General features: G+C 44.1%; 2 protein-coding genes and 2 pseudogenes across 2 annotated transcripts; 1 reads left to right on the forward strand and 3 right to left on the reverse strand.

Annotated features, from left to right (window-relative positions):
• The first annotated feature begins 38,084 nt into the window (after positions 1-38,084).
• LOC136649824 (5S ribosomal RNA) lies at positions 38,085-38,204 on the forward strand (annotated as a pseudogene).
• Positions 38,205-50,143: 11,939 nt separating this feature from the next.
• On the reverse strand, positions 50,144-163,645 carry ATP9A (ATPase phospholipid transporting 9A (putative)). Its single transcript, XM_066623313.1, has 28 exons — positions 163,496-163,645; positions 129,151-129,295; positions 127,057-127,170; positions 121,055-121,163; positions 115,966-116,024; positions 114,786-114,837; positions 112,109-112,203; positions 111,498-111,578; positions 110,566-110,641; positions 105,561-105,637; positions 104,625-104,785; positions 103,509-103,651; positions 101,387-101,499; positions 96,035-96,247; positions 87,365-87,526; positions 82,740-82,832; positions 80,890-80,973; positions 75,624-75,794; positions 70,970-71,068; positions 70,040-70,129; positions 69,776-69,920; positions 67,289-67,353; positions 64,917-65,072; positions 64,196-64,260; positions 62,158-62,266; positions 62,002-62,059; positions 57,845-58,048; positions 50,144-56,356 (listed from the first exon to the last, which is right to left on the reverse strand). Exons 1-28 carry the CDS (start codon positions 163,561-163,563, stop codon positions 56,220-56,222), a joined length of 3,144 nt encoding a protein of 1,047 aa, XP_066479410.1. The 5' UTR covers positions 163,564-163,645; the 3' UTR covers positions 50,144-56,219.
• LOC136650356 (5S ribosomal RNA) lies at positions 78,305-78,421 on the reverse strand (annotated as a pseudogene).
• Positions 163,646-176,430: 12,785 nt separating the features above from the next.
• Positions 176,431-201,907, reverse strand: SALL4 (spalt like transcription factor 4). Its single transcript, XM_066624371.1, has 4 exons — positions 201,832-201,907; positions 180,621-183,149; positions 178,820-179,118; positions 176,431-176,865 (listed from the first exon to the last, which is right to left on the reverse strand). Exons 1-4 carry the CDS (start codon positions 201,905-201,907, stop codon positions 176,431-176,433), a joined length of 3,339 nt encoding a protein of 1,112 aa, XP_066480468.1.
• Between the last annotated feature and the right edge of the window lie 68,502 nt (positions 201,908-270,409).

Here is a 270,409-nt window from a genome sequence, read left to right on the forward strand (position 1 = left end):
ATTTGCTATCATTGTTGAAAGCATATGCATCATAACCTGTTAAAAGTACAGGTCTGTAACATTTCCCCAAATGCAGTCACATACCATGGTAGCAACATGTCTATTATAGTAAAAATAAAATATTGAAATGATTGGGAACCCACCTGAAATTGGCTTGTGACCCACCTAGTGGGTCCCAACCCACAGTTTGAGAAATGCTGATATAGATAATACAGTTTGTGTTTGCACCTGCAGTTCTTCCATACCTTACTTGTATGTGGTGATGGTGGGGAAGAGAGGTGACCTTGGGAAGACCTGTGAATAGATTTTCTAGGCACACAGGCTATGTAAAATGGATTGATTGGTTCTGTTGGTTAAAAGGGGGTGTATAATAGAAAAGAATCTTAAATCCCACTCCAATCTTCACATTTGTGAACTGTGTGCTCCAAACTAATTCTATCCCTTTTCAGTCCTGTAGGGAAGCCAATGCACATGGAAATGTGTTCCTATTCAGAGAAAAGCAGCACAGAGGACAGGGCCAGCTCCAAAATGCTTTGCTACCCCAAGCAACTGGGTTGCTCGAGTTCAGAAATGCTCCCATGGCCCTGTGCAACATTGCAAAGGGTTCTGGAACACAGTTTTTAGAAGCTGTGTTGCAGTATAATATATGACCCAAGATTTGTGCCACAGTGTGGTGTGCAAAACATTCTGGGTGCTCTAGTATGTCATTGATTTGCTTACTGCTATCCTAAGCAAGCACTAGGATCACTTGCACAATCTGCTTGACTCCCAGAGAAAATGAGGACGGAACAAGCACTGTTGTGGAGAGTTCAGGGAACAGTTCAATATTTTCTCAGATGCCTTACTTTAACCCATTTCCGCCCAGCCCTCAGGTGTACACATTTGATCCCTATTGCGTATATGCAACATTGGGCAGAAATGGCTTAAAGTAGTTTCATGGATTTTAGTGACACTATTGGCGCAATTCTAACCTTACTTTCTGCTGGCCTAGGGCGTCACATATTATCAGTCAGTGCCCTTGAAAACTTAACAGCTTTTATTTTAAAGGGTATCTATTTTCCTTAAGTGTTCTTTGGTCCCAAGGCTTCAATAAGCAATAATCCAACCCTGTGTACAAGGTCTGTGAGTGGCTTCTCATACATCAGTATCATGAAAAGGAAATGGAACAAAGTACAATAGCTGAGCCAACGTTTATGGTATTTTCACACTTACTGTACTTGCATACGCAATCGTGTTTTGACTGTAGTTATAAAATGCTCAGTAATACAACTTGCCAGCTTTATTGTGAATGCAGATATTTGAACAGTTGATTCTTAAAATGTATGCATGTACCATTCAAAATGGCTTGCTGCGTGTCTATGGTACTTCCAGTTCAGAAGAACTCTGGATATCATTCAACCAAGAACCTATCTCAGCAGCATAAGAGAAGTAACCCTAAACCTATCATCCACGTATCCACCCCTTGTTCCCTGTGCTCTCCTATTCTTCCTCTCTGCTATTTGTTACTACAACCTCTCACTTTGTTGTCTGCCCTCTGTCAAGTATTAGATCCTTAAGGTCAAACAGCTCTCTCTCACTCCACCTGTTACTTTGCAAAGAACCTTGTGCACAAATGGCAATACTGCACAGTATTATTATTAATGCTACAATCCTGTGCACGCTTACCTGGGAGTAAGGGCCATTGCACTCAATGTAGATATCTATAGGATTGTGCTGTAAGTCATGTTTATGGACTTCATGCAGTGGCATTCCTTTAGGGGGGCACACCACTAAGTTTTGCAGGGTGCCTCAATGCATTGTGTAAGCTGCCCCCTCACCACTGGAGCCATTTCAGGCTGCAACAGCAACACTGAGATGTCTTCTCACTGCCCAGAATTGCTCCAACAGTGAGGGGAAGGGGCAGCTTACATGGTTGAAGTACTCTGCAAAGCTTAGCACTGTGCCCCCCACCCCGCAAATGCCACTGACTTCATTCACAAGAGGCACTTAAATTGGTTCTTGAACTCCTCACATCTTTGGCTCTTAGAAAAGCCACATATACCACATTCTAGCGTAAGAGGCCATGCGCTTGGGAGATAAGCTTAGATGCTACAATCCAGTATGATAAAAAGATAAACTGCAAGCTATTAAATGTACCCTTTTAAGAATCATGTAGCATATTGGTCAGAGTATTCGATTAGGACTTGAGAGATGTTGGTCCAAATCCCAAACTTAATCATGAAGTGTACTGGGTGACCTTAGTCACCTCTTCTCAGCCTAACCCACGTCACATGGTTGCTGCAAGAATAAGATGGGGGGGAGGAAAAATAATGTACACCATCTTTTACTCCTTGGTGAGAAAAATCAATAAAAAATAAAGTATGCTTAGTCATAGAAAGAGAAAAATCCACATAAATGTTCACATTAAGTAGAAATTTCCATTCAATTTTGTTAAAGGCTGCACCCATTATATGCTACGCTCACCATCTAAACAACTTCAAAAACCCACAAAACTATCTTTAGTATCACTTCATGCATGACTGTCAAAAAGAACATCAAAAACAGCCCTCGGAGGATGATTATGTGCTACAACAGCTATTGAAGTGGGAGATGATGAGATAACTGTTGAACTGCAGGGGCGAGCACTTCCATGTCCCAAATCAACCCAAATCACCCAAATCAACCTTATGTATTAATAGGGCAGCAGTTCTGGTTTTTGCAAAGTCAAAGGGTCTTAATTATCACTGGGTATTTTCCACTGTTGCACACTAAACACATAGCATCACTGCAAAGCATTAGCAGTGTTTCAAGTGTCTGTCCAGAGTAGTTACTCTTTATAAAATAATGTCAGTCATTCCATGATCAATGAAGGAAAAACACCACCCCAATTTCTACTCCTTTACCACTGCATACTTGTATGTCAGTCCCTAGAAGCAGCCCTGATAGAGCTTTGGCTTCATTTTCAGAACTTATTTATTTAAACTGATAAAGTGAAGGTGACTTCACTGTGCAATTGATCCACTGTGAATGTTTTGCTTCAATGTGCCCTCACGTGGTGAGAGTTGATATTTACATAGTCTGGACAGAGTGAGTTTTCAAAGTGTCAAGAGTTTTCATAAAGAGATAAATACAATTTCTCACCACATGAGACAAGCAACCAAGCGCAATGCTCCCCATTCAAAACGGTTGCATTGATTTTGCCACATGGAATGAAATATATATGAAATAATGAAATATACAGCTGGAGCTGGATGCCATATTTGAACATTTATTCCTATCAGCTCATGACCCTGTGACGCTTTTGTCTTCTTCGGGGTTTGGCTCACTTGCTCGAGTCATCTGGAACTATTTGCTCTGTGAGAATCTTGGTGTAAAATACTTTGCTTCTGCTGTGCTCCTGGTAATTCTGTGCAGAAGCTGATGTGTGGAACCTAGTGTTCTGGCAAATGGTTGTGTCTTTAGACTGTCAAGAGTTTCTTAAGAAAATAAATATGAGCGTTCCTTAGAAAAAAAGGGAAAACTTAGAAACTTACTTGGAATGGTAGTGCCTCTAAACCCCAAAGCTGAAGCACTGCCTACTGGGAAATGTAGTCCAACAGCAGAGGATACAGGCTCGGGAGTCAGCCTGAATGACTTACAGTGATGCAGCAGCTGTTGTGCATGATGGATTATAAAAATAATCCTTGGTTGGGCTTTGCTTGTGGTCAGTTGTCTGACTCAATAGACCATGTGTTGAATTTAATGACTTTTTGATTCTTTCCAGTTCTACAATTCTGCATTAAACTAATTTCATATGTAGGATGGCTCCATGCTGAAAATGGAAGCCTGGAGAAATTGCATTAGCCTGGCTGAAATCATCTTCGCTTTGCGAGCATGCACAAACAACTTTGTGAATTGCCCATGTGGGTCCATTTTCACATTAAATGCACACCACTGTTGTTGCGTGTTATAAGGCCTTAGTTGGTCATGTATATGAGATTGTACTGTGTTGAGTGTTGAAATAGGAACCTAGAATACACTTACACAATGAGGGGGAAAGAGTGGGTCAGTTAACTGCACACCAGGGGTCCCAGCAAAGAGTGAAGCCCATTATGAATATCTATAGTGAAAAAGAAAATATAAGACACCATGACCCCCACCCTGAAAAAAACATGTTATTTCAGGTCTTTTTTTAAAAAAAAAACATTCAATTTTGGGGTCGGTCTGAGTCAGAGATATTTCTTCCAATGTGAAGCACAGTGTGGTTTTGGTAAGAAAAGCCAATGGAAAATTTGCTCATAATCTCCATGTTCCCATTAAAAATGCTGAAAGCAGCCTTGAAAAACCAATGGAATGTACATATCATAATTAAAAAAAAGTATGTATTAAGCCAAATAGTGGAAAAGGCATCCTAAGATATTATTATCCCAGACCTGCTTTCTCCAAAGAAGTGAATGACGAAATAATTTAATTGAGCAATGGTCTATGTCAGAATGTTAAAAAAAAGTTTGCTCAATGCAGGCTGGTTCCAAGCCATCTCTCTTGAATATGAATTTTCGCTTTGATAATGCAACTCACAATTTTGAGATACTGAAAGTTAGGGCCACAATACTAAGCATGCCTACTTGGAAATAAGTCTGCTGGGTATTTTTTTAACATGTGTTTTTTATTAAGAATATTTCTATACCGCTTTTCAACAAGAAGTAGTTCACAAAGCGGTTTATATAGCAAAATAAATCATATTGTTTAAGGGGTTTTAAAACATTTAACTTTTTTTTACGTGTACATCTCTTTGCATATCTTGGAATAGACAACTGTAATGGAAGATCAGAAGATCATCAGGTGGATGATGTGGTGTTGACAGCAATTCCTTGTTTTGACAGCTGTTTGACAGCTCTGGGAAGGGCAGGCTGGCTCCACAGCTGTAATCAATCAAGACCAATGGAGACTCTGATGGACACCTGAGCTTCTTTTGACCTTGATGGGACTTTGAATGGACATGGACTGAAGAGATGGCTCACCTGAGCCTAATTTGGACTTAACAAGGTAGCTCACAGCTGAGCTACATTTTGGATTATGAGACATCCAAGGATAAAAGGTAGCTTCAGAAGGAGACATAGCTACCCTGACCCACAGGGAGATGCTATCTGACCAAGGGCTACCTAACCCACACCTGAGTGGAGAGAAGGGGACTGCCAGGACTCTGCTGGATGACACATAAGAGAAGACTGCAAGGATCCTGCTGGAGGGGACACAGAGGAGGGACTCTTCTGCAGAAGACTGGACTGTGCTTTGGAGACTATATTGGACTTGGACTGGAGGCTTCAGACCTTTACCCATTGAGTTAAGTGGAGTTTTGGGGAGGGAAAGCCTCTGGACAAGAGGACTTGCAGGGAGTGTTTGTAGCAATAAATTTGGTTAATTGCTCAACTGATAAGGAGTTCTGTTCATGTCCTTTGCATACCACAGCTGCTGTTCTTGGAAAAGGAGGGTGTTAATTAGTCAAAAGTAGGCATTAGAAGGGAGTTGGAATATTTGGACGCCACAAATTGGCATAGTGGGCAGGATAGGGAAAATCGGGATAGGACAACAACAAAAGTCTTGGAGTACCCTAAAGATGAACAAGGTTATTGTATTTTAAACTTCCATGAGTCAGAGGTTCCTTAGTCTGGTGTGTTCTTTGTTGTTGTGGTGGTGGTTTTTCTGCAATGAACTAACAGGACAACCACTATGGACCAGAAAAGAAACTTGAAATAATGCATGTCTCACATCCACACAGTCACCACTTAACACTTTCACCATATCAGCTTCTTGTCTGAATCTACTCCTAGTAAGGGAGAAATTACAAAATAATTCTCTTGTGTTTTGAAACTCTGACCCAAATTTCTTGCACACTTACTATAGAGTAAGCCCCATTTAACCAATTTTTGTCCAGCCCACAGGTGTACACGTTTGGCTCCTGTTGCGTATATGCAACATTGGGCAGAAATGTCTCAACTCAGTGACTGACTCCTAAGTATGCAATAGGACTGCTGCACTTACTCAGAAGTGATCCCTTATGTCACCCATGGCTTACTCCCAGGTAAGTGTACATAAGAGTACCTTCCCTTGTAGCAGCAAATGCAACAGCCTTGTGGCATCAGCTTAAAGACATCAGCTGTACAATAGATACTCTTGTCCACAAAACTCTTCTATTTATCATAATTGGCATGATCTGCCAATGCAGGTATAAACAGATCAGTTATCCTACATCACACCTTCACTGTTTCCCCTTTAGCTGGTGTCACTATATACTGGGCAGCTTTGTCAGAATTACAAAAATAGGCACTCCAACTGTGTGACTAAGAAGAGAGATAGAAATTCAGGACGAACAGGTGGTGCAGCTCACCTGAGAATGTATTTCAGAATCTAAATGAGGAAATGTGATGTTTGAATTTTCAGTCACACAGAAAAAACTGTATACAAAAATATACTATACTATAAAAGTCTTCTGTGGACTGCAAGCCTATGCATGTCTACTCAGATGTAAACACCATTAAGTCAATAGATACTCTTGTCCACAAAACTCTTCTACTTATCATAATTGGCATGATCTGCCACTGCAGGTATAAACAGATCAGTTATCCTACATCACACCTTCACTGTTTCCCCTTTAGCTGGTGTCACTATATACTGGGCAGCTTTGTCAGAATTACAAAAATATACTATACTATAAAAATCATAGTAGGCGGATATTTTTGAAGCAACAACATACTCAGTTGCATTCTGTAGTACAGACCCTATAGCAGAAAAAACTATAGCAGAAAAACCCTCTAGCAGAAAAAACACAGAAAAAACTGCTGCCCAATAGAATGGGGAATTGTCTTTTATTTACACTTACACACACAGCACTTTTGCAAGGAGTGCTGCTGTGCAGCAACCTATGCATCTTTACTCAGAAGTGAGCCCTTATGTTACACAGGGCTTACTCCTAGGTAAGTATACATAAGAGTGCTGACTTCCTATATAGCATCAAAGGGAACAGCCTTGTGACACCTTCAAGACAAAGGCTACAATCCTAGCCACACTTGCCTGGGAGTAAGTCCCATCGACTATAATGAGACTTACTTTTGAGTAGACATGCATAGGCTTAGTCTCTAACACTTGTTGGGGCACTACCTTCTATGGTTGCTATGCTTCAGCTCCTGCTAGCTGCCTTCCAAGAGTTCATTCCTGTTCTCTCCCAGCCACATACTAAGAAGGGCAAGATGTGACACTGCCTCTCTCAGGGAGGAGAAGGGTTGCATCCATGAGCAAGCTCTTGCTGAGACCCTGAAAGTCTTCTGTGGACTGCAAGCCTATGCATGTCTACTCAGATGTAAACACCATTACCGTCAATGGAGTTTACTCCCAGGAAAGCATGGATAGGATTGCAGCCTTTGAGTCTTAACATTTCCCCCTTCTTAGTATGAGGCAGTGGTGTAGCTAGAGGGGGGCAAAGCACTAAGTTTAGCAAGGAGCCTCCCCACAGCATGCGAGTGGCCCCTCCCCTTCGGATCCATTCCAGAATGGGGAGCAAAATGGAGGGGCCATTTGCACACTGTGGGGAGGCTCCCTGCAAAACTTAGTGCTTTGCCCCCCCTCTAGCTATGCCACTGGTATGAGGTCCTCCTGTGTGCTCCAAAGAAGGACTGCTGCTATTATCCTATCCACACTTTCCTGGGAGTAAGCCTCATTGACCATATTGGGACTTACTTCTGAGTAGACACACATAGGGTTGGGCTCTAAGGCTGCAATCGAATCCACACTTACCTGGGAGTAAAAACAGACTATAATGGGACTTACTTCTGAGTAGCCTATGGTTGGGCTCTCAGGCTGCAATCCTACCCACATTTTCCTGGAGGTAAGCCTCATTGACTATGATGGAGACTTCTGAGTAGACATGCATAGACTTTGGCTCTGAGGCTGCCATTCTAGCTACAAGTTCCTGGGGGGTAAGCTGCCTTGTATGTAATGGGACTTCTCAGTAGACATGCATAGGCTTGGGCTCTGAGACTTTGGGGTCACACAAAATGATTACTGGGCTGGGGCACCTTCCCTGCGAGGAAAGGCTACAAGGTTGGGCCTCTTCAGTCTAGAAAAGAGACGCCTGAGGGGGGAACATGATTGAGACATACAAAATCATGCAGGGGATGGACAGAGTGGATAGAGAGATGCTCTTTTCCCTCTCACATGACACCAGAACCAGGGGACATCCATGAAAGTTGAGTGTTGGGAGGGTTAGGACAGACAGAAGAAAATATTTCTTCACCCAGTGTGTAATTAGTTTGTGGAACTCCTTGCCACAGGCTGTAGTAATGGCATCAGGCCTGGATGCCTTTAAGAAGGGATTGGACAAATTTCTGAAGTTCATTACAAGTCATAGTAGTTACAAGGCATACAAGGCTTACAAGTCATAGTAGGTACATACAAGCTCTTGGTTTTAGAGGAAAGCTGCCTCTGATTGCCAGATGCAGGGGAGGCCACCAGGACGGAGGTTGTGACTGTTGTCTTGTGTGCTCCTGGGGCATGTGGTGGGCCACTGTGGGATACAGGAAGCTGGACTAGATGGGCCTTTGGCCTGATCCTGCCGGGCTCTTCTTATGTTCTTAATTCGGGCTCAGAGCTCCAGCCTAGGCCTGTCTACTCTGAAGCAAATCCCATTACAGTCAATGGGGCTTACTCCCAGGAAAGCGTGGCTAGGGTTGCAAGCCGCAGGTCTCTAGCAAGCGCTTTGGGAGCCTGGGACTGGGAAGCGGGGATGCCGGGAGAGGAGGCGCCAGGGCGGCCGCTCCGAAGGATCCTGTTATTTTTAGCCAGGAGGGCGCGGCCAGGCAGCCTCTCGCCGCCAGCAGGAGCGGAGGATCCCCGGGAAGAGAAGTTCCTCCCGGCTGATGAAATCGCTCACCCGCCTCAGGCCGCTCCAGTTTCCCTCCAAGCGCAGCAGAGCGGCGGCCGCAGCAGGGCATCCCCCGCCTGCTCTCTCTCCCCCTCGCCCTCTGCAGCTCAGTGGGGCTTCTTCCGGGCCGGCCAGGCCTGCAGGAGGCCAGGGAAGGAACACGTGGAGCCTCTGCGCACAGACGGGCACCTTCCAAGCCATTTCGGCCCAGCGTTGCAGGGGTCAAGTGTGTGCACTTGGGGTTGAAGGCATGTGGGCTCAGGGCCCCGTCTCCATTTCACTGCGCGACCAAAGGCAAAGGAGAGAAGAGGGAAAGCCACGTTTTAAACCGAGTGCTTCAGCCATTTCTGCAGGAGGTTGCATAAGCGCAACGGGGATCGAATGTGTGCACCTGTGGGCTGGGCTGAAATGGGTTAAGGCAGTGATTCTCACACATTTAACACCAGGACCCACTTTTTGGAATGAGAATCTGTCAGGACTCACAGGAAGTGATGTCATGACCGGAAGTGACGTCATAGGGCAGGAACATTTTTAACAATCCTAGGCTTTAACAATCCTACCCACACTTACCCAGGAGCAAGTCCCATTGACTATCATTGTTAAAAGCATATACAGGGTAGGCTGCTAAAAGGACAAATCTGCCACATTTTCCCAAATGCAGTCATATACCATGGTAGCATCAAGTCTAATATATTAAAAACAAAATTTTGAAATGAATTTCAAAATTCCCACCTGAAATTGGCTCTAGGTCTGAAATTGACCCACTAGGTGGGTCACGACCCCCAGTTTGAGAAACACTGGGTTAAGAGGTAGGACTGCCTAAAACTGCAATCCTATCCACACTTTCCTGCAAGTAAGACCTGTTGACTGTAATGGGATTTACTTCTGAGCAGACCTGCATAGGATTGGGCTCTACATAAGCAGAGATGAGAATGAGGTGCATCTCTGAGCAGGCACCAGGGACATGTCAGGCTGCAGGGAAGCAGTGGCATAGCAAGAGGGGGTGCAAAGCTCTAAGGCCCAAATCCTAACCCACTTTCCTGCACTGACACAGCTGTGACAATGGGGCATGTGCTGCATCCTGTGGTGGTTGGCGGAGACAGTCACAGAGACCTCCTCAAGGTAAGGGAATGTTGGTTCCCTTACCTTTGGGCTGCTTTGCCTTTACCCCAGTGCTGGAAAGTTGGTTAGGGTTGCACCCTGAGTCTTGCAGGAAACCTCACAGCAGCATGCAAGGGTCCTTCCCCTTTGGAGCCAGGTGTAAGCCTCCCTTTTGCTCTCCCCCACTTGGAATGGCTCTGAAGGGAGGGGCCCCTTGTACGCTCTGGTGAGTCCCTGCAAGACTTAAAGCTACGCCACTAGAGGTGTGTGTCTTTCTTCTTACCAAAAAAACTGCTCACTCTAAACAGAAAATGCTCCTTACCTCCTAGCGAGGAGTTTCTCAGAGTCACCTCTTACCAGTCTAGAGCAGGGTCTTTCAGTGTTATCCTCGGCCTTGCTGCTTCTCATGATCCACCTATCCAAAGTACCATTGGAAATAACTGGTGATGACATCATCCCCAGTTCCTTCTGGGTTGGGAGGCCAGATGCAACACTACAAACACTAGTAAGAGGCTCATGGTGAACAGGAGAACTTCCGCTGTTGTTTGTGTCACATTTCTGGTCTTGCTTCTGGGCAGCAGGTGTTCAGGGGTCCTGGTGGTATTCGGACCACTGGTTGAGAAACACTAGTCTAGAGTGATGTAATGTCAACCTGTCTTTCACCTCAGTCTGACGCCTGTGTAGACCAGGCCTAAAACACCTGCTCAGGCTTATTTGAGTCTGCAGGGCACATGCTCAAGAACCTCTGGAGTAGGTAGTTAGTGCTGTATAGATTTCTGAGGTGAACTGCAAGCCTGGGGGAGCGAAATGTCAGCTCAGCCCAGCCACCCACTACTAGAGAGAGCTGTCAGTCAACCTTTACAATACAAGAATATCAAGCAACCATTTGTCGTCCATGACTGTTATGAGGACAACTGAGATAAAAGCGCTTCACTCACTCACATACCCCAGAAAGAAGGGTTAGATGCTAAGTATTAGTATTACTTTGGTGGTTAGAAGCAGAGACTGGGGTGGGGATTCTGATCCGTGTTAGTTTATAAGTGACCATGTCATTGTCCTGGATTAATGACTGGGAAACAGGCTAGTTAGTCCAGATTAATGAATGCAGAGTGCAATGTGACCTTGTGCAAGCAGTGCCATTTATGGCCAGAAAAAGATGTGTGCGCACCCAAAGGAGACCTCCTCTCCAGACAGAATTCTCCACTTTCCTCTGGCCAACCCAGACCTGCACAAACCAGCTCCTCCTCTCTCCCAGAGGGGTCTCTGCACCTGGCCCAGCAGAAAAGGACCCGAGTAAGCCCTCCTTTCTTTCCCAACTGGCACAGCTTCCCACATCACCCCTTTTCCAGGGGGAGCTGCACAGGGGGGAGCCCCCCTATTGGGAGCACTGAAGAAATAGGACAGGAAGAAAGGGCATCTGATGAAGTGGACTGCAGTCCAGGAAGGATTCTGCCGAAATGATGAGTCGGTCCCTTTAAGGCGATGCAAGACTCTGTGCTTTTTGCTGCCCATACTCAGTGGCGTAGCTAGGGGGGGCAAGCGCTAAGTTCTGCAGGGAGCCTCACCGCAGCGTGCAAGGGGACCTCCCCTTCGGAGCCATTCCAGCGCCCCTTGTACGCTGCAAAACTTAGTACTTTGCCCCCCTCTAGCTACGCCACTGCCCAGACTAACCCGCTCCCAAGAAAGAGATTTGGCGATCCAAGATGGGACAGGATCTCGTCACCCAGTTTGGGCTGCAGCCTTCCCTCCTCCTGACATCGTCTTCCGTCCCCCCGACGCCTACCTCTCTTGGCTCCACCTGCCCTGCCTTCTCTCAAGCCCGTCCCAGCGCCTTCTCCTTCCCGATCTCGGATGCCAGTCGGGCGCCCTGGCTGGGCAGCAGGGGTGACGTCAGTCTCGGCACTCTCACTGGGTGGCCCTGAAGAACCCATCCCACCTGGGGGAGATCCCGGGGGCGGGCAGGAGCTCAGCCTGCCAGGCTCTCCGCCTTCCCCCTCCTGGCAAAGGGACTGAGCCAAACTCTTCTTTCCCTGCAGAGCCTGGGAGCCCAATCCTATGCTTACTCAGAAGTAAGTCCCATTACAGTCAATGGGGCTCACTCTCAGGAAAGTGTGGCTAGGATTGCAGCCTCAGAGCCCGTCTAGGTATATCTACTCAGAAGTAAGTCCCATTACAGTCAATGGGGCTTACTCTCAGGTAAGTGTGGATAGGATTGCACCCTCACAGCCCAAGCCTGTGCATGTCTACTCAGAAGTAAGCCCCATTACAGTCAGTGGGGCTTACTCCCAGGAAAGTGTGGTTGGGACGGCAGCCTGAGACAAGAGTAGACGTCGGATCAAAGCCACCAGCAGTGCCCGTGGTGGAGTTGAACGGAGGCGTCTGAGTCGTGCGGGGTTCGGGAGACTTTCTGGCCCCGGGCGCCGTCCACGTTGAGCGGCACCACCAGCCCTCCCTTCGCCGCTCAAACTCCTCCCCCGCCGGGTCCTTAACTCTTCCTTGACTCGCGGGCCATAGCCGGGGTAAGATGCTCCAGGAGCCCTGGCCTGCCTCCGGCGCTGAAACTGACCAGAGAGCCAGCGCATCCCTCCTGCGTTGGGCACGGGTGACCAGGCGTCCTCTTTTTCCAGGACATGCCCTCTTTTTATCCTCCTGTCCTGGAAAAAAACTTCAGTGTCCTCCTTTTCCCTGTGAGCAGGCAGCGCACAGCCTTCTTGTCATTAATAAATTATATATATAGTTTTGAATTTAATCTTAAGTAACACTTGAGGGACACACTTCATATAGGCTGCAATCCTAGCCTCACTTAGCTCTGAGTAAGCTCCATTGATTACAATGGGACTGACTTCTGAGTAGACAGGCATAGGATTGTGCTCATAGTGTTTAAAAAAAGCACATGAAAACCATATCCGCGAGTGTTTTTAGCTTTTAATTCGCCGTGTCCTACATTCTTTCTTACCTGTCCTACATTTTGAGGTGCCTGGCCCTCTTTGGCAGTCATGACATCTGGTCACCCTGGTTGGGCGCCGGCTGGGTGTGAGATGGGCAGGCAAGGCGAATGGAGACACCCTGCTCTGGCTGAAGCTGACCCGGAGTCACCCACATCAGATGGGAAGAAGTGGTCATACTGTGAGCGCAGAGCCTTTTGCCTTGGGCTGCAATCCCATTCACACTTACCTGTGAGGAAGACCGATTGACTATAATGGACTTACTTCCCAGTAGGCATGCATAGGATTGGGCTCTAAGGCTGCAGTCCTATCCACACTCACCTGGGGGGAAGCCCCATTGATTATAATGGAACTTACTTCTGAGTAGACATGCATAGGATTGGGCTCTGAGGCTGCAATCCTATCCACACTTTCCTGGGAGTAAGCCCCATGGACTATAATGGGGACTTACTTCCGAGTAGACATGCGTAGGATTGGGCTCCTAGCTAGCCGGCTACAGAGCCACTTCTCTTCTTGCCTCTGCCTGAGAAACTGACCTCAGCTCCCCGTCGTGCAACTTGCACCACACTGGTGAGGTGCACTGGTGCACGGAAGAGGTAACCCGTCAAGGAAAGCTGGAGGGGCCCTGGGGATGAAGGCAGCCTGGCTTAGGAATAAGTGCCATTGATATCTGTCGGAAGTGCCCCGGCGTGTAAACAGTGCGCTGTGCTGAGCACACTGCACGCTTCCTCGGGAACCAGAGCCCTGACCTCTCTCTCTCTCTCTCTCTCTCTCTGTGGGGCTGATTTCCAGGCACCAGAGAGGGCTGGGACCCAGAAGAGCCTCTCCTTTCTGGAGAGTCTCTCGCTTGCGACAGCTCCCCAGGGAACCCCGTGATTTCAAGCGATTGCCCCCCACGACCCTGGAGTGTGTATGGATGCTGCGTGTTCCTCCTCCTAGCCCTGAAACTGTGGGTTCGTCGGAGGTGAAGCAAGAGTTAAACCACACCAGCTGTGTGTGCGGATGGAAGAGGAAAAGCTGGATGGATGGAGCTGAAAGGAGGTCTCTTTCAGCTGGTGTGGAGCAGAGGGAGAGTTTTTTGGACGAAGCCTCACACACATCCCCAAGCCATTCACCAGCCCCCACACCTCCTAGTGCAGAGATGAGCAGTGTTCTAAAGAGCGCGCTACCCTTCCCTTCACCCCCCATCCCTTATATCCCATTTCTTCCCAATGCCCTTTCCAGCAGGCGAAAGAGAGACCTTTTCCCACTGTATCATCTCCCAAAATGTAGCAAAGGCTTGCCATGGGGTTGCCCCCCTCTGAAACCCCGACCAGCCCGAATTTCACTATATCGACTCAGAAATTCCATTGCTTTGGAAATGGCTCCATAGGATCGCAATCCCCCCCCCCGCCCCAAGCGGAAGAGAGCAGCCGGCTGAAGGCTTGTCTGCGAAAGAGATCAGCCGCAAAGGACGAGAGTCTGAAACGAGGGATAAAAGTGGGGGAGAGAGGAAGAGATGGGGGAAAAGAGGGAGAGAAAGCAGAAAGAGAGAGGGAGAGAAAGGAGAGATAGAGGGAGAGAAAGAGGGAGAGAGGAAGAGGAAGAGATGGGGAAAGAGAGAGAGAAAGGAGAGATAGAAAGAGAGAGAGAAGAGGGAGAGATACAGAGAGATGGGGAAAAGAGGGAGAGAAAGCAGAAAGAGAGAGGGAGAGTGGGAGAGAAGGGGAGAGGAAGAGATGGGGGAAAGAGAGAGAGAAGAGGGAGAGATACAGAGAGATGGAGAGAAAGAAAGAGGAGAGGTAGAGAAGAAGAGGGGGAGAGAAGGAGAGAGAGAGAGAGAGAGGAAGGTGGTAATAATGCTACTAATGATGACGATAAAGGCGAAGACGGTACCTGGGTCCCTAGACCTCATGATGTGGTGACAGGGGAGCAGCCTGCAGGCGGTTCCTCTGTGCATGAGGCTGGCTGTGGGAGGCGGACGCGCAGCCCGCAGGGAGCGAGGAGCGGGGCCGGCGACCAGCGCGTCTCCCGGCGCACACGTGCAGCCCGCGGCTGGGGTCGGTCTGGGAGCTGCGCTGCGCCGCGCTGCCTGGCCGCTGTGTGCCCGCGTCCTGCGAGGGGCGGGCGGGCGGCTGGAGAGGGCAGGCGAGGCGCAGCCAGCCAGCCAGCGCTTCCTTCCCCGCGCCGAGTGTTTATAGTCGTTGAATGCAGTAAAATAACGGGATTCCCTCCCTGTTTGCCCGTGTTGACGCGCGGCGCCATGGAAACCCCTGGACGGGCTCCAGCCGCGGCCCAGGGCTTTCCTGCTGCCTCCCGCTCAGGAATCCGTGACGTCGCCCGCGCCCGGCCAAGGGCCGCCCCGCGGCTTCCCCTGCCCGCCCCCCGCCCGCACAAGCGCCCTTTGTGCGCGCGGAAGGACGGCTCCGGGCACCCCCCAGGGGAACCGGCCTGGCCACGCTTGCCCGGGAGTAAGCCCCGCTGACTAGAATGGGGTGGACATCTGAGTAGACATGCATAGGATTGGGCTCAGAGGCTGCCATCCTAGCCGCACTTTCTTGGGAGTAAGCCACTGACTAGAATGGGACTACTTCTGGTTAGGCAGGCATAGGATTGCAGCCTAAATCAACTGCAGGGATCAGATCTCGCCAAAGCTGACCTCTTCTTGGCACCGATCTAGCTGAGGTCAGATGCGGTGACTGGATCCAATGAATGTATGATATTGCCATAGAGAGAGAGAGAGAGAGAGAGGCAAGGAGTTCCACAGACTAATTACATGCTGGGTAAAGAAATATTTTTTTTTGTCTGTCCTAACTCTCCCAACACTCAATTTCCCAACTCAGCACACATGAAGTAGACCTGTGGAGCATCTCACTTATTGCTTCTGCTGGCTCTGAGCAGCTCTCCAAAGTGGATTCCCCCCCCCACCTTTGCACTAATTCCTGGGAGTCAGGAACTGTCAAAATTGGGACCATTTTGTTGAATGTTTGGGTTGGGGAGGAAGAATGCAGTTGTTATTTCATACGCTTTTAAGTACTGTACATGAGTTTTTATTGTACCTTCTTTTACAAATCAATTCACATTCACATTAGACAAAATTGGCACCTCTGAAATAAAGAACAGTTCTTATAAGTAAAGAACAGATTTACATGCTGTGTGCACACATGCACATACAGAGAAAGAGAGAGGCTTTAATCTGTTGGGTTCTATCACTTGTAGAACTGCCTTCTTGCCTCTGAGCCAACTTTCGCATTAAGAGCTTCCTCTGAGGTCTTGCTTTGCACTTCCACTGGGTCTGAAGTTTGTTGGATGGTCACAGAGTAGGGTCTTTTCAATGGTGGCATAGCAGCTTTTAGATGGTTGATTAAAGCTTTGCTGTTCTGGTGGGCTTCTGTTTCAGCCTGATGTTTGGCAGGAGTTGGAAAAATCTGGCTGCTCATATACAGTCTTGTTGCTATGTTGATGTCCTGGAAACATCTTAGTCCATAAATTGTAATACTTTTCTTCTGATTGTTAGCCATCTTGCAAATTTTTTTCTTTTAAAAGGGAAGGTGGAATATCAATGTCTTAATAAATAATGGAAACACCAGGCTCAGAGACAGGACACTTGAGGACCACATGCTGGGGACCATCAATAAGGGCTGTTGCCTTTACACCTGCTCAGAAGTATGCCAGGTGACATCTGGCTGACCACTGCTGAAAACAGTATACTGGTCTAGACAGACCCATGCCTGAGCCAGCAGGATGATTATCAAATGACACCAGGATTAACTCCTATTAAGTTTCTGTATTATCCAGGAGCATTCACTTGGAAGTGTTATTGGCATCAAATGAACTTCTGTTTGAGTAGGGCATACTCTGAGTAGGGCATACTCTGAGTGTGAAGTAGCTCTGTGGTATAACAGCTAGTAGCACTGAGTGTGAACTAGTAGCCCTATAGTATAAACATTTCTTTCGCCCTTTAGTACAACTTCTCTACTTAGGAGGTTCACAGCCCAGTGAGCAAGTGATCATCTACATGTTATAAATCTGGTGCATAGTAGTGGTTAGACAGTTATTTTCAACCAAGTTGGTGTGCCACAAATGATCTGCAGGTGTGCCATGAGAGTCTGGGGGGAGGGTTATTTATTAGTAGGGTCATTGGGAGATGTGCGCCTGCCTCACCTGCAGTGCAGTCTCAATTGCCTTGTCAATTGTAAAGAAACTGATGGTGTGCCTTGACAATTTTAGCACCTTGTCAGTGAGATGAAAAAGTTTGAAAATTGCTAGGTTTAGAGGGTTGGACTAAAACTAGTGAGACTGGAGTTCAAGACACTGCTCAGTCATGAAAGTCATCAGATGACTTTGGACCAGCTGTTATCTCTTAGTCTAGTCTACCTCACAACCTATCCTCACAGGGTTGTTGTGAGGATAACATGTGGAAGACTCATGAACACTGCAGAGTGCTCCTTTGAAGAAGGGCATACTTAATATGGAAATATTATAAATCATTATTCTGGTCCTTGTGTTTATGCCTAGTTGTCTAGTACCCTGACACTGCCATTCTGCATAGGAACTGCTGTCAGTTTCAGAGGTACATGTCACTTTCATTTGTAGATGAACTTGGATTCCAGCAGCATGGACAGCTGGTTGGCTGGCACAAAGCGGGGCTTTTCCATCCTTCCTTTCTTCAGTGCCCAAATAACCTCTCTGGAGTTTTTCTTCTGGGTTTTTGTTGTGGTGGGGTTTGTATAGTAGCAACTGGGAACGAGGCAAAGGAAACATGTTGCCCCCTCTTCTGTTTTGTCATTTTTGGAAGCACTTAAGGTGGAAATGCTCTAGTACCCAGGGGGCCAAGCTATGTAAACTCTGTTGAACTCTGAACGCTGCAGAAGACAGGCACAGTGAGCTCACTTGGATGGAGGAAGGGGAAGGACCAGAACTCAATGTACAAGATGTATGGAGGGGGGGGGGGTTGCCTACCACAAGTCTCTCTCTCTCTCTCTCTCTCTCTGTGTGTGTGTGTGTGTGTGTGTGTGTGTGTGTGTGTGTGTGTGTGTGTGAGAGAGAGAGAGAGAGAGAGAGAGAGAGAGAGAGTGCATGTGCGTGCTTGCAGGGAGTTTATTTAGGGGACATAAATCCCCTAAAAGTTTATTTAAGGGGCATCCAAGAGGATGCCCAAAAACTCACTGGACTTTCAGCAAATGTTCTTGGGGATCCTTTTTTGAATGAGGTTTCCACATAGTATCACATGACAATATAAAGCAATGGTCCCTGCAACCAGCCTATTCTGTATAATTAAACTGAAAGTATGTGTGTTTTTAAAAGATTTTGTGTCCCTTCTCTCAGTTCTGCAAGGGGCAATCATTCAGGTTAGAAAAGAAGTCGGCTTAGTGCTCTATGTCAAGGAAAGTGATGTAGAAATACTAGCCATCCTAAAAAACGATTTTGATTTTCTCTTGCCCTGTTTTCACATTATGAGAATATTTACATAGAATGCAGAGGAGAGTTTAACTGTACATTCTGGTCAATGTAGGTTTTAAACTACCATCTGAGTACAGACCTATTTAGGCCTCATGGTTGAAAACACTATTGTTTTGAACAAAGTTGTGTAGAAATAAATCAGTCAGCAAGTGAGTCTTAAAAACAACAGACACTATCCAGCCAAACTTAAGCATTTTTACGTCCCATTGACTTCAAGCCCATACTTTACTCTCTGCCATTAAAATCAGTGTGATGTAAAAATGTTTGCTTTTAACTAAGAACATAAGAACAACCCCACTGGATCAGGCCATAGGCCCATCTAGTCCAGCTTCCTGTATCTCACAGCCCCCCACCAAATGCCCCAGGGAGCACACCAGATAACAAGAGACCTGCATCCTGCTGCCCTCCCTTGCACTGGCATTCTGACAGAGCCCATTTCTAAAATCAGGAGGTTGCACATACACATCATGGCTTGTAACCCGTAATGGATTTTTCCTCCAGAAACTTGTCCAATCCCCTTTTAAAGGCATCCAGGTCAGATGCCGTCACCACAACCTGCGACAAAGAGTTCCACAGACCGACCACATGCTGAGTAAAGAAATATTTTCTTTTGTCTGTCCTAACCCTCCCAACACTCAATTTTAGTGGATACACCTGGTTCTGGTGTTATGTGAGAGTGTAAAGAGCATCTCTCTATCCACTTTATCCTTCCCATGCATAATTTTGTATGTCTCAATCATGTCCCCCCTCAGGTGTCTCTTTTCTAGGCTGAAGAGGCCCAAACGCCGTAGCCTTTCCTCATAAGGAAGGTACCCCAGCCCAGTAATCATCTTAGCTGCTCTCTTTTGCACCTTTTCCATTTCCACTATATCCTTTTTGAGATGTGGCGACCAGACCTGGACACAATACTCCAGGTGTGGCCTTATCATCAATTTGTACAACGGCATTATAATATTAGCCATTTTGTTCTCAATACCTTTTCTAATGATCCCAAGCATAGAATTGGCCTTCTTCACTGCCGCTGCACATTGGGTCGACACTTTCATTGACCTGTCCACCACCACCCCAAGATCTCTCTCCTGATCTGTCACAGACAGCTCAGAACCCATTAGCCTATATGTGAAGTTTTGATTTTTTGCCCCAATGTGCATGACTTTACACTTACTGACATTGAAACGCATCTGCCATTTTGCTGCCCATTCTGCCAGTTTGGAGAGATCCTTCTGGAGCTCCTCACAATCACGCCTGGTCTTCACCACTTGGAAGAGTTTGGTGTCGTCTGCAAACTTTGCAACCTCACTGCTCACCCCTGTCTCCAGGTCATTTATGAAGAGGTTGAAAAGCACCGGTCCCAGGACAGATCCTTGGGGCACACCGCTTTTCACCTCTCGCCATTGTGAAAATTGCCCATTGACACCCACTCTTTGTTTCCTGGTCTTCAACCAGGTCTCAATCCAGGAGAGGTCCTGCCCTCTAATTCCCTGACTGTGAAGTTTTTTCAGTAGCCTTTGGTGAGGGACCTTGTCGAATGCCTTCTGAAAGTTCAGATATATAATGTCCATGGGTTTTCCTCATCCACATGCCTGTTGATCTTTTCAAAGAATTCTAAAAGGTTTTTGAGGCAAGACTTACAGAAGCCATGCTGATTCTCCCTCAGCAAGGATTGTTCGTCTGTGTGTTTTGAGATTCTATCTTTGATGAGGCATTCCACAATCTTACCCGGTATTAAATTGTGACCAATTAGATCAAACAATTTTTTTAAAAAACATATCACACAATCTCTTCCTTACAAGGGCTTTTATGTAAGACTTCCAAAGAAAGCATTTGCTTTCTCCAAACTGTGCATAATTTTATAAGTCTCAACCATGTTACTCTTAATCACATTTTTTCCCTAGCAAAACAGCCAGGAATTCCATACCAGGAGTAATTGGGAAAGGAATTGAGAATAAATCTTCTAATATTATATTGTCCCCATGTAAAATCTATGGTGTGGCTGCATTTGGAACACTGTGTATCAGTGGTTCTCACACACATTTATCTCCGGGACCCACTTTTTAGAATGAGAATCTTTTGGGACCCACTGGAAGTGATGTGATAACTGGAAGTGACATCATGAAGCAGGAAATTTTTTGACAATCCTAGCCTGCAATTCTACCCACACTTACCCGAGAGTAAGTTCCATTTACTAGCATTGTTAAAAGCATATACAGAGTAGCCTATGTATGTAACATTTTCCCAAATGCATAACATTTCCCCAGATGTTGTCACATACCATGGTAGCATCAAGTCTAATATATTAAAAATAAAATATTGAAATGAATGGGAACCCACCTAAGTGGGTCCTGACCCACAGTTTGAGAAACACTGTTGTGTATAGTTTTGATAGCCACACTTTAAGAACGTTATTGTAGGGTTAGAAAAGATGCAAATATAGCCAAACAAAGTGATCAGAAGTTTGGAGCACAATCAAAAGCTACAATGTTTGGACCTTTATAGTTTGGGGAAAAGACACTTAAGGGAGGGAGATGACTGAGACATAAAATTATGCACAGTGTGGAGAGAGAAATTTTTCTTCCTCTCTCACAATACTACGGGGTTCAGTAAAAGTTATTGGTGGGGGATTTAGGATGCACAAAAGGAGCTACTTTTTCACACATCGCATAATTAGTTATTATGTTGCCACATAATTTGTGATGGAATTTGTTATCTGATGGTGACCACTAGCCACTTGGATGGCTTTAAATGGATTTTGGATGAATTTATGGAGGATGTGTCTATCAATGGCTACCAGTCATGATGGCTATATGCTATCTCCTGGGTCATTGACAGAATGCCTCTGAGTACCATTTGCAGCAGAACCATAGTGGGAGAGAAGTACACCTTTCTCTTCTACTTACTGGCTTCCCAGAAGCAGCTGGTGGGCTGGCTGCTTGAGAACAAATGCTGGACTCAATAGACCTTTGGTCTGGTGCTTTCTTCATGAGGAAGGTGCTCCAGATCTTGATCACATTGGTCTGTTGAACATTTTCGAGTTGTACACTATCCCTCTTGATGTGTGGCAGCCAGAACTGTACACATATTCCAAATGTGGCAGCACCATTGATTTGTATGGGGCACTGTAATAGTAGCAGACTTTAGCACAATTCTGTCATTCTGTTACTACTCAGAAGTAAGTGTCATTGTGTTAAATGGGCCTTAGTCCCAGGAAAAGTGTGTATAGGATTTCAGCCTTACTTTTGATCCTTATGTAGCATTGAATTTGCCTACCATAGTAGGCAAATTGTGCTGTCATTGTGCTATCATTTTCATTGTGCTATCCATCATGATTCTAACATCTCTTTCCTGATTTGTCACTGCCAGCTCAGACACCATCAGTACATAGGTGACACTGAAATTCTTTGCCCTGGTATCTATCACACTTATTCATGCTGAGCCACATTTGCCATTTGGTTCCCCATGCATCCAGTCTGGAGAGGTCCTTCTGGCTCACTTTACAATCTGGTTTCTACCAAGTTGAGCAGTTTAGTAGTGTCTTCTACAGACTTGGCCACCTTGCAATTTACCCCAACTCCAGATCATTTAAGAGCAATTCAAAAAGCACTGGTACCAGCACAAATCATTGTGAACCTCACTTCCATTGGCTTCTCAAATAACCCTGGTTGGTGCATTTTCAACTATTATATGAGAATATCCTGCAATAGTTTGAGAAAATACTCCAGAGTGCACTTGGGACACATGTGAACAAACATAATAGAGTTATGTCCCCCCCCAAAATTCTCCCATATGTTTCTGTAAAAATGTAGGTGATTACATAGCAGTAGCAAACTGCTATTGCCTAGAATGCACTTTAGAGTTGAAATCTACACTGCTAGTCATTGAGTGATGTCTCTGTGTTCTTAAGATATTTGCATCTAGTGTTCTCTTTATTTCCCTAATCAACAGGGTCACACCCATTTTCCTCCAAAATGGAAGTCCTAAATTCGTGAGGCTGAGTCTTTGAATGTTCTCCTATGTCATTAAAAAAATATCTTCCCCTATGCAAAATACGAGTACAAAAGGCTAGGCTATAAGTGATGTATTCTTCCTGATATGCTAGTTTTCTACTTGTGGAGAGTTTTCACACAGAGCAATCAAAAATTGTATCTCTTCCCTATAGTTTGAAGTGGTTTAATCCAGGGGTGTCAAACATAAGCCCCGGGGGCCAGATGTATCCATGGAAGCTTTTCATTCAGCCCTTGGGCTCTCAACTACTGAGCTGTGCCAAGCTGTTGCTGCTGAAAGGACAGTCTGCATGATAACAGGGCTCTCCCATATCTTGAAATATGACCAGTATTTGCATATTTTCTCTTTTGTCAGCAGCTAATGAGTTCCTAAGTGAGAAAAAGTTCTTATTTCTGGTTAAGACCTGTTTACTGACATCACTTCCTGCCTAATGATATCACTTCTGGTCCTCAGCAGGCATCTTGAATGCTACTCAGCCTGCTGTATGAAATGAGTTTGACACCCCAGTATAATCCTTTCTATCACTGTGTTTTGCTGCATGTATAGACCAGGTCTGAACTGGCAAGTGGAAGGCTACATAGTATAATTCAGGTACTTGACCTTGGTGTTGCCAGTTGATGACTCCTATTTGAAAGCTCCCCCCCAAAAAACAACAACAACAACAACAAAAAACCTTTCAGAACCTCTCTCGGCTTTTTGTTTAATTGCAAAAATAAAAAACCTCTGAAACTGAAAAATGTCCCAAACTTCTTACCCATGACCAATGGTGTCACTATGGTGGTTTGCAATATTGCTTGCAAAAATTGTATTTGTCTAGGCAGAGGAAATGGAGGCTTCAGCAAGTTTTACATAGAAAAGGATAACATACATATGTAATTGCTGAATATATTTTAACAATTCAGAATTCAGAAATGTGCATAGTCTCCATAAGGTCAAGGGGAAAGGAGCAGGTGAGTTACCCTAGTAGAGTGACAGATGTGAAACTGACCAGATGGAGGGTGATACTGACCAGAGAGGAAAGCCTAGGACTAGTATAGTAATGGCTGGCTCTGCTCAGGGACAGGGGGGTCTCATAAACCAAGATGTTTCCTGGAGTGAATGGAGAATTTGGGCTGCCCAGGTGGAAAGATCTGCCCCCGCATTCATGCATTACAACTGAGAGAATCCCCTTTCCATGGTTAGAACACTCAAATTAGCCTTACTCAGCCAGGACAATGTTAAAAATACATTGTCTTTTCTTTAAATAGCCCAAATTCATCTGCTCCTGCTGGTTCACATGAGAGAACTTTCCTAAAATATCTCTTTTCCACCAGTGTCCCCCCCTTTTTTTTCCAAACTTGAAAAATGCTGAATCCTGCTACTCAAATTCAACTCCAAGAAGGAGGGTTGGCGAGAGAGACTGCCTTCGTAACGCTAGCATTCCCCAACCAACCCAGCAGCTGACAGCCTTCCAAAGGCTTCTGGAGAAGGCCAGAGAGAGAAATATGTGTCCTCCACAGCCTCCCGCTCTGCCGCTGAGTTAAACTTTCCTGATGGAACTTTCTCTGCTGCTGGCTTTGCTACAGAAGACCTGAGAGTGACCAAGAATTGGGAAAGAAGCTAGTTCAGATCTTACATAACCACCCAGAACTCCAAAGGAGGAGGGGGACAAGTTTCCCTAGAAACCAGAAGAGTTTTCTATATAGTTATACATTTCGATTCCTTCTCAATGGAAGGCCAGATGCCTCCCCCTCTTTTTTCCTTTCTTTTTTTGGTAACATGAAAATGGATTTTATTTTTGTAGGAGAGAAAACAACGGCTATTTATTACCTCTTCCTTCACATGTTCCCTCTGTCACCATTTCTCCCAGATATTGGATCAGTTGCTTTCCATCTGTACTGGGTCTACTGTCCCTCTGAGAGAGGGAACATGGGTCATACTAGGGCAAAGAGTTGCCTCTTTTTGCCAGGTACTTCTTTGTATATGAGATGTGCAAGAACACTCTGGTGTATTTCGATAAGGCTGGTACAGGTTAAGTGAGTGCACATGCCCCATATGGTCATCTGAAGTCACCCGTGCTAGGATGCTAGACCATGTGTATCCTCAGCTACCAGCAATCTCCTCTCCACCACACATGCACACCTATGCAATCCTAGCTGCAGATGCAATGCAGGTATTGCAATTTTAGAATAAAGAGCACCAGGCAATGTTTGAAAGCACATCAAGTCACATGGGCTGCACATGGAAATGAAAAAAAAAAAATAGGTGAAGTCTGGAGATGGAATAGGCTCTACCCCAGTGTTTCTCAAACTGTGGGTTGGGACCCACTAGGTGGGTCACGAGCCCATTTCATGTGGGTATTCATTTCAATATTTTATTTTTAATATAGTAGACTTGATGCTACCATGGAATGTGACTGCATTTGGGGAAATGTTACAGATCTGTTTTTTTTATCAGGCTACTGTGTATATGCTTTTAACAATGATAGTCAATGGGGCTTACTCCTGGGTGAGTTTGGATAGGTTTTCCTGCTTGATGATGTCAGTTCGGGCCATGCTATCACTTCCAGGTTAATGGCATCACTGGTGGGTCCCAACACATTATCATTCTAAAAAATGGGTCCTGGTGGTAAAAAGTTTGAGAACCACTGCTCTACCCAACTGACCTGGGGATTTATTTTTTTTCCTGATTTAAGGGAAATGAGATTCTGAGCAGAACTCATCTACTAAGATACTTATACAGAAATATAAATATGATACTTAATCATACATAAGTATAAATGACCTCTGCGTAAGTACAGAGTGCCTCTCTCACTGCACCACACTACTTGCAACACACACTTAGGATTAAGTAACAGGGCTTCTATTCAGGCCCGAGTCTGGACACCTCCCTCTTTAGGAACTAAAGTCCTCAGCATTTTTGACAGCAAGCAGAGAATACAATCAGATTTTTTTTTTCCCTGAATGATGACGAATGGCCCTTTGGACAATGATTGCTTATCTGATCTCTCTCCACAAATGCTTGCACACTACACCAACACCCACATTCTTGCACACAGATTCATACCCACACCTGTGTGTAAACCATCACATAACCGGTGTTTAATTCATAAAACACAGACGTGCCCAGAATAACCTCATTCATTCATTACATATTCCTTACCATATGCATACGCAGGAACTGAGATGATCTGCAGAGACAGCAGTTATCGGAACTTTGCCTCATCCAGCTCCTAGCTCAGATCCCTGAAAGGCTTGCTTCAAGGTTGCAACAGCTAGCTGGAAAGGAACAGCTTTTTTCTGCACTGTGTGGAGAAAGGGTAAGATTAACTTACTGTATATCTCATGTAGTATGCATAATTATGTGCGAATAAAAGAATAACATCAGGATTTGCACTCAGAATATAGATTCACAGAGCCTGTTGGACTGAACTGTATCATTAAAGGCCTCTTATGCACAGATTTCTTATTTGGTAGAGAAGAAATCAGTAACTCATTCTTTTCACTCAGCAGTTCAAATAAATAGGCTACAATTTATTTAATTCAATGATGGCCAACTTCAGCAACTGCAGAATCTATTCTAGTCTTTAGACCCTGAGTTTTTCTTTTGAGTAAAACTGTAGACAAACTTTGTTATCAGAGTTCGGTTAACCTTTTGCAGAGTCATCCAGAAGCCAGATGAAATTGTTTGGGGGGCTAGACTGAGCCCATGGGTCGCCAGTTGGCCACCCCTACCCTATTTCATTTAGTGGCAAAGACAGGATGTAAAGAGCTGTGTAGGAAAGCAGATGCCCCAAATGGCCACCTTTTCCCCTCTCATACTCTTGAGAAGATCAACCTTCAAGGTTTCCTGAGGATGTGCTCCTGAACCTCAGTGGCAACACTTTGGGCCTTATCACAACAGCCTACTCTTATTTTTCATGTGTAACAGCATTCCAGTCTCACAGCAACAATAAATATGTTTGACGAAAGCCATTCATTCTTCCAAAGTAAATAATTCATATCCAGTCAGCCATCATATGATTGTGAGAACAGACCCCAAGCCAAATCCACATGAGCAGAGGATACCTGGCTAAAAATACACACAGTTGTGTTATTCTGAACTGGGCCTTTGATCCATCTAGGTCATGGACAGACCATGGACAGACTGCGGTTCTCCAGGTAGGGTTGCTGTTAGGGGCTGGTCACATGCCCCCTCAGAGGGTTCACTTATAAACCCTCAGTAATAGACGCCTAGATGCCTAGACCCTAGATGCCTTTAAAAGGGGATTGGACAAGTTTCTGGAGGAAAAATCCATTATGGGGTACAAGCCATGATGTGTATGCGCAACCTCCTGATTTTAGAAATGGGCTATGTCAGAATGCCAGATGCAAGGGAGGGCACCAGGATGAGGTCTCTTGTTATCTGGTGTGCTCCCTGGGGCATTTGGTGGGCCGCTGTGAGATACAGGAAGCTGGACTAGATGGGCCTATGGCCTGATCCAGTGGGGCTGTTCTTATGTTCTTATGTTCTTAGTGGTAGCATCCAGTGCCGTATCAGGGGGTACACAATGGGCTTCATGGGGACTCCTGTGTAAGGCTTTGCCCCAGGGTCTTTCCTAGGCTCCAGTCCTACTTGGTGAGACTTGAGGCTGAACCTGGAATCTTCTGTTCACCAAGCATGTACCCAATGTGGTTGATCTATTTAGTAAGCATAGTTGGTGAAGGGAACTTGCAGATCTAAAAAATTTGGCCCTCCAATAGCAAAGTCCTCACCAAATATAGTGCTGTTTCATTGTGGAAGAACTTTCACTTGGCTCTGGAAAGCCAGTTGAACAGTTTCCTAAATGAACATACAGTAAGAAGCTGACTACTAGTCCAATATTTTTCATTATGACAGCAGCAGCCCTCCAAGGTCTCAGGCAGAGGTATTTTCTGGTACCTGCTACCACCCTGAGTAAGCTAAGCAGGATCAGGCCTGGTTAGTACTTGGATGGGAGACCACCTGGGAATACCAGGTGCTGTAGGCTTATACCATAGTCTTTCGAGACTGAAGGTTGCCAACCAACCTTACATCTGGAGAGCCTAGAGATTAAACCTGAAAACATTATCTCATTAGACCTGTATGTGCAGGGTCAGCCCATCCATGAGGATGACCAAGGCAGTTACCTAAGGCAGCAAATAGATGGGGGTCCTCATCACCATGCGCCCAGTCACCTGCACTATTGCTCCTCTTTCTCCCGCTTTCTGGATCAGAAAACAAGCAGGGAAACAGAAAGAAAGAGAAACTATATAAGAGAGAAAAGCACATGCCTGATCTTGTCTGATCTCAGAAGCTAAGCAGGGTCAGGCCTGGTTAGTACTTGGATGGGAGACCATCTGGGAATACCGGGTGCTGTAGGCTTATATCATAGTCTTTTGAGACTGAAGGTCCCAACCATTTGGTAGACTGGAGTATCTAGAGCTAGTTCACCAGTCTCCTCTCTCCCATGCCTCATTCCATCATCTATTCCTTTTCCAATCCAGGGAGTGGGAGGCGCAGAGACTGGTACATCACCAGGTAAAGGGGACAGCATTTGGCACATCACCTCAGGCCTTGGGATATCCCTGGTTATGTCACTGGGTAATCACTGAGCTATGGCTCTTCCCACATGTGTGTCCCTACTGAGCCAGATGATGAGCTCATTCACATATTTGAATGTGTTTTTGAAAGCAAAACTTGTTTAGAAGAGAGGAGAAGAATCAGTGTCCCGAATCAAGTCAAAAAATTAAGAGGTCGGTTTTTAATCCAACAGTATTTCACATTGAAAGCTATAAAACTAGAGCAATGAAATGTTGCCAGTAACCACCAGTACTTCCATGTGACCACTAAGGAAGACAGAAAGTTAAAATGTGTTTGTCATTTATATGCACATTATTATGAACTCGTGAAGCTGTTTACTAAGGTAGACTTTTGACATGTCTAAACCAGCCCAGGACAACTTGCACCAAGCGATTGGAGCTCTCCAAAATTTCAGATGGGGTCTTTCCCAGCTCTACTGCCAGAGTACTTTGGAGCTGGAGATGCCAGGGATTGACCCCAGGATATTTTGCCTGCAAAACATGTCCTCTACTGCTGAGCAGACCATCAGCTCAGTTCCACTTCTACAGTTCCAGACCATCTTCTTAAGTTTTTAATGCACACGTCTTTATTCAGGATATTACACACTTGAAGAGGTCCCTGAAGGCTACAAGACAAATCTATGATTATTATAGATGGACTTGGTATGGAAGGAATGAGTTGTTTACATGTTGTAATAACCTAGAAGTTTGTACAGATTTCTATGCAAACATTCTTTCGATTGTGGACATTGCTTTGGGTTAGAATCCATTTTTTGGTTTTTGACAGTGGTTGGACCTTGTTGCACCTGTCTCACAAGCCAGTGCAAACCAGTGATATCACTGGCTTGCACCCTCAGACATAAGCGTCACTGTGTCCACAGGGCTTACACTCAAGAAAGTGTGTATAAGTCCGCAACATAAATTTCCAGGAGAGACCAGATTCCACAAGTGTGGAGCAGCCACCACTAATGTATGTTTGTGCCTTTCAAAGGGAATTGACGCACAGATGGTGTAGTCAAGAGTTCTGTTTTGCTAAACCGTAGAGATGATAACACATAAAGGAAGAGGGAGCAGGGCTTGAAAGTCAGGGCTTTATAGATCAAAACCAGCACCTTAGAGCTGTGTCTAGATAACCGATAAGAAGCCAGTGTAGAGTGAAATAAGCTTCTAATGATCCAGTTCCACATCTGGCTTACTTTTCAGAAGTGAAAAACATGCCATTGAAGATACTGATGATATCTTTATTAAATTGTCTTTAAAACATTCAACCCGTGGCTTGCATTTCCAAGGAATAAAAGAGATGGAACACTGATCAGGTACCAATACAGCCTAATCCTAACTAAACCCCCACCTACCAATGCAACCATGCCAATGGAGCGCGTGTGGTATCCTATGGGGGAGGTGGGGAGGCAGTCACAGAGGTCTTCTCACGTTAAGGGAACTTTTGTTCTCTCCTTGGGGCAAGCCTCCACTGCCTGAATGGGTGCCAGCCATTTTGCTCCCCAATTCCTCCCCTCCCTGCCTCATTCCTCTCACTGTCTGCCCCCTTTGCCAGCTTATCCTCCCTCATGTTGGTAGCTGGCTAAAGGAACAGGCCACTGACACCACTGCTATTTGTGGTGGCTCAAAAATGGTTGCCGTTTGGCCATTTACTGCAGCTGTCTTTTCTTCTGCTCTGCCATCATAACAGTTAGTTAGGATTGGGTTGTGAATCCTATCGAAATCCAATTTCTCTTGATCAGGGCCATTGTGATATATTTCTTAACAGATTGGCAGTCCTAACAACAGCTGTTTTGGTTGCAAACCAACACAAAGTGCAGTGAAAAATTGAGCTGCTGAGTTGTTGTTTTTTTCTATTGTCTCTTTTTTTTTTCTTCCCAAAATGTCGACCTGTCACTTTAAAGTCATGGCAAGATGAGACAGAATCCAATCTTAAATCTGAGTACAATTTGCTATTCATAATTTTGGCTACTGGCCACACCCTGCAGCTAATGTTGAATTTCACACATTTAATGAACTCCATACTTGAAGGAAAAGCAACCCTGACCTGTAAAATCTGATTTACACTGTTGTTAAAATACCTGGCATTTGAAAGAAAATGTTTGAAAGGACCGATTCGTGCAAGGTTTTTTTTTTTTTAAAAAGAAATTCATACTCCACAACCCAACCATTAATTGGGCTGAAAAATATTACCCTTCCCCCATCAACAAAAATATTCCTCCTCGTGCCGTATTTCTTTCAGCACCTCAAATTTAGCTGCTCTCTGCTTCAGTGGCTGAACGCACTAAGTTATTTAAGGACGGGAAAGCCTTCACAATGTAATTGTTGATACTTGGGATGCTAAGCTCTCCTGACAAGTCAGTTCATGATGGAGTCCAGGTTCTATAATTAGTATGTTATTCGCAACTGTAATAAAAACCCGCGGCATTAGGTCAGTTCTTGTCTGGACTGTTTTAAGAGGTACCTTGCAATCCGCTTTGATTCAGGCATGTTTAGCTTTTATGGGATGTTAACACCTGATATTTCCTCCAGGCTTTGGTTTTACTGAACGCTTTGTTCTGCCACTATTTTTGCTGCCAAATCATCAACAGGAGCTGCCTTGAAACCAAGAAGATCAGGGATGAGCGTAAATCACTTGAGTCAACAGCACAAAGGGGGAACGCAGCTGGGGCACACCACAATTTAAAAAAAACCACACAAAGTCTTTATTGTTGATCGACTCGAAAAAGTGCCCATCGTTATGACGGGTGTTTTGCGCATGAAGGAAGGGTCAATATGACGCTAGGATCCTTGGAGGGTAGCAATGCACCCCAGTTTGATTCCATACTGAGACTCTTTGCACCCTCTGGAGGTTCTCCACCAGTGGCAACCAGGTCATCCAGGGTCAGAGTGAAGGGGAAGTTTACTTCCCAAAGCAACCTTGCCCAAAAGTGCAGCGCTTTCATAAGGGACAGAAACTGGGGTTCATTTGGCATTCCACTGGATGGAAGCTAAACCTGCTTCCTGTGTCTCGTGACCCAAGTGTATGGGGCACAGTGTATGTTTAGTTAACTCCTTCCCCATTATACATGAGACCGTAGCCTCTTTATTCTTTGTTCCTGTCACGTCCATACTGGGGGGCAGGGGTTTGCGCAGGGTGGTCCAGACTGGCAGGGAATTACCATGTCTTGCAGGTGCACAAGTGCACCTTTGGAACTTCTTACACAGCTGGTTTATTTGAGTTATTGCCTTTACATTCATTGGGGCCTTGTTACTCCACAAGGTTCCAGCTTGCGCAGTTCAGTAAGAGTTCCTCTGCTTCTGCGGTACAAGAATGGATGGTGGCCCCCAAGATCTCTCCGAGGGCCCTCTGGCTTGCTGGCCTGCAGATCCTTTCTCTTAGGCACTGGTGCTGAGGCCCCGTACTGGCTGGGTGGGGTACTGTGGAAACCCTCTGTTCAGCCGGGGGGGGGGGGGTTGGAGACCCTGGGTGCCCCAGGTTTAGCCCCCTGGGTAGGTGTTGGGGCTCTGGGCTGGGGTCTATTGTCCTGCCCCACAGAGGAAAATCAACCCACAAAGGAAAATATAACAGTAACAGACTAAGCAAAATCTTGAGACAGTGTGAGGTAGAGCCCCAAAAGTGTCAGTGTGGGTCTTCATAATTATGGGTCATCATTTCATAATGAAGGAAAAATGGAAACAAATTGAGTTCATTTGTTCCATTCTTTTCTAGGAATAAAATGTATGTCAGAGCTATACATGAACTCCAAAGGGCACATGGGTTTCATTTCTTGTTCATTTGTTGCTCTCCTGCAATGGGTATTTAGAGGCAGGCTATGTCTGAACATGGTGATTCCACACAGCCATTACAAGAGTAATAGCTATCTTCTAGTTCAGGGGTGTCAAACTCATTTCATACCAAGGGCCAAACAGCATTCACGGTGCCTGCTGAGGGCCGGAAGTGATGTCATTAGGCAAGAAATGATGTCATTAAACAGGTCATAACCAAAAATAAGCACCTTTTCTCACTTAGGAACTCATTAGCTGCAAATGACAGAAAATACACAAATCCTAATCATATTTCAAGATATGGGAGAGCCAGATTTTCATGTGGGCTGCACTTATAGCAGCAATACCTCAACACTGCTCAGCAGCTGAGAGCCTAAGTGTCAGATAAAAAGCTTTGGTGGGCTGCATCTGGCCCCCAGGCCTTATGTTTGACACCCCTGTTCTAGTTGATAGACCCATCTTCCAAGGCCTCAAGACTTCCTGTTGCCTGACTAGGGGAGGCAGGTGACCACCTGAAATCACCTCAAATTTCCACTTATTTCCAGGTAGATGAGAGAGAAGGGCAAGTGAGCAGGGGCAAGCACCCCCTGTGAAGTGAGGAAGTCCCCACCTCTTGCTTGCACTATTCACAATCATTTGAAACAGAAGCAGTGTGGAAGAGTGAGGCTATTTGCAGAATTCTAGGTGAGCGAAAGGAAGGGAAGGGGGCATGCTCGAAAATCCCATCTCCCTGTTCTCAGTGCTTCAAAAGCTGGATGGGGGGCTGCTGCTGATTCGATCCTCTTCCTATTCACTCTCAGAAATCTGGAAGATGATCAACGCACTGGCCAGAGTGGCAGACTGGAGAGGGCAGCCGACAGTTGGGTGGGGGCTCATCAGTTCACCAACTCTCCATCTTTGCCACTCCATGTGACTGTTTCAGATTGCTTATGGTCAGTGGCATATCCTGGAAAAAATGGCATCCATAGAAAACACTGAAATTGTGCCCCTGTCCAAAAGAAAAGGGGAGATCATGGGGTGAGAAGTCAGTCCTGTTCATCCCACCATGAGAACTTATTAAGCAGGCTACACAGAAAAGGGGAGATGGGAAAGAAACCAGCCCTGTTTCACCAAGTGAATTTATACAAACATCTGTAAATCCTAAGCCCCTCAAAAAAAGAAATGAAAAATAGGGTTCATTTACTCTTTTTGGAGGTTCCCTGAAATGGTTGGAAAAGCTCACCATTGGCTGTGGTGCAGAAACGCACCATCAGTAGAATATGGGTTAAGTCTGCACCCGGCACTCCCCTTCAGTCCTGGGCAGATCTGCCCCCACTTGATGTTCCCACTTCAACATCCTAGATATGCCATTGCTTTTGGTAAAACTGGCCTTGCATCTGAAACAGAGCACCAAATGCTGCTCCCTTTTACCTGGTGATGCCACAGCCTCTGAACCTCCTGCTCTCTGGACTGAAAAAGAAAGAGGGGGTCAGAGAAGAAGAGAAAACAATGTCAGGAGGAGGGGCCATGGAACCTGGTGGACAGTCATAGGTAGTCACCCCCTGCCAGTCTCCGAGAGGACTGCCTCATTCATCCTCATGGATTGGCCAGCCTTGTATCTTCCATGAATTTGTCTTAAGCCATTTCTGCCCAATGTTACAGACAGGCAACAGGGATCAAATGTGTACACCTGTGCAGGGGTATCGCTAGGGAGGTACGGGGGGTGCGGCCCACACCAGGTGACACACGTGGGGGGGGTGTCATGTGCTAAAATGGCTGTTTGTAGGAATAATACCATCATGTTATATACCATTTGATGTGGAATTTTCAGCAGAATGCAATGAAAAAACCAGAGTGAAATATCTCAATTCTATCAAAAATTATGGCCAAAAAACCAGAAAACAAAAATGCAACTGTCATGCCTAAAAAGTACATTTCCTTAATTCAAAATGGACCAATGAGACTGAAGCCGCAATCCTAACCAACTTTCCGGCACTGAGGTAAGGACAATGCAACTCCGTGGTAATGACTGCCCCTCAACTATAGGATGCAGCACATGCCCCACTGGCACAGCTATGCCAGTGCTGGAAAGTTGGTTAGGATTGTGCCCTGAGTGTTTGAAGAGCCAATGAGATGTTATTATGACACAGCATGGAACCAATAAGGTGATACTCTGGGGCGCTGATACTACTAGTAATCAAAATTGCTAAAATTGTGATTTATAGGAGTATTGTGTAGTATCGTGGGTCCATATGCAATAAAAACAGACCTGTTAGGAAGAAGTATGTTGCAGGTACAGTATACAATTTTCCTTCCACTACACTGAATAATGAACATTGTAACTGATGCATCAAAGCCGCCAGAACGCACCACAGGACTGGCCCAAGACTTCCTGGCACCTAAGGCAGTGTGCCAAATGCTGTTGATGCCAGACTCTGTTTATCCCACTTCCAGGACTGGAAATGGAAGACGAAGATAGTCCACCACTCTCCTTTTCTCCACACTTCTTTTTCTCTCCACTCCTGTCTTCCATTTTCAGTTCAGCAAGTGAGGAAGAAGCAGGAATGGGAAGTGGCTGGGCAGAGCTGGGCGCACCCCCCCCCCCACGCAATTGCCACCTGAGACAACCTGTTCAGTTGGCCTCATGGATGGGTCAACCCTGGGGTAGAGTGCCCATAGTATCACAATATAGAAGTTAGGACAATAGAAACAGACCAGTCTCCAGTTTATTCCATCAGTTAAAAACAGCACACCAACAAAGGCAATAGCTCAGCCTATGTACTCATTACTCCACCCCCCCAAAAATCCCTACAAATCATCCACACCTATTACAAGACTCCAAGCTAACAGATTAATTGTTCACTCCTAGCTATTCACAAACCCTCCTTCTTTCAGTTAACCCCTTCATATACAACAAATACCATCATGTTATATGCCAGTCGATGCTTAATTTACAACAGGATGCAATGAAAGAAACCGCTTTGAAATATCTTTTTTCTGTCAAAAGGTATGGCCAAAAAACCAGCAGGGGTGGTGCGATGGTACATCATCATGCCCACCACCCGGGTTTTTGCCTTACCTACTGCATGAGAAGAGGTCCATCAAGGGGATTATGCACTGGCCTCCTGCACTGGGCGATGCACCTGTAGTCTGGGCAGAAATGGGTTAAAGTCCTCTGATCTAGTAGGGGCCATCACTACACCTTGCAATAGTGAACTCCTGCAACTCTTGAGGATCAAGTGCATTGGTTGACCCCAAATTGTAGTCTGATGATAGAAAGGGGGGGGGGACTTCTCTCTATCAATTTTCCCTATTCCAGCTTAACTTCCTTTCTAGAAAACAGTGCTGTAAGTAGGGTGACCAGATAAAAAGGAAGACAGGCTTCCTACAACTTGGAAAACACAGAGGACAGTTTGACAGGGGAAGAAAAACTAGCCCCTGCAGAATCCTACCCCCTTCTACACAACTATTACAAGTGCAGGAGGTCTGTCCCCTTCATCTGGACACCTTAACTTCAAAATCTAGCCTTGCTTTATTTTATGAGACAATCACAGCCAAATATAATAAGGCCTCCTATCTTGGGTGACCCTTTAAAGTTTTAAAATCCAAATCAAACAACGGGGAGCTGATTCATGTTCGCTGTGTCAAGAATTCCATGGATGTCCCTGTTTGTAGACAGATCCAAGAGAGTTAGTCATATACCAACAGTGGTTGCTGAATACAGCAATTCTTCCGCTGCAGCTCGATCAGAAAGGAGACGTTGTTGGAGAGAACAGTGACCCTTGTACACGGGGCCTTTTCATCCAAAAACTTAATTTCGAGTTTATGGATGACATAAAGAAACTGTGCTGTTCTCTGCATGGAGTAGTCTGCTTCATAATGGGGCAAATATGGGATGATGGCATTTCAGTGACATCATTCATTTTGAGAAAAGGTGGCATACTTTGGCAATGACATCAGTGTTCAAGATAACAGTAACTCATGGAAAATTTGCTTCAGCTTTTGGAATTTAGAAGCTCTATCCCAGCACTGCCCACAGTAATTGGGCAAATGTATGCCTCAAGTTTATCAAATCCAACAGAAGGGTAGCTTGGCCTTCAGCCGGGGGTGAAGGCAAGCTGTGCGGCTGGTTGGGGACAATTGTGCTCACCTTAATCTATTGAATAGATTAGAATATTCTAGAATAGACTAGAATATTATTCTATTGCAACAGTCTTAACATAATTTTAAAACTATTTTGCATACAAAATAGTGTAAAATTTATAGCAAGCTGGACCATTGGTTCATAAAGGCCAGTACTGGCAACTGTTCTCCTGTGCCCAGGCAGAGTGTCTTCTCCAGGCCTGCTGACCAAGATGATCTTATCTGGGGGCAGAACCTGGAACCTTTTACAGGCAAAATCATGACTTCTGTCACTGAGAAGGGGGTTGTTTCCACTCATCCAAGGTCCTTATTAATAAATATTCAACAATATTACTATATTGATCAATCATTACAATCAGAATGGTAGTGATTCGGAAATATAAAATTTACCTTTGCTTAGGAAAATTGGAAACTAAGGGCCCAATCCTATTGGCACGTAATGCCACTAGAATGAGTGTTCTGGTAGTGAGAAGTACTTTGCGGCTGTCTCAAATGCGTGCTTGAGCAGTGGTTCTCAAACTTTTAGCATCGGGACTCACTTTTTAGAATCAGAATCGGTCAGGACCCACCGGAAGTAATGTCATATCAGGAAGTGACATCATCAAGCAGGAAAATTTTTAACAATCCTAGGCTGCAATCCTACCCACACGTACCCAGGAGCATGCCACATTCACTATCATTGTTGAAAGCGTATACACAGTAGCCTGTTAAAAGTACAGATCTGTCACATTTCCCCAAATGCAGTCACACAATGGTAGCATCAAGTCTAATTTATTAAAAATAAACTATTGACATGAATGGGGACCCACTTGAAATTGGCTCGCGACCCACCTAGTGGGTCCCGGCCCACAGTTTGAGAAACACTGTGCTAGAGCATCCAGCCTGGCCACTGCCACAAGCAGTGAGCAGCCAGCTCTACATGGCAGAAGACAACGGATGCCCATTGGCATCAGTGTGTGCATGTGGGGATTGGGAGGGAAGAGGGAATGAGCGGAATGCAGCAGCAAGTAGATGGAGAGAAGGGCAAACTGGGACCAGGAAGGGGACAGTTTTGGCAGCCGTGGCACACACTGATGCATAACCCTTTTCCTGGCTTCAATCTATCTTCCTGGGTCCACGCAGACTTGCATCAGTGATATCACAAGTGCAGATGTGGGTAGACCTAGCGAGTAGGAACAGGCTCACCCTGAGGTAAGAGAACAAATGTTCCCTTATCCCAAGGGAATTTCTGGAGGCCTAAAACCACATGTGGGATGCAGCATGCACCACATTGGGACCACTGTTTCTCTACACAGGGAGTTACGATCGATTGGGCTGTCCAGCAGGAAGGTCATATACATGAGCAATTGTTCCAGGATAGGAACTCAGATACTCCAATTGGTTTACATGCTCAAAATATCAAATCAGGTTCCTGAGAACTAAACCACTGTTAGCAGCCCATCAAAAGACCAGGGATTCCCTGGTAACCAGTGATCATATCAAAAATAGCAAGATTGTTATCTTTGATTAGTGAACTCCACAGTTCTATAGAGAAACCAAGTACCTTGAGAGTGACCCAAGATTATGGACATGATACTTCAGCTGAAACATACTGAGCTTTGCTTATACTGAGAAGCTATTCTGTATGAGTAGTAACACCATCTGAGATGCACCCTGAATCTGGGATTGCACATACAAGAAAATGTCGATCGGGTCCGAAAGGGGGGATATCAATCATTTAAATAAATTCATAAATATTATTCATTCATAGGGCTTAGCTCGATAACACCGGTTGTTAAACTAAGTACAAAATAAATGTACAAAAATCAAAATAAAAAGCGGGGGAGGGCGAACACCCACATCTTAGTAAAAGAGCATTTCAGCAATGGACTTAATCAAAATTTGGCTAGGAACCAGTATTGTAGAGTGTGAAATTGCTGTCATCTGAAGTACTGAAGAGCTAACAAAGAAATATATAATTGGATTTATTTATTCATTGGTCATCAGCATAGTAATTCCCATTTAGTACATGCAGATGTGAGCAGTCATGTTGATCGGTGAGATGTTGTTTCATGCTGTAAAGAAAGGCAGTCATAGAAGCTTGTTAGCCATAGCGGTGTGTGTCATGGACCTCACCTTACATAGTACAACTCATACCAAGAAAACATGCATGCAGAAGTCTTATATGAGGTCTCAATCACATTCACGGTCATCATCTGATGCCAGTGTGTCCATCATTGCTTGAATCTCACACACCAGTCATTCTCCAAGGTTTTGATACACATCTGGTCTTCTTACCTGAACATTTACCCTGCACATGCCCGATCTCGTCTGATCTTGGAAGCTAAGCAGGGTCAGGCCTGGTTAGTACTTGGATGGGAGACCGCCTGGGAATACCGGGTGCTGTAGGCTTATACCATAGTCTTTCGAGACTGAAGGTTGCCAACCATTTCACTGAACCTGCAATTCTATGCACACAATCCTATGCAATAGGCCTGCATAGGGTTGTACTGTCAGTCTTGAATAGTCAATGGAGCTGGTGGCCAGTGGCAGACGTCCCCAGCCCTGTGTCCCGGGGCAAAGGTCTGCAATGGTGCCCCACTGCGGGATGTTGCTGCCCCCCATGTGCAAATCTGCCCTCCCCCATTTACTTGAAGCTTGCAGAGCCTTGCGCGACCCCAGGCTGTGTCGTGGAAGCTTCCTGAGTGTTCCCCAACACTTTAAACCAGGGGTGTCAAACTCGTTTCATACCAAGGGCCAAACAGCATTCATGGTGCCTGCTGAGGGCTGGAAGTGATGTCATTAGGCAGGAAATGATGTCATTAAACAGGTCATAACAAAAAAAAGCACTTTTTCTCACTTAGGAACTCATTAGCTGCAAATGACAGAAGAGAAAACACACAAATCTTGATCATATTTCAAGATATGGGAGAGCCCAATTTTCACGTGGGCTGTCCTTGTAGCAGTAACACCTCAGCACTGCTCAGCAGCTGAGAGCCTGAGGGCCAGATAAAAAGATTCCGTGGGCCACATCCGGCCCCCAGGCCTTATGTTTGACATGCTTTAAACTGTGCTTCTGGAAAACCAGAAGTACAGTTTCTGATGTAAGACCAAGGTTTGGCCGCTTAATTGCAGCAGGGCACTGAATTGTACCTCATAGCATGTGGGCTCTAACTGGAAAACGGCCCTAGCCATCTTCCTCCCCGATTGATCTGGATCCGGGTTCTCTAAACTTTTTGGCCAATGAGCCACATCAAATATCTGGCACAGTGTCAAGGGCAGGAAAAAAAATTCAAATATAAAATTCAAATAAGTACATTATAGATGGAACTTAGACGAATGAATGGGCTCAAATTTCCAGGATTTCTCAATCGAAACACACCGCAGAAATAAAGCACACACTTAAATAGACCCCCATTCCCCCACCCAACAAGCACAGATCCAATTTGGACAGCTGGGCCAGAGGCTCTCAGGGGACCAGAGGCTGGCTGTGGGCCAGATTGAGGCTTGCTGCAGACTGCATCTAGCCCCCGGGCCAGGGTTTGGAGACCCCTGAACTGGATGATCAAACAGGTATGCACCTGACTCAAGCTGGTCAGAGATCAGTTAGTCTGTCATCGTTGAGGCAGCATGACTGCACCAGCTCATCCTGGCCTAGCGAAAGGTAGTCTTAGGAAATCTGGCCAAGCAAGGCCAACCAGCCTCACTGAGCTGGGTATGCAATGTGCAAGCAGTTCTAGCACATCTCCAGGTGTGCTGCCTCAGCTGGACACCAGTAATAACATCTTCCTACCCCCCCCATGCTTCCTGCCTTAAAGTGACTGAGGAAGTCTGTCCTAAAGAGAAGAACCCATCCCCCTGCAACAAACTGGTTTAGACCAAAAAAAAAAAAAAATACCCCAGCTACAAGCCAATCAAGCTGAAGGCAAAAATTCCTACCTGACCCCAAAGCGATTAGCTAGTCATCAGTGTGCTGAATGGGTGGGAAGGCAGGAGATCGCTGGTCAAAGCCCAACTGCTGGCCAGGCGGGGCAAGTGTGCTTATAAAGGGGCACTCACTCCACCCACCAGGCCATCATGCCTGGATGCAAAGCTGCAGTCTTGCACTCACGTGCCTGGAGGGCAGGTCAAGGGCGGTGATGTGCAAAAGAGCATATCACCAGTACTATGGTTAATGTGAGTCATGAATTATTACTATATGATCATAAACAAGGAAGATATTGCCAGGTTTTCGGACAACATTGTAGCCATTTTTAGTGTCTTCCTGTAGCACTTGTTGGGCATGAAAATATGAATTTCAAATAATGGGGGATCATCTTCAAGAGAAACCATCCCCCAATACCGTACACCTACAGTATTTCCTTGGAACCCAGAAATCTACTACTCCCCTTTGACTCCCCCCCCCCCCCATGCATCCCCTTTCCCTGTTACAGTGTGGTAGATCTTGGAATGACTGTGAATAGAATCGTGGAGATTAGAAATGAGACGTGTCAACAGTGCATAATCAGAATGTAAAATGTTGAGAACAGATGTCCATTACTGTGCTGGCCAAGCCATACGGGACTGGTGGATCACAGAAGATAGAGTTCCACGGGTCATCAGATTATTGTTTTGGCTTGCATTTCTGAAAGGATGGGTCAGAGTTTTCGGTTGCAATCAACTCTTCTGGTCCCTCACTCTGTATACTGTGGATACTTCTGCTTTCCTCATGGCAAACAAGTTTCTGGACATAGTTCAACCTACTCAGAGAATATATTTAAACTAAAAATCTGTTTCACATAGAAGGACAAATGACAATGGCTCTTTCATGCATTAAATTGTCCTTCCATGCGCTAAATTCTTTTGCACAGATTGTTCTAGTTACTACTGCTTTGAAAGGATCTGAACCGGACACAATCTTCTTCTTTACATACATGTGTGCCATAACCCAAGCTAAAACTAATAGAACTTGAGAAGCCCCAAATGTTTGATGTTTTGCTTAATTCAATGATTTATTTTAAAAAAAATTCAGTGTTTTACTTTTGCCACATGGGGCTGAATGTGGCTGGCTGATGGACCATACGTGGAGGGAAGTGACAAATGGGGTGCCTCAGGTACCCACCAGGTTTGGGCTTGGTGTTGTTCAATGTCTTTATAAAGCATGAGGAAGTAGAGGGAATGCTCATCAAATTTGCACAAGTTTCTGCAGCAATTGACTGTGAAGTTAGCAGGTTGCACCACAGAATGGTGAGGCTGCACCACTGTAGCACTGCACTTGAGGGGCTTTTTGTGTAACACCAGATCTGGCCCATAGGCCAGAGTTTGGAGACCCCTGCCCTAGAGGACAGGAACAGGATCCAAGACTTATCTTGACAGGATGGAAAACTGCCACTATCACTGGGCTGGCCTCCTACAGCTCAGTGGCCTGGCTGCCCTCCAGTTGGAGACTGTTCTCTTCACTGGCCATACCCTTTTAAATGCCTGGGGCTACTGGCTAACCCCACCTCTTCCTACCCCACTTCCCTTCTTAGTAGCCCTCCCTCACAGGCTCCTATCAACCTGTGAAGGAGGTGCTCATGCTGGCTCTCCCACCTGATAAGCTTGTCCCCTGACACTCATGTTGCAACTTCATCCTGTCATTGGCTGCAGAGCACAAAATGTTGACATCAGGACATAGGTGAATGTTTACATATTACAAGGAAGGCAGAGAGAACTCCACATAAGCCCTGCTGGATCACGCTAAAGACCCATCTAACTGAGCTTCCTGTATCTCACAGTGGCCCACTAAAGGAAATCCCTTTGCCTCTGGAGGGGGCATGGGCAGGGGGGCCCACTGACCCAACCCATAGATAACTGAAAATCAGCAGATATGGGATCTGAAGATATAGGGGGCCCCTTTATCACTGGGTGAAGAAATACTTTTGGGGGGTCTGTTCTAAATCTCCCACCACTTACTTTTAGTGGCTGTTCTGTTATTGTGGAAGAGAGTCAGTGCCTCCAAAAGGGGTGTCATCATTTCTGGTGGCATTTGTGAGCAACGTTCCATCATGCTTCTTCCTATCGTGCATAAGGATGATGCCAGAAATTAAAGCAGAAGAACACAGAAGAATTCAAATTTAGCGCTTCTAGGATAAGCACAAGCTAAAGGGGGGGGGGAATTAAGGAGGCAATAATTTTTTTGCTAAACTTTAATCTGGAAACTTAACTCAGCATGTGAGGGCTGCCAAAATTCTGCCAGGTCTTGTGGTGTTTAAAAATGTCTTGTACAACCACAGCCCAATGGAAATCTGTGACATTTTTTTCCATTATGCAATGTTTGTGTGAAAAACTATTGCAGAAATTCCCCTTGTCTCTCCAGAACTATTTCTAGCTTTTAATTACATTTCACCATTAATTCAGGACAGGTTTTCATAATGATGGCCCACTACACAGAACTTATGTAACCCATGTAAAAATGGGAAATGAGGAACATTTGCAGGAAAAGGCTTTGTTGTCATGTAATGAAGCCTGTTCTTTTGGTCTCAAAAGCCTCAAACATTCACTAACCTGCTTAGTCAGTCGGTATGTGCAATAGCCATAGGTGTCATGGAGGGGGGTGGAAGAAAGCATGCCATAGAAAAACTACTTCTAGGAATGCTGCTGAAATGTTAAAAGATTGCAAATGATTGGTGGTGGGCTGTAGCCTGGATGGTGTAGAATGCATGACTCCATTTTTAAGATCAGTCCTCAGTATTTGCAGTATTCGGATCACAAAGAGCAGACACCTCTGCCTCTCAGACCTTCTAAGCAGCCAGACCAATTTCCAGCATTAGCTGCAGGACCCATGCTACAGAGTGCTCCACTGGTTAGCAGTCTGTTTCGAAGAGGAAATCAAGGTGTTGGCACTTCCCTTTATGGTCTATAGCCCTGGAGAAAATATTTATCTACCCAGTGTGTAATTAACCTGTGGAACTCCTTGCCACAGGAAGTAGTGATGGCATCTTGCCTAGATGCCTTTAAGAGGGGACTGGACAAATTTCTGGAGGAAAAGGTCATCACAGGTTACAAGCCATGGTAGGTATGTGTAAGCTCCTAGTTTTAGAGGTAGGCTCCCTCTGATGGCCAGATGGAGGGGAGGGCACCAGGACACAGGTTGTGTCTGTTGTCTTGTGTGCTCCCTGAAGCATTCAGTGGGCCACTGTGAGATACAAGAAGCTGGACTAGATGGGCCTTTGACTTGATCCAGCGGGGCTCTTCTTACGCTCTTATGAGAACCTTCAATATCCAATCTCTCAATAGTCATGGTGCCTTATCTCTGAGTTCAGCAGCAACCTGCCTCTATATACCAGTTGCAGGAAAGCTATGACTGAACCAGTATCTACCTTTCTCTCCTGCTTGTGGATTTCCAGAGGCAACTGGGAAGTCACTGTGGATAACCCTTTGGGACTAGGTGGACATTTGGTCTGACGTAGGGCTTTAGAAAAAAAGAGATTTTCTTATGGTCTTATACGGACTTTCATGTCCATATAAGATCTAGGACTAAGCTAAGATCTAGGACAAATAATTTTGGTTTATTTACCTAATTTGTACCCTGCAGACCATCCATTTAGGATGGCCTCCAGTGACTGACATGATTGACTGACACTTTGATTTTTAAATTGCTAATTATACAGGCCTGTGCACTTGTGAGTTACAAAACTTTGTTTCAAAATTTCTGCTGGTTTTCTATGAATTTGGGGTGCTGACTCCAAAAATGGCACTAGTTTTGCCCTATCTCTTGAGTCTCAGAGATACTCATTTGTGAATGGTTGTTTTCCGAGATTCCTGATCCAAGCGTCACTTAGAGAACTTATGCCCACTCTGAGCTAATTAATTCCCCTTCATTCCCCACTCAGCATTTCATTTGCCACTGCAGCACTGCTGGACCCCACCACCAGGATAGCTCGCTTGAACATTCAACCTGCAGAGAGTCTCCTTGCTCCCTGCTAGCTGCTTCTCCAGCCACCACAGCAACACCTTAACCCTCACAGCAGGTCTTGGGAGTAGCAGCCATACACCAATCTCTAGTGTCTCCAGCAGTCTCTGTTCCAGCAGTCTTCAGAAGTCCATACAACCATCTGTGCATTAGTCAATCCATCAGTAGGTCCAGTAGTCCATCAGCCATTAGTTGTTCAGTCCCATTAATCATTCAGTTCAGATTCATTGGTTGCTCAAGCTTTCCTCCTTCTACTTCCCATACCTCTTTTCCTTCCTGCAGGTGCTGCTTTTATCCCTGAGGATCCTATTGCCTTTGAGTAGCTGCGGCTGTGCAGCACACTCACTGCAATCTAAGACCCTGGTGTTAACCCCCTGCTTGCCTGCCAGAGCAAAGGGGCCACTGTTGACACCACACCCTATCTCTTTGAGGGATCTTGAGCATTTCCATTACAATGGTTCAAGCAACTTCCTCATGAGGAAGCCATGGCATAGGCTTACAGCCCAATCCTATGCATGTCTACTCAGAAGTAAGTCCCATTATAGTCAATGGGGGTTACTCCCAGAAACTAGATGGGATAGAGTAAAACAGATGCTATTTTTGGAATCAGTACCCCAAATATACCCAGGAATAGGTCTAACTTAAGACAGCAAAATGTGTGTTGGCCTGTGTTATTTGATGTAATCCACTGGGATTTTGTAATATTTTATTGTGTTTATTGATTCTTGTTTAAAGTGTTGTAAGCCACCACCAGTGCCCGCACTGGAAGAAAGGCAGGATAAAGATTAAATAAAACTAGCAAAAGATTATTTATTTATCTTCCAACAGGTGGTAGCCACTGTGAAGGCTCTTAAGTAATGGAACTACTAATCGCATAGTGAGTTTTGCCAGGTTCAAGACCTGGGCTCTTTTAAATGGCTTTACAGACCCGCTGGTATGAACAAACTTTTTATGGTTCATTGTTTTCATGTCTAGTTTATCATTCAACACAAGAGTGCGCCAAAGGCAGCTTATAGCCAGGTAAATTTTTATTTGATGCTGAATTTTTTTTCCCCTTCCGCTGAGCATCACCTTCAGATAGTTTTGCTCCTGTTTTAATTGTATGCTGGCTTTTCAGCGTTGTTGGTGCTTCCAATCTTGAGACTAGCTCTTCTGAAAGGGGCCTATAAATTTCCTAAATACATAAATAAGCAAGCCAACTGGTGTAGCAGAACAACTAAGAGCTTGAATGTGGTTCAGATCTCATCTTGGACATGAGCCTAGCAGTGAAGTGTGATGAGGTCAATGGCTGGAAGGCACTTGCTGTGGTGCCACAAGGCATTTTGGGGTGCTGCCTGGCCACAATCAGAGGGAAGGCCAAGCTCATTGCTTCTGCATCAGTCCTCTCTCCTTATATTTGCTCTGAAAATTTGGCCATTTTGACTATTAAAAATGTTTGGACTCGTACAGAAATTACATTTATAACACAAATCAGTAGACAATTCTTAATATTTATCATTTGTTTTTTTACTTTTTGTGACAGCTATTTTCACTGGAGTATGACAGGTGAGGCTTTGCCTCCCCTGACCTGGCAGCCCTTGAGTACAGGTGGTCTTGGGAAACTCCCTCTTTCTCAGCTTCAGCTCCCTACCTGCAGTTGGAGATACTAGCACTGATCTTATGGAGATAGTATTATTTAGCATTTGAAATGCTTCACACTGTTACCACCCCTGTATATGGGGAAATGGGGTAAAAATGCTTTAGTACAGCAGTTCCTTGCAGAAGCCTTAATGCATCCCGTCCCCCCCCCCCGGCCCCCCCACACTACTGGTGAATGAACAGCTTATCTTGCACAGCAAGGTAAAGGGACAGATTTCAGGTTTGCGGGATCTACTAAATTCTTCACTAGAACACAGAGGGCTGCTCCTCAGAGGTGCAACATGATGTTGTGGGGACAGACCTAATTCCTCCACTGTACCTGAACCATACACTGGAATTACCTATATGTGCAGGCATAAAAGAGGTTCAAACCCATGACTCCAACTTGCCGTAAAGCTACAAAGTCGCCTACCCCAGACTGGCGAGGGAGGGAAGGTGTGTTCAGTAGATCTGATGCATTAAAAATTTTTAACTTGTGTTTAATAAAGTTGCCCAAGTTAAACCCAAGTGCAGTCTTGTGTCTTTGTTGGGGGCTGCGAGCATAAGTGGAATGTCAGATGCAGAGAGTGGCAGGAGATGCAAGTATCTTGTGGCCTTTGTGTGCTCCCGAGGCATCTGGCAGGCTGCTGTGAGATACAGGAAGCTGGACTAGATAGGCCCTGGGCCTGATCCAGCAGGACTCTTCTTATGTTCTTAAAATTAACACTCATATTTTACTGGTGCATTTCTAAGGAGCAATAAATTATGTGAACATACTGAAGCATAAAGTGCCCACTTTACAGCTGGGCAATACTGAGGTCCCTAAGATATACAACTTGCTCACAGATCAGGACAGTAACTGATCATTCTTCTGTCATCGCTGTTGCTAAACAATTGGGAGACAAGGGTTGAAAACATTGCTGATCAACTGCAAATCACCTCGGGCAGTAGATCCTAATCTATCTGTGACTGTAAAGAATGCAATAGTACTTAAACCACATACTGACTTTGGGGGCAAAAATGGACTGTATACCATTTTATGAGTTGCTGTAACCTGAAGGTGGCATGGGTGTGGCAGTTTCTCTATATATATACAGTGGTTAATGCAATACCTCCCTGTAGTAGTTCTTTGATTCTGAGGTAATGTTGGGTCAATGGAATGCACTTCTAAAAAAAATGGTGGGGATAAGAGTGACAAAGCTGGGATGAACTATTGTTGAAATCAAAGCCACTAATGGAGATTGATTTGGAATATAGAAAATAAAACTATAAATTTAGGCAAGAGTCAATAGCCTCAAGCTAAAGTCCTGATGGCAAAATTGAGGCATCATGCTTGAAATTTCAGTGTCAAAGAAGAAATTAAAGATTCTTCTTAGGGCACCTAAAATTCAGAAAGTAAAAACTCATTTTTAAAAAAATTGTTGTGGAATCTTAGTATTTATTGAATAGCACCAAACAAGATTTTATTCATGTCTGCTGGAAGTGCAAACACTTCTTTGCCAGCCACAACTTGCCACAAAAATGCATTTTTTAAAATACAAAGTGCGCAATTCACAGCAATTCATGATTCGCATTAATCTTGCAACCCAAGCAGTGGAAAGGGAGTAAGTGATTTTTGGTAAAGGGGTGAATGTATAAAGACAGATGACTTATGGGAAGCTACCTTATTCAGCTCTGTATTATTTACACTGAATTGCAGTGATGTTCGGAGAGAGTTTTTTCTAAGCTCTGATATTTCAGAGTTGAACCTGGGACCTTAACCATAAAAGGTTTACACTGCATCACCCAGCCACTGCAGGACTTGAATAAAATGCAGCTGAATTTTTAATTTCTACTGACTGTATGAAACTTTGGGACAGTTGGGTACTCTGGGACTAACTGGTTCTAGAAAACACACTTTTGAGAAAGCCTACATCAATACTCAAGTTCCACCTAGTGGGCAAAACTAGCATGATCTGTTTGCACTACATACTACTGCAATTCAGCAGGAAGTTGTATTAATATAAAAGGCAAACACATATAATCACACCTTATTTATGGCAGAACATGGTCTTTGTAATCTTTACTCATGCTCAAAGACTTTTTTGTTGCCTGTAAGATGGGAAGTTATGAACCTGGCAGTCTGTTTTTAGTGGTTAGCAATAGCATAGCGAGACTTGGTTCACCGATAGTGCAAACACATGCACACATAAACTCATATGGTTGGACATATATATGGCTCTCACATTTGGTTCTATACTTCAGATTCACTTTGTCAGCCAAGTTCGTGACTTGGAAGCTATGGTGCTGCAATTTCAGGCTGTGCTAGTACAACCATAGCTTCCACATTGTGACAAGTAATGCTGCTACTTTACTCTGCACTGGTCAGACTTCTTCTAGAGTACTGTGTCCAATTCGGAGTGCCATGTTTTAAGAAGGATGCAACCAAAGTGGAACAGATTCAAAGAAAGGCAACAAAGATAGTCAAGGGAATGGAAAAAAAAATCATATGAGAGATTGGTTTGTTTAGTCTGGAGATGACTAAGGGAGATCATGATAACACTCCTCAAATAACTGAAGAGCTGTCACATGGAATAGGGCTTTTTTTTCTTTTTCTTTTTGCTATCCCAGAGAATAGATCCAACAGGCTTAAGCTACAGGAAGAGAAATTTCAGCTGAACATTGGGAAATTTTCTTACTGGCAAGGGTAGTTCAACAATGGAACCAATTACCAAGGGAAGTATTGGTTTTTTCTCAATGAAGGTATTCAAGTAAAGCACCTTCTGGAGATGCTGGAAAGAGGATTTTCCTGCTTCAAGCAGGGGGTTGGATTAGATGGCCTTGAAAGATCCTTCCAACTGATTCACCTGAAAGACCCTAGATCTCATATTGGATGTTGGCTTGGCACACCTCCAATTCTCAATACTGATTTGTGAATGCCTAAAGCCACCCTCAACCCTATCTAGTCCATCTAATGGATGATGCAAGTCACCTACATAGAAAACTGTCATACAGTGGCATTGTTGGTGCATATTCTCCCCAGAGCAGGTGTCACCCCCCCCCACCTGTTTTGCCAGATTCTAAGGCCAAGCTCTGCCTAGAGAATTATGCCCACTTTCAGCTAATTAGCTCCCCTTCTTTCCCAAAAAATGACCCTAGTTCTGCCTTTCAGTACTGCTGGACCCCACCACCAGGGTAGCTCGCCTGTTTAACCTGCAGAGGTCCTCCTTCCTCCCTCTCTTGCCAGCAGCTCCTCCCACCACTATAGCAGCAATTTGGTCCTCAGCAGGTCTTGGGGATGGCAGTCAAACACCAGTGTCTCCAGCAGTCTGTTCCAGCAGTCTCCAAAGTCCATTCCCCAGTCAGTCCATCAGCAGTTCCAGTACTCCATTAACCATTTCTCCAGTCTCCCTTCCTCAAGCTTTCCTCCTCCTACTACCCACACCTAACTTTCCATCAGGTGCTTTTATGCCTGAGGGCCCTATTGCCTTCAAGTGGCTGCAGCTGTGCAGCACACTCCCTACTGAATGCCCAGGCCTTAACCCTTAAAGGGGCCACTGCTGACACCACATCCTATCTCCTCGAAGCATCTTGCGCATTTCCATTACACCACTGTGTGGCAACCCCCCCTTACCCTTCTGAGCAGCAGGTGCTGCAGGTATCAGCATCTGTAAGTAGTTTGGCAGTGAAGGGATAACACTGATGCGTCATCATACCACTGCTAAGTGCTTCTGGGAGACTGTGATTTGCAGCCAATCAGATGCAAGGGCACACAGCTCTGCACAGTGGGAGCTTGGGTGTCGATCCTGTTGTCCTCTGCCCCAATCTAGGACATGGCACCTGGGGCTGTCTGCCCCTATCACCCCCCACAGCACTGCTATCATATTTAGGTACAGCACCCCACTTGTGTTAAACCAATGTGAACACTACCACATTTTCACAAGTAAATAAGTCTCAAGATTTCACTAAAAAAAATAGGCTTGCCAAATCAAGAATTAGATATGAAGTTGCATAAAATGTATTTATTTTTAACCTGTGTTTATACCATTCCCTTTTAAAAAGTTCTTACACATCTGCAACACAGAACTGCACAGGACAATGAATCATTTCCATTTATATTTCTCTTGCATTAAGAATATGTACATCTCAATAAACAAGAGGACAGGAACAAAACATCAGCATCACAAACGGTTTGAGGAGAGGAGCTGTTTTCCCTATACAGGCAGACATATTTTTCTTCTCCACATCCAAAAGGCATAGAAAGACATCTTTTTTATTTGGTGATAGTAACAACTTGATCATAGCTGTTGTAAAAGCTTTGGAATGACCGAAAGCCCATTCAAATAATCAAGAAAAAACATATGGTACAGTTTTATTCAGAATGTGTGGAGTAGGTAATACTTCCTGGACAGGGAAAGCTAGCACCTCAGAGAACTAGATTCCAAATTTTCTACCTGACATCTTAATTTACCATGTGTAAGGAGGCTCGCTTTTCTTCAACTGAACAAACATTTGATTCCCCTTTCTACATCTTGAAATTGTATAATCCTAGGAAGGTTCTAAATTGTTCGGATCAGTTCTGTGACAATTGCACTGCTTGTCAGGTTAATTCCTATTCAGTGGCGTAGCTAGAGGGGGTGCAAAGCACTAAGTTTTGCAGGGAGCCTCCCTGCAGCATTCAAGAGGTCTTTCCACCTCCCCTTTGAAACCACTCTGGGCATTCACCTCTGTTTTGCTTCCAATGCCCAGAATGGCTCTAAATGAGAGGGGCCACTTGAACACCATAGTGAGGCTCCCTGCAAAACGGAGTGCTTTGCATCCCCCTCTACCTATTCCATTGGTCCCACTGGCCTGCTACTACTGATTGAGCCCACATTGTTTTGCAGACACCTAGCAGCTGCTAGCACTGAAGTTCTGGCATATTTCTCCTTATGATCACTCTTACGCTTTAAGCACCATATCTTGAGGAAACATGGTAACTGAAACTGTCAAGTGAGTTGCCTTAGAACAGTGCTTCCCAAACTTTTTAGTCCTAGGACCCACTTTTAAAAATAGCAATCTATCATGACCCGCTAGAAAGAATATTCTAGAAAGAAATATTGTATTTATTAATAATAATAATCAGGGTCCTGTGCTCCCAATGCTGCTAGAGACCTTACATATAGGGCATGTGTGATGGCATTTGCTTGACTCTCTCTAGACTTGGAGTTCAAGGACTGCTCCCACAAACCTTTACAGGGTACCCAGAAGGCTGAACTGGAGAGCAGCATGTGCAGTTAGGGACTTCCAGGCCAGACAAAGGGCTGAAACTGGGTTCACATGTGATCTATGGTACACCAATTACTACAGAAAATTAGAAAATGTGACATTTTAATTTGGATCTATGAAGATGACATCATGCCCGCTAAAGATTCTCTTCTGCAAACTGTACAAGCGTGCTTATGAAGTAGTCTTTTTTTTTTAATGTTTCAAAAACTTATTGCAGCCCACCCGAAATCAGCTTGCCATCCATTCTTGGGTCCCAACCCACAGTTTGGGAAACACTGCTTTAGAAGGAATGGAGTGGGGGTAGGCAAATGGTGATAGGGAAGGGGGAAAGATAGAAGCCTGGTGGCTCCCAAAAATTTGTGCATTGAAGAATTAGGAGTCTTAAGACCAGAACAGAAAGGATTCTCTGCCCATACAAGAAGACTTATTATTTTAGGAGAGTTCATATCAGACACTATCAGATACTGTCAAATTCCACTACAGATTTCAACAAAAAGTTTGACAAAGGGCCTGTACATAAGCAGTGCTCTCTTCATATCACTCCATTGGTCCTACATGAACAATTTTGCTGCATCACAAACAAAAAGCAATTGGATAATCAGTAAGGTCAGTCCAGGAGCTTTCCCCAGATGATTGTCCTGTCCTGTCCTGTTTCCCCATCCCCACTGTTACTGGCTCTTGTGAAATTCAGAGCTTTTTCTAAAAGGTTGTGGAATATCTCAGGGCCCAATCTGATCCAACTTTCCAGCACCGGTGCAGCCACAATGCAGCCCCAAGGTAAGGGAACAAATGATACCTTGAGGAGGCCTCTGTGACTTCCTCCCCTCCACAGGATGCAGTACACACCCTACTGGCACAGCTGCACCAGGACTGGAAAATTGGATAGGATTTGGCCCTCAATTTCCTAGCTGGCAAACCAGTTTCTTGTTGGTTGCAGAGAAAAAACAATTTCTTTCCTCCCAGCTGTCATGTCGAATGTGATTGGGAGTTTGTATACAGTGTGACTGTGCAACTGTCACGAACACCCAGAATAGTGCCTGGAACATCATTAATGGTGAAAAGTATCTTCCCCCATAAAATGTTTGTACCCATTTCTGAACTTTTTTTTTGTTTCCAGTGTTGGATGCTGGGCACTCAGCATCAGGCCAGCTGCTGTACCAGTTACATGGCTTGGGTTTTGAAAGAAGAACTTTTCAGACTGGGTTCCCCTCTCCAGTGCACCTCCCTTGCTTCAAAAATGTGGCCAACAGCAGTACGGTTATCCTTTGGCATCAAAGCAGCCTCATTGCAGTCTCTTGCATTACATGGGAATAGGATACAGTGGTTATTGCTGCTGGAACCTTTCTTGCATGAGATAGCACTAACAGAAAAGTGCAAATTATTATTTTGTCTGAAATGGCTGTAGGAATGTGCGCAAATATACGCTTCAGGAGCAGGGAGGAAGAGAGAATAACATATGCAATATTAATAACTTAAAGTACTGCATCTAGTTAATGAAACGGAAATATGAAGAAAGGGTAATAGTGCAAAAATGAAGTGTTTTGAGTAGCCACCTGCAAAGGGAAATAGTGTATCAGCAATCTCTGTAAAGTAGTAGATGAGCTACAGGTATCTCTCCATTTTTAAGCAAAGCTGCCAGATTGTCTCTTGTCATACAAGATATAAAGCACAATTCACAGGGCCATTTGCCAACATAAATCCATTTGAAATGGATTGGAGTTCATTTCAGAGCTGTGCCCTTAATGCAATTCCCATTCTTTTAAGTGGGATTGTATATCTTCAGTAGATTGTCCCCCGATGTACGATTGCCAAGTTTCAGAAAATTAAAATAGATAATGGTACAGATATAAATTATCCATGGATTTTTCACCCACAGTTTTATCTTAGTGAGATGAGAAGGGCCCTTTAAATTAAAGAAAAGTTCTTTAATTTAATTCTTTAATTTAATTCTTAAATTAAATTAAAGAAAAGTTGTTTAACAATAGCCTCATTAATGCAAGAGAGGGCGGCCAGCTGACAATCCATCAATCATTCTCTCTCCAGGCACTTAGAACAGCTTCACTTCCAGGCAAGCGTCCCCTCCCTTCCCCCTAAGCACGTGAAGGAATGCTAAATGGCAGTGATTATCACCTCCTCTATTCTCCCCCCATCCCCCTCTGTGCTGCAGCTCCTGGTGAAGGGAAGGATTGGTGCCTTGGAGTGAAGCCTTTCTAAGCACCTGGAGAGAGACTGATTGTCTGCTTGATGCATCACAAAGGTCAGCAAGGCTGATTTAAGTCACTGAGCAAAAGGAGATTGTTTTTAAATGGATTTGTTTTAATGCAATGCGAATAACGAGAATCAACCTGTACTTCATTCCCCATCATGAGTTACATAGGGAAACATACAAAAAACTCCATTTTGTGTCCACAAAAACCTTTTTTCAACATACCCCATTTTTATGAGCAATTTTCTTCCCAAAATAAGATAGTTTTGCAGACATGCTCCAAAGAAAAGGAAATCAATTGGTGCTACTGGCCTGTTACATAACTTGCTATTTTAATTGATTTTTAAAAAAACACAAACACTCACAAAATTAAGCCATATAGCATAATTTCAGCAAGAAACACTTCACAGATTACAACTTTGTGCAAGACGTTAGCTACAAAGACAGGTCATCAAAGCTACATAACGCGTCTTACACAAAGCATTAACAGTTACTGCCACTAAATATGAGTTCCTTTGTCAAGTCATTCATCCAATAAATATTATGGAACCTAATTATAATTAATTCCCTTTCTCATTGATTTTGTTAATATGGTCACTAATGGCATAGCGATCATCCTTCAATCTAAACTGCATTGACTCTAAAAAATGAAGTCTACCATTGATGTTTCTCTGCTCTTGGACAGTTCCCATTTAGTTTCAACAGGGCTTGCACAGGAGAAAATGGCAAAATATGTTTCCTTGTAGGGCATGGTTATGCACACACTCAAGGAGGCATTCTGTTTCTGGAAAGGGAGAACGAGATTTAGTAGTGCAGTCTAGATTAGCTGCTTGTTTGATAGCCATTGGCCACTTGTTTTTATGGAGTCCACTCAAAAAAATCTGACCAAAAAAATAGCAGTGACATGCCAGAAGAACCTCTGTTTAGGTCTCACTAATGGATATCAAATGCACTTCGGGTCAAACTAGACATGAGTTCAGTCACATCACAGGTCTTAAAGCTTCTTTTTCTTTCTTTTTCATGTAAATAGCACATGCAGGAGCCCCAAACTATGAGACTATGGCAAATGGGTATATGAGAGGGTACATGGTAGAGGCTCTAGTCCTCCCTCTCCATGCATGCTATTTACACAAACACACAACAGCAAGCCCGACTGCGCCAAATGAAGTTACATCTAGGTTTAGCCCTTAAATGCGTTTTCTGTGTTGAAATCACACTAATTTAATTTGGCCTCTGGCGTCTCAATTAAAGCGTGCGGCTTTTTCTTCTGAATCAAATGTAGAAATGAACTGAACGTGAAACAACATTCTAGCCTGCAGATACATTTATCATTTACATGTCATTTAAATCCATCCACTCCAAACACCCAATGCAGCCTGTTATGGGAGAAGAAGGCAATGACTTCCTTTGTCATAGAGCAGTGATGGCAAGTGATACAGGGATGAAGGTTTCCTGCTTTTGCTTAATGGACTCCAAGAAACCTCTTGACCATTGTAGAAGCTTTGCAAATGGTAGCAGTGTGAGCTTTGAAAGCAAATCTGCAGGTAGGAGTTATATGCTCTGAGCTTCTTTGGAAATGGACAGCCAGGTATTGCTGAGTTGTCGCTGGCAATTTGGCTTTTCAAGGAAGCATGAGGTCATGAAGGGAATGATCAGAAAAAAATTTCCTCTCTGCTCAGATGACCAACTATTCACCACTAACCCTCCTGAGCATATAAACTGGAGGAGGTAACATCATATTTTTAAAATTAGCAGCACAATTCCTTCCAAAAAGTTGAAGGTTACAGTAGTTTGTTCTGTACTATGGTTGTGTCATTCATATCACTAGCCAGCCCTGCCCCATTCTCTCTAACCTGGCATTTTGGGCCTGTCACTTGCCTTGTATATTTGGAACTCTCCGATACTCAGTATGCTCTCATGTTTTCTTGAGATGTATATGTACTCTGGTGGTCAGCAGCTTCTGAAAGCAGTTAAATCAAAGGTGTGGAGCTAGAGGCAGAAGCTGATCGGACACACCGGACGAGACAGATGCAAGTTGCAGATGAGAACGGAACTAAGCATTACCTTGGCAAATATGTATTGACTTCTTAACCGTAATGTGATGTGGAGTTATTAGCAGGGAGAGAACTGCTTAACCTCCACCTGCCAATTCCCCCATGCAACCCCTCTCTCTTTTCTCTTGTGCTTATCATCAGTCACAGAGTTGGGTGGGGGACCGCAGGGCAAGGGTTACGCAATATTGACGAAAGTATTGCTTATGATTTTGAAAGGTCCTCCAGAGAAGTAGGATGCTATTTGGTCCCTGTTTTGATCACTGTGGAATAATTTATTCAGGCCTGTACATGCCTATTAAGTATTCTCATAGCTCATTCTACCCTCCCCCCCCATTTTTTTTTAATTCTTCCCTTTTCTTGTTGGTGTATAATGTGTCCATGTGGTTGTTGGTTACTGTAGCTGTTGAGGAGCAGGGTGGGTTTGGAGATGATGGAGTTGGTTTTCAGGTGCATTTGGCAAAACTCAACAAAGATGCATTGTTAGATGCATTTGGCAAAACTCAACAAAGTCTCGTGCAAATAAACCATAAAAGAAACCCTCTCTCCCACAAACAGTCCTTCACTCCCAAATTAGTGTTAGAAGTGAACTTGGAACCCCACCTCACAGATGGTAGTTCCGTCCTTCAGGAACAGAGTTGCCCTGCGCAGCTAATATAGTGCCACAACATTCTAACACAACTTGTTTGTTCAGCACAACTGCTGAACAAAAACAGAATTTTTTTTTTACCAATGATATCGCTTCTCTTAAACTTGCTGAACTACATCACAGAAGGAAAGGACGGCTGTTCTTTCGCTTTGTTTCAGAATTGGTTACAGACAACCTTAACTAGTTGAACTCTGCAACCCTGGTTTGCATTGGAACACCTCAGAAGATTATGCCAACAGTGGACTATTAATGGCACAATGGGTCACCCATTTGAAAATCATTCAGGAGGCTTACAAAAGGCTTAGAACTGCCTGCACTGATGAGATATAAATAGTAACACAGGCAAAAGTGAGGAAAGAAAACAAAAAGGAAAAAGTTCACATGAAAAATCTGTCACATAAATAGCTTACTTAACCATTTCCAGGTAAGTTGATCGGCCCCCAACGCCAAGTCCTCCTTCCAGTTTTCATGCATTTGACTTCAGGTTAAATAAATATAAAGTAAGAAAATGGGATTAACAGTGTGGTGCCCATGACACTTCTTCCCGCTTACTTGACTGACTCCTTGGGGGAGTCTGCTTTAACTGTGAGCTGTCATGTTTCTAAGCCAATGCACAATCCGTATGCAACTGTCAGATGTAGCTCTCAGTGTGATGAATACGCATTTATTTTGTCTGTGAGCACTGTGCCAAAAAAATGAGTCTCTTCTCCATTGGCAGAACCACCTACGAAGTGAGTTTTGAGTAGCTTGGGGGAGAAAACTTTCGCCTCAGGTACTTCAGAACATAGAGAGGAAGACAGCTGACCAGAGTGATGACTGTCACCTTCCACACGAATGATAAGGTTGCAATGAAATAAACATCTGCAGGAAAAGAAAAAAGAAAAAAAGAGAAATGTCCCAAGCAGGAGACAGTTTGGAATGGGAGGTAAAGTGCTGCAAATGATGTATAGAAGAACACAGCAGAAAACAAGAACCATAACTAAAATACCAACACATAAGATGGTTCATCTTCGTTATTAGCCCTGCTAGTTTCATTTATTTAAAAAAGCTCTCAAGAAGAACCTAAGAGCCTTTAGACCTTTAAAACTAAGAGAAACTATTTGATTGAAAGAGCATGAGCTTCGGTAGACCTACTTCACTGATGTGAGAGTGAACTTGTGCGCTGCAAGTCAGAGATCAGCCAATGGAATGTTCACACTTGGTCTTCCTCCATCTTTGAAAGGGAGGGCTGGTTTGGGATTATACAGCCCCACCTCCCTGTCAACCTGGTTTGTGGCAAACCACACAGATTTGCCATATTGTTTGAACCCAACCAAACACCTGGTTTCTGACTGTGCTGCAAAACCTCAGAAAAATGTGCAATCCCAACGTTTTTCTCTGCTTTTTCATGTAACTCCAAACAGTGGTTTGGCATTATGTATGAATGCCTCACGTTTACTTGTACTGCATGTTGGGAAATGGAGGGGGCACAGACTGTCTTCTTTAGGTCTTTATCTCTGGTCATTATGTGATTTGTTGCAAGTTATTAATCACAACAAACACTCTAAATATACAATGCTTTTATAGAATTAATCTTGACTATAGTGCCAAAGCAGACCTTTGACACTGGCCAAAAATTGTGTTCCCATCCCTGCTATCTTTTTTGCGTGTCCTCGCGCAAGCACCTTTGTTGATAGTTACATTAGGGGCCCAGTCTTTCCTCCCCTCCATAGGTACAGCCATGCCCAAACAGGCATGCTTCCTGTTTTGCTATCCAGTGGAGGGGAGGGGGGTGGATCAGGAGGCTTCAGAGGGAGAAAGATTTAAATTGCCTTACCCCTCTACAAGCCTCCCAATTGGAAATGGGTCTCCTTGGATTGCACCAGCTCTTTGGCTGAAATATGGCTGAGGAAAGAAAGGCGTGGGGAGGCTGCAAAAAGAGGGAATAGGATTCGGCAGGCACCATCGCCACAAGATCCACCCCCATTATGCACCCCCTCCCTGCCTCCCCTGCAGCCTTATCTTCCTTGCTGGGCAGTTGGCAATGCACTGAAGGGTGCAGGAAGGCTCCAGCCTTCCCACCAGTGCTCTGACATTGCATTACTTTGTGTGCTGCCAGAAGTATATTTGTGACTGCTGTAAGCAGTCATTGCTGCAGGAATGCTAGTGCAAAGAGCCCAAAAGATTGGGCTACAACTTGCCTACAAATCAGATGAGTTCCTTGCCTGTCTTCCTACCATTGCAAGACAACAAATATAACAAATTAAAAAATAAAATAAAGAAAAGACATAGTTACAATTAAAACTGGCACCAGATTTGGCTTTGCAAATCTTTTGACTGGGAAAGTTCTGAGAAAGAAAAAACAATTACCAATGAATTCATGTAAGAAGACCAGCGAGGCAATGTAGCAGGAAAGGCTGAGTAATTCTGCCACTATCATAAGCCAGTGCCAGGACTGGATTGTCAGCGCCACCATCAACAGCTCGGTGAGGATCAAAGAGGTGAAGGAAATCGCTACGATGTGGACAAACTCGGATTCAAAGAGCAGCAGCGCACCATACATAATGATGCTGCCTATGTGGGAAGGAGAGAAAAGGAGAGTTACAGGACTTGCCAGTATAAAACAAAGCAAATCAACAGGACATCTATGTGCAGATACAGAAAATTATCATTCAAATCATGCTTATCTGAAACTCGGTGGAGCACCTCATGTTGCACCATGAAATTGAAGTTGTATATAAGTAGTACTCTTTTTTTAATCATATTGTATTATATATTTTGAATACTGAATCTCCTCATGTCAGATGGAAAAGCGAGACTGACTGTCCTCCATTTTCAGTAAGAGAGGGAATTATCATTATGATGAAATCTGACAAAGATGTTTATCATTCACACATGCAAGCCAAGAGTCGTCATGTGTTCGGGATAATCAAATGAATGGAGGTAATGTGATTCTATATTGTGAAACAGCCAAACATCAAAAAAACTTTGTTTTTGAGTTCTCCTAGAGAAAACTAAAGCCATATCTCTTGGGAAAACTGCAATATTATTATTAATACTCTGCCTTTCTCCCCAAAGGGCACCCAAGGTGGCTAACAATCAGTACATTAAAATACAATATAAAATACAGATAAAAACATTATAAAAACAATAAAAAACAAACAATATAAAATACACAGCAGATATGATTCTGTAGTATTTATTTGTTTTGATATTTGGTAGCCACCCTTCCAGCATACAGGTCCCAGGGAAGCATACAGTGAAAGATAACTGATAAAACAATATAATGTAATCACATGAGCCATAAGCAGAATAAAACCATAGCATTAAAAAAATCACAGAAGCAGCAGTGCTTCTCATATGACAAAATCCCGCAGAAGGATAAAACCACAGTTAAAAAAATCAACTAGTTCACACTAAGTAGACAAGAAAAAGATTCAGCAAGGAAGCGGGAGGTGCCTCCTAGAGCAGCCATCCTCAGTCAAATCCTTTTTAAGAAATCCTTCCTCCTGTGGGCAGAGAGGAAAGCACCCCAGTTCTAGACTACTGGTTAGCACCAACCATAGCTAGAAAACTGAGAAAGGGAAGTCTTTGCTTGGCAGTGGAATGTCATGAAGGTTGGAACTAGGCAAGCTTCTAAGGGAGAAATAAGTCAAAATTTTGCTACTTGTTTCACATTGCTGTTATGGGGCAATCCCAGCCCCAATATAATTTCCACTGCAGGGGGCCCTACTTTTTAATAGAAGGAGCTACTTCCTGCATTTCTTTGTTTAATGAGTAGTGAGCCAAAAGCAGGGGAAGTTACCCTCTGAGCATACTCAGGGTTAATCCACATATCACCCTTCCAATGAATGCCTGTTTAGAATCTAGAGAAAAACTACCTTCTACTAGCTACTCACAGAGCCAATTTAGTATTTCTGTAGCATGTCACATGCATTTTCTCAGCAATCCCTACAAGAGACCTGTAAGATATGCCAGCATTATTCACATATGGCGAACTGAGGACACAGGTCGAGAGAAAGTGGTTTGCTCAAGACTGTCAGGCAGGTTCATCCTTATGGTGGTTTGACTCTTCTGGAGACTTTGCAGCCCATAATCTGCACTCCACCAAGCTATCAGTATAGTCTCCTAAGGGAGACAAGTGTGACCATCATAATCCATCTGTTCTTGGCAGCTATCCTAAGCATACTTACGAAGCAGCAAGTCCCAAAGTAATCAGTACGGCTTACTTTTAAGTAAACATATTTAAGATTGGTGAGAGACAATCACTCTGCTTCCTGCTTCTGGCAGATTTGAGCACAGCTACACAACTTCCCAGATACTCAGCTGCAGACATAACTCATGTCATCAGCATGAGTAATCTGCACTGATGAGTAATCCACAGCTTTCGCATTATGCTTGTTTGAAGAACAATTCTACCAGTGACTCAAGATCAAGCCATAAAACACAGACCCAGAAGTAACCTTTCCACCATCTGGGCACTGCTCAGTTTGGGGCCATCCCTGATCTTGGGCGATAGACACTAGCCAAATTGCATGGTGTGATCCATCAAGAGGTGAAGTCATCTGACCTACAGAATGTAACAGGAGAAGAGTCTTGGCTTTAAAATCTTTCCCACGATGTCTCACTCTGACTGTTCAGAAGCTGTACTCTCTCTCTCTCTCTCTCTCTCTGTCTCTCTCTCTCTCTCTCTGAAGACCTAGACACTGTACTTAGAGTGCATTTGAATAGTCACTGCAGCTATAATGTTCTCTCCTGTAGCTCTATCAGCCCCTAAAACACTACAGTGGTTTTATATTTCTGGTCCTGTTCCACTAGTTCAAAGAAGTTACAATGATCACTTAAAAGGGTGGAACTTTGTCCTTCTGAATGCAAAGATATACTTGAAAAATGAATGGTGCAGCAATATTCTTTGGGGTGTGAAGTAGCTGTATTGGTGGCTACAGTAGCCCTGAGATGCCCCACGGACATTGAGCCATTACTGCTCTGAGGTGGTTCAAACCAGAGGATTCACTCTGAGACAAAAGTACGTCTCACCCTAAGCATTCAGCAACCCATTTATTCCCTAGCTCTAAGTCACATACATTTTCTAGCTCTAACTACTTCTGCATTGCTTCTGATGAGTGTAGGAATGCATATAGCAAAGACTTGGTATCAAAAGTTGGGGAGGGGCTATATAATGATCTCCAGTGGAGCCAACGCAAGACACCAGATGTCTTGAACTTGGCAGTGCAGTAGCAGGGTTCAAGCACTTTTTTCTCTCTGCCACCATAATAATAAACTTTATTTATATCCCGCCCTTCTCCCTAAAGGGACCATGACATCTTACTGGAGGAGACAATTGCTGCATTGCAGCGCCACCACTGCAGATGGCCAGAAAATGGCATTGCACTTTCCATCAACTCTATCAATAGTAAGGTAAGGTGCCATAACAGGACAACAGCATTTCATCCAATCCTACAGAGCTGCTCACTCAGGCCTGATTTCACTGACTGTGACTCATTTGCTTAGATAGAGACAAAATTGCTCTTAGGTTGTTTATCTCTCCTTGCCTGCCAGCTTTCGGACCACCAGCTCTGACAACCACTCTGCAAGCTGCTCTCTGCACAAGGAGGTAACGGGACTGCAGCCAATATCTGGGGAAATCTGAGAAGCCAGAGGGAGACTAAGCAGAACTTTCAGTGGTCAGTGAATCAGAGCAAGGGGAAGTCCAGTTTTCTGCAGAGCTCATCACCTCTCTTAAAAGTTAGCAGAAACCAAGCGTATCATTAACAAAACCATGAATTAGTAAATGTGCTTGCTTATTCAAGACTTTTCTGATATGCAGCTTTTTCTGCTGCATATCAGAAAAGCAGGTTTTTCTGATACAAATTTGGGGGTACAAAATATGGTTTAGACCAGTGGTTCCCTGCAACCTCCTCTCCAGACCTCTCCAATGCTGTCTGAAGATTTGAGTGCACTTCTGGTTTTTCTGTGAAAACTGGAAGTGCACTCCAATCCCCAAACAGAGCAATTTCAAACATCAAGAAGACCCACAGAGGGGATTGCAGGCCTCATGGACCCTCCTTGAAGCCAGCACAACCCTCCAGGTAAGGAGAAAATCTCCTGGGTTCCTGCAGTGCCGTGATTTTAGAGTCAGGCTGCCTCTGACTGCCAGATGCAGGGGAGGGCACCAGGATGCAGGTTGTGTCTGTTGTTTTGTGTGCTCCCTGGGGCATTTGGTGGACCACTGTGAAATACAGGAAGTTGGACTAGATGGGCCTTTGGCCTGATCCAGCAGGGCTCTTCTTATTCTTATGATTGCTGCAGCACTATCAGGACACCAATTACTGGGCCCATTAAGGGGGAATGGCCCGGTTTTGGTTCCCAAGTGTGGGTCATATTTTACCACTTTGGGAACCACTGGTTTAGACTTTGGGGGATTTTTTTTGATAATGGAATACACACACATCAAATTGAAATAATTCACTTCCTTGCCTTCATTAATCTTTTCAGAAGTATTGTAGAAGCAAAATGAAGTTTCTTACCTTGATAGATACTTATCAACACCCATATCAAAAATGTTTTGTATGATAGTGGCCTTCCCTAAAAATTAAGGAGAACAGAAAAACCATGAAAACAAGTCTACATATAAATGAAAGATTATATCCAGGAACCTGAAGACTGATAGAAAAATGTGGAACCTTCAGGAGATCTTTGTAAAGCTCTGGATACAGCATGGCAACTTCTGATTTGACATCCTTGTCCAGCACGAGAGAGAACACTGGAAACATGGTATAGATTGTAGAATACCTAAAAACATAAAGAGAAGAAAAGCTCATTGATTTCTGCATGGCTGCAAAAGGTATATACTTTCTTCCTGAGCAACCCTTTCCTGCACATTTATCAAAGGGATAACCTGCTTGAAAGGTGGCAAACAAATGTGTGATGGCTGACCATTTTTGTTGCTTCCTACATTGTTTATGATATCTGGCAATCCAAAAGTAATGGCTCTTCTAAGAATCTATTCAGGAAAACCTGAGTCCCTGACTTTTATTTGGGTTAAGAACAGCAGTGAATTTGTGGGTCCTCCTAATCAATTTCCCTATCCCTGTTAGAACACTTTTTTTAACATTATAAGCACCTGAATGTGTGTGAACTCCTTATTTATATCCTGTCTTTGCAGAAAAAGCTCATGGTGGATCCCCACAGATATCAATGAAACAAAAATTGAAAGCAAACAAAAAACAAAACAAGCCACCATTCAAATGGATGTTTTCCTAATTTTGCCAACTGCAAAAGCAAAGAACTTAGCTCCCAGACACTGGATAAGCCACAGTCCCAAACAAAATCAACCTCCCTCTTGCCCTTTCAGTACACTTTAATAAAGTATAGGTAGATGTAGAGATGCATACATCGATTGCACAAATTTGATATTAGTTCTTTTTAAAAAAAATCCTGAATATTCAGTTTCAGGAAAGGGAAGCACACTCTTCAGGACAGCAAAGATGAATACACTGGTGCCTAAGAACTGCTTCCCATATGAAATGTACATGTTTCATGTGCAAACTTCAAATGTAAAGTGTAATTGTAGCAAACAACTTGACTTAATGGGTTTATCACACAGGTGTGATAATCAGGAATCTGAACTGGCTATGCCTCTCTGGCAATGACCACAATATGCATTCTGGCATACTTGGGTGTGTTAAACAGTCGTGAGTGAGTGAGTTGGCATCCTTCAGTCTCGGAAGACTATGGTGTCACGCTCTGAATGGTGGTTCTGGAACAGAGCGTTCTCTCCAGTGCGCAAAGCCTGGGTAAAGTAGGTATGGAGGATAGGCTGTTACCCATGCAGCAAATCCCCCCTCTCCATGTCGCTGAAATAGTCCAATGGAAAGGCAGAGGCCAATACGGTTGGTTCCAGCGGCGTCGCAGGAGTTGCCAGAACATGACTGTGTTCAGCCATGAACTGCCTCAGGGATTCCGGCTCCGGATTTTGCCTCGAGGTTGACTCCTGAAGCCTTTTCCATAACTGGATGTAGCCACAAGGCAGTGGAGGTTTGGGATCAGAGTTTTCCTTCTCTCAGATGAGCTGCCTTCCCAGGCTGACGAGTCCCATCTACCCGGTGGCTGTTTAGTCGCCTCTTATGACAAGTACAGCCAAACTGAGGGCCTATTCTTATCCCCAGCCCCCAGGGGCATAAACAGTCGTAAGACAGAGCATTTAAACAGTCGTAAGACAGAGCATTAAAATTTTAAGCCGAAATGGTTAGGGCTTAGCCTCAAATCTTCTCTGCAATGCCAAGGCTCCACCTGGAAAACTATGAAGTGGGGCATTAATTGAATTTTCTTTTGCAAAGGGACACATTAGAAAGCATGGCAGTATTATTTTATTTTCTTCCATTTCAAAATTTGTATCTTGCTTTTCTTCCAATGAAGGGACACCGATCAAATGAAACCACTGCTTCCTAGTTCCCAAATGGACATTGCTTTAACAGCTGAAATCATTCCTAATAAGATCCATGTGCTTATCATGGTTGCTGGATAAAAGTCACTTTGAAAAGGCAAACCTTCAAAGTCTCATCTCTTTATTCCGATAACAGCAACTATAGCAGGAAGGAAAACAGTTCATGCTTTAGCCAGGCCAGAGCCACTCGCTGCCACGAACACTTCCTAACATACGAGCATTTCAAAGAAATTGCTTTACATTTTGAACTTCTATTCAGTTTTTTTGGCTCTTACCCAATAATGAGGAAGCCCTGGTAGAGGGGAACAGAAGCAAAGTAGAATACCGAAGAGAAAACAGCCTATGGAAGAAAAAAGACAGACTCTTTAGACTTCAGAGCAGGGGCGTCCAAACATTTTGGCAGGAGGGCCACATCATCTCTCTGACACTGTGTCGGGGGCTGGGGAAAAAATTTACATTTAAAATTTGAATAAATTTACATAAATTTATTCAAATGAATTTATTAGAGATGGAACTTATATGAATGAATGAAGGTCTTGCAGTAGCTCAAGGCCAGCCTTTCCTTTGCTGCCACTGCTGCATCACAGATGTGAAACAGCAAGTAGCAGAGCGAGCCCTTGTCCCACAGCTCAGGTGAAAGCTCGAACAGTCATCCTCACACTGAGAGCAGTTCTGTTGGGTCAGCACGGGCTCCAGCAAATCTCTGAAGGGCCAGAGGCTCATTGGAGACTGGGGGCTCCCTGCGGGCCTGATTGGGAGACCCCGAGGGCCGCAAGTGGCCCCCGGCCCAGGGTTTGGGCACCCATGCTTCAGAGCAACACCCAACTATCATGCTGAGCAGCAGGTTTGAAGATTCTGCATCACGATGCCATTGATGTTTCCACAGAATCACTGTGGTGGAACAGAATTTTCAGGCCCTTTTCCTTAAAGAGCCCCCCTCCTCTCTGTTACATGGGTAACCCAAAACACAAGAGGAGTTACAGCGGTGCGGTTTACCTGCATCGTACTGATGCACAAGCTTCTATGGATCACGAACTGGCTGAGCGCAGCTGATCTTTTGTAACTGTTCCGTCCGTGCACCATCAGTAACCTGCCCAGATGCTTGAACTGCGTGATGGAGAAATCTGCTGCGAGGGAAGCTTGCTTTCCTTCCTAGGGACATCAAGACGCAATTAGGAGAACAAATATCAGACCAAGGTAGCTGCAAAACAACAACTCCTGTCATAGAGAAGCTTAGACTATTCTTTTCCATTGCACCTACTCAGCCTCTGTCAGCCTGTACACCAGTAGCGGTCAAGTCATCATGTTCTGCTTTGGATGCTCTAATTAGTCCCACATAGACATGCTGTAGCTGTGGACATTATTCATGATTCCAGAGTGTCTGTGAATATGTCAGCAAGTCCCACCCCCATCATACTTCAAAGCCTTCTCCCCCATAATTTGTCTGTATAGAAAAATACTAAACCAGTTGTTCTCAAACTTTTAGCACCAGGACCCACTTTTCAGAATGAGAATCTGTCAGGACCCACCAGAAGTGATGTCATGACCAGAAGTGACATCATCAAGCAGGAAATTTTTAACAATCCTAGGCTGCAGTCCTACCAACACTTACCCAGGAGCAAGTCCCATTGACTATAATTGTTAAAAGCATATACGTAGTAGCCTGTTCAAAGTACAGATTTTTAACATTTGCAAAAACGCTGTCGCATACTATCAAGTCTAATGTACTAAAAATAAAACATTGAAATGGTTGGGGACCCACCTGAAATTGGCTCATGACCCACCTCGTGGGTCCTGACCCACTGTTTAAGAAACACTGCACTAAACTATGGGAGACATCCTCCATGAGATTTGGTATGTTGGGCAATTACATGGAGGTGACGGCAAAGCTTTGGGAGCACAGTGGGGTTGGATCCTCCCAGCGTGCCACAGGCGCTCTGTGAGCCATGAATGATGCCCGCCATTAGAGAGCATCTGCAAAGGGATGTTGCTAGAATAGTGACAGAAAAAGCAGGGCTCTTCCTGGAGTAGCACACTTTGGTGGGGGATTTTCACTGAGAGAATGGAGTAAAGATAAAACACATCCTACCCCTGCAGGATCCTAAAACACATCCTACCTCTGTCCTGAACCAGACTGGGAACCATTTAAAAAGTAGAATTAAAGTCCCTAACTAGAAGATTAATATCACATTTCAAGCATACAACCCAGTGAAGCAGACTTCTGGCAAAGAGAGGTTTTAGAACGCCCCTCCTGCACTTCATTTTCTGTAGTAAAATCCTCTTCAGCCTGTGGGTGGCCACTACAGATGATCATAAGACAAGGAGGTTATTACCATGTAGCTGTGCACACCCTGCGGTACATTACCAGTTAGCAAACAGTCAGCTGCGTTAACCCAAATACAAGTCTGTCGTTCTACAAACAAATCCTCCGTGTGCCTCAGAGTCCTGCTACGCGTCATACTTACAACGTGCAAAGCAGCCTGTTTTGTTTACAAGCGTGAAGATTTCCTCCCTGTAGGCAAAGAAAGCTGCAAGATGCTGTACTGACATATAATCCCCCCCCCTCCTTCCCAAATGCTAGGGATGATTAACCAAGTGAGAGAGGAAAAAGCCTGGCATGGCTCTTTCTTGGAACTACTGAGAAAGAAAGACAAAAGACTGTATATGGACATGGTCTTCCATGCTCTAAACCAGTGGTCACCAAATTCACAACCACTGTGTTCTGAAAATGTGGTCCCTGCTAGGACTGCAGCTTATGGTTCTGCTTTCACGCAGCTTGTCTTTGGAATAGATCTGGGCACCAGGATGCTCCTGGGCAGCTGTGTTTGTTGCCCAGCATCCCAGAAGGCTGTGTAACAGGACGTCTGGGCAGCTGCAGCTGCGCAGGAGATGCTGGTACCCAGATCTACTCCAAAGACAAGCCGTACAGAGGCACTGCAACCCCCACATTTCACTGCCCATCTGCTCAGAAACTCACACGGGGCAGCCGCTTCTGCTTCCCTTTGCCCCAGCAGGCTCTTCAACCTGATTTCCAGGCAGAAATGGCCACCCAGCATGAGTTTCTGAGACTGGCAGCAAAACATGAGAACTGTGGCACGGAACGGAAAGCCTCTACCACCACTATGCCACCCCCGGTCAGGTAATTATGGGATGCCAGATCCGGCCTGCAGGCTGTGATTTGGAGGGTACTGCTCTAAACAGGAAGAGCCAGATTGCTTTCCATGAGCAAAGTATAACTTGTAGCTCAGTTCACAGTCTGATGTACTGGTACAATCCTACTTTTTGTGTTGTAAAGCACATCCTCTGTGCTTGCATTACATCTCAACAGTGTTGGATTGAAACTGAAAAATGTTGCACTGCAGACTCACCTTTCCTTCTACCCCAACACCACAGTCTGCCTCCTGAATCATACTGACATCATTGCCACCATCACCTACAAGAGACAATGGAGAATCTTAGTGAAACCCTTATTTTTACTAAAGGAATGAATTGTTGCTCTGCTAACTGGTCTACCAGAATCCGCAGTAAGGCTCTTGACTCCAGCACAAAGGCACAACTGCTGCATCTGCACCAGACCTGGAACTCTGTGTTGCTATGCAAAAATGCATTGTTATCATTCAGGTTTATCTGAGCCAGAGCCCTGAGCAACTCCAGATCGACTCAGATCTGCACAAGCCACATCTTAATGAGAGGCTGCATGGGAAATAAATCAGAACTAAGAAACCCACTCTGACGATTTTTGTGTTTCCAGCTAACATGATAAAGGAAACTTGCGCCTTTCCCTAGTGATGAGATATATAGATTCTAAATGCATTTGTTCCTGGAGAGGAAGATCATAAGATCCGCTTTCATGTGTTTGCTGGGAGCTAAATGTAGGGGGGGAAAGCTGAAAGTCACCTATTTCCTTTTTCAGAATATTTGAAACCATCTCTAGTCTGCCTTGGTTCCCAGGACTAGATCTGGCTTCAGTTTCACCTGCTCTGCTAATCCTAGAAATACACAAATCAGTTCTGGCTTCACCATCCAAGGCGTGCAATGTCATCCTTTTGCACATTTATAGTAATGGATTCCAGAGCTTAATTATATATGCAATAACACGAAAAACAATACTCCAAATTTATTTGAAAAAGCCAGACACTCCAAATGTTGTTTACACAAATGTTTCACCAGGGAAATAGTAATGGTCAAATAATGCAGAATTATCATGTACAACTGAAGAGCCAGAAGGTTCTTTCTTGCTCAAAGTTGGGTTGATGGCAGTGACTCCATTCCAGTTTAACAGCAAACCATGGTTTGCCATTCAAATGTTGAACTTAAGATATGAACCTTAAGCTTATATGCTTTCCTTTTCTCTTTTCCTCCATATGTGAGGGAAAGAAACAAGAAAGTTCTACATCTAGTTCATGGCAACCACAGCTTGATGCTGCATTCAAGTGTGCCAACCATGTTCACAAGTCAGACCAAATCATGGCTGGGATCCTGTTTGGCAGACGAGCAATGGTTTGCCATTAGCCAGAAGCAGAAGCTTCTAACCTCTTTGCCTTGCACATGGAGCAACGGGTTGTCTTAATGTCTGCATTTAGCATGAGTGAGTTGAAGGACAGATTATTCCCCCACATTCTCAGTGCATGCTTATGGTCAACATAGAGAATGTAATCCATATTAGTAGTGTGATCAAAGCAATGTGACTAGCATACGAGATGTAATCTTGCTATCCTCTATCAAAGAAATGATTTTTGTTTTTGGAATGTCTTATTAAACAAACTTGCTGATTCATATATGCCAACAAAAAACAGGACTCTATATATGATTCATTGTCAGCCAAAACTTGCAATTGTCACCTAACAGGAACAGGCAGGCTCTTGTCTCTGGCACCACAATGAGTTTCAGAGACCCAGGAGGAGTATAGGAACAAGGTCCAAGTCCTTCCTCCCTGGAGTCCAGAAAAGGGAAAGGACTTTTGAAGTAGTTTTTTAAAAATGCATTTTGCAGTAGAGGGTGCAGCTGTAGACCACTGCAGAAACATTTCCATCTTCATAATAGGATGGGCATGCTGTAGGTGGAGTTTGCTTAATCCCCAAACTGTCTGACCACTAAGGTCATCTAATGAGGTCCTTCTGTGTGTATTGTCATCTTCTGGGGTATCACTGGGCTGGGATGTACAATAGGACCTTCTCTGTTGTGGCACTTCCCTGCCCCATGTGACTTAATATCTGGTAGTGTCTCAATGCTGAAATTCTTTTTGACAAGCTTTTGATTTACCTGCTGCTCAACACTGTCTAAGTAATGGGGGCCTCCGTGGCTTTCAATCTGCTACACTGTTACGGTTGATTGTCTTGCCTTGGATGGTTCCCTTTCTGGGACTGGAAAGACAGGATATAAATCCCTGAATAAAAGCACAGCATAAAGCCTGCTGGAGGACTGAGTACATCTTTGTGTGCTGTGAATGTTGCTTGCTTGCTCCCTGCCCTATTGGCCACATATACAAGGACTAAACCAGGCTCTGATCTGTATTGCTCATCTGTTTCTTGGTCACGTGATGGAATTTTGGCAACTGGCTTTTATTACTATAGCAATGTGGTCTATGGACAGGATCCTGAAAGAACTGCATGCATATGCAGAGAGCTTCCTCATGCCTGTGGGAGGTGGTTTTTAGCAAAATCCCTCACACCTCAGAAGGCGTCACTTCAAGGGGCTCCCCTGTCCTTCATGGGAGATTTTCAGAGGATGGGGAACTTATGTCAGAAAGGAGAAGCGACAAAATTCCCCAATCATGTTGCTTTGGATGCTATAACTCGGGAGAACATACATATAAAGCAATGCCAGGCTAGAGAGCAACAGCTGGAGGAGCCTACCTACTGCACAGGTCAATTTTCCAGTTCTCTCCTGAAGCAAGCGTACAATCTGAGCCTTCTGTGTTGGAGCACATCTACAACAGATCACTGCTGGACATTGACAAGCCAATTCCATAAATTCGTATTCGTAGTATTTCAGGCATACCTATTCAGTGAGACAGACATGCATGGTTATGTAGCACGCAATTTATTTCCCACCCCTCCCAAGACATAATCTTCTAGTAAAACCATAAGAATTTTTTAAAATAAGAGATGAACTCTCACCTCCAACGAATCACCAGAGATCACGAGGGCACAGTCATGCTTGCGACGGAAGGCGTTCAGTTCCAAGTGAGCTTCTCCACGGTTGGTCACCTAGAAAAGGTCAAGCAGGAAATGTCAAATGGGATGGGGATGGGACAGATTTCTCAGAAATCAATTATAACAAGACAGGATATAAAATTGCTGAATTAGAAAGAAATTGGGATCAATTAATCCCATTCAATGGCAGTCGAGGGGCTTATGGTCCCCCCGCCTCCTGACTGGCACCCCCTGCCATAGCATGCCGCGCAGCCGGTTTTGGCACGGTCGCATACTATGACAGGGAAAAGCATAGGATTGGGCTTCTTATCTCCCTACCTTGCTGTAACAAAGCCTAAGAACGAGAAACTGAAACAAATGTATACCCTTCCCTGGTCCAGCCTGCACTCAATCTTTTAGGTCATAAACTCCTTGGGATAAAAAACATACCTTGGTGAAGCACCATGCACACCGATGGCGCTATCTAAACAACAACTGGAACCCTGAAAGGCCCATCCGAACTGGAAAGCTATTTAGGCTGATTAGTCATTAGTAAAACGCTACGGGGCTTTTCGCCTCCTTAAGAATTTATCATGGGGGATCCAAGTGAACCACGTCAATCGTGCTTGCAGGAAAGAAAAGAAATAACCTTATGCCAAGAAAACATGAGAGGAAATGAGGGCTACGTTTTCACAGTGTTCTTTTTCCACTACTAGCGTCCAACTTCTATGCGCTCATCAGATGGCTGAAGGTGTGGTGTAAATGCAACGATGGTCTGAGAAAGATTAGGTTTGCAAAATATACTCAGATTGTATTCTAACTGCACATTGGAGCTGGTGTAAATTACTCCCCTTGATTCATAACGTAGCTCCTTAGATAACTGCTAAGCGAGCTAGTTTTATTCATATTACTCACCAGTCTAAATATATGAATGTCCTGTGTCCTGGTTACCAGATGTGCATTCTTAGCTGTACATGTGGCAGTTTCCAGTTTATCCCCTGTGAGCATCCATACCTATAATTGAAAAAAAGTATATTTAATATCCTAACACCAACAACAAAGTGTTTATCTTGTAGGAACTTTAGCATATACATTGTATTTAAGATGACTTGTACAAGAATCTCCTTCCAGTTCCTTTAGTCTTCCAAAAACCAAACACTTGAACATAGTCTCATTAAGAAAAACAATAGAGATTTATTCAGACTGGATCTGACAGCTGATCTACAAGATTATACAAAACTGGGTTGTTGAATTTTGCACGGTACCATTTCAAACCGTGTTCAATGTTCATACATTTCATGTATGGACAGGGTGGGATCTTATTTTTGAATGCACCTTTATGCATTAAGTTCTCTCATGTAGAAAAGCATGCACTCTCCCCAAAGTGGTAGCTTACTGTGTGCAGGGGGAGTTTTGTCTGTGGGGTAGCTTGTAATTATATCCTCCCATAATCCAGCTACAGTCCAAACGGGTACACACCAGGATTCTATCAATGCATTCCTTGGAACAGTGGTTCTCAAACTGGTGGGTCATGACCCAGCAGTTCATGTAAAGCATCCCCTACCCTTTTAAGGAATGGGGAAAGAGGAGAGGTACGGAAGCCACCCCCAGGATTGTGTCCCAAGGGGGGGTGAAAGGGGGTGCTTGCATTTACATTTAAGTAGTTAGGGCTGCTGGAGGTTGCAGGAGGTGTGGGGAACCCTGCGCAGCTCTTCGCAGGGTTCCCCAAGGCTTACAATGTCCAAACAGAGCAATTGCAAAGCACTTCCAGTTTCTAGGATGTACTTTGCAATGCCTCAATTTGAACATTCCAAGCCTCAGGGAGACTTGCAGAGGGCTACGCAGGGCTCCCCACATCTCCTGCAACATCCAGCAGCCCTAACCACTTCAGTGTAAATGCAAGCACCCCCCTTCGCCCCCCTTAGGAACACGATCCTGAGGATCATGTCACTGCCTTTTCCCCTGCCCCGCAAAGACTTACTGAAGGAATAAAGCTCCCTCAAAGTTTGAGAACCACTGCCTTAGAATATGTTGGCTTCACACAAATGGCAGAGGCAGGTTCTTGAATTTTACACTGTGACTAGACTGCATCTGTTCCATGATGGCTGAAAGGCAGTCATATGTTTGAAAACAAACAATGAACACACTCAGGAAGGACATTTGTCTCCCAGATGTATACTACCTGCTTTGATGATCAGGAGTGGAATCATGGGAACCTGCCTTTGCAAGAAATGTGTAAAGCAGGTCTCTGGTTCGCTCCAAGGCATAACTAAAATTTTATGTAACTAATCTCTCTTAAACTTCCTCAAGTTCCATTTGATGTCTAATCCTGATAAAAATTTAAGGATACTGTTCCAGTGAAACATGGGAGGAAAAAAGATCTTAGGCTATTGGTTTCACTCAGAATTATCGAACAGATGGACAAATAACCACCGAAACCAAAGGGGAAATTTTAAAATAAAAGTATTGATAAAAGTATTGATAAAAAAATTGATAAATAGAAGTATTGATAAATCTACCATATCCACTCAGCTGGAATCTGAGAAACAAGCTTGAAAACAAGGAGTAGCACATAATGTGGTCACGCATTGGAAGTTCATGTGAACTAAAATTTTCTTCCTGTCATTTGCCAGGATGATACAGGTGACCAGGGTATCCTAGGCCGAGAGCATTCCATTTTGGAGCAAGTTTGATCTTCTGTGTGGATTTTATGTGGGCAAAAATAGTACATGATTCCAGGAATAGATCTGGTTCTGCAGCAACAATGATCCTCTGGGTAAATTAGGGCCTGGAGTGTGACTGACCTAAAGTGGTGTCATGATTACAGCTCTGGACTTAGACTGAAGAGTTGAAATTCCTACTCAGACAGGAGGCTCACAGGGAGACCAGTCATTAAACCCTGTCAGCCTAATCTACTTTATGAGTTTGTTGTGAGAATACAGGGTGGTAGAGTCGTGTGGGAGAATACTATGCAAACTGCCCTGGGCCATTTAGGATTCTGAAGAAAGTAACAAGCTGGGTCATCAGTTTCTAGCCCATGCCTTCCCCCAAAGGCCTCAGAGATTGGCCATAGGCTCTGGCCAAGAGCTCATGCACACCAGAGGCCCATCTGACCAGGTCATCTCCTGAATCTTCAATAACAGTTGCAGCTGGTACCATTTGTACTACCACAAAGGACTCTAAACAGGGCTTTTCCCCCAACAACTTGGCACCAGCACTGGCTGAGGAGGAGGTGGCATCAAGGCATGTGTCTCATGTGGACACAAACAGGAGAAATAACATATACTGCCCATCGAAAGCAGAACACACTTTATAAATCTCACCAATCATAGCCTCCAAAACCAGCTCAAATAAAATTATCTGGTTGGTTTATGTGCAAAACCCGTAATAAGAAACGCACAAGCTTCATCATACTATCCCTTCAGAACTGTGCTCCCTCTGGTGGCCACTTCAAGATTGGAATCTGAAATCTCAGGTTTCTGGAAATGCTTTGGTGCGGGGGCAGGGTGTGTGTGTGTGTACAGGCCGTTGTGCTGACTGAATATAACCACCACAGAGAAGGCTGGGCAATGTGGTCAAGTTTGCTGAGCAGAACTAAAGAGCTTGCTCATGCCCTCAATCTATACGTTACTCAGAATAGTTGTTGGAAACCTTCAGTCTCAAAAGACTATGGTATCGCGCTCTGAATGGTGGTTCTGGAACAGCGTCTAGTGTGGCTGAAAAGGCCGATTCGGGAGTGACAATCCCTTCCACACTGGGAGCAAGTGCAGTCTGTCCCTGGTCTGTCTCCCTGGCTATGGGCCTTCCTTCTTTGCCTCTTTGCCTCAGACTGTAGCTGCCCAATGAGATGCAATGATCTCTCCCACCGTCAGAAGCAGCCCCTGGCGTCATGCTCTACGCCAATCGAGCAAAGACTTATAACCGGTAAACTGCTGCTTCCTGTGTTGTGCCGACGCCGTATGGCGAAGTTGGAGTGTCCTCTCCAGTGCGTGAAGCCTGGGTAAAGAAGGTATGGAGGATAGGCTGTTACCCATGCAGCAAATCCGCCCTCTCCACGTCGCTGGAATGGTCCAATGGAAAGGCAGAAGCCGATACGGTTGGTTCCATTTGTACATACGGTTGGTTACTCAGAATGCACTATCATATACATACATGTCTGCATGAAGCCCATAAGAAACACTAGTCCATAGGACACATTTAAGAAAGATAAGAGCAGCCTTGCTGGTTCAGACCAAAAAGCCCATCAAGTCCAGCTTGCTGCATCCAGTAGATATCAATCATGTGACTCTGGAAAGCCAATAAGCTTGCAATTAAGGCAACTGCCCTCACTGCTTGTGCTTCCCAGCAGTTAGCGGTATGCTGCCCTGCATCCTGGAAATTCCATATAGCTATCATGACCAGTAGCCATTGATATGAATGTTTCTAACCTCCTTTTAAGACATCTAGCATCAGCATAGCTCTCTGTCTTGTGTGTGTCTAGTTTGCTATCTGCAGGGAACATTCTACAAAAAATTACAAATGCTACCTTTCCCATAGTCTGAAGTTGTATAATCCAGAGTTCTCCCATCTCAGCCTCTACTGCTTTATTCTCAGGAACTTGCAAATCAGCTCTTAGCTGTCCTCTTACTCTTCCTTTTGTCTGAACTCACATGCTGGGAAATTGGTCCCAAGCAGGGAAGTACCCAAGTATTCCCTGAGTATCAGAGGCTGGCTAGCAAGGATGTCTCTTTATACATAGACTTTATACATAGACTTTATACATAGACTTAGAGTACATACGACTTAGAGCACATACAGTCAGTTTTGTAAGATAAGTGTAATTACTGTATTTGATCCAAAGTTTGCATTTTCAAGATACCACATTTTCACAGTACTAAACAGTACCTCCAGATAACCCTGCTATATCGAAACACGATTACTGCACACATGACAGATGTTTGAACACTACAGGCACCTACTAGATAGTGCCATAAATGAAAATGAGTGACTCAGCTTCCTTGATCATTCGCTCACCCATCAATTTGTAAAGATTAAAGAACATTTTTAATTTGGATTTGCTACATTTCAAATTTTTCAACAATGAAGAAAACTACTGATTTTTTTCCTTTAAAAAAAAAAAAAAGCAAAAACAGACCCAAAATGCCTAGGGAAAATTCTATATTAGCCATTTCCAACTACTGTGCCTGCAGGTGTACTGCAAGAGGTTGTGGGAATGTCATTTGTTAGTAGGGCCACTGAGGGATGCTAGCCCCTGCTGTCAGTGGGCGTGACAAACCCCTGCTTGTCAATTGTCAAAAAACTAATGGTATGCCTTGACAATTTTAGTGCTGTGAGATGAAAAAGGTTGAAAAGTACTGTGGTATATAATACATATAGGCATTCAACAACCTTGAAAAGAGGGATCCTGAGAGATGCACTGCACACAATTTGAAAATCAAAATTATTCAAGGTCATGCCAAAAAACGTGAAATGCCCTTATTCTTACATTAAATAGCTTTCTCGGCTTTGCTAATCAAAGCATTGTCAGATTGGGGAGAAACACACCTTCCTGTTTCTAGTTCAGCCATACCTTAATGCCAGCATTTCTTAGGGTTTCCAGTGTAGGCCTGACATCGGCCTGCAGCTGATCCTCCACTCCAGTCAGACACAGCAACTCCATCTCCATCTCCAGACTCTCTATCACCGTTGCCACCTTCAGGGAGCGGTCGTGGACACTAAGCTTCGCTTGAACATAGCGGGCCTAGCAATGGCACAAGAGATGCACCCCGTCAGTACTAGCTCAAAACCACAATGCGCTTACAGTGCTACAAATGACGTAACAGACACTTCTGAAGTCCAACTCCAAGTGTAGACAGTTTCTTTTAAAGCCCTCAATGGCTTGGAAGCGGGGTCACAGGAAGGTCTATTTCCTTCCAGGTGGTATTGTCCAACAATTGGTGAAGACTCCATTTCACGTCCTACCACTATGAGAAGCGCAGTTGATGCACTGGCATACCTGAGGGTGTCACGGGGACAAATACCCTGGGGCACTACTGGAGAAGAGGCAGTGGCACAACCCCCTTCACACACTGCCCATTTTTTAATCTGGCATTTACAGGCCTTTTGAGGACTCCGGAAGGTCTAAAAAGGTCACTTTTGGTTTTCGCCGAAGGCCTCCGGATGCATCTGGTGGGGCTGGGGTGGGATGGGGGGAGGGGAGGCATTTTGTGGTCCTGGAATCACAGAGGCCATGATCACAACTGTTGATGGGTTGGGAGAGAAACTTCTTTCTTGGAGCTTATAGGCTATGGAATTTCCTGCCCTGGGAGCTTTAGCTGGACTTCTCCATAATGGTGCTGGGCAAACTTATTTCTATTTTGTCATGCTTATACAATGTCTGGCTCTTCTCACTGAATATTTATGCTTTTAAAAATCTGTTATGAGATTTAAAATTTATTTATAAAATTTATAAAAACTAAACATTTATTAGAGTTAAAAAGAAATATTGTATTTTTAAATGTATGTAATATTAGCCACCCTTGAGCATTTTGTTCGATGTTGGAAAGGTGGATTATCAATTAAAAAAAAACAAACCAGACCCCCCCCCCCATTTGCAATTCTGGGCATTTTTCTTAAGAAGATATTGATATCATCTATTTTGCACAAAGATGTTTGGATGTTATAGTAATGACTCTTTGTGGTTACAATCTGAATGGGGTGTACCAGCAGCTCCACCCTGTTCACTCCTGCCCTTCATCCCATTTCCTTGACCTGTATAATTATAGCAATTATTGCATTTGGCTGAAGACAACTCTGAATCACAGGGAGGACCTCCCCCTGGGGACAGTGTTTATCCTGTCAGACAAAAACTGAAACAGTAGGAGTTGAGGCTAAGGAGCATGTCAGCTGCAAGGCCAGAGTTGCTAGCACGCTTCTGTTTGGACTGTAACCATGCAAAGACTCCACAGTTACTCTAGCATCCAAACAAAGTTTATGTTTTATACTCTCTAATAGCAGTAAGAGCCATATTTACAGAAAACTTATCCATTCAGGTCTGGCTTAGGAGACTTTAAGCTCACTCATCACATAAAGGTTGTGCAGAGATGGTGTAAAACCTCTTCTATGCAACATGGTACCCATTTACAGGTACATCAATCATACACATCCCAGATTCAAGGTTCTCCCATTCACTCAGGACCACTATAAGGACCACTCTAAAAATGGACATAAGTGCCATAGTTTACTGATTCTGTATTCTAGTATTCATTTGTAGCACCTTCAGTGAACATGGTGCTTTATACAGGGTGGAGAGAAAGGCCCCTGCCTCTTGGCTTACAACTTAGATACTATCACAAAGGGAGACCGAGTGAACAAAGGCAGGGGATATATAGGGGAAGCTTATGCCATTGGCTCACTCAAAAGTATTTCACTTAGCTGATTTGAAAACATTTTTGGACCGCATTAAAATCTGTTTTGAGCTCATATTGGAAGAGTCTGTATAAGAAAAAAATGTTTTTTATAAAACAAAATGAGGCATGTATCAGACCTCCCCTAAGGAGCAGAGGCCAGTATTGAGAATAGGGTGAGAGATCAATTCCACTCCTGTTCCTTCTCTTTACTTTTCAGTGCTCTGTGGCAGGCATATTCATCTTAGGCAGCTGAAACTGGAAACCCCCCCCCCCCAAGACCAGTATGCTACCCATACTGGGAGCAAGAAGAGCAGAGCAGGAAACACACGGTTGAGGCCGTTCATGTGTTTTCAAGCAGCTTCCCCTCCCTCTTGAAGCCAGATGTGGAGAGCCTGACTAGCCAGTTGTGATGAGACTCTTTATCTCCTAGCAGAGCCTGAGCGCATGGCGTGCCAATTGGCCATTATCCATGGGCTTAATGGGGCCCACACGCTGCCAGCTGGCTGCCATTGCTACAGACCGCATGCATCCAGACCAGTACTCTTGTCATATTTCATTTTTATTTCTGCAGTGTCCCTCCGTGTCCTGGAATAAATTATCATCTCTATTTGTTCAGCACTATCAATCAAGGCACATGCTGCTTTAGAGATTTTTTATGAGGAAAAGAAAAAAAAAAGGTGCCCAAGGTGCCCACATTCACCATCTAAATTCTGGTGTGTGTGCTTATGTATGGGAAGGTGTGTGAGAAGTAAAGTAGATAGTGGAGGGAAGACAGAGGTGACGGCATTGTGGGGAGTGGAAAAGGTGAAGTTAACCAAGGATGGTAGGTTGGCAACCTTCAGTCTCGAAAGACTATGGTATAAGCCTACAGCACCCGGTATTCCCAGGCGGTCTCCCATCCAAGTACTAACCAGGCCTGACCCTGCTTAGCTTCCGAGATCAGATGAGATCAGGCATGTGCAGGGTAACAGTTGCTGCCTAACCAAGGATGGCTACAAGCAAATGCAGGGTCATAACTTCAGGGTTAGCACACATTTCTTCACATCTTCATGCTTCCCAGGGCAAAATATTTCATGTCCTCAGTACATTTTATCCAGTAACTTTCTAGATAATCCTCCATATGATTTGCAATTAGATGCAGTTAAAATACTTTCAAAATAGCCCTAAATTGCCAAGGACCAAGGTATCGAAAGGACAACTTCCTGCTGTTTGAATATGCTTGTGTGCTAACATTGTCAGCTGGAGTCTTGCCATAGGTGCTTCCATCTGCAGAGATTAGGGGTATACTAAAAAGGCAGGGCCTTTTCTGTCATGGCCAACCTGATTATGGAATACCCTCCCCACACATGTTTACTCAGAATCCACAGTACTGGCTTTTAGGCTCCAAGTGAAAGCTGCTTTATTTTCCTCAATGTTTTAAAAACATTTGGAACTGATGAGGCTCTAATTTTATTATTGTCATCCTACATACTGCTTCTTATGCTGATGCTGTTTTTGCTGCTGATTTTAACAGCTCTTCCTGTCTTGTTTTTTTTATTGTTGTATTGTTTTTCACTTCTGTTTCTAAGTCGCCTTGGAGATAGACTGTGCCTTTCCATCAAGCGAAATCTGCTAAACCAACCAACCAAAAAGGATGCAAAACTTAGTTCTATGATGTGTTTATCAATTTTCATTCTCCTTGATCTGAGTAGCTTGGGGGAGTTGTAACCTTTTTCTTTAGTAAAAGCTGATTTCTTCACAGCTGCCTTTCTATATGTTCCCTGAAAAATTTAATCTAGTTTACCTGAAACAGATAATAACAATGAAGCAGCTGGACCTGGGATTGTGAATTAGTTGAGTTTAGTATCTCTTAACCAAGTTTCCAGATGCTGTTTACAATGTGAATAGGTGTTTAGGTGCAAGTTTCCTATTCACCATAATTTTTAAGATTATGATAATAAAAAAAGAGGGTCAGGGCAATGGAAGAGAGATGGTAAAACATTCTCCACAGACCAGGTACACCAAAAAATATAAAGAAAATATATACACAGATAGTATAAAATACAAAATGTTGCTGTCGTCCTCCCCCCCCCCCCCCCAAATGAATAAGTAAAATGCAAATCAGGACAGATCAAAGTATACTGTGTGCCTGGCACCCATTTTTCATGTGAATATTAGATGCAGATTTTGCAAAGAAAAAAAATTGCTGGCCTGCATATAACCTTTTGGCCAGAAAAGACTGTTCTGCAATGCAAGGATACTTACAGGGAAGTAAGATCTAATTTGGGTCTCTATGTAATGTGAAAAGTCTGAGACGGGGATATACTAGGGATATCATAACTGCTCAGGGTAACTTACTCTCTCTTTCTCTATGCAGTCCACGCAGGAAAAAAAACAACAACATGGAAAACCTGTGCTGACTACAGAATGACTAGGAAAATTCAGATTCCAAAACTAAATTCTGGTTTCTAAAACAGAAGATCACTGCACTACGCAGAACCCCAGGTGGAAGAAATTAAAGAACGGAAAAAGAGTTCATTGTAGTAATATACTGTAATCATACAAGTTACTTTGTATTGGTAAACAAAGTTGGAGGGTATTTGATGGGCAGTGTGAGTAGCCGACCAGGCTTAGCCTTGGATAGTCACGTTACCAGTATGGGCATCACCCGGGGCGGGTTTCACCCCTCCCTTACTCACTCAAAGTGACGCATGGCACCTGGAATGGGTTCGGCAGTCACAGAATAACGTCACTGCATCATAGCCAAAGTGCTTCCGGGTGCTGCCACTTTGTGGCCATTTGAAACCTGGTGCGGCAGGAAGGCCCATCCACCACCAAACGCAGCATGAGCCTCCTCTTGGCAGGTTTTCAGGTGGTGTGCCCATCAACTTCCAGGGCAGGTCAACTGGTGCAGACTGTCTTCCCGCCCACTGCTTGCTATGCTACTGGTCCTAGGAGCCCTGGGTTCAAGCCCCACCCTACAGTGAGTCGGTGACAAAGGGCCCAATCCTATCCAACTTTCTAGCTCCGATGTAGCCACAATGCAGCCCCGTGGTGAGGGAACACATGCTCCCATACATTAAGAAGGCCCCAGTGTCTGCCCCTCCACCACAGGATGCAGTGCACACCCCACTGGCACAACTGCACCAGCACTAGAAAATTGGATAGGATTGGGCCCTAAGTCATTAGTTCTCTGCCTTTGACAGAGAGTTAATTTTATGAAATTTATGTCACATAGATGTTCTATATCTATTTGATGACCTTTTCAGCCCACCCTTTCTCCAGTGAGCAGAGCCAGAATAGGAATAAGAGCTGGAAAAAACATACTGAAGGCAGTCCTTAATAAGAGACAGACATTCAATTACATTACAATTCTATTTCATATGCTCCAGGGTTAAGGAGCGATTGCACTAAAACATACATAGCCTGAGGATACGACTACTACATAAGATAGTACTGATTATTTACCTCAAAGTCTTGATATTGTTCTTCAGTCAGGGATTTCTTAGCTACCACAAGGACCCTCAGCCCTTCTCTTGCCATATTACCACACTGCAAAAAGACAGTGATATTGCAAACACAATCAATCACATCTGAAGAAGCTACACTGAAGCACGTGATTTATAATTGGGGATGTTAAAAAAAAAGAATCTATTGAAAGTGACCCCCTTTTTGTTCTGTGAGATAGGACAGGAAGGAAGTGGTGTTGGTTGATTTATTTTGCTCCTTCACTAAAATGATTTTGCCACAATATTGCCATTACACTTCTGCACACACAATTTGTCCAGCAAAAGAGGCAGATGTTTGCAGCAGCAGCCCCTCGTTACTTCCCATAGCAAGAAGTACTATGTTTTATATGGCATAAAGGCCACCGATATTATGTTCCCAAAGTGCTAGCCTGCAAGACATGCTTTGCTTCATCGCACGATTCTGTGATCGAGACCACCTCCAAGAATTCAAGTTTGGGGACAACACACAAGTTGGAGGATTCCAAACATTACAGTCCATGATTAATGTCCCCCACCAATCTTTAGGCATAAACACACAAGAAAAACCTAATGTGCATGGAAGTGAGATGGTTTTGTTTCTGCAAGTATATCTTATTCAGCCCTCTCAGCTCCAGATATTACAAGAGCACTGTTCTCTCTCAATACCATTTGTTTTATTTTTTAAAAACTATATTTTTAACTGAAGACTGGCAGAGTATAGTGGCTAACAGAGTGAGATGCAAATCAGGAACTTCCCAGTTAAAATCTCACCTCTGCCACGATATCACTAGGTGGCTTTATGTAAACCACTCCTTTCCAGACTCAGGACCCAGTTTTATCCAACTTTCCAGCACCGGTGCAGCCATAATGCAACTCTGAGGTAACAAATGTTCCCTTACCTTGAGGAGGCCTCTGTGACTGCCTCCCCACAACAGGATGCAGTGCACATCCCATAGACATGGCTGCACCGGCACGAGAAAATTGAATAGGATTGGGCCCTCAGTTCCCTATTACACAGGACACTCATGTTATAGGTTTATTGTGAGGATTACAATATACATGAAGCACACTGAATGCTCAAAAGCACTGTACAAATGCTAAATATTATTGTCATCATTAGATGTCTGTAGAAAGCTTCGAGCGGCTTAAAAGTGCCTCACTGATTAGGGTTATGCCTGACAAGCTGCAATAAGGTGCACCCAGGCCACCTGTTGGACTGAGACCACTTGAGTGTCCACTTCTCAGTGCACCAATCAGAAGGTCACACTTAAGGTGCAATCCTGCCCTTCACTTGTGCCAGCACAAGTCCCTTGCACTGGCCCAGGAGGGTCGCAAATGTGCCAAAAGGCATGTTTGCGCCTTCTCAGGAGTTGGCTAGGCCGGTGCGCAGAGGCGTGCCAGCCTGCTGGAAGAAGCTTCTGCACCAATGGAGGCACAAAGCCTTGCGTCAGCCCGGTTGGTCCGACAAAAGGCTCCGAGGTAGGTGGGGAGGAGGAGGGAGGGACGCTTCCTTGGTGGGGGGAGGGCAGGCGGTGGGCGGCCCTGAGGGCAGGCAGTTATGCCAGATTCCAACCCCTGTTCCCAGGGAGATCGGAGCAGCTTGAAGCCGCACCGCTCTCTTTGAACTTGTGCCACCTCAAGAGGTGGTACAAGTCCAAGGGGACCCATAGGGGGAAGGGCACCTTTCCCAGAGGTAAGGGAACACGTTTCCCTTTTCCTCTGGCTGAGCCATCTTGGGCTCCTATCCTGTGCTGGATACAGCGCAAGCCTCCTGGCTTGCCTGTTCCAGGGTAGGATTGCGCCCTCAAGGTGCTGACAAGTGGTTCATACCTCTTCCTCCAACCAGTCATTGTACTGAACGATTCCAGCCATCACCACGTCAGCCCCCTTCATGTAGAATGTTATTTCCCCAGTTGATTCATCCTGGAAGAGACAGGAAAACTGTGTTTCAGCACAGGTTTCTGAGACTATTCATACCACCTGTAGAGCCTGCGGTGCTATGGCTTGGATAGAAATGTGCCCTTCTCCTAGCAGAAAGCCTTTCTGGTTAATGGAAGGGCTGGTTCAGTGGCTGGCTGGTTCCTTTCTATGGCCCCCAAGAGATAACATGCCTCAGCCTGTATTTTATACGGTAAAACAACCCACAACACATTGGGCTTCTGCAAGGGCTTGAGAAAGAGTTCATGGAACAGCAGTATGTCATTTTCTCCTTCTGGTCACTGTTCTTTGGCTCAAAACCTCTGTGATGATGCTTTCATTTTGCACACAACATGGAGCTCAATGTCACCTCCAAGAGATTCATTGGTGACACCGGAGATTATCTAATTGACTCAAATATTATCCGTTTCTAAGACCTAGTACTCATAAATACCAGGTGCAATGGAAAACCTGTGCGAGCAGTTCCAACTGCAGGTGGGTTCTCAAATGAATGCTGTACCACAGAACAATCCCTGGCCACAGAAAATGAGTAAGGGCGCAGTCCTAACCGACAGTTATGCTGGTATAGGTGGCCCTGGAGAGTTGCAAACATGCCGTAAAGCATGTTTGCGCCTCCTTAGGCGGGAGCTGCGTTGGCGCATTCAGATGCGCCAACGTGCGGACGGAGGCAGAAGCCTTCACTGCAGCTCCCGCGCCAACGCTTGTGTCGGTGCGAGCATGCCGACATAAGCAGCAAAGGTAGGCGTGGGGGGCATGGAGAGGGGGCTGGAGGGGGCGTTACTGGGCGGGGGGAGGTCAGGGGGAGGGCGGGCCCGGGGGTGGGGGCCCGGGGAGCTGGGGGCAGGGCTGGGACCCAATCGGTATGCTGGATCCCAACCCCGTCCCCGGGGCGGGCGGAGCAGCTTCAAGCTGCTCCGCTCTCCTTGGACTTGCACCACCTCCGGAGGTGGCGCAGGTCCAAGAAGACCCATAGGGGCGCGCAGCCCTTACCCACGGGTAAGGGGAAGAGCTTTCCCTTGCCCGTGGCTGAGCCACTGCTCGCTGCAATCCTGTGTTGGATGCAGCGTAAGCCTGCTGGCTTGCCTGCTCCAGCGCGGGCTAGGATTGTGCCCTTAGTCAAAGAAAAGGGTTTCGGCCTAGCCTTCTTTATGAAAGCTAACTTTTGTGAATGGGTTTTGTTCGGCCTCATGTAAAGAACAGTTTCGGTGATGGGAGCTCTCACCTGCAATTTGAAATGGCACAGTTGAGATACAGATTTGCCATGCCATCAGCTGTTTGGGAGAACATGGCCTATGTCAACCAAGGGGGATACTGGCCTAAACCTCAAGCTTATGTCAGATTCCCATCATTTTGCATTGAAAAAGGTTGCTGCTTTTCCTCATTCCAGTCATTCACCTGACTAGCTACAAACATCACACTGACACAACCTTCACTTAAAAACGCACACACATACATAGCTTGTTTTTTTTTTTTCCTGGTAGTTGTTTACATTAAAAGTGAGTGAATGTTAAATCACTGAACTAAATAAGAACTGCGCATTTGTATTTAGATCAAATCATGAATCTAATAGTATAGCTGGAGTAATCCTGTTTCTGATTTTTTTTTTTTCTAATTGCTTGGAATCTGAAGAAAAAAATGACCTCACTACTTGTTGAAAGAAAAAAAAATCAGATTCTTGCAGAACCACAGTAAGTAAAACTGAACCTCTAACCCAGTGTGATTGCAAGCGGGCAGAATTCCATTAAAAACCAATTCCAATAAATTCTGGAAAAAAGAAAATCTTCTCCCAGGTGAGGCTCTCTAAAAACAAGCTGAGACCAGATTTCAAAAACACCTTGAAAAAAATCAACGTTTAAAATTTGATTTTGAACTCAAAATTGGAATTTGGGGTGTTCTGAGATGCACCAAGAAGCTTAGCTACAGGTAAATGAAGGAAGCAGCAGCAAGACTTTAAAATACGCATTTTTATGTTCTTATGTTTCTCTGGTTTGCTTGCCCATGAGCGGAGCTGCTGGACTTTGGGGTCTCTAGCTGGAAATGTAGTCCTTCCTACTCTGCAAATCTGCTGAAGGCCTTGTAGATCAGCTGGCTGGGGGAGGGCAAAAAGAGATCTAGCACCAACCCATGCTGAACATTAATCAGTGTCTCCACTTGAGGTCTGATGTGGACGCAACCTAGTTTAGAGAATGCAGGCTGTCCTTTCACAGTCTGAACATGGTTGGCAAACTTCTCTATGACGACAGTGTGCTGAGGCCACAACTTACTACAGAGCTGGGCATGTTTACGACCATTGAAATCAAAGGACTTACAAAATGTATTGGATTGTTTCTCAAGTCCTCTTTGTCCTTTGTGCAACTGCTGGGTGACACAGAGGTGTGTGGCTGCGGGATTCACTCTGTTTCTCTAAAGGGACGATTGGAAGTCCACACTGACATATGGACAATTTCAAATTTGGGATGAGCAAAAGAGGCTAGAAAAAAGCTAAATAAAAGATCTCTGGCAGCAGTTAAGATAGATGTTTGCGTATTAAATGATTTAAACTGTTAAGAAGCGTTTTAACAACTTTTTGGTAGGAAACGGAATAGAGACTCTACTTCCTGTGGTGTACAGCTAGCTTTAAGATAGTTTAGATCTTTTGTCCAATATAAATATCATATCAACTATCTCCTTGCATTAGTCATTTCCTCTTACCAAGTTCAGTAGGAGGTTAGCACGTTCCCATGTTATGGCACGATTTACAACTATAAATTTGCAGAAAGATTTGCCAGTTGTATTGTTTCTCAACCACATCTTTTTCCACCATGGTCTGATTTTGGCAAGCGTTCAAAGACCTCCCCCCGCTTCCTATTCTGTATATCACAATAGCGTTCTCTGAATTGCAAAGAAAACATATTCTAATCTAGTTGAGCAGAAAGAGCGAGAGGGGAAACTTTAGTGGTTGGACAAACAACTAGCTCCTCACCAACAAGAGATGGCAGTACTGGAACAGAATGGTTGGTTACGATGGGACCTTCTGTGGCAGAAAATTGTGAAGGATCATCTCTTAGGGCCAAACTACACCTTACATTAAATACACTATTGGCCCTGTTGGTTTAGTTGGTTTTTCTTAAAGTTAAACAACAGATGCAGGGAGCCCAATCAAGATCATTATCATAGTACATTGGGATGGAGTGGCGATATTTAACCCTTTCCTGCCACGCTGCAGTTCAGACTGAGGCTGTGCTGCTATTAGCCCCAGGAGAGAAGCTTTCATCGCAATAATGGGAGATTTCCTTTCAGGCCTATAGCAGCTTTGGGGGTGTGAATTTCACCAAATCCATGGCAAGGAAGGATTACATATCCTCTACCCTGTGTGCTGTGGTTCTGACAGACTTTCTGTAGCTGCTATTTAACCTGAAAGAAATAATGATCAGTGAGAAGCGATGACACCTTTTGTGTAACGTGCAGCTTGGTGTTGGGTCTGTTCTTTGAACTCTCTGAAGCTAGAAATGCAAAGTATTTCATATGCTAAGTACTGAAAAGATAGAAATGCTATTTATTATAGAACAAATATTGTTATTTCATATTCTGTTGCAACAGAAAAAATATTCGACAACTACAAAAAGCAGCTTATTTATCATTTCTAAAATTAAATGAGCACCACTTTGTCCAGCATCTGATGTCATTCATTGAGGCCAAAGGGCCCTGCTGCCATTAAACACATAGGTAAGTCCTCACCAGCTCAAGACATCAGCCATTTACATGAGTAAACCAAAACTACAGCTTATCCCAATGTTTCCCAAATGTACCTTTGTTGAACACCCTAGCAACTGGAAGGAAGTGGCAGTGAAGCATGATGTTGTCATCACTATCATTGCACATGACGCACATCATTGATGCACATCATTGCATCATTGCATCATCATTGCATCATTGCGCATGACATCATTGCGTCATGTGCACATCATTGCACATGACATCATGTGCAATGACGTCATCACCACTTACTTCTGAATTTGGAGGCTGGAAGGAACCCTACAAAAGTAGTAAGGGACTCAGAGCATGCCGGAGGGCTTTTTCAAGCATGCAAAAAACATGCAGCAATTCAGCCTGCTGCACCATGCCTCCTGCCACTGTTTGCAGGGTTGCACTGCAGTCCTGCTGTCGGACGGTGGGTATTCTGTGATATCCCATTGAGTGCCTTATGACATCCCAGGATGTTGCAATGCACACTTTGGGAACCTCTTTGCCTTATCCCATTGCACTGCACAGAATTGCTATTCTTTGGCTACAAACAGCAGAATCCATAGGACCACAGCATCCTCTCTCCAGACTTGCCTGATAAACCCTTGACCTGCCTTGTGGTTGCAATGTAGAGCATCTGACCTTCTGAAAACGTAATTGACAAATGTGTAAGACTGATAGTCAGTGCTAATTTGTTCTTGCAGGAAACTGGTTATAATCATAACAGCTTTTCTTCCCCAGATATATTGCTGTACCTTTATTATAATGTTATTACAAAGTTTCATACCACTTACCCGGACAATGATTCCCATTCGTTTGCTTTCATAAGTGAATGGGAAGATCTGTAGGATGGTGTAGTTTAAAATGTGACCACCGGGGGTCCTCAGCTGTACAGTAGACTGATCTCTGCCAACCAGTGTTAAACCTACGCTTTCCGTCCACTGCACCAGGGCCACCTAAACGCAAAAAAAGGTCACAGGTCAGATAGACCACTGATCTCAGAGGTTCAAGGGTCATGCAAATGTAAGGGAGGGAAGTGGCTGAAGCAAGGAATAAAGTTACTCAATTGTTCACCAAATTGCAGACTTTTCCAGTAGATTCTGATAGTGCTAAAAATGCATTCATCACGGTAGCAACTACATTTCATTGCTGACACTCTGATGCAAACCTTGGAGGAGTCACTACTGGTAATTCTGAGCATACCAGAAAAAGCAGCATTGAAAACTAGTGCTAATAGTTCTGAGATCCAGGGTATGCTTTGTGTCTATAATCCGAAGCAGAAATTACTGTAACCTTTTCAAACAGATAATCTTTTAAACAGTTCTTTATTCAATGTAAGAATGTCGGAGATAATCTGATCAATATGAGCTGTGCATTGAGACCAAACAAAAGCAGTATGGAGGCATGACTGGCTCCAGAATTTTCTGGGCTCCTGGGCAAAAGGAAATCCATGGGCCCCATTTGCTCCTAGAACACATGAATGAAGAGGAGAATTCCCTTTGGAATGTCCCGTGTTTTTTCTACTCTTCCACACTTCACAGCTGAAACCCTCATTCTCATGCTAAAGTTTGCTGCCTGAGCTGCCTCCCCCCTCCCCATAACATGGTTCCTTAATGTTCATGGGCAAGTTTTACCTGCTACTACCTCCAACTCACAGATAACTTTTACAAATCTGGGGGAAGAAGTCTGAAACCTAAAAAATGGCAAGTGAACTATTTCCACTTAAGCAAAAACCTTGTGTTGACACTGTGTGCAGCAACTATGAAAAAGGCAAATACCCTGCTAGGGATTATTAGGAAAGGGATTGAAAATGAAATTGACAGCTGTAACATCCTTAAGCACGTTTACACTGCAGTCACAACTTGGACTACTTTATACAGCCCTAATTGAAAGTTCCTTTAAGAATTAAGGGCAGACTGTGCAAGCTCTTCTTAGTTATGTTCTTCTTAGACTGTGCAAGCTCTTCTTAGTTATGTTTTCCCAGATGGATCCTGGGAAAAGCCATACAATTGCAGGCAGATACCCTTAAGATATACCTACCCTAGAAGCTTATGTTGCTTTTTACACGTTTAATTGCTGGGACTTGCTCCCAAGAATTCTGGGCACTCAGATTTGCTTACTGATTCTTAGTACTCTTGGTATTCCAGCCCACAGAGATATTCTTCTCACCAGTTCCTTGGGGACAGGGAGTGATTACTAAAGAAGTCCGCAACTTAAGCACCTCAATAAACTTAGGTGAAAGGCTCTTATTCCCATTTCAGTTATAAGCATTTCTGAAGAGAAATGGATTCATAATTCCCTCCAATTTAAAAACACAACAGTCAGTTAACCAACATGAAAATATGGCAGGCAGGCACACATACCCCTGCTAACTGGGTAAGAGGCACTTTTTCAAGTGGGTGCTTCTCTTTTTAGCAGGGGGAGAGTAATTGGCCCACCTCACCCCAGCAGTGTCTTTTCTAATGGCTGTCTGCTGGTGTTCCTTTGCATCTTTTTAGATTATGAGCCCTTTTGGGACAGGGAGCCATTAGTCATTTGATTTTTCTCTATAAACCGCTTTGTGAACTTTTAGTTGAAAAGCGGTATATAAATACTGTTAATAATAATAATATTTCGTCAAATCCTATGGATTATTTGGAGGCCTTCTGGAAAATAGCAAGCCAAAGTCTTTGTTCTGAGTATCTCCTTCCAAACCTTTTCAAATACATGGTTGCCTATTGTCTCGACAGCCCCCTCCAGACATGAAGCTGATCTCAATCTTCTACTGTTATGGCTTAATAAGTAACACTGGCCACAGATGCTCCTCCAAGGCCTTTGACCTCTGTGCTTTCCTTGACCCTCCAGTGATGTCATTTTTCAGTTTCAGATTAAATAAATACAGTGAAACAGAACACTTTCAACATATTTGTCTTCACATGCAGGGGCTGCATCAGCCTCGCAAAACAATTCTTCACACTTCTCAGAATGTAAAAAAGCTAAGTATTAAAATTGATCTCCTTTTTCAGACAGACAACAATAGCCAAACAAGATGTGGTGCTGAAGAGGTTGTGTGAAGAATGTATCTCACAATGCTCCCCCTTTGGGGGGGGGGGCTGAAAGCAGCTACAGGAGTGGGTGGTTCCATGAAAGAAACAGATTTGGGTTGAAGAAATTTAGATCTTTCTCCCTGCACTGTTGCTTCAATATAAATTCCTCCTCCCCCTCAAGTTTGTGATGTTTGTTGCATAGTCAAAGAGTACTATAGAAATTATTAGATAGGGGTGTCACATCCACTTTCCCAAGTGTGATCTAGAAGAGAGATTCTGCATTTTGATTGGGAGGGGGGAAGAGTAGTTTGAATCTGAGGGAGGAGCATGCAGAAAAGCACTGTTTTCAATTTGTGGATTTGACTGGCAGAAAGCAGACCTGGGGGTGCTGCTCATTTTGGAGACTAATGCTGCTGTGGACCAACAAAGTGCATCCATAGGCATCTGTCCTCCTGTACATTTCCAACCTGTGCACTTTCGGGATGTGCATTCATTTTGGAATGCAAGAAAATGGAACTGAATTTCAGCCCAATTTCAGCACCTATTCAGTCCAATTTGCATTCATCATGAAAAAAGGAATATGGAGCTCCAGTGAGCTACACAGCATATGGGCCATTTGGATCCCACTCACTTTCATAACATAGAGTAGTGGTTCTCAATCTTTGGGTCACAACCCACTGGTGGGTCGTGACCTGATTTTTGGTGGGTCCCATAGCAGCCAAGCAGAGCCTCCAAAAAAACACAGGTGATGGATCAGTTAACTAATTGCCTCAAGCCCTGAGGCTTCTCAAGAATCAGATAGCTGCTAAGTGTCCTGCAAACAGTTCCTGCAGTTCACAAACATTTGTAAGTATAGGGAGAGAAATGTTGGTGCATCTTTTTTTTGGTGCCTCTCTTGAGACCTTTCGGAGAGGCCTGAAGACCTTGCTGTTTAAACAAGCCTTCAGACTTCATGGCCTTTTTAACATCTTTTATACATCTTTTAGTTGCTTTTTTACAGGCCTGATTCCTCTATGAACTGCTGTTTTATGCTCTTTTTATTTTGACTTTTATCTGACTACTGTTTTTATGGTTTCTGTTAATGTGTTTTTAATATGTTTTTATCTGTTTGTTAAATTATGTTTTAATCTGTTTTAATCTGGGTCCCTTTAGGGAGAAGGGTGGGATAGAAATAATGTTTACTATTATTATTATTATTATTATTATTATTTCTGGTTATTATTACATGTAAATAAATAAAAATATTTCTTTCTAGATTTTTTGTTTTGTAAAGTTAGGTGAGTGTCATTTTAAAAAGTGAGAACCGGTGCTAAAAAGCATGGGAACCACTGACATAGAGGGAGCTTTCCTTGATGCTACAGGAGAGCACTGGGATTGTTGAAATACTGCTGTAAAGTGTAAGAGAAGTAACACAGCTCCCTCTAGTGGTTGCATCTCCCCCCCCATGCCCTGGGCCAGGGGTCGGCAACCTGCGGCTCTAGAGCCGCATGCGGCTCTTTCAGCTGTCTGCTGCGGCTCTTCCCGGTGAAAGTGGCAAAGGGGGTAACAGGAGGCACCTGTGTTGGGAGGGCAGCCTGCTTCCCTCCGCCCCCTGAGCTCACTGCCCTCCTCTCCCTTCACCCCCACCTGCCCTGCATTGGTTTCCCTTTTCAATTTTGCCGGCTCTGCAGGCTTAAGGTCCCTGTTTTTCCCTTCCCCAACACTCCAGCAGGCTCAGCCAATCAGCATCCAGCAGGCTCCTGGCTTTTTCTGTTGGAATTGCTCAGGGCCCTTCACTGGCTGACCACCAGCCAATCCTGAGCCGCCCTCCTCCTCAGCCATTGGGAGCCCTTGCAGCCCGCCTTTCCCTGAGTAGGTCCCCACTCAGTGCAAGGAGAGGCTTTTCCTCCACAGCAGAGGAGACATTCTGTGTGTCTAATCAGTTGTAAGCCCCATTACAGAGGATGAAGCTTACTCCCAGGAAAGGGTGCCTGGGATGGCAGCCTTGAAGCCTGCTCAAGGCCAAGCGCAAGGACAGGTGAGTGGGAGCCAGCGCAGGTCTGTTCCAGAGTAAGCCCCGATGTAGTCCCTGGGCTATTCCCAGGAAGGTGTGGAGGGCTGTATCCCCAGCCTCCTCCTGTGCAGGTCTACTCACAAGTAAGCCCCGCTGTAGTCAGTGGGGCTTCCTCCCAGGAAGGTGTGGAGGGCTGCAGCCTCAGCCCCCTCCTATGTAGGTCTACTCACAAGTAGTCAGTGAGGCTTCCTCCCAGGAAAGTGTGGAGAGGACTGCAGCCTGAGAGCTCCAACCAACTTGTCTGCTCAGAAGTCCCATTGTAGCCAATGGGGCTTACTCCCAGGATAGTGTGGAGAGGGTTGCAGCCTGAGTGAGGGAGGGCAGGCAGGCAGGGCAAAAGCTGGCCTGTGGTTGCCCCCCCCCAGCTCTGGCTTCTTCTCTTCCCCATCTCTGGAGTCTGTGTCCTTTTTTCCTTCCAGCAGGGTGCCTCTGGAAGGTGGGGGGAGTTCTTTAGTATCCATGTAAGATAAGCAGATGTCATAACCACCATATGTATTGGAATCCTGGAAGATCTGGCGAGGAGCTAGATATGGTGTCAGCAGTGGCCCCTTTAAGGGTAAGGCCTGGGCATCTAGCAGAGTGTGCTGCACAGCTGCAGCCACTTGAAGGCAATAGGGCCCTCAGGGATATAAGGAGCACCTGAGGAAGGGGGTGTGGGTTTGTTGAAGGAGTGCAGGTTGGAGGTAGGAGAGGAGACCTGACTGACTGACTTGGCTTACTGACTTTGACTTGGATACTCTGACTGATTTGACTGACTTACTTTGGAATTTGACCTTGGACTGGTAAAGACCAGAAGTGCTTGCGAGGAGCTCCAGAAGGATCTCTCCAGACTGGCAGAATGGGCAGCAAAATGGCAGATGCGCTTCAATGTCAGTAAGTGTAAAGTCATGCACATTGGGGCAAAAAATCAAAACTTTAGATATAGGCTGATGGGTTCTGAGCTGTCTGTGACAGATCAGGAGAGAGATCTTGGGGTGGTGGTGGACAGGTCAATGAAAGTGTCGACCCAATGTGCGGCAGCAGTGAAGAAGGCCAATTCTATGCTTGGGATCATTAGGAAGGGTATTGAGAACAAAACGGTTAGTATCATAATGCCGTTGTACAAATCGATGGTAAGGCCACACCTGGAGTATTGTGTCCAGTTCTGGTCGCCGCATCTCAAAAAAGACATAGTGGAAATGGAAAAGGTGCAAAAGAGAGCGACTAAGATGATTACGGGGCTGGGGCACCTTCCTTATGAGGAAAGGCTACGGCGTTTGGGCCTCTTCAGCCTAGAAAAGAGACGCTTGAGGGGGGACATGATTGAGACATACAAAATTATGCAGGGGATGGACAGAGTGGCTAGGGAGATGCTCTTTACACTCTCACATAATACCAGAACCAGGGGACATCCACTAAAATTGAGTGTTGGGCGGGTTAGGACAGACAAAAGAAAATATTTCTTTACTCAGCGCGTGGTCGGTCTGTGGAACTCCTTGCCACAGGATGTGGTGCTGGCGTCTAGCCTAGACGCCTTTAAAAGGGGATTGGACGAGTTTCTGGAGGAAAAATCCATTATGGGGTACAAGCCATGATGTGTATGCGCAACCTCCTGATTTTAGGAATGGGTTAAGTCAGAATGCCAGATGTAGGGGAGAGCACCAGGATGAGGTCTCTTGTTATCTGGTGTGCTCCCTGGGGCATTTGGTGGGCCGCTGTGAGATACAGGAAGCTGGACTAGATGGGCCTATGGCCTGATCCAGTGGGGCTGTTCTTATGTTCTTATGTTCTTATGGACTGTGACTTGGCTTATTGGCTTTAGACTCTGCCCTGGATGCTCTGACTGACTTTGTGACTAATGGACTGCTGGAGACACTGGAGTTTCGTGTGTGGCTGCTGTGCCCAAGACCTGCTGAGGACCCAGGGTCTGCTGTAGTGGTGGGAGGCTGCTAGCAGGAGAGAGGACCTCTGCAGGTTGAACAGGCGAGCTACCCTGGAGGTGGGGTCCAGCAGGACTGCAGGACAGAACCAGGGTCATTTGTTGGGGGAAAGAAGGGGAGCTAATTTGCTTAAAGTGGGCCTAATTCTCCAGGCAGAGAATGGCCTTGGAATCAGGCAAAACACCACAGAGGACCAGGCGTCTGAAAACACAGGACAAGAATGTATGACAAAACTAACTAAAAGCTACAAGAGGGGGCTACATTATAAAAATGGGACCTATAAGAGCATAAAGGTGGGGGGGGGAACTATATATGCAGTATTATCTTCATTTTAGATGTCAAAAGGGTTTTGTGGCTCCCGAGGTTTTTTTTCCTCTGGAAAATGGGTCCAAATGGCTCACTGAGTATTTAAGGTTGCCGACCCCTGCCCTGGGCACAATGAGATATTGGCGGTAAAACCCTTATAGACACAAGCAGGAAAAGCTCCAAGGCACTCATTTTACACATCAAATGAGCAGCAACAGGATTTTTTTTTAAAGCTTGTTGTTGTACAAGGCAAGTCTTCTACCCTCACTCCTTCATACGAAATGAACAGGGAATGAAAACAGAAGGGATCTTCCTGAAATGAGCATGATCTTAATGAACAGATAACAAACAGGGACTTAAACATCAAGCACAAACGGAATAATAAGCCAAATATTTTTCATGCAGATTCCTAGTATATTTGTAATCAAACTGTTACAAGAACACCACAAGTCTCCACTACCCTCTCCTAAACAAGGAAAGTGAACCTTTAAAGCTGCTCTGGATCACCTGCTGGGAGAAGCTACAGCCATAAACACACAAAGTTTCATTGCAACATGCTAGGATGTTTTACTCTATTGTTTCAGCAACTCCCTAGCTTATCTACTTAAATGTTTACTCTTCAACTTAATTAAACAGCAGCAGACAATTGTTAATCAATAACCATTTTGACCAACACTTCAGCATTAGAGAGGACAATATAGATCCCAATTTGCTACTAGTTGCCACTTCAAGTGAGTTGCACAGTCCTGGAGAATGGGGCTAGCAGTAACCCATTTGATCACTACATTCTTTCACATCCTGGGAAGCAGTGAAGTGTTGTCAGGGTTAAAGGCCAGCTTGCCAAGAATCCTCTTGGGCGGTTATCTCCGATCAGATTCTGCCTATTACATTTCCCCTTTCTGTTACTGTATGGCCTCAACCTGACAGGATCACAGAGCCCCAAAGGCTGTAACTGATCTCTAAGTAAAGATGCTTTCAGGAGTCCCTGCCCAGGAATGTGCACAGGAAACAAATTTAGGAAATCCTGCTTTGTGTTTCAGGAAACGAATCCCATGCCAACTGGTAGAAATTACCCTTGCTACTCAAAAGTGGGAAAGAAAAAAAGACCCTCTTAGGCTTTGTTCTGATTTTGACATAAACTGACCTTCGTGCCTTAATAATATTTTATTGCTATAGAATTTCAAAGGTGGAGTTTTGATGCTTATTAAAGAGGCTGAAGCAGCAATTCCCTCTGGGGGATTCATGTAGACAGCATCTCTCTTGTTAGAGGGTTCCAATGAGATTCAGCTCCCATTTAGTAATCATCTGTTGGAGGGCTGAGACAACACAAGGATGCACTCTTAAGACTAAGCATTACTTGGATTACTCTTAAGACTAAGCATAGCTTCTGCCAGCTGACCCCTCAAGTCAGAATTGTAGCAGCCAGGGTTCAGCTCCCAAATGGGAAAGGAAGTTTAGTACATTCTTTTTAACTTGATTATCTAAAGCAGGGGTGCCCAAACCCCGGCCCTGGGGCCACTTGCGGCCCTCAAGGACTCCCAATGTGGCCCTCTGGGAGCCCCCAGTTTCCAGTGAGTCTCTGGCCCTCCAGAGATTTGTTGGAGCCCGCTCTGGCCCTACACAACTGATCTCAGCATGAGGGTGACTGTCTGACCTCTCGTGTGAGCTGTGGCATGAGGGCTACCTCCACTGCTTGCTGTTTCACGTCCGTGATGCGGCAGCAAAGGAAAGGCCAGCCTTGCTTTGTGCAAGGCGTTTTATAGGCCTTGAGCTATCTCAAGACCTTCATTCATTCATGTAAGTTCATCTTTAATATATTCATTTATGTAAACTTATGTAAATTTATTCAAACTTTAAATGTTAGTTAATTCTTTTTTTCCCTGGCCCCCAACACAGTGTCAGAGAGCTGATGTGGCCCTCCTGCCAAAAACTTGGGACACCCCTGATCTAAAGGGTATTTTGGTTGTGTGTGCGTGCACCTACAAGTCCCTTCTAGGTTGTTTATATGAATGCCAATAATATTCAAACAAACAAATCTCCCAATACTGATTCTGGTTGTTCACGCAAATTACTTTCAGACCACCATTTATGAGTGGCATCTAGAGAAAAAAAACAACAAACACAGACAAGGCATCAGTACAAAGCCTGACTATTTCTTACCTCATCGGGACTAGCAGCTTGGTACACCCTGCAAGAGTCTTCATAGTGCCTCTCAGCTTCAGCCTGATCCGTCACACCGTTTGATTCGTAGACGGGAGTTACGTTGTGGCATAGGGCAATTGCTTTCACCGCCTCGTGGACTCGGCTGCTTAGGGTTTTCCGTACTTTGGTAGCCAGGGTAGGGCCTTTTGAAACAGGCAGCTCCTGGGATTGCTAAGAAATGAAACAAAATGTGTGAACTGGGTGGAAGAGACCTTGCTTTCATTAATACTTACCACTTGCAAAGAGGCGGGACTATGATTGTTTACATTTCCACAACTCTCACCAATCAGAAAATTCAGACTGGGTGACTGAAAAGTATGCTACTGTTTATGCTACGGTCTTTGAATTAATTTTCAATTAACTTCATTAGTACGGGGACCATTAGAGATTTATTTTACAACTGAAAACAGATATTAGTGGGTCTGAATAGAAGAAGAGATGAGATTGATGGGTTACCAATAGACTGTAGCAGAACAGGGACTGACACCAACAGGAAGATTATACTAAATAAATCCTACTGCAGTCTCTGGAATTGCTACCAAGATGACCTGTGGTTTTCCATTTACAGGGCAGCCCTTGTTATCCGCAGGGGTCCCGTTCCCGAAACCCCTGTGGATACAGAAGTCAGCGGATGATTGAATCTGCAAATCCGGGCCACCTGGACCCTCCAAACGTGATGAGAACAAGGTTGTGCTTGTGTCTGGAAGTCCACAGAAGCCCCGTGCAGCCTCTGCAGGCCTCAGAATGCCACCCGGAGTCTTTTAAAGTGAATTTCCAGTTTTCAGCAAAAACTGGTTCACTTTAAAAGACTCTGTGTGGCTTTCTAAGGGCCACAGAGGTTGCATGTGGCCTCTACAGGCCTCAGAAAGCCCACATGTCTGGGAAGCCTTCAGTGGGGTAGAGCTGTAGGTTCAGAACCCACAAATGATGAAATCCACAGATTCTGAATCCATGGATAAGGAGGGCCTGCTATATTTATTTAATACATTTTCACCCTACCTTTCCCCCCACTACCGTGGATGCCCAAGGTGGTTTATATAAAAAAACATAAAAACAAAGCAGAACTAAAACAGTAAATAAGCCAGAGGCAACAGCACAAAAAGCCATAACATTAGTAATACATGAATATATATAATAGAGGAGCATAAAAACAATGTAGCAGCACAGAAAAATAAAAGCAGCAATAAATGATAACAAAATGAATGACCGCCATCAGTGGTGGAAATAAAAGCAGACACAAAACATTAAACCAGGAAAAAATACACACACACACACACACACACACACACACAATACAAAAATCTCTACCATGAACCAGCAATACACAAATACCAACTGTAATAGAAATGTTTTTAGAGCAGAGCCCACAGGAACACATCAAGGGAGGGAACAGTTTGTAACTTGTAAGGGAGGACATTCCAGTCCTGCAGTTGAGATGGTCCTGCTCTTTGCTATCCCCCCTCTGTCTCCTATTTTCAAAGTTCTCTCAGGAAGGACAGAACTTAAGGCCATAACACAAACAACAGATGCAATGGCCTTCTATTGAGTCAAGCCATTACTCTGTCTAGCTCAATACTGTCTATCCCAACAGGAACTCTTCAAGGTTTCAGGTGGGAACCTTTTCCTGCCCTACTTGGAGATGTCAGGAATTGAACCGGAGACTTTTCGCACGCAAAGCTTGTACCTGGTCACGGAGCTATGGCCCCCATTCCTCAACAATAGCACAGAAATCACTAAGTGCTTCATTTTGGATGACTCACTCCATAACCTTAGGCAAAGTTTCTCTGGATTTTGATGAAGAAACTGGCAGCTACATTTTAAAATAAAGCCAGTCCAGTTTTACATCTTATACTCATCCCAACAGCCCTGTGAGGTAGGACATTCATCTTGAGGTAGGACATTCACGTCTAGTTAAAAATGGGGAACTGAGGGTGAAAGGAATGTGACCAAGGCCACTAAGGGCCCAATCCTATCCACCTTTCCAGTTGCGGTGTAGCCACAATGTAGCCTCTTGGTAAGACAACACTTGTTCCCATATCTTGAAAAAGCCCCAGTGACTGCCCCTCCAACACAGGATGCAGCACACACCCCACTGGCACAACTGCATTGGAAAATTGAATAGGATTGGGCCCTAAATCCATGGCCAAACTGGGATATTAATCTATATCTCCTATATTCATATCTGGCACTCACTCTTAGGGCGCAGTCCTAACCCCTTATGTCAGTGCTTTCCAGCACTGGCATAGTGGTGCCAATGGGACGTGTGCTGCATCCTGCAGTTGGGTGTCACTCACGGAGGCCTCCTCAAAGTAAGGGAATGTTTGTTCCCTTATCTCAGAGCTGCATTGCCCTTATGTCAGCGCTGGAAACCACTGACATAAGGGGTTAGGATTGCATCCTTAGACGTACTGTCTTTCTTTGGGATTTTTTGAATGCTATAAGAATCTACTGTGAAATCTTATTTTATTGCTCAAAATAAACTTCTTAATAAGAGATGCAGTACAGAGGTTTTCATAGGAAAAGTACAGTTAGGAAAAGTAATTTTTTACTGTTGCCACACAAGCTCCTCTGCCAAGAGCAACCTCCCTACTGGAGGGTTCAATGGGCAGCACCAAAGGCTCAACACATTGGGGAAGATCTAAGGAACTAGGGATTGACCATTGATGAGGTGAGAAATATTGCCAACAATTGCAACAATTGCACCTACAACCGCATATTGCTTGAGAAGTTAACCTGCTTTTCAAGTGTCAGCTAAGGACCAAAGAAGAAGAAGTTTTTTTATAGATTGACTATCAATTTTGTTATCTAAGCACCACTTTTAAAAAATGCTACAATGTGACTTTCAGTGAAGTCACTTAGCTCAGCAAGAGACAATAGTTTAGATTGAACAGGATTTTATTCTCATAAACACCTGATCACTGAAAAGAAAAAGTTTATAAGCTAACAAGGAGGTAGAAAGCTGATCACTTAATTTTTAATACTATTTTTAGAGCCCACATCAGACATTCCAGGTAATTTTACAATTACTAAATTATGGCAGTCGCAGGGGGAACATACAGTCACCCAGTTTCCTGCCCTGTTAACCTCTTGTGTCAAGAGGACAAAAGTTTCACTTCCAGGTCAAAGGGCATAGCATGGTAACAATAATTAGAGCAATGAATCAGAACTATACTTTAAATGAATCAGGGCCAGCAAATGCTTCCAATTACTAAAGAATCTAACCTTTTAATTATATTTAAACTTATATGCACAGGGAAGTTCCCTTTACCACTGTTAAGTGCTGCTTTCCTATACTTAAATTAAAAAAAAAAGGTATATTAGTAAAACTTGGATTTTGATACAGGCTGGTACCCTGTCTTGGTTGAAGACAGACTCACTCACTGATGCAAGAACACAGAGAATGACATGTGAATCTTCTTTCCATGCTCCTGGTTAATGTGCAAAGATGATAGTCACAACTTCTTCCATGGTACAATTCATGCACTTCCTCCTTCTAGACTTTCCATCACACATTATTCTCAAGTGCAAAAAGAGAATGTGCACACGTGAAACTGGAGCCAAGTTTATTTCTTCTTACTCCCCTAAGTCCAGCCATAAAGAGCTCTTTAATTTACCATTAGCAGGAAAAAAATTTCTCTTCCTGTGTATGACAACTGCCTGTTTCACTTTCTTTGCAGCATTAGATGAGGAAACTGCAATATATTATTACTATGTGAAAACTAAGTTTGGACAACTAGAGAGCTTGGCACCTCCCATGCCTTCACTTGGTTTTTCCCTTTGTCTTTTTACAAATACTGGTCTATCTTCTTGGAAAGCAGTAAGAGGGACATGGCGCAGCAGCCTGATTGAAGCTAGGCCTTTTAACAAGTGCTGCCGCCTAAGGAGGTACGTGGGGCGGCGGCAAGAAATAGGGCCTTAACAGTAGTGGCACCAACGTTATGGAACTCCCTTCCCCTTGACTTGAGAATGGCTCCCTCTCTTGAGACTTTTCAGCGAGGCCTGAAGACCCTTCTGTTTAAACAAGCCTTCTGAGTTCATGGCCTTTTTAACATCTTTTAGTATTTTTTACAGGCCTGATTCCTCTATGATCTGCTGCTTTATGCTCTTTTTATCTGACTACTGTTTTTATGGTATCTGTTAATGTGTTTTTAATATGTTTTTTATCTGTTGGTTAAATTATGTTTTTAATCTGTTTTTAACATGTTGTAAGCCCCCCTGGGTCCCTTTTAGGGAGAAGGGCGGGATATAAATAAAGTTTATTATTATTATTATTATTATTATTAAGCAAGTTTGGTCTGCCCATGCTGGCCATGTCCCCTACTCAGCACCCATTTTTCATTAGTGGGAAAGAGGCTGTAAGGCCTTTCTTACTGATGCTGAATGTACAGCCACCAGGGATGTGGCTAGTTGGCGCAACAGGTCAGAAGCATGGTGAGTGCATATGGTCCTCACACATTCACTGAGCAAAAGGAAGAACACCCCTAACTAGGGCTATGAACAGGTACCTGAAAGGGGCTTCCAGACTTATTTTGAATACTATTATTCAATTTGTTATTATATATATTATTTTTCAATATTATTATTACTCTTGAGATCAAATGGCAAAAATGGAGCATTTTTTGCATGAAAAAATATTCTAGACCTTGTTGGCAACCTTCAGTCTCGAAAGACTACGGTATCGCACTCTGAATGGTGGTTCTGGCACAGCATCTAGTGTGGCTGAAAAGGCCGATTCAGGAATGACAATCCCTTCCACATTGGGAGCAAGTGCAGTCTGTCTCTGGTCTGTCTCCCTGGCTATGGGCCTTCCTTCTTTGCCTCAGACTGTTGGCCAAGTGTCTCTTCAAACTGGGAAAGGCCATGCTGCACAGCCTGCCTCCAAGTGGGCCGCTCAGAGGCCAGGGTTTCCCACTTGTTGAGGTCCACTCCTAAGGCCTTCAGATCCCTCTTGCAGATGTCCTTGTATTGCAGCTGTGGTCTACCTGTAGAGCGCTTTCCTTGCATGAGTTCTCCATGCAATCTAGACCTTACAGCAACATCAACAACAGGTCAAACAAATGGGTTTGTGTCTTTGGGTATGCATATATAGTTCAGAAGTCAGAACTACTTGGTGCTATGCAAGGGGCTTGCCCTATCCCAGTGGAAACCTCATTTTTAGTTCTTTGAACAGGCGACAACTATCACGCCACAAATTGCTTGTGAAACTTACTTTCAAGTACAGTTAACTATGCCACATGGGATGCTATGGGTTCTTAGATCCCACCCATAAATTCTATCTTAAGAACCTTTCAGTAATGTTGCTGTGCTCACCTGAGTATATATACTGAAGATATGACTCTGAACTTCATCCATGGAGTCAAGCCCATAAGCCACTGTACCAAGATGAAGGCGTTTGAAAACCATCTCATTCTGTGTGAGAGTCCCTAGAACAGGCACAGACTGAAAGTCACGTTTCATGCAAGGACAGCCAAGCAGAGGCTACTTCATATTATTTTCCATACTCTTTCATCCATGATTAAAGAAAAAAGTGCACAACACACCTAACAAATGATTCTTTGGTATAATATAGATTGGTTATTTTTATTTCACTACTAGATTTAGTGAAAGAGGGGCCTAATCAGATGATCATTTAAATCACAGTTCAGATGATCATGAATAAGCCTGCCCTTCTTTTGGGCTTGCACAATCCTACATCCCCCTCCCCTCTTACACTGGATGGCAAAAAAAATGTGAGTCCAAAAGTGGAACCACAGTTGCACTAACCACAGTTCCCTGTTACATTCCCTCTTGAGGAAGTGTGATCTGTTAACAAATCGGGATATCAAACAGTGTTCTGATTCTGATTAGTTTTAACAAACCATGTTTCCAATTTCAGATTTAATGGGGGGAGTGCTGGGTCCCTTCTTTCGCACACCAGAGAGAACATACATGTCTTGGAAGGAAGGCAGGGTCATTCCTGATCATCAAAACATGCTGGGGATAATCATTGGAACTAGTGAAAGACACACAGAAAGACACCTTGGTATAGAGGCAAATTGACTAACAGCATAACTCTATCAAACTTTCCAAAGCTGATGCAGCTGCAATGCCTCCATTACTACCCTCCTCCCACTGTAGGATGCAGTTTAAGTCCCGTTGGCATTAGAGCTGGAAAGGATTGGGCCCTAGGAGCACAATCCTATCCATGTATACTCAGAAATAAACCTCATGGAGTTCAAAGTGACTTACTCTAGGAAAGCGTGCATAGGACTGCAGTCTAAATTTGTGTAACCTGTGAGAAAGCCTTAACTCAAAACAATTAACAGCTTGATTCCAGTTCACTAACAGCATCTTGGTCTACATATGTACCAAATTTCAATTTTCTGGGTGATGTGGAATTAATGGAACTATGCATTTTCCTCAAAATGCTTCCCATTTTGAGGGAAAGGCATACACATGTCTCATTTAAAGGTTTACCTGGTAATTGGAATGATCTGGTTAAAAAGATAGACTAAAAATATTACCTGAATTAACTGTGCTTATTTTTTTTTTTAAGAAGACTGGCTAGGACCTCGCTCATCAAGGTGATCATCTTTATTTGTAGGGAGGGTTTAAAAAAAAAAAAAGAATGGGGGTAGCATTCAAAACTGGTATTCCTTACCAGTAATTTACTCAGCCCCCTAAGAACTCTGCCACCTCATTTTGCAGGATGTATAAACCAGGTTTTAGAAGACAGAAGGCAGAATGCTTTTTCTAAGAAGCTGCCTGCTGTGGCACATCTGTGCATTCTCTAAACACAAGGATCCATGCTCTCTCCCCCTTTAGAACTGGTTTTTCACATTTGCAAGTGTATGCAGATTTAGTCTCATAAGATTAATCACCTAAAATTTCTTAAGGGGTGAGGGTGACATCCCTAGGAAAGGCTAATCTTATGCAAATGAAGAATCACATTCTGCCCAGCTAAACCCCAGCAGTGTCCTCCTATCAGAAGGTGAAACCATAAAATGTTGAGTACTGAGAGACAAAAATCCTGGCTCCCAGTTCTTCCAGGAGGTTCTGTTGAAATCAGAAATCTGTAGAACTATAGAAAAGAATGATGCTGATTAAATTCCAAACAGGAACATAGACCCTGCCTTTTAGCTTTGGTAGTATACTATAGCAAGGATAAAAAATTGCATTTTGTTACTCAAATCATTTTGGAAGACTCAAAAAGAAGCTGTAGGCTTGATTGTCCCATTATCAGAAAAAGAGTATCTCCTCCTGAGCGTTAGATGTGACTTAATTTTAAACTTAGGCTGAAACATTGATTAAAACCATCCCTCTAAAATTCTCTCTTAAGAAAAATCTTTTCCTATTCCTTCAGTTACCACATCATGCAAGAAGGAAGAACACCCCTAACTAACTACTTGCATGATGTGGTAACTGTTAGGGGTGTTCTCTCCTGGAAAGATACCTGTTTTATCTGTAAGCAAATAGGATATTCTTCCCAGCTGCTCTGGAATTGTGCTGGATCGAACCACAGTACCAGGAATTTTAGAATCCCTCCGGATCATCCAGCTGTAGACGATTTTCCCCATATCAAGATTCACACGCAAACTGTGCAGGGGGGGGGAAACACAGGAAAAACAAACCAGCCATTTGGTTCCTGCTCATCATTACCAACAAACATCTTCACTGACTTAACGGTTTCCAGTCTTGAGCCAAGTTAGACAAAGACCAAAGCAACTACCAGGGGGCAGTAACTGAATCAGGCAATGGCACTGGGGGAGGATCAACTGAAGCCATCCTCTGAAGCTGTTTTTGCCACCTGGATTGATTGTGTATGAGACTGCATGATTCTGCCCACCTCGACTGCTAGGTAACTTTGACGGGGCTTACTCTGTAGCGATGCCCAGGCTTTGGTGCTCCCTCCCCTGAGAGGCCCACTTGTTCCTGTCTCTCTTCACCCCTATCATCATCATCATCATCATCATTTATATAGCGCTTTTCAACTAAAAGCTGACAGACAGATTGGAAAGACATTTCTGTTTCAATGCACATTCTATGCATAATTTGTATTTTTTTTACTGCATGCTGTTTTACTGTTATTTCTCTTGGGTTTAATGATTGTCTTCCTATTTTGAATTATTTGATTTTATTTTTAGTATGCTAGTGAGCTGGTTTGGGGGACCTTTGACCAAAAAGTAGCATAGAAATTATATTTTGATTCTCCTCACATAAATGGTTCTCTCTAAAAGTGATATCAGCATGCCAGGGAAAAGTTCTAGGTTAGTTTCACACATACAGGGGATTTTTTACACTGGGCAAGAGTCAAACTTCCAAAATTCTATCTAAAATCTGAAATAGTAAAACAACAAATGTATTACATGGACCTTCTATTCATCTATTTTATTTCTCAGTGAAGCAGCCTTCACACAAGGAAACCTAAAGTGAAGCTGTAATCAGTGATTAGTTTCAGAATAACCCTGTGGCTGAACCTGATATTTATGATACACACAAATAGATATTGTACAGAAACCAATAACTGCAGACTATTGTATTCACTTTAAAGGGGGAATTATGCTCATACCTAATAGGGATTATGTTTGAGAAAAGAAGAAGAAATCTGATTATCTGAAGGTACCAGCGCCCAGCAAAGTGCTGAAGGGCTACCATTACGAGAGAAACAACAACTAGCGCTCCAAAGAGAATCTTGGTGAGGCAATTCACTTCCAAGTCAAAGAGGCCGATCTAGGAAAACAAAAAAGATGGTTTATAATTCAGCTCATACCTTTTGTCTCGTTCTCACAGACTGCCATCATGCTACCTTCCTGAGGGATCCATCATATGGCAAAGGCAACACTTAGATTGGCAATTTTCAACCAGTGTGCCTGAAAAGTCCGCAGGTGTGCCGCAGAGGCTTGGAGCACAGTGGTTGAAAACAGCTGAAAAGCTCTTTCAGGTTCTGTGGCTCTTGAGGGCAACCATCTGTAATAACAAATTATTCCTTTGCTGGCAAAGCTAGTTGCTCTAAGAAACAGAGCCGCAGAACCCAGAAGAGCCTCCCGGAAGTCAGAAATGACATCACAAGAGGTGAAGCCCATAGAGAAGACCATAGAGGTCAGTGTGCTGTGAGAAAAAAAACATTGAAACTGCCTTAGACTTTTATCACACCTGGATCACACCTGTGACTCCAGAAGAAAAAAAACCTAGCATAGATTTACTGTCTGTGCTCACAATAGGTGGCTACAAATGAAGTTTAGAAACATTACGACCCTGGCATGAAAGTTCAAGAAGCTGATTTTGGTGATATAATATATGAAGCTACCCAATGTCAGTTCACACATCACATTTTTAGGTGCCCAGTTGTTTTACATGCGTTGAAGTGTGAATATGATAAATATATACATCATTAAGGTACAAATTAGGAAGCCAGAATGGGTTGTTAATTCCTTTCAAGTGACAATTCAGTGACCATTATATGAGTTTACAGCCATATAACAGATCACAAAGTTTATTTCCTTACCTTACTCCGTGGATTTGATGTGTTCATGACACTACGTAGTTCCCGACCTGTGTACAGAACAACTCCCACTACTGTTCCTGAGAGAAACAAAAGAACTAACATTACAGAAAGAAAGATGATACAGAAAGAGACAAACACATGGAAACCCTACCTGATTATTAGTTTCATGGAACCTGTGGGAAGCAGGACACCAAAAAAGTGATTACTATGCACATACATACACAGTTTTAAGAAGGGGAAGAGTCTTATCTGCACTCATCACTACAAAAGTATGTTTTCTGTGATTAAGATTTCTATCTACACTAAGTACCCATACACTTAGCCAAGTTCAGGAATAACACTAAATCATGGTCTAGTGCTAGAAGAATGAGGCTCAGAGACTTGGTCTCATGCATGCTCCCCTTCCTTTTTGTGTGCAAGAGAAGGAGTTAAAGTTTCCACTTTCATTTATGACAAACTGCATTTCAGTATCATGTACAAACTTGGGGAGTTATGGCTTGTGTAATTCAGTGGTTCTCAAACCTTTTCATACTGGGACCCACTTTTTAGAATGACAATCTGCTCTGTTACCCTGCACATGCCTGATCTTGTCTGATCTTGGAAGCTAAGTAGGGTCAGGCCTGGTTAGTACTTGGATGGGAGACCACCTGGGAATACCTGGTGCTGTAGGATTATACCATAGTCTTTCGAGACTGAAGGTTGCCAACCAATCTGCTGTGACCCTCCGGAAGTAATGTCATTAACTTAGAAGTGATGTCATGGCCACACAAGCAGGAAACAAGCATCAACAAGCAGGAAAAATTTTAACACCCTCCATACAACAAAATCAAATCAAATCGATTAAATAAAGAACCCTCCCAAGCAGTTGCTGATCTGTTAAAAAAAAATTCCCTAAACATTCCAAAGGCTGCAACATATCCACACTTAAGAACAGCCCCACTGGATCAGGCCATAGGCCCATCTAGTCCAGCTTCCTGTATCTCACAGCGGCCCACCAAATGCCCCAGGGAGCACACCAGATAACAAGAGACCTCATCCTGGTGCCCTCCCTTGTCACCCTGGTGCCCTCCCACTTATCTGGGAGTGAGCCCCATTGACTATCATCGTTAAAAGCACAGGTCTGTTACATTTCCCCAAATACAGTCATACCATGGTAGCATCAAGTTGAATATATTAAAAATAAAATACACATTGAAATGAATGGGAACCCACCTGAAATTTACTCGTGACCTACCTAGTGGGTCCTGAGCCACAGTTTGAGAATCTAATTGCTTAAAACAAATCAAAATACCAAACCATAGTTTGATCCTTGTTTAACTAACTATAGTTAGAGCAAATCACAGTTCACTGAGTTTATGCTCCCTGAGTGCAATGCAAAACTGTGGTCTGTCCAAGTGACGTGGAAGCTTCAGATGGTCTCCTTTCACACACAAGAGAAAGGAGGACTGTGGAAGAGCCACTCTTTCTTGAGAGAAAGCATTCCATGTGAATTAGATCACAGTATATAGTGTATCCATAGCTGATAAAATGCCAACAGAACATATAGTCCAGGCTGCTTTTTGATATATATGATGGAGCTTACATATAACAATATATGGTAGTGTGCATCCATTGTCTTCACCTGAACAGTGAGAAAATGTGGCTTAAAAACATCGAATGATGCATTTTGTGATAGATTGTGTGTTGCTTTGAAAGCGGCCTAAACTGCAGAGTCCAGTTTTTGCGGCTAACCTTTCCGACATATGCACCACATGCAAAGTCATACCACACCAGGGCGCACTAACCTATGCATGTCAGCCCCAGGCCTCGCTGCTGTTTTGCCCCTAGACTGATGAGTCGGGGACCAGGAGGCAGCACTGCACAGAAGCAGCCAGCAAGGAGCAAAACCGAGGCAGGAGCAAAGGCAATTTCATTAACATGCCTTGGTCAAAGCACATTTGCAAGCCTCCATGCATTTTATTCCTCACAGTTATGTTGACACATAAAGGAAAGTGGCTAAAGAGGTTTCAGATATATAAACTTGTTCAATGATTTAGCCTGAAACTCACAACTTCTCTTGTTCCTGCCACAAAGCCCACTGCCTGCACCACTTGAGAAGCCCCTGTCATGCAGCTTGACCATCTAATACAGTGCAGGAGCCACAAGGGAAGAGGCTAGCGAGTGAGCAATACAACTTGGGTTCAGGTGGCCATGTTTTGCATATGTGACCATCAGCAGCACCCATAAGTAGCTCTTAAGATTAAAGTCCTGAAACTGTGACAACTATTCCAATCCAATGACAAAAAGGAACAAAAAAATTCATTAGAACAGGTGCCCACTTTCACACATGCACACAGGTGACCCCTAACCATCAATCTGTTATCAGGGCCATGCTTGTACGTGCAGGGATTTTGTCTGCCCCACCCTGTATCTATTTTACAACAATTTCAGAGAAGAAGAGAAAGAAAACAACATACAGTGGCATGCTACTTGGCCAATGGAAAAATCATTTCTAGAAATTATGCTATAAAATATTTGTGTTATGATACCACCTAGAGGTTCTTTTGAGTCATGGCTCTATTAGGACTTGCAGTATTATATGCCCGGGAATGCCTGCAGATAAATCTACTGTTCATGCTATTGTGCCGTTCTTGTTAAAGTATTGCTAGGATGAGTTTTGTAGCTTTTTATTGTATTTTAGACATGATTGTAGACTACTTGGTGGGGGGGGGGCGTTGAAGCATCCTAAAACTTAGGGGGGGAAAAACCACATAGCTCTAGAAACATGTGGTCCAAACAGGCTGCAGAATTCTGATTAAGCACTGAGGACAGAAGACACAAGAAAACCAAAGACTGGACCCCAGATCAGATAGATTCAGGACTGACAAAGGGAACTGCTTCTTCAGACAAAACCTAATTTATGGAATAGGCTGCCACCACCAGGAAAGTGGTCTGAAGCATATTTGTAACTACGAGGTACCTGAGGGGCACCTGACCGGGAGCCATGCCAAGTGGGGATATATAACTTCCCCCAGGTGGCTTTTCACCCCACCATTCCTTCTCCTGTGGAGGTTCCCAGCCTCCACAGAGAAGGAATGGGGTGCAAGAAGCCTTCGCAATGAGTGCCCCCTCCTCCAGGGAGAACCCAGAAGTGACTGCCTTGTGCCACCAGTTGGGCAAGGCAGTCACTTCTGGGTTCTCCCCCCTGGAGGAGGGGACAATGGCAGCTTTGCATGCCCCGTTCTTTGTTCTTTCTCCTGTAGATACTTCCAGCCTCTACAGAGAAGAAATGAGGTGCATGAGGCTACTGCAGTAAGCACCTCCTCCTCTGGGGAGAACCTGGAAGGGACATCACTACATCACTGTTCCAGGTGCCGGGGCAGTGTGTTATGGCTCTGATCTGAAGCTCACTATTTCTAGTTCACAATAAGGCTGTGTGCTTACGTTTCTGTGAAGAAGCACTTCCTTTATGGGTGCCAAATCTCCTGCCAGTCAATTTCATTGGGTGATTTCATTGTGAGAGAAAACAATATATATCCATTTGTCTAATGCCATTTATAGTTTTATAAACCCTTCACAACCACACTTAGGGCACAATCCAGAGGCGCCCCTGGGCTGGCGCAAGTTCCTCGCACTTCCTCGGGAGTTGGCAAGGCCGGCGCACAGAGGCACACCGGCCTGCAGAGGCTGACCCAAGCCTCCACACCAACGGACGGAGTGAGTCTTGCGTCGGCTGAGCTCAGTCAATGCAAGACTCTGGGGTGGGCAGGGAGGAGGAAGGAGAGAGGCGTTCTGGGGCGGGGGGAAAGTGGGTGATGTGTGGCCCAGAGGGCGGGAGGGTGGGGAGCATAGGCTGGGTTGGGACCTGGCAGTTATGCTGGATCCCAACCCCTGTTCCTGGGGAGTTCAGAGTGGCTTCAAGTCGCTCTGCTCTCCTCTGACTTGCAGCTCCTCAGGAGGTGGTGCAAGTCCAAGGAGACCCATTGGGGCCAGGGTGCCTTACCCAGAGGTAAGGGGGAAAGTTTCTTCTTACCTCTGGCTGAGCCACTTTGGGCCCCTATCCTGTGCTGGATAAAATGCAAGTCTCTTGGCTTGCTTGTTCCAGTGCAGGGTAGGATTGTGCCCTTAGTTGCCTTTTCTCCCCTAAATTCAAGACCCCCAAAGTTTTAGCCTTTCCTCAGAGGGAAGGTGCTCCAGCCCCCCTGATCATTTGAGGAAACCCTTGCACTTTTTCTTACCAACATCATCTAGCATTTCTTATAAGCCGTTTCCATCTTTCCTGTCAGCTTCCTATATCTTGGGCTAGAATTAAACCTTACCCCACTGGGCTCCTATGCTAAGTTCTTCACCTCTTCCCCACAGCTATCCTTCCACTGTGAACACTGATGAGTGCCTAAAACACCACTCTCAAGCAGAGCCAGACAAGGATAGGAAGCACCAAAACTGAGATTACAGGAAACTTCCATCTCGTGCACACTTTAAATCCTCAGCACAACACAATTTTGTATAGATTTATGTAAAATAGAACAGATGCATTAACTGCTTTAGTGAGGGGGAGGAAGATAAGACTTCCTCATTTATTATTTTAAGTACTTACGAAAGAGTTTTCCCCCTCCTTCTGCAGGATACACCTGGTCTTGCTTTTATAAGATACTCTTTTTTGGAATTACAAACTAGGAGGCGGGCATTTTCTTGGGGGATCTTTTATCCTATTTTCCATCTCTAATCTCTTTGACACCCTTTCTGTTACAGATTTAGAATGTCAATATTGAAAGCAATTAAGTGCTATTCAGCAGTGGATGCTTTGTGCAAAGGGTATTGGAATTCCACAGGCTTTCTCATCTATAAATGTCCAAGGGGTAATTAGATGTCAGCTCAGAACTCCCTATGGTGTTAGGACAAGTGGAAAACTTCATTCCAACCACTAATTTTCATTGACAAGAGATTATTATTTCAATTACAAAGAGATTTTTTAAAAATTGCTAACATACTCCCTTCAGAAATTCACACGTTGCTTTGGCCTTACCTGAAGCGATGACTGTGCTGGCCCATAGAGTATTTTCAATGCTTAAGCTCTCATTCACTGGAGGGTCACTGTCCTCCTGAAAGAGTTACCCAGAAAAAAGGGAAGGACTCAATATGTGTCTTATTTACCCTTTTTCTGTCATAATTGTAATACTTCAGTTTCTTATGAATGGTTAACTTTGCCAGTTTTGTAGCAGTTTCATTCCTACTCCTCGGACACCCAAAGGGCTCCATTTTCAGTACCTTACCACAGAAGCAAAACTAACATCGAAGTGCCAGACATCTTAACCATTTAAAAATGATGTGGATTCTCAAAGTAGCACCACCCCCTTTAGGCTGTTCTATAAATTATTTGATTTATGAATTGAACTCTTCTCAGGTCTATCTCTGTCCAACATTCCCAAACTTTGACATAACAAAGTTTGACATAACAGGAGGGCACATCACTGAAATGTGGAAGAGGACTGCATGTGGAAATGGGTGGTGACTATGTTGGCATTCAGAAACTTTTTCCATGTTCTATATTGACAAGAAACAGCAGTAGAAAGCCTACAAGTACAAGTACAGTGAACAAACAAGTTTTGTTGGGTTTTTTCTAATTTTGAAATAAATGAAACTCCACAGTGCAATATGAAATTCTAAAACAGATTAAAATTTGTACACTTCTGCTCTTTATTTTATCATATTGCTTTCTTTCTGGTCAAGTTAGGAACATGAGAATGCTCTTGACCAGTGACATTAGAAGATAACAGCAAGTTAACAGCAAGTTACTAGCCCTAGAAAATATCTGACACCGACTTGCACCCTTGCTAGCCTTATTTTTCTATTTGTGAATTGAATCTGTGATCCTCTGTAAGATCTGAAAATTTCCTCCAGTCCTGATACTACTTTGCAGTTCGTAAAGACACAAGGTTACACATCTCACTCACTTACTCGAGTAAAAGTCCCAACAAAGTTGTGGATGTCAATGTTTGGCTCCTCTGCATACACGTAAGATCGGATCTGAAGAAGGTCCTATATAGACAAAATACAAAATGAATTCACAAAATTAAATTCTTTGCCCCCTCTTTTTTCAAGTACTCTTTTCCAAACATATGTTAAATCCTTTAAAACACAAATGAAAAGGGATTATATTTTTCAGCATGCACAAAAATGCTCTTGCACAGCTCTCGTTTACTCCCAGTGGAGCTCGTGCAGAAGAGATTTTAAGATCTGTGAATAGATTCCCAGTGGATTGTTGTTGTTGTGCTGGGATGTGAACACATGATGCTGCTTTCTACTGAGTGAGATTATTGGTTCGTGCAGCTCAATACTGCCCATGCTGACTGGCAGTGGGGCTTTCCAGAGTTTCTTTCCCACACCTACCTGGACATGCCAGGAATTGAACCTGGAACATTCTGCATGCCAAACATGTGCTTTGCTACTGAGGTTTGTCCTGGAAAGAGATTCCCAGTGGACTATACATAATAAAATTAATAATATAAATTGTGGCTGCACTGTAGAAGACGATTAAAACAAAAACAAATTTAAAAGACTTCACATACAGAAGCAGTGGGTAATCGCTGAGTGCAACTGACAGGTAGGCGCAACTTCCAGTCAGTTTCACCATCCAGCTGATCCGTACGTAGAAAGCAGGAACCTGTGGATTATAAATCTGTATTAATGAAACATGCTTTTTTTTCCAATTACAATTTAAGACACCTACTTATTTAAGACAAATCTTAGAAAGATTAGTTTATGAGGACCACTGGATGTTGGCATCCTTCAGTCTCGTAAGACTATGGTGTCACGCTCTGAATGGTGGTTCTGGAACATAGTGTCCTCTCCAGTGCGCGAAGACTGGGTAAAGTAGGTATGGAGGATAGGCTGTTACCCATGCAGCAAATCCCCCTCTCCACGTCGCTGAAATGGTCCAATGGAAAGGCAGAGGTCAATACGGTTGGTTCCAGCAGCGTTGCAGGAGTTGCCAGATGTGACTGTGTTCAGCCATGAACTGCCTCAGGGACTCCGGCTCCAGATTTTGCCTTGAGGTTGACTTCTGAAGCCTTTTCCATAACTGGATGTAGCCACAAGGCAGTGGAGGTTTGGGATCAGAGTTTTCCTTCTCTCAGATGAGCTGCCTTCCCAGGCTGACAAGTCCCATCTACCCGGTGGCTGTTTAGTCGCCTCTTACGACAAGTACAGCCAAACTGAGGGCCTATTCTTATCCCCAGCACAAAAGTGTGTTGTTGGTTGTTCTTTAAGCATCCACATATTAGCACCAAGTCTAATGAAAATCTCACAAAGGTCAACCCAGAATCTTGATTGCTTCTGAATAATAATAATAATAATAATAATAATAATAATAATAATAATAATAACAACAACAACTTTATTTCTACCCCGCCTTTCTCCCCGAAGGGACTCAAGGCGGCTTACAACATATTAAAAACAATTTAAAAAACAAATAAAAACATATTAACACATACTAAAAACAGCAGTCAGAGTAAAAAAAATAGGTAAAAAGAGCATAGAGCAGCAGCAAGTCATAAAAGAATCAGGCCTGTAAAAAAAAATATTAAAAGATGTTAAAAAGATGTTAAAAGGCCGAGAACTCAGAAGGCCTGTTTAAACAGAAGGGTCTTCAGGCCTTGCCGAAAGGTCTCAAGAGAGGGAGCCATTCTTAAGTCAAGGGGAAGGGAGTTCCATAGCGTTGGTGCCACTACTGAGAAGGCCCTATTTCTTGCAGCCGCCCCACGTACCTCCCTAGGCGGCGGCACTTGTAAAAAGTTCTGAAGTATGGAACTACTAGCTGAAAATTATCTGTACAGCTAAGAGCCTTTGGGTCACCAACAATGCTACATTTCTCAACTCATACTTCAAAAACCCACATAAGTTATCAAGCAAAAAACGGTTCGAGATTTGTGTTTTGGTGTGCGGTATCAGAGGATTCAACCCTTAATCTCAACTCTTCCGTTTTGAAAAGCCTCCAGAATTGTCCCCTCCATTTCACAAGGCTCGTGCTTTGAGTCAGCTTTTTTTCTTTCCATTTCAAAAAACAATTTCTAAACATCATTAATTGCCAAGAGATTTGAATTTTGTGAGGCGGTTGACAAAATCTTGGAAGTATATGTGCCAAGCAGGACTTTGAGTAGTAAGGTGGTTGGGCTTGTGGACCTGCATTGCCTTTTCCCCATGACTAGTAGAAACAGAATAAATTGTGCAAAATAAGTAACAACTAGGCAAATTTGCTTGCTTTCCACAATCTACACAGATGGAAGAGTTTAATTTTCTTTGATAAAAAGTTTCACTGAAGAACATACATAGCTCTAGTGGAGCACAGCAACCTAGAACTCATGCTGATGGTATAAGGATGAAAGACTCCATTTACCTGGCACTGCCCAGTGCCTCAGCCTGTTCTTTCCTACCAGTCACATCACACTGGTTCCTTCTGCACTGAGCAGAAACAAAACTATTCTGAGCATATTCATTCAACCCAGCACATCCATGGGGATGGGCTAGGAGCAGAGGCTTCACCATTCACATTTCCCATTGTTCTAATCTTATTTGTCATAGCCGTAACCTAACAACCCCAAATCGGCTTCACTGGTGGGGACAGCTTCAAGTAGGCTCCCCGCACTGCACTTTTGATCTGGGTCATCGTCTCTGTATGACCCACAAACAATTTGACTGAGGCCATCAAGACTGGAACATGACTGCACTTGAGTAAACAGTGCCATGGGGCAGTTGTTCACTTGATAAATATTATCGTACACAGGCAGGGTTCCATCGTCTAGAAACCAAGTCATTTTTAAAGTCATCTTTTCCTTTTCTTGCAGTTCTACATGTGACCAAGTCAATAAATATACTATGGAACCCCAGAATAATTGAGATAATATATTATGGGCTTTTTGTGCTTTCTGAAGAAATGCTGACACATTAGAAGGCAAGCCAGTATATGAAGCTCAACAAAGTCAGAGTATGCGACAGCAGCCCACATCAATCTTTCTTTTCCTGAAATTATATGACCTTACACAACAGGAGAAACAATCTCTGTTTTAAATGATCACAAATTATAAAACAAGAAGGACACCCGAGCTATCCAAAGAGAGTACCGAATTGGTCAGACTCTCGGAGTCTTAAAATTATATCTACTCAGGTTACATTTTTAAAATGATTATTTTGTCCAAATAACCAGCAAAAGGTTAATGGTTATTTTCACAATTGGTTCCAGATGTTTACCATTCTTTTCTGACGTCCTCAGGAAGATCATGTCAGCAGGGACCCGCTGGTTCTGCATTGGGAAAAGAGAGAGCATTCAGTATAGATTCCTATTTAAAGAACATGCACAAAACCAGGCTTTATTTTAAAGGATTTTCCTTTTGAAAGAAGAGAGGCATTTTTTCATTTTGTAATCTGAAGATTAGGGCTCTAATTCAGTTAAAGTTACTACACTTTACACACGCATGTGTCTTTCCATGATAATAGCTATGGCTCCTAAAAAAATAACTTTGGCAGAGGACCCATTTGGAGCAGAGAAGAATGGCATGGATGATGGATAATCCCTCAACCTTTCCCTGCCTATCTACTTCACTTTCCTGGCACTGGGCCATTCATCTCACTGCAAGGTTTCAGGCATGTATGATTGTGAATGCAACTCTGAAGAGGAGAAAGCAGTTTTAAAAAAGGGTTTATTTTCTGCCTCAAACTGTTCTTTCCCAAATCCACTTTCCCCTTCTCCCTAGAACAGCAGCGCTCAAAGTTGCACCTACTGCGTGCCCAGAATGCGGTCCCCTTCCTGAGCATTCCACTCGGGCACCACACAAAGTCTTCCTTGTTCGGAGAACAGGGATGCTTTGGGCACTCGCATTGTCTGCCTGATGTTCCGGAAGGCTATGCAACAGACATCTGGGCAGATGTGACTGCACAGGGCATCCCTGTCCGCCAAACAAGGGGGATGTCATGCAGTGTCCGAGCAAAACCAAAAGGTCTGCTCACCGGGAGGACGGATCCGTGTGAATGCTGGATCCGGTCCCTGGGCTGTGGTTTGCGCAGCTTTGCCCTAGAACAAATAGCAGCTGGAATGTGGATCTTTCTGTACAATTTAGCTTTGACTGAATCCCACTAAAAAGCCCCATTTAAAAAAAACAAAAAACTCATGGAAAAAGTTAACCTTGAATAATATAATTGCCACTGCTTTCCAGATGGCTTACCTTTAGCTGGATTGTGGTCTATGAATTTATACTAGGCTGTCTTACATGACTAGAAATCCCTTTCTACTGTCCACAGGCACTTTTGTATGCCACCATTATATTTATGGGAACTGCTTTGTACTACTTTTTGCTGAAAAGCAGTCAATAATAATAATAAATGTTAAGAGATTTCACTCAAGAGGTTAAAATATTTGCACAGCTAGACATACCTTTTCTACAATGATAAGGTCCCCCACCTGAATATTGGAACTCTTCACCTTGACTGTTCCTACAGAAAAGATGAAAGATGCATTAATTACAGCCATTCCTCTTCCTGCCCTGTTTATTTTGGTAGCATTTTTCAGAAGCATGTTAAGGTGATTTTTTTTTTTTAAACCTTTCCTCCAATATTTGGTTGGTTAAGCCATTTCTCCCCAATGTTGCACATACGCAACGGGGATCAAATGTGTACACGTGTGGGCTGGGCAGAAATGGGTTAAGTCAATTTTAAAATGTCGGGTCAATGAAAAGGGTGCCCTGATTAATCTGGTAGCAGTTCTTCTAAAAGTCATTTTAAATGTAAGTACTTCCAAAGCTTCAGACACTAAGCACCGTTTTAAAAGAGGCATTTCCCTCCCTTCTTTCACACAAGAGGGAATGCTTCAAAGATGAGGCCTGTTATAACATTTGCACCTTGTAAAAGCAGAAGTAGTACAGTGCGTCCTTATTTATAGGGGATCCATTCTAGGACCCCCCCCTCAATGTCGAAATCAGTGAATGTTAAAATCACAGGGGAGCCCTTCGAGAACATCCAAACGTGATTAGAAGTACCTGTTGGTCACGTCCAAAGGTGTGGGGAGGTCATGTGCAACCTCCTTGCACTTCCTAAAGCCTCATGGAGGCTTCTAAGAGTCACTTAGCGTTTTCAGCAAATCCCAAAATTGCCCAGTGCTGGCGCCGAGCCCTTACTTGCAAGGTACTGTAAAGCATGTTTATAGCACCTGGCAAGTAAGGAGCGCTGGCGCTGGGCTTAGTACCAGCAGGAAGAGAGTGGTGGTGAAGTCATTGGGCTTAAGGGCAACCGCCTGGCAGCAGTGAAGCCTCTGGGGGGCAGGGGGAAGGTGGGGGAGGATGGGAGGAACAAGGGTGGGATGGGCAGAGCAGCTGCACCATATCCTGAACTCTGAAGGCCCAACGTGGCTCTGCCAGCATTCAAGCATCTCTTATGAGCTTCCCAATAGGCCCGCAACAGCACCAACAAAGTCTACCACTTCTGCAGCACCGACAAAAGGGACCATTTTTCAGAAACAGTAGAATGCAGCATTAGGCCTATGAGGTTTTGATCACATCACATTTAAAACATTTTCTTCTCAAGATACGCTTCAGTGTTCTGCCTCCGATTAATAATGGAAATCATTCTAAGTTGCCTGCTGTTCTGGTGACAACAGTATACATTTTATAACCTGCCTCATCACTGCTGCTAATAAAAAAACTTTTGCAAATACCTTATGCTTCATAGCAATAATTACAGTAATAGGAAATATCATCATCATTCACTCATAAAAACCCTCTCACAACTTCCAGCAACCCTGCCCAGCCACAAAACATCACTAGCCTTTTGGAACATCTTTTCAGGTGAAAAGAAGTCGTTCTGCACACACCTCAGACTGTCATGACCTTCAACACCCACAGAAATGCAGTTATTTGGTCCTGCATTGTTCCTGAAGCCCACTCGAGATTCAAGAGCAATTGTGTTGCAACACTGAGGGCTTGTCCCTTGCACGTGCCCTTGCCACACAGATATTTGGATCATGCAATATTGTCATACTGCACTGACTGTGCCGGTCCTTGCCTCTTGCCTGAATGATGTGCCAACAGGGTAGAAATGACTTATGTGATTGCTATATTCTCACAAACAGGGTGAGTGGGTGAGTGAGTGAGTGAGTGAGCGAGCACCCCCTATGCTGTACAACTGAACCACAGAGAAGCAGCTTTTTTATGAGTGGAAATTGGTCAACAGCCAAAGAGAAGATGAACGCGTGGGGAAATAACTGCCCACACAATGGCAGCTTCACAAGCAGTTTCTGATGCAGCTGTTTCAGCTTATAAAGAGACAAGACAATTTTAACATGGTGCAATTCACTTGTGGGAACAAAACCGCCCTTCCCCAAGAAGCCCATTGGGAAGCCCCATTAACAAATTGGAACTTTGGGTCATGAAAGTTGTGTTTTCTACCCCTCTCGGTGTCTAACTCTATGGCTGCATGCAGGTGTAATACTACGCATTGGGCACAAAAGAGCAGAACTACAGGCTCACATATTCTCATTCCTGTTTCCTTCTCCTCCTCTGCTTGTGAAGAGAAGGGATTGAAAATGCCCACCATTTGGCTTTGGACAAGCCAGTTTCCTATAGCATCCAAACTTGGAAACAGGAGGTTATTCCAACTATAGTTTGTTTGCAAACCAGGATCAAACTAGCTTTGTTCAGATGTTTCTAATACATGAAGAGGGAACATGTGAGAGGCTCCTCAGAAATGAGCATGCCCCCTGACAATGATGCATCAACTAGCCGTGCACTTTGTTCTCTCATTCTGCATTCTTTGTGGAGGCAAGCACTGAATGTGGGAAGTTTCCAAGTATGCTCAGTGTCCTCAATCATGGGGATAAACTCTCCCTAAATAATGCAATACTACTTGGGTGGGGTGGGGGGGTGGAGCTAGCTAGCGTGTTTGTGCCCAAGGACTCCTTCACATGTTTCAGAAAATCTGAAAAGGGCTACTTTGATCCTCTTTTGGTATCTTACTGTGGTTACCATTTACCAAGTTTGAGTGTAGTAGGACACTTTGGCTTGTTTCAAGGGGAAGCTCTCAATCCTCTCCAATATTCCCCTAAGGCAAGGGTGCTCAATAGGTGGATCGCGATCTACCGGTAGATCGCGAGGCAAAATGAGTAGATCGCGGAGTGCCGACCCCCCCCTTCAGGTGCCTCTGGGAGGAAACACCGGGAGTAAGGCCCATTGTACTCAATGGGGCTTACTCCCAGGTAAGTGTGGCTAGGATTGCAGCCTCACAGCCTAATCCTAGGCATGTCTACTCAGGAGTAAGTCCTGTTATACTCAGTGGGGCTCAAGGTACACCAACATACATTGTACACATAAATGTTATATGCTATGATGGCGCGAACATTGTAAAAAAAACTCTGGTAGATCTCCGGGCCTTGCTGGGTTTCAAAGTAGCTCTCCAGCCAAAAAAGTGTGAGCGCCCCTGCCCTAAGGGGTCCATGCCACTGTGACTTGGTACCATTTTTGGACTCATGGTGATGACGTCACACATCATTGCCAAACTTCCAGGAATGCTGAGCTCCAAGGAGTTCTGCTTCCCAGGACCTCCAAGCGACACAGCTCAGAGCAGGGCAGATCCTGTCCCACGAACTGGATCCAGTGCCCTGCCTTTTCCCTCCCTCACGAGAACAGCGCTTTCTGTTCCACAGGGGAGCCATCCTTCCCTGCCACCGAACTCCTCCAAACTGTGCTCCAGATAGCCACTTCTATGTTCCGTCACCCCAGCAGCCGCTATACCCAGATTTCTGGGCAGGCACAGCAGGCTGGTGTTTAGGGGAGATCGGCGGCAGGGAAGGATGGCTCCCTGGTGGAACTGTAAGCGCCGGTTGCACCCCGAGTAACTTTTCCCATTGTGCTGCACTCTCCAGTTTGGAGACTGCCACTTAGAGGGAAGAGTGAGCTCCTATCCTCACACCCACAGGAGGAGAGGCGAGAGGGAAGTATGTGAACTCAAGGCTCTGCTATCCTCTGCTCACACACACAACAGTAAACAATGGCTTAGTGTTATCTGCATGTGGCCTACACTGTCATTTTCAAATGTCAGCTCAGGTTTTTGAAGTCCCAAGTGCCAAAAAAGAATATTACAGGAGTATAATCTCATCAGTACTAAAGAGGTACCTTCAGCACTTACAAGACTGACATCTCGATTATATTGATTATGCACAAATGCCAATCAGCCATTCCTTTCCAGCTCTTTATGCTCCGACATGATCCTTGATGTTGCAAATGCATCCAACACTAGCAAGGAGAAATGCCTCCAAGTAAGTTCAAACAAAATGGAGCTGTTTGGGGTAGATCTGCACAGCCCAGAACATATTACATTTCATTAAATAAAACAACAACCAGAAAGTCAAAATAAAATGTCTCCAAGAACAAGGAAAACGTGCCCAAAAATCAAAGACAATTTTCATCTGTTCCAATAAGCTTATGGATTTATGGTGGCCTTACACTCCATGACTTGCAAAATAGAGCACAGAAGGTTTGGAAAAATATTGTTTTTTTTCTGTATGGCTGGTAAATGCCAATGATCTGAATCAAAGGAGTATTCTCTCAGCAGGAGATCCCTTTGCATTTCATAGGGATATTTTTTATGTAGTTATCCCTTACTATGCTCTGCAAGCTTGAAGGGAAGAGGAGAGAAGGCAAGAAAAGAAAAACAATCCTGGAATTTTAAAGCCAAGGCCAAGGAAAAAATTCAAACAGAAATCTAGTCTTCTGAATTTAATAGCAAAGTCAGGCTGATGGATGAATGCATGTGATGATTGAATTTGATTATACAACTGGTTTGACATTACTTTAAAAATATTGTCCAGTGCCCCATAAATTAGCAGCAAAGTAAGTCAGAGAGAGAGAGAGCAAACAGAGATGCCTACATGAAATATCCTTTGCAATGAATTTCTTTATTTTGTGGAATAAAGTGGTCAACTCTTCAAAAAGGAAAATATCAATCTTGCCATTTTCTCTTCCTTCACCCCTACCATGGCCAGCTCTGGTAGGAAGGAGTGCATATCAAGAAAGATTGAGCTTGGCCCCCTACCATGGCTGAAAAAAGCACCATAAGATATCTATTGACAATGCCAAATTGCTTCCCTCCTCACCATCATGCAGGGCAGGGTTCTATTTCACATAGATTTTGATTCCCCCCCCCCCAAAAGATGTTTTATCCAAATCAGATACTGAAATGATTGACCATTGCACTGCACATTGTTTTATACGGGAGATCATCTGTATGATGGTGGAGAGGAGGGGATGTGACAGTTTTTCCATCTGCTGCTTGGGTTACAAGCAACAGGAAGGACCATTAAGCCACGTGCCTGTGTATTCGACAAGGACCCCAGCCCCCCTGGCCTGCCTCTCATCCCAAGATTTCTGCTTCTCCAACTGTCAGCAACATTTGATTGAGTTGCAACTCCTGCTGTTTGGGCAGTCAGCGAAAGGACACAGCAAGCAGATGTGGAAAGCTGGAGCCAAACAGCTGACCTCTTGCTGTGAGTTTGCTGTAGATCTGGGAGTTCACTTCCTTGTCACGCATGTAGCATCGGATCTCCTCCACGGCCTCACGGATGATAGTAACGGTGAGCACAAACCCCTAAAGAGACAAGGGAGAACAACAATGAGAAGTGAATTCCATACACAGAAAACTATCAATTACACAGGCCTACAAAAGAAAAGGGTCAGAAAAGTTTTTCCCAAACTTTATGGTGGTTTGATATGAATTAAGGGCACCGATTCCAAAAATGGCATCCGTTTTGCCCTATCACATTTAGTTTTGGAGATATAGTATAACCTCATTAGTGAATGGTTCAAGCAGCTTCCTCATGAGGAAGCTATGGTGTAGGCTTCCTCATGAGGAAGCTGCTTGAACCATTCACTAGAGGCTATGCCGTGTCTCCAAAACTAGATGTGATAGGGCAAAACGGATGCCATTTTTGGAATCAGCACCCCAAATATACACAGGAATTGGTGTAACGTTTAAGGAAGCAAAATGTGTGTTGGCCTGTGTTATCAATAACATGATTTCCACAGTGCAATGCTGACACCAGCTTGCCACAAACCCTGGGGCAGAGCCCAGGCTCACCCACCCCACAGCTAGTGTTGCCATTGGGTACCACTGGTGGGCCATATGATGTGTGTGGTCCTTGGCCAGTGCCCCACCTTGGCCAAACCCTGATGTTTTCAAATAACATATATTAAGTGTTTGAATAATGTCACATATCATCTGGGGCTCTGAAGCTATGTACAAGTGTACAAGAAGCATAGTATTTATGCTTGCTGAATCTCATCTTTCATTCATTAAAAAATTATGTTTTTAATCCTCAGGTCTACAAATACTAACTGGGCTATAAGGCACATTTTAAATGGTGCTTCTCTTATATGTAGGAGAAAGGGAGCAACTATTGGTCCCTATTAGTTCTAATCTTCTAATACAGTGTTTCTCAAACTGTGGGTTGGGACCCATTAGGTAGATCGCGAGCCAATTTCAGGTGGATCCCTATTCATTTCAGTATTTTATTTTCAATATATTAGACTTGATGCTATCATGATATGTGACTGCATTGGGGGAAATGTTACAGATCTGTACTTTTAACAAGCTACTATGTAAGGTATATTCTTTTTAACAATAATAGTAAAAGGGACTTCTGGGTAAGTGTGGGTAGAATTGCAACCTAGGATTGTTAAAAATTTTCCTGCTTGATGATGTCACTTCTGGTCATGACATCACTTCCAGTGGCTCCTGACAGATTCTCATTCTAAAAACTGGGTCCTGGTGCTAACTGTGTGAGAACCTCTGTTCTAATAGCATTTTCTCTAGCTGCTGTTCCTGGTGCCTCTTTTTAAGATTGCAAGTCCCTTTTGGACAGGGAACCATCTTTTCATTTACTGTGTAAACCACTTTAAGTAGCATATAAACATTAATCATGTCGTGAGAATGGATGATGGCCGGATCCCAAAGGATCTCCTCTATGGAGAACTCGTGCAAGGAAAGCGCCCTACAGGTAGACCACAGCTGCGATACAAGGACATCTGCAAGAGGGATCTGAAGGCCTTAGGAGTGGACCTCAGCAAGTGGGAAACCCTGGCCTCTGAGCGGCCCGCTTGGAGGCAGGCTGTGCAGCATGGCCTTTCCCAGTTTGAAGAGACACTTGGCCAACAGTCTGAGGCAAAGAGGCAAAGAAGGAAGGCCCATAGCCAGGGAGACAGACCAGGGACAGACTGCACTTGCTCTCAGTGTGGAAGGGATTGTCACTCCCGAATCGGCCTTTTCAGCCACACTAGACGCTATTCCAGAACCACCTTTCAGAGCGCGATACCATAGTCTTTCGAGACTGAAGGTTGCCAACAACTAAACATTAATCATAATGTGTACTTTATTTTTTTGATCCCACCTACATAATTCCTCCAAGGAGCTCCAAGAGATATACGCAATCCTCTTCCTTTTATTTTGGCAACAACCCTGTGAGAAAGCTTCGACCAAGTCATGGTGGGCAGATGATACACTCTTAACGATCCATAGTTTGCCAAATCACAAGCAAGAGAGGTAGAAAAACAAGTCTTCTTACCTTCCCTGCTCTCTTTTTTATGCTTGTCTAAATGGAAAGCTTCCTAGTTAAATTAAATCAGTTTCCTGTGACCTCTAAACTTGGACACTGTGTTTTAAGTGCTCTTTACAAACCATGATATCAAACCATGTTTTGTTGGATTATCTGAACTGGGTCAGTTACTGGGGCCCAAGGTCACCCACTAAGCTACATGTCTCCACTGAGATTTGCAAACCAGCATCCCTGGCCAAAGTTCACCTACACTGGGTCTCCTGATGGCAATATTTGCTGAAAGCTGGCAGAGCTTTCCATTTGGCTTTATTGCTGCTCCAAGTTCAGGCTCTTATCTGCTGCTTGGCTTGTACCTTTATTGTGTTTCTGTTCTAATAGTTCTTTGTACCCTTTTGTGAGCCACCTTGAATACCACTGTGAGGAAGAAAGGCAGCATACAAATATTTTAATCTAAGAACCGGCAAGACAAAGAATATTAGGTTCCTTTTCAGCATACTAGACTGACATCTTATCAGGATATCCCATATGAGTTGTCTTAAAAGAGCATCTCAGACTTTTTTTAGACTGAAATCCTAAACATACATACTAGCAAATAAGCCCCATTCAGCACCAGTGAGACTTACTTCTGAGTGAACTTGCGTCAGATTTCACCATTAGTGGTTTTTGATACTTTTAAAATTAAAAAAGCAAAAACAAAAGAATGTCCAAAAATCCAAAAATAATAGTTTCTCCTAAACATATAATGGAGGAAAAGAACTGGTTTCTTAAATGCACTTAAGGCCCACCTACAATGAAACTAATCTGTTCTGCTAATGGAATGGCCCATACTGGACTCCCTTGCATCACCTCCATTAACTAGGATCCCAGATTAAATTGTTACATGCCCTCAGGCTTGGAATTGCTTTACAGAGAGATGCAAATGCTGTGTAGAACTACAGTCAAACAACACACTGTTTGGAAGTCATTATCATACAATATGAAGCAAAATGCTTGAATTTCTGTGGAGGAAAGAGTCATATTTTCATGACAAAGCGTGTGCCAGCACATGAGAGAGAGAGAGAGAGAGAGAGAGAGAGAGAGAGAGATCTATATCTCCTCCAGCATTTGTAGATGGTATATACAGCATTATTTTTTATAACACGTTTGTAGCCTATTGAATGGCATTTGAAACTGAATATAAAATTGTTACTCATTAATATTTTGAAAAAGAATCCAGTAATATTATCACCACTACAGGCAGTACTGGCAAGAACAACAATCAAGAAACACAGGGATCATGATTTCAAATAACCATTCCAAGAATAAACACACACACAAAAACATTCCCACATGTTCTGCCTCACTGACCCATCTCAACTCATGTTGTCATCCTACACCCAAATGGTTCTATTAGCAGTTCATAAAGAACAAAAGGCCTTTTTTAACATATCACTGTGGCAGCTCACATGCTGCATTTTAATCACTCATGTGACCTGGACAAATCACAATGGCCCTCAAGGAGTGAGGCTTGAAAAACCCAGCCTGTATCACACTCATTATTTCCCAGCCTGGACAAATGCAATGGTGTAGCTGCAAGGGGGTTCCCACAAATGTCAACTCTGCTGCTGCAGAAAATGGGGACTCAGAATGCAGACTCCTCAAAACCTCAGCTTTTGTTTTAAAAAAGGAACATGTTTGTGGTTCTCATGACTGTGAAACTATGTGGGCAGCGATAGTTGAAATAATTGATACCAGAGATGTGGCTATATCAGACTTTGAGCAGTTGGAGTAGGATATATCCGGTATAAATCCCTGATAACTTAAAACCAGGATAAATTATGCAAAGGAGTACAGATGACAGAATGGGGGCTGGATCAAGCAATACTTTCCCTCTTCTCAACTATCCTACTGTATAAAGTCCATGTGTGCTTGCCCTCCCCATTCACTCAGTCCACACCTTCACCATCCCTGCAGGGATAAAAGGTTCACGCGGCCAATGAGCCTAGACTAAAAATCACACGGTTGATTACAGGATTTTTTTCCTATGAAATAGGACACACAATTTTATTATTTAAGGATTTACCCTTAAATGTATTTCTGTATAAGCCAGGGGTACCCAAACCCCGGCCCTGGTGCCACATGCAGCCCTCGAGGCCTCTCAATGTGGCCCTCAGGGAGCCCCCAGTCTCCAATGAGCCTCTGGCCCTCCGGAGATTTGTTGGAGCCCACACTGGCCCAACGCAACTGCTCTCAGCGTGAGGGTGACTGTATGACCTCTCACGTGAGCTGTGGGATGAGGGCTCCCTCCACTGCTTGCTGTTTCATGTCTGTGATGCAGCAGAGGCAGCAAAGGAAAGGCCAGCTTTGCTTTGTGCAGGGCCTTTTATAGGCCTTGAGCTATTGCAAGACCTTCATTCATATAAGTTCATCTTTAATATGACAGCAACTGTTACCCTCCACATGCCTGATCTTGTCTGCTCTCGAAAGCTAAGCAGGGTCAGGCCTGGTTAGTACTTGGATGGGAGACTGCCAGGGAATACCGGGTGCTGTAGGCTTATACCATAGTCTTTCAAGACTGAAGGTTGCCAACCATCTTTAATATATTCATTCATGCAAACTTATGCAAATTTATTCAGATTTTAAATGCAAATTAATTCTTTTTTTCCCCCAGCCCCCGACACAGTGTCAGAGAGATGATATGGCCCTCCAGCCAAAAACTTTGGACACTCCTGGTATAAGCAATAGAAATTATATCAAAATAAGTATTACTTATTTATAAGGGACAGTACTGAATTAGGACTACCCTGGTTTGAAACCTGCCTCTGCCATGAACACACCCAGGAAGGGAGGGCAGAATGGGGGAAGGATCAGGTTTGGAAGGAAGTGGAATCGGCAGTGGCAGCATACACCTTATCCTATCCCCCTTACCTGGGCCTGGCAGCCTTACATAGGTTGCTCAGATTTGCACCAGCTGGCACAGTAGCCTCATAGGGCAGGCTGGGGTTCAACAAGGTGTTCAACAAGGGGTAAGGAGAAAAAAACCCCTTACCCAAGGTGACCTTCAGCCTATTCCTAACCTGTGCTGGATACAGCACAGGCCACTGCAGCCTGGTTGTACCAGTGCAGGTTAAGATTGCACCCTAAGGTTGTGCAAGGAAAAACAGAAAACCTTCTCTCAGCATTCTTGTTCCAACCCAAAACCTCCTGCAACTACTCTAAACACAGACAAGCAAAAACACCACCAACATATCTAGTGCATAACATGAAGTTTGGTAGAACTTTGAATCTAGGGTTCAAAAAATCCAGCATTTCCGCGCACTGGTTCAATGGATTGTTAATGGCTGTTTCTGGAATAATTGCCAGCAACTCCAACTAGGCAAAGTGGTTCTTTTTAAACTAGTACTTTTTTATAATTAGCAGGAGAAGAGCAATTCTTCAGATTCAACCCAGAACAGCATATTTTGTAGTGACTATTTGCTGGTTTCTTCTGCATCTTTTAAAGACTGTGACCCCTTCTGGGACAGAGAATCATGTATTTATTTTGCTCTGTAAACATCTTTAAGGAAAAGCAGTATATAAATATTCTTAATAACAACAATAAGTGTTCACAGGATGGTATACTTTCCCTGGAGTTAACCCAAGGGAATCTCCCTCAGCTGTACAAATGGGATGGCTGAGCTATGAGATAAATTACCCTCTGGATCAAGTAACCCCATGAATTTTTCTGCACTGTTTAAGGTCCTATTTCTGAATGGCAACCATTTTTATTAAATCAGTTTAAAATTCAGTCTCTGCATCTACAATTCCCAAACACACAAAGCTTATTCATAAAATAAGCTAACAAAAACCATTTTAAGTTACACCATTAGTTGGATCTTCAAGATAAGGTAACAAAGGAAGTTTTGTATTTAAACAGTGAAACATTTCTTGAATAAACTTGATATTACCTACCAGGGGAACCCAATATGTATAAAGTGCACCAAGCCTCATTTCAGGAACAAATTGAGAACAGGCCAGAAACAAGAAGTAGAGATTAAAGAAGTACTTGAACTGGTTGAACAGCACCTAAGAAAAAGGGTGAAGCAGAATGTATTATTTGAAAGTGAAATCAAGGCAGAGACATTTGCAACAGCTCTTATAAGGTTAACAGTCTACCATGGAAACTTTAAGCTTCCAAGAAAGAGAAAGGACTTTCACAAAGGTCTTGTATGCGTTTGAGGGAATATGCACCTCTTTAGTTATCTCATATCTCTTTGCCCTACAGAAAAAGGGTTTCAAAACAATCTTGAAAAAGGTGACAGAACAGTATGATTCAAAAGAAGTGAGTGCCAAGAAAAGGCTGAGTAGCCTCTAGAGTAGGGGTCTCCAAACTTTTTGGCCAGAGGGCTGCATCAAATATCTGGTGTGGTGTGGAGGACCGGAAAAAAATTTAAATAAATAAATTAGAGATGGAACTTAGATGAGTGAATAAATGAATTAATGGGCTCATTCAATCCACCTCTCTGGCCCTAGAACACCCTCCAGACACAACCAGAGCACAGTTCTGGTCATGTTCAGTTGAGTGGACCAGAGGCTTTCAGGGGACAAGAGGTTGGCCGTGGGCCGGAAAAAGGCTTGCTGTGGGCTGCATCTGGCCCCCGGGCCGGGGTTTGGAGACTCCTGCTCTAGAGCAATGGTCCCCAAAGCTTAATCTCCAAGTAAGGAACAACTAAGTTGTTGTTGGGCACATCAACACAGGTAGTGACTCGGTGATGATGGTGGCAACAGCACTTCTGGGTTCGTGAGGACACCAACAAAGTAAAAAAGTGAGTTTGTACTTACCCATCTGTGCACTGGCAAGAACCTGGGTTTTGTGGTGTCTCCAGCTGCTGCCACAGACAGGTAAATACGAAACACCCTTTTTTAAGAGTCGGTGGCAGCATGAACCAGGAAGTGCTGCCATCCTGCCATCACCACCGGGTCCTCACTCCCCTTAAGAGGGAATACAGTGTTTCCTGCTGCCCCGGGGGGGGGGGGTCATGATCCCAGGGTGGGAAACACTGATAAATGAATGAAACTCCAACACGAGTTTGCCAGTCATATCAAAGAGTTGGTTCTTGAAGGGTATGGCTTCTGAATGTTGAGTACATGGCTTTCACAGAGAATGTCCCAAGTTCAACCTCAGAATGACCTCCAGTTCACAAGATCTCTGCTGGAGGTCCTGAAGAGCCACTGCCAGTTGGTGTAGACAAGATTGGACAAGGATAGCCAATGATCTAATGCAATGCAAGGTATATGTGGGTGTGGACATTTCAGCTTTCAACCACAGGTCAACGAAGACATGTCAACCCAGATAGTTTGCCAATGCTCTCAGGTACCAGTTTTGTGGACATACACTCTATCAACTGCATTGTCAGCAACCAAAATGCTCTGAAAAGTCCTTTGAGAAATATTTTATAAGCATGTTACAAGAGCAGGGCCAGCCCCCATTATGAGGCAGTAGACTGGTGGGAAGCACTCATCTTCACTACTGCTACTACTGCTGCTGCTGCTGCTCCTTGGACTGGAAAAGGAAGAGGAGGACATTGGACAAGGAAATATAGAGTAGAGCAGCAGGCTAGAGCATGGCAGACACTCTAGCCCACCACTCTCTTCTCCTTTACATTTCCTCTTCTACTCTGTGCCTCTCTTCCTTTTCCAAAAGTGGGTCATAACTTGATTTCTGGTGGGTTGTGGAACACTGTCCAGAACCACCAACGTCTCTGCCTTGCTGAGCTTTTGCATTTTTTTTTTAAATGCAAAAAGCCTACCTCCAGAGCTTGTTCTCACTGATGAGCATGTTTTTGTCAGCGAGAACATGAAGCTACTCAGCCTGGAGCTGGCCAACACTTCCAGATTGCTGAGTTCCACACTGAAGGTTGGTTATAGGGTGGGAAAATTTGAGAACCACTGATCTAAACCATTAGATATTAGATGATGTATGAACCCAGCTACTATCAAAGTTACACTAAATATTAACAGGAAAATAGGACAATGACTCCGCTGTCGTTTTTCAGGACAACTTACCCCTGGTAGAAAAGTAAAGAAGTTGTATTTCTGATTGTTGATCATATTGCGTGGGTATCTCTGGTCTCTCTTTTCTGGGTGGCCAAGCCAAACCGTCCGAGGCCTTGGGTCTCTTCTTCCACAACATCTTAGGCACTCACAACACCTGTAAGAAGATCACCTTTTAAAAACATTTGAATTGGGAAAGAACTGAGCTAAGAGCCAAACAAATGTACATCTACTCTGTCCCTGGGCAGGAGGTCTGGTCTAGAGGGTAGAGCCTCCGTTTGCCTGAAGATAACATCCGCAGGTCGCCAGTTCGAGGCCACCGGCACCGTGCGACCTTGAAGCAGCTGACAAGCTGAGCCGAGCTATTCCATCTGCTCTGAGCGTGGGAGGATGGAGGCCAGGATGTGAAACCAGATCAGAAAGAAACATCTGAAATGTTGTGGTTCTTGAAAGATAGAACCTTCTTTCAATTGTAAAAATCCCTACGGGGATTTAAATAGCCTGCCTATGTAAACGGCCTTGAATAAAGTCTGAGGAGAAATCTGACAACCAAGGAAGGCGGTATATAAATACCTGTATTATTATTATTATTACTACTACTCTAGGACTGCTTGAGGTCTAATGTTACTAAAAAGGGAGAAACAAAAACTATTGTCATTTTATTCCATTTCCATCTTCCTTTAGGATTTAGGATTTTCTTCCATTAAATTGAAGCAGAGAGAGAGAACTATTTCATTTTACCTCATCAACAGTCCTGGAATTTGTAATGCAAATAGCGCATGCAACTTATTCTACCATGCGATCTCATCTTCCAGGTCCTCAGGTGTATCAATGTTATCTTTATTAGAAATGGTATTTCTAATGCAGGGTGGAAAATGGCCTCCCAACATAGTTGGAAAATATCTGGCCTGCATGCCATATGGAGATGCCACAGGTTTGTGTAGTCCAAAGGCTTTGGAGACCACAACTCTTTTTATTTAAAAAGGCATGTTTCTAGTCCTCATTATTGGATAGGAAAATCAGGAAATGTGAAATTAGAACTAAGCATAAATTATGACTTTCATTCACAGTATTGATTAGTCCACCTCCATTTATCAGTCCATCTCTCAAAGTTCTCCACCCTCCAAAGGCTATTATGTTTGAGAGGAATTCAGAAAAAGAGTAGTGTATAAAAAGTACAGCACCTCAATCACACTGCATATGAATAAGGTGCCATAATGTACTGAAGGCCACACTGCTGTACTTTTAATAGCTCTGCAGTACGGCAAAATGCAGCTTCCATCACCCTTTCAGCACTATGATTCAACAGGTTGTAACAGCCAAAATAATCTTATGAAAGAATGAGCTCTGCACTCTTTTGCCTCTGTTCAGCCACAAACATGAAGTTCATCACATACATCTAAAAATCAGCAGCAGCTCTGATTTTTTTAAAATCAGAAGACTCAATGGATTTATTTCCTTAACTATATGTAAACTGCTTGAAAAGGCTTTCAGCTGCTAAAGGCAGTATACAAACAACCCCAATAAAAAATTAATAAATCTAAACATACAAAGTACCCATTCCTCACCCAACTTCCAAGAGAACATAAGAACAGCCCCACTGGATCAGGCCATAGGCCCATCTAGTCCAGCTTCCTGTATCTCACAGCGGCCCACCAAATGCCCCAAGGAGCACACCAGATAACAAGAGACCTCATCCTGGTGCCCTCCCTTGCATCTGGCATTCTGATGTACCCCATTTCTAAAATCAGGAGGTTGCACATACACATCATGGCTTGTAACCCGTAATGGATTTTTCTTCCAGAAACTTGTCCAATCCCCTTTTAAAGGCGTCCAGGCCAGATGCCATCACCACATCCTGTGGCAAGGAGTTCCACAGACCAACCACATGCTGAGTAAAGAAATAGGTAAAGAGTAAAGAAAGAGTAAAGAAAGAGGCTACTGGCAAGGTCCAGAAGCTTGATCATGCTGTTCCCTCTTAAACTGGAAGAGCATCAGGCATTTTCGGTGGTCACCAAGACCCAACACCCCTATAGGCTGGGGTCTCAAAGCCAGACAGGCTTTCTAAGAGAGACAGAGACGGTGGCTAAGAGAGGCACAGACTCTTTCCTGAGCCTTTTTCAGTCCAACACTTACAGGCGAGCGAAAAAGTGAAGAGTCAATGTGTTTCAGATTTCAGAACTGACCAGGTACCTGGTATACCTGGTACCTGTCTGCCCTTCAGTTAGTTCCCATTCGGGTTTTATTTCCTTGCCTCTCCAACATGTCACTGCCCCATATCATCTTGAGGCATAAAATAACCTCTTCCTTCTCCTTTCATCACTCATCACAGGGCCTGAGTCAAGATAAAGTACAAAGAGGTAGCTTTCCTTCTCTTTATTTTTGCCCTGCTCTGAAAGTCTTAACCAGTATGTTGCATACTGAGCATGAACACTTTCCTGAAACTGTGCCTGCTTTTTTTTTATTTTTTTTAAAAAGATTTTTACAAAATTTGCACTCAATAACCACTTAAAGTTCTAGAAAGACAGGTTGGTCAGCTGCAGCAAAAGCAACTGAGAGTCACAGGCGACCTGAAAGACAATGCAACAGCCATGTCATCTAGCAAGCACAAAGGGATATAAGATTCAATCAAAAGAACAGAAGAGCCAGCCAGAGCAAGTAAAATACACCCCAAAGTCACTGGTGACTGACTGGTACTGCACTAAGTAGCAAGGTGAACAAGTACAGAAAGTGGTCACTTGTTTACTTCCTACGTAGAGCCAGTTGCTCCCAATCACTATTAATATCAAGTTCCAAAGTTATAAATTTGATAATGATTTCCAACCCAGATGTGTTAGGCTAGTCTCCATCTTAACACACACACACACACACACACACACACACACACCCCGAGTGATGCTGGCAACCTTCAGTCTCGAAAGACTATGGTATCGCGCTCTGAATGGGTATCACCCCCCCCCCCAGTATGGCCACCTTAAAACCTGCTACAGAATAACCTGAGAGATTATGAACTGAACTGTGTCTTGATTCTCTACTTGTTACCAAAAAAACAAAACAAAACCCTGAAACCCAACACCTTGATCACTGGAGATTTCCTCAGTTCAACCTCTTCTGGTCAACAGGTATTGCCAAAAAAATTTCAAAATTCAAATTTCTCAAACTTTTTTTTATCCTGGGCCTCATTCAACCTTCTGCTCTTCCCCCTGCTATACCAACCACATGTTCCAACAGCAGAACATGCTGAGATCTTCTTATACTGCCTTCTGTGCACAAAGACCTGTGAACTGGGGAACTAAATACCAGTATTTAAAAAAAGAAAAGAAAAAAGAACAGGACATGTTAACCCCCTCCTCATCTTAAAACCACACACACCAGACGACACCATTAGAGCAAAAACAGCAGCTTTCCCTGAGCTTCCTTTTGCATATCAGGCTTATGGGGCTATGAGGGTAGAGTCACTCCCATAAATACAATGGGATGGGATGGGATCATGGACATCCCCTCTCTCAACAGGCATTGATAAGAAAAGGCATCAAGAATCTGAAATCTGACTCTTTCCTTGCATGAGATCTGTAGAGCCAAGAGGGAGGAGGCATTATAGGGCTCAGAAATACTTCCTTGAGGGCCAGAAATTTGTTATTCTTTTTTTTAAAGGAAGGTTCCTTAAGGATGCTTAATTTTGGATCTGATTCCAATTTCTGAACTAGATATGATAACATAATCACTTATTTCTAACCATGACAAAATAGGCAGCTATAATCAGACATCTCAAACCAGGAACTTGCTATCACTGTGACTGAAATACACACACAACTTGAAAAACATTCTCAGCAAACACATAGGTTGCATAAAACATTTCCTTGCACCTCCAGGGAGAGCTCACCCTGCTCTACATTCAGAAACTTACTTGACCCTACTGCTATGCCTGGCCCTTCCTATTCCTTCCAAGTCTTCACAGCCCTGTATTCCTAGGGGAAGAGGATCAAGTTGCCATTGAAAACCCATATTCTGCAAAGAACTTAACAAACTGACTGCTTCTCCTATTAAAAACTATGGAACCAATCAGAATCTACCTTTCAGGTTGCCAATGAGGCATCAGAAAAAGCCAATGGTGTCTGGCTATTCTCAATCATCCTTGGGCAGGGGTTCATTAGATGCTTCACAGGTCTTGATACAATAACACCTGAAACTCTTTTTGTGTGTTTTGCAAGGATTAATAACAACAACAGTATTTATATACCGCTTTTCAACAAAAGTTCCCAAAGCGGCTTACAGGAAAAAAATCAAATAACTAATGGCTCCCTGTCCCAAAAGGGCTCACAATCTAAAAAAACACCAGCAGACAGCTACTAGATTTGTTCCTGTTTTTATCAGGACTTGAAGTTCTATATTTGGGAAGAAGCCCAAACTAGCAGGACTAAAACTAGCGGGACTCACATTTGAGTACATGTGCTGAGGATCACACTCCATGGGACTATCAACTTTTTAAAATCTAAGTTCTGTAGCCAACTATGCATTTAGCACAGCAGCTTAACTGTAGATATTTGGAGGTAAAATGCACTCCCTTCTGCAAAAAGGTCCACTAACCGCTTTCTGCCCATCAAGCTGCTGTCAAAGGCACAAGAGCAAGTGAAGTTTGTTTCCCAATCAGTTAGAAATCCTGGTTCCCATCTCTCTGCAATTGCCACTGAACTTTGCACTTGGTTGTTAGTCCCCTGGTGACTGGCCTTTGTTACTTCCTCAATCCTCCTCTATTTTCTCTTTTGTTGTCAGTTACTAACTAGACCTGGATACTGACAGATTCTGTTACATTTATTTTGTCTTTGATACAGCCTATAGATTCATGGGCTCATAAGCACTCCAGCAATGAACACATGCTTAACACTCAGTTTGGTCCTAACTGTATTTTGTACAAAGTCATGCTCACATATGACACTGTTGCAACATAACTATAGCTGGAGAATAAAACTATTTTGAACTCACCACACAAACTAGCTGGCTGGGCCCCAGTTACATAAACTTTTCCTGCACAATCCTATGCATAACTGCTCAGAAATAAGTCTCATTGTGTTCAATAGGTCTTACTCCCAGAAAGGTGTGTATATGATTGCAGCCTTAGAGGGGAGAACTTCATGTTTCACTACTAGTCAGGTCAGTGGTTGCTCTCATGAACAGCCAGTTGTAACATTTCTCATTAACAGCCCAATCCTATCCACACTTTCCTGGGAGTAAGCCCCCTTGACTCTAATGGGACTTACTTCTGAGTAGAAATGCATAGGATTGGGCTGTAAGATGTTTCTCTCTCACACACACACCTCCACCAAGGATTGCCATTCTTTCTTGCCCAGAACTATGTCCTCTTCCAGACATGTGTTGTGTTTTTTTTAACAGCCAATTCAGAAAAAGACTGCTGTGCAGTTTGAAAGTTCACACTCTACATTGTAAATATTGTCTGATCCTGATGTTACTTTCTGATCGCTGTGAATGTGATTCCAATATTTAGATGGAAATCCTGTTCACACTTACCTGGGAGTAAATATTACAAGACTTATATCTGAGTAGACATGCTCAGACTCTTAGAATAATTCTTAGACTCAGAGCACAATCCCAAGTGCTCTATAGGCTAGCACAAGTCCCTTATACCTGCCAAAGAGTATCGCAAACATGCCATAAGGTAAGTCGGTGATGACTCAAGAGTCAGGGAGGTTGGCAGAAGGATGAGCACTGGCCTCCCCATGATGGAGCAAGCCCCAGGATAGATGAATTTCCACCAGCAGCGGGCGCAGGCATGGGGGTCTGGGGAGGGGGGGGTGGAACTGGGATGTTGGGGGGGAGGGCAGGTAGCGGGCAGGTCCACAGGCAGGCTGGGTTCAGGAGGGGCTGGAGCCAAGATTCAGCACTTAGGCCTCCCTGGAGACCTAACACCAGGCTGCTCAGATTTATGCTACCTCTTTAGGTGGTGCAGATCCAAGTAGCCACATTTGGACCACTGCCACATTACCCAGGGCAAGGGGAATCTATTCCCCTTGCCCTGGGTTGTGCTGCAGCCAGCCCCAACCCTGTACCTATCTGTTTCAATGGGGGTTAGGACTGGGCTACAAACGGTTAAGTGTTTTTGGGCACAATCCTAACCAGGTCCACTCAGAAGTAAGTCCTATTTTGTTCAATGGGGCTTACTCTCAGGAAACTGTGGTTAGGATTGCAGCCTTTGAGTTCAGTCTGTCTGGATTTAATGAAAGCCACTTTGGAAAAACCAGCCCCAAAAGATTATGTAATAACTGATCAATCCTGATCAGAATACGTAAAAGATGATGTAATAACTGATCAAGATTGATCAAGTTCTCAGCAAATCACCAGAGCAGTTTACTATGTTGTAAGAGCTGATTGTGGCAATTAGAACAAGTGTATGCATGCCAAGTCAGAAGTAAATGGAATCTGAGGCTAGTATGAATAGGACTGTATCCTGGAAAATGCATTTGATAAAGCAAACACTAGACCACAAAAGCCTTTGCTATCACTAATGTGTTAGTCTTTAAGATCCCCAAGTCAGCAATAGCCACTTGTTATTTAGATAAGGAGTCCTGATTTCAAATCCTCCTGCAGCCATGGAGTTTGAAGAACACAGTTGCCCTGAACTCCTTGGAAGGTGATCAGGTTAAAATATAGTGATAACTTCCGTTTATGTGCACCGCTTGCTTGACTTCAGTTTGTAAATATACAGATCTAAGGAACTAGAAAGTGCCTGCAGTTGTACTTTGTCCCTATGCTGACACTGATAAGGATGACAGCACCCAACAGGAGCATTGCCTTCAGTCAACACCACAGTGTGCATTGCAACACTCTTAAAATGCACATTACTTAATGACTTGAAGTAAATTACAACACAGGAAATTTAAATGAAACAGAAGGAGGCGCTTCCTCATGGTATGTACTGCTTGGCACTGGAACTCTGCCTCAGAAGGTGGTAGATTCTTCATTGTTGGCAAAGGCTTTAAGCATAGCCATTTATTGGGGATGCTGTCATTCTAGTCAGCCTGTACAGGCAGGGGGTTTGTCTCAATGATCTTGCAGGTCCAATCCAACACTATGATTCTATGAAATCTCTCCTGCAGTGGGGGGGTTTAGCACAGACTGAAGATACAGAGAGAGGAAGCAAACCCCTTGCGCAGATCAAGGTTGAGGCTAATTGCATTTTCATTTGACCAATGAAATTTGAAGATTCAGAAAGAGGCAACTCAGCAGTGCAGTCCTACGCATGTCTACTCAGAAGTAAGCCTGAGTTCAAAGGGACTTACTCCCTAGTAAGTGTGCATAGCATTGGAGCCTATGTGATCTGCATCTTGCTAAAACTGATTATATGGATTGCATATTCAAAAGCTATATGCAGTGGGATGTCTGTGCACAGGTTCCTATGGACAAGTTCTGATCGACATGTGGAGGTTGGATGGGGCAGGAGTTGTGCTCCCATTTCCCCCCCCCCTCTTCCTTTACATATTCATTTCTAACTTGTTTGATCATCTGTACAGGCTTTTGTTTCATGTACTTGCACCTGTCCCTTCTTCTAAAAAATTTAGGGCCATGGTTCCCAAGCTGTGTGCCGTGGCAACCCAGAGCACCACAAAAAATTCACAGGGATGCCATGGGATACAATATTTTAAATTTCTAAGGGAAACACAGCAACGAAACTGTAGGGGCACCATGAAAAAATTACCAAGCTCCCAAGGGAGCCATGAACAGAGAACATTTGGGAATCTCTGGTTTAGGGCAAGCTGAAATATCAGACAATAATGATGTGAGGTGAGATAGGTTTAGGTTTATTTGCTCAAGGGAAGTAACATTGGGGAGTGAAGACCTGTATCTGGATTTTACATACCTATAAGCTAAAATCTAGTAACTATACCACATTGCTTTTCAGAGATGTACTAGAATACAGCTGCAGACTTTTCAATGACTTGTTGTAGCTGCACTCATCACAGCAATTTGAGGAGCAGACAGTAGTAGTTATTTATCTCCATTCTGCTCAAATCTTCATCCACTGTCTTCTGCAAATCAAGCTGATGAAGAAATTAAAATGAGGCATTTAGTGAGCATTGTGTTACATTCATACCTCCAGGAAGGTTTGAACTTAAAAAAAAAATAATTATGAGGATATATCATGGACCTAAGAGACCTCACTGAAATTTATACTAGAGGACATTACAATCTTAGTCACACTTATCTGGAAGTAGGCTCCATTGACTATAACAGGACTTACTTCTGAATAAATATGCATAGACTGGGGCCCTTAGATTAACCCAGAATACTACTCAGGCAGCAAAAAGGATTAAGGGCACAATCCTAACCAGATCTACTCAGAAGTAAGTCCTATTTTGTTATCTCCTTTAGGATTAAGGGCACAATCCTAACCAGATCCACTCAGAAGTAAGTCCTATTTTGTTCAATGAGACTTACTTTCAGGAAAGTGTGGTTAGGATTGCAGCCTAAGGGCCCAATCCTATCCAATTTTCCAGGGCCAGTGCAGCTGTGCCAATGGAGTGTGAACTGCATCCTGTGGTGAAGGGACAGTCCCAGAGGCCTTCTCAAGGTATGAGAACATTTGTTCCCTTAACTTGGGGCTGCATTGTGGCTGTACTGGTGCTGGAAAATTGGATAGGATTGGGCCCTAAGGGTGCAATCCTAACCCCTTATGTCAGTGCTTTCCAGCACTGGTATAGCGGTGCCAATGGGACATGCACTGCATCCTGCAGTTGGGTGTCACTCACGGAGGCCTCCTCAAAGTAAGGGAATGTTTGTTCCCTTACCTCAGAGCTGCATTACCCTTATGTCAATGCTGGAAAGCACTGACATAAGGGGTTAGGATTGTGCCCTAAGTTTCACAATAAATATTTTTCAGGCACCCTTTGAAAACAAGTGCAAGATTATTTCTTGGCTGTAATATTTCAGACATATTTGATGAAAACCGAAATAGTAAAAATGCTATTTTTAGTAATGGTCCTGACCTAACATTTTAATTTGGCATAGGCTCTCAGCTTGTGGTCCTCAACAGGGATATCCAGGGTAATTGTAATTTAGCGGAGAAGGACTCCTATTTGAGTACTTCCAAGGTCCACAGTCCAAATATGTGAGATGCTTCAGCAGTATCCATGTCCCTACAGCTTTTGAAAACTGGCAAGGTTACTTGATCTCTCTGCTGCAGTGAAATAGAACTTATGTTGTTATTCTTGTATCATGGTGGCAACTATACTGTTAAAGTAACTACAGAGTAGCATTAAAGGAGAGCTAAAGCACACTCTCTAATTTACAAATTAGCTCACCAAGAGCCGCCTTTCTAAAAGTAACAATTACTGATACTACTGAACTACACTCAGATTTGCTTCAGTAAACACAGAGGTAAAATAGATCACTGTAGAACTATGCTGGGAAAACTGACCCCAGAGAATATCCAACTTTACCTGTACTACCCTGCAGAAATCAAGATAACTGATACAGAGAAAGTTTAATACATTTCAAAGCCTTGTGTAGAAGACTTTCCAGTGTTCTATGAATTTATTTGTTGCATAATCCATGTAAGCAGTGGTTCTCAAACGTTTTAGCACGGAGACCCACTTTTTAGAATGACAATCTGTTGGGACTCATCAGAAGTGATGTCATTCACCTAGAAGTGATGTCATGGCCAGAAGTGACATCATCAAGTAGGAAAACCGACACCCCATTTGACAAAATCAAATCAATTAATTAAGACCCAAATCCTAACCAACATTCCAACACATGTGCTGCATCCTGCAGTTGGGTGGTACTCATGGAGACTTCCTCAAAGTAAGGAAATGCTTATTCCTTACCTTGGAGCTGCATTGCCCTTATGTTGGTGCTGGAAAGTGGATTAGGATTGCGCCCTAAGTAAGTAAATTTAAAGTTTACTATCAGCATAAGTTTAAAAATTTATTTAAAATAAAGAACCCTCCTAATCTTCCCAAGCAGTTGATCTGTTTAAACAAGTAAGCTCCATTGACTATCATTGTTATAAGAATACAGTAGCCTATAAAAGTACAGATCTGTAACACTTCCCCAAATTCGGTCACATGCTACATAACATACTATCAAGTCTAATGTATTAAGAAATAAAATACACACTGAAATGAATGAATAATGAATAGAAATGAGTAAATGAATGAAATAAGTGGGGACCCACCTGAAATAAGTTCACAACCCACCTAGTGGATCCTGACCCATAGTTTGAGAAACACTGGTGTATAGGGCACTTTACAGAACAACATGAACAAGAAAAAAGGGGGATAAGTCCCTGCCTGGAACTGGAAGAGTTTATAATCTAAATTTCACATTTGAAGAGACAACAAATGGAGCTGAGGGGGGAAGAAAGGATGTAAAATTTGCAAGGGATGAATGTGGGCCAAAAAAGAAGATGCTGGAGTGCTGAAAGTGTTTGTGTTAACACAGTGCTTAATTTATGTGCAATGATACAAAGCCTATGCACAATGAAAATCACTCCCTTTATCTTTTCTAAATGTGACCTAAAAGATAAAAGATGCAGCCACCTTAGGTCCTCTTAGGGGGAGAGAGGCAGAATAAAAATTATGGATGGATGGATAAGAAAGGGTTTATCTAGGTGATCAATGGATGGGTGCCCAAAACACATTTTGCAGGGCAGTTCCTTAAGTCCCCACTCAAAGATCCTGGCACAACAAATCATCTCATGTGGCGAATTAGCCTTGAAGCACACAAACAGCTAAATAAAGAAAAGCTGAAGGTTTACAAAACAGAGGGATTGCTGCAGGGGAAATGGGGCCTTGCTAGTGATCTCAATTTTCTTTTTAATAGGCTAGGTAAGCACTCCTGCACTGGAGCTGTCTTGTGTAGGAGTGCTCAGCATTGAAGTATCATTGTGTCACATTATGAAATGATTGCAGTGGCATTAAACAGACCCTTGGAAAAAAAGCTGTACAGTTTAAGAAGTGTCAGGCCACTTATGAGAATAAAACTACCCTCCCATTGCACCTTGGGATATGGTTTGCTATTAAGAGGGCACTTTCAGGTAAGCTGAAGGGTTGTGAAGGAATATTCATTCTTCCATTCATTTGGTGGATCATTTAACAGCCACTCTTCTGCACACAACTCCCAGAACAGAACACAATGAAGATTAAAACAACAATGTAATCAGTTAAAGTTGTGGAAGCAACCACCATCAGCAATTGATAAAAGCAGCAGAACTATCAAAATGATTACCATGAAACCAACTTCTCAACAAGTTAAAATATTTGAGGAAATAGAAATCTTTGCCCTGGTGCCAAAAAGAAATTGAGGCTGATGCCAAATGACATTTCCTGGGAAAGGCATTCAGAATGTTGAAAATCACAACCAAAATGACCTTTCCCTGGTCACCATCCTCCTAACCCTGGGTGGGAAGGAGAGACAGTTGCTGTTACATATTCATGTGGTAGAGAAGATTTCTTTTCTACATGTCAGGCTTAAGGGACTTGGGTCTATATTGCCAAAACTAGCCTACTGAATTCTGTTTGGACATCAATAAGCGGTCTCCTACTATGAACTTCAATGATTAAACATTTCAGCATGAGTTTGTGATGGTGTCTGTTAAAGGTATTAAACAAGAGGATACTGAAATTGCTCCATCACGCCACACTATTTGGAAAACCAGATGAATTTCTTTCAAGCAGTCCCGAGTCTGCAATTTCTAGGAGCACTGGCTAACCACAAATGTCATAATCTCATTAGACACAAAGAAAGAATGCTGAATGCTCGATTACACACTCAGAGGAGCTTCCTGTTCAACCGGTTTCTTTAAAAATGATACATGTAATGCTGTGAGCTGAGGCTGTGTAAAAAATAACACAATCCTGGCATTTAGTTGTCAATGGGATTGATACAGTCTTTTATTATGAGATTGGGATTGTATCAATCAATGGGATTGATACAGTCTTTTATTACTTGTATTTACAACTATTATTGGAATTGCTCACTTTTGCAAATCACTCTATCAAAACAGGAAAAGTTCCTGGTGGTTGTTAGATTGGCATCCATTTTTTTCTCTTCTATAGAGATTGACCTGTTTGTAGTGTGTAGAAAACAGAAAGGCATTGATGGCGGGTGACATAAACATTGGCAAAACTTAGATGCCAGGAGGAACATTTCAATCTCCCATCAGGACACTCAGGGCCCAATCCTATCCAATTTCCAGTGCCAGTGCAGCTATGCCAGTAGGGCGTGCACTGCATCCTCTGGTGAGGAGGCAGTCACAGAGGCCTCCTCAAGGTTTGGGAACATTTGTTCTCTTACCTCAGGGGTGCACTGTGGCTACACCAGTGCTGGAAAGTTGGATAGGATTAGGCCCTCAGCTGCTCCCTGCCAACTGATCATCATGCTCAAACAAAAAGATGACAAAAGCTAGTTTGTAACTGAAGTGAATTTAGGTCTGCAGTGCTAGACTCAGATTCTAGGAAGCAACTTCCCTTAACACCAGTAGAACTTATTTCCCAGGAAACCTATCTGTGAACATATTTGCTGTAAAACTGGTTTCCTGCTGTTACTGCCCTGTAAAATGCTTGCGCACTCTATCTTCCATTGCCTTTTAGCTTCGAGCAGGAAACACAGTAAAAAGCACACTGCACATCTCAGGAATGTGAAATAGCAACTGTTAAGCCACATATTTCACTCTTGTGGATACAATATGTCCACCCACCTCTATAACGTACTGATGGGAACTTGCTGTAAAGATTGTTTAATATCACCAGGAACGTTTAGAGCTGCCTTAAATTGATATAGTAATTTGGATTTGAGAATGGATTTATGCTTTTGCATTGTTCCCTCAGATAGAAAGATTGATGTGTGTGAAATGAATCATAAGAAGTCATGGGATGTAACTCCATGCTGGTCAGACTTCTGTGTCCAGTTCTGGGCATCCCATTTTAAGAAGGAGGAAGCCAAACTGGTGTAGGTTCAGAGAAGGGCAATGAAAGATGGTCAAGGGAAAAACAGATCTATGAGGAAAACAGATCCTGGCAAACAGATCCTATGAGGAAAGACTGAGAGAACTCATCCTGTTTAGCCTGGAGAAGAGAAGGCTATATCATAGTGCTCTTCAAATACTTGAAGGGTTGCTATTGCTGCTTCAGAGAGTAGAACTAGATATAATGGAGGGGAAATTCTGGTTGAATGTTGAGAAAAATGTCTCAACAGTAAGAGCAGTGCAAAAATGGAACCAATTACCAAGGGAAGCGGTAGGTTTCTCCCTTGCTGGAGGTCTTCAAGCAGAGGTTTGGCGGGTACCTTTTGGACATGCTCCAGATTAGAGAGGATTTCGTTGCTTCTAGAATGAGATGAAAAGAGGGCCCCTTTCAACTCTACAATGATGCATAAACTATTTACTTTCTTCTGACTCATTTTGCACAGGTGCACACATTTGATCCCTGTTGCATATATGCAATGTTGGGCAGAAATAACTTAAGCGCAAATGGGCACAGGAGTGGGCTTACATCCTGGATAGTAAGCTCTGTAAGCTGGTCAGTCACCCTGCTGTGCTAGTTTTCTGTCTGCACAGATTTTTTTTTTTAATGTAGAGGAAGTATGGGGGGAAAAAAATGTGATCACAGAGCTGCAGCCTGAAATGGTCCAGCCCATTCTACCATCTCATTTTGCTGCATGTGTAGACCACTGGCCAAGTCCCAAAGTGAGCCACTTCCAGTTGAAGTACATAAGGGGGAAATTTTGCTTCAACTTTTTTTGGTATTCGTGCAGGAAGTGTAGAAGGGGTTAAACAGCCTCTGGTCTGTGTTATGGGACAAAGTAACTGGGACATATAATTAAGTCTGTCTGAAGTTAGACTGAGCTGCCTCCCTCCCCCCATCACTAATTGCCAATCTCAAGGAACCATGTGTTTTTTCCCCCCCTCAAAAATATTGTACTTATGCCTTGCCAACTGAAGTGTATCTTCATATAGGGCTCTCCTAATAAGGACCTTATCTAAAAAGACAGAGATTCTTGCATAACTCTTAATGAAATGAACAAGTAGCGCAAAGGTGCCTGGGGAATTACAGACAAAAATGTTTGCATTTTTAGGCACATCCAACAGTTATGAAATAATGCTTTAATAAATGGTTCCTGGGAAAGGAAATGACACTCATAAACTTATTTATTTTAGGCTTGACCGGTTTTCTCTTCCTCGGGTAATAATTTTTGTTGCTTGCTTTTGTAGCTTTCATGCAGCACCGGCTCAAAGAAGTAACTTGTGGCAAACTGTTTTATTGTCCTTAATTGTGGTATAAATATTTCCTTTATAGGAAAATGTATTCTACATGCAACCTGTAGGGTCACCAAGGCTATCACAGGCCCTTCTCCTGGGCTTTTAACAGAAGCACGGCATGTAGAAATCTAGCAGGTGAATTTTTCATGGCAGGGAAATAAAGTGATAGAAAAGGCTTCACTTACTGAATTTCCTCATGCCAGGGTGCTGAAATGCACAGGAACATGGATAGTAAAGAAGCTGGCAACCCAACAACCATTTTTTGACACCATATCTACCATAAGAATCATGGTTCTTAAACTTTCTTTAGCACCAGGACCCACTTTTTAAAATGACTCCCGATTGGGACCCAAAACAATGATCTAGAAAGGAATAATATTTTTATTTATTTACAAGAAATATCTTATTTACTTGTAAAAAAAACTTGATCCATTGAGGCAGCCCCAATGAACAGGCTTGAAAGGCTTAGTTAGGCGACCCAGCCTTCTTCTGCCCCACATCCTTTCACTGATGGACTTGGCGAAAAAAAAAAAACACCAGAAAAAAGATGCTCAAAAATTTATTTCCCTATATTTACACCAGCTTGCAAACTGCAGGAGCTTAGCTGTTTGCAGGGCAATTAGAAGCTATCTGATTTTTTTAATAGCCTCAGGGCCTGAGGGAATTCAATCTGATCTTTCCATCACCTGTGTTTTCATTGGGGGGGGTCTGCATGACCCACCAGAAATCAGAAATCAGGTCGCAACCAACCAGGTAGGTCCCAACCCACAGTTTGAAAAATGGTGCACTAAAGCAATACAAATCCAGGCAATCTCTCTGGATTCAATTATACACACTTATGTTGGTTTTGTAGCAGTTTAGTCTTCATGGCTTCCCCCAAAGAATCCTGGGAGTTTGGTTTCATCAGTTGCTGAGAATTCTCTGTTCAGTGATCCATGGCCTTCCTCTCATTTACAGCTTGCAGGATTTCTTGGGGAGATGGAATGACTAATAAAGTACTTTAATCTCTGGTGTAAATATACTCCACTCTCTCAGATCATCATCTGGTTTGGGGCACATCCACAAGATCATTGTTCAGGATTCACATACACCCACTTAACACATCAAATTCAAGCATTGTCACACAGGGGCTTTGGTAAGTGACAGGGGAACAGTCACAAAGGCAGCTATCTGCCTTGGGGATAGCCAAAGTTGCTCCCTGAATATTCACTTTCATTAAAAACGTAAGCCTGTTGCTGTGTTGCTAGTTTAGTTCAGTGGAAGAGTAACTGCCCTGTATGCAAATGATCCCAGGCATCTTCATGTAGTGTGGAGAACAATTCCTGTTTGCAGCCTTAGAGAACTGGTGCCAAACTGGGTCAACAAAACTGAGTTAGATGGACCAATGATCTGTAAGGCATTTCCTATGTTTCATGCAAATAAAAGCAGGCAGGCAGGATTCTTTGCAATTGCTCATTAAAAGAGTAATGGGAAGGGTTGCAAGAGTAGGTATATACCAGTAGATGGAAAAGACCTTGCCTGGAATACTGGGGAGGTCTGTCTGTCTCTATGTAATTTATACCCCACTTTTCTCCCAAATGGGCATTCAAAGCGGTTTACAAAATATAAAAACAATATCATATCATAAATAATTAAAACATAGCATGAAATAGATACATATATAAACACACAGATTTAAACATTCAAAAAGAATATAAAAAATAACCAATATAAAAAAAACAACCTGTAGCAATCACCCCATAGAATAAGAAAGTAAAATGTATAAAATACAGAGCAGCAGTAAAACACATCCATAAAACCCTGTAGGCTGTTGCAAGAATAAAGAAGAATAAAGTAGTAGAAGAAGAGTTTTTGCCAGGCAGTATGGAGACGAGGAGTTCTGTACCTGTTAGGGCAGGTAAGTGTCTTGGACCACCACTGTCATCCTCACCTGCCTAGCTCTACCTCAGCAGGACTCTGAGACAGTGAAAGAGGAAATGTGGGAGAGCTAAGAGTTCACGTCCCTTTTTGGCCAAACTAAAACCCTCTAATAAGGTATAAATCAAATTGCACAGGACATTTTTAGACTTTTGATACAGTGCAACAGATGCTTGATATCACTGTGCAAAAACAAAGAAACCAACTTAGAGGCCTGCAACTAAAATATAGCCACTTGTTTCAGGCCAGCAAGTGAACTTTAGCCATCTTCACTTCTCCAGCTCCTGGCAACATGCAGCTATTGCACACCATCCAGTTTTCTTTTTCCTTCCTCTCATTCCTCTAGATCTGTGCAGGCCCACTATCAAACATTTCTTCCAAACCCAAACCCTACTTTTTGTAACTTATTACCTTCTCGGAAGCCCCTCCTTTTCTAGACCAGGGGTCTCGAAACCCCGGCCCAGGGGCCAGATGAGGCCCACAGCAAGCCTCTGGCCCACTTGACTGAACATGACCAGAGCTGTGCTCTGATTGCATCTGGAGGGTGTTCTGAGGGTTGGAGAGGCTGAGTGAATGAGCCCACTCATTCATTTATTCATTCATCTAATTTTTTTCCAGCCCTCAGCACTGCGCCAGATATTTCATGCGGCCCTCTGGCCAAAAAGTTTGGAGATTCCTGTTCTAGTCCTCTGCTTGTTCTGCTCTTCTTTCTCAGGTCCATTCACCAGCTCTGTCCCTTGACAGCCAGAGAGGTTTCTGCATGCCCCTCTCCAATAAGAAACTACTTCAGCTCAGTCAATCACAATCAGGAGGCTTAATAACCCCAAAATCTTAGTGAATTACAATACAGTGTAGAGATATTTTGTCCATAGTCCAGTCTTCTCCACACTGCAATCATTTATGTCTAATGGGCATCATCTCTTTAGCACTATTTTTTGAAAGATCACTTAAGAACTACTTGGAAATTTCCTGCAAACCTTTTAAGTCATTCGATTAAATGAGTTCATGATGCATGCATCCAACATCTCCATCAGTTCATCTCCTTTTATGATTTAAGAGCATACTTCTCCACAACTGCAGCCAGTTGAACCATATTGCCCTTGTACACTTTCTACCACTCCAGCTTACCTGCACTTTTAATTTGCTTTCTGTTCCAAAGGGCAAGGCCCAAAGTACTTTTCTATTTCCTGTATAAAGCAACCTCATGGCTGTGCAAAGTCATCTTTATTATTTTGTTGTTGTTGCTGCTGCTGCTGCGTTTCACAGAATGCTGTGATTGGTGCAACTCAAAGATCATTTAGGCAACATTTAGGCAAACAGGTGCTTCAGTGTAGTAGGGTCCCTGAGGACATTTTAATACTAGTTCTGTGCACATGACTTATTTTGGAGACTAAAGATACAATGCACCTGAATTCATCCAACCTAGGCACTCATATTATTATTTCAGAGCAGTGTTTCCCAATCTGGGGGTTGCAACCCCCCCCCCCAGTTCAGCAGGAAACGTTTTCCCCCTTAAGGGGAGTGGCAATGCAGCGGTGATGGCAGCAAGTCTGAACAACTGCCACCAACTAAGTAAAAAGGGGGGAGCGGATGTTGCCATCTACAGTGATGGCTGAAGACACTGCAAAACCCAGATTCTTGCTGCCACCAAACACAGGCAAGTCCGACCCCCCCCCCCTTTTATTACTTAGATGACAGCAGGGTGAACTTGGAAATGCCATCACTGTCATCACTGTCTTTGATGGACCCCATGAGTACTTAAAGGTTCCCTGACCTTTAAATAAAGGTTGGGAACCACTGTTTTAGGGCTATTAGCCTGCCAAGGTAGCTTCTTGCTTTTGGCTAGTTCTGAGCCCTCTTTTCAGCCTTCACTCAATCAATCAACATATGTTAAGCAAAAAGACGGGTCCTGATCCAGACAACATTAAGCACATTTAAATCCCATACATTTCCGTAGGAAAGCTGAACATATGCTTAACCTTCGGCCACTGAAATGAACAGATCTAAAAATGTTTAATGAATCATGTCCATAGTGCACAAGGTCTGCCACTAAGCTTTGCAGCTGAGCTGGAGTTTGAATGTTGGTTTCACACTTTGAAACCTGGCACTCATAACCACAATTCCATGCTTCTGATAGTTGTGTACTATGTGTGATTGGGGTGTTGTCCACTGAACCTTGACTATGGAATTCAAAGATCCACACAGGTGTTAGTAACTAGTTTATTTACAAGGTTAAATACAGCTCCCTGGCAGGGTTCCAAACACAGGTCTGCAGCAGGTTTCCTCTATTCTAAGAGGGTGAGGAAGGCTCAGGAGGTCTGGTCTAGAGGGTAGAGCCTCCGTTAGCCCGAAGATAACATCAGAAGGTCGCCAGTTCGAGGACACCGGCAGCTCCCTGAACGGCTGAGAATGGCGAGACCTTGAAGCAGCAGACAGGCCGAGCTGAGTGATTCCCCCTGCTCTTGGTGTGAACAAGAAGCGTCTTGGCTGCCCTCCATGTGAGAGATGGAGCTGCTTGTCAGCCTGCGTGGGAGAACTGGAGGCCAGAAGTGAGACCAAACCAGGAAGATCCATTCTGAAATGTGGTTGGTTCTTGAAAGAGAGAACCTCTATGATTGTAAAAATCCCCTTGAGGGATTTAGAAATGCCTGCCTATGTAAACCACCTTGAATAAAGTCAGAGGAGTAATCCGATGACCAGAAAGGCGGTATATAAATACCTAGTTGTTGTTGTTGTTGTTGTTATTATTATTATTAAGAGGATAATGCTCAGTTATTTCACTGTGGCTGCAATCCTAACCACACTTTCCTGAGAGTAAGCCCCATTAAACAAAATAGGACCTCATCATCATCACAATCATCATAGGACCTGGTAGGTAGGTAGGTAGGACCTACTCAAGTCTGAGTAGACCTGGTTAGGATTGTGCCCTGTGTCTGACAAGACAACAAAAATGGAGAAAGATAAATGAAGGCTACCATGAGGCTAGATCTCTGTGTGCCTTAATAGAACAATAAAGTTCACCCAGCAGAGGTAAAAGGCCTTCTCTGATTTACCTGATCCAGGTAAATCCCTGACCCAGGGATGAAACAGAAGAAAATCCAGAACTCAGAAAGTCAAGAACTCAGAACTTTTCCAAGTTGTTGATGTTCTTTAGGTTCTCTTCGTTCTTCCCTTAAATCACCCTTTAACCATGTAAATGTATCAGAGACTGAAGAAAGATAAGGCATGGTGATGCTAAGAACTTCTGTCCTGAAAAGTCACATGTTTTCCTTAACATGAGCTTCTCAACAACTGCGAACAGTTTTGCATGTATGGAATATGGGAAAGGGAATGTCTTGACACCGAAGTCATTCAGTTTTGCTTTAAGCTGTTTCTTCCTAACATTGCATATAAGCAACAAGGATTAAATGTGTACACCTGTGGGCTGGGCAGAAATGGGTTAATGGTTTGAAAGAAAGGGTAGGTGGGTGCTCCAGCAATGGCAAGGAGAGAGAACACACCTTTCCATTAAATTCCTCATTTTCAACTCTTGACCTAAAGTGCCTATATCACTCTCACTCCCACTATTCCTATATTGCAAGTTCCTCGGGGTAGGAACCTATCATTTGCTTCAGATCCTTTATAAAGCACCAAATTATATTGAAGGCAACGTGTACACAACAACAACAAAATTACTTTTTGCCCTGACTTTTACATTTTGTATTTGGCCTTTCTATCTAGTATAAAATGGCCTACCACTCAGGGCTGTTTTGAGAGGAAACAAGAAAAATGGAAAGTATTTCTCACTGTGAAGTGCAAATTGAAAAGAATCTCACAAGGAGCCTTACGTCAAGTCAGACCATTGGCATTAAGTTGTCTAAAGCACAGCAGCTAAAACATTTGACCCTTGTAAAATTCTCATCTTGTATGAACTCCCTGGAGAACCCTAGGCAAGCCTCTCTTACGACTCAATCAGAGCCATATGTCCCGTCCCCCCCCCCCCCAAAAAAAGTGTTCTGGTGGCATGCGGCACTTTCTGGCAGTCACAAAATGCAACATGCAGGAGTGCACAGCCTGGCCACTGCTGCAAGCAACAAGCGTTTTGCTCTGTGCAACAGTGGCCTCTGGATGCCTGCTGGCATAGGTAGGTAAGAGCAGGAAGTATGTGGGAGCTGGGCAGAATGGGGCAGCAATGGCATTTGGGGTGGGGAGGAAGGCAGAATGGGACCAGGAAGGGGGCAGGTCCTGTGGCAGTAGCATCTGCTATATCCAAATCCCCTTCCCAGCCTCTATCTGCCTTCATGGGTTCACCTACACTTGTACCAGCTACAGAGCTGATACAGAACCAAGAAGAGCTGGGGGCCCAGCATGAGCTGACCTCGGGGTAAAGAAAAAAAATGTTCCCTTACCCTGAGAAGGCCTCTGGAGGCCAAAACTCCCCTGCGGGATACAGCAAGCGCCACATTCGTGCCACTGCATCACCACACAGGGAGTTAGGTCTGGGCTGCTCATCTCAGACCTTCTCCTACTATATGGAGATAATAGAACCAGACTTGCACAACTTGTACTTCACCCACCAAGTGAAATTTAGGTCAGCACCCCAGGTCAATGGTTCACATGGGACTTAATATACCTACTTTTATGGTCTACCTGGGATTATAAAAAACAGGAAGTTAAGTACCTAAAAGACCATTACATGCTATGGGTTGTAATGGGTTGTATTTGGGTGTATACCAAATATACAAGGGTTGTATACTGGAATCAACCCATGTTGATGGGTTGTATTTGGAATCAGAGGTTAAAGGTTGTGTGGGGCAGGTCACATAATACTGACCTACCCTGTAGGGCTGTTATATGGATTGCTGAGTAAAGTACTCTGAAAACTCTAAATTGCAAAATGAATGTCAAATATTGTTCTGGTAGGCAGTGCCATTTCAGGGTCCACGGTAGATTTTTCCCAGGCATTAGACCAGTGGTTCTAGAACTTTTCCAGCTCACGCCTCCCCTGATCCTTGTAGCCACTGGCTACGGCTCCCCATTACAACACCTCACCTCAGCTACCCCCAAAATGGGGATGAAGGTGTTATAATTATACACTAGAAACAAGGCTGCCAGCACTCTGAGGCTGCAATCCTAACCACACTTACCTGAGAGTAAGCCCCATTGAACAAAATAGGACTTACTTCTGAGCAGACCTGGTTAGGATTGTGCCCTAAGTTTGTTAGCAGCACACCTGGAGGGTTTTGGAAAGGGAGGGGGGAAGTGATGAATTTGCAGGAGGGGAAGACTTTGTTTTGTGTGTATCTGCTAATTGCAAACTGATGCAAACTGAGACCTAGAGACAGTTTGGCTGGAATCCTAACCCCACTTTCCTGGGAGTAAGTCACATTGAACACAATAGGACTTACCTCTGAGTAGACCTAGCTAGGATTGTGCCTTTTATCTTACAATAGCAGCCAACAGAGTGCCCCCCTCCTCCCAAAAGGAGGCAGGAGGAAAAGGGGAATGGCTGAAAAAAAATGGGGATTTTTTATTTTTAATCAATTTTTGGAGACAAATTCATCAAGAGTGGCTTTTTTCTCTTTTTTGGAGGGGGAGAAAAAAGAGAAAGGTGAAGATCCTGGGTTAAGCTGACACAGACCCCAAGCCTATGTAGGTCTACTCAGAAATAAACCCCATTTGAGTCAATGGGGCTTACTCCCAGGAAAGTGTGGAAAGGAATGTAGCCACATACAGCAAGATTACAACTCACCCCAAAGTAGATGGGGGCTGCTCACACACACACCCAACATGCAGATGCCACCCCTGTTCCCCCCAGGCAAGATGGAGGAATGCAGGCTGGGGCATTTGGACACTAAGAGCAGGCTGGGCTCCCCAAGTGGAGGACTTACTCTTCCCTCCAGCTTTGAAGCCTGCCAGGAGTGCTCCTGTGCTGATAAGATGCAGACCTATGCACTATTCTCTCCTCCGGCCTTGACCAATCCCAGGATGCCCAAAGCAAAGAGCACACTGGGAAATGTAGTCCTTGGGGCAAGGTTGTACATGGAGAGAGCTCCATGCTGAGATGCAGCACCTCTGCCTGCCCAGCCAGCCCCCCACCATGTTTCACACACCCTCCCAGCCTCACGCTGCCCCACCCACCTCATTCACAGGTGCAGAAAAGCAGCAAGTCGGCAGGCAGCATGTACAGCAGAACAACCCAGCCCAGCCTCTCTCCCCAAGATGCCTGGCGACACCCCTGGAGGCCAGCCATGCCTCCCTAAGGAGGCAGGACGAACAGATTGAATACCTCAGCATTAGACCTACAGCTATTAAACTGTTAGACTGAAATTAACCTTTCAGTCAAAGCAGCCAACACCAAACCTGAAGCCATAGATGTGAAAAGTGTGTGTTGCAGCACTGGGGTAATGGAATTTCATAGAAGGTCTATGCATTGCACAATTCAGAATGTGCACACAACAGAAATGTTCACAAAGTACAATGGGAAAAACAAATCCCATGAATAAGCCTTGAATCACGACAAGTCAAATTGGGCTTCTGAAGACCAACCAGTAAAGAACAAAACAAAACAAACCCTGAGAGTTTTAAGTGTGAAAGGCCCTAAGAAAAGCATAGAGTGCCCTGTGAATGTAATTGCTACATTCAGTGCAGCAGCATAGCTCTGTGCTGTCAACAGCTCTTGATGATTATAGGAAACACCACTTTTGTGACCCAGTTGAAGCAAATGGGCTCCCTTGCCTGTCTAACAAGAGCTCTAGAACTAAGGGTTAGAGCAGGGTAATTGCTGCAAGCATTACTAACAAGGCAAGTCACACAACTGTGTCAGTGGATCTCCAGTGGAAATTCTATAGTTTCCTAAAAAGAAAGCAAGAACAGCCAAAGAGCAGTAATTGGCCGATCTGCGCCCTGAAGTTTCTTTTATGTCCTCACAGTTATCCCAAAATGGGGCCAATTCACTTAATAACCAATTTTTATCGTCTGATAAAATGACACAAATTGGTGTAACTATTATTGTGTAAATAGCAAAATGATGATTGCTGTAATGGGTTGTAAACCACAATATATTTGTTAGTCTTGAACATGCTACTTTGCCACAAAGCCCCTGATTTTTGCTGCAATAACTTAAAGGCTATTGCACACATGATGTATTTTGAAAAGTTTGGAAGGGAGGGAGTTGTTCTATCCAGGGTTGAAGGAAACCAGCTCTGACCCTTCTCCTTTATTTCCTGACTTCCTGTTATCATGGAACTCAAAGCAGCACACATAAGATTCTTAGCAGGTCACCTGTCTAGGAAATGACCATGTTGAAACTGCACAGTTTCAACAATCAGATGTTCAGACATTTTCAGACCATGCCCTGCAGCTGAGCCTAAAGCACCACAAGAAGCTCAATTGGTACATCTAGCCCAGTATGACATACCCTGTCTGGCAGCAGCTCTTCAATGGGGGTCTTTCCCTGTCTAACCACTAACATTCCTTTATGCTGAGAGATCCCAGAGACTGAACGTGGCACCTTCTATATGAAGATAATGTACTTCAGCATGGAGCTGTGACCCCTTCCTGATGCCTCCCTTGACAAACAGTTATATTACGCGTGCATTAGTCATTTAAAATACAGCCTATAATATAAGCCAGAATATAGCTTGGAAGCTTTAGGAAAGCTCATTAGTCAATCTGACTGAAAACAGTTTGGACAAGCCTTAAAGTGAATGTTGAAAACATTCAAGTGCAAATACTACAAAACCAATGCTGTGTGAGGGATGGTTAATATAAGCAGTCATGGAGTTCAAAATGAAGACCAACTGCATGTTAGAACTGCACAAATCAGGACCTACATCAAACCAAACACAGACCAGCAGCTACTGGGGACTGAAAAACCTACTGTTCCTTATCCTCAGGCATCCATAAAGAGGGAGTCTATCAAGCACCTTGCCAGCCACAGTACATGACTGAGGGGCTGTGTTTGACTTGGTGAATCACAAGTCATACAAAGCATTTCCATCATCCAGTGAGATCATTTAGCAAGCAACCAATTCTGGAGCCAGACCTGCTACTTATTACCCTTTAATATTTCTTTAGCAACAAAAACATATTAAGCACTGAAATGAGAAATTGCATGATCCTTGCCAAGAGGTCCAACCAAAATTAAGCACTACTTGGTCCTTTGACTTCAAAGTGAAAAAGGGATAGTCACACATGAGTTATTTGACAGCATGAATGATATAAATAAATATGCTTAACTTTTTCACTGAAATAAGTAGAAATCAATTGTCCTGAAATTTATTTATTTATATCCTGATTTTCCTTTAAGAAGCTTACAAGGGAATCCTATGCATTTTGCCACCCACACACTGACCAGATTGAAGTCTGCTTAGCTTTTGCAAATGGACCGGGTGTACTTCTTTAGTATATTGTTTGACTGGTTCATGCCCTATTGTGTATTCCAATGGACAAAATGCTGGTTTCACAAATAGCTATTCAACATTAATGACTGCAGCATCAAAGCCCTGTTGCAGGGGCTTGGAGGGACAGCAGGACTGCAAACTTAAGAACATAAGAACAGCCCCACTGGATTAGGCCATAGGCCCATCTAGTCCAGCTTCCTGTATCTCACAGTGGCCCCACCAAACGCCCCAGGGAGCACACCTGATAACAAGAGACCTGCATCCTGGTGCCTTCCCTTGCATCTGACATAGCCCATTTCTAAAATCAGGAGGTTGCACATACACATCATGGCTTGTAACCCGTAATGGATTTTTCCTCCAGAAATTTGTCCAATCCCCTTTTAAAGGCATCCAGACCAGATGCTGTCACCACATCCTGTGGGAAGGAGTTCCACAGACCAACCACCTGACTGTGGAGTTTTTCAGTAGCCTTTGGTGAGGGACCGTGTCGAACGCCTTCTGAAAGTCCAGATATATAATGTCCACAGGTTCTGCTGCACCCACATGCCTGTTGACCTTTTCAAAGAATTCTATAAGGTTCGTGAGGCAAGACTTACCCTTACAGAAGCCATGCTGATTCTCCCTCAGCAAGGCCTGTTCATCTATGTGTTTTGAGATCCTATCTTTGATGAGGCATTCCACCATCTTACCCGGTATAGATGTTAGGCTGACTGGCCTATAGTTTCCCGGGTCCCCCCTTTCCCTTTTTAAAGATAGGTGTGACATTTGCTATCCTCCAATCTTCTGGCACCGTGGCCGTTTTGAGGGACAAGTTGCATATCTTAGTCAAGAGATCAGCAACTTCTTTCTTTAATTCCTTAATAACTCTTGGGTGGATGACATTAGGGCCCAGCGACTTATTGATCTTTAATTTATCAATGAGGTCTGAAACATCTTCTCTTTTAACCTCCATCTGACTTAATTCCTTGGTCAGGAGGGGCCGTTCGGGCAGCGGTATCTGCCCGAGGTCTTCTGCCGTGAAGACAGATGCAGGAACTCATTCAATTTCTCTGCCATCTCTAAGTCTCCTTTTATTTCCCCTTTCCCTCCCTCATCACCCAGAGGGCCAACCGCTTCTCTGGGGGTTTCCTGCTTCTAACATATTTGAAGAAGCTTTTATTATTCCCCTTAATGTTGCTGGCCATGTGCTCCTCCTAGTCTCTCTTGGCCTCCCATATCACCTTCTTACATTTTGTTTGCCACAGTTATGTTCCTTTTTATTCTCCTCATTAGGGCAAGACTTCCATTTATGGAAGGAAGCTTTCCTTGCCCTTTACAGCCTCTCTAACTTGGCTGGTTAGCCATGCAGGCACCCTGCTGGACTTAGTGGAGCCCTTCTTCCTTTGTGGTATACACTTCTGCTGGGCCTCTATTACTGTTGATTTCAGCAACCTCCATGCTCTCTGTAGAGACTGGACTCTTTTTACCTTCCCTTTCAACCACCTTCTAATCAGCCTCCTCATTTAAGGGAAGTCCGCTTGTCAGAAGTCAAGGGTTTTTGTGAGAGATTTGCCCAGTATTCTTCCCCCGACGTGCATGTCGAAACGGATCACAGCATGATCACTGTTCCCCAATGGTTCCATAACATTGACATCTCTAACCAGGTCCTGAGTACTGCACAATATTAAATCCAGAGTCACCTGTCCTCTGGTGGGCTCCATGACTAGCTGCTGTAAGGCACAGTCATTTAGAATGTCAAGGAATCCGGTCTCTTTTTCGTGACCAGAACACAAGATGACCCAGTCAATATGAGGATAATTGAAGTCCCCCATGATTACAACCCTGTCCCTCCTTGTCACCTCCCTGATCTGTATCCTCATTTCAAGGTTCCCTTCCAGTTTCTGGTCTGGAGGACAATAGTACGCCCCCAGTATTATATCACTCTTCATACCTGGTAATTTAACCCATAGAGATTCTATAGAGTCTGACCCGCCTTCAATCTCTACTTTGTTGGATTCTATCCCTTCCTTAACATAAATGACCACCCCACCTCCAACACGCCCCTCCCTGTCCCTCCTGTAGGGTTTATAGCCTGGGATTTCGGTAGCCCACTGATTCTCCACATTCCACCAGGTTTCCGTTATGTCCACTATGTCAATGTTTTCCCTTGTCACCTGACATTCCAGTTCTCCCATCTTTGCTTGGAGACCGGGCATTTGCATAAAAGCATTTGCACATGGAATGCCCCTGGATGGGCTGCTTATTCGCTCCTTCATCCCTGAACCCTCTCATTGTGCCAAACCGTCTATCACTTCCCATCATGCTACCATTTCCAATTTCTTCTCCTATTCTGCCTTTACTTTGTTTTTCTCTAACTTCCTCATCCTCGTCCCATAGGGATGAGGAGTCCTGAACCGGATGCCCCTCAGCTCCTGTTGGCCTTTCCCCAGGGATCAGTTTAAAAGCTGCTCTGCCACCTTTCTAATGTTATGTGCCAGCAGTCTGGTTCCATTCTGGTTCAAGTGGAGCCTGTCCCTCTTATACAGGCCCCGCTTGTCCCAAAATGTTCCCCAGTGCCTAACGAATCTAAACTCCTCCTCCCTACACCACCATCTCATCCATGCATTGAGACTCCTGATCTCCGCCTGCCTAGCTGGCCCTGCGCGTGGAACAGGTAGCACTTCCGAGAACGCTACCTTTGAGGTCCTGGCTTTCAGCTTCCCACCTAATAGCCTAAATTTGGCCTCCAGGACCTCCCGGCTACACGTGCCCATGTCGTTGGTGCCGACATGCACCACAACCGCTACCTCCTCCCCAGCACTATCTACCAGCCTGTCTAGATGAGAAGTGATGTCCGCAACCTTCACACCAGGCAGGCAAGTCGCCATGTGGTTCTCACATCCATCGCCAACCCCCCTCTCTCTGTTTCTAATAATTGAATCCCCCACTACAAGAAGCCCCTGACCCCCCTCCTGCCGAAGAGTATCCCGAGTGCGTTCGGATACGGGCTTGTCCCCTGGAGAAGGGATCCCCCTAGGGGATTGTTTCCCTCCTCTCCAGGATGACGTCCTCCAGCCCCGAGACTTCCCATTCAGGCAGCTGAGGAGCTGCACACCTGAGGTTGGGACGAACCCCGGAAGTCTCCCCACGGTCCTTCTCTGCATGCCTCTGCTTCTCCACATCAGCCACCAAGGCTTCAAGGGAGCAGACGGATACCCTGAGTCTCTGGAGCTCCTTGCACTGAGGACACGCCCATGACTTATGCCCCAGAGGCATATAGTCATACATGTGGCACTCGATGCAAAACACTGGATAGCCCCCACCCTGCTGCTGGCTGTCTGACTGCATAGCTTTTTAAATTTTGTTTGTTTTTGTTTTGTATTGGCAACCTTCAGTCTCGAAAGACTATGGTATCGCGCTCTGAAAGGTGGTTCTGGCACAGCGTCTAGTGTGGCTGAAAAGGCCAATCCGGGAGTGACAATCCCTTCCACACCGGGAGCAAGTGCAGTCTGTCCCTGGTCTGTCTCCCTGGCTATGGGCCTTCCTTCTTTGCCTCTTAGCCTCAGACTGTTGGCAAAGTGTCTCTTCAAACTGGGAAAGGCCATGCTGCACAGCCTGCCTCCAAGCGGGCCGCTCAGAGGCCAGGGTTTCCCACTTGTTGAGGTCCATCCCTAAGGCCTTCAGATCCCTCTTGCAGATGTCCTTGTATCGCAGCTGTGGTCTACCTGTAGGGCGCTTTCCTTGCACGAGTTCTCCATAGAGGAGATCCTTTGGGATCCGGCCATCATCCATTCTCACAACATGACCGAGCCAACGCAGGCGTCTCTGTTTCAGCAGTGAATACATGCTAGGGATTCCAGCACGTTCCAGGACTGTGTTGTTTGGAACTTTGTCCTGCCAGGTGATGCCGAGGATGCGTCGGAGGCAGCGCATGTGGAAAGCGCTCAGTTAGGGGTACTTAAAAACCCTACACTGGTTAGCAGCCCTCTTCTCAAGGGAAGAGAAATGGCAGAGTCTGCGGCCTTGGCTTCCTCACCCTGCTGCTGAACTCGCACAGATGCTAAACTCGTGGTGCCTTACCTGGCACTTTGTTCCCGAGGCACTGGGTTTCCCAGAGGCCACGCATGCTTCTGCAGAGAGGATCACGCGGTGGGAGGCACTAGCTTTATACTCCTAGCTAGCTCCTCCTCCCTCCCTCCTTGCTGATTGAAAAGGGGCTGGTCTTCCCAGGTGAGATTTCCCTGAAGGGGGTGCTTGGATTTGCCTAATGGGGCTCTTATCAACTCCTAAAGGTCAATTGCTATGACCTAAAGGACAATGACTATGCTAAATTGCCCTGGCTGGGTGGGAACTGGCCTTTCCTAGGTTCTTACCCTCCTACTTCAGTTCTCTGAGGCTGGACTGTTTTTTAACCTCAAGCTGGTTTTTTATTTGAGTTTAAACTGCACTGGTTTAAGAGATTTTTGGCTTCACAGAACTTACACACTAAGGTTTAAATCCTGTTTAGCCCTGCTAAAACCCTGCTTTTATTAAGTGTGCACATTTATTTATTAATTTCTCTCACCTAGATCCTGTGTCCTAATTTACTGAACCTTCAGATTCAGAAACTCTGTTTCTGTTCTTTCATGAATTCAGCTGAAATCTTGAACAGGACCTATATGCAATCAAATTGTAGCAGGTGGGCTCTTTCAGTGCAATCAGACAATTACAAAAGGAAGAGTCCCTGGGTTAATTGTACACAGCCTACTGTATATAACTGCACATGTGTAAACCTTCAGCCAAAAGCATAGAGGTCAGAATGGTGGGACAGTCTAATTTTGATTGCCTCCTTTTCAGCCACACTAGACGCTGTGCCAGAACCACCTTTCAGAGCGCGATACCATAGTCTTTCGAGACTGAAGGTTGCCTGTGCATGAGCATCTGCTATAAAGGGACTTGTGGCACCTTAAAAACACTAAGGGCCCAATCCTATGCATCACTTAGAACAGGGGTGTCCAAAGTTTTTGGCAGGAGGGCCACATCAGTTCTCTGACACTGTGCTGGGGGCCGGGGGAAAAAAATTAATTTACATTTTAAATTTGAATAAATTTGCATAAGTTTACATAAATGAATATATTAAAGATGAACTTATATGAATGAATGAATGTCTTGCTATTGCTCAAGGCCTTGCACAAAGCAAGGCTGGCCTTTCCTTTGCTGTCGCTGCTGCAACACAGATGTGAAAGAGCAAGCAGTAGAGGGAGCTCTCATCCCACAACTCACACGAGAGGTCAAACAGTTGCCTCACGCTGAGAGAAGTTGCGTTGGGCCAGTGCGGACTTCAACAAATCTCCGGAGGGCCAGAGGCTCATTGGAGACGGGGGATTCCCTGAGGGCCGCATTGAGAGGCCTCGAGGGCCGCAAGTGGCTCCTGGGCCAGGGTTTGAGCACCCCTGACTTAGAACAATGGTTCTGACTCCTTTAGCACTGGGACCCACTTTTTAGAATGAGAATCTGTCAGGACCCACCAGAAGTGATGTCATGACTATAAGTGACATCATCAAGCAGGAAAATTTTTAACAATTCTAGACTGAAATCCTACCCACACTTAACCAGGAGCAACTCCCATTTACTATCATTGCTAAAAGCATCTTCATATTAGCCTGTTAAAATTATAGATCTGGACATTTCGCCAAATGCAGTTACATACCATGGTAGCATCAAGTCTAATATATTAAAAATAAAATATTGAAATGAATGGGAACCCACCTGAAATTGGCTCGTAACCCACCTAGTGGGTCCCAACCCACAAACACTGACTTAGAAGTATAGTCAATGGGGGCTTATTCTTGCATAAGTGCGGATAGGATTGCAGCCTACGAAATAAAGCCCAGATGCATAAAGTCCTCCTCAGAAGATATGGAAAAGAAAGAGAGAAAAGAACCTAAATATCTTCAAAGGGCTGTAGCGATGACTTCCATAAGTGAAACCACCATCACAGAACAAACACCACAGACTGGCCTCTCACTTCATAAACACCACTTTTCAAAGGAAGCAGTTCGTGTATTTGGTACTGACCAATACAAACAGAAAGATCACATGGCATCAGTCAGGAATTTAGTGTCTTCAGATGACAGGGGGGAGAGGTTGCATGTTTGAATTTCCCATTCCCCACAGTAGAAGCAACTGAATAATGCAAACTAAAGAAACATGCCAGTAAAGTATATAAAATTCAACTTTCCTTGGTATGGCTTTTGGGTAACCTTGACACAGTATTTGTTTAACATATGTTTAAACCTAAACATAACTTATTACACCACTGCTATTCATGTTACTCACAAGTATTCAACCCTATTCATGTTACTCACAAGTAAGCCCTGTTGAGTTTAATGGGACTTACTTCCAAGCAAATGTGTCTAGGATTGCAGCATTAATCCATATATAAAATCAAAATCTCAGGCAACCCTGGGACTAGTCTCATTACCAATTCAGTATGATGTAACTAAAGAATAATATATTTATTATTCTCAGGGCTCGTCATATCCAGCTAGAGTCACATGCTGGATTCAACTAACAGCATCACCACTAACCCCTACACACTGTTCTTCTTCACATATAATTGCAACACTATGAACAGTGCACAGCTTCCCCATGGTGTGCTCCATGTTGCTGGAGAATGTGCATTAAAATGACTTCCTTATGGGCAGGGCCAATCACTTGGGACTTCCCACCTGAGTCAAAAGGGAGGATAACAATTTGATAGGGAAAAACCCACCTATTGGCCCTGCTCACATGGTTCTTTTATTCATATGTACTCTCTGGTGATGTGGGATCAAATTATAAAAGAATTGTTCTCACACTGCTGTGGGTGTATCTGAAGAAGCTCACTAACTAATTTGTAGTAGCATGCCAAAATGTGAATTGAATGCGTGATGGCAGACACCCTGGGCAGCCAAGTTTCTTAATCATGGAGAGGAATTCTTTGTCATCTGTGCTTTGCCATGGTTGGTTGTCTCCAGCCTTTAAAAGCAGCTAACATATTAGTGGTTACTTGGCAAGGTGCTCCATATCTGAGGGAAGTGCTTCTGGAAGGTGGAGTTCTCCTTTTAGAAATTAACCATTACAGCAGTGGTTCCCAGAGTTTTTTGACTGGCAGTTTCCTTGACTATTGGGCCATTAGTCATGGCTCCCCATTAAGGCTACAATCCTATCCAAAGGGGCCACTATATCTGTGGATCCCATATCAGCAGATTCCGTAATCTGCAGATTGGGTCTATTGGGCTCCTTCTGTGTGCCCCCTCTGGAGGTGAGCACCCCTCACCTCCGGAGGGTCCTCTGAGCCCAGCAGAGGCTACTGAAGTCCATCTGTGCCCCTGCCAGGCTCAGACTGAGCCCTAGAGCAAAAAAAGTCACTTCTGGTTTCTCCATGAAGCCAGAAGTGATGTTTTAAATACCATATAAGGCATTAGGAGGCCTGGGGAAACCCTGCATGGAGAAAAACTGGAGAAACCAGAAGTGACTTTTTTTAGCTCTAGACTGAGCCCGGCAGAGGCTGCAGATGGACGGGATCAGAGGACCTTGGAGGTGAGGGGAGCAAAGCATTTGCCGATATCTGCAGTTTCACTTAACCACTGGGTGTTCTGGAATGGAACCCCCATGGATACAGGGACATGCTTGTACATTGTAGAGGGCGATGGGTCTTTTGCAAAGATTCCATGGTTCCCCTAGCTGGATTCTGTGGCTTCCCAGGGAGCCACAGTTCACAGTTTGGGAATCACTGCATTATAGTAATCACACCCAAAAATCCACATAGATGACCCAATTCAGACATCAACACTTTTCCAGGTATGGCTTTTGCAGGGATTTTTCCTACAAGCATTCTCAACTGACCAACATCAGGGAACAGCAGGAACTCACTTCAGGTCCAATCTTTTGTGTTATTTGCTACTGAAGGATCTCTGGATGTGTCAAGTGGCTGCTCGTATCAGCTGGTGATCACATAACAATCCACCCACATTAGGGAACTTCACTGGCATGTCTCCACTAGGCTCCTTTTGGGCCTCTCCAAGCAGATAGCTCCATTGCAGGGACATGTGGTGGGTGAGGAGACAGGTGAGGCAGAGCCTCCCCACCAGAGTCCTTCGAAAAGCGTTGCCACCGTGTGAGGCACCCAAGCAATCTCAATCCACGCATGGAGTGAGGAGGGAGAGAATAAAGAGCGCATTGGTTGTGGATGCCTCACACGGTGGGTGGTGGTGTTTTTTGAAGGACTCCAGCTAGCTCTGCCTCACTCGCCTCCCCACCCACCACAAGTCCCACACACACCTGAAAGAGCATGGATTGTGCTTGCACACCTCACAGTGCTTTTTGAAGGACTTCCGTGGGGAGACTCTGCCTCACCTAGCTCCCCATCCACATGTCCCTCACACATGTGAAAGCGCATGGGTTGTGCGTGCGCATCTCACAGGATGGCAGTGCTTTTTGAAGGATTTTGGCAGGGAGGCTCTGCCTCACCTACCTCACCCACCTCCCCACCCACACCACATTCCCTCACACATGCGAGAGCCTGTGGGTTGGGAGTGCTTGCATGTCTTTTCGAAGGAATCCAGTAGGGAGGCTCTGCCTCACCTGCCTCCCCACCCACCGCAGGTCCCTGCTCCATTGTCTTCCACTTGGTGTGATCCACACCCAGAGGCCGGCCCTGGCAGGGTTCTCCCTTCAGAGTTCTCCCCCTGCCCTGGTTTCTCCTCCGGGGTTTGTGCAGGGAAGAGCAACGCTGCCTGGCACCCGCAGCAAGCAATCCCCGCCTCCCTTTTCCCGTCCAGGATGTACAGACTGGAATGGCAGCCAGGCCTGGGCGTGCCACTCGCAATGGCGTCAGGAGCAACCTGTCAGCTCCAGCTCCAGCTCCCCGCACCCTTCAAGGGGGGGGTCTTCTTCCTCTCCTGCCCCCTCAGAGTGGCCCAGCCTCGCCTCCCCTCCCCCCGGGGGGGTTTGCTTCCTCCCACTGAGGGGAGAGCCCTGGCGGGCTGCCTCCAGTCAGTGCCAGCCAAGGCTCTTCTCCTCGCATCCCTCCCACTGAGCGATCTGGATCCCCAAGCACCGAGGGGAACCCGGGACAGGGCCAGGGGGCCGGGCAGAGGAAGGGAAGCTCCAAGGCGGCTCGGGGGAGCGTGGAAGTGCCGGCCAAGGGACCCCTGGGTGCTGCTTGGCGCCCTCCGGGGCAATGCCCAGATTGGGAACCTGGCAGGCTCTGGGCAGCCAGGGAGCCTCCAAGCACAAGCCTATGCTTGTCTACTCAGAAGCAAGCCCCACTGTATTCAGTAGGGCTTACTCCCAGGAAAGTGTGGACAGGATTGCAGGGCAGGACGCAACGGTGGGGCGGCATTTCTCCCCGAGGAAGCCCCGGCGCTGAGGCTGCCATCCTATTCATACTTACCTGGGAGTAAGCCCCATTGACTATAATGGGGCTTACTTCTGAGTAGATCTGCCTAGGAGTGGGCTCTGAGGCTGCCATCCTAGCCACACTGACCTGGGAGTAAGCCCCATTGACTATAATGGGGCTTACTTCTGAGTAGGCCTGCCTAGGATTGGGCTCTGAGGCTGCCATCCAAGCCACAATGACCTGGGGGTCAGCCCCACTGACTGCAGCGATGCTTACTTCTGAGTAGTCCCGCAGAGGATGGGGCTCTGAAGCCGGGAAGGCGAAAGCGCCCCGGGAGTGGTCCAAGCGCGGCGCCAGGAGGAGGATGCCTGGCTGGGAAGGGGAGGCCCGGCGGCTGCGGGGATGGAGGGCAGGGATCGGGCCCGGGGGGCGCTGGCTTACCCTCCGCGGCGCTTGCTGTCCATCCTCTTCTTCTGCCTGACCGGCTGCAAGGGGATGTTGTCGGTCATGGCCGCGGCAGCAGGGCTGGCTGGGCGCAGCCGCCAGCAGGGAGGAGCGCAGGGGAGGACCGGATTCCCTCGCCAGCCTGGCTCGGCCCAGCCTCTCCGCGCTCTGCTCGCGTCGCTGCCTGCCGGAGACCGGGCAGGGGGCTGGGCGGCGCGCAGGTAGCGTGGACGCTCACGCCGCCCCTGCCGCTCCCCCCTTCTCCCCTCCTCGCAGCCCTCCCAGTGGGCGGCACTGCGCCCTTCCTCCCAGGCGAGGCTGCTGCTCTTCTCCCTGGCCGGTACCACGCTGAGGGTGCCAGCCCAGCCCGGGCTTGGGCATCTCCCTGGAGCCCCAACTCACACGAGCACTGCTGTGCCCAGTACCCGATCCACCCTCTACCCATGAAGAGAGGCGTCAAGAACCCACCCCCCCAGGTCCCCCCTTGTCCATTGCGCGCCCTCAAGTTCTGGACACCCCTCCCACAACCCACTTAAAGGATTCTGAACATTTTCTCATCCTTAGCATGATTTCTGTCTGTCTGTCTGTAGGTCAACTTCCATTGACATGACATTTAGAATGGGGCCGGCTGGTATCACACAGAGGGTGCCCAGCCCACCCCAGCCCTTGGGCAACGCGGGTCTCCCTGTACCCCCAACTCACAGGATCACTATTGTGCCCACTACCCGATCCACCCTCTACCCATGAAGAGAAGGGACAAGACCCCCCCCCAGGCAAGGAGCTCACCCCTGGCGGGCCCTCAATTTCTGGACACCCCCTCCCGCAATCCACTTAAAGGATTCTGAAAATTCTCTCATCCTTGGCATGATTTTTGTATTAATCTCTGTTTCTGTCTCTGTGTGGGTGGGTTGGTGGGAGAGGGACATGTGGTGAGTGGGGAGGCAGGTGAGGCAGAGTCTCCCCACCAGAGTCCTTCGAAAAACACTGCCACCGTGTGAGGCACCCAAGTACCCACAATCCACGTGCAGAACCACACGTACCCAAGTACCACATGTAGGTATTTGGGTGCCTCACATACCTTGGGTGCCTTTTCCTTACCATTGCTTCTGAGCAGCTTTTCTAGCAGAGGACCACTCCTTGTGCAACTGTAGCCCAGACAACCCATCCCTACAATCAATATATTTTTCCCCTTTCCTTCTCCTCAGGAACAACTGCCTCTCTGGTATTGTGAAGAATACTTGGTTTTGCTCAAGTCACACTAGGTGGGGCGGGACTGACAAACATAAGGCCAAACACGACCCCCTGGAAGCAGTTTATCCGTCCCCTGTTATAACTGGGCTCTCCCAGCTTGATAATGGTGCTCTCTCATATCTTGAAAATATGAACAAGATTTGCACATTTTCTCTTTCATCACTTGCAGCTAATGAGTTTCTATGTGAGAACGAAGTGCTTATTTCTGGCCATCATCTGCTTAGTGATGTCACTTTCTGCTTAATGATGTCACTTCCAACCCTCAGCAGGCACTATGAATGCTAACTTTGGCCCTTAGTATGAAATGAGTTTGATCTAGTCCTTGCACTAGATCCTCAAGGGGTGTTTCTTGTTTCATACACCAGGTTGTAGTCATCTTTTTAGGCCCCCCCCTTGCCATTTTGTCACCTGTCTCAGGAGCTGCTTCCTCCTGAAGGCCACACATGAGCTCCTAACTGCCCTCTGCAGTTTCCTTCAATATTTACATCAATATACAGACAACTGTTGTCAAATTCCCTTAACAGGAAAAAATAAATGCCTCTCATTCTTTCCCTTGCCATGAAACAATCTCTGCTGCAAAGGGTGCTAACAGTGAAGCAAGCTCAGGGCTGGGCAAACTTCAGGCGTGTGGGATATACTTTTTAAATTATCATTTTAAAATGAACCCTAGGCGCAAAATAGCAGTGGGGGGGGGGGGGGGAATAAGTGTCTCTGAAATTTTAGACCAGGAAATTGTTTTCAGCACCTGATCTGAATTCACAGTCCTTTCACTCACAAAAAAATGACTTCTTGTTAACCAAATTTTCAGGAGCCTGCAAGAGGAAGACATTTGTTATTGCTGTTGTTAACAAACTGGGCACCACAAACCCTTGCAAATTTATAGCAAATTCCTGGAGATCCAGTGGATTCCAATCTGACAGCCTCTGAGTTAGAAGGTTGCTTTACTTGCACTCACTTGTTCTGACACTTCCTCTTCTACAGCATCCTTGGAGTCAAAATTAATTCAGCACCACCTAACAGCTCAATTCTATCCAAAGCTTCTTCCTATACTGATGAAGCCATACAGCCAGAGCGCATGCTGTGTCCTGCTGGGGGAATAGTCCCAGAGGTCTCCTCCAGGTAAGGGAACATTTGATCTTTTGCCCGGGAACAAGCCTCCACAGTCCTGATGGGTCTACTTGGACCTGCAACTTTGCTGCCAGCAATTTTGCTACTACTGCCAATGCCACCCTCTTTTGGCCTGGACACAGCCCTTCCCTGCCCCAGTCTCTGCTTCATTCCTCCCCTAACCGTTGTACCCTTCCTTCACCAATTTATTAGGGCTTTTCTGGAGACTATTGGCAACATTGGCCTAGCTGCACAAAATGGCAAATCACATTTTATGACTGCCATACAGCACACTGTACTGCCAAAATGTGAGTCCTGGAGGTGGAGCAGGCCCACAGCACTGGGCTCTTAGTTACGTAAACCTGAGCTTCTGTCCACATGTCCGACTGAGATAAATATCCCTCTCTAACAGATGATATGAAAAAGTGGGAAGTGCTATGGGGCAAAGACATTTCTCAGTACAATCAGGCAGCTACAGGATGACCCTGATCATTAGGAAGATGGGGTTGGGGTGGGAGGTGAAGAGTGAAAAAGATTATAGAAGAAAACACAAGCACCTTGTTTCTGGTGTCAATTAGGGCAGTACAGGGCCGTTGGCAAACCATGACACATGGTCATATTTAACACACATACACACCCACTCAGAGCAGAGGTGAAGAGGTCTTCCTGGTTACACTGAGATCAAAGACAATAGCATAGTGACAGCTTTTTTAGCCCTGTTGATACAGTCAAAGGACAGTGACTGCATACGTGCCTACAGAGACAATATCGCACAAACTCCATTGAAGTCAATTGGATTTAATTATTTATTAGATTTCTCTTATTTAGATCTTACCTGGCTTCAATCATGGAACTCAAGATCATATCCATAGGGTTCCCAAGTAGTCCTCATCCAATGACAGTTCCCAGCTTCAGCAGTCTTGCTGCATCATATGAGCCAGAATGGTATAGTGGTTCAGGCGCTGGACTTAGACCTAGAAGATCCAGGCTCAAATCCCCATCTGCCATGAACCTTCCTAGGTGACCTTGGGGTCCAGTCACTATCTCTTAGCCTCACCTACCTTACCGGGTTGTTGTAAGGACAAAAGGGGAGGAGGAAAAATCCATTATGGGGTACAAGCCATGATGTGTATGCGCAACCTCCTGATTTTAGGAATGGGTTAAGTCAGAATGCCAGATGTAGGAGAGAGCACCAGGATGAGGTCTCTTGTTATCTGGTGTGCTCCCTGGGGCATTTGGTGGGCTGCTGTGAGATACAGGAAGCTGGACTAGATGGGCCTATGGCCTGATCCAGTGGGGCTGTTCTTATGTTCTTATGAACTATGTACATCTGAAGGATTGGATAAAAATATGAAAAAAATATGCTTTCAGAACAAGCTCTTGGGAAGGTTAGAATAAAAAAGTTGGAAGGGACTTTGGTGGTCATCCAGTCCAACCCAATCCTCAGTGTAGGCAACTACAACTTCCTTGACAGGTGGCCATCCGGCCTCCTTTAGAAAACTCAACTGCATGAGACAAGCTGTTCCAGTGTCAGACAGCTCTTAAAAGTTTCAACATTCTTCCTCTGGTCCGGCCTAAACTTCCCTTTAGTTTCAACCCATTGGTTCTAGTCCTGCCTTCAGGAGCTAAAAGGGCAAATACTGTATTCACCTGCATGACAGGCCTTCAGATTCCTGATAGCTATCATATCACCTAGTGGTCTTTTCTTCTCAAGGCTAAACATACCAAGTTCCTCAATCATTCGTCATAGGACGTGGTTTCCAGACCCTTCACCATTTTTGTTGCTCTTCTCTGAACCTCCTCCATCTTGTCAACATCCTTCCTTAAAACATGTTGCCCAGGATACAGTACTGTATTCCAAGTGATGTCTGACTAGTTCAGTATAGACTGGAATTATTACTTCTTATGATCTGGACTTCTATGCCTCTGCTAATACAGCCTAGGAAACTTGCTTTTTGAAACTGCATTACACTGCTGGCTCATGTTAAACACATGGTCCACTAACAGCCCAATCCTATCCAGGAGGTCTGGTCTAGAGGGTAGAGCCTCCGTTTGCCTGAAGATAACATCCGCAGGTTGCCAGTTCAAGGCCACCGGCCCTGTGAATGGTGAGACCTTGAACAGGTGACAAGCTAAGCCATTCCACCTGCTCTTTGGTGTGAGCAAAGAAGTGTCTTGGCTGCCCTCCATGTGAGAGATGAAGGAGCTGCTTGTCAGCTTGCGTGGGAGGAAACCGGAGGCCAGAATGTGATACCAGATCAGAAAGATCCATCTGAAATGTGGTTTTTGAAAGATAGAACCTTTCAATTGTAAAAATCCCTACAGGGATTCAGAACAGCCTGCCTTTGTAAACCGCCTTGAATAAAGTCTGAGGAGAAATCTGACTACCAAGAAAGGCAGTATATAAATACCTGTATTATTATTATTATCCAATTTATCAATGCCGGTGCAGCCATACCTGTGGGGCATGTATTGCATCCTGTAATGGTGAGGCAGTCACAGAGATCTTCTCAAGGTATGGGAACATTTGTTCCTTTACCCTGGGGCTGCATTGCGGCTGCAGCGGTGCTGGAAAGTTGGATAAGATTGGGCCCTAAGACATTTAGGCCCAAATCATAACCAACTTGATTGCACTGACACAGTTATGCAAATGGGGCATGTGCTGTATCCTGCAGTTGGGCAGTCATGGAGGCCTCCTCAAGGTAAAGGAATATTTGTTCCCTTACCTCAGAGCTGCATTGCCCTGACCTCGGTGCTGGACAGTTGGTTAGGATTGCGCCCTTTGTTCTATTTTGCACATTCTGCTGCCAAGTCAGGTTTACCTCATCTGTACTTGTGCCTCTGATTTTTTATTCCTACATACAGTACTGTACATTTGTCTTCATTCACTGTACTTTATCTTGTTAATGATTGTTGGTGAAGATGAAGGCTCCACTGATGGAGCCTCTCAAGATCATTTTTAATCTTAATTTGGTCTTCCAGAGTATCCCTGCCCCCAATTTTGTATCATCCTGAAATTCAGAATGCATCCAGAGTAAGCAAACTACCCCTAGCTTATCTTCCCCTTGATATTATTTCAAGATGACATGGTCACTTTTGCCTAAAGTTCCTATCACTTTCATTTCCTTAACCAATTCTTCTCGGATTAAGTCCAGGATAGCAAACCCCCTTGTTCCTTCATTTGCCTTCTAACGATGATGTCTGCAAAGCAAGTCAGTGCCAGTCAATAATTTATTGGACCTCCTGTTCTCAGCTGAATGAGAATCCCAGTAGGTGTCAGGTTCTTCAAGAAGCACAGAGAATTGTATATGGGGTTTTCCCCACTTGATCCACTCAGCTGTGCTGAGTGTGTTGAGTGACCCAGGGTCACTTTCCGAGTTTCTGTTGACCAGTAAATTGAACTCAGATCTCTCCAGTCTAAAAGTCTTTTCTGATCTCCCTTTATGCATCGTCTTGTGGGGGTTTTAGGAGAATTGGGCTGCTTACAGTGCAAGTTTATGGATGCCTAGTCAAAAGTAAGAACCAATGAGGTCAATGGAACTTACTCCCAGACAAGTGCGTATATGTTTGCAGCCTTTTAATAATATTATGTTGAATAATAAGACTTCAGGTCTTTTCAGACCCTTTCCTCCATGCACACATTATATCCATGGAGAGGGGAATGGGTGCGCATTGCTGCTCCCAAGACAATGGGCAGGGCCAGAAGTGCAATCCTGTCCCAGACCTTTACTTGGTCCCTCTTTGACTTGTGGGAGTGCGTCTGTATGTGACTTCCTTCCTCTGTCTCTCTCTCCTACTGATCTTCCAAGTATGCAGACCTCTACCATGAGTCCTCCATGCCATGAGGTCTCACACATCCATGCAAAGGTAATAGTTCGAGGATACTCTTTTCCAAAGTACAGAACCTATCCAGCCAACAAAGATGTACATGTTTGTGAACTGAGTATTTTTTGTCTTTCTGCCTCTGCTCCGATTTTATACTCAGCAGCGATCTAGTGCAGGTTGCTTGGTTGCATCAGGAAAAAATGATCATTGGGTACAAACTGCAAGAGATGAGATTCTGTTTAGACATTAGGAAGAAATTATTGATGGTAAAGGCAGTTTGGCATTGTTACAACAAGCACTGCTATTGTTACATGGTCCAGAAGGTGAAACAGCACCCTGTAGACTGGCCACCAGCAGGTTTCTGCTAGTGGTGATGGGGAAGGTCTTGGTGGCAGTGGCATCCACCTAATCCCATATCTCTGGCCTAGACCTGACACACGCTATTCTGTTTAACAATCTATGCCAGCAAAAGAGCTGGTGTAGATCCGAGTAGAACCATAGGGGACCATGGAGCAGCCAGAGACATAAGTAAAATGTTTCTTTACTTAGCTGTCTCGGCTGGCCTGGTTCCCTGCTGGCACACAAGATGTAATGGACACTGCATTGGTGGCCTTGCGTCCTGAGTGCCAGTGTGGGATAAGATTGGGCAGTAACTTATTTGCCAATTGGCAAGCTGATTGTCTGGTCCAGCCTACACATTACTTCACAGACTGAAGAGAGCATTAGTTGGTGGAATGGATTGTACTACCTCAGACTGCAGGTGGGGGTTAGGTATTTGAATGCTTTGAATACTTTTCCTGAGAGCCAGCATGGTGTAATGGTTGAGAAGTTCGACTTAGACCTGGAAGATACAGGTTCAAATCCATGCATAGCCGTGGAGCTTCCTGGGTGATCTTGGGGCAGTCACTATCTCTCAGCCTCACCTATCTCAAAGGGTTGTTGTGAAAACAAAAGGAGGGTAGGAGGTACAACATCTTGAGCTCCTTGGAGGAAGGGTGATATAAAAAGTAATTTTTGTTTTGTTTTTTAAAACCCCCAAACAGATCAGCATTTCTCAAACTTAGTGGGTTATAACTCACTAAGTGGGTCACAAGGCAATTTCAGTTTGGTTGTGTAGCACCTCGGTCAGCTTCTATTAAAAATACAGAGCTGAAAATACAGGGTACAGAGCTGCTGGGCAGGGCAGGCTCCCAGTGGGAGAGAGGCACAGTGCTTTGCCCTGAATAGGTGGTGGAATGAAGGGGGAAGAGCTGTGTGGTTGGAGAAAGATCCATGCTCTGCTTTGAATTCCGAGTTAAAATGTTTGAATTGCAAGCTATGATAAATTATAGCTCAAGTGCACTGTGCAAGGGGACCTTTGGCTGATCGCAGCTTAGGTTTGAAGCCTAAATTGATGTCACTTCCAGCCATGACGTCACTTCCAGTGGGTCACGACAGATTGTCAAGTGGGTCCCAGTGCTAACAAGTTTGGCTAGGCCAAACCCCTGATGTTACTTCCAGGGAGTTTTCCCTATGTGGGGGAACATTCAAAAATGTAACACACGCACACACAGACCCTTGCAGTCTGACATAGTAGTGCCCTCTACCATCTCAGGATTTTACCACCTCATTCTGCTGCTTGTATAGACCAGGCCTCTGCAGTCTCCCAAAAAGCAGTGCAAAGAACCTTCCCACCATGTCTTTAATTCCATGGATTTTTGATCTGTACTTTTCCTTACCACTTAGAAAGATAATATAGGTGGCCAGCTTACAGTTGATCAGAAGTGATAACATGCACCCCAGTTACAGCTTGGCAAATGGCCACCTAAATTTGCCCTTAGAGGCTAAGAAGTTGAAAAGCTGCAGTCATGCTTCACTCTTTCAGGAGTCAGTGGTGTGGTTGGCATTCTGTTCCTGCTAGTTTCCACAGGCGAGGAGAGGCCAGCTTCCTCCCCATTTTCCCTTAATAAATGCATTAAACCCATTACAGTCGCTTCCTAAGGAGAGGAAATAAATGAACAGCTGTGAACAGAATCAAGGGCAGGCTGTTCCCATGGTTTAATAGATGCACACAAAAGTACTAAACATCTGTGCACAACACGTAACAAAATAGCAACTGAACTACAACTTTTGGCAACTGAACTACAGTCAAGATCTTGGGTGCTAGGGCTGAAATTATTAGCAATGTAGCAATGTTATACATGCCCTAAATCTGCACATGATACATTTATCTTTCTTTGGTGTCTGAGCTCTGACAAGGCTGCTGCAATTAATTGCCCAGTTAATCACTACCGGCCTATAATAAGCTGTTAGCACCTGTATCTCTGATCTGCTGGGATGGCTTTGATTTTCCCCCCTTCCTCCCCCTTTTTGACGAGCGGGTGATAGCGGATATCCTTTAAACATACATTTAATGAAGCCCTTCATAAATCCATCAGCACTTGCTAACGGAAACTACTATAAAGCTCACACGGCCACAAGCTTTTATGGAGAAGCTGTTTGGCATCCTCAGAATGATACATCGGTGCATTGGGTGGACTTGGGAAAATATATAGCAATACTAAAAGGAGTGGGAAGGAGAAACTCACAATGGTGAAAGCAAAGTAGTAAGAAATATTATCATACCATTCTAACTGTTTTGCTATTCAAAATGTTCTATAAAAGTAAGCCATTTCAGCCCAACATTGCATATACACAACAGACCAAATGTGTACACCTGTGGGCCAGGCAAAAAAGGGTTAAACTGTTATGCTTCTGTAAATTGGGGCATGGGCAAAGATGTAGGGAACTGTTCTAGATGGGTATAGCTAGAGAAAGGAGGCCAATGTAGGGGACAAAGCATGATCTTAAGCTGCTGAAGAAGGTCCTGTTCACAGGCAGCACAAGAGAGAATTTCAGGTAGGAATCCTATGAAAGACCCTAGAAAGCTGCTGCCTTTGGAAGAAGATAGCATCGGGGCTGGTTCAGTGGTTCCCAACCTTTACTTGAAGGTAAGGGAAATGCTAAGTTGCCATGGGGCCCTGTTGAGAGGGCAGCAATTTGGCAATGACAGTACTTCCGGGTTTGCACCACCGCTAATTAAGTAAAAAAAGGGGTGTTAGGATGGACCTGTTTGGCAGCAGTAAGAACCTGGGTTTGTTGGCATCTCCTGTCACCATCACCAGGTACATCCAAAAAAAGCCCTTTTCACTTAGTTTGCAGTGGCGCAAACTCAGAAGTGCCATCAACACCACTACCCTTAAGGGGGAATTAAGTGTTTCCCACTGTTTGGGGGGGGGTCGTGACCCCAGTTGGGAAACACTGGACTAGCTGGACCGATGGTGTACATGTGACATGATAAGACCAGGCACTATTGGAAAGATTTTTTCCCTCCTCCCTTCTGCTTCCACTATTTGCAGTTTCTAAAATAACTAAGTGCAAGGACTCAAATCCACTTTGCATCTTTCCAGTGCACTTAATGCTTGGTAAAATGATGCAATTCCACTGGAGATCCTTTGGTAACCGAACAGAATTCAGCACTTCTGATGCACTTTTCTAAATTGCAGAGTAAATGCAGCCCTTCTAGTTCATATTCAGATTGTTCTGAATGCCTATGCCACAGACATTTTTAGGAACGTCTATCACTGTATAAGAATTACTTTTCAGATTTGCATTAAATTTGACAAAACTAATATGTTCATTTGATGGCCTATACACACTGTCCTTATCATAAGGAAACTGAAACAAAGAAAACCTCATTCTTAGGCAAGTTGGGAACTGGTATAGGCTATGTGTGAGAGAAGGGCGCCATACTGCCTTTACACTGGTGAACAGACTTCACTGTCCAGCCACTCAGGTGCTCTTCGCATATTACGGCAATTTTACATGAAAGGTTGCAACAGTCCTCCATATACATGGACATTCCACACAGGTCTTGTTCTCATATTCAAGATGAGTGCATTATTAAATTCTGCAATATATTATGAATGTATGCATGCAAGTAGCCTTGTTGCAGCCGTGGACCTTTTTTTTAAATTCCTGATTTGTGGAGAGTGCACTGCATATGCTTACATCTGCATGTACATACACACCAGGCAAACTGAACATGTGCAGTCGTGGGGCACCACCTGCAGCTTTGATCTAAAGTGGATTTAGGACATCCACTAAAATTGAGTGTTGGGAGAGTTAGGACAGACAAAAGAAAATATTTCTTTACTCGGCGTGTGATTGGTCTGTGGAACTCCTTGCCACAAGATGTGGTGATGGCGTCTAGCCTGGACGCCTTTAAAAGGGGATTGGACAAGTTTCTGGAGGAAAAATCCATCACGGGGTACAAGCCATGATGTGTATGCGCAACCTCCTGATTTTAGAAATGGGTTATGTCAGAATGCCAGATGCAAGGGAGGGCACCAGGATGAGGTCTCTAGTTATCTGGTGTGCTCCCTGGTGCATTTGGTGGGCCGCTGTGAGATACAGGAAGCTGGACTAGATGGGCCTATGGCCTGATCCAGTGGGGCTGTTCTTATCTTTTTTGCCCCAAAACTTGAATTCAGGCACTCTGGATTTGTCATGAGAACAGGACTATAGTCACAGCACTTGGCCAAGACCAAAAAATGTGCATAAAATGTATACTGGTCATAGAAATCAGTTTCTTGGTGCATAACTGTAATTTTTTTAAAGTGTAGAATATGCACAGTCCTGATTACCCACCCACCCCAGCACTTTATATGCTGAAAGTGTGATCAAAGTTTAGCGACAACAAAAGTGAAGGTTAGATGAATCCAGTGTGAAAAAATTCATCCCAAATTTATTCTCATATCAACAGAAATGTATCAGTAGATATTAAAAAAACAAAACTACACAGAATCTCCTTAGAAGTTCATACATTCACAATGCAGAAGAGACGATGCTTGAGGATGCACCTTTGGCAAGTTCCATGTAACAAGATCCATTTTACAGTGTAAACAGGTTGTGTTCTTACTTACAAAGTCCAGCAGGAAAGGCACAACTTGGCAAAAACAAAAACAAAAACCCTAAGTAAAACAAAAATGGAAATACACAAAGAAAATACAGTTCAGGTGCAACAACAAAATTACATGAGTTAAGTTTGCTCTTTAATCAAATCCACATTATGTCATGGGCCTTCCAGACGAGCAAAGCTGGACAAAGTCAGGGGAAAAAAGCTACTTTTTTTTGTTCAAGTCCTTTTAATACCAAGGCGTTTTTGCTATTTTTTTTTCTTCCAATGCAGCTTTACATTATTAACCCGCAGAGAGATCCTGCAGATGCAAAGAGAATCGTGGGAGGGTGGGAAAGACAATACGTGTTCATAACATCTTCAGATACTCCCAACAGTATATCGTGTTTTGGTTCAAATAGTGCATGGTAGCCTCTGCTTGGATCTCAAGTTCAATACAGTGGTTTTATAGAAAAATAGACACTTAGCAGTACAAAAAAAACAAACAACAAAACCAATGAGGTAGATAACTTAGAATCCAGAGGGCCATCCTGGTAACCTTCATACAATACAAATGCCATCAGGTGTGGTTTTTTTTTTTTGGCTGTAAATGCAAGTACACAAAACCATAAGGAGACTTTAGAGTCCTTAAGATGTTTTCCTGTATAAATGCTGCGGAAGACTTCCAGGTGGGTTGTGCCCCGCATGCCTAAATGTGGAGGTTCCTTAACTTCGCCCACAAAGCACATTAAACCTAAGCACATACTTCATTCTTAAATACAAGGTTTAGACAGAACAACAAAACAAATCAAAACACATCCCCTACAAAGATCAAGACAGGCATGAATGAGGAGAAATTTCCTCTTGCTAGGGGGAATCAATTCCGAAATGCAAGTCACCTGAGATTCCTAGCAGGTCATTCAAAGCCCAACCTCCTAAGGATTTTATTCCCTTTCAATAGTATATACAAACCCCCCACCCATCTTGCGTCTGCTTCTTGGAGTTGAATTCCAACCCTCCACCCCATCATCCCTGCCCCATGTAGAAAAACAAACTGCATGGATGGAAACCCCCTCAGAATTTTGGCACTGTTCTGTACATGATATGTGCATGAGTGTGACAAAGTAGTATTTAAATAAGCAGCAGCCATCAATATAGGAGATTTAAGATTCATCATTGATTACAGAGAGAGTGCCAGTTTTTAAAAATACCTTTTTTTTGTTTGTTTTAAATAGCATTCTTCTGCATGATGGGATTTGCATGTTTGGACAGTCACCACAGCAATATTACATTCAAAACCACACCAAAAAAATAAAATCAAACAACAACAAAAAAGGAACTACTCTAGAAGGGTGGCATTCTAGGATATTTACCCGCATAATTAGTTTCCACATATCAGTTGTGATTTACAGGAGTTTCAAACCTCCCCCCACGTCCTCCTTCATGATCAACAGATTTGATTCCACTCCGTTCCAAGCCACTAATGGTGTCTTATGTAAGCAAAGCCAACAAAAAGAAAGGAGGTAAATGTTATAAGCTTTGGAATTCACATTGTAAAACTTCTTAATGTTTTACACATTTAAAGTCACACCTGTAAAGAACTACTTTGCAAAACCCGCATCTTTCCAAAACAGAGAAGAATCCTACATTGGCTTCACTTTTATCTTTTTGCGCAAAACAATGGCATGATTGTACTCTGGGCAACCATAGAATCATTTGCACATCAAAAGAGGAAAATAAGGATACTTGAGGTGTAATCTCTTAAAAATATATATATTTTTATATATATAGGCCTGTATAGTTAATTTTAAAAATCCATTCTGCCTCCTCCGTTTTAATTAACAGCAATTTTGTTCTCCTCCATAAAATGAGGGAATTGGCATTTTGATACATTGTCTGCTTTACTGCTGTTGGACTTTTCCATCTCTGAGCCAATTGTGGACTGGGAGCCATCAAGCTTGGAGACTGTGGCAGAATTCATTGCTATATTGATGGCTGCGCCTCCTCCAGTTGTGGTGGGAAGAGAAGGTATACCACCACTCTGGATCACAGAGATCTCATTGGTCTTCATTGCTAAGCCATTGCTGAGCACTGCTGCATACTGGTTCCATGCCAAGGGGTCAAGGTTGACCGATGGAGGGATGACATCTTTGGGAAACATCTCCGTTACTTTCTTTGGATCATTGCTGAGCAGAGCCATGGGGTTATCGATGGACAATCTTCTCCCACGTCTGGCAGAGTTGCTCCACATGTGAGTTCCAACATGGACCTTATAGGAAAAGAGAACATTGGGGAGGGGAATATATCAGTTGATCTTTCCACTTAATGTTAATCTTGCAACACTTCAATTGGGGGTGAGGAATCCACAGATAAAGAGGACCCACTGTAGTCTGTTTGCCAGTAATGTCTTCAGATGCTTCCTGTTGCCTACAAAATTCTAAGGGGTGTTTGTCTCTTTTGCCTCCTGCCAAGGGGATTTTCCTTTGGATCATCTACAAAACTACCAGTGACCACTTTCAGTATTGCAATTTTCCTATGCCTGTCACAAAACCACCATCACATCAACCAATTTGTAAACTCCTTCTTTATCTGCACACCTCCGACAAGCATGCCATTCCATATGCACCCTATAGTAGTTTGTGGTAAATTTCAGAAGGTCTAAAAATCCTGGGTAGAGGTCTGGCAACCCCATCTCCAAAAACAACCAAAAAAACAAAAAACAAACAAAATATAAAGCTGAAAATAGGTACAGAAAAGGGCCTTTATGAAGAAAGGCTAAGGGCGCAATCCTAACTTGGACTTGGGCCGCCCCAGGAGGGTTGCAAACGTGCCATAAAGCACGTTTGCACCTCCGTGGGAGGAAGCCACGTCCGTGGAGGCTGGCAGAAGCCTCCTCGGTGGCTTCCTTGCAGCCGCTTGTGTCAGCGCACCTGCAAAGGTATGCATAGGGTGTGTGGAGGAGGCGGGAGGGAGGTGTTTCTGGGTGGGGGGAGGGCGGGGGATGGGTGCCCCTGGGGGCGGGTGTGCAGGGAGCCGGGGCAGGGCTGGGACCCAACAGTTATGCCGGATCCCAACCCCCGTCCCTGCGGAGGACGGAGCAGCTTCAAGCTGCTCCGCTCTCCTTGGACTTGCGCCACCTTCAGAGGTGGCGCAGGTCTGAGGAGACCCATAGGGGTGCGCAACCCTTACCCACGGGTAAGGGGAAGAGCTTCCCCTTGCCCCTGGCTGAGCCACTGCAGTCAATGAGCCTGCGCTGAATGCAGCGCAAGCCTCCTGGTTTGCCTGCTCCAGTGCAAGTTTGGATTGCACCCTAAAGCAATGATGGCAGACCTCTTGGGTTCAGCATGTCACAAATTCAGAAAATGCCTAACATCTCTTTGCTGGTATGTGACACCCCTCAGATGAAAAACAGTTCTTTACCTATTCGTTTATTTTTAAAAATACAGTCAAATCTATGTGGTGCTATGTATTATATAAAGAAACATCAAATAATTACAAAAGTGAAATAAAAGTAAAACAAACTCAGTTGTTGTTGGGTGTTGGCATGTCACCCAAGATGTTGTGGCATGTTACCTTTGACCCATATGTTATAGGGTCACCATCTCTGGGTTAAAGCCTATGGACTTTTTCCTCCTCACTTAGAAAAAAGACAGCTGAGGAGGGACATGACAGGTATGTAAAATTATGTACGGTGTATAGAGAGAAGCTTTTCTCCCTCCCTTTCTTGTAATATTAGAGAGCAGTCATCCAATGGAAGGGCTAAGAAGAAGATTCAGTGCAGACGAAGAGAGGATTGTTTTCATACCATCTCAGGATGGCAAATTCCATAAATTTATGGAATTTTGATGCTGAGATGTTACGAAAACAGTCCTGTCTTTGTCTGTACTGAGGCCTGGTCTACACATGGGGCCAAATGATGTGGGAATGAGGTCTGAGGCAGTAAAATGAAGGATCAGGGGGATGGATGGACGACCATTATTTGAATCATCTCCTACACTGCCTGCCAAAAAGCGTTTTTGCCAGTTAGCAAACCCCCTCACACCCAGTGTTAAAAACTGACATTTCCTTTCCTTCCTATCTGCAGCCTGAAGTAGTACAGTTCATTCTACCACCTGATTTTTGCTTCATGTGAAGACCAGGCCAAAATTCTACATGGGGGCGGGGTGAGGAGAGACTCTTCATTCCTTGTATCAAAATGCAATCAACGTGCTTCTCTTGCTCACCTTGAGGTTCCCTTTGGTGGTGAACGCTCTTCCACAGATGGAGCACGCAAATGGTTTCTCACCCGTGTGAGTCCGTTCATGAATCTGAAGAGCGCTTGCTGAAGAGAAGTTCTTGCCACACGTAGTGCAGATATGCTGTTTAGCAGGACGGCGAGGGGGTGGCACCAGAAGAGATACACCAGGTGACAATGCAGGGGGGCCAATAAAATGGCTTGTGCCAATAGGACGATCGCTAGGAATTTCCATTTTGATGAGAGCTGGTGGTGCTCTGACAAAAGCTGCATGGACACTGCTTCGGCCTGAAGAAGAGTCATAAGAACATACTATGGGTGAGTACTCTGCTTGCACTGCACAGATACGTAAATAAGTAAGGTAAAGATCTGAATTAACTGTGGATTACTGGAGGGTTTATTTGCGGGGCAGGGCGGAGGTAGTATTTTCATGCTTGCTGCCATTTCTGTGCTGGAAATGATACATTTCCCCCCAGAATGACCTCTGGGATTGGTGCAATGTAGAACCATTCACAAGGGTCATTCTGAGAAAAACTGGTGGCTGTGAGCTACTGTGTGAACCATTGCTGCTAAGCTCCCCCTCCTGCCCCATTTTGCACCCTGAAGATCACTCAAATGACACCCTCTCCCATTTTCACTTCTGTGAATGGAACAAGAGCAACAGGGTGGCTTTTTTGGTTAAGCACTAAACATTTTTTGAGGAAGGAAAAGCCCTGGATGCTTCAACTGTCTAGCGTGCACAGGGGCACACAAGTACTCATGAGACTGTACCTGGCTGGTGGTGCTGCACACAATAAATCCACACCACTAGCATACCACCAATGGCACAAATGCAACATAGGCAGGTAAGAGCACAGGGACTGGGAACACTGGACAGGAAAGAAACCATGTGGGAGTAGTAGGACAGGAGTACAAGGCACTGCAACTCAGCCCAGAAGCCCTGCCTAAAGTGTGGCCTACTCTGACAACCCCAGCCAAGATATTTCAGGCATTTATAGATCACCATTGCATGTGGAGAGAGCCATATACCAGATTCTGCATGTGCACAGTCCATTTCCCCCATACTAAAACATAATTCTATATCATAGCAATGTGTGGCCATTTTATTAGCTCCTGCCAATAATGTACGCAACCTGCCAATAATGTATTATAGGCTACCAGCTGCTCAAGACTTCCTTCACTCCTTAACTTCCAGGGAGACATTACTTCTCTCAATACTAGATTGGAGTGTCACCAGCAAACATGCTCAGGAACAGGTTTAGGAGAGCCCAAAGAAAGGTGCATCTTGCAGAATCCACTGCCTCAAGATGTAGCTATAGATTAAAAAGTTCAGACAGCCTAAAAATGAAAGAAGGACCACATAAATTCATGGAGGACAGTGCTATCAGTGGCTAAGAGCCACTGACTGCAAAACTGGACCTCCATATTCAAAGGTAGTGCACCTCTGAATATCAGACATAGGGGACAAACAATGGGATGGCTGGTGTCTTCATGCCTGGTTTGTGGACTTCTTAGAAATAGCTGGCTGTTGGAAATGGGATAGATGAAGCTCTGCATGCGGGTCAGTTCTTATGTACCATTTTGCATCCCGCTTAAGGTCACATAAACAAAGCATTTAGATCAGTCTTCTGGAGAGTTTTAAGACATGAGCAGAATACCACAGAACACCCAAAAAACTGGTTGGTCTGCTATAGATAGTAAATTTTTAACATCCACTCCCACCCAAAGATTTAAGTTAGAAATGTCTCTAACTATATATAGAAGAACTGGAGGGGAAAAAGGCAACTCACCATATTCTCCATTTGGGAAGTGTAACCCAGGCTCTTCTTTGATAACCTTTCGACCAATATTGCCATAAGTTAGATCCAAAGCACTCTCTCTTTCTGTGGGATGGATTTCGGGACCATCGGGCTTACTTCCCACCGCCCCATCTTCTGGGATGCTAAAACCTGGAGACTTAGACCTGGTGCTCTCTGCTTGACTATTGGCTGGAGACAATGCTGGGAAGGAAGCGGATTCAGATGCAACAGGACTCCGGCTGCCATTCTGATAGTCTGGATCACCCAACGCCGAGGAAGAGTCATTCGTCATTCCATCACTCTCTGCCGAACCATTGTCACTGGACTTCAGGCTGCTTTGCCGCTGTAAAGTCAAAGCCGAATTCACCATTTTCATTTGGTTTTCCAGCACTGAAATGCTGGAAAACACAGAGCTTGAGGGATCGGGCTGAGCATTTCCAGGGGTGGGCGATTTAGAAGAGTGACTTGGGCCATCCTGCAATTCCAGGTCACCTTCTGTCTCCATGCATTCCACGTTCTCATCTGGACAACATGGGTCTCCATTTTTCTCAGAGGTGGTGGCCTCTACAGTGGGAGTATCATGTGCATTCTCAGGAACTGGCGTATTGGGGATTTGTCCCCCCATATGCATACGGATATGCTGCTGCAACACCACTGCGTTGGTGAACTTCTTCTGGCAGATAGGGCAGGAGTGTTGCATCTTCAAGGGTGTGTTTGCCCGGTGTACTCCATAATGGGTCTTCAAGTTACCTTTGGTAGAGAAGGCGCGGCCACAGAGCTTGCACTTGAACGGTCTTTCGCCGGTGTGAGTGCGGTAATGCATTTTGAGGGAACTCTGGCAGCTGAGGACTCTGTGGCAAATCAGGCACTCATTGGGGTCAGCTGTGGATTTCTCAATATTCTCCACCAGCTGCTGGAGTTTTGTCGTTTCAGAACCTTGCTCACCTGCTCTGCCTATGTGAAAGGCACTCACGCTGCAGCCAGCCTGCGGGGAGCTCCGGGTCTGCTCAATCCCCGACTCCTGACTGGCCGCACCCGATGAGGAGCCACCTTCACTTTCTGGAGAAGGCCCGGGCTGCACGTCGCTCAGGAGCACACCACTGAAAGAATCTTTGCTACTTGCTAGGCTGGAAACATTCTGCGGCAAGCCAGCACCCACTGAGCTTGGCAGAGAGGTCAAAATAGGCTTGGTATCCACAATAAGGTTGGATTCATCCAGGGGCACAGACATCCCGTATGGTATGCCACTGCTAGTGGGCACATTGTCAAGGTGTTCGGGTACCGGATAGGGATTCATTTTGATGTGAGGATATCTGTCTTTATGCCGCTGGAAATGCACTTTAAGGTTTCCTTTGGTCGTAAAACGATTGCCACAAATGTTGCACTTATAGGGTCTTTCGCCAGTATGGGAGCGGAGATGAATCTGCAGGGCACTGTCATTGCCGAACACCTTGCCGCAGAACTTGCACTTGTATTTGAATAAGGCCTCTTCCACGTTGGGCTTGCTTTCAGACACGTTCACATTTGGCAGCTTTCCTTTTCCTTTCTTGGAAGGATCAACCGCTGAGGAAACAGCAGCAAGCGGGCTTTGGAAGATGACTGGACCGGACGACTGAGGTAGCAAAGGGCTTTGGAAGCGCGACATGAGGGAGCCCGGCAGGCTTTTGTTTGTGTCAGGCTTCAAGGAGATGGAAGGTGCCAGCCCGCCAGCCAGAGAGACAGCAGCAGCAGCTGGAATGCCGACGGTCGAATGAGGTAGTTTGCCTTGTTTCAAGGATTCCAGTGATAGGCTTTGGTTCCCAGCTTTCTGTCCAATTAAAGCAACAGCAGCAGACAGTTGTTGGGACATGTGAGCACCTAAAGCTTTGAGGGGGTCTGCAGCAGCAGCGATGGAAGGATGCAGGATGTGCGGGGCCATCATGGCTACCTGGATACGGATTTGCTCGGTGAGCTGGATCTGCTGGAGCTGCTGTTGCTGTAGACACACGAGCTGCTCGAGGATCATCGGAATAGCATTGAGGCCAGCCACTGACGGAGACAATGTCTCTGAGGTACACTGGTTGACAGCCACTTTAGTGCCACGTATCGTCTGCAGAGTCACATTAGTGTTTGGTACTTTGGGCTTGGGCAGATAGCTTAACCCAGGAGCTGCGTGACCAACAGGGGGCTCCGTTTTTAGATATACCCCTCCAGCTGGTTCAGAAGTGATCCGCTCACCTCTCTTTTCCACAGAGCTAGAGCAACTCTTTGCATGACTCTCCTTGGCAGTTCTACTGTCCAGCCGACTGTTTGGAAAACTCCCCAAGGAGCTATCGGGGAAGTCTTCCAGGGGCACCGTTCCCTCACCTTCATTCATGATTAGGACAGGTGGTGTTTTAGTGCAATTTTTCTTATGCTCAAGGAATTCAGAGAGGTCAAAGAACTCTGCACAGCATCTCTCACAGATGTGGGTGTCCTCTGTTCGGCACCTTTTGGAACTCATTTCACCATCTCCGTCACCTGGGACATCTCGTGGACTCCCTAAAAAGGGCACCGGAAAGAGAAAAGATGACTCAGAGCCAAATAGCAACACAAACTGAAAGTTACAATCACATTTTGCAGCAGGAAGAGGCAGCTGGTAGACAAAGACATTTGCTGAATGAAATCCCACAGATACATGGTCCAATATAGAGAATTTTCAAATATTCAAAATGGGAAGAGATGGTAGACTGAATGGGCCAGATCCTGTCTGTTCTGACCAACAGTGGCTAACCAGGGTCGAGGACTTTCCTGACACTGCCTACAAAATGACTGGAGGTGCCAGCAATTCAACCTAGGACCTTTTGCACATAATGCAAGCATATTAATCACTGAGCTACGGCCCATTTCTTGATATTTCAGGAGGACAGATTTCCCCCTTAACGCCATAGTCCAGTGGTTCTCACACATTTAGCACCGGGACCCACTTTTTAGAATGAGAATTTTGTCAGGACCCAGCAGAAGTGATGTCATGACCAGAAGTGACATCATCAAGCAGGAATATTTTTAGCATTCCTAGGCTGCAATCCTACCCACACTAACCCAGGAGTAAGTCCCATTTACTATCATTGTTAAAAGAATATACATAGTAGCTTGTTAAAAGTACAGGTCTGTAACATGTCCCCAAATGCCATGGTAGCTTCAAGTCTAATATATTGAAAATAAAATATTGAAATGAATGGGGACCCACCTGAAATTGGCTCATGACCTACCTAGTGGGTCCCGACCCACAGTTTGAGAAACACTGCCGTAGTCCATTCTAAGGGAAAGTACATTCTGTGCAAGAACACTGATACCCCCAAACTCTAAAGTAGGATCTATGTACTAAAGTCCTCATAGAGAAAGTCTTCAGAGGTTCAACAATGTCACAGATGCCAATACACGTTATTATAACTTCCCTTTTGTAGTTTTTACATCCTCAGTCTGTTCTTGTCTCCTCCCATCCCATGGAATTCTCCTCCTCCCCTGGCATTCTAATGGTCCCATAATTCTAATACAAGCCAGGCTGTCTGGCATAGGCTGTTGAGCAAAGATCATTAGAAGACAGGGCACAAAATGATGGATTAAAAAGGATTTTTTCTACTTCCTGCCACCCTCTGATACTTATGACAGCATGCATACTCGAGATGATCTGAGTGGTCTTAGTAACTTCTAATTTATCTGTGTTAAACCTTTTTAAAACCACCATATTCTACTCAGAATTCAGGTGCTAAAAGTGTGGACTTGGTCATCCTTTCTATGTACATAAGCAAGTGGAAATTCTAAACTCTTTAGTGAATGCAATTACCAACCCTTTCAAATGAACAAATACAGAACCTAAAGGACATAATATTGGGTTCATGGTGCTAAGCATTTGTTCATAAAACTCTCAGGGCCAATCCTTTCCAACTTTCCAGCACTGGTGCAGGTGCAATGCAGTCCCAAGATAAGAGAACAAATGTTCCCTTACCTTGAGGAGGCCTCCATGACTACCTCTGCAACATAGGATGCAGCACATACCCCATTGTCATGGTTGCACTGGAAAATTGGATAGCATTGGGCCTTCAATCACTTTGGTTTAAAAGCTCACTTTCAAAATACACTTAAGACTACAATCCTATACACACTTTCCTGGGAGTAAGTCCCACTGGACACAGTGGAACTTACTTCTGAGTAGATATGCATACAATTGCACTGTTCAGGTGGACACACAACTCTCAAAGCCAGGTATACATCACAAGCTATATACGAGCAATGCATGTCCATCTCAAAAATTATATTTTTAACACATGCAGGGTGCTTTTCCAGGCGAAGATTCCACATCATAGGGAAGTGCTTAGTTTGCAAAAGTCCGCAATGTCTTTTTAAAGTGTTGTTAGGACTCCAGCCTAGAATAAAATCATTTGAAGCAGGTGCCTTAAGCACATACACACAGCCTTAACAAGACAGCAGAGTAACTGCATTAGGTTCTCTTTTGTCAGGAAATTAGAGTAAGGATAGCAGGTTGCTATGTCAGAGGGCTACAACTCTATGTAGATAGCAAACTTGGCAACTTCTCATTTTAGAAGTTAGGCACTACTCTGAGTTTCAAGTTAATAATAATAAAATAAAACTTTATTTTTATCCCGCCCTTCTCCCTAACGGGACCCAGGGCGGCTCCTAACAGGACCCAGGGCGGCTAAGTTGTCTGTAGTGTAGGCCCCTGAGAAATCCCAGGGGGGGTTTGGTCATGATGTGCTGGAGGAAGAGTTGTCTCAGAGCATGTTCTAACTGTTTTCCCCCTGGGGACCCCCCCCCAAGCATCTGGAATGCTCCTGCGAATGCAAGAATTAAGAACTTCAGCTCATTAGCAGTACAGTATAGTGGTTACCTTTTACTTACTATGATGAAGGAAAGAGCCTCTGAACATGTATAGTCTCATCACTGAGCAACTACTCTCCCCCCACAGTTAACGGGGGAGAGGGGTAGTGTTAGAAGGCAAGAGCCTTTTATGCAAGCTTTAGCCTCACAGCATCCTTCACCAACTGCATTCCAATAGCTGCAGCACAGATTACTCCCTACAATGCCCAAGTTCCTTCCCATTTTCTCACCCTCGCCTCCCTTCCAGCTGTACTCTTTGATCAAACAACTTGTTTGATCCAACTTGTTTAAACTGATCAAACAACCAATCCTACAGGAAATGCCTTACTAAGCTAGTAGCATTTGTGAGGACCCCTTCTGCCTTCCCTTCATTTCGACCCATGTTTGTTTCCCAGTGGCTTTAGGAAGGTAGAAAAATTTCTTGACTCCACCATTGTGCTCTGACTATTACCTAGGAATTTTCAACAGAGAACTAGGAAAAAAAGTGGATGTGGGAAGAAGGTGACAAGCTGCACCTGCTGAAATTCCCTCCTCTACACAATTGGTAAAGGACCAGGAGCCCTAAAGTTGAAAGGATGGCCACACCTTAATTAAATCATTAGTAACCTTTTCTGTACAAGCTTAATTGGCTATTTTGTCAGGTGTGATGCTTTGACAAAACTATGTTTCAGAATTCTACAGGGCAGTATTTCTCAAACTATGGGTTGGGACCCACTAGGTGGGTCACGAGCCAGTTTTAGGTGAGTCCCCATTCATTTCAATTTTTATTTTTAATATATTAGACTTGATGCTACCATGGTATGTGACTGCATTTGGAAAAACGTTACAGACCTATATTTTTTAACAAACTACTATTCTTTTAACAATGATAGTAAATGGGACTTACTCCTGGGTAAGTGTGGGTAGGATTGCAACCTAGGATTGCTTGATGGTGTCACTTCTGGTCATGACAGCACTTCTGGTGATCCTGACAGATTCTCATTCTAAAAAGTGGGTCCTGGTGCTAAATGAATGAGAATCACTGCTATAGGGTCTTTTTTTAAACCCTTCTCTCAATATCCATACCTTGATATCAATACCTTGATGTTTCCTGGGGTCTCAGTGAAAAAATCTCATCCTGAGCTAGTCTGCATAGAGCAAGTAAGAGACACCTGGTTACTTACTATGATCAGAGATCAAGCCAGCCAACTTCAGTTAAGATTGTTTGAAGATATTCCTTAGGGGCATTTAATATAGTTCAACAGTAGGCAAAGGTATTCAAAAGAGTAGCAAGCAAAGGTCAGGTATTTGAAAAATCCAAGATGCTAAGTGCCAAAAGGAAAAATTTCAAAGTTGTTAATGATCATGAACATGCTGTAAAGGTACAAGTAGCATTTATACACCCACAATTAGAGCAAGTATGAATCATTTAGGCCAACAAAACTTTTATGGAAGTGGAAAGTGTCAGGGTCTGCTGGAACAAGATATTCACGCTTTCCCCTCCTCGGAAAGGGAGATACAAGCATGTTTTAATGCCAACACACACAAAAATGGCTTCCTACGCAGAGATGGAAACGGTGGTTTTGCAAAAATTTTCTTCAAGCAGAGCAAGTAAAACCGCCAGAGGAATGCGGCATCAGATTTTGGTCCCGCTTGCAAACTTTTTGAGAATGAATTTCAATGTATGCTTGCATTCCTCAGTCACCTTGAGAAATTTCAACTCAGCAGTTACAATTAAAATGTACATGTCTAACTATGGTATAAACGAACCCATCTAACAATAATATACTTAGTACTTGGATATGTTGAGCAGAGTATACAGGAAAGGAGACATACTTAGCTAGCATCAGTGACAAGAAACAAAAAGCAATCATAAATTTTATATAGATTTGTTTTGGCAGTCACTTATTTCATCAAAATGGCTGTGATGTGCAAGAAGGTCCCAAAGCTTCATTACTGGATTCAATTTAATTGAGAGTTTTTACATTATGAAAATGTTCACAAAGCTTCATATACAGAGTTGCATGGATATACTGAAAGAATACAAAGTGGGTCAGGATTATCCACATACTGCATTGCAGAAGGAACTGAGAAAGAACAGTTTGTCCAATATTACTTAGTGGATTCATAGCAGAGCAATTTGTATTTAGTACTTGCCAGTTCATTTTCTTACAGCACAATCCTATGCATGTCTACTCAAAAGTAACTCTTGTTGAATTCAGAAGAGCTTACTCTCAGCTAAGTGTGTGTAGGACTGCAGCCTTAACCATCCTCACTGACCTAGCTTTCTCTCAAAATGGACACCATCATAGTTATGGCTTCCACACCAGCACAACCAAGACCAAAAGAGTATTTTACTGCACACAGGGTGGCCAGATGTCATAACCACAAAAGAGGACCAGGCACCCCAAAATGTAGGGCATCCAAGAAAAAGGTAAGACATGACAAAATAAAAGCTAAACAGTTGCAAATTGATTTCATGTGTTTAAGCACTATATTACTTATTATTAAATTTAAAACTGTGATACATATAAGGTATTCATTACAAGAAAGGTATGTGCTGCCTGCTCACAGGGAAGAGGACATTTAAGTTCTTTTCCTAGGACATAGCCTGGAAAAGGAGGACATCAGGTCACCCTGACTGCACACAGAGTACAGGCACTAGGGGTCCTTTGACATTTTCTGTGCAGCATTTTCCTCATTTGAAAAGGCAAGCTGTGTTTCCAATTTAACCCCACTAGTTCTCAGTGTCCATGAATCTCCTTTGTAACCAGATCAGTACATAGTTTTATTTCCTTTGCAACCAGAACTTATTTTCCTCATAGATGTATTTCAGGCTACAGCAGTGTTTCTCATCCACCAGTGGTATTTGAGGTGGTGTCTGGTGGCACTTCTAGGACCCCTGGACATGGGCAATGAGACCAGGAATGCGACAAACAGCTGTAGGAGGCTCCAAAGCATACTTCTCTGCGCTCAAAAAAGCTCTCCCGTCCACCCTGAGCCTCTTACTGGTCATAATGCATCTGGCTTCCCAAACCAGAAGTAACTAGCAATGATGTCATCACCAGTTACTTCTGGTGGTACTTTGAATAGGTGGATTGTGTGAAGTAGTACAGTGGAGGACAAACACTGAGAAACATTGGGCTACAGTACTGTACTTACTTCAGTGTATGTGGGCAACAATATACTTGCTACATAGAGCCACTCACTAGTAGTGTCCAGTCACTTGTCACAAGATGTGCAGTTTCCACGGCAACATTCCATGGCAAATGTTGGCATGCATGGCAATGTTGGCACACAGAGACATGGCAAAGGTCATCTCACTGTTTGACTGGATGCTTCTGGGTATCCATACAGTTGCAACAGCAACAGAGCAGCTCACTTCAGACATCATGCTCACCAATCAGCAAATTATTTTTTAGCAAACAGGGGTGCCCTGCAGGCTTAAGCGCTCCTTTCTTCTCTCACTCTCAGATCTGAGAGGCAACTGACAGTTTGACTGGTTCAGATGCCCCAGTAAAGCACAGTTACTGCTAACCAGGAAAGACAGGCAGAACATGAGAGGCAGTTGATCACAATTATAATATCTGAACCAGACCAATGAGCACAGTAGTTGCCCAGTCCCTTTCGGGTTGGTTTCAGAAGACACTGAATAAGCAAAGATTTCCTGTTTTGAGCACCGATTTCCCGTTTTTATTAGCACCAATTTCCTGTTTTAAGGCTTTATTCCCTGCCTACAATCTGAAAAGATTCTCAAGGTGGCTTACAGTAAATGGTACAATAAAAAGATGTATTTTTTAATAAATAAATAGATAAATAAAAAGATGGCACAACTAAAAGGAGATGCTAGGATCACAAGAACATGGTTTTAAAACCTCTCTCCAGCTCTTGGGGGCTCCATCTCCTTTCTCTGCTGCCTAAGGGAAACATCCTCACCTACACCTACTGCCAGACAGTACCATGCAAAACTTCTGTAGCAGCAAATGCAGATAGACAATTATTCACCTAGTGTTTTCCACCACACCCCACTGATAATTGGAAGTGACCCTCAAGGAACCAGTTACACGTTCTACAAGACATTTATCTGCTTTTAAGGTTAACTGAAGAGACGAGTAGCCTAGGAGTCAAGTATTCTATTGATCCTTCATGTGTAACAGATCTCAACACCAGGTGTTGAGGTCACCTTGAACGTTCCTCAAGGTGGAAAAGAACACGAAATGGCAATTCTTTTCTCAGCTCTGACCTACAAGATACTACAACATCCACATGTAGGCCCCCACAATTAGCCTATTCCTGGCAGGGCCTGGCACAGACACAGAAGAAGCACCAAACGTTGTACTCCCGCATGGATGCCAAAAAAAGAACCTCCACATCAAGACTCTGTAGCACGCAAACATGGACCCTTGTTTAGCTTGAAGAATCACCACATTCAAAGATGTCTGAAAACTCACCTAGTCCAACCTTCTGTTAAAAGGCACCCTACATAGTCACAGGATCCCCACACGACAAGTTAGTTTGCTATTTTCCTATCCTCTAAGAAGCTCAGGAGATATACAAAAGGTTCTCTCTCCCTCCCGTGTCCCCCCATGTTATCTTGCCAATAACCCTGTAAATGGGTTCGGCTCAGACACTGGTCTGAGGTCACCCAGTGAACCCCATGCTTCAGTGGGAATTTGAACATGGGTCTCTCCAAGACTGATCTATCCACCCTCTAGAGCAGGGGTGTCAAACGCGTTTCATACCAAGGGCCAAACAGCATTCATGGTGCCTGCTGAGGGGCGGAAGTGATGTCATTAGGCAGGAAATGATGTCATTAAACAGGTCATAACCCAAAATAAGCACTTTTTCTCACTTAGGAACTCATTAGCTGTAAATGACACAAAACACACAAATCTTGATCATATTTCAAGATATGGGACAGCCATAATTTTCATGTGGGCTGCCCTTATAGCAGTAATACCTCAGCACTGCTCAGCAGCTGAGAGCCTGAGGGCCAGATAAAAAGCTTCTGCGGGCCGCATCCGGCCCCTGGGCCTTATGTTTGACACCCCTGCTCTAGAGAGGTTTATCCTCTGTATACCCCAATGTTCTTATTAGCCAGAGCAGGCAATCAGGTGTTTACAAGCCTGTGAAATGCCAATGAGATGGGAAGAGCTTATCTACATGAAGTCTTCTAAATTTTTGCCCAAGCATCCCAGAATAGAGTGAGCCTGTGCACTGCAGAGTCCAGCTCCACACTGCTAAGAAAGGACATAGTGACAGAAGCAGCAGCCAGCTACCAATCTATCCAATTCCAGAGCCCAGCTCTGAATAGACTAACTCTAGACAGGTGCCTGAGAGTTTTAAGCAGCAGGAGTGGAGTGCAATGACATTGGGCCAGTGTTGCCATTACCACCTGTGTGGCCTAGGGCAGCATCTTGCCAGTGTTCTACATTTTGACAGTTCTACATCATAACAGAACGGTGAAGGTAACAATTACAGTGGGATGCATGTGTAGAAATGAGCATGAAACCGTAGGAATTGCACGAGCAGCTAGCACTGCCATCTGAATGAGGCGGAGAGAAGTGAAGTGAAACCCAGAGCTCACAGAATGGAGGAGGAAGAGGATGAGAGAGAGAGAGAGAGAGAGAAAGAGAGGGGTGGAAGAGGTGGAATGGATGGCACGTACACGACAAAATTTTAGAATCTAGTGCAGTGGTTCTCACACTTTTAGCACAGGGACCCACTTTTTAGAATGAGAATCTGTCAGGACCCACCGGAAATGATGTCATGACTGGAAGTGACATTAGCAAACAGGAAATTTTTTACAATCCTAGGCTACAATCCTACCCAATCCTACTCAGGAGTAAGTCCCATTTACTATCATATATAGCAGGGGTGCTCAAACCCCAGCCCGGGGGCCACTTGTGGCCCTTTGGGGTTCTCAATCCGGCCCATAGGAAGTCCCCAGTTTCCAATGAGCCTCTGGCCCTCCAGTCTTGCTGGAGCTTCTGCTGGCCTGACAAAACTGCTCTCAGCATGTTTGAGGACTGTTTGACCTCTCACCTGAGCTGTGGAATAAGGGCTCCTTCCACTTCTTGCTGTTTCACATCTGTGATGCAGCAGTGGCAGCGAAGGAAAGGCTGGGCTTGCTTTGTGCAAGGTCTTTTATAGGCCTTGAGCTACTGCAAGACCTTCATTCATTCATATAAGTTCCATCCCTAACAAATTCATTTATGTAAATTTATTCAAATTTTAAATGTAAATTAATTCTTTTTTTTCCTGGCCCCCAACACCGTGTCAGAGAGATGATGTGGCCCTCCGGCCAAAATGTTTGGACAACCCTGGTATATACAATAGCCTATTAAAAGAACAGATCTGTAACATTTCCCCAAATGCAGTCACATACCATGGTAGCATCAAGTCTAACATATTAAAAATAAAATATTGAAATGAATGGGGAATTACCAGAAATTGGCTCGCGACCCACCTAGTGGGTCCCGACCCACAGTTTGAGAAACACTGATCTAGTGTATTGAACAGCCAGCCAATTTTTTAGATTAATTTGTATCCTGGAGTAAGGAACAACTGGCAATTGTGTTCCAGTGAACTAAAAACACAAATGGGCAGCAAGGAAGCCATTTACCGGTAAGTTTAAATCTAGGATACAAACTTACAACTCACCAAGCCCACTTTTATGGTTGGTGGTCACAAGGAGAGGTCACATACACAAGGTCACATACGCGATCCAATACTGCTTCCTGTCTGGGCCTTCAAAGACAAGGGATTGGCAGGACCGGGGCTGATAGGCTGTTTTGGCTGGGTAGAACAGAGGGTAAGTGAGCCCACTTTTAAAATTATGGTTCCAAACTGTATTTACTATGAAGAAGATGATCAGAGGTTAGGAGGAAGAGGAGGCAAAGGTACACACACTTACTATATCCCTGCCACTCTGGTTTGATCTCAGCTCCAGAGCACATCAACTTCCAAGATCTAGCACTGAAACACAAGCGGTAAGAATGCTGCTACATCGGTGGTTCCCAAACTGTATGTCAGGACTCACTTGTGGGTCACGACCTGATTGCTGGTGAGTCCCCAAAGGGTGATGGAAAGATCAGATAACTAACTGCCTCAAGGCCTGAGGCTATTCAGAAATCAGATACTGTAGCTGCTAATTACTGTGCAAAGAGCTCAGCTTCTGCAGTTTGCAAGCATGTGTAAATATAAGGAGATAAATGTCTGAGGGTATTTTTTTCTGGTTGTGTGTTGGCATCCTTCAGTCTTGGAAGACTATGGTATTGCGCTCTGAATGGTGGCTCTGGAACAGAGTGTCCTCTCCAGTGCGCGAAGCCTGGGTAAAGTAGGTATGGAGGATAGGCTGTTACCCATGCAGCAAATCCCCCCTCTCCACGTCGCTGAAATGGTCCAATGGAAAGGCAGAGGCCAATATGGTTGGTTCCAGCGGCGTCGCAGGAGTTGCCAGAACGTGACTGTGTTCAGCCATGAACTGCCTCAGGGACTCCGGCTCCGGATTTTGCCTCGAGGTTGACTCCTGAAGCCTTTTCCATAACTGGATGTAGCCACAAGGCAGTGGAGGTTTGGGATCAGAGTTTTCCTTCTCTCAGATGAGCTGCCTTCCCAGGCTGCCTTCCCAGGCTACCAGGTGGCTGTTTAGTCGCCTCTTACGACAAGTACAGCCAAACTGAGGGCCTATTCTTATCCCCAGCCCCCAGGGGAAATTTTCTGGTTATTATTACTTATAAAATACTTCTCCTTTCTAGATCTTTTTTTAAAGTCTGGTAAACCTAGGTGGGTCCCAATAGGGCGTTGCTTTAAAGAGTGGATCCTGGTGCTAAAAAGTTTGGGAACCTCTGTGCTACATGTTCCAAAGTGCTTTTGTCTTCCAACCCCAAAACAGTTTCTTTTCCCATTTAGTATTAGAAGAAAATAATTCCAGGTCAAAGCATGCAGTTCACGTTATGCATCACAGAGGGTCGCAAAGCTTTTGTTGTTTTTAAACAGTCTGCTTGTGCATCTCTCACAGAGCTCGTCTCCTCATAGCCCCTTATGACTACACTCAATATGCATGTGTAGCTGATAATGGCTGTGGGGGACCATTAATGCATCTGGGCCTGCCGTGTGGAAACCTATATGACCATGCAACTTGGCTCACACTCTGCTTCCAGCAACGAATCAGCAATGCCGTCTTGGTTTTAAAGAGGCATTTTTTCTGTGCAATACAACCTCAAACCGTGGTACCCGGGAGCAGTGCTTCTCAAAGTATCTGCTGGGGCGGACGAGCAAAATAAAATCAGCTCTCACCTCATCACTCCCGCTGTCATGTTGCCTCTCGCGAGGCTTGGCACACGTTCAACTTTCACAGCAAGCCTCAGGAGACTTCACAGCTCTGATCTGTTGAGAAGCCGGAAGCCACACAGGAGTTACGCTGTTGACTGGCAGCCTGCGTGGACCACAGTTTGAGAAGCACTGCCCTAGAGCAACTAACTGTCCCTGGTTCCCAATTCTCAGGACTGACTGAAGTCCCCACCAGGGCAGGGACAATGCATCTGCTTGTCATTACACTGCCTCTGCCTGTTGCCACACACTTTTCCGATTCACTTCCAACGCTAGCAGAGCAAGGAAATGTGTGGGAAGCACAATGGTCCACAACATTTTTTCAAATGTTTGGCATATAGATTTCCAAATTCTGCCAGGCTTGGGAGCAAGTAGAAGTCAACAGTAGCTGTTCCCACTATGTTGTTGCTGGCCCAGCAGTCAGCCAAGAGCAGGCAAGTGGCTTGCTACCTGCACCAGCTGCCAAACAGGTGAAGTTGCATGTAGACATCCACTGCCAGTCCACTGCCTCCTGAGAAAGTCACTTCGATCTTCTCCCATCTTTACAGATCCATCTTTCTAGAGGCTTTAATTATTTGAATCACCACTTTCCCTGCAGTAGCTGCTGCTCCAATGGCTGCAGACAGTGATAGCAAGACTTATCTTCCCCTTGTTAGGCCTGGGAGGTTGGGGAGGCAACCTCCTGGGGGGGGCTGTACATCTCTGGCAAGGATAGTACAGTCTAGTACAGGGGTGCCCAAACCCCGGCCCTGGGGCCACTTGCGGCCCTCGAGGCCTCTCAATGCCCCTCAGGGAACCCCTAGTCTCCAATGAGCCTCTGGCCCTCTGGAGATTTGTTGGAGCCCACACTGGCCCGACGCAACTGCTCTCAGCGTGAGAGCAACTGTTTGACTTCTTGCATGAGCTATGGGATGAGGGCTCCCTCCACTGCTTGCTGTTTTACATCTGTGATGCAGCAGTGGCAGTGAAGGAAAGGCCAACCTTGCTTTGTACAAGGCCTTTTATAGGCCTTGATCTATTGCAAGACCTTCATTCATTCATATAAGTTCATCTTTAATATATTCATTTATGTAAGTTTATTCAAATTTTAAATGCAAATTAATTCTTCCCCCCCCCCCCGGCCCCCAATGCAGTGTCAGAGAGATGATGTGGCCCTCCTGCCAAAAACTTTGGAAACCCCTGGTCTAGTATATCAAAATTGTAAACTGCCTTGAATGCCTTGGCAGAAAGGCAGTGTAAACATGGAATAAATAAAATACAAAAGAGTACAATTGATGCTTAGAGCTGTGGTAGTTTTCAAAACTAAGCCATACATGCATTTTGGAAATTGTGACTGCTACACTACAATTGGAGGTTACAGTAACCACCACCAGTTTAAAACCCATGCTCATACTATTATTCTAATATTACAGGACAGCCATTGAAGATGAGTTTTCACTAATGATCTTCACATTCACAACTACCTTGTGCAAGGATTAGACCCACTTTACAGTGGGCAAGCCATCAACAACTAATTTATCCAGACCCCACCTACACTTTGGAAGCTTCTAGCCAAACACTAATCTGAACACAGGCATCTCCAAGGCATTTTAGACCCCAACCAATGCTGGAAGCAATATTCAGTTTTCTTACTCCCTCCCTCAGATAACAGGGTTGTTATTCATCAACATCTTGTAAATAATTAGAATGAGTCAAACTTCCTGCTGAGTTTACTGCAATCACAATTAAATGAATAGAAAAGAATGACGATGTGCAGATTATGTGATCAATCTGATCACAATATTATACTGGAAACCCATGACAAAGGGCCCACTGATAACCCAGTTTAATTTACTCAAGTGCCTGCTACTGCTGGAATGAGCATGCCAGTTTCATGACATCTGTTTTAAAGCATATTTCACCCCACCCTGCATTACAGCAGAGATTAAGCTGATTAAATGGTCTTGCTTTTTAAAAACTTGCCCACTGACTCATAGATAAGGAGATTCTCAAATAGGCCAGTTTAAAAAAGAAAGAAAAGTTCCATTTAGCTAAAGCTAGCCATATTCAGGTTGTAATTCTAAATTTACTTACTAAAGAGTAAGCCCCTTTGACTCACTTCTAAACATATGTAGGAATGCACTGTTAAGTTTTATTTGTGCCAATGGGACCAGTGTTTCAGCACATTGAAAAAAAAACAAAAACAGGTCATCAGAATGCTTAATTTTGGCTGATAGTATCCCTTGTCTTCCCTAGAAGTACTCATTCCCTACACATACAGAAGCATAGGGTACTCTGATCCTCAATATCAAGCATGTTCATTGTGCATGGTGGGGGGAGGGGCTTCCAAAGGGCAACACTACAAACAAATGATTTGAAATTCTGAAGGCCTAAGTGTCTATTAAGCTGTATACCATCTTGGCCATTCATAAACAAGACTTTTCAACCAGTTCCCAGAACCTCCAAACAAACATTTTTTTTTGCACCAACAACTGTTCTGAACCATTTCTTCAGTTAAGATGTATAGCCTCATGTTCTATTAACATGGTCTGGGTTGCTTTCTTTCTCTTGCTGTTAAATATTTCCAGTATTGCAACCATGACTGCAGATACCACAGGATATTCTAAAAATCTGGATCAATGCCAGGTCATGGTAGATGTAGACTAGCAAGAACCTTTATGCTCAACCATATAACAAGCTAAAACTTAGCAGGCTTTTGATTTCAGCAGTCAGTCACAATCACATCACAGGCATTTTTGATCATCACACCATGGGTGAAACAGATCAGATTTTAAAATGCAATGTGTATTTTAAAAATCTTGCATAGAATTAGAGGAAAGAGAAATTAAACTTTGGTCAGAGTTACATAGTGCAAACCTAAACATGGAAGGAAGTTCCTTAGAAGCAAGAACCACAGACTTCAACAGAACTTACTCTCTCATAAGTGTGCATGTAATCACTAGCATTCTGAGAGAATTTTAGAAAACTTTATCAAAAGCTGACAAGGCTCCTGAATAAAGTGTCCTAAGTTACCTGCCAAGAGTCAAAACTTTCATGAAAAGGATGTACAAAGGCTATGAACAAGAAGCTTAATGGAATCAAACAGATGAGGACACGGTGTATTATAAGATGAAAACAGCTCTATGTGCAGAACAGAAGACTAATTGTGTTGGATTAAAATTACAAGCTAATCCACATGCTTACATTATCAGAGTCGTAACACTGTTTTTTAAACACACACCGCACAGAAAATGAAGCACAGTATTTCACAAAAACAGAGTCACAACTAATGTGTTATCTACACACAAGCTGGCCATTATTTTGCCTAGCTCTCTACTATTGGCCAATACTGCATTCCTCCAGTAGAATTAGTTAAATACCACTATATTTGCCTAGAGGATGCAAAAAATTGCAAGATCCCTAAATAAATTCATATTTTGCGATCTAACTCATGGTTGAAGTTAAAGATAGAACAGATAACTGCTGAATTATTTCCACTACCATACACCCACATACAGGATTAATTAAGGGGAACTGAGACCCCCACATCTTACTTGCTTGTAACAGCTCACGCACTGGAAAAGGGAGGGGGAGAGAAAGAAAAAGAAAGAAGCCCCCTTGCTTCTATTTCATCCAAGGTCCATTTCTTCTTCCACACTCAATTACTTCCACCAGCAAGTCCCCTCGACTATAAACAAGGCAGCTCCAGACCACACTTAACACTAGTACAGTGTTTAAGATCAAGTTAAACAGCAGAAAACCCCGCTGCCAAGGTCAATTGCATGAGAGTCCTAATTGTAAGCTTGACATCAACTTACCACCCACAGTAGGCAGGAGGAGGCAAAGGTTAGAGCAGCAGCTCTGTCAAAACGTCACAAGCTGCCGACTTTAGCCGAAAAGGCTCAATCACTACAACCAATATAGTGTTTCACTTGCATTTCAGGCAGGGAGGAAGGACCTAGGCATTTCTCACCACACCCGCCTCCCCAGCAGCCATCCTCAAACTGACATGCAGTGAGGATGAACAATTTGAACAAAACGAATGTGAACAAAGGTAGATCTCGGTTTGACTTTTCAATGGTTTTCCACCACTTGGTCAGCTGCACATCTCCCTAGTCTTTATAAGAACTTTCAAAACTTATTTTCAACACAAAATCTACCATCAATGCAGGTTTCTAAAGAATTGCCAGGAGATATTTATTTTATGTAGTCCTTTCCATTTTTTAAAATTTATTTAATACAAGGGCATCTTAAATTTTATTACTGTCTGATGCATTTACTTACACACACACACTGTATAAGGAGAGAAGAAGATACCCCAGTGTGGGTCTGGAAGAGAAATTATAAGTTTGTTTTTTTTAATTGTCACATTGCCTTGTTTCAACAAAAAGTCCTAATGTCTATTATCAAATGGAAAAGGCAGCTAAATCCTATGCAGGGGTGAAATGCTAATTTTGGTGTATAATTATTGTTCTCAAATGACCACCAGCTATATTTTTTTTGACCTGTTAATTGATCACCAATTTTACAGCTACATTTTCCGGGGGGGGGGGGGGGGGGAAAGCACATGGCATTGTTTTCAAAAGCTGATTCCCATATTGCTTGCAAATTTTTGCCTGTGATTCATTCCCTAAAGCTGAAAAGTGCTTGCCTTGATTATGCCTTATTGTCATGCCTGAGTATTGTCATGCCTGAGTATTCCCCAGTCAATGGGAAGGGGTCTAATTAGTTTTTGCCATTTTCACATTTTAAAATGCTAATAATTTGGGATAACCAAATTTCAGGATTTTTAACTCTTGGGTTTTGCACAAACTAGTTGAAGGCACTGATCTGACATACATCTATCCCTGTATTGTATATCACCTTTGGAGAAGAACTTCTGCTGTTTTTTTAAATCAATGAACTTCTGCAACAGTCAAGATCTACCCCACAGTACTAAACAATACAAAAGGCAAACAGCTTTGCTTCAATTTATAATGTTTCTTACCCCAGCTTTTTGAAAAATGGCTACCTTCTCTGTTGTAATTGCTAGGATCTTGAGTCTGGACTTGGCACCTGTAACTCCAAATCCCTGCTCAGCTACAAAATTTACTGGGTGTTCTTGGGAAAGTTTCTCCCAGCCTAGCCTACCTCATAAGGTTGTTGTGTGTCTAAATAAAGGAAGGCACGCTACAAGGGTAACACCACCACCACAACAGCATCTTAAAGGCAAGAAGTGGCATCTGATGAAGCAAGCTCTTGTCTGCCATAACTAAGTTTGCCGTCTTAAGATGCTACAAGACCTTTGGTTGCTAACAGACTAAACAGCTGCTCTTCCAAGAACCTGAATGGCTTACAAGGCTTCCAGCCATTTCATCCAGGCACCGAACAGACTTAGGACCTGCCTTGACGTTCTCTAATTATTCCAGAAGTCATTAGCAGAGCACCCAAGGGCTAGGCGTCCATTCATTTCTGCCCAGCCCACAGGTGCACTACACATTTGATCCCTGTTGGGCAGAAATAAATGCGGCCAGCAACTCTGCAGACCAGGAACAGAACACATACAAGCATCTCTCACTCCAAGGACAGATAGATGCCTTTTCTCCAGCAGTGCTAACTTCAAGCAGGCACCGCGTCCTCTGGGTGGCGCCAGAGAGCAACTGAACTTCCCGCAATGGCACGGAAAAAGTTACCTTCCAACTGTTCAGCCTGGCTGTATGTGTTTTCTAATGGATTGATAACTTATTGCAAGCCTGGAGGATGTATCCATCTCTCCCCCTTTACTAGTTAAGTTGCTCCACAGCGGAGGAGGGGAGTTGTATCCATTAAGGTAGGAGGCATTTCTTTAAAGTACAGTGAAAATGGATCCCAGGCTTGATCTTTGGAAACCAGGTGCCCGCACCGGGACACTGGATGCACGTAGGCACATCTCAGTCCTTTAACGATGACCCCCGCTTCTCCCCCCCACTTGGAGTATGCAACTCCAAGGGAGTCATTAACCCTTTTGTTTCAAGGCCGCCTCCGGAGCTGCAGAGATTTCCAAGGGGAAGCCTCACCTCCAACCCCCCACCCCACCCCCCTAACCATATGCACAAAGGAAAAACAGTCATGCATTAAACATGGGATTTATGGCCAGCTTGGCCCTTTTCTTAAATCACCATAAACCGGATCGCACGTTGGGACTCCAAAGGAAGGGGCAGCAGAGGCGCAGGGAGAGAAGCGTCCCCTCCCCAGCCTCTTGCAGGCTGCCACACAAGCCCCCCTCCCCAATTTATATTGTTATCAACCACTTCACGGTGGGGAGGGGGAGAGTTTATTCTGGGGTTTTTGACTGTAGAATCCAGCACACCTTTTCCCCCAAAACAGGATCATTTCATTATTTAAGATTTCATCCCGTTCTCCCCCAAAGTGTGTATGGGGGGGAGGGGCAAGTGAAGTCTGATCAGATTCACCGAATGCTCTAATCCTATCCACACTTTCCTGAGAGTAAGCCCCGCTGACTACAGTGGGACTTAGTTCTGAGTAGACATCCATAGGTTGGGCTCTCAGGTTCCAACCCTTTCTTACTTTCCTGGGAGTAATCCCCGTTGACTGTAATAGGACTGACTTCTGAGTAAACATGCATAGACTGGGCTGTGAATTACGAAATCCTTTAAAAAAAAGAAAACACTTTGATTGCTCTTCGAGGACAGATCACTCCACATTGCAAAGAGTTCCCGATCATAAAGTCTCCAGGGCTCCAACCTCGTCCCCCATCAGGTTCCGAGATCTCACTTTAATAAAGTTCCAACTTTCCAAAACACGCACCAAGCCAAAGCCTTCCTCCCCAGGCTACCGAGGAAGCGCTTAAGCCGCAGCACGGGCGACACTCATCACCGGGTTCCATGCGAGCCATTCCGAAAAGATCCCCCCCATCTGAGGGAGATCCTGAGAGGTAAAGTCAGGGATCGCTTCTTGTCCTTAAGAAAAAGTCAGGGAACCGGGGGGGGGGGAGAACCAGAGGAAAAGCAGCGGAGCGTTGGGGCAGATTGAAAAGATCTCCCTCTCTCCCCACCCACCGACCCCCCAAACACACCATATTAGCTCACCGGAGTTATTTTAGGAAGTCGGAAATCAAAGATGGCTGGAGGTCATGCTACAAAAGGTCCCGGGTGATTGCGATCTCTCTCTCTCCCTGGCCACAAGCAAAGCCCAAAGTTTTTTTTTTTGGGGGGGGGGGGGAGAGGAAGAGAGGGAGAAAGAGGAAGCACCCCATCCAAATAAGGAGAGACTGAAGGATGGATCAGGGGGGCAATATTCCCCCCCCAGCCTTGCATCACAAAAGGTGCTTTTCCCTCGCCTGCCCCCTCCCTCTCTGCAATAATCCCCCCCCCAAGTGGGGGAAAAGTTTTAGGGAGTTACCTTTTAGCAAAGTCCATTGGAAGAAAGAGGAGATTGTCCCACCCCAGGCAGAAAAGGATGCTAAGGAGCTCCTTATAACAAACTTCTTTTTGAGGGGGGGGTCTGGGTAGGGGTCGCAGGAGAGCCCCAGAATTTGGAGTTTTAAAAATTAAAAATTGAAACAATTTTTTTTCTTTCCTGTTATAATAAAAAGGGGTTCAGAAGCCAGATCAGTAGAGAGGGGTGGGGAGATCTGGGTGGGGGTCGCAGGAAGCTACACAAGGGCAAAAAATTTGGAATTTTAAAAGTTGAAGCTTTATTTTTTTTCCCCTCTTGTTATAATAAAAAGGCGTTCAGAGGTCAGATCCAGTAGAGATGATCCAGAAGAAAGCAAAGGATGGAAAACGAAAGGGAAAAAAATGGATATATTTTTTTTAATCTACGCACTATCTTGATCCGCTTCTACGATCCTTAGAAATAAGGCGCTGGGGATCCATCCCCAAGTGGTCCAGATCCCGAGAGGGTTTTGTGTGGCTGAGGACCTTCCAGAGCAGCAGTGGGGGGTGGGCGAGAGAAAGAAGCCAGGCACACAAAAGCCAGCACCCCCACCCCCCACCCCGGGGGCCCGTCCGATCCCCTGCTTGATCCCTCCTGCGCATCAATGAAAGTTGGGTGCTTGCCCGGGGTGGCTTACCACTGGCTCCACCCGGGGGTGGCTGCTGCTCCTCGGAGTGGATGTGCTGCGGTTTCGCCTGCTTGCGCCTGGACATGCTGCACACGCATCGGGAGCAAAATAGTAGCAATTTTTTCCCACCCCTGCAACACAACAAATTCCTAGAGTTGGGAAATTACTCCCAGGGAGTAGAATGCGCATGTCAGAGTAATTATGATTATCAATAATGCATTGCGATTTATCATGGGTCCCTGACAGCTGATTGGCTTGGGTCCAAGAGCTCACAGATTATTTAAATAAGGTCCATTGATCAGGGTGCAGAAGGGGACGCTGGGCATTGTAGTCTCCCTCCCACCCAGCCCTCTCCTGGGATGCTGTTTTTGTACATGTGATTGCAGCGTGGACGCTGAACACACACACAAACCCCCCCCCCCAGGAGTTAGTGGAGTGCAGCACTGTGCATTGCCAGTGCCTGATTGGATCAGATCTCCCTGGGAGGAAAGTTGCTGGGGGGAGGCAAACATGTCCTGGATCCATCTTTGAAAGTCAACACACAACCGGCTCGCCTGGTTTTCTTGGGCGATCAGAAGAGAACCACACTGAGCTCACCTTTCTTTTTGGCACATTTTTGTTTCAGGCAGACCAGAAAAACCACCATACCCCCCCCAATACACCCAATTCTTCCATACTCTATGATAAACTTTTCTCTCCCACCCTCTGCCTGAAGCATCCTTACAGCCTGATCGGTGGCGTAGCTAGAAGGGGTGCAAAGCACTAGGTGGTGTGGGGAGTCTTCCCACAGCGTGCAAGGGGAACCTCCGTTTTGCACCCCACCGCCTGGAATGACTCCAAAAGGGAGGGACCCCTTGCACATTGCTGGGAAACTCCTTGCAAAACCTAGCGTTTTGCACCCCCCTCTAGCTATGCCACGGAGCCCGAATGGCTCCAAAGGGGAGAGACCCCTTGCACACTGGAGAGAAACTTCCTGCAAAACCCAATGCTTTGCTCCCCCTCTGGCTATGCCACTGAGCCTGATCCTCCTGGATAGGTTTATGATTTTTTTGAAATCACTCCATTCAATGAGACTCACACCCAAATCCTAGGCAGTTAACAGCCCAATCCTATCCACACTTTCCTGGGAGTAAACCCCATTGACTCTAATGAGACTTACTTCTGAGTAGACATGCATAGGATTGGGCTGTGACTCAGAAGTAAGACCCGCTGACTTCAGTGCAGCTTACGGTCAAGTAAAATCCCCAGAGGAACAATTTGGTATTTATGGGGGCAGATTTTATATGCGTGAAGCGATTAAAATTTTTTTGTGTGAATTAATAAGTAATTTATTTAGATTTTATTCCCTTAACTCTCCTGACAACATGAGAAATGAAGGAGAAGAATTACATTAATATTTAAAAAAAATGGGGGGGGGGAGGAGATATTTCCTTTTGAATTATCTTTGGAGGGGGAAAAAAAAAAGATTTCTAAGTCAGTGGTTCCCAAATTTTTTTTGCACCAGGACCCACTTTTTAAAAAGACACTCTGTTGGAACCCACCTAGGTTTACCAGACTTTTAAAAAAAGGAGATCTAGAAAGAAATAATATTTATTTATTTATAAGTAATAATGACCAGAAAAAGACCCTCAAAACCTTTTCTCTGTATGCTTGCAAACTGCAGGAGCTGACTCTTTGCAGGGTAATTAGCAGCTTCAGTATCTGATTTTTCAGTAGCCTCAAGGTTTGAGGCAATTAGTTATCTGATCTTTCTATTTGGCAACCCACCAAAAATCAGGTCATGACCCACAGTTTGGGAACCACTGTTTTCAGTAATTAAATTACAAACCTGTTACAGTCTTGTGCCTCTGTAGCATTGCATAATATCTAGCCTGCTACGTTCATGAACTTGGTACTGTCATGTTAATGCTCCAGTTTTAAATAACCACTAGTGTGAATGGTCCTTTACAACAGAAGTCAGCTCCATGCCCCAAAGGGCTCACTATCTAGAAACAGACACAGGGGAGACACCAGAGGTAAAGGAGGGGGGGGGGTGCCAAGGCAGATAGGGAACACTATGTTATTATTTCTCACAGCACAGTACTTAGGTGGAGTTGCAGTAGGGCAAAGGGACCATGGGCAAGTGCAAAGGCTTGAAAGAAAAAGTGAATTCTGAGGAGAGACTTCAAAGAAGTAAGAGAAGGGGGTATCCCACAGGTGATCAGGGAGGAAGATGGAGGCATGAGGGAGCCACAGATCTGTTTAACAGTTGGTTGATCCCACTCAGTGAGAAGCAAATGTTCCAGTTTTTGAATGTCCAAGGTGCTTCAGGTATATTGCCTTAGCAATCCTTACAACAACCCTGTAAGGTAGATCAGTAATATTGTCCCCATAGTGTAGAAGCTGAGAAACTGGTTTGCGTTTCTGTTCTTCTACCCCAAGAAGCTCAGGGCAGCATATAAGATTCTTTCTTTTTTTATTCTCTCAGTAACTCTTAGATAAGTTCTGCTGAGAAAGAATTACTGGCCCATGGTCACCTTCCTGGCTGAGTGCAGATTTCAACTCAGGTATCCACAATCCTAGTCTAACATGATGACCACTGGACTGTACCATGCTGGCTCTCAGTGACTTGCCTCAGGCTACCTACAGTGCAATCCTGTCTACTCAAAAGTAAGCTCCACTGTTCAGTGAAACTTACTCCCAGTTAAATGTGTTTAGCCTGATTGCAGCCAGTGAGTTATCATGGGTGAGATGAATTCACAAGTCACACTCAGCCATCCCTTATCCCATCACTTCTTGGTACAAGGCATAAAAATCTAGGGCTGCACTGGCCAGCTTTTATTTTCTGCAGGGCTCATGCACATTTTATTACCTGCTTTAGATTAAAACTTGAATAGCTTCTGCCTTTTTTGGCACCTTGGGGAAAGCTTCTCCTGTTGGATTTCTTCCTGCCATGCAGCTATGAAAGGTACAGGAGCCTTGCAAGGAATATGTTACAATCCTACATTTTCCTCTTTAATCATAATGTGATGCAAACTCTGTCAAGTAACAGTAGATGCTGTCTGGTTTGGTAAACCAGAGTTAGATTTTGGATGTGGGTTCAAATCTCATCACTGCCGTGATCTCGTTTGGTGGCCTTGAGCAAATTACATGGGGGTGGGGTGGGGGTGGGTAGTTGCAAAACACAAAAGTTATATGGCAGTGTGTAATTTTTTAAAAATGTGACATGATAGATACTGTAATACATGTTGCTTGCAGAAGGTCCTGCCACTGTATGCCAGCCATTCTCTAAGCCCAAAAGTACTTTTTATGCTTAGATGTACAATATAAATTTCCTTTCCAACATATGCTATTTTTTCCTAACTTCATGTTTAAACTTTCAAATGGCAAAATACATCTGTGGCATTTTTTTGTTGCTGTTGTGAGTGGCATCAAGAGCTAGGTTCTCCCATGAGAAACACAGAAATAGCAACTGGAAAGGGATTGAATCCCTACTCTATATGTATGGCAGAAAAAACTGGCCTTTTAAACATGCATGTACCATTCATAATTCATATGCTGCATATGTGTTCTGCTAATTGAACCAAGATACCTTGAAAATATTAGTTAGCTCTCAAACTCACAGAAATAAATGCAACTCATTGCACAGATCTTAAATAGAGTAACTCTATAGTGACTTGGAAGATGATAGCATAGGGATGCAATGTCCTCTCTCCTGCTGTAACAAGAGCAATAGTTCCCCTGTTTCCCTTGCCTCTGTCCCTCCTTTTCATCCTTCTGTTGTCTCCTTTGTCTTTTACATCATGTAAATGAATATGTTAAATAAATGTTAAATAAATAAATGTTGATGTGAGTTCTTGCTAGAGTTGGCATTACAGAGCCTGTAATACAAATGAGTCCTAAATACATTACAGAGTCCTAAATACAAATGAGTCAGATTTCCTTAGGAGTAACAGTACCATCCTATGCGCATATACTCACAAAGAAGCCCCATTTAGTTCATTAGGACTGACTCTGGAAAGTGCTTATGGGATTGCAGTGTTTTCAGATTTGCAATAGCACAAATCTGATTGTAAAGGTTAAAAAAACAACAACACAGGATGATGATCAACATATAAACAAACAATACAAAACCCCAAATGAAAAATACACACCTTTCTTCTCCATAGGGCTGTTGTGGATACAGACAGTTGTGTAGAAAATATTCTGAGTGAGAGATTTTAGAGGTTTTAAAAAACAGAACTTTGCAAGTGCACGTGGAAAAAGATGGCTATCGGAAGTCTTTTGGTGTGGGATCCTGCAGAATCCATAGAACTTCCTCTCAGATCTCTACTCCAGTCAGCATGAGAAGTGCAGTGCTCCCTTGATATTTTTAGGGATTTTTCTTGAAGTCAATCTCCCTCTCTTATTTGGTGGTTACTTAACTTCCATCATGGGAGTAGACTCTCACATTCATGCTATCTGGGATGGTCTTTATTTGCATAATGAGGCCTTTCATTTGTAAAGTCTTTGGGGCAGGAGTTGACTTTCAACTACTTTTCAACTTTTTGTGGTGGTGTGGTTTCCTTGAAGGATGACTAATTGGAGGTAGGTAGTCAGAAAATAGAGTATGGTAGTAAGTATTGGGGAAGTGGGAAGATTTACCTTTGCATGCAACCAAAGATACAAACTTTTAACTCATGTGGATATATGCCTGGCAAATCTACATGTGTGAATTCATCCTTCTGCTGCAGCCAACAAGCTACTTCCAATCACCTTAATGATCTCAATGGCTACCAGACAGTGAATGGTTTGAATCCACAATCCAGTTTCTTCAGAGTATTCTTAAATCAGTTTAAATAAGTTTCTTGACATTCCCATACAGTGTTTTTTAGGAGAGTTATATACAGTGTTTTTGAAGGAAAACCCGCTGAGCAAATCTTAAGAATGCAACCTATTTCATACAAAGGAAGGCTTAAACAAATCTGAACTGTTTTAGCTTACAAGGGAAAAAGATGGGTTGAGGGCTATTCTTTTGTTGGCACAGAATGAATGTCCATATGATAATGAGATAGGAGGGGGAAAGCCCTGTGTTTCAAGCTATATAGAGGTCATCATCACATAAAAGCTGTTTCTGGTGGTCTCCGTCTGGTACAAAAAACTGTGGATTGATGATGATAAATTTATTATTATGATTATCACCAATATTTATGTAGTATAGTATTAGTAGTATAGTATAGTAGTGTAATATTTATGGTATATGTGTTTCTTCACATATTCTTCACACATTTTTATGTATTTTAATTGCTGTTAGCCGCCTTGGGTGCCCTTTGGAGAGAAAGGCGAGTTACAAATCAATCAATCAATCAGTCAAATAAATAAAATTCAAAGAGATTTTAATACAAACAGAGAAGAACATTCACATGCTCACATAATACATTTCCACAACAATCAGTAGGCAGCAATTCTAAAACAAACATGAATAATTTATTTGAATAATAGCCTGCAGAACTCATTGCCATAGGATATTACTGCAGCATGAATACCCTTTATTAAAGGATTAGATGACTGCATCAGATGTTAATAGCCATGATAACCATAAAAGTGACCCCCATTTTCATTGACAGCATACATCATCAGATACTGGGGATTAATGTCACCATCACGCCCTCTTATAATCCTCTTTGAGGAATCTGACTGCTGCTGGTTGAGAGACAGGAAGAGGAATTCCATTCTCCTTTGAAAGGAACAGTGATTAAACTGTCCCCGAGGAAGAGCTTAAATAGCACAAAATATGTTGGATTTTCTCAATGAAAGTGACTCTGTGACACTGTTAGACCACCTTCTTTTCTGATCATGTAATGATAAACTAGACAGGAGGAAGAGTGGACCTTTGATTTCACTCTGTGTGTTCCTTCTGCAATTCTTACAAGTTAAGGCTCCATGCCAATGAGGACACCTATAGTGCTAAGCATTGATGGGAGACATGCCACATGGCCTTAAAGGCAGAGCTGCTCCAAGGCCTAGACACCAGCTCTTGTGCTTAGCAATTTGGAACTGGCCTATTTCGGACAGTGATGGTCTACATTGATGCCTGATTTATAACAGCCTTTGGTAAATAATGTTCCATGCTTAGAGAATCCCCACAAACGACAACAAATGAACAGGCTTAATGAAACTGAACTGTAACAGAACGACATACAAGGAAGTTATGTTCACACCTCCATCTCTGTTCACATTTCAGGAGCAGCCCGGAGACACTGCCTATTATAGGAATTCACCAGAAGCAAAACTATGCAGCAACAGGACTCCCTGCCCTGCTATTGGTCAACTGTTACCCTGCACATGCCTGATCTTGGAAGCTAAGCAGGGTCAGGCCTGGTTAGTACCTGGATGGGAGACCGCCTGGGAAAACCCGGTGCTGTAGGCTTATACCATAGTCTTTCGAGACTGAAGGTTGCCAACCATTATTGGTTAAAAAAAACCCTTTATTAAAGAGGCTGTTCTTGCTTTGCGCCTCTCATACAACCCATATGTCTACAAGCACATCTGTCCTTGAAAAGGAGCACCAATTTCAGTACAGTGACATGATGATAAACCAGAATTCTACTCTCACCTCTAGAGAAAAAGAAGCCTACAAATTATGGTGCATAGAGATACCATAGGAATGAGTGGGATGGACATGCACTGCTGGTGCCAGGGAAGGCAACAGGCAAGCAATGCACACCTGGCTTAAACTATTACTTGCCCACCTTGAATTAAAAAAGAATGTGAAATACACTCAATGATAGATTCTCGGGGGGGGGGAGAACTGTAATACACAAGAAAGAGGTTACCATCTCCATTACCATTCCCCCCCCAATCTATCATGCCCTTTCTTTGCCCATCCTATCATTTTTTTCTGACTGCAGGAGCTGAGCTGCCTGACGGATTTTCTCTGCAGGTGACTCTGCTGAATCAAATTAGGTGTGTTCCGGCTCATTAAAGCCCATGCCACAACAAGTTTCTTTTTTCCTTTTTAAAATATTTTACTATTTTATAACAAATAAAAGCTTTAGGAAGAAGTTGTAAAAAATTAGAAATATGTAAACAGAATACAACCATAAAAAAGTTATCATTTGTGGTTAATTATCTTATTGCCAAAGTACTTTTTAAAATATAATTTAAGCTGCCATCAACATGCATGTGTTTGGAACAAATTCATACAATCTCTAGAGATGAAGGTAGTACTACCAAACTACTGCTAATGGAGAAGCTGCATTTATTTCATAGTTTTCTTATTTAGAAATTGTTATAGCGTAACCAAGTTCTATCAGTAAAAGTTGAATCTTAACGGTTTTTCAGGCTAGGTGCCGTGGTCTAGCTTTTTTGTCTAATGAGCCTAAACCAATCCTAAAGGGGGAACTAACTATCAGTAAAAAACTAAGGACACAATCCAAACCCTTCAATAGGCCGTCCCAAGTCCCAAACGTAAAGCATGTTTGTGCCTCCGCGAGGGGAAGCCAGGCCTGTGCTCTGAGAAGCGCCAGCCTGCGGCGGCTGACAAAAGCCTCTGCGCGGCTTCCCCTCTGCTGTTTGTGTTGGCCCGCCTGCACCAACACAAGCAGAAAAGGTAGGCGTAGGGGGGCCGGGAAGAGGAGCGAGGGAGGCGTTCCTGGGCAGGGGGAGGGAGGGTGATGAGTGGCCCCGGGGGCGGGCAGGCGAGGAGAGGGAGGCGGGGCTGGAATCCAGATGGCTTCAACCCCTGGCTTCAAGCCGCTCTGCTCTCCTCGAACTTGCACCACCTCAGGAGGTGGCACAAGTCCGAGGAGACCCATTGTGGCCAGCAGCCCTTACCCAGGGGTGAGGGGAAAAGTTTCGCTTTGCCTCTGGCTAAGCCACTGCTGGCCACAATCCTGCGCTGGATACAGCGCAAGCCTCCTGCCTTGCCTATTCCAGCGCAAGTTAGGATTGCGCCCTAAATTAAAAACTGAAAACTAAAAACAACAACTAAAAGTCAACCTAAAAAGCTAAAACTAAAACTAAGCTAAAAATTCTGAAAACTAAAAACCAAAGGCACTTGAGGTTAAAATGACTAAGGATTAAAAATAAACTAAAAACTAAAAAGACTAAAATAAAAAACTAAAAACCTAGCCCCAAAAAACTATTAAGATTCAATATGGATTCCAGCCGTGAAAGCCTTCTTAACCCTTATGTCACAGGGCGCAATCTTAACCCTTATGTCACAGCTTTCCAGCACTGACATAAGCACAAAGCAGCTCTGAGGTAGGGGAACAAACATTCCCTGACTTTGAGGAGGCCTCCGTGAGTGACACCCAACTGCAGGTTGCAGCACATGTCCCATTGGCTATGCCACTGCTGGAAAGCACTGACATAAGCGGTTAGGATTGCGCCCTTAGCCTGTTTAGTAAAAGTTGACTTTAATTAAAACATACACATGATCTAACTCAACAATTTTCAACCTTTGAAATCTCACAGCACACTGAGAAGGCATTAAAATTGTCAAGGCACGCCATCAGTCTTTTGACAATTGACAAGGCACACCATGGTGCCACTGGAGGCTCACATCCCCCATTGGCCCTGCTAATAAAAGATCTTCCCCCCAAATCCTGTGGCACCACTCGCGGCACACCAGTGTGCCATGGCACAGTGGTTGAAAATGACTGATCTATTCTAACCAGTCACTGGTTTTAACATACTATGTGAATCTAGACATAGCCGCAGCAACTGGAAATTGTAGATCAAATTCAATCTATGTGTCCGTGTGCCACCATATCAGGTTAGTCTTTAAGGTGCAATTTTTTTTACCATTGCATGAGGGATCCTTGAAAACTCCCCCTGCATATGTGGTTTTCTTTGCTCTGGTTTAACCATTTCTCCTGTATTTTAGCTATCTGCTTCACAGGTGATTTTTTTGAATGCACTTTGTTCTTTGGAAGAGAAATTTACATAAACACATCACAAACTGAACTGAGATCTGGAAACAACATATTTGGGTATCCCAAGTCAGCATAAAAGAAAATGGGAGAAGTCTATAGTATCAGTAATATTATGAAAGACACACTAACTGGCTCCACGACCCAGAAGAATGACAAGTATGTGGGATAGGCAGGAAAACAAACAAATGCTGGGATGTTTGTTAAAATGCCCAAGCTTTTCATCTCATCCAAGGTAAACATGATCAGATCAATTTTTCACAATTTGGAGCAACAGCCTCTAGTACACAAATGGAGGATGGGATCTTGGGAAGGAGGTTTGCCCCAGCTTAGACATAATGTTTGGGTAGCTTCGGCATGTTGTTCCCCGCATTGGAGTGCAATATAAAGCCAGGTCATACTTTGAACCAGTGTGTGCACTGTGAACATAAATCTTGTCCTGTGCTCTCTCTCCTATAGTTTAGTCCATACAAGGAGAGCATTGAGATTGCTCAGCCTGACCTCACTTTTTGACCAGCATACAGTCATTTGTCTGCCCTTCATAAGTTGCATGGAACATGAAAATACACTCTCCGGGCACACTACTTATATGTGCATGGGGCCTTTATATGCTAATGGGAGCCCCGACACAGCACTGGTTCCAAATCACATTGGATGCTGTTGCAGGGGCATACAGCCTGTTCTTATATTTAGCCCAATGTGCAGAGGCTGGTAGTTATATGCCATCTGGTTCAATAACTAGTAGGCACGATTGGTGGATGGGAGTATAGGAAGAATAGAATTATGGGGCATGGTAGCAAATCTTTCACATGCACTTCCTTCCTGCTGCATGTCAGATGTTGTGTGAACACAAAGAAATGTTTCTTTAGTCAGTGTGTAACTCTGTGGAACTCTTTGCCACAGGACGTTGTGATGGCCCCTTGACCTGATCCAGCAGGGCTCTTATTATGTTCTTATCCATATACATAGATTCATGGGTTTCAAAAAAGTATCTTTTTTGTGTGTGTGGGACAGATCAGGTGGGCAAGGAGTACATGCACCCAACCGCATGGCATGTTCTAACATGGTGGGAAAGTCCAAGCCTCACTCCTGTACCCTGAAGGTGTGGACAAGGTACTTCAAATCTTCACTTAGTTACAAAGATGACTATAGAATTGGATCTGAACTTACTAGGAAGATCTGGCTCAAATTCTTCCTCAGTTAACATAACAGCCTTGGGCAAGTCTCTCTTTTTCAGCCTAATTTTCCTCAAATGTACTGTATGCAGGCCCCTGGCACTCCTCAGATGATAACACTCCAGCCAGCTGCAGATTAGCAGAATGAATTTTGTGCATGGTTTTCACCAGGTTGGCTATGAACTGGCCAAGGAAGTGCTGTCACGCCAGGTTGTGGCCAATCTAATAGGAGTGTTTAGTCTCAGCCCTAGTATGGGCAAATGGATCCTTCTGTTTTATAGCAGGAAGTGTGCTTAGAGGCATCATTTAAATGTCTTGTGGACAGAGCCTGCTCATGTTCATTTACATCTGAAAAGGGCCTTGGACAGAGTGGTGTTTTCTGTGCTGGTGGCAGCACTTGTGAGTGGTGGGGGAGGAGCTGAGAAACATTTTTCTTGCTTTTATTTTTCCTGTTTATGACCTTTTCTGTTTTTGAATGTTGTGCTGTGAGTTTGCAGTCTGCCACCTAAGCAGATTATCTCATAAACAGGTTTACTGGAAGAATAGCATGTTGCGTAATATAACCAGGCGGGGGGGCGGGGGGGATGGAGAATAAGAGAAAAACAAATCTATTAGCTGACCAAGAGGGTCAAAACCAAGAGGGACAAACTGAAATTAAGAGAGACAGTGTGATATAATGGGTACTGTTCAGCCATAACTTAGTAAGTAAGAGTGCTCAGCCAAGATGTTTTGTGAAAGGATCTTGGAAAAGTCCCTATTTTTCACCCTATCTGCATCATAATATTGTGAGAAAAGCTGAAATGAACCTGTAATAAAAATACTGAAGTTCCCATGCAGGATTCTCTCAACCTAGCTACTGTGCTCAAGGGCAGCTCCCATTCATTTCAATGGACAGAAGAATTTCCTACTGGATCATACCCTGGTGTAGCACAGTGGCTAATAGACCAAGCTGAAAATAAGGAGTTATATAGTTATATTAATTAAAAGTGTAGTGCTGAGGGGTGTACGTGTGCCAGCTAAGGGCCAGATCCAGCGCTGTGTGCGCCAGCTTACCACCAAAGCACACTTATAAATAAGGCATGTTTGTGAGCCTTACTTTGGGCCCAGTGCTGGAGCTAACCCAGCATGAGACCATGCTGGGCCAGCTCTGGTGATGGGCCCATGTTCTGCCACGTGGCGGCTAGCCCGAACCGCCGGACAGCAGAGAAGTGAGTGGGGGAAGGGGGATGGTGGGGAGGAGGCATTCCTGGGTGGAGGGATGTGGGGAGAGGGCAGGGAGGTGGTGTGGTGGGGAGAGAGTGGGGTGGGAGGGGATGGGACCAGCAGAGCTCAGCTTGACTGGATCCTGAGCCCCATGCAGCCTGACACTGGACTCCTTGATTCTGCGCTGGCTCAAGAGCTGCCACAGAATTGAGTAGCCCCATTGCGGGGCTACTTAAGAATATAAGAACATAAGAAGATCAGGCCATAGGCCCATCTAGTCCAGCTTCCTGTATCTCACAGTGGCCCACCAAATGTCCCAGGGAGCACACAAGACAACAAGAGACCTGCATTTCCCTTACCCCAAGTCCTCTGAGGGTCCATCGCTGGCTGCCTGGAGCGCGTTGAATGCCGTAGCAGCCATTTTCGGCACTGTAGCAGTCCCACATGCTGGGCAGCTCAGGATTGGACTATGAGTTGCACAAAGATCTGGTCGGAAACAACCAATTGATGCTCATACTTTATGGCTGAGGATGAACAACGCAGCTGAGAAATAAGTATAACTGCACAAGGCTGGACATGGAAGAGGATTTTTTCTTCTTATGATATATCTTGCTGTTGCTAAACTTTTGGAAGTCAGATACTTTGCCAATCCATGGCAAATGACACAGTGTCTACCAAGAGATCCCTATCTCAATTCTCAATATATAACTCTATCATTTCCAGGCTGCTTGACTGACATGTCACTGAGGAGCTGCACCAAAGGTACAGCTTGCAGTGGAGAGGCTTCAGGCCAGGGGTGTCACTAGGGTGGTACAGGGAGGTGAGAACCATACTGGGTGACACCTGGGGGGGAGGGTTGACACCACTAGTGGCCAATTTTTGGAAATTTCTTGGGAAATTTGTACTTAGGAATACAACCATCATGTTATATATCAATAAAAAGGTGATTTCATGCAAAATGTAATGAAACAAACCATATTGCATTATATGTATTCTACCAAATGTTATGGTCAATTAACCAGAAAAAGAAAAAATAACCGCCTTATGTAACAAAAAGTAGATATCCTTAACTCAAAAGTTAGAGACTGATTGTTCTGAGAGCCAATGAGCTGTTATTATGACATGACAAGGAACCAATAAGGTGTTAGTATGAGTCAACTCACATTTCCATGTATCAGAGCTAATACTGGAACTCTTATGCAGGTGTGAGTTGTCATCAACTTGGCCACTGGTCTTTGTTGGTTATTGATTAGTTGGGTGACCTGTACTGTTCTATAGTAAAATAAATAAATAAATAAATGGGAGTTACACTGAACCTAGTGATGCCACTGCATTTAGACAGTGCATATGCTATTGCAATTTATTCTGTATGGTCTGGTAGAGGTCCATCATGGGGGTGACACAATGAGGTCTCGTACCAGGTGATGCAAGCCCTAGTGACGCTTCTGCTTCAGGCTTCCAGGATCTAACTAGAATCTCATGTTCTATCAGCTGGATACAGCTACAAAATAGTGAGGCGGGGAAGAGGTGCAGAGCTGTGAGCACAGAGCTGTGAGGCCTACACTGGAATGACCTGTACATATAAGAACAAATATATATCTGAAGCATTATAGATAGAGATTCCAAGACTGGCCAATTGAACTGCACAAAGATCTGGTCAGAGAAAATTATTTAATACTCTTATGTTATGACTGAGGATGAACAATCAGCTGAGAGGTAAGCAGAACTGCACAAGGCAGGACATGGAAGAGGATTGTTTCTTGCTATTGCTAAACTTTTGGAAGTTGGATACCCTTGCCAAGCTAGAGCAAATGACACAGCGTCTGCCAAGAGATCCCTATCTGTTTTCTGCCCATCCCCAGTGTAGATTTTTATGCATTCTGGGCCCCCACCACAATCATGCTCACTGGTCAGAGAAAGGGGTACAAAAAAAAATTCTGCCATCCTCATTATAGCTTTTCAACTATACTCAATCTGAAAGGCCTATCTGAAGTCCCTTGAGTGCATTAGAGCTTGCAAAATCCGGATCACAAAAAAAGAAGGGGGGAGGGGAAGAAACATTTAGCAAAAGCAGAGGGGTTCCCACCTAGCTGGAATTCCAATTATTGGAAGATAACAAGGGAAACTGCATGCCTCTAACTCTCCACACCCTTTTGTTGATCATTTGCTTCTTAATGTCACCTGCATTTAAAGGTAACCTGACCTGCCAAATGGACTGACTTCCTGATTTATTTATTTGTTCTCTAAATCATTCAGGAATGACAGCAGGAAGGACTCAAAGCATCTCTTCTTATGGTACAGGAGTAAGCAAGGAGGACAGAAATGACTATTATGGGCTAAAAAGGGAAGTGGTCTGGTAGATATGACACTCTCCTGTGATCTAATCCTTCCCTTTGTGTATGTCTGAAAGTCAAAATTTTAATAATAATGGTTTACAAGAACTGATTATGTATTATCTTCATCATAATCTCTTTGGGCCCAGGATTCCTCTGGGCTCATCATGTAAACTTATCATGTAAATTTATTTCCATAGAGGTCTGGGATCAAGCCAAAGATTCTTGTCTCTAATCAAAGCTAGTCAGAAGTTGTTGCTCTGGGGAGGCAGTCCCAGGAACTGGTAATCATATTTATGTATTTAATTTATATTCTGGTTTTCATTTAGAGCAGTGGTCTCCAAACTGGAGACTGCTATGCAAGGGGAAAGAGGTCCCCAGTGTGACTGGCACTTACCTTTCTGCAAGGGAGCTGTCTTTCCCCACCACCGATCTCCTCCAAACTGAGCTCCAGTCCATCCTTCCTGCCCAGAAATCTTGGGCACAGTAGCTGCTGGGGCGATGGAACTTGGAAGCAGCAGGCTGAAGCTCAGTTTTGAGGAGATGGCAGTGGGGAAGGATGGCTCCCCCACAGAACGATAAGTTCTGTTCACGATGGGAAGGGAAAAGGCAGGGATCCGGCCTTTGGGACAGGGTTTGGAAAACCCTGATAGAGTATCAAAGCAACTCACAATGGTGCAATGGTTTGTAAGAAAGCAATAAAATAGTTTAAACTAATTATAATTAGCAGCGATCTGTAAAATATACACACACTCAAATTGTTTTAGGTAGCAGAACAGAACACCTGAAAGAAAGAGGTTTTCATCGCTTGCCTAAAGATGGGGGGAAAGGCAGTGGCGTCACTAGGGTTTGCCTCAACCTTTGCGGGATGCCAGCGCGTCAACCCCCATGCAGTGGGTGGGGCAACACCCCAGGTGGTGGGCATGGTGATGTACCATCACTCCGCCCCCACTGGTTTTTGGGCTGTACCTTTTGATAGAACAAAGATAGAACACATTCTGCATGAAATTACACATTGATTGATATATAACATGCTGGTATTATTCCTTCAAACTGTGATTTTAGTGACTTTGGTCACTAGTGGTGCCACCCCCCCCCAGGGTGTCAACTTACTAACACCTTATTGCAGCAGTTCTCAAACTTTTAGCACTGGGACCCACTTTTTAGAATGACAGTCTGTCCAAGACCCACCAGAAGTGATGTCATGGTGGAAGTGACATCATCAGGCAAATTAAAATAAATAAGTATAAATAATTAAAGTAAAACAAATAAGTAAATAAGCAGAAGCCAGCCCTGTTCCACCAAGTGAATTTCCTCTGTAGCCTGCCTGCAATAACAACACACACCCCTCCAAAATCAGTAAGGTTTTCAGCCCTACCCAGTGCCCAATTCAATTTAAGAACTTCTGTTTAAACCAGAGCACTGTCAGGATCCACCTGGCTTCGAAAGTCGCAATCAGGTTCACCTTATCAGCTGAAGCCTCTGTTTTGATCCTTTTTAGTCGTGGGGGAGGCTGCCTTCTGGAGCACTTGTTTAGCTGCAGGTGCATAGGATCAGGACCATTCTGATAGCCTTGCACTCCCCTTCACCTGATCTTCCACACCAGCCAAGGCGCATTTGCTTACTTGTGAGTAAATGCGACCATGAGGCTTCATTTCACTTTCCATAGGACTCAGTACATTTGTCTGCTTGGAGGGAGGGACTTCCTTCTCAGGTATTTTGGGGGCTGCATTCATTGGATCAGGACCATTCTAGTGTCATTGGATTCCACTCAGCCTGCCGTTTCGTATGAACTAAGGCACGTTCGCCTACTCACAAGTAAACACGCTATACGGCTCACTTTCTCTTTCCATAGGGATCCATGCATTTTTTGTTCTCCAGTTTTTTGGCCATAATCTTTGATAGAAAGGAGATATTTCACTCGGGATTTTTGCATTGCATTCCACTCACAATTCCACATCCAACAGTATATAATTTGATGGGGTTACTCCTAACCACCGCGATTTTAGCGTTTCACCCCCCCAGTGCACATCACCCCCCCTATGAGTGTCACCTGGTGCGGTCCGCACCCCCACACCCCCTAGCGACGCCACTGGAAAGAGGGAGTCTGCCTGCCTGTTCTCAGAAGAGAGTTCCATAATTGTGCTGTTGCCATCAAAAAGGCCCTGCCTCTTGCAGCCACCAATGATATGTCTGCTAACAGCGGGCCAAAGAGCAGGACCTCCATGCCTGTTCTCAAAGCTCAGGCAGGCCATGTGGAAGAAGGCTGGTCAATACCGCCTTTGAATGAGGAGGATCCATAACTTCATGTCATGGCTTAATGCCTGCCTTCCATTAAGGTGAAAACAGGACATCAAAGCACAGTCTCCAATCCTACAACATTTCACCACTGATGATAAAGCAATACTTCTCTGCAGCTGTTACAAACCTGTTACAGTGTCTCCCCCCCACCCATGAAAAATTCTAGGGTTGATTGGTGGTTTATAGATACCTTTGTTTAAGGTGAAGCGCAATCGTAACCTGCCCTGGAGCAGGCAAGCTGGCAGGCCTGTGCTATGTTGAAGGCAGGATTGGAGCTGAAAGCAGATCCGCCTGGGGCAAGAGGAATTGCCCGGTAAAGCCAGAGCAACCCCAATGGGGTTACTGGGATGTGCGCAATCACAAGAGGTGGCACAAATCAATGCAGCCCAAGATTGCCCCAGGCTGCCTGGGAACGGGGTTAGAATCCGGCATAACTGCCAGATCCTGGCGCTGCCCTGCACATCCCTGATCTTGTCTGATCTTGGAAGCTAAGCAGGGTCAGGCCTGGTTAGTACTTGGATGGGAGACTGCCTGGGAATACCAGGTGCTGTAGGCCTATACCATAGTCTTTCGAGACTGAAGGTTGCCAACCAACTCCCACTCCCCATTAGCCCGCCGGCCCGTGGGAATGCACCCTGCCCCAAAACACCTCCTCCCTGCCCTCCCCAGACCCCTGCTTTGGCCAAGCTCAGCTGACGCAATTCCTCCTCTCCCTGGGGCCCGCATTGATGCGCCCGTTGAGTGGCGCAAAAGTGCTTTATGGCACTTTTGTGATACTCCTGGGCCAGCGCAAGAGACTGTGCCCAAGGGTGCATTAGGATTGTACCCTTACTTACATTTCTGGTTTATATTCTGTATTTATAACCAGACATGTTAGTTTGGCATGTGTATTGATTAAGTATACCTGAGCAACAAATGAGGAGACCATTCTCTGTCCTTGGGATCTAGAGTCAGTTTTTATATGCATTCTGGAGACCTGAGGCCTAGTTCACTTGCTCTGATATGTTCTGAGGCTTGTAAATCCTATCATCAGCAGCACCACCAACTTGCACCCACCAAAGCTGGGATCTCAATGTACCTACATATGATGATACTTGCAGCTTATACCTGCCTTGTAGCACCCAGTCAAATGCTGCACCCAATTTCCTGCTAGAACAAGAAATGCTGGTAAAAAGGATGGAGCTCTAGAACCTGTAGTTGGTAAAGGAAGGAGACACCTTTCTTTCCATCACTCAAAGTAGTCCTAGAGTTATAGGACCCTACCAGTAGAGTTCTCTCTCTCTCTCTCTCTCTCTCTCTCTCTCTCTCTGAGAGGGCCCAGATCCCAATAAAATGATCACTGGGCTGGGGCACCTCACTTACAAGGGAAGGCTATAGCATTAGGGGCACTTCAGTCTAGAAAAACGGTGCCTGAGGGGGGACATGATTGAGTCATACAAAATTATGCATGGGATGGATAAAGTGGATAGGGGAATGTTATTTTCCCTCTCACACAACAAGAGAACCAGGGGACATCCACTAAAATTGAGTGTTGGGAGAGTTAGGACAGACAAAACAAAATATTTCTTTACCCTGCATGTAATTAGTCTGTGGAACTCCTTGCCACAGGAAGTGGTGATGGCATCTGTCCTAGATGCCTTTAAAAGGGGATTGGACAAATTTATGGAGGAAAAGTCCATTATAGGTCACAAGCGGTGATGGGTATGTTCAACCTCATGATTTTAGAATCATGTGTGAAGGGGCAGTTCAGATGAGACTCTCTCAGCCCCTCGCCCTGTATGTGTATCAGGAGGAGAAGCAAAACATGAACACTCATGTCCCTTATCTCATGGTGGGCAAAGCCAGTCAGCTATATTGCCAAACTAGCCCACAGATTTCAGCAAATATGATAATGGGCCCCCATCTCCCTTGGCCTGGGTGTCCTTTTTCTCCTTTAGACCCCTTTCTACCAGTCCCTCATTCTACCACTTCCCTTTGATGCATTTCAGTGCTATGTAACAATACAATAAACCAGTTTGCACTGTGTTGTGCCAATGTAATCTCCAAATTCAGTTCACAATCTGCGCACCAGAAATATACTTTATGAGGTCACAGTTGTGGGTGCAATGGTCACAGTGCCCCTTCCTTCGGCTTCTAGCTAGCTAATGTAGCAAACCACTAGAAATAGGCCTTAAGTTCAATATTTGTATTGCTCAAAATCCCCAGAAAACTGGACAAGATTAGTAATCACCTTGAGTATACCTTAGACTGACCAGGGGAGGGGGAAAATTGCAATTTCCTATATTTACTAAGCTTTCTTCATTCTCTGCTTTTGTATAGCTCGGCAATGATATATTGATTTTTGTGGGGTTTCTTTTGACAATTACAAAAGAAAAACTAAATTACTCATTGCAAAGAAAAAAACTTTTGTGTGCCTCTTTTGGAAAAGAAACAGGCTTTTTTGTGTTTGTGTGAGTAAGAAATAAAAATGCATTAAAAAAGAAAGAGGAAGAAAACACGAAGAGATGCAGAGATCGATACAGAGAATTCGGTGGAAAGGAACATCTTGTATGGTTTCCTTAAAAAGAAAAAAAGTCATTTTTCATATATAGTACTAAACACATTTGGACACTTTCTTTCTGGGAAATCTTTTCAAGGTGCAATTTGAGTCCATGGCAGCTTGTGTGTCTTAACGAGCTAAGAAATCATCTTCTAAACAGAGTTAAAAATTACAGAGAAGATCCGTTTGTAGATGGACATTTACTTTATGGCTGCTGCTGTTGCTTCCGCTGCTCCAATTTCCATTCCTATTAGTACAGCTATGGGGATAGAGAAGTTTCCACTGGAAAACTATCTTGTGCCAGGCCCACTGAAAACAACAAGAAAAGCAAAAGCGACCACCCATTAATTCCAGCAGGGCAACATTCCTAGTGGATTGTCCTGAATATCATAAAAGGAATTGTAGGCTGTTTTGGTGTTAACTATGTGCAAAAATAGCATGTGTTCTGCAGTGTACAATCCGTAAAGGAACCCATCAACAAATGTAAGGATCAGTAGTGTGACATGTAGCATGGGAGACTGGGGTATTTCCTTATGAGTAGGTTTATTAGTACAGAGGGAGAGGGATCTGAAGGCCTTAGGAGTGGACCTCAACAAGTGGGAAACCCTGGCCTCTGAGCAGCCCGCTTGGAGGCAGGCTGTGCAGCATGGCCTTTCCCAGTTTGAAGAGACACTTGGCCAACAGTCTGAGGCTAAGAGGCAAAGAAGGAAGGCCCATAGCCAGGGAGACAGACCAGGGACAGACTGCACTTGCTCCCAGTGTGGAAGGGATTGTCGCTCCCGAATTGGCCTTTTCAGCCACACTAGACGCTGTTCCAGAACCACCTTTCAGAGCGCGATACCATAGTCTTTCGAGACTGAAGGTTGCCAACAACATGATGAGGGGACCTGTCCATTGAGGACTTTATTTCAAACAGTTAACCTTGAGCCTTTTCTGCTAGCCGTGGATGGTCTCATGGACAAGCACCCCAACCTGGCTTTTTGCACCTTTTTGTACCTTTGCTTATTCACACATAGCCCCGGAGTTCCTGCAATGTCTGTTCAGACATTGTATGAAACATCTCAGGTTCCTCTTTAGCAAGGAACACATGTTCCTGCAGTAAAACCCACAGGTGGAGCACTGAACCAGTGAGTCCACTTGGGATGTGATGTAAATTGCCTCAGTTTTTCCCCAGGATGTAGATGGGGGTAAAAAGTCTGATCCATGCATGTTGTAAAATTCCTATAACAGTTGGCTCACCTACAAAGTTATGCCACGGGGATAAGAGGGGCTATTACAGAAGAGTTGCAAGATGCAGCCATGCGTCATCCCCTCCTAGGAAAACACCTAGCATTGTCATAATGAAAGCAACACCCAACACCCCAGTGGCCCCTTTGCCTGTGCACACTGTATGCAAACTATCAAACACTGATTTTGCAAGACTGGCTTTGCAAGTGAGTGTTTTGTCTGGGCTGAATATGAAGTAATGCTGAAAGTTCAGTTCGATGACTTGGAATTTTTGTGAACATTAACTCTTAATGTCAGTTGAGCCATCAACAATGATCGTCTGCTGACTAATCCTGTGTTCTGTTCATACATTTATTATTTCTGGGCACTCAGTGCTATGCAAATTTGGTATGAAAACACTATCTTTACCTAACAGCAAGGCCTTAGGCAGAAACTATTGTCATCCATCAAATCTGCATGGCTTTAGCCATCAGAAGGGTCTTAGATTCCTTTTCTTTCTTTCAAAAGTAATTGATTACATTTTTAATAGACAAAGGAGATCATACAAAGAGACGGTTCTGAAGACAAAATAATAAAGGATGTTGTACAAAGATAGATGAATAATTATAAACAAGAAAATAAGTTGTCTTTGAACACATTCTGTTGTTGGTAACAAATAAACAACTCTTGGTTTAATTCTGCTAGGCACACTGCATGAGGGCAAATGAGAAAGAATTGCTATGACAGAGAGTAGTGAGTAGAAGGGAGTAGATGAGCAATATGGGGGAAGAGAGAAAGGGATATATTTCATACCCTAAAGCGAAACCCTCTTCTTACTTGCTGATCTGCAGAGAGTAAGGACTGAGAGCCCAATCCTAGCCATGTCTACACAGAGGTAAGCCCCATTATAGTCAATGGGGCTTACTCCCAGGAAAGTGTGAAGAGGATTGCAGCCAGGCAGCCCAATCCTGAGCTGCCCAGGGCACAGGGCTGCAGTGACACCAAAAATGGCTGCTGCCGCGTCCTGTATGCTTCAGGCAGCCGCCAGCGGCTCCTCAGGAGAAGGAGACTTTAGTCCCCTTCCCCCAGATAGGATTCAAGGGTCTGCTCTGTGTTCTCTGGCCATCTAAAAATACAGTAAGAAGGCAGAAGAGGCAGGGCTTTTTCAGTTTTGGCACCTAGATTGTGACTGCCCTCCTATGGAAGTCCAGTCTGGCTTGATTGCTATTAGCTCTTCAGCAAGTTGTAAAGACTTGGCTATTTAAGCATTTTTTTTAGCTGTTTGTAAACTGGTCTCATATTGTTATCTCACAGTGCAGTGGCTTCTTCACAGTTGTTTTATATCCCCTGTTGGGTTTGCTGTTTTATGTTTCTAATTGCTGCTGTGGTTGATATACTGATGCACTGTTAATCACTTTGAGAATACAGGTCCAGCCTTGTTATACACGGATTTTTTATACATGGATTTGACTCAACACAAATGGCCACTGCAAATGAGAAGGGATGTGCTGATTCCTAGAGAAGGGAAAAAATGCACCCCTTTAAAATCAGTTTAAAAAACTGAAGAGTCCTTTAACAACAGCCTTCTTAAAGAGAGAGAGAGAGGGCAGCTGGCTGACAATCCATCAATCCTTCTCTCTCCAGACAACCCCTCCCTTCCCCCTGAGCAGTGAAAGAAAGGTTATCATTTTGCATTGGTGAAGGGAGGGCTGAGTGAAGCGCCTTTCTAAGTGCTTGGAGGAGGACTGATCAATGGATTGTCTTCTTAATGACTCTTATCTTACATCACAAAGGTCAGCAAGGCTGTTTTTACATCACCAGAGCAAAGAAACTTTGTTTTTTACATTGATTTGCTACAGTGCATTTTTTGCCATCCATCTGAGTGCTTGGAATGGAACCCATGTGAATAATGAGGCTTAACCTGTATTTGGATGAAAAGTTGAGATAAAAATATTGAAATAATAGTTTGTATCTAATACTGGAACTTACATTTAGGTTTATAGCAAATACTGGCGCTTCTGATTACTAGGAGGTAACTTAGAGAAAGTTGGGTGTTCCACTGATATCACAGGGGGGCTCTCGCACTTTGCCTGTGCACATCACAGCCCTTGATTTTAATGGGGAGTTCTCATTCCCCATTCACATGGATTTATGCCAACCCGTCAGCCTTTCCTTGGAGAGACTGAAATTGACAGCTTTACTAGCACATAGTGAATTTTGGGATTCTGAAGGTGTCACGTGTTTTGCAAATGAGATATTGGAGACTAATAAGCATGTGCTAATTTATAGCATCTAAATATGAACACTTGCTTTCTGGGCAGAACAGGCGATGTGTGTTTTTTCATGTTTTTAATTTTCAAATGTTTCAAAATATTGTTGGCAGGGCAATGGGATGGACAAAGTTAGTTGTCTAACTTTACCTGGACTGGGGCCAGTGTGTTCAGGTGGATTTGCAAGAGGAATTTTTAAAACATGCTACAAAAATGCATAAATCTTAGGCAGAGATGGATAGCAGGAAGTGAAGTAATGACTAAATATGTAGTTAAAAATGCATTTTATTCTAACACCAAAGGAAGATGGTCTGTCATCATGATCTATGGGCTGAAATAAAGTGACAGATTCTCTATGAGCAGAAAGATGTCTCAGCAAGACTGAGCTTAACTAAGTGGGCAGATCAGAGTCGGGCCTCTCGCCATCAGAATACTTGGACAAATTGCTTTTGATGTATTGCATTTATGAGTTTTAAAAGCATGTAAAGTTTTTTTTTCACATGGTCTCCTTGGAAAAAAGAACCTCACATAAATAACTGCAGAGAAGGGTATAGTTTGCATCATAATGGCAATATCAGGGTTTGAGTAAGTCTCATCAAAATTCTGATTAATAGGATTTGAAGTTCTGGATTCATGAGGTTTAAGACTGAGTAGACAATGAAAGTTCATTGCCTCTCCTGACTGCTCAGGGAAGACCAGCCTTTGACAGAAAGAGAACCAAAAAAAAAACCTAGCTGAAATATAGTTTTGCTAATTAACACAGATGGCTGCTAAAGTAAAGGTGAGTGAATGACTGCAGCTCAAAGGGTCTTCAGCTATCTCTGCCTGTATTGGGTGGAAGAGGAAGAAGAGGGTGGAAGCAGACTGAGAGTTGTTCACATACAGTCAGTGCCTGTGAACTGACTCCAAGGGCCAGCAGAAGGCAAGCCACTATTTACCAGGTAACCTTAGGAACACTGCATTAGAACATGAGAAAAGCACTGCTGGATCAGATCAAAGACCTGTTGTTCAGTGTCCTTTTTCCAGTGGTGTCACTAGGGTTCATGTCACCTGGTGCTGGATGCCAGTGCGTCACCCCCCATGCAGTAGGCGGGGCAACACCCCAGGTGGTGGGCATGGTGATGTACCATCACTCTAGCCCCACTGGTTTTTTGGCTGTACCTTTTGATAGAACAAGATAGAACACATTCTGCATGAAATTACGCATTGATTGATATATAACATGATGGTATTATTCTTCCAAATTATGATTTTTGTGATTTTAGTCACTAGTGGTGTCACACACACACCCCGGGTGTCAACTTATTAACACCTTATTGCCGCAGTTCTCAAACTTTTAGCACTGGGACCCACTTTTTAGAATGGCAATCTGTCCAAGACCCACCAGAAGTGATGTCACGGTGGAAGTGACATCATCAGGCAAATTAAAATAAATAAGTATAAATTAAAGTAAAACAAATAATTAAATACGCAGAAGCCAGCCCTGTTCCACCAAGTGAATTTCCCCTGTAGCCTGCCTGCAATAACAACAACCCCCCCTCCAAAATCAGTAAGGTTTTCAGCCCTACCCAGTGCCCAGTTCAATTTAAGAACTTCTGTTTAAACCAGATCACTGTCAGGATCCACCTGGCTTTGCATGTCTCAAAAAAGTTCACCTTATCAGCTGAAGCCTCTGTTTTGATCATTTTTAGTGGGGGGGGGGGGAGGCTGCCTTCTGGAGCAATTGTTTAGCTCCAGGTGCATAGGATCAGGACCATTCTGATAGCCTTACACTCTCCTTCACCTGATCTTCCACACCAGCCAAGGCACATTTGCTTACTCATGAGTAAACGCAACTGTGAGGCTTAGTTTCGATTTCCATAGGGCTCAATACATTCATCTGCTTGGAGAGAGGGACTTCCTTCTCAGGTGTTTTTGGGGGCTGCATTCATTGGATCAGGACCATTCTAGTGTCATTGGATTCCTCTCAGCCTGCCCTTTCCGATGGCCTAAGGCAAGTTCACCTACTTGAGAATAAATGCGCTATACAGCTCAGTTTCACTTTCCATAGGGATCCATGGATTTTTTGTTCTCTGGTTTTTTGGCCATAACTTTTGTTAGAAAGGAGATATTTCACTCTGGTTTTTTGCATTGCATTCTGCTCGAAATTCTGCATCTGAAGTTATATAATATGATGGGGTTACTCCTAACCACTGCGATTTTAGCATGTCACTCCCCCAGTGCGCGTCACTCCCCATGTGCGTGTCACCCAGTGCGACCCGCAACCCCCTAGCGACGCCACTGCTTTTTTCTCATAGTGGCTCACCAGCTGCCTCTGGGAAACCCATGAGCAGAAGAGAAAGGCATACAACCTTCCTGCCATTGCTTCCCTGCAACTGATATTCAGAGGCATACTGTTGTTGAGCCCAGAAGAAGTGAACAGTCATCATGACTAGTAGTCATTGATAGGTCTGTCCTCCATCACTTTGTTCAATCTCCTCTTTTAGCCATCTAAGCTAGTGGCCATCATTAGATCTTGTGGCAATGAATTCCACAGACTAGTTATGTGTTGTATGAATAAATACCTCCTTTTGTCCATCCTAAATCTCCTGCCAATCAGTTTCATTGAATGATGTCTACAATGAGAGAGGAAGAAACCCCCCCCCCCTCCACACCATGCATAATGCTTAATTTAATATGGCTGCTGTCTTTATTCCTTCTTCATTTGGTGTCATGGATGGGCCTTGCCCCATATGCTTCTAACACCCTTCTTCTCAGACTAAGGGTCTCTCTAACCCATTGCTGAAGGCCAATGGCACCATTAGGTTTGGTATTAGCACCATTAGCCATCTCCTTGATGGCTTTCTGCTGCTGTTTAAAGATGCTTCTGTTTATGCAAGCATTTGGCCTGCACTAGGCTATTTTGCTCCCTTGTTACATTTTAGCTGCCTCTGCAGTGAACGACTCTCCCTCATGGTTAGAAGAATGGGGGAAGCATGCTGGGAGAGGGACCACGCAGTAAGGAATGGATTTGGACAGTATCATCGGGCAGCTTACTAAGGGGGCTGTGTTTTCTTTGTGCAATGATCACTGTTCCTGCTGCCCATGTAGTAGCAGAGTGTACCATGTTGTTTGAAGTACACAACAAGCATTGGTTGTGCTCCAAAATAAGATATCAATTTGGCAGCCGCTGCTTGATTCATTAGCCCAAACCACAGTCTACTTGCAGTGAGAAGAACAATCATATGAAGTCATACTCATTTTCAAGTTCTAAGGCCACAATCACAAAGTCTAGATCATATCCTGATGTTCCACCCTAACTCTGTAAGTCGAAACGTTGGGTTACGATCTAGACTTTGGAATTGTGGCCTTAGAACTCAAAAATGAATCCTTCTTTAGGTGGTAACTCTGGCTACAGAAGCCTTAGTGACAACAATCATACTGTCATGGTGGTTTGGGGTTACTACTGTGTAGCAATGCTTATGGATACTGAGTTAGACCTGTGTCTCCAAACATTTTGGTCAGAGGGCCACATCAAATGTCTGGCATGGTGTTGAGGGCCAGAAAATAAATATAAAATTTAAATAAATAAATTTGAGATGGAACTTAGATGAGTGAATAAACGAATGAATGCTCTCATTCATTCAATCTCTCTGGCCCTCAGAACACCCTCCAGACACAATTAGAGCACAGTTCTGGTCATGTTCAGTTGCGTGGGCCAGAGTCTTTCAGGGGATAAGAGGTTGGCTGTGGGCCGGATAAAGGCTTGCCACGGGCCGCATCTGGCCCCCCGGTCGGGGTTTGAAGACCCTTGAGTTAGACCACTGGTCTGTCTTCTAGCACAATGTTGTCACCATTGATTGGTAGCAAGTCTCAAGGTGTTCAGGTAAAGATCTTTCCTCAGGCCTACCTGGAGATACCAAGGATTGAAACTGGGCCTTCTACATGCAAACTATGTGCTCATCCACTGAACTGTTGTCCTTTGCTAGCACTTCCTATGCAGGGCTGGCCTGAAACCTCCTGGTACCTGAGGCAGTGTGACAGATGCTGCCTTACCAGGTGATGCACCAACCTCTACTCCTCCAGTGGGGACAAGTGGGGGGATCTAAGGTGCTCACTTCAGTTGGCCTCATGGATGGGCCAACCTTGCCCCATATTCTTCTAATACCCCTCTTAGATCAAGGATTACTGCTCACAGTCTGTCTTAGCCATTGCTAAAGACTGCTCGCTGTCCATTGTAATTTACTCTGCACTGGACTCTCCTGCACTGCTTTAAAAGTCAAGAAGTTGTTTGTTTCCGAACTTAAAAGGTATGCTAAAAAAACAAGTTTCATCTACTCTCAAAATGTTAACAGATGTTCTATCATCTGTTCAAAATGAGCTTCAACAGCATGAGAAATGACAAGCTGGGCACTGCATGGCACCTCAGTGTTCATGGGTGTGCTTTGACATGCATGTGATTTTGAGACAAGACACATACATCACCACGCTCTGCTCAGAGTCTGAACTCCTCAAGGCCTCAGAGGAAGGAGTTGCACCCTGAGAAAGGGTAACTGTCGCAACTCACACTAGCAACTTTTGAACAAGGCATCTCTCAGAAGGCAAAAAAGAAGGCAGAATGGGGCAGCGATTTAACTGGAATGGATTCAAGAAAATACTTGTGGTGGTAAACTGGAAAGTTCAAATGTATGGGGGAGGGATTCAGCGACGTGGATGGAAGAGAAACTTGCTTCCTGCTCTTGGGAAGGGTTGAAGCCAAAGATGTAGTTGAGGTGGAGCAGAATTCAACCCCTACAGCAGAAGTGTTGTCAACTGCTGCAGTTGGTGTAATTTCTGAGTAAATGTACATAAGCTAACTCTAGTATACCTTTTATATTTATCAGGGATATTTTAAAATTCCAGTTTCTCATTTTTATACATTTGTTTTAACTTATTACAAGCACTCCAAGTGTTTGATATGAAGGAGCTAGATCTTTAAATGTCGTATATGGGCATCCCCCAGTATCCATAAGAAATGTACCTGGCCCCCTTGTGGATACCAGAAACTGTGGTCAAGGGGAAACCCTGTTTCTGCAACCCCCCTTTGCCCCCTGCACCTCATAACTTTTGTTTATGTTCATTACAGTCACGCGAAATGTCTCTTGCTTTAACCAAACAAGCAGGCATGCAACCTCTTGCAGATACTATATGTCTCGCACTTTAAGAAACAAGCAAGCAGTCAGGCTAGAAGGGAGAATGAACATTAAAAGGAAGTCTTGATGAAATTGGAAGTGCCTTTCCAGTGCCTTTCCAGTGCCTCCGGAGGCTGTTCTGAGGTGCGCATGGCCTCTGTGAGCCTCAGAACACCTCTGAACGCAACTGGAGAACATCTCCAGTTGTGTTCAGAGGTGTTCTGGGGCCCATAGAACATCTATTTAGAACATCTGCAGTCACATCTGGAGGTAGTATTGGACCAACCTGCGGATTTATATCCATGAGGGGTCCAGGAATGACCTGAGGTCTGACTGTACTTTTAAACACACACACACACACACACACACACACACACACACACACACACAGAGGGAGAGAGAGAGGTGCTCTCTTTCAGTTAAGGCTATGGAATTAGGCCCCAACAATTGTTCAATAAAATAAAGAAAACAACTGTGCCAACAAAGTCTGACTTATAGGTTGCCTTGTGGCGCAGAAAGTGATTTAGCGAATACATGCCCAGTAGGAATACGTGACATAAATATCAAACCAAGGATGTCTGAAAATCGACATCCTTATAAAAACCGGAGTCATGTGGGTGGGCTGATTTTTTTTTTTTTTTAGTTTTAAAAGATGCAGAGTGAGGGCTCAGCTTCTTTATTGGGAAGCGACTGCTCTGTATCTGAACTTTCCATGGGCAAAGTAAAATATTTTGCTTATACAGAATTTTCATAAACATTTCTTGCGCTGTAAACGGGGTGCGGGACGAGGGATGTGCATTAGGGGTAAGCTAAACAGGATGGTATAAACAGAAGAATAGCTTGTAATGGGAGAATGAATGATCTGGCCTTGCAGCTTCCAGAAACAGCTATTTAGTTTTGCAGAAATACAGCTTTGAGAGGCGGTGTGGTCCTTCGTCAGTAGGACCTCTGCTTATAGGCCCCTCAACACTGAAGCAGGTGAGGGGAGAAAAGCTTGGCACTGGTGTTACCTATATTCTTTTACTCACACTGTCCCCAAACAGGCCAGTTTTCCCATACTATATTCTCCCTCTTCAACCTAACACAAACCTCAACAACAGGGATTTTCAGCCAGTGTGCCACAGCACATTGGTGTGCTGCAAAAGGTCCGCAGGTGTGCTGTGGGAGTTTGGTGCACAGTGATTGACAATTGCTGAAAATCTCTTCCAGGTTCTGTAGCTTTGTTTTTAGGACAACTATAATGAATTGTCAGTCCTAGCAGAGGAAGAAGGGCAGTCAGTTCATTATTACAGGAATATGCCCTAAAAACAGAGCCACAGAACCCAGAAGAGTCTTGCAGAAGTCAGAAGTGACACCATGAGGTGAAGACCATAGAGATGACCATAGAGGTCAGTGTGCCATGAGGAGAAAACGTTGAAAATTGCTGCTGGATCAGGCCAAAGGCCCAACTAATCTCACTTCCTGTAATCTAATCTTGTTTCCTAATCTAATCTCGCTTCCTGTATATCACGGTGGCCCACCAGGGAGCACACAAGACAACATGATGCCTTCATCCTGGTGCCACTGCCTGTCTGAGGCAGCCTACTTCTGAAATCAGGAGATTGCGCATACCCATCATGGCTTGTAACATGTGATGGACTATTCCTCCAGAAATCTGTCCAATTCCCTTTTAAAGGCAGCTAGGCCAGGCACTATCATCCTGTGGCAAGGAGTTCCACAGGCTAATCACACACTGGATAAAGAAATATTTTGTCTGTTCTAACTCTCCCAATATTCCATTTTAGTGGATGTCTGCTAGTTCCGGTGTTGTTTTGAGAAGGAAAAGAACATCCCTCTATCCACTCTGTCTATCCTGTGCATAATATTGTACATCTCCATCATGTCCCCCCTCAGGCACCCTTTTTCTAGACTCTAGAAGAGCCCCAAACACTGTAGCCTTTCCTCATAAGGGAGGTGCTCCAGCCCAGTAATCATTTTCTTTGCTCTCTTCTTCGCCTTCTTCTTTGTTTTCAGCCAGTTCAGTAAGTTGATCTGATGGAAGTTTTGGAAGTTTGGAATCCTTCAGGAAGACCCCTTTCAATAGAAGTCTCCCCCCACCCACAGCAACTTCAGAGGAAGCCCCAGCAAGCAACACTGACAAATATGTATACTAGAAAGAAAAAAAAAGCTCTTTCCTCTACACAGTCATTAACTGGTGCTGGGTTGTGTTTTTTTTTTTTTTTGTCTGTGACTAGGTGTTAAATTAATTATTGCTGTGGGAATGTTGACTGAAGGAGCCAGAGAAACAACAGCTGTGGAACCCATTCTCCATCTAATAACACAGGGCAGTGGCATCTCCAATTAAATCCAGCAAGGCTGTCCCACCTAAGGAGCAGAGTCAATTTCCATTTTAAAGGTAAACAGGAATATCTCCAGTGCCTATTTTATGGGCAACCCCTTCCCCTCCCCAGGAGAATGGGTTTTTTTTTTTTTTTTTTGCTTTTCTTCTATTCTGAAGTACCTTAACTGATGGAGTTCTTTATTGGCTTCTGCCTGACTTCACAATATAGTGCATTTTCAGTTGAACACATATTTGTGGTCTTAAAGCCACAAATGTTCTTCTGTTACTTCCCTTCCTTGATAACGGCTCCAGAAATGAATGGTGGAGAAACAATTTGTTACTTCTGCAAAAGAATTTAGAATGAATGAACTGAGCATGAGGAGCATTCCTGGTTTCTTTACAAGGTTTGCTGTTGAATGGGGTGGGGGTCAAATAGAAGTCCTCTCTTAGGGTCTTTTCCTCTTCATGCAGCAATTGTGTTTAAACCTAAGTATCTGCAGTAAATTTGTGATGTTTTGTTGATGACATACCTTTCTAAACACTTGAGATAGGGCCAAGATAGCCCTGATTAGCTATGGTTGCTCACCACACATCCTATTAGTATGGTAATATCTCCCAAAACATGGAAGGTAACTTATTGGAAAGTCAGGAGCTGTGTGAAACAGTGTCATAGGAGCATAGTGTCCTGCCATACCCCACTGGGTTGGAGGGCTTATGTGGGGCTGTTCTGGCCACCTGCTATGCACCAATGCTCTTGACATTGACATCATTGTCAAGAAGCCATGGAGGTGATGGTGGCAAAGGGGGTTGACCAGGCCAGGTGTTTGGAAGGGGGTGGAGCTGTGAGAAGCAGGACCTCTCAAAGGCAGTTGAGCTGAGCACAATGAGAAGAGAGGTGGTGGCCCTGAAAGTGAAAGGAGAGAGACAGACACAGACAGACAGAAAGAAAACAGGAGGTGGGAAAAGCAGCGAGACAGAGGAGGGAGACAGGAAAAAGGCAAGCCACAGCTAGATATGGGAAAGGGAGCTAGGGAAAGGAAGATGAGAGCGTGGATGTACTTGGCTGACAATGAAGAAACAGGGATATAGGGGGTAAGAAAGACAAACAAGGCAAGGTCTAAAAAAGTTCAGTGGCTAAGGAAGGGGGCCAAGAAGAAGGCCCTGGTGCCAAGGAAAGGGAGCTAGGATGACTTCCAACTGCAGAGCCCCTTCCTGGACAGAGACCTGTGGGCTCAGTATTCCAGGGCCCACTCCCTACAAAGCAGCCATGCCCTGATCATCCAAGTTGGCAAGGGCTCTTTGCTGGGCTTGACCTTTCTTCCCAGGTAATCCCAAGTGCTGGTGCAGCAAAGTTCCCTGTAACTTAGCCAGGACCCAGTCCCTAGTTAGGGACATAGGGACAGATTGGACTGGATTTCTTAAAATGAAGTGTTCTTGAATGTAGAAACAAAACTCTTCCCAGTGTGATCCTGTACGTGAGAGATAATCCTGAATACGTCATGTCCCATCCAGTTTGACATTGATCTTCCCTCTTGGGAAAAGGCAGGGAAGGACACCCAAACCAGAGATACAGGTTGGTCCTCCTTATCGGCTGATTTGGGATCAGCAGATTTGACCCACAATGAGTCCCAACCAGGAGGCCAACCTGATGTGAAAGGGAAGATGCCAAGGTCAGGCTGTATAGTGAAAGCTACAGCAGGGAATTGGTTCTGATTGGCCCTGTGTTAGCCAGGATGCACTGCTCTCATTGGCTTCAATAGCTGCCAATCCCATGAAGAGAGAGAACACTATAACAAATCAGTGCAAAAGAAAACAGTTTTATGGGAGACATTTCTGAATAGGGGACACTGAAGTAGCCACTGTTACCATAATTGCTGTGTAACATAGGAAACAGCTTTTTGTTTGCACATTTAGTATGCACCTGGAAACAAACCCACCATTTCCTTCCAGGAAGTGCATCAGGGAGAATAATCACTATAAATACACAATTTCAGAGAAGTAGGCTGCAATCCTATCATACTTTCCTGGGAGTAAGTCCCACTGAATACAGTGAGAGTTACTTCTGAGTAGGTATGCATGGGTTTATGGCACTATTAGCCATGTAGGTATTCATAAATCCTGTTTTTTGTTTTTTCATTTCTTGCATTTGTAATTCAGCAGCAAAGCTTATTCTATTTTCAATAAGCAGTATTTGAAATGACACATTCCAGTCTAAAAGAGAGTTTCTTAGGTTATATTTGCATCAACTATAACACTTCACTGCTGGATTTGGTTGACTCATTCTTTAAAGAAGAACACAGTATTCTCCTTGATAGCAGAAGAGATCCTGTGGGATCTTTAGATTTGCTGACTGGAAGGGCTCCCTGCCATTAGAGCTACATGTGAGTAGAGCTATAGGCAAGGGAGAACTCCAATCAACCACTTGCAATGCAGCCCACTCCCAAGAGTTGTTCTGCTGCAGCTTTTCTTCAGGTGCAGGTTATTGGCTAGAAAGGCAATCTGGATTTGCATGCCCAAGGAAGATGATGTAAACTGAAAGAACAGCTGTCTAAAGCTACCAAGAGATGAGATTTAAACCAGGAAAATCCTCATTCAGAACTCACATGCTTTAGTCACTATGCATATATCAGCTGGCATGATCAGTCCATTAATTGCATCAAAATCATAATCCTAATAAAACAAAGAGCACTTCACACTTTAAAAGGAGCACAGTTGTGCTTTCATAGATGAACTGGCCATTGATGGTATCTTTAGTGATGGGGCAAGAGATATGAGATAAAACTGCTTGCAGCTGTGTGAGAGACCACCGTTTAAAAGTCAGTGGGACAGAATTATAAGGAAGGGATGCAAAAGAGGTAAAATTTATTTGGTATAACCTATAGAGGAATTTTATTGTTGAGCCAGCAGTGTTATAAATCAGCCCCTCTGTAAATGCAGTAAAGCAATTGTTTAGTCTGCATGATTCATACCCCAAACCTCAGTATTCTGTGTTTTGATCTTATTGCTGCAATAAACTGTCTAGACAGCAATTAACAATCTGCTTTTCCTTCAGATGTTTGGAGTGCCATTGCCCTCAGAAAGAGCTGGTCATTCTTCCTCTCTGTTGATGATCAGGTTGAATATTTGGAGCAGCTAGCCAACTTCTGGGATGCTTTCTGAGCGGGTGGCGACAGAGGTGAAGGCATATATTGCTAGCGATAGACTGTATCTGTGCTTTTTTTCTCTCCATTCTGAGGTAGCCTTCTTTACACCTCATGGTAGTAGCACATGCATTTTATTATAAGAACATAAGAGCTCTGCTAGATGAGACCAAAGGTTCATGGAGTCCAGCATTCCATTGCCCCCAGTGGCCAACCAGATTTTATTTATTTTTCAGATTTTTATGCCGCTCTTCCTTCCAAGGAGCTCAGGATGGTGTACACAGTTCCTCCTTTCTTTTTGGTCTCACAACAATCCTGCAAGGTAGGTGACTGGCCCATGGTCACCCAGGTGGCTTCATTGCTAAGCAGATTTGAACCTGGATTTTCCAGGACTAAGTCCAACTCCTGAACCACTACACCATCCTGGCACAATCAGATACCTCAGGGTAGTCCATAAGAAGAACCTGCTGGCAGATAGTCCTCTACTGCTGTTGCTTCCCAGCTATTGTTCAAAGGCTTTTTGCCTCTCAACCTGGATGTTGCATATATCAAGGATAGCCATATCAGAGCTAGATATGATAAACTTCAGTATGAGAGCCATACTATTTATGAAGCATATATTTAAGAAGCATTTAAATTCTTAAATATATTTACTCACTATGAACATTAAACTGTTTCTGGGTACACCTTATGTGCACTGTGAATTATAGTATTATAGTATATATGCAAATTATAGCATACTGAATTTGTGTGTACATTTCCTTGAGACTCCTTGTGTATATTTCTTATCATTGCTTAGCATAGGAAATGCTGCTGGCTGGAAAAGCGTATTCAATATCCAGGAAAAATGTAGTTTCGTTCCATGTCCTGTGAATTTAATTAAGGATTAAGAATCTTGAATCTCTCAATATAAATTTGTGGTTTGGATCCTTCCCCCCCCCTTTTACTGGTCAACCTCTAGTTTTTCCTCAAGCATTAATTATTGTACTGCATGTTTTGAATTATTGTACAGTACTACATGCTTTGAAGGTTAGTTTGCGTAAGATGTTTCTCTGACATGGTCAAAAGCATGACAAGAAAATACATTCCAATGAGTCCTGTAATGAAACAAATTCCTTTCTCTTGTGTATGAGGGTGTCACTGGGATTCTGCTTCCATTACAGCTGTTATGCAATCAATGAAAGATAGCCTGCTCTATAAAAGCAGCTGTAATTGACAACTAGTAAACTTTTAGAGGGCAGATAGGGCCAATGCTATCATTAGGCCAACTAGGCAGCTGCCTAGGGCACCGACCTCAGAGGGGTGCAGCACTTACCTTTGAGGGGCATAGTTTTATATTTATTCTTGCAACTTAAAATCAATTTAACAGCTTCCAGTTTGTGCTTTTTGTTTTTTCCACAAGGCATTTGTCTTTGAAAATTGAAGTTGGCAATTTGGGAGGGGGGCGGTACAAGTAGTTAGCCTTGCCTAGGGTGCTGAAGAGCCTGGCATCAGCCCTGGGAACTGAGGGTGTGTGTGCGCGCGTGCGCACGTGCGTGCGTGTGTGCGTAAGGGGAGAGAACGAGTGAGTCTTTATCAGCCATGACTGGTGCATAACATTTTTGTATTTCCATTCAAACATTCCAAATAAATCCCTAAAAATTAAAATTTGGACGGAAACTTTCAGAATAGAAGCCAAACTCTTGAAAACATTGTTTGTGGATATTCTCAGACCATAGCAGTTTATATGAAGGGATAGTCACCAAGGTTAGTGGGTTTTAAATTTGGATTTGGTTGTCCTTGTCTATTTGTTGACAAATGTAATATGTATAATTCTTTACATGTGTTTTTTCTCTCTCTCTCTCTCTCTTGGAAAATGAATATTTTTTTGAGGGGGATTATTATAGGTGGAAGAAGCAGGAGGAATATATATCCTAAAATAAAAATAGATAACCTGCCATTTTAAAGGGGCTGCTATGTTCTCCATAGAGTGATTTATGGGTCAAGAACAGTTATCCCACCTAGCAGCAAGAGAGGGCTTCATAGGCAAAAGGAGCACATGTGCTTAACCACAGAGTTAGAAGCATGACTATTTATCTATTGTGCACAAAATCCACAAGAGAGATGTAGCTCTGGAAGTTGTTTCTAAAGTACATAGTAGGTATGTGCAAGCTCTTGGTTTTAGAGGCAGGCTGCCTTTGATTGCCAGATGCAGGGGAGGGCACTGGGATGCAGATTGTGTCTGTTGTCTTGTGGGCTCCCTGGGGCATTTGGTGGGCCACTGTGCGATACAGGAAGCTGGACTAGATGGGCCTTTGGCCGAATCCAGTGGGGCTCTTCTTATGTTCATACAGCTCTCTGTTTTACTAGATTTCCACACACTTTTGTCCACAAACTAAACAACTACTAACTAAACAAACTAAACAAACGCATCGGTAAAGCAGCTACCACATTTTCCAGACTCACAAAGAGAGTCTGGTCCAACAAGAAACTGACAGAACATACCAAGATCCAGGTCTACAGAGCTTGCGTCCTGAGTACACTTCTGTACTGCAGCGAGTCTCTTCGCTCACAACAGGAGAGGAAACTGAACGCTTTCCACATGCGCTGCCTCCGACGCATTCTCGGCATCACCTGGCAGGGCAAAGTTCCAAACAGCACAGTCCTGGAGCGAGCTGGAATCCCTAGCATGTATGCACTGCTGAAACAGAGATGCCTGCGTTGGCTCGGTCATGTTGTGAGAATGGATGATGGCTGGATCCCAAAGGATCTCCTCTGTGGAGAACTCGTGCAAGGAAAGCGCCCTACAGGTAGACCACAGCTGCGATACAAGGACATCAGCAAGAGGGATCTGAAGGCCTTAGGAGTGGACCTCAGCAAGTGGGAAACCCTGGCCTCTGAGCGGCCCGCTTGGAGGCAGGCTGTGCAGCATGGCCTTTCCCAGTTTGAAGAGACACTTGGCCAACAGTCTGAGGCAAAGAGGCAAAGAAGGAAGGCCCATAGCCAGGGAGACAGACCAGGGACAGACTGCACTTGCTCCCGGTGTGGAAGGGATTGTCACCCCCGAATTGGCCTTTTCAGCCACACTAGACGTTGTGCCAGAACCACCTTTCAGAGCGCGATATCATAGTCTTTCGAGACTGAAGGTTGCCAACAGCTGTCCACAAGCAACTCTTCTGTGTTGGGTCTCCTGGGCATAGAGTGATGCAAAGCATGTAGGCAGTGGTGTAGCTAGATGGGGTACAAAGCACTAAGTTTTGTAGGGAGCCTCAGCATAGCATGCTAGTGGCCCCTCCCCTTAGGAGCCATTCTGGGCAGTGGGAGCAAAACAGAGGCGAATGCCCCCCAATGGCTGCGAAGGGGAGGGGCAGGGGCCATGCGCATGCCACTGTGAGGCTCCCCACAGAACTTGATGCTTTGCACCCCCTCTAGTTATGTCACTGCATGTAGGTGAGGTCTAATCCACCAGTTTCAAGAGTACTAGTGAACTTCTAATTTGAATAATTCCATCACTATTCAGCAAGCAAATCAACTTGCTCTTGATTGAACATGCAATTAATCTGAGGCTAATTAGGCAACTGAGAACCATATCCTATCCTTTTCCCCTCACTGGTGCTGCCACACCAAAAGGAGAGCACTGTATTCAGTTGGGGGGGGGGAGAGATTAGAAGGCTTTGGAGAGGAAAGAGAAATAATTTCCTCTTGCCCCTCCATAAGCCTTCCACTTTGCAATGGGTCTCCTTGGACCTGCACCAGCTTTGCATCTGGTGCAAGTCAGAGGAGAAGAAAGTGGCAGAGAGGCTGCAAAAAGAGGTATAGGATAGGCACGTGCACCATCACCACTGGCTCTACCCTCTCCTACAGCCTCCCTGCCCCTTGTTCTTCAGTATTTTTCCAGGGCAGCTCACCAAAACATAAAAAGCATATGAACAATAGTTTCAATAGCATCTCTAGATGCAACAACAAACCACCAGCAGCAAAACAGTTTAAAACTACAGCAGGTAAAATTCACAGCATTAAAACAACCTCATCAGCAGTTTTAAAGGTGCGAGACAATAAAGAATTTTCAACCTGGTCCTCAAATAAATCTGAGTAGGTGCCAGGCAAGCTTCTTGGAGAGGATACATTCAGTGGGCAGACTGTCATCACTGATAAGGCATTTCTCTCCCCCCCCCCCCCCGCAAGCAGTATTGCCTCTTATTTACATGGTGCCCAGAACAGAAGAGCTCCAACAATAGCCTCAGCATATGGCCACAATTTTCAAGTGACAGACTGATGAAGAAACTCTGATAGGTCCAAAACGAACAGCTTTGGGGCCTCTGTATTTTAGCATTATTTGAAACGTGGTCTTTATTAAAGAAAGGGAAAATAAACAAATGTGGATGTTGTAAATATGTGGGTTAGACAAGAGAGTTGCAGTTGCCAAGCAGTAATTCTAATTAACTGGACTCAGGTGGGCTCTTATGAATAGAGTGTAATATAAGCATACAGTGTAATCTCATTAGGTTGGAACGAGAGGTTAAATACCACTTCCTGTTATGTAATAGCTGTAGAGAATAGTATTGATGGAAAAATATGCTAGTAATGCTCCTTTCTGTCTGCAAGGCATTACTCAGTCCTCATTAGCCAGATTCTGGAACCAGTTTGGCACAGTTTTCTTGTGCCTCTCTTCACTGGCACAGCAAGCCAAACAATGTGGCCTGCCCTAACAAATCATGCTTTGCTGATGGAGATTTTCTAGTATTTTCTAGCATTCAAGGCATCTTTAAGGTGTATGCCTTAAGGGAAGCATATCTCTGAACTGCCGTCTATTCCCTATGAGATCTCAGATTTAGGTCAGGTTACACAGAGATCTTCTCTCCGCTAACTAAAGAATCTTAATCATGCACATCCTCTGATCAGAAGCGATAACACTGGTGATGTTCCACTAGGTTGTGTACGTGAGGGAAGGCAAGAGATGTGAAAAGCCATTTCCCCTAAAAAAATGATCGCTCCAACACATTTTTTTGAATGCACCGTAAGACCTTTTCATTGGAGATTTTATCTTATTTTTTTTCAATGTTTGTCCTGCCTCTCTTATGAAATATTCCAAAGGAATTTCCAACAAAAGACTAAGGGCCCAATCCTATCCAATTTTCCAGTTCTGGTACAGCCATGCCAATAGGGCTTGCACTGCATTCTGTGGTGGGGAGGCAGTCACAGAAGCCTTCTTAGGGTATGGGGACATTTGTCCCTTTACCTTGGGGCTGCATTGCGGCTGCACCGGTACTGGAAAATTGAATAGGATTGGGCCCTAACTGTGCCATCTTATCTGTGCTAGCATAGGCGGAGAGTGCATGCTGTCAAGCACATTGTGACAGTGCAGACCTTAGTGGCGCTAGTGGGATGGCCTGCACCAGCCTGCTGCCATAGCAGGAACAGAACAGGCATAGAGGGAGCCAGAACAGGTAAGATCCACAGAGTCCAGCAGAGAGGCAGGGAGGGCAGAAAGGGGCAGGGAGGGGTGTAATGGGGCAGGAAGAGGAGGCGGCTTCTGGGCAGGAGGTGGGAATGGTAGCAGTGGCTACTGCTATATCCTATTCCCCCTGCCCACCTTCTTGACCTAAAATCCCAATACAAGGCTGCTTGGATTAGCACCAGCTATTTTGCTGGTGCAGGCCAGACTAGCCCCATAGTGGCCACTGTGGCTTTCCCCTTACAATGTCCCTTACCTCAAGGAAGCCTCCAGCATCCAGTTTTCCACACTGGATACTGTGGAAGCTCTTCCATCGCTGCTGTATCATAAGTCAGGAAATTCCTTTGGATTGGGCTGCCCAAATGATATTTCCTTTTTGTGTACATTTTATTAGGCTACATGGAATGTGTCTTTTTCCATATGAGCCCACATCAGCCCTTTGTTCTACATTTGTGGCCCTCCTCTAAGTCATCCCACCACTACCCGACCAAGGAATGGGTCTCCCTGTTATGGTGCCTCAAATATGGAATGCCCTTGCTGGAGAACCTCACCTGGAACCAACAATGATGTAATTTTCAGTGCAAGCCAATGATTTCAGGTGCTCGGGTATTGCAGCATGTCCTGTAACTTACCCACTGAAAAAAGAGTCTGGGATAGTTTATTGGGACCAATCACAACTGGCTTTGACATCAACGTTGCCACATTTTGGTTGGTCCTAAGAAAGACAAAGAATTACAAAATGTGGCTCATAGCCACAGCACTATACCTTCTGTATACTAGTAAGTCACAAAGCCTGCCCGCAGAATGTATCTGTCCGTCTGTCTGTCTAGTTTCCTTTTCTCCTAAGCTAAGAAGTGGGAACTGGGAGCTGGAGCTACAATAGTAAATTCTTTCAGCTCAGCATGGGGCCACCTTTATCTGGGGGCTCGCATTCTGTTTTCTTTCCCCCCCCCCTTTCTTCATTTCCATAAACAATATGCACAATTCCCCGAGCCATTCAGTCTGCAAATAAAGGCAGAAGGCTAAGTAAATTTGCTTCACACCAATTATATTTGTGAGGTCACAGAGTTAAGCATGGAAGAATACTGCTGGGGAGGAGCACTCAGAAACAGTATGATTTGCGCTGTAAAGTAGACAAAACCCCCTTTGGCCCAGCAGAATGGAACGTTTATTGTGGGGCCTTTGTCTTCTCAGGTTAATACAGGAATAATCCCCATACTTAACTCTTATGAATTACACATTTTACTTCACATCCCAGCTGCGTTGCTTGGTACAGTTTTTTAGGGGTGCAGCTTTGAAATGTCATATATTATAACCAAGGAAACTGGGACTTGTGATTTTCACAAAGCCATGTTAGAATCGGCTAGAAAATCCAGTAGAGACTTTTTTTCATTTTAAAATGAAGTATATTTGTGAAAACAAACTGGTCGTTTTTGCTTCTTTTGAGCAGAGCCGAGACCAGACAAAACATTACACAGCATAAAATATATTTTTTAGGGGCTCCCCATTTCTGGAGAGTAGGATAATCTATGGGCAGCCTTTTACAAGATGAGTTCCTTTATGAGGAGGGAATATTTATGCTTTTGAGCATGGGAAATGCAAGTCAATTGTTCTGTAATGTAGCATCAGTTCAGTGAACAAAAGTTGGAAGAGGCTATCTGATTACTGTAACATCATCATCATCATCATTTATTTGTATAGCACCATCCATGTGTATGACACTTTACATACAGGGAAGAGACAGGTCTCTTTCCTGAGGGATTACAGTCTAGGTATGGACACATGGAAGACCGGGGTGAGAGGGGATGGAGGCAGGGCAAATAGGGGAAATCTATGCAATTGTCTCAGTACACATACTTTACTTAGTTGAAGTAAGGAAGGAGACAGAGGTGTGATATCAAAGTCTTGGGGAAAATGTGGGTTTTAAGAAAGGGGTTCGAAGGATATGAGCCTAATCAGCAAGGGTGTGTAAAAAGTTCTTGCAAATCAGGATTCGTTGTCAAGGGTTTTCTCCTGCAGTTTCAGCCCAGCTTCAACCAACTTTTGCAAGGTATTTGACAAGTGTGCTGGCCATAGGAGTGAACTCTGGTTCACTAGCCTTTCTTGCTCTTACCCCATTCCAGGCAAACAGCCTGCCTTTAGCCTTGTTGGTAAAGTATACATGCACACTTACGGCCCAATCCGATGGACCGTTTTTACACCATTGGAACAAATGTGTCAAACAGTTTTACAGCTGTTGCAAATGTGACAGTGCCAAGTGCAGTCTAGGTGCTGTTGCAAGAAATGAGTGGCTGAGTCTGTGCAATGGCAGCAGATGCTCTCTGTTGTTGGGAAGATTGTGCAGGGGGAGGCGAGGAGGGGGTGGAATATAAGGTGAGTGGAATGGGGAGGCAATGGAGCAGGGGAGGAGAGTGGACTGGGCCTGGAAATACCTCTACTTATCAATGGATATTGCCTTACTGTTAATTGATGATTCAATGCTCACTCATTTAAATTTTCAACAAAATACACATGAAATAAAAATAGTCATTTATTTTCAATAACCAAGACAGAGATGAGAGAGTTTATTGGGATACCCTTATTTATAGATTACCCCCACTTACCTCCATCAAAATATTACTGGAGGAAGGACTGTGATAAATGAGTTCCTGTGCCCAGAGAAACCATGTCAAGAAACATATCAATGATATTAAAAATATATATATTATTCATACATTGGACAATACTAAGGGCGCAGTCCTAACCGGCACTTATGCTGGTACAGAAATCCCTGGAGGGTCGCAAATGTGCCGTAAAGCACATTTGTGCCTCCGTGGGAGGAAGCCGCGCATGGAGGCCGGAGGAAGCCTCTGCGGCAGCTTCCTCCCCGCTGCTTGTGCCGGCGCACCTGCGCCAACACAAGCGGCGAAGGTAGGCGTGGGGGGGCGGCGCGCAATGGGAGGCCCTGGGGGTGGGCATGCAGGGAGCTGGGGGTGGGGCTGGGATCTGGTGGTTATGCTGGATCCCAACCCCCGTCCCCGGGGAGAACGGAGTGGCTTCCAGCCGCTTCGCTCTCCTTGGACTTGCACCACCTCCAGAGGTGGTGCAGGTCTGAGGAGACCCACTGGGGCGTGCAGCCCTTACCCAGGGTTAAGGGGAAGAGCTTCCCCTTGTCCCTGGCTGAGCCGCTGCAGCCAATGAACCTGCGTTGGATGCAGCGCAAGCCTCCTGGCTTGCCTGCTCCAGTGCAGGTTTGGACTGAGCCCTAAGTTGGGCAAAAGAGATAAGTTTTCCAGATTATGTCCATCTTTTCATGAACAAAATAAAAAAAATTCTCAAGGTTTGCAGTATTCTCCTACAAACTGTAGATTGATGAGCAAACGGTGCCGTACTTTGGGTGACATTCAGCAAATAAATTTATTTGTGAAAAGCCTACAACATCCTCGCTTGTTTTGGAATAGCCAGGTTACCATATCAATATCCAAAGTAAAAAATGGTGGTGGCCATTGTCAGTAAATAAAATCAACAGGGTATTTGTAAATGCCTGGAAATTCGTTCGCCTTCCAACAAATTCAAATATGTCTCAACTATTCTTCAAGGCACAAGTTGCACTGTCCTTTGTGCAAGCTGAGTTGGAGCAGCTTAAGAGGATAAAAATAGTCTGGAGAAAGAAGATGAACCAACCACCAGCAGCGCAGAAAAGGAGGGGCTTCAAGATATGTCCTTCCTGCAAGCATACATTATAATGGGGTGGGGGAGGATGGCAACAGGGGCAGGGTGTGGGTGGGTCAGGCCCAGGGGCAGGATCAATTGCACTGGTACACGCTGCATCCTATCTTCCCTCCCAGGCCTGATCCATGGACACAGGTGCACGTAGACTTGCACCCGCCATATGTGCAGGTCTGAGTAGACCCATTGTGCAAGTGTCTCTGAGGAAATCTCCCGCATGCTAAATTCCCCTGCGGGATACAGCATATCTGCATGGCCCCACTGCATTGGTGCAGGGGAATTTGCGCTGGATCAGGCTGCCCATAAAATGTCTTTTTTTTCAGAAGCTCTTCAAATTTTTAAGTCTTCATTTTTCCAGCGCAGGATCGGATTGGGCTGCCTATCTTGGCATTTCTGGTCCAAATTTGACAAGACCTTCTATTCTTGGAGGTCCACTTTCAAGAAAAAAGAAGGCCAAAAGCTATAGATGTGCTGGCTGTTTTAAGCTTGTGAAGTGCCCCTCTATTTAAATTTTTCCCCACTGTATAAAATAGCTTCATTGGCTCCAATGTCAGCAACATTTCATTGAGTTGTGATCAGCAAGAGCACATGACTAAGGGTAACAAAGAGATGACATTCTCCAGTTATAACTTTCTGGCATTGTTCTAACTAAAATCGACATTTACAAGCTGACGAATCCCTTTTTGCAGTAACATGTTTTATATATCTGACAGTAAAAGGTGGACTTTGACTGAATCATCTTTTCCCTTCCTTTTCAATGCATTTGTCCACTTGAAGAAATATAGCCTGTTATTCATAACACATCATGCATGCATCAAGAGGGTTAACAGGAAAGGAAACCTTATAAAATATGTGCAGACAGTTCAAATGAGGCGAAGATGAAATTAACAAACCCAACATTTCTGATGGCTGTTAGCAACTCAGAAAAGAGATCTTGGTGTCTCAGTAGATTGCTCATTAAAACACACACAAGAATAATTGGTAAGCAGAAAATGAAATGGGTATTATAGTGATATAAATCAGTTGTATAGATAAAGCATCTGGCACCCAGGGTCACAAAAATTTTTTAACACACCCCAGATGCTAGGCGTGCCCTTCAGAGGCCTCTAAGATCTTCTAGGTCAGCATTTCTCAACATTTGTCCCCTAAGGCACCTTTTGCATGGTCCTTCTATTGGAAGTACCACCAGAATTAATTGATGATGATGTCATCACCAGCTGCTTTTGGATTGGGAGGCCAGAGGCAACATGACAAACACTGGTAAGAAGCACAGGGTAGATGGGAGAGCTTTTCAAATGTGTGAAAAGTGCACACTGGAGTTCTGCCCACCAAGCCTAGTCTTCTGTTGCTGCTTGTTGCATTGCTGGTTTCATTGCAAGGTGGTGGGGTCTGGGGGTCCTGCAAGTACCCATGGACAACACCTCAAGTACCCCTGGTGCTACAAGTGTCACTGGTTGAGAAATGCTGTTCTGGGTCTAAGTCCAACTCCCAAACCACTATATCATCCTGGCTCCGTGATAATTAAGTGATAAAATCTCACATGAGCGTCAGCCTTGAGTTCCCCTTAAAACAGCTGTCATGTAACATTTTCCTCCACCACTCCGCCCCTATCAAAGTCTTTTTAAACCTGGAGGAACTTGAAAACCGCTTTGTGAGTTCCTTGGAGAAACTTCCTGACTTCCTGTCCTAGAGAAGGGACAGAAAACGATGGCTTGGGATGATGGATCATTTTTTGTTACTAAGAACTTCAACTGTTGAATCTTGAAGTTTTAAATAAAGAACTGCAATAAACTCATGTCTGCTATGGAGACAGACACAGTTGTACTGAAAAATCACTCATTCACTCAGAAAAACTGAGAATGTGGTGTCATCTGATGACATTGATAGGCAGTAGAAGTAAGACAAAGGAGAGAGAATCCCTTTTCGCTTGACAGATAATTAACCTATGTAATTTGTTGTCACAGGATGTTGGCTTTTAACATGGATTAGAAATATCCATAGAGGATCAGTCTGTTGACAGCTATGAGCTTAGCAGAAAGAAACCCAACCTCTGTGTTAGGAGACAGCCAATTCACACTTGAAACTCAGGTACAAAACCTACTCAGGCTTAAACGTAAAACTACATATAGTATGTGGAGTGGCATCAACTATGAATGTTTCATATGTGATTGATTGATATGGTTTCCTTGCCATACACATGAATTCAGGTCCTGATTGATATCCCAATTGTCACTGTCATGTTTAATGCAGATAAACCTGGCCATTTAAATGCACTTAAATGTATTTAAAGATGGAATACATTTAGTACTGAAGTCTGAAAAGAATAAAAACCTTAATATGGAAATCTGCATGGAATTGAAGGCTAAATATGAAAGGATAAACTGAAGAAAGGAAATTCGAGGCATGTGAAATTTGATGTTCAAGATCAATATATAAAGTGAGTTGTACAGAAAGGGAAACTAACAAAGAAAATTATGGATAGGGTGGTAGAGATACAAGGTCGGGAGCAAAGTGTCAATTAAATATTGTAGAACACTTTTTAAGAAATAAGGGATGAGTCCAAGATATACTTGAAGGGAATTGGAAGGAATAAGAGGAGGACCTAAATACAATTAGCTAAGCAAATCATAGAAGCAACAACACTTGCTCAAGACAGGATAGAGTGAAGAATTGTCAAAAACTAGTCTACAGGTAGGGGAGAGAGAGAGAGAGAGAGAGAGAGAGAGAGAGAGAGAGGCCATTCACAATTGTGAGCACCAGAAATGTATTTTGTTATTTCTTACCAGCTTCGGCTGGTGCGCCAGCTGCGGCCGTACTTGGATCGTGCAGACCTGGCCACGGTGATCCATGCCTCGGTGACATCAAGATTAGATTACTGTAACGCGCTCTATGTGGGGCTGCCCTTGAAGACGGTTCGGAAACTGCAACTAGTGCAGAATGCGGCGGCCCGTGTGGTTACTGGAGGTAGGCGGTTCGACTCTGTCAGTCCGCTTCTCCAGCGGCTGCATTGGCTGCCCATTCGTTTCCGGGCCCAATTCAAGGTGCTGGTATTGACCTTTAAAGCCCTATACTGCTCTGGACCAGGGAATCTTAGAGATCGCCTGCTCCCGTACAATCCGGCTCGTCCTCTTAGGTCATCAGAGAAGGCCTTTTTACAAGTGCCGCCGCCTAGGGAGGTACGTGGGGCGGCTGCAAGAAATAGGACCTTCTCAGTAGTGGCACCAACGCTATGGAACTCCCTTCCCCCTGACTTAAGAATGGCTCCCTCTCTTGAGACCTTTCGGCGAGGCCTGAAGACCCTTCTGTTTAAACAGGCCTTCTGAGTTCTCGGCCTTTTAACATCTTTTTAACATCTTTTAATATTTTTTACAGGCCTGATTCTTTTATGACTTGCTGCTGCTCTATGCTCTTTTTACCTATTTTTTACTCTGACTGCTGTTTTTTATGATGTGTTAATATGTTTTTATTTGTTTTTAAATTATGTTTTTAATATGTTGTAAGCCGCCTTGAGTCCCTTTGGGGAGAAAGGCGGGATAAAAATAAAGTTGTTGTTGTTGTTGTTGTTGTTGTTGTTATTATTATTTAACTTGGCAATTTGTAGGGTACCAGACTTAAAAAAGTTTGGTGTGAACAATTTCTTTGGATTAAGGATGGTGGATTCATCCTACAGTGTTTATCTGCTTGTGAATTTCTGGGGTATCTGTTTCGCATTGTCAGATACAGCATGCTGAGTGAGAGAGAGATCATTGTCCAGCATGTCATTTTCTATGCTCCAATAAATGTCAGTAAATGTTGGACTATCAGTTGTAGAGGGAAACTTGCTGAATATCTTCTTTCTGATGAGTTATCTTAGGAAGGGATGTCATTTGGGATCATAAATTGTCCCTTGGCTTTCAACACTTTAGAAATTCTTTTGCTGTTCCCACAATAGGAGAAGGGGAGTAGATTGCTCTTAACAGCTCATTAAGGCTGTGGGGGGAAAATCTCTAGATTCCCCGTCCTCTGTCTCAAAATGAGCTGGTAAATACTTTAGGGTAGCCGCCATTAGGGGCCAGCACATGGTCTATTGTTTAGGGATTAAGCTCCTTCATCCCAGAAGACACTAGTTTAGTGTGCCTATCCTACTAGAGCTGACATGCATCTAAACTGGACATACCTGTCCACCCATCCAGGTTAGTTAGGCCCAGGTGACCATGCCCTGACCAGAGAGGTGCAATGGTGACATCATCAAACAAAGGGCATATATTATTATCAGTAATAAAATATTCATATACCAGTGTTTAAAAAAAAAAAAAGTTCACAAAATGGTTTACAAAGCAAAAGAAATTTTTAAGTGGTTCCCTTTTCCAGAGGACTCACAATCTCAAAAAGACACACAAGTAACACTAACAAATGCCCATGGGAAATGCTTGGCTGGATAGGGGTCATTGCTTTCCCTCTGCTAAATGTAGGAGAACCATCACATAAAAGGTGTCTCTTAGCCCAGTTCATGAGGACATACAAGGTCAAGCCAAAGGATGCTCTTGGCCCTATCTCTGACCAAGAGACCAGTGCAGTGTCAGGATCCAATACCTTTCAGGGCCAGAGATGCCATGATAGCCAGGAACCATGGTCTGGAGTAAGATTAGGGAATAACTGTACAATCCTATACATGTTTACTCAGAAGTAAGTTCCATTGATTTCACTGCAACTTAGTTCTGGGTTATATGTGCATAGGATCCCAGCAATCCTATGCACATTTACCTGGGAGAAAGTCCCATTGAAGTCAGTGGGATTTACTTCTGAGTAAACATGCATAGGATTGCAGCGTTACAGCCCAATCCTGTGCGCCCAATCCTACTTCTCCTGGCTGCAGCGATGCTGAAAATGCACACTTCACAGGCACTCCGCAGGCAGCGCTGGCGGCTCCTTGGGAGAAGGGGACTTTCGTCCACTTCCCCCGGGTAAGCCGAGTAGCCCCACAATGGGGCTACTCAATTCTGTGTTGACCCGGTGGCCTGAAATGGAGGCTCAGGATCCAGTGGAGTGAAACGTTACTGGTCCTGCCTCCCTCCAGCCCTGCTCCCTCTCCCCGGCATGCCTCCTCTCCACCCTCTGCCCACCTCCCCCCGCCCCGGAATGTCTCCTCCCCCACCTACTTTTCCGCCACCCAGTGGTCCGTGTGACCACTGAGCAGCAGAGCTCTATTGCTCACCCAGTGCTGGCCCAGTGCCAGCCAGTGCTGGGCTAGCACTGGACTAGGGCCCGCAAACTGTATAGGATTGGGCCCTCAGTCTGGAAAATCAGGTTAGATTTCTGTTTATTTTCCCATTAACCTTGTACTTATGTCCCATTGCATTGTAACAACTGTGCTTAGGTCCCATCACCTGTTTGCATTTTCCTACTTGTAACTAGTTTCTACCCTCTTTTGTCTGCTGCCCCAGTTTAATAAGCTCTTAGTTTCCTCTTTAATCTGCTTGGCCTGTCTGTTTCAGTGGAGAACATGTAGTCTTGAACCCTGACTGCTACCCCTACCCTTAACGCTATGTTACTACAGAGGCTCTCTGTGAATCTGGGCCTTCCTTTCAGACACATGGGAGGGAGAAATTCCAAGGCCCCCCTCTGTCTGATCTTAGCCCTGTGGTGACAGCACTTGCTATCATCTTATCCCAGAATAAGGCTAAGGTAGTGGTTCCCAAACTGAGTCATGGTTCCCTGGGAAGTTGCGGAAACCAGCCAGGGAAACAGTGGAATCTTTACCAAAAACCTGTCACCCTTTACAATAGGATTGTAGCCCTAATGGGAATGGCCCAGTAAGTCAAGGTGCCACCAATCAAAAAAATTTAGGAACCATTGGACTAAGGTATGGGGAGGAAGGAGAGTGATGGTTTTCGGGTAGTCTCCCTTGACATTTGCAAGTTGTTTTTGTCAGGTGGAAATAATAATAGAAGGAAGGCTCTTCAAGGAATGCCTGATTTTTATTCAGAAGAAGCCATAAAATTAAAATGATATAGGAGAGCCTCAGGCCAATTCAGTGTCAATATGTTTGTTTAAGATTTCTGTATTAGTGTCAACTCTCAGGTACTCTTCAGCAAGGACAGACTGTTACCCAATGGCTCTTCACTATGAAGATGACTGTTGTGAAAGGTAATTGTGTGGCTTATTAGAATAAAATCTTCCATGGGAAGCTCCTAGCTTTGCAAAACTGAAAACCAAACATAATAATTCTTCCACTGCCTTGTCTACACAGAGCTTGATCTTGGGTTTGTGAACAAGGAAAACAGAAGTTTCAAATGGCAGGAAATGAAAGTGGCCTAGTCTTGTGACAAGCTTAAATGTATTACAAGACAAGCATGGTAAAAAATAACAATAGCAGTAGTAAATAATGTTTATGATATTCATTTACTACAAGTCATGTAGCCTGTGCTAAGTTTTGCCTTTTTCCAATCCCAGTTCTTTTCTTGTTGCATCCTTTTTGAATGTTCCCCATGGTAAATTTAAGTCTGTCTCAAAACACCAAACTCTGAGCTGAAAGTCTTTCACCCTCAGTTTTCGTGTGGACGTGTATTTACTCAGTGGTGACAGAAATGCACTCTAGACCTGCCCAGAGGCACTTTCATCTGTTCTTACTCTATGGCCCCAATCTAACTAAAGTAAGTTGTGACTGAGGCTCTGATTATATGCAGACTTACTAGAGAGTCAGTACCATCAAACTCAGTGGGACTTCTTAGTAAACGTGCTTACAGTCACACCATTTGAAACCATTGCAAAAAGTTAGTTATGATTAACTTCTGTCTCTTTGCTTTCAACCTGTTGTAAATCCCAAGATGTGGTCTGAAAATAAATGCTGTTGCAATTCTGTTGAACCTAAGTGGGTATGGGTGAGTACCTTTGTGGGAGGCTGTCTGAGGACTGCATAGTAGCTACCTTGAGCTCTGTGGAAGAGTGTTGGGATATAAATGTAATAGACAAAAACTAAATTTAGCTGGTTTGGGATCTGTAGGTTCTAGGTCTGAGTGGTTAACCTAGTAAGTTCTGACTTCAGGATTAACTATACAACTTTTGTAATATCTGCAACACACAGTTCTGTTCGCTTTTCAGCAGCCCAGAGACTTTCCTTCTCTTTGTATTTGGATTTTAATGTATCCTGTTCTGACATGCTCAGGATGTATTTTACTCCACTTTGGAAACAGTCAACTTTTGATCTTAAATATGGTCATTGTGATATGGACATTGTGACACTGCTTTTTGAAATGTTCTTTCCCAATATTTCTTCCTTAATTTTTTTCCTGTGTTCCTCTCCCCACCCCCCACTCCCTTTCTCAGTGGATTCTTAAAATGCTTGTTGGGATTTTTCACCCAGTAAAAATTTGAAGAAGGAATTCAAGATGACTTCAACTGAATTGCTTTATAACAGGTTTTGTTCCATTTTATGCTGACCTGTGATTTATGGCCCCTTCCCAGGTCTGTTCTTTTGGAATGAAAAGGAAGTTCTTTGCAATCTGAGGACATTTTAAAATGCAAACGAGCTGGAATTGAAGGTGGGGGGGGAAGGTGTCTTGGAATATTTTCCTAGCCTCCTGGAAAGCCAGTAAAATTTTACTCTGATGTTATTCAGACTGAGAACTTTTGCCTAAATAGAAAATAACAATGGACTTTCCCCAATGGGAAACTCTAAACCATTTCAGAAAGAGTACAGTACGTCTCTTAAGGCTTTAACTTTTGTCCATGCCTTTGTCTGCTTTCCTTGATGTTTGCCCTCCCCAGATTTAAAGTCTGCATTGATTTGATAGTGGTCGGTTGGCATGATGCCTTACAGAGAGAGAGAGAGAGAGAGAGAGAGAGAGAGAGAGAGAGAGAGAGAGAGAGAGGTTACATTGTGAATGGTCCTTGGTTTGGAAAAAACTGCTGAGCGTCACCATATGGGCTGCTGTATGGCAAAGAATATGCTTTATTGGCATGGCTTTTGAGGTTTACAAGCAATCTTCTTGAAGTTTTAATGGTTGCTTGGGTGATTTATCCTGCCTTGAGAGTCCTGATGGTGAGGAGGCACCCGGTTCTTGAGCTCTTGTTTTCCTTTATTATGAAAACCTTTAATCTTTCCTACAATTCACCTCCATCTACCATAAATAACTCCATTATAAGCCACACAAAGAAATATGTAACAGTTCTCATGTAAGTCCAAACTTTCCACGTAATGCATTTATGAGTTATTCTTACTTGAGTACAAGTTGGGGTTGTACTATAGAGCCATGTACATTTTGGGGGTACTGAGGATAATGTCAGGTTGAACCTGTGGCCACCAGACTGAGCACTGTCTGCCCTATATGTGACACTGATTTTCCAGGATAGAAAAAGTATATCTCACCTTCCTTGAAATGCTCAATAACTTAATTATTTTTTTTTTGTCCCTGCTTTTATGTACCTAATCCTCTGAATTTTGTGACAGTGATGTGGCTTGAAAAGAATATATACTGTATATAAAATGTACATCTCTCTCTCTCAATAGCTTGTTGGCATCCTTCAGTCTCGGAAGACTATGGTATTGCGCTCTGAATAGTGGTTCTGGAACAGAGTGTCCTCTCCAGTGCGCGAAGCCTGAGGAAAGTAGGTATGGAGGATATATGGAGGATATCTCTCTCTCAATATACACACACATTATATGTGTATATTATATGTGTGTGTGTGTATATTTCTCTCAATATACACACACATTATCTCTCTCTCTCTCAATATACACACACATTATATTTGTATATTATATGTGTGTGTGTGTATATTTACTTGAAATATAAGTAAATATACAGAAATATACTTCTGTATATACAGAAATATACAGAAATATAATATAAATATACAGAAATATAAGAAATATATTTACACACACACACCCCTCAAATGCCTCCCAGATAGAACATATTTCTTGTATGGTTTGGAATTATGAGTAAAAGAGTTACGTGGGCAAGAGGTAACTGACCTGCTCTGTAACATCCATAATCTGTAAATTGTATATACAGTTTCCCATAAACCTGTCAGTAACAAATGGGCTTAAAGCAGGAAATGGTTGCCTTAAGCCCCAAAACATACATAGGGGAGCTGATTTGGCATGAAAGTGCACTTTCCTCCTCCAACATTTTCACATTGAAATTTTCCTGCCCCCCCCTCCTCCAGCAGCTATTTGTAAAAGTAGCTGCTGATGGGGGGGGGAAAGGTGTGTTTTGAGCATTAAAACAGCAGTTGGGTAGAAGCGTTAACCCATTTCTGTGTGTGGTGCTTCTGTACCACAGCAGCTGTTATTTTTTGGGGGAGGGGGGACTTAAAAGGGCAATTTCCATTCCCTGTTGTACATCTGCCTGTTAATGTTAATGTTTAAGGTAGCTGATAGCATGAGCCTTGGACCTGTGCAATTCTGTAGATGTGAATAGTGCTACACTTCTGTGCCCATTTCAAATGCCAAATTCTTCACTCCTCAATCTCACCAACATACAAATCAAAAGGATGGATTGGTTCATTTTATCTGGTCTGTGGCATATATTTGCTTTTAAAAATATTTATATAATGCCTGCCTACTTAAAAACTACTTGTACCAGTCCAATCCTACTAACTCCCCCAAGTGCTAATACAGCCATGCCAATGTGGTGCATGTTAGAGGTCTCACCACCTGGTGTGTTAGATGTTTGCGTTATCTGGTGTGGGAGCTCATTGCGTTACTCCCATGATGGACCTCCTCTCATACCAGACCATACAGAATAAATTACAATATCATGTGCACCACCTAAATGCAGTGGTGTCACTAGGGTTAGTGTAACCCCCATTAACTTCATTTTCATATATAACAGTACAGGTCACCCAACAAATCAGTAACCAAGAAAAAACCATGGCCAACTTGAAGATGCACACAAATGAATAAAAGTTCTAGTATTAGCTCTGATACATGGAAATGAGAACTAACTCACCTATTGGTTCTGTGCTGTGTCATAACAGCACCTCATTGGCTCTTGGAATAATCAGTCTTATTGGTCAGTTTTGAGTTAAGGACATCTACTTTTTCTTACATAAGGCAGTTGTATTTTCCTTTTCTGGTTATTTGGCTATGACATTTGATAGAATACAGATACTTCCATGCAGTGTGTTTCATTGTATTCTGCATTACATTATCTATCAAATTGTATATAACATGATGGCATTATTCATAAATACGAAGGTTTTCACAATTTTGGCCACTAGTGGTGTCACCCCCATGGGTGTTGGTGTCATTCCCATGGGTGTCCCTTGGTGTGGTCTGCACCCCACTGGTGAGGCTACTGGAGCACACTGCATCCTGCAGGGGAGTTTTGAACCATGAAATTCTTCTCAAGGTATGGGAACATTTATTCACTTTCCCCAGGGTAAACCTTCACTGCCCTGCTGGGTCTACAAACACTCCCAGCTCTTAGCTATTGCAAAAGGAAGGGATAGTTAAGCAACACTGTTGATAGTGGAAACACATCTGATAAATCAGACTGGGGAGGGGGAGGTACACACCTGAGATGCAGCATGGGATTCCGTCCCCCCCTTGTGTAGCTGTGTGGAACACACTGGGCTTGCTTCCTCTGTTGGGGTGGTGAGGTTGAGGTTCTAGTTGAGTGTGCATGGAATCTTCCTGGGGCAGAATATCAGCAATCAGAAATCTGAGAAGAGTGTTGTGAGGATAAGAGGTTGTTTGTGCAGAGTCCTCCCTTTGTGCAGCAGGTGCCCTTTCGCGATTCCCATCACCAAGTTTCCCCTCTGATGAGCCAGAGATAAGAACATAAGAAGAGCCCTGCTGGATCAGGCCAAAGGCTCATCTAGTCCAGCTTCCTGTATCTCACAGTGGCCCACCAAATGCCCCAGGAAGCACACAAGACAACAGACACGACCTGCGTCCTGGTGCCCTCCCCTGCATCTGTCAATCAGAGGCAGCCTGCCTCTAAAACTAAGAGCTCGCACATACATACTATGACTTGTAACCCGTAATGAACTTTTTCTCCAGAAATTTGTCCAATCCCCTCTTAAAGGCATCCAGGCAAAATGCCATCACTACTTCCTGTGGCAAAGAGTTCCACAAACTAACTCTAAACTAAGAGTTCCACAAACTAACTCTAAACTAAGAGTTCCACAAACTAATTACATGTTGGGTAAAGAAATATTTTCTCCTGTCTGTCCTAACTCTCCCAATGCTCAGCTTTAGTGGATGTGCCCTGGTTCTGGTGTTATGTGAGCGGGAAAAGAATGTCACTTTGTCCATCCCCTGCATGATTTTGTATGTCTCAATCATGTCCCCCCTCAGGTGCCTCTTTTCTAGACTGAAGAGGCCCATAGCCCCATAGTGAAGAGATGTATAGCCCCATACCAGCTGTCATCATATCAACTGTGAAACATATAAACTTATCATATAAATCTCTCCCTGGCAGAGATTTAGTACTGTGATTGGTATGCTGTGATTAGCTGCCAAATGTAATCTGTATCCATAGAAAGTGGATCATGTTTCCATACATGTGATCTGTCATAGAAAAGTGATCAGGATGGGCAGTAGTGGGAGATGAGATTCTCCACTGTTTTTCCCCTCCCCATTGTTCTCTGTGGGATTACTCCTACCCATGCCAGCTTTGTCATTGGCAAAGCATTTTTCTGGCATTGGGCATGTGCCAGCCATCTGAGTAGGATTAGAATATGGCAGTGGATCCTAAATTGTGTGCCATGGTGCCCCAAAGTGCCATGACAAACTCACAGGGTTTCTGCAGGATGAATCCGGTCGTCCCTTCTTCCCGGCTGTCTCAGGTGCAGCCATCTTTGCTGGGCCAATCTCGTGTGATTCTCGTGAGATCTTGTGTGATTTTACATGAATCCTGGAAGCTGTCTTGTCCTCCTGCAGTGTGGTGTTGCAACACTTGGGCCCATGAAAGAAAGGGTAAGTTTGGGAAATGCTGGGGTATGGCATAATCAACTCCTCTTCATCCCACCCACATTCCTCCTTTGTCCCTCTCACATTGCACCCTGATCTCCTCCCGTGGAGGAGGCGGGAGGGAAGCATTCCCAGGTGGGAGGAGGGCTGGCTGAGGACAGTCCCAGGCCGGGTGGCTGGGTGGGGAGCAGGAGGCAGGCTTGGGATCCTGTTCCCTGAACAATGCGGTGCGGCTGCAAGCCACTCCACTTACCTCAGACTTATGCCACCTCCAGAGGTGGCGCAAATCCTGGGGCTGTGGTGGCTTACCCAGGGGTAAGGGGAAGAGTTTCCCTTTGCCTCCAGCTGATCCACTTTGGGCCCCAATCTCCTGGCCTGCCTTTTCCAGCGCAAGATTGGATTGCACTGTAGGTTAATCAGTTTCTCCAAATACCCAATGGCTGTTCACATCTTATGCTGTACCCAGGTTCAGAATGTCTATATCTGGATATATATTGTCATGTGAATTATTGTACCTGGGTACATTTTTTACAGATCAACAGTCAATGTATAATGAATCTGTGAAGAACAATTCTCAGGTACAAATGATTGGGCCATTTTCCTAGTGAGGCCAGGGCAATTACTGCAATCACTTCTTTGAAAAGTAGGTTTAGGAGCATGTATAGAGGCACAGTTTTAACCTGCCCCCATGTAATTAAGAAAACTGGCCATGATTCACTGGGAAGTGAGAAAAGGGACCAGAACATACATACACCAGAAGTACACGCATCATTAAATGTGTGGAGTACCATGACCATTGTAAGTTTGGAACTGTTGGGATGAGGCATAAGCAACCCTTCTTCATCCCACCCACATTCCTCCCTTCTCCCTCTTACATTTTGCCCTGATCTCTTCCCGATTTTGGCCCCTCCATCAGTGGACTGTGCTGGTATTGGAGTTACATCAGTGTGGCATTTTTTCCAGCTTTGCCCCAGCATCTGTGGGCGTGTGCCTTTCTTTCATGTGCCCAGGTGTGGCAGTGCCACACTGCGTGGAGACAAGACAGCTTCCAGCACTCGTGTAAGAATCACGCAAGATCTCATTAAAATCACATGAGATCAGCCCAATAAATAATACTTTATTACCCAAACTGGCCTTTTGACCACTCTAATTATGGAATTAGAAAAATTAACTGGGAGTAGAGACAGGAGGACCTAGGACATGTTCTCCGCATTGACATGTATAATATTGATCATGGACACATGGGCCCAGTTTTGGGGGTAAAGTGACCCCCTGAACTGACCCCTAGTTAATGTATATTAATGTAATAATCCCATTAACATGCATTAAAAGAGGCAGGCTGTTTCCCCTGAAAACTCATTCCTAGCAAACTTTGCTAGTCTTTTGGGTGCTGTGTGACTGTTTTTGCCATAATAACAACCTGTTGTGATAGAGTTACATTTGAAACCTCACAGAGAGATAACCTTTGTTTGACAAAAGCAAGTCTTAATGGCAGCACAAAGACAATTGGGTTGATTATGGCCCATACCTTAGTGGAATAAAGTCTTCCAAGATAAAGCCTGAGACTCTTTTGTTCCTTTGGAAACCAGATTATAATTTTTCATCCCTCCCTTTCTCCACCACCAGGCCCTGAGAATAAGAATGAGTCATGGAAGGTGATTAGATGATTGATAACAGCAATTATATCACTGATTCCATAAAGGTACTTGCAAAATCCTGTTTGTTTGGACAGTGCCAGTTATTAGATGGCTGTTCTTCTTTCCCAAAAAGTCATGTCACACCTTAAATCATATTCACCAAGAGCAGATAATTACTATTTATCATGTCTGTAGTACTGTGGGTGAAAAGTTTCTTTATGGAAGTGATCCTGATCTGACAATGGGAATAATCTTTAGAGGCCTCTAGGGCACATCACACAACATGGTAAAGGAGGAAGCAACATCTTTCCTGGTATCAGAGATCCTTTGTGTGTGTGCTTTATATGTAGCTCTTCCTCCACCTTTTTCTGTCTTCCTTAGTCCTACTTGCCCTGAGGTATCTGATGCTTTGCTGCTACCGGTTGGTTCTATCTTCACAGCAAAAAGCCTAGCAGTGGTTGGGCTTGTCTGTTTCACAACCACAATAACGGGTGACACAAGTTGAACAAGCCAACAGCTCCGGGAGACAGAAATAGAAAACACACAAGCAGAATCATCTCAATAACCTTGTGGGCACCTTGCTGTCTGAGGAAGATGTTATCTGCTCTCCAGCATTAGTTAGCTCTGTGCCAAAGGAAGTGATAAGGCAATATGAAAGCACCGACCAGTTCCTTACATCAATCAAGCTTGTGTCTGTATATAGATTGTGGACTAAAGTTTTTGGGGGGCAGAGGGGATGTTTTAGGGGTATTAGAGATTCAGTGTCTTTTATGAGAGTTGTTAACTGCTTCAGTAATTTTAATTGATTCATCAAATGCCTTTTAGCCAGTTAATTGATTAGCAACACAAATCCTATATAAGAAGTGGTTCTCAACTTTTAGCACTGGGACCCACTTTTGAGAATTTGTCAGGACCCACCAGAAGTGATGTCATGACCGGAAGAGACATCATTAAGCAGGAAATTTTTTAACAATCTTACCCAGGAGTAAGTCCCATTGACTATCATTGTTAAAAGCATATACAGGGTGAGGGGTAGCCTGTTCAAATATATATATTACTACCATATATGTATATATATATAATGTTCACAAAACATATATAAATGGCACAAAACATTTTGCATAGTGGAATAAATGGTTCCCTGTCCCAAAAGAGAAATTTTCTTTACTCAGAAATATGTCCCACCATGCTCATTGGAGCTTACTCTCAGGTAAGTGTGCATAGCACTGCAGTCTTGGGTTACAATTTAAAACCACTGTACCTCTAAAACCCTGAAATATCTCTATTATAGCAGAGGGATTTACTTCTGAATAAACATGCATAGAACTACTACACTGTACATATGGCTCCATCTGAATTTGACACCAATAGCAGTGTTTCTCAATGTTTGCCCCCCACTGTTCTTTGCATGGTCCACCTATTGGAAGTACTACCAGAAGTAACTGGCGAAGAACTGGCCAAACTGGGAGGGCAGACACAAAAACACTTGTATGCGGCTCAAGGCCAGGGGTGTCAAACTTGTTTCATACCAAGGGCCGAACAGTATTCATGGTGCCTGCTGAGGGCCAGAAGTGACGTCATTAGGCAGAAAATGATGTCATTAAACAGGTCATAGCAAAAAATAAGCACTTTTTCTCACTTAGCAACTCATTAGCTGCAAATGACAGAAGAGAAAATACACAAATCTTGATCATATTTCAAGATATGGGAGAGCCCAATTTTCATGTGGGCTGCCCTTTCAGCATGAACACCTCAGCCCTGCTCAGCAGCTGAGAGCCTGAGGGCCGGATAAAAAGCTTCCAAGGGCAGCATCTGGCCCCCGGGCCTTATGCTTGACACCCCTGCTCAAGGCAGATGGGGAGGGCTTTATCAAGTGCATGAAAACTCATGCTGGAGCTCTGCCTCCCAAGCCATGCCAACTGCTTATCATGTTGTGTTGCTGACCTCACTGCCAGGTGTACGACCGGACACAACCTCAAGTATCACTGGTAGCATGGGTGTCACTGGTTGAGAAACGCTGCCCTATAGCATACCCTTTTGAAGACGAACAGGCCTTGCTGAGGGAGAGTCAGCATGGCTTCTGTAAGGGTAAGTCTTGCCTCACAAACCTTATAGAATTCTTTGAAAAGGTCAACAGGCATGTGGATGCGGGAGAACCCGTGGACATTATATATCTGGACTTTCAGAAGGCGTTTGACACGGTCCCTCACCAAAGGCTACTGAAAAAACTCCACAGTCAGGGAATTAGAGGACAGGTCCTCTCGTGGATTGAGAACTGGTTGGAGGCCAGGAAGCAGAGAGTGGGTGTCAATGGGCAATTTTCACAATGGAGAGAGGTGAAAAGCGGTGTGCCCCAAGGATCTGTCCTGGGACCGGTGCTTTTCAACCTCTTCATAAATGACCTGGAGACAGGGTTGAGCAGTGAAGTGGCTAAGTTTGCAGACGACACCAAACTTTTCCGAGTGGTAAAGACCAGAAGTGATTGTGAGGAGCTCCAGAAGGATCTCTCCAGACTGGCAGAATGGGCAGCAAAATGGCAGATGCGCTTCAATGTCAGTAAGTGTAAAGTCATGCACATTGGGGCAAAAAATCAAAACTTTAGATATAGGCTGATGGGTTCTGAGCTGTCTGTGACAGATCAGGAGAGAGATCTTGGGGTGGTGGTGGACAGGTCAATGAAAGTGTCGACCCAATGTGCGGTGGCAGTGAAGAAGGCCAATTCTATGCTTGGGATCATTAGGAAGGGTATTGAGAACAAAACGGTTAGTATTATAATGCCGTTGTACAAATCGATGGTAAGGCCACACCTGGAGTATTGTGTCCAGTTCTGGTCGCCGCATCTCAAAAAAGACATAGTGGAAATGGAAAAGGTGCAAAAGAGAGCGACTAAGATGATTACGGGGCTGGGGCACCTTCCTTATGAGGAAAGGCTACGGCGTTTGGGCCTCTTCAGCCTAGAAAAGAGACGCTTGAGGGGGGACATGATTGAGACATACAAAATTATGCAGGGGATGGACAGAGTGGATAGGGAGATGCTCTTTACACTCTCACATAATACCAGAACCAGGGGACATCCACTAAAATTGAGTGTTGGGCGGGTTAGGACAGACAAAAGAAAATATTTCTTTACTCAGCGCGTGGTCGGTCTGTGGAACTCCTTGCTGCAGGATGTGGTGCTGGCGTCTAGCCTAGACGCCTTTAAAAGGGGATTGGACGAGTTTCTGGAGGAAAAATCCATTATGGGGTACAAGCCATGATGTGTATGCGCAACCTCCTGATTTTAGGAATGGGTTAAGTCAGAATGCCAGATGTAGGGGAGAGCACCAGGATGAGGTCTCTTGTTATCTGGTGTGCTCCCTGGGGCATTTGGTGGGCCGCTGTGAGATACAGGAAGCTGGACTAGATGGGCCTATGGCCTGATCCAGTGGGGCTGTTCTTATGTTCTTAAGAATGTGTAAAATAACTGGATAGGTAAAAGTAGAAAAATATCTACTACCCTTAAGTTATTTTTTAGTTTTCGTATTATAGTAACATACCCAAGCCAAAATAGCCTCAAAAGGTGTGACCTTAACTCTCTTCTCCACAATTGAAAATGTGATATCCATTGATTAATATCTGTTAATTAATTAAGGATTAATTAAGATTAATCTTACTGATTAATCAACAATTTATTTACTAAATAAACTGATTAAAGCTGGCAGCTCTACGAACAGCCCAGGAAGTCCAACTGATTGTATTGAAGAAATGCTAAGCATATCCTTAGCCGTCCCAATGAAATGAATGGGGCTTTAAAAGGAGTTAACTCTGGCTGGATTATATGTCCCAATATTATGTCCCAATAGCATACATTTGTATACTACTTTTCTGCCCACGTTTTAAATCAAATAATTACATGAAAACAGCCAATTTAACCAAATGATCATGATAATAACAGAGGGGGAAAAAATAACACCTTGGCAACAAGAATACAAAATGCTTAGAAGGAACTTTCTCCCTTCTACAATAGAAAAGTTTTCACACTCAGGTGTAAGTAAAGAGAAGAGAGGCTCAGTTCGAACTTAAGGTGCAAACATGGGGTTTCCTAGATAATCACCCATCCAGATATTGCTTTCGGGTATCTGGTGTCCTTTACTGGCTAACAGTATTTTTTCTATGTTCCTTATTTTCTGCTTGTCATTGGTTGTTCATTCATTCATTCATTCATTCACTCAGGCTGCAATCACACTTTCCTGACAGTAAATCCCATTGACCATAATGAGACTTACTTCTGTGTAAACCAGTGGTTCCCAAACTTTTTCGGGCTAACGCCCCCTTGAGGCCCAGGAAAAATTCCTAGCGCCCCCCCCCCGCCTCTTTGCTTAATAGTCTACTGCAAATTCAAAACAAGTAATACAACACCATAAAAAAAGCATATGTATTTGACAAATAAATCTAGTAAACAGTATTTAAAGTTAAATATATAACATTTAACATTTTTAATAAATAACATTATTAAAAAGCTAAATTTGCATCTCTTCTGCAACTACGTTGTCTTCACAAGTTTAATGGGATGGATGTATTTGGTGTAGGGATATCAGCTTATCAACATCTGGCTGGAAGGAACTAAGGAAAAGTCTTAGATCCCCACGTTCAATAATGTTCAGTTTGTTTCTTTGCTTGGAAAGTAGGTAGGTGACTGCACTGAAGCCTCGCTCCACTAAATATGATGTAGGGAAAGCAATGAAGTACATCTTAACTTTGTTCCACAGTGCAGGGTATTGGTCAAAAAATTTTTTTTGTAACCAAAAGTCTTGATATGACTGTTTGAACTTTGGCCTGAGCTCAATGTCATTTTGGAGTGAAATAAGTTCTTCCTCTACCATTCCTGTTTCATCATTGCCGATATCTAGGAATGGATTTATCACCCAGTCTGGTATCTGAAGCAAAAAAAGATCCTGAAATCTATCAGACATGTCTCTGTGCAACTCATCCAGGTGTGCACAATACACTTGTAGGTTATCGTCTGGTATGCTCTTCTCCTTCTCCAATTCAGAGAGGCTCGGAAACTGAAAGAGCTCACGAAGGGCTATGTTACGTCTGAACAACTGTAACTTCGAGCGAAACGTGGAGAGAACAGATTTGACTTTGATAAGGCTAATCTCATTTCCTTGCAGTTGCAGATTAACTTCGTTAAACTTTGTGAATACATCAGACAAGTAGGCGATATCATGCTTGATGTTTCTTAGTTCATCAGAGAGAACAGGATTGGAGTCTTGGAAGAATTCAACAACTGTTCCAAAAACTGAATAGAAACGTCTCAGGCAGTTTCCCTTTGACAGCCATCTAACTTCTGTGTGCAACAACAAATGTTCAAAATCTTCATCGTTCTCAATGCAGAGCTGTCGAAACAATCGAGAATTGAGAGCATGTGCCTTAATTTTATTTATTGCTTTGATAATAGTGTTTAATGATTCGTGAAGTCGACTGCTTAGGTTTTTTGCGACCAAATGTTGCCAGTGAATTACACAGTGGAACGTAAACACACCAGGTACAGCTTTTTTCAAGAAACTGATGAAGCCACGGTAACGACCTGTCATCGCAGGTGCCCCATCTGTTGCACAAGCAAGAATGTTGGTAAGCGGGATATCTTTCTCCTTGAAAAAAGTCTCAACAACACGAAATACTGACTCCCCTTTTGTATCTGTTTCTAGTTGTCTTGCAAATAACAGCTCTTGAACCAAAGACTTTCATCTCTGACAAAACGAACATAAGCAAGAAGCAAAGATTGATTGCCTGGAAGAATGGACTCATCTAATTGTAAACCAAATTCTATTGTTCTAAGCATGTTGCACAATGTGTCTTCAATATTTTCAGCCATTTCATCCACTCTTCTTTGAACAGAGTTATCACTGAGAGGAATAGCTTTAATAATTTGTTCGGGTGACTTGTGTAGAACTGTGCGCAGAACCTCACTGACTGCTGGCAGAATAAGCTGTTCCCCAATTGTATGAGGCTTACCAGATCTAGCAATTAGCAATGAGCAATGAGATGTTGTATGATGCACGCAAACCATCACTGGATTGCTGTGAAGTGCTAGCAAACATATTTACAATATTTTTCCTTTTCTGTAATTGTTCCCGAAGTGACTGAAAATATGCTAAGTTTTCGTCTGCTTTATCAGAGTGCATTTTCTTCAAATGTTGTAGGAGCCTGGAAGGTTTCATGGCTTCATTTGAAAAAACTCCCTCACACAGTAGGCACATTGGTTGCTGCTCGTTATTTGGTGCTGGTACAAATCCATATTTCAGATATTCCACACTGTATTGCCTACACTTCTTTTTTGTTTGCTGTGTTGGAGCCATATTTTATTCTGGAACAAGAATATGCAAATTCTTTGCAAAGCACGCACTCACTATTTGCAGCAAACTTTGCAACCAACCTTCTCTGCAGAGTCTGCAGAAGTCTCCAGCAGGCCAAGTCAAGAAACACCTGTGCAAATCACACACCACTACTTGCAGCAAACTTTGCAACCAACCTTTTTGCATCCAGCATCAACCATCTTGTATATGTATAAATTTATAAATAAATATGTATAAATATATTGCATATATTTTTTATCTTGGGGCGGGGGGGTGCATGCATGACGGGATTTTCTTTGGGGCAGTGCAGGCAGGTCTAGAGGGGTTGGGGGGGGCAAGACTAGTTAGGCTGCAATCCAAGCCACTTCATTTCAGGGGGCTTACTTCTGAGTAGACACAACTGGGATGGGGCTCAGACTGGGAGATAGAGGCTGCAGGTGCAGGGGGGGTTGGGAGGGGGAGATTGCTGGACTGGGGGCAAGCCCAACTGAGTAATGGACCTTACTAATGAGTAGACACAAGTAGGATGAGTAATGTTTTTAACGTAATGTATTGAGGCTGCAATCCTTAAGACACTTTCTTGGGAGTAAGTCCCATTGAATATAATGGAACTTACTTCTGAGTAGACAGCCTCAGGATTGCACACATATACTTCCTTCTCCTCTTTTACCTGGATATCAATGGAGAAGGCTGCTGCTGAGCTGTGTTGGTCCCAGGCAGGCAGGCAGGCAGGCAGCACAACACCGCTGCAGAGGCTGTGGTGGCAATGGCAGGCACACGGCACAGGCAAGCAGCTGTGGCCACACAGGCAGCAGGCAGGCACCACAACCAGCGTTGAGGCTGTGGCCACACAAGCAGGGAGGCAGGCGGCAAAGCGGCGCAGGGGAAGAGCACTCAAGAGGCTGTTGCCTCAGAAGTCTGGAGCGCTCTGAGCGGTGAAGGGGGGAGGAGCCTCCTTCTCCCGCTCATTGACTCCAGGCAGAGAAAAACAAATCAGAGGCGCGCAAGGACAAAGCGCGCCAAATTCAAACGCTGGCCGCCTGGAACCCCTTTTTTTTGGTGGCGGCCAGTGTTTTTCACCTGGCCTGACCTGTCACTGCCCCCCTATCGCCCACTTTGGCCCCATCGCCCCCCTAACGCCCATTTTACTTTCAACGCCCCCTTGGATCTTTCCAACGCCCCCTGGGGGGCGCTAGCGCCCACTTTGAAAATCACTGGTGTAAACCAATATGGGTTTGCACTGTCATCACTTACTTGTTCATTGTTCTCGATCAAACTAATTTGCAAGTTCATTTTTAGTGCTTTAAAAAAAAAAGCTGCATTAAGATTGAATGGTTGGTTGGACTTTTTTACCAAGACAAAATGTGATTAGCTCAGTTAATTAACCACTTAATGAACTAATCATACTGAAAGTTGGGAGCTCTGCTTTTGTTTTCTTTTTTTTTCTTTTCTTTTCAAAATCCCACTAGATGAAGCTGATGTTTACGTGAATGAGATTGAGCACTTCAGTGCGAAGATTTGTTTAATGGTTATGACTCTACAAAATTGTTTCATCAATCTTGATTAATTTCCACTGTAATGAGTCAACTGGCTAAAACAATGAGATTACACATATGTTCAAAGTTAAAGCATGTGCTTAAATAAACATTCTCCATTCAATTTGAATGAAAGAGACACCATTGCTCAGTGTAAAGAAGCCTGCAAATATATCGTTGAACTGTTTGCGCTCCTGCAGGAGCAAGAGATGAACTCTAAAAGGTGCAGAGAAATAGGTTTTAATACAAACATTACTCTCTGTAGGCCCAACCTGGGTTGGGAGACAAAGAAAATGTCTTCCAGTATAAATTTCCTTAAGTTGAGAGACTATTCCCTCTTTTTCTGTGTTCCTACCAGGCAAATGTGGTGAAAAAATGCAGCTTGCAAGGACTGTTATTTTCAACATGCACTGTTAAAAAATTCCATGTAGCAAAACTGTGTTTGTGAGAGGAACACTGTGTGACATATCACACAGTATTAAAAGACATGACCTATAAGGACAGTATGAAAAGAGCTTTCCCAATTGCTAGATAGCTTCCAGGTGCAATTCAAGATGATGGACCTTCCCTTTTAATCCCTAAATCTGTGGCTCTCACACATTTAACACCAGGACCCACTTTTTAGAATGTTAATCTCTCAGGACCCACCGGAAGTGACATCATCAAGAAGAAAATTTTCAACAATCCTAGGCTGCAATCCTAGCCACACTTACCCAGGAGTGCGTTCAATTTACTATCATTGTTAAAGGAATATACCTACTAGCTTGTTAAAAGTACAGGTCTGTAACATTTCCCCAAATGCAGTCACATACTAGGGTAGCATCAAGTCTAATATATTAAGAATGAAATATTGAAATAAATGGGGACCCACCTGAAATTGGTTTGCAACCTACCTAGTGGGTCCCAACCTACAGTTTGAGAAACACTGCTTTATGGCATATTTGTGACACCCAGAGCCAGCTGTATGTGCGCACAAATGTGTGCATATGAATGGGACCCACCTGAAATTGGCTGTTTGAGCAACACTGCCCTAAATGGTCTATGACCAGATTATCGTGAAGAATGTCATCTCCCATGTTATGCCTACCCAGAGTAATACCCTAGAAGGGTGTGAAGTCTGGGGCACTCAGTCAGGGCCCCTCTATTATGGCCACATATATTTTAATGGAACTAGGAATACTGTGTTTGTGTACTTTATGTGTAAAAGTGTGTGTTCATGCATGGGTGTAAAATAATCCATCATTGTTTTATATATTTTTGTTGTTGTAAACTATCGCGTGGTTTAGCAAGACCAAAAGGTCCATTATAAATTGACTCAACAAGCAAGCAGATGCAACAGAAACGAGAGATGATGATAATGGCTACCACCCTGCCAGAATAATTCAGAAGTGTTTTCACAGTTAGAGCTGCTACTTGTTGCTCAGCTGGAGGCCAAAATAGATTAATCACAGGGAACCCATTTGCGATGCAAAATTCCCAGCTGGTCTCCTTTTTTCCCCTCTGCTCCCATTTCCTAGCTGAGTTCTGAAAACTCCATTCTGTAAAGGTGTTATAAAATTCATTCTGTGGTCTCTCTCATGCACAGATACATTCAGCTGGGTTAATTCTGAGGTGGAACAAAGAGAAATTGGTACATTTCACAGAAGAAGGAATTGCATAATCCTGCTACTTGACTCCCTCTTGGAAAAGGAAACAAAATAGTGAACACACATCCTTAGTTTCTCATGTGTCTCAAGGAAAATACAATAGGTGCAGACTAATAGTGTCTGTTTAAGAAATAAATCAGCCTTAAATTAAAGATCTCCTGCAGAGCTCTAGAGCAATAAAGCTAGAGACCGCAACACTATTTGCTAAGCATAGAAACAAACTGATGGAACCATAGCTACTAAAAGTCATGTCTACATGGGAATTTCTTCTGCTAACGGTTCAAAGTTCATCTTCAGCAATGGGAGAACCTTGTGTCGTCACAACACAACACAACTTTGGCTATGTGGATGGTGTGGTTCCTGCTAGCCTTACTGTAGGTGCCTTCTACTGTTAGATAGGCAGAGGTGGTGCTGCCATGACACAACCTGAAATGGTTGTATGGTGTGGCACTCTTGGGCAACCTTGGAGGGGTGGTTTATGGATAAGCCCCCAGCCTATCTGTCTGCCACTTTCTCCAAGCTGTCACTCCACTGGGTGCCCAAATCCTCTTCCAACTTGCTGGTAGCAAGGGGTGGCTGTTGGGGGAAGGGATTCAGGTGGCATGGAAGCACACACTGCCTCTGGGGAAGGTCATCCTGAAGTCAACTCAACAGAAACATGAATTTCTGGGTGTCTGTGAACAGATCAACACCCCCTCCCCTAATCCATGTGACCATGCTCTAAATGGGATATCATACAAACACCAAACTAACAGAAACATAGACATTTGTAATTAGTCTGCAGAAAATACTCCAGTGTTTGTTATGGTTCCAAGTACTATGGAATAATAATCTTCACTAACATCCAACACATGTTCAATGATGTGTTGATCAAGAGTCTTGTTTCGATGCTCCTGGTGGAAAATCTGTGTCTTGGGAACTCTTGTCTATTTCCATCTCATGCCCTCTAGCCACTGACGAGGACTAAAATTATCTGAAAAATTACAGCTAAAACTATTCGCCAGTTAGTCAGTGTGATCCATCAATTCACTTACTGCAGATTCAAGTGGGTTTTTAATATTACAAGAAGTATCCCTTGTAAAAAGCTATATTGATTATAATGATATTACAAGAACTGTTCCTTGATTCCACCCCAAGTCCACTAGCTAGTGTACTTATGACAAGGGGTCAAAAACATTAAATATTAAATGGTTATTCTGTGTGATCAACAGATGCAGTTGCCACAGATTTTAAGTGTGGATTTTTGTGTCAAACTGAGCGCATCTTTTGAACAAAACAAAGCATAACAGTTGGGATTTTTTCCCCTCAACAATCAATTGAGGGTTTAAGGTTATCAAAATAAAATAAACCCTTTATGCACACAGCCAGACTCAATGAATCTGGATCAAGATCTATATTGTGCCTATTATTTTAAAAATAGTATGGATAAAGCTGAAATTGGTGGGCATCTGGTAGGCCTCTGTGAGAAACAGGAAGCTGGACTAGATGGGCCTTGGACCTGATCCAGCAGGGCTCTTCTTATGTTCTTATGAAATAAAATTCTACACAAATAAACAAATCATATTTAACGAAGTCAAAATTATTTTGTTGAATCTTTTGTAGACTTTTTTAAAAAAATTGACTTTGAGAAATAGTGGTGAGTTCCATGGTCATAACAATATTATTGCATATATATCTAGTCTTATCTGCATAGATTGCAGGGGAATGTACATGGGTTGCCTTCCTTTAGCCTCATAACAACCCTATGAAATAGGTTAGGCTAATGACTGGATCAAGTTTACCCAGTGAGCTTCATAGTGGGAATTTGAACACAGACCTTCTCAGTTCCACTCTTGTTAAGTATTACTACATCCTGTTTTCCTTGCTAAAATTCCTTGCTACAATGCAATCTGTTAATTGGAAATGTTGAAAAATAATCAGATTGGGTGCAAATGAATATGAATTCCTGCACACATCATTGGCATCCTTCAGTCTCGGGAGACTATGGTATCGCACTCTGAAAAGTGGTTCTGGAACAGCATGTAGTGTGGCTGAAGAGGCCAATTCGGGAGTGACAATCCCTTCCACACTGGGAGCAAATGTAGTGTGTCCCTGGTGTGTCTCCTTGGCTGTGGTCCTTCCTTCTTTGCCTCTTTGCCTCAGTCTGTTGGCCAAGTGCCTCTTCAAACTGGGAAAGGCCATGCTGCACAGCCTGCCTCCAAGTGGGCCGCTCAGAGGCCAGGGTTTCCCACCTGTTGAGGTCCACTCCTAAGGCCTTCAGATCCCTCTTGCAGATGTCCTTGTATCGCAGCTGTGGTCTACCTGTAGGGCGCTTTCCTTGCATGAGTTCTCCATAGAGGAGATCCTTCGGGATCTGGCCATCATCCATTCTCACGCAGAGCCAACGCAGGCGTCTCTGTTTCAGCAGTGCATACGTGCTAGGGATTCCAGCTCGTTCTTAAAATAGAAAATTTGGAAAATTAGCTTGAGAATTTTTCTCCCTGTATTTGTTTCATCTCTCATTATTTAACTGCCTCTGAGCTCCGGTTTGGGACCCTGATGACACTGGGACACTGGATGGATGGTGGAGAACTCAAGTTCAAATCCCTTTTACATTGTGGAGCTTACTGAATGAATCTGGGTGAGTCACAATCTCTCAGTTTAATACACGTAGGCTGCAATCCTATCCACATTTTCCTGAGAGTAAGCCCTACTGACTCTAATGGGACGTAACTTCTGAGTAGACAGGCATAGGATTGGGCTCACAGCGGTATATTGGAGTCCCAGAGAAGAGGTAAACACCTTGCCAATGCTGTAGAAATGATTAACAATACTCATTTTCTTGTCTCTAAAACAGATGATTAATTTGAGAGTGAACTGTGTCTTGGTCAACTGACCAACTGAATGCACTGGGAGAATCATGGGAGCTTAGCTCTGCATCTACTTGAAGCCACACTTTCGCTCTTCACATCTCTCCTAATTATTTAATTTTGGGGTTTTCCTTTCCTCAATTCTCATTCATTTCCCTGGTTATGATCTTTAATGAAAAATGCCCGCTGTGTTTAGTACAAACCATTTGGTGCCCCAGTGTCAGGGGAGAAAAAGAACAACATTCGGTAAAACTGAAGGTTTTTATTATCACGTCGTAAATGAACAAATGGCATCTGTCAATACAAAGGAGCACAAGGGGGCATGGAAAGGAAGCTTAGTTATTGCACTCTGGGTGTGCTGTCAAAGTGACAAAATGGGATTTTATTAACATGCCGGTTATAGGCAATCCCCCCATCACCCTCTTTATTTTCTTTTACTTTCTACAATTTGTTCCATGCAAGAACTACTGTAAGATGTAGGATAACCAAATAAGCAGCTGTTTGTAACAAAAGCTGGACGTCATATGCCACACCAAATTTAACAGTGTTTGCAGCGTGCTCTCTCTCTCTCTCTCTCTCTCTCTCTCTCTCTGTGCCTCTGTGTTGTCAATTATATTTTGCATTAAACTAAACGCTAATCTTGGCCCGTGTTCAAGAACAGTCTCTGCAAGGAATTAAGCTGCTCTATTTATTTAAGTGCTAAATCCTATGGTAGTTTTCATATTTAGGCAATAAACATCTTTCATGGCATTGATAAATGGCCAGGGGTGTTTATGGGCATCAGGAAATGTTTATGCTGGATGTATAAAACCCAGAGATAGCATTGTTCGCATTAGGCTAGGAATTAACTTTTGTACTATAGAGACAGAAGTAGGGGGTGGCCGGGGGTGGGGGGGAGGAAGGGGGTGACCAGGTATTGATGGTGGGAGTAAACAGCTGTTGGGAATGGCTTACTGGAAGTTGTTAAAGTAGATTTCTCATAAAACAGTTTTAGTGGAGCGCTCAGT

The sequence above is a fragment of the Tiliqua scincoides genome, chromosome 4 (assembly GCF_035046505.1).
Source record: "Tiliqua scincoides isolate rTilSci1 chromosome 4, rTilSci1.hap2, whole genome shotgun sequence".
In the NCBI taxonomy this organism is placed as follows: Eukaryota; Metazoa; Chordata; class Lepidosauria; order Squamata; family Scincidae; genus Tiliqua; species Tiliqua scincoides.

Excerpts from the sequence above, each read along its gene's own strand:
- ATP9A (XM_066623313.1), bottom strand. The coding sequence starts at position 163,563 with ATGACCGACAACATCCCCTTGCAGCCGGTCAGGCAGAAGAAGAGGATG. Across the intron at positions 105,638-110,565 it reads CAGCACAGTCATCGCTTCAG|GAACAGTAGTGGGAGTTGTT; the intron begins GTAAGGCCAAAG and ends TGTTTCTCTCAG. Across the intron at positions 58,049-62,001 it reads GTTGATAAGTATCTATCAAG|GCAGCATCATTATGTATGGT; the intron begins GTAAGAAACTTC and ends CTTCCCACATAG.
- SALL4 (XM_066624371.1), bottom strand. The coding sequence starts at position 201,907 with ATGTCCAGGCGCAAGCAGGCGAAACCGCAGCACATCCACTCCGAGGAG. Across the intron at positions 179,119-180,620 it reads CTTCCCAAATGGAGAATATG|GCCGAAGCAGTGTCCATGCA; the intron begins GTGAGTTGCCTT and ends ACTCTTCTTCAG. Across the intron at positions 176,866-178,819 it reads CCACCAAAGGGAACCTCAAG|GTCCATGTTGGAACTCACAT; the intron begins GTGAGCAAGAGA and ends TTTTCCTATAAG.